This window comes from Lampetra fluviatilis, chromosome 23 (genome assembly GCF_964198595.1).
Source record: "Lampetra fluviatilis chromosome 23, kcLamFluv1.1, whole genome shotgun sequence".
Classification (NCBI taxonomy): domain Eukaryota; kingdom Metazoa; phylum Chordata; class Hyperoartia; order Petromyzontiformes; family Petromyzontidae; genus Lampetra; species Lampetra fluviatilis.
Genome location: NC_136297.1, coordinates 6824311 through 7040151, shown reverse-complemented (window position 1 = coordinate 7040151; position 215841 = coordinate 6824311). Strand labels below are relative to the sequence as shown.

General features: G+C 47.0%; 7 protein-coding genes and 2 long non-coding RNA genes across 21 annotated transcripts; 7 read left to right on the top strand and 2 right to left on the bottom strand.

The window, feature by feature from the left end:
- Nucleotides 1–11027: 11027 nt before the first annotated feature.
- Nucleotides 11028–38088, top strand: LOC144940678 (zinc finger protein 512-like). 6 transcript variants are annotated; one of them, XM_078866976.1, is made up of 16 exons: nt 11028–11134; nt 13810–13964; nt 15641–15720; nt 15959–16065; nt 18754–18914; nt 19620–19691; nt 20200–20349; nt 21078–21202; nt 21679–21765; nt 22421–22519; nt 23267–23434; nt 23971–24189; nt 24382–24483; nt 24663–24725; nt 24931–25029; nt 25843–38088. In XM_078866976.1, the coding sequence occupies exons 2-16, from the start codon at nt 13820–13822 to the stop codon at nt 26095–26097; spliced, it is 1932 nt and encodes a 643-aa protein (XP_078723102.1). In that variant the 5' UTR covers nt 11028–11134; nt 13810–13819; the 3' UTR covers nt 26098–38088. The 6 variants fall into 6 exon arrangements, with proteins under 6 accessions (XP_078723102.1, XP_078723101.1, XP_078723106.1 ...); XM_078866975.1 differs by lacking the exon at nt 11028–11134 and adding an exon at nt 11879–11955; XM_078866978.1 differs by lacking the exon at nt 11028–11134 and adding an exon at nt 11975–11996.
- A 7918-nt stretch (nt 38089–46006) lies between these two features.
- Nucleotides 46007–52355, top strand: LOC144940673 (uncharacterized). The gene is made up of 4 exons (XR_013639154.1): nt 46007–46399; nt 48523–49910; nt 50103–51194; nt 52214–52355. It is a non-coding gene; the product is annotated as an uncharacterized LOC144940673 (long non-coding RNA).
- A 5049-nt stretch (nt 52356–57404) lies between these two features.
- Nucleotides 57405–77926, top strand: LOC144940670 (uncharacterized). Of its 4 annotated transcripts, none has more exons than XM_078866959.1 (16): nt 57405–57488; nt 60399–60553; nt 62227–62306; nt 62545–62651; nt 65337–65497; nt 66203–66274; nt 66783–66932; nt 67661–67785; nt 68262–68348; nt 69001–69099; nt 69847–70014; nt 70551–70769; nt 70962–71063; nt 71243–71305; nt 71511–71609; nt 72423–77926. In XM_078866959.1, the coding sequence occupies exons 2-16, from the start codon at nt 60409–60411 to the stop codon at nt 73134–73136; spliced, it is 2391 nt and encodes a 796-aa protein (XP_078723085.1). In that variant the 5' UTR covers nt 57405–57488; nt 60399–60408; the 3' UTR covers nt 73137–77926. The 4 variants fall into 4 exon arrangements, with proteins under 4 accessions (XP_078723085.1, XP_078723084.1, XP_078723087.1 ...); XM_078866958.1 differs by lacking the exon at nt 57405–57488 and adding an exon at nt 58466–58538; XM_078866960.1 differs by lacking the exon at nt 57405–57488 and adding an exon at nt 58681–58833.
- A 1228-nt stretch (nt 77927–79154) lies between these two features.
- Nucleotides 79155–85471, top strand: LOC144940674 (uncharacterized). Its single transcript, XR_013639155.1, has 4 exons — nt 79155–79543; nt 81666–83055; nt 83248–84338; nt 85347–85471. It is a non-coding gene; the product is annotated as an uncharacterized LOC144940674 (long non-coding RNA).
- Nucleotides 85472–90933: 5462 nt separating this feature from the next.
- LOC144940671 (uncharacterized) lies at nt 90934–109581 on the top strand. Of its 3 annotated transcripts, XM_078866962.1 has the most exons (16): nt 90934–91009; nt 92865–93019; nt 94707–94786; nt 95025–95131; nt 97832–97992; nt 98698–98769; nt 99275–99424; nt 100152–100276; nt 100753–100839; nt 101495–101593; nt 102341–102508; nt 103042–103260; nt 103453–103554; nt 103734–103796; nt 104002–104100; nt 104914–109581. In XM_078866962.1, exons 1-16 carry the CDS (start codon nt 91002–91004, stop codon nt 105625–105627), a joined length of 2409 nt encoding a protein of 802 aa, XP_078723088.1. In that variant the 5' UTR covers nt 90934–91001; the 3' UTR covers nt 105628–109581. The 3 variants fall into 3 exon arrangements, with proteins under 3 accessions (XP_078723088.1, XP_078723089.1, XP_078723090.1); XM_078866963.1 differs by lacking the exon at nt 98698–98769; XM_078866964.1 differs by lacking the exon at nt 104002–104100.
- A 1299-nt stretch (nt 109582–110880) lies between these two features.
- On the top strand, nt 110881–115525 carry LOC144940896 (mediator of RNA polymerase II transcription subunit 30-like). The gene is made up of 4 exons (XM_078867393.1): nt 110881–111259; nt 112543–112692; nt 114110–114217; nt 114656–115525. Exons 1-4 carry the CDS (start codon nt 111002–111004, stop codon nt 114749–114751), a joined length of 612 nt encoding a protein of 203 aa, XP_078723519.1. The 5' UTR covers nt 110881–111001; the 3' UTR covers nt 114752–115525.
- Nucleotides 115526–119424: 3899 nt separating this feature from the next.
- LOC144940669 (uncharacterized) lies at nt 119425–143140 on the top strand. 2 transcript variants are annotated; one of them, XM_078866957.1, is made up of 6 exons: nt 119425–119751; nt 133322–133460; nt 134098–134255; nt 135270–135539; nt 136181–136445; nt 137227–143140. In XM_078866957.1, the coding sequence occupies exons 1-6, from the start codon at nt 119674–119676 to the stop codon at nt 137382–137384; spliced, it is 1068 nt and encodes a 355-aa protein (XP_078723083.1). In that variant the 5' UTR covers nt 119425–119673; the 3' UTR covers nt 137385–143140. The 2 variants fall into 2 exon arrangements, with proteins under 2 accessions (XP_078723083.1, XP_078723082.1); XM_078866956.1 differs by having other exon boundaries at nt 135270–135551.
- Nucleotides 143141–144351: 1211 nt separating this feature from the next.
- CTHRC1 (collagen triple helix repeat containing 1) lies at nt 144352–151204 on the bottom strand. The gene is made up of 4 exons (XM_078867392.1): nt 150671–151204; nt 148766–149038; nt 147147–147369; nt 144352–144522 (listed from the first exon to the last, which is right to left on the bottom strand). The coding sequence occupies exons 1-4, from the start codon at nt 150779–150781 to the stop codon at nt 144374–144376; spliced, it is 756 nt and encodes a 251-aa protein (XP_078723518.1). The 5' UTR covers nt 150782–151204; the 3' UTR covers nt 144352–144373.
- Nucleotides 151205–158385: 7181 nt separating this feature from the next.
- On the bottom strand, nt 158386–173724 carry LOC144940668 (neuronal acetylcholine receptor subunit alpha-2-like). Of its 2 annotated transcripts, none has more exons than XM_078866953.1 (6): nt 173329–173724; nt 167690–167844; nt 166424–166468; nt 165462–165571; nt 161845–163237; nt 158386–159496 (listed from the first exon to the last, which is right to left on the bottom strand). In XM_078866953.1, exons 1-6 carry the CDS (start codon nt 173420–173422, stop codon nt 159371–159373), a joined length of 1923 nt encoding a protein of 640 aa, XP_078723079.1. In that variant the 5' UTR covers nt 173423–173724; the 3' UTR covers nt 158386–159370. The 2 variants fall into 2 exon arrangements, with proteins under 2 accessions (XP_078723079.1, XP_078723080.1); XM_078866954.1 differs by having other exon boundaries at nt 167778–167844; nt 173329–173510.
- Between the last annotated feature and the right edge of the window lie 42117 nt (nt 173725–215841).

Below are 215841 nucleotides of genomic sequence, written 5' to 3'. Positions count from 1 at the left end.
TCCTTACAATACAATTTACAGGTATCTTGCATAAACAAAAATTCCTGTCGGTTGAAACAAATGTATGCAGGCCGAGGTAATAATCAAAGCATATATGCTCTCCATTTGTTTTTACCAACTTATGTTGCATTGCATCATGGGAGACGTGAAATAATGTTTTTGGTGCACACCGGAAATACGGTGTGGCCTCTGAATATAATCATGTTCATGTCGGTATGTGTTGTTTAATAATAATTGTATAAACTGAGCCACTGGCTTGGCCAGGCCAGTTTTATAAATCTTTTTTTTTGTTATTACGATGCTGGCAAAACGATGTCGATTTTAGACTGTTTAGCAGATGACTGGCTTGTAATCATGTCCTGCATGGCTTCTTCATACTCTTGATATGATGCCAGTCTTTTTAAGTTATCGGTACTGCTCATTTACATATTTAATTTCGTTTTTACTCTTGTAGTGGTTACAATTGTAAAGAAATTTGTGATTTACATTCGTTTCGATACAACAGTTCCGGCCGTTTAGTTATAATTTTATTTTTGTTCTATTACTACATTTGTATTCGTTATTTTGGAAATAAGTTATTGATAATTTTGTTTTTAATTTTAATACCATTACGGTTATTTTAGGCACCATGAATCTGAAAAATGACATTATTTAATATAAATATTGAAGATGTCATTGCCATTATTATTATTATTATGGCCTCAGGCCGAAGTAATCATTTGCCTTGAGTGGAGGTCTTTCATTCAGGACTTACCGTCCTTGATCAGAACACTAGCCAAGTTTGAGAAACATGGTGTTTAAATCGAGTGTCAATTCTGCAGTGACAACGGTTAAAATCACAACAGACACAAATCATGGAGCGTTTGTGCATCGACCATGATTTGAAATGCAATGTTTAACATTGATTTTTTTTATATCAATCCATGATTTCACTTTCAACCACTGTCACTTTCAATAGCACAGCTTTCTAGCTAGTTGTCTGCAAAACTTAAAGGGTTAAATCACAACGGTGTTGCTGATCATCACCGGAATCGCTCAATTGCCGTCCACACTTTCCCTGAAGCGAGCAGCCCATCGCTGCTTGTTGGCATCAATATGGGAAGGCTTCCGTCCACCAGCGGGTTGAGAATAGACCACACCATTTGTGGAGATGACACTTGAGTGCAGTGGAGGTTTAATACAGGTAGGAACAACAGTTCCACACTGCTCACCAGGGATTATTTGTCTGTCTGTCGTGCATAGCCACGCCCTCGATTTGTATTTCATAGAGCGCTTCGGGCGGGCTCGGCACCACGTGACGCGCCGCCCCACGCAGCTTGCGCCGCGTGACACGGATAGCACGAATGCGCTGTCCAACCAAGTTCCTACCTGCCCACTCCGAAGGAACGTGTTATCTTGCCTTTCGGCCACATGGCTGGTAGGGTTGGATATATGACCACATGACTGCCCAAAATTACAACCTCATTGGACGCCTGTGTGGCCCACTAGATATTTGAGCATTTTGGTGTCTGGCTTGTCTCTGGTTGAGTAGACTTGTCTGGTGGTTCACATTGTCTGGTTGGTTGACCAAATAGTTGGCTAGCTGGCTGTCTGGTGGATAATAACTGATTGACCCTCGTTGACTAGTGGGATAAATTAGTTATATGGTTGGCTGTCTAAAAGGTGGTCCTGTCAGATCAGCCATCATATGAGTGGCTTTATTGGCTATTTCAATGATCGAAAAGCTTTATTGGAGATCCATCTGCGTAACTGTCTTCTTGAATCGTTTGACAGTTGGCCCACTGGTTGGCTAGGTGGTTGACTGGTCAAACGATTTTACTGGATGCATTTTGGATCAAGTAAAAGCAAATCTGAAAAAGGATATCATAAAGGAGACACTAGCGAGACAGCATTCGTACGCCATAAAACCGTTTTTATTTCGTTCTGGGTTATTTTTATTTTTTTTACGGTCCATCATTGCAGAGAGCAGCTTGCTTTATAGGTTCCAGAGTGAATTGAAACTCAGAAAATGGACTGGTCTTACCCAGCTTGTCGGTTCTATGCAAGCATGAAGGTTGCGCCCTCTCGTGAAGACAGTGCTTTAAGCTCTCCAGTCTCAACGCTGCATAATGTGAAATGCGCACAAAAAAAACAAAACGAATGGGGGAAACATTGCTCGTTGAACAAAAACCAACAGTGGTGACGTTGTGTGCATTGCTGAAGGAGGAGTGATACGTTGGCGACTGTAAAAATCATGTTTGCTGGAAAATAAACAAATTGAAGCAAAATTTGAAAGGAAAATATGTATACACACACACATTGTACATTGTAAATACCGCATTATGTATACTGTATAGTGTATGCTGTATTTGTGTATATAGTGTGTATATATGACACGTAGTGTGTGTACACATATACAAAAGCATAAAGCGCTGCTTCACAAAGTGAAATGCAGTACCATACCACACATACTGTATGGCAATTAGACATTTTACAATGTATTTTAAACATGCACAGTGTGTATGTACGTTCCGTTGATGCAGACGTTCCGTAAGGCGTCTGTAAATAGATTATTGCATTTGAAGGTAACCCAGTGTACGGATCGTGGAAATATAGACAAAATGCAAATATGACACGAGTACAATTACCGCGCCTACATTGACGGGCACACTTGCACACATAAACACCGCCGCGGATAACGGAATTCAGGGACAGGTGGTGAAAACGCCTTAAAATAAAGCTGGTCGGGCAAAGTTCTTTCCAGAGAGGACCTTTAAACGACGGAACACTTTGAAAATACGGACAAAAGCCAACGGTTATGGAAGTGAAATTAAACAGCACAGAAGATGCTTCCGTCTTGGATCCAGTTGACTTTGTCATCAACGTCATCGTCATCCTCGTAATCTTCATTATTGTCTTGTCATTAAATATGTTTGTCCTACACTTGCATTTAAGCGCACCCCCACGATGTTTCGCCTGTTCCCAAGAGGTTTTCACGAGATCCTGCCACTTTTCCGTGGCTATTCAAATATTCGCGTATGTCGGTTGGTCTGGAATAAGAAGTGAGTTGATTCTGATTTACATACTTGGGAATACAGCTTGTGGAGTAGAAGTCATCGGACACTGCCAAGCCTCACACCAACAACACGGCTCCAACGATCCCTCCGCTTTATAACTATTGACTTGTTAGGGTGCCTTTGTTATCTCCGTGTCGGGCAATTTAACTCGGCCAGAGCAGTCAGTACAATATTAAGCGTACACACATCGTTTATTACCACGAATGTGTCACGGCTGTAGTTAACATTTAGTTGCAGTTGTAATGCCGAATATATATTGTCTCAAATTAAACTCGCTCTAAATAGAGAAACCCGGAGACGCTGGCCTCACTCAGTCTCAACAGTCCATGAGACGCAGTGCTCGTCTCGTATAATTAGATATCATTTCCAAGTTACCAGGAGACCTAGTTGGTCTCAGTCGAGATGAGAACACTAACTGGTATGGTCTTGGACCCAGACTACCAGGGTCCCTTGCAAAAGGCACACTGACCCATCATCGGACTTGCGTGGTTTAAATAAAGAACCCAACCTGACTTTAAAGCCACCCGAGGAAGTTGGTCACAGTGGCACCAGGGCTTTGTGCTCTTGCACGATTGATCAGATTTCCTTTGGTGGACAGGTGAATTGACCATCACACATTTAAGTGAGACCTAGGGTTGTCGGTGGCCCTGTGCTGTGATGCGCGCCATTGTGGATTTCCCCGTCCACATTCTGGTTTATTAACGGGACCCACTAGGTCCCCGAAGAAGGATTTATTCCATGATATTATGATCATCACTTGTTACGCTGGGTTCGCTGCAGGCTTCACAGGTGGTTGGGGGGGCTTCACCTAGGTCACAGTAGCCTTAAATAAGCACCTTGTATGTGTGTGTGTGTGTCTTTGTGTGTATCCGTTGAATGGGGGCCAGTCCAAATGTGTTGAAAGCTAAACTGTCATCCGTGCCCCTTTCATACCCAATCAACTATTTCAAATTATTTGGTGTTCCTGCGTTTGGCAGTGTTGCACAAGCACAAATAACAAAAGCGCTCGACACATTCGTCGATAACAGAGTGGCCTTAAAAGAAAAACATAATAATAGGTGGCATTTCAGGCAATGGCCCTTCATAGCACATCGTTTTTTTAAAGGCCACTGTTATTGACGAATGTGTTGAGTGAAAGTGTATGGGAGCAGACTATTGGTGTAGACTGTTTCAGTGCTTTGTGGATGTGGGCTCCTCATTACCCAAATAGAGTATGTATTTAGCACAAGTCACGTTTGTAAAACATTCATAACAATTGAAGTCAAACCATGAATACAAAAAGGACCAACCAGAAAATTAAGCAAGCTGGAAAGGAAAATTAAATGCATATGCATGTCCTTCGCCTTGCAGTATTTAAGTAGCACACTGTTCGCTAGCCGGGCAAAGTCATTTGCATATTTGCAAATGCTTGTTATTTTTTCTCTGGTTTGAGTATTCCAAGTTTTGAGCAACGGGTTGATCAATTTTGGCAAATCGCTCATAGCAACACAACTTTATACCACAATGTGGTTCGTATGGGATCATGTGTACAATAATTATAGTGCTCCCCTTTTTTTTTATTACAGACGTATGGAGCTAATGCATAAATGATTTCAACCCGAGTTGGAAAGCGTTAAACATATAAAATATCAGTCTCACTCCCACTCCTGCCACACTGCCCCCAAAACAAATGAATGAAAAATACATGACCGTATTTTTTATCGGTTACAAAAATCGAATATAAATCAATTTTAGTCACATGACGCGCTCGAGATACTCACCTAACTCAGAGCGATGCAGAGGATCAAACAAACGAGAAAAATGCAATTTTCTCACTTCATCTTGAATAAAAACAACCGCGCTTATCGTGGTTTGCACACATTGTGTGGGAATTAACTGCGTACGTCCTAAGTTGCTTTTATCGTTCGTATTTGTTTCTTGCTCTGTTCTGTTCATTTGACAAAAACCATCCCCAAAAAAACTGACGTTTAAGTCTGCCACGACTCCAGAATATTTATATTTTTTATTTCCTCCTTCCCCCGCCTCCCAGCTGTGGATTTTGTTGTCTTGACGACCCACTTATTGTGTATAATAATGTTGAACCTTTAATAAAGTTTCAATGTTTAAAAGTTCACTATTTCTAGACTATTCGCCATTATTTAAAACCGTATTTTTTTCAAACTACCAATACACACAAACCAGGTTTGTACAGCACTTTACATGAATATCTTAATTTGTTTTAAAGTAAAAAATATATTTTTTACATACGAATTTCTCACCGAGTCTTTTTGACTTTTTTTCAGTAGAGGACCGCTTGAATTTGGATCCTATCATTTGAATGTATTTTCGGTATTTGTGAGAGGCAATGCCTGGATAAACCCCACGCATAGGGGAGTGTAACACTCAATATTCTCATTATTTTTTTTTACATTTAAAACATTTAACCCAATTTTATCCCACTTGTACAATATACGTCATCTCACGGAACGAAGTATCCGTTCGGATCTCTCACGGAGCAGTGAAACCCTTCGTGTCGGAGAATGGCCCATGTAAGGTAGGAGGAGGGCAGCACTTTTCCTCCTCGCTATGCCACTGAGAGTAATGTTTGTCGTATGGCAAACCAATATTTTGCATTTTCAGAGTCGGACTTTAAACAAATGTTACGCATTCTTTGGTGACCGGTCTGACACCGTGAACTCACTACACTTGAAAATCTGGTTTTATCAAAGGTGACTGCCTGGATTTAAACCCAGGATCTTAGCGGAAGCTCGCTCAGCGCTCTGACCTCTGACCCACACTGTTACCTCTCAATTACCATTTCAAACAATCGGCTCTCTGTGAATCCCACAGGGAAACCAACCAAATACCTACGTGAGACACCAGCGATAGTGGTGGAGTCCTGGCCAACTTCAGTTGCAGACAGTGAATATGCAAGACTTGTATCCTCGTGACAACTAACACAATAATAAAAAGAAAACTAAATCATTGTAATAGCTTAATAGGCTTACATCAGAGCTGGCGCAATTTGTAGAGATATACTTCTTTTAGAACAATATTCCCAGCCCTTTTATCAGTCCACGTCTGGATTCAGACCTCCACATCATATCGGTCATGCGGTTCATTTGACCATACTTCACCATGCTAGCGAGAGAGGCAATGGGCATGGCTTAATTATGACCTCTGCACCAGTGCCAGACTTTCCTGAATGCACTTGTGTGATAACCTTTGATTTTCCTGTTAAATGGAGCTGATGGATACACGGTTATTTTTAATGTTTTTGTTTTATGCTCTTGATTGGGAAACTTGATATTCTTCGAACACACCAGTGTAATCATCAACCGCACTAGTACATCTTACAGGCCGATCTCGACATCTGTAGTGAGTTCAACTGAGTCGCAGACGCACTCTTTGGAGGCAACACATTTATTAACACCAACACACGGGGTAACTGCCCCTTGACAGAATAACAACCTATGGTGGTGACCACCAGGCTAACTACACTAATTACACGGTAACTAGCTACAACGGACAGGACCACAACTTGGGTCCAGGTCCACGTGTTGGAGACTCTGTAGGACGTAGAACGTAGACGAAGGATTCTTCAGGATGAACAACAGCAGCCGTTCCTTCTAGGGGACCCGGCTTATACTGGTAGGAACGAAGTGGACCAGCCACCAATAGATTATTTCGTCCGTCCGTCCGTCCGTGTAGCAACATCGCCCCCTACTGCAAACACTTGGCATGACCCTACAAAAACCTTTAGACTCTGTGAGGCTTTCCTGCCTTATAATTCCCTCAGATAGCTTTTAATTAAAACATTTAAATTAATGAGGCTTTCCTGGCTAAACACGTGTACCATTCCCTTATAATTCCCTGAGATAGCTTTTAATTAAAACTTTGAAATTAAATAAAAAAAACTCACAGCGCCCTAAAGCCTACAGCTAGGCCTAAAGCCTAGAACTGGGCCTCAAAGTCTCCCTTCGTATCGTAACCCCGCGTGTGTGCAAGGGAGTTAATGTTTAACAATGTTACATTCCCTAATGCTTTTAAATAGAAACATTTAAATTTAAAGCTTTTACATAAATAATAAAAACATTTAAATTAAAAATTAACTCTCGACGGCCTAAAGCCTACAGCTAGGCCTCAAGCCTCGAACAACGCCTCAAACTCTCCCTTCGTATCGTTCCCCTGCGTGTGTGCAAGGGAGTTATGTTTATCAATGTTACATTCCCTGATGCTTTTAAATAGATACATTTAAATTTAAAGCTTTTACATGAATTATAAAAACAGGTAAATTACAAATTAACTTACGGCGCCCTAAAGCCTACAGCTAGGCCTAAAGCCTAGACTTAGGCCTCACACTCTCCCTTTGTATCGTCCGATTCGGTGTAGCAACATCGCCCCCTACTCCAAACACTTGGCAGGACCCTACAAAAACCTTTAGACTCAGTGGGGCTTTCCTGGCTAAACAAGTGTAATAATACATTATGTTTAAATTCTTTGGTTATTCGTTCCTACCAGCCCACCCCGCAGGGTCCTGTTATCCTCTGCGGCGTGGCTGGCTCCGCCCTTGGCCACGCCCACCTTCCAGAATCCTCGAGCAGGATCTCGATTCTGACCACGTGACCACCCCTAGCCCCCACTTGGGGCCCCTGTGTAGACTTAACCGGTCACGTGTCCTCTGGGGTCAACCAGAGTGCCACGGCCTATAGTAACCCCATGTCCATGGCCGGCACTCCCACACCCTATCCTGTAGGGGCCGGCACTGCACGCCGATCGTAGTGCCATCCAGCGCTATCGATCAGCGCTCACCAAGCCCCTCTAGGGCCGGTACTGCACCCACATCCAAGTGGTGTCCGTGATGTCGCCACATCGCACGCCGTGTCTCTCTAGGGCCGATACCACACAGTGACATCCCGCGATGTCACTACACATCTACATGAATAGACCATTCCAGATAAGCCAGTTGTGTAACTGTTGTGCAACTGTGGCCATACAAAGCAGACTGGATCATATCGTAAAACCAGAGACGCGCAGAGATAGGAGACCCATATAAATACTTAGAGACTCATATAGATAAACATAGATACCCATAGGGAAACATATAGATTAATTACAGACAAGCCACAGTGCGATTGTGACCATGTAACCCAAACTATGGACCGTATCATAAACCATTGTAGTCTGCGCTCCTTCAACGGAGGGAACAGCAAAACTACACGAACTCTCTCCTGAATCACTCTAATTGTGGCTAGCAGACTTCCACGTTGGCATTAGCTTCTGACCATATTGCTGCCATATGCAACACATAGAATTGGGAAACTTTGATTTCAATTCTAAACTGGGTCATAACGTGTAGCATTGCCTCAGGGCCCCACGGTGTAAAAATCAGTGGTTTAATGCCTATACAAATCACATTTTCTTCAGTCCAACTCTACTCTAAAGGAGGGTGGGTCACTGCCCCCGAAACGTCACTTTATCAATATTATTTTCGGATGAAAACCTCTGAGCAAAGTGCGGCGAGTTTGTGCTCGTGCACTACACTGCTAAGGCGATGCCTCAACCCTTTTTGTATTACATAAAGCACTGCGCGTGTAGATTATTTTATTCGTACCCTCAGGAAAACGATATCATGTACATAGCCGCCATATTACTAAGGGCGCACGTCATAATGTGAAGGGGTGTGAGGTCATCGGATATGAATTCCCCCGTCCCACCACTTCCCCTTCCAGCTCAGAATCAGAATCGATTTATTTAAAGTATGACATTTTTTATAATCGACTTTATCCTTTCTGGCAATAAAACGAGTCTTAAGATGTTCAAACACCAAATGGAAACCTTTTGCAAGGAATCATATCTGCATTTAATCACACACAGTCCTTGTGGTGAACATGCAAACTGAACGTGCTCTGACAATCTCTGGTCATCGTCTTTGAAACTGATTGGCCTACACCACAACAGCCTTCTTTAGAGGCCAGTCTCACCAGTGTCATAACAGAGAACAACGCCAAAAGGCGAACAGTTTATTTATTTAAACTGGAGAAATCCGATGAGCTATAAAGCTCTTTTTCACAGATATTCAGTAGGGGCGGGTTCAGACCGTTACAACAAACAATAGTCTTTGGTTTTTTCGGTAAGTCACGTTTCGGGCGCAACACAAGCGTCCTTCTTCAGGTGGGGACAACTTAGCGAAAGCACTTCAAATCTAGAACAAACATTAGGAGTACAAAATAGTACGGGAAAGGTGAGCAAATCACAAACTATAAATATACACAAATAAAATGTTCCTATTTTTGTTTATTTTACCAGGTAAAGCCCACTGAGCGATTAGCTTCTTTTTCAGAAGCGACCTGGCTCTTACAAATGATTGCTCAACATAGTGGCGTATTACGTGGAAATTTATAGCAGCCAAATAATCTAAAGAATCTATTCGGCCCAGGAATGTAGCACGAAGTCGTTATGCTAATGAAGGCTCTCGTTGACCTCACTACAAAAGGGTGACCCAAAATTCAGCGTGCCAGCAACAATTAATAATTTTAATACTAATTCGTTTATTTACTAATGCCTTTTGGTCATTGAATTGATTGTCTGTTAAGTGATAGCTACGAAGAGTGTAACTTTATATGCCAATTAACACATTGTTCATGAAGAAATATTGTTTGAATGCGCATAAGATGTAATATGCAACTTTGAATGAATTCAGTCGAAACACAACACGTCAACTACACAGCCTTAAAAAAATATATAGAATCTGCGACGCCTTGGACAATGGCCCCCTTTTTTAATCAGAGCAGAAGGGACATTGTCCGAAAAGTCGCCGATTATATATATTTTTCTTTCAGGAAGTTGTCGATGGCAGTTGTACCGTTTTTGTTGTGTTTGTGGCACTACTGCCATCGCAGCAGCAGCAGCATCACCACCAAATAATTTCTCCAAATCACGCATAATCTTTCCGGTATATGTATTATGAAGAAGGCCCATTGCCCGAAACGTCGCCTGTTTAACGTTTCCTTTTAAGGGCACATTGTGAATGACGCACGTGTTGATGATTGTGTGTTTGTTGTTGCCACCAGCTATATTGCCGTGGCATAACCTGTCAACCCACACTGTTTATCCGAATTCTTGTACAGGGAAATTGAGTATTAAAAAAGTGTCTATTTCGTTGTGTTTCTGCCCTGTGATGGGACTTTGTCGGATGAACTTTGAGATTTATCAGGGGCACGGGGTGGCCAATAAGGCAATGTTCGTCCCAGGAGATGACCAAGAAACGACTCCACGGCGACTCGCAGCGACATCGAAAACCCCTTTAGCAGACCACAAAGTATGAGAGGGACGCAATGCCCGATCCACACAATGCAAATTGTGAAATCGTCTGGCTTAGACCACCTGAACGTAGCCATTGCAGTTGTTGCTCTGCGCATATTACGCACAAACGCAATCAGACGTACGAAGCAAATAAGGACAAGATTGACTGATTGTTTAAAGACTGACTAATTGATTGTTAAACTGATTGATTGTTAAACTGATTGATTGAAACCCTTAAAGAGGGGATAAGTCCCCCCCCCCTCGGGGTTACCCAACCCAACCCAAGATTCATATTCTTAGGTTTTTTTCGGTAAAGCACGTAGGTAAAAATATAAATTAATAAAAGTAAAATAAAAATAAAATAAAAATCGGTTATTTTTATTTTACTTTTATTATTTTTTTATTTTTTACCTACGTGATTTTTATTTGATTTTTATTTTACTTTTATTAATTTTTATTTTTTACCTACGTGACTTTACCGAAAAAACCTAAGAATATGAATCCTTGCAGTCACTAAAGCTTCAAATCGAGAACCAACCCAAGATGGTCGCCGGAAAAGCGTCAGATTTTTAAAAAGGCGGGGCCTCGAGAGGGGGCGTGGCCTCAAGGGAGGGCGTGGCCTCGAGGGAAGGCGTGGCCTCGAGAGGGTGTGGCTTCGAGGGAAGGCGTGGCCTTAGGAGGGGGCGGGCCCTTAAGAGGGGCGTGTCTTCGAGGGGGCGGGGCTTCCATTTACGGCGGTAAAACGAAGGCGAGAAGGTGTCCGAACTCTTGAGGCGGGATAACGAATTTCAAACGTAATATATTTTCTCGTAAATTTCGACGGATTTTAACTTGGTTTGCGTGGTTACACGGCAGGCATCACGTGACGATGTTTTTTTCTGTTTCCTCTGCTCGCGGTTTTCGTATTTTGCGCGGTGGCGCGCTTTTGCTGTTGCCACCAGCGATGTGACCGTGGCGTACCTGATAACCCACACTGTTTACCCGCATTATTGTACAGGGAAATTGAGTAGACATGTGTTCGTGCTTCTCCCTTGTTACGGGACTTTGTAGGATAAACGTTGAGATGTATGAGGGGCACGGGGTTGACCAACGAGGTCTAAATTGGTCTGTGATGAGATACTGACACGGGGGTTGACGGCTATGACGAGTGGGTACAGCTTACGGCTGGGTTCGTCCCGGGGCTGATCGAAAAGCGACTCGCAGCGCCATCGAAAACCCCCTTTAGCAGACCACAAAGTACGAGGGACGTGCAATGTTCGATCCACAATGCGAATTGTGACATCGTCGCGGCGAGACACCGTTGTAGTTGTTTACTCTGCGCATATCAGATGCACGAAACAAATGAGAAGATTGGCTGATCTCAGACTAATTGATCGATTTTTAAACTGATAGATTTTTGAACTGATAGATTATTTTTACCTGATTGATTGCTTTTTTTAACTGATTAATTGTTTTACTTGATTGTTTGAAACCGTTGGGGGGGGACTATTTTCCCCTCAGGGCTCGCCTACCCAATATGGCCGCCAAAATGGCGTCGGGTTAAAAAAATTAGCGGGAACTGCGCGAGAAAAGGGCGGGGGCGCTGCCATGGACGGAGGGGAAAACGAATGCGGAGGTGGTGAACTCTGAGGGAAGGGGGTGGAAACATTTCAAATCGTAATATTTTTTTGTTTGTATTGCGGCTACCGACATACTTCGTTTGCGCGGTTACACGACAGGCACGCGAGACGATGTTTTAAATTTCCTTCTGACCGCGGTTTTTGCATCTTGCGCGGCGTTTGCGGCGGCGTCGTCGCTTGCCGCGCTTTTGTTTTTGTCGCCTCGGCCGCCATTTTATCGAGAGCGGCTGTGTGGAAGCCGTCAACTTATTGGCAGCGGCTGTTCTTTGTTGTTCGGTGAACGCGTGCGCGTAAGATGTGTCGACTTTTTTTTTGCTCAACGCCTCGGGGATAACTTACTCTCGCCACTGTTGCGATTCGTTTCTTTTCCCGATGTGCCGTGTTTGTTCAGTTGCGTCCTCTCGTGTCGCTTGTAACCGATTGGTTATCTGCGAGGGAACGTTAAGGGGGGGGGTGGGCTTGCTGCAGCTTTAAACTGTTTCATTGTATTTATTTTACATATTACAAATGCTGACATTATAATCGATAAATAACGACGCCTAACGTATTTCGGGCCAATTTTGTAATTAAATGCTCGAGCAATTTACAACTTTATTGCGCTACAGTTGAGGCCTGCTGCTATGATAAAAACCATTGCAATTATTATTTGCATGGCGTAATAAGTTACTGATTACGTTCAATGTTTGTAAATGTATATTTTTTCATTAAAATACAGAATGCTTCACGTTTTTGGTTAATGAAATGTATTGGATATTACAAAAAAATCACATTACATTTACCTTAGTTTAATTCAAGTGTATACATTATAAAATTATATATTAGTAAAGGGGCTTTTTTTTTAACTACATTGCATATTGAAACATTACATTAGCTATGGTACGGTATATTTGCTTGTAACAGTGCCATGACATTACTGGCCACTAGGGTGGTAACGATGTATCGATTATATCGAGTTTTTAGTTCACCATGCATGAAGAAAGTAGACAATGTCACCATATTTGCATTACTGTATATTGAAATATATTTTTAATATACAACCCATCGGGCCCCACGGCCTTATGTGATTGCTTAAATTCAGCATTTGTTCAGTCTAAAGCAAATCTGGACCGGTTTCAATATTCAGTGTCTCACCAGTACAGGCGTGATTTAATTGATGCGGGTGAACTGGCAAATGTTTATAAGCCAGGACTTTGTTGAAGATATGGGTCCTGGTGTCGATATAACAAGCATGAGTGTCAAAAATATTATGGATGAGATTCAGAAATATAAAGTCAAATTAAAACTTTCGTGACTGCAGGAATTCAAAGTCTTGGTTCTTTCGGTAAAGTCACGTAGATAGAAAAAAAAATTATAAATACAAATACATTGAAAATAAAAGCAAAACCACGACCTTTCGATCGCAACACAATTGGTCTTCAAGAGGCGGAGAGAAAAGAGGTTATTTTATTTTTTAAAGAGATTAGCAAACACGTAGTTTATTGGTAATATAGCGTTTTTGCATGGGGAAACGTTGGGAATTGTAAGTACTAGTTCAAGAATCTCCCAACAGATTTCAAAATGTGGCTTCTCGGCAGTGACACTGCCACGACCATCTTTTGATAGTGTTACAGGACGGATTCCTCAATTCTAAATACAGTTTATGATTCTAATCAACGAATTAGTCTAATTATATCAATGAAGTAGTCGCATTAATTCTGAAAGCAAATTTGTTGGTGAGTATGTAAACATGTCTACAAATGCATCCGCGTGAATTTGTACTCATGCCAACACGGTTATGTGTTTTCCCACAAGCTTGTATATTGATGCCTGGCTTCTGTGTGTGTGCGCGCGTGTGTGTGAACTACGAACAGGAACCGTATCATGTCCCTTGTCCAGGTGGCGACTCGCTCTCCGAGCAAGTCAACCGTACCTTCACAGGACCAGTCTCCATCTGCACGCAAAGGCGGGCGCACGCGTTCTAAGCTTCACGATGTAGATGTCTCTGCGAGGAAAGAAGAAGCAACAGGTGCCACATTTAATTTATCCAGCTTATAAATGTGGTGGGGGAGGGCAGAGGGTATTGCATAAAAAAATCAACAGTAATTCTACGCATCCCTGCAATACACAGTAATCCGGAATTCGCCCAATTTCAGAAGATTAGCAGGATAAGCCTGGATAGTGTTTAGGTGGGGGACCACCATGCATATAACACCTCGTTATAGGCTTCTGCATAAGGCTACCATGAAGGCAGTGCGGAAAACATTGCAGAACACCATCCGCTATTATGTCTGTGCTCCCCTCCACCAACTCGCACTGACTGAGATGAAGTTCATTCAAGGTTGTCCATTGTGTCCGATGATGACCTTCCTCCTCTGCCTCTATTTATGGGATTTTGTATGACTGTAAAGTCCAATACTCGACCCACAGTGTCTGCTGCGGACAGAGCAGGTGAAGTCGCTGATTGCACACAGTGTTGGTGTACGGTGTTTTTTTCTGCAATATTTTGCTGTCTTTTCTTGGATTTTCTGTTTGCACTTAGTCACATACAGTATTCACTTTAAGATGTTTTTTGTTCATGTTTTTGTTTGTTGGGGTTGCACCCGATTCAAGAGCCGAATGGCTCACAAGGCTATACCTAATAAATTAACTTGAAATAATAAATGAACTTGAAGGTATGATTCTGGCTTCATGACTCTTAAGAAGCTTCCTTTTACTTAGCTCACTTCGGTCCTCTGAGCTTCGACACTTCTTGCTGGAAGAGCTGGCACCAGATGCAGCGTTCTGCGTCAGTCCTTCAGCTGGGTAGGGTTCAGGCAGCCTTCAGTTGGTCCTTGTTAGTGCCTTTTTTGGCCCCCTTTAGAGTGGTGGTCTAAGTCCAGCTGGCAATACAGGACCTTACGTGGAAGACGTTCCTTTTGTATTATGATGACGTGACCGAGAGAGTGAAAAGTGGATCGTTATTTGTCTGGAACCTCCCCTCCAGACCTGTTTGCCAAAGGAGACTCTACCAGGAGTACAAGACTTGAGGCGGCATAGCTCTGAGGGTTATTTGAACACAAACCCCACCACCACGATATGGTTACAATCCTGGGGTGGGGAAGTACAGGTATTGTCAAATAACCGCCAAGACCAACACAGCACAGAGAGTGAATTGACAAAAGGGCTATATATGTACAAGTGTGTATCCTTTATAGTGCAGTCATCTTGATTTCAGAATGTTGAGACTTCAGTCAACGATTTTAGACGATCACCATAGCTACCACCGATGTCTCAAATGCATCTTCCTTGCACAGCCTGAAAACTAGGGTCAAATGAAGGTAATTTCAAATTAATAAAAAATCGTTTTTGAAAATGCTACATGCCCTGTTACACTTGAAAATGTGCCTTAAGCTTAAGATTTGATCCCATTATTTTAGCAGTGCTGGTACATTGTGCTGACATCTAGAGCAGCCATTTAAATCAAATCATTGGCTAGATTATTGCACAGCTAAGGTGTACATTTTCTTTACTATTTGCTATGTTTCAGTTGGTAGTGAAATAAGGGAATTGTCAAATTAACACTACAATTGAAGATGACAAATGGTACCAGCACAATGGCAATACATTACCTTACATTCTCTTTTATCCATGCAATTACTACTGACCAGATGTTACATAAAGTAAGCACTGTGATGAGGCTATAATGTATTTTTATCTCTCCAGAAAATATGGAGACACCAGCTATTGTAACCAAGAAGAAAGGGCGACCAAGGAAGGATCAGTCTCTGCCCCAGCAGCCTAAGGTGAGGCCCAGGGTCTTTGAGCCTCCAGCCCCAAAGGACACATTTTCTTCATGAAGAAGGAGCAGCAGCTGTTTTGGCCAGCAGCTTCCAGTGTGTTGCAATGGGCTGTCGTTTGGTTTAACAAAGTAAGTTTCATCTTTGGGTTGATGAAAAGGTAATAGAATTCCACCGGTCACTACCACCTATCGACAAAAACAGTGTTGCATGCTCGGGCGTGCATGTATGTGTGGGAATACAGGTATCCAGGGTGGTGGACGCAATGGCGCACGTGTGCACCCAGTGCAGCACCACCTTCGCCGACAAGGATCAACTGAAGGAGCACTTGGAGAGCCACGCAGACAGGAGGTTGGTCATGTCCCCGACAGTCTTCTATACCTCTCATAGTACTAGAGGCCTACATTCTGTCTGGGTTACACTGGTGTTAACCTTATATATTGAGTTTTTTTTACTTTTTATATGATATCCTGATATTTGATAGTGTCCTGTAACTATAGTTTTGTTTACATGAACATCTTAACAAAAGCAGAATACTGGGTCTTGACTTAAAGCTTTCGTGACTGCAGGAATACATTCTATGGGTCTTTCCGTAAAGCCACGTAGATAGAAAAAATAATAAAAATATCACGACGTTTCGATCGCAACACAAGAAATCGTCTTCAGGTGAGAGAAGACGATTGCTTGTGTTGCGATCGAAACGTCAAGATATTTTTATTATTTTTTCTATCTACGTGGCTTTACCGAAAGACCCATAGAATACAAAATACTGGGGTTTCCCCCCCCCATCCCCTACTCTCAGAATGAGGTCTTTAAAATATTGGTTCTCAAAACAAGAATTATATCAACATTCTAGTGCTGTGATGAAGTGTATATCGGGCTTCACCCCCTCATAAATTGCTTAGTACATTCATGGAGATGTTGATAATGCTTAACAATCACCTAGTTTCATTTTGGTCATTGCAATTGGCTTTTAATTCTAGTTAGACCTGTTACCTGCAAACATCCATCGTACTTTAAGAAAGGTCAAACATACATACATTACACAAAGCGCTATCTCACTGTATATGTTCTGTTATCAGGGTTAGGGCAGTGATTATCCCTTCTAAGATAATAGGTTTTTCCCCTTTTTTCTGGCAACAAAACAGGTGTTAAGATGTTAAAACACCAAACTGAAACCTTTTACAAGGAATCATGTCTGCATTAACCACAATACTTGTGGTCAGAATGCAAACAAAAAACATACTCTGAGAATATATGCATTGTCCTTGAAACTGATTGGTCCACACCAGACAGCTCTCTTGAGCCTCGGCTCAAACGGTGTTAGACCAGAGGACGCCAAAAGGCGTACAGCACAAAAACAATGTACTGTCAGAGTAATGAAAAGGACGCCTTTTGGTGTCCTCTGGTCTAACACCGTTTGAGACGAGGCTCAAAAGAAAGCTGTCTCTGGTGTGGACCAATCAGTTTCAAGGACAATGCATATATTATCAGTTTTTGTTTGCATTCTGACCACAAGCACTGGTTAATGCTGACATGATTCATTGTAAAATGTTTCAGTTTGGTGTTTTAACATCTTAACACCTATTCTTAGGTTTTTTTCGGTAAAGTCACATAGGTAAAACATTTGCATTAAAATTAATAAAAATAAAATAAAAATCACGACGTTTCGGAGGCAACACAAGCTTCCGTCTTCAGGTGGAACCGTCACAACCACGACAGCTGTATCAAGTAAATGAGAGTTTACAAGAGCCACCACTCCGTATAGATAATGGTTGAAGAGGGAAAGGGCCAAGTATGGCACACTTTTTATTAATATGATGAGGTGAGGCTTAAGACTAAGAATAGACTGCATAACAAAAGACTGAGCCTTTGTTATGGAGAGGTGCGGTTTGTGACTATGACTAGCCTACATAACAAAAGTGTGAAAAAAAGAAAAAACTAAACCTGGTAAAACAAAACTGGCTGTTTATCCATAACCTGTAATAGTTGTCTGTCAAATAAGATGGTCCAAATAAGTGTAGATAAATCTTTTTTGTATGGTTAATCACATCTTTCCAATGATTATTCAGTTTGTAACCATCATCACGTTGCCGATCATTGCGACAACTCTGTGGGCTCTCATGAAATTGTCTTTTCCGGGACCAAGGTGCTCTGCAAACCTCCTGGCTACCATCAAAGGTTTGTACACGAAGCCATACAAATATACAAACACAGACATAATTTCAACCGTGATGATGGTTACAAACTGAGTAATCATTGGAAATATGTGATTAACCATGCAAAAAAGATTTAACTACACTTATTTGGACCATCTTATTTGACAGACAACTATTACAGGTTATTGATAGACAGCCAGTTTTGTTTTACCAGGTTTAGTTTTTTCTTTTTTTCACACTTTTGTTATGTAGGCTAGTCGTAGTCACAAACCGCACCTCTCCATAACAAAGGCTCAGTCTTTTGTTATGCAGTCTATTCTTAGTCTTAAGCCTCACCTTACTATATTAATAAAAAGTGTGCTGTACTTGGCCCTTCCCCTCTTCAACCATTATATATACGGAGTGGTAGCTCTTGTAATCTCTCATTTACTTGATACAGCTATCGTGGCTGTGACGGTTCCACCTGAAGATGGAAGCTTATGTTGCCTCCGAAACGTCGTGATTTTTATTTTATTTTACTTTTATTAATTTAAATTTTTTACCTACGTGACTTTACCGAAAAAACCTAAGAATATGAATCCTTGCAGTCACGAAAGCTTCAAATCTAGAATCTTAACACCTGTTTTGTTGCCAGAACAAAGGGGAAAACCCCTATTATCATATTTTGGTACTGGCAAAGGAGGTCCCATGATATCCTTTCTAAGTTGACGTGTTTCAATTTGTGCTAGTAAATAACTACTAATGGAATATCCTGCATTTTATTAGCATGTCTTTACCTATAACTTGATAAGATTTTCTAAAAACAAGAAGGTATTGTTATTCTGTGTGTACCTTGAGAAGATTATGGCCGATGCAATTGCTCTTCTCTACCCTTTTGTAGTGAGCAGGCCCCCACCCTGGCATTGCTGAAGAAAGACGCCAACAGAAATGGTGGGAGTCCGACGAAGGGCCGCAGGGGCCGGTCTAAGGGTCGCACAGGCGCCATCCGCAAGCCAGCCTACTTTCTCTCCCTCAAGGAAACCATGGCACACGACACATTGGGTACTGTCGCCGACGGTTAGGCTGCACTTTCAATTGGGCCAGCATTAGAAATTACGTAATTAATAAAGCCGCATAGCAATGTTGCCCCCTACTATGAAAATACAGCAGACCACAATCATCTATAACACATTGCACCTTCATGATAGCCTTGTGCTTTAAGAATAGTGTGAATACCAAATATGCTTATGATTTGACCTGATCTGAGATTTCATTAATAAGGGGTAAGCCGGAACACTGAGCCCACACCGCTGAGATCCCAGATTGATCTTGCTTAAATGATCATGTATATGTGTACACATCCAACCCTTTTGGTTAAGGGTTTCCTCATGTCGTGCAGGTTATTCACCGTGCTGGTAAATACAGGTTGGTGAGAGTGAGGATCATCAATGTGGGAACATAAAAGTACGGTGCTATAGTGGGGGTTTTTCAGTCTTGTGCTGCCCACCACATATCGGCACAACCTATAACAACCCGAAACTGGATGTGTGGTGGTCATCTATTAAAGCACTACTCGGGCTCAATACTGCTTAGCTTCCAAGATCTGATGAGTCTGGATGCATTCCGGGTGATTTCACTCCTAATAATAGCTCCGAATATGAAATCGCATGTTTTTGTGGTGTGGTTCAATATACAATTAGTCTTACATTTTGAGCCTAGATGTGAATATCTGAGTTATTTAATGTTGGTTTTCAATTGTCATTGTAGGTGATTCCAAAAATCTAGACTCGGAAAAATCCTCTGGAAGTGATACAGAGGACAGCAATCTCCCTCTGCCCAGTGAGACTATAATACATTATCATCGTCGTCTTATCACCATACTGCATCAACGTTGCTTCCACGTATTGTCATTTTGTACCGATACCATGTCACTTTGTATACACGTTATTATGTTGTTTGACTTGGTAAAAATGTATGGATCATTAAAGTAAGTGGGCTTGGGCAGGACAAGTCGCTAGACAATGACCGATAGCCAAGACTTAAAAATGGAGTGGCAGCTGAAACGGAAAATGCCTTAAGAGTAAGACCACCGAAGAGATGGGAGCAATGAAATCAGCCTCTATGCTACATTTTTGCATCACGAGACCATGAGGAATGGCCAATGGCTTGGGGGGACGACGGCCTTCATGGCAATGTTGATGAAGAGTCACATCCCAAAATATTGTTACATGCAATGCAGTCTCATTGGTTATGCTGTCTCGTTGACTATTGTCTCATTCCCCATGTCATTATTTGCCGTTATTCATCGCCTTGTCTCGCATCCTTTCTCAATGCCCTCGCATCCCAGCGGCAGAAGACAGGAAGCGGCAGTCCTCGCATAGCTCAAGCGACGGTAAAGACAACGACGACTCGTACCGTACCCGTGGCAAGAGGAGGAAGGTGAAGGAGGCCACCCAGCAGCGCAAGAACCTCAAGACCCCCGAAACATACACACCTGGTGAGACTACACACATCTTCCCTGAACAACATTGGCTCTTCCTGTCTTTACTGCATGGTTGGGGAACCTTTTCCTTGCTGGGGACTGGTAGAATATTTACTTACCTTTGGCCAGCCACATTATTTGACACTACTTTTGATCACGCTGGGACTGTATGCATTGACTATGTGCTCAGGACTACTTGAAAGGCAACAAGGAGACTGACCATGGGAAATTAGCAACAGTGTTTCCAGGGAGAATATATTCCCTTGTTTTTCCTCATTAATGCAGTTAATATGCTGATAGTAAAGGATAATTATAGTTTTTTGGCGTAGGCCGCATGTTGCCATGGGGCGTGCAAAATGAGGTTGCAGGCCATAGGTTCCCCACTTCCTACTGTGTGTGACTTGTCCCCAAAGGTAGTAATGTCACGATTCACAAATGCGCTCACAAATACATGCATGAAATTGTCTGTGTAAGAGTTTAAGATGGCTTAAAATTGTACAGAAAAGACAATGCAAATAAGACAAAATAAGAATTGATTCTCGAATTGCACCGTGACCTAGAAATGTCACATGTCGTCCACCTGACGGATTCTAGAGTGTATAGTGCTATTGACCCAGCCCCATCACCTCTTGTGGTGAGGAGTGCCTGCCTCAATAGGCGCTTGCAAATATATCTTTACCCAACAGTCTGATTTGGTAAAGTGCGAATCTCATGCCTATACATGGGTGTGTGTGCACATGCAGGGAGCCAAGAGGAGCTGTGGAGTGTAGAGATTGCTGAGACTGGTCAGGTGTCGTGCCCCATCTGCCACGCTGCCATACGCAAGACAGTGGAGGGAATCAAGAAACATCGGCAGGAGTGCACAGAGGTGATGGATACCAGCATGAGTGGCACTACCTGCAGCCGTATGTTGTTCTTAATCATATAGCATCCAACATTAAGTCACAACCATTCCGTTTAAACCTAGTATAATTAAACCTTACAAATGGCATGTATTTATTCTCAATGCTGTCTTTAACCATGGCCTCTACGTTAACTCATTAGACTTAACCAAATTTCTCCTGCATTTTATGGCCATTTAGCTTTTGCAGGAAATCTTAACTGTAGTGTTTTCCCAAGCTATATTTCTCATGCTCACTGTTACCTAGATAGCCTTTGTGTACAATAACCCTTTCCCTGACCTTGGCTCTTTATCATTCACATTAACTATGGTACTCGTGATAGTCCTAATACAAGTCGCATATTAAGTGGCAAACCCTTTGAAAAACCTCTTTACTCTGGACGAAATGACGTGGTCATGCATGTTAGTGCACGAGTAACAAGGAAATGCTGTGCCACCATCAGGAGGGGCTCAAGTGCGAGCACTGCTCCAAGGAATTCAAGTCCTTGGCAGCAATCAAGTACCACCTGTTGGCTGAGCACAACCAGTGGGTGCGTACGAGGGTTCCTTTTTCCCTGCACTTCTACCACTACCCTCACCTCCCCTATTTCCCGCGTGTTAAGTGAAGTGTTGGGATCATTTGAATTGGCATTTGCCACACCACTGTTTCACTTACATAGTCTTTTTATGACAGTTTATGGCATTTCATCTTGTTGCTGTCACCACTTCTGTCTGCTTTTATGAACTGCTTTGTATTTTGTTTTACTTTTTAATCACTTAGCTCAGACTTGACCAAGGACCTACTAGCCTTGTCCCGTGACATACCTCAGCATTCTTAGATGTCCATCGCCTAGGTTCTTAACCCAGGTTCTCATTGGCATTGGCTGTGTGCTCTCAACTAGTGCTGAAATCAACAGAGCTTAAAAAAGTGTACGCTTGGCATCGAGCCTCCAACATTTTGGAATCTCACCGTAATTCATACCCAGTATAATGCATTTATGACGATGATGATGCCATCTCATCTAACTGTGATCTTTGAATCGGCTCCATTAGAAAATGCTGTGCAAATTGTATGTTTATTTTTGTATTCAATTGAAGCAAAAATGGGTAGATGTGTTATTTCAGGAGTTAATAGTTGCAGCTTTACTTTTTCAACTATATGGACCGGGTTTACTCTGAAGGAGCTCTCTCAACATGTTGTCCCAGCTGAGGGTAAATCCTGGGGAGGTGCCGGACGAGCAGACTGACAGGGAACGACTGAGGCAGGTGATCAAGCGCATAGGCAAGATCAAGTGTCCAAAGCAGGTGAGAATTTTTGCAGTATGCAGTTCATGTAAAATGGTTTGCACGACATACTAAACTTTTTATTTTACCAGGTAAGGCCCACTGAGCTATATAGCTCTTTTTCAGAAGCAAAATGGCCACATGATAGCTCCACAAAGTGGCATTTCATCACGCCAACTTTATAGTAGCCAAACACTAAACGCATTTTTCTAAATGTGCAGTAAAAAAACAGAGGACCCAGAGAAAAATCCACGCGACTACGGGGAGAAACATGCAAGCTCCAGATATACAGGCATCGTCAGGGTCGGGATCGAACCCACAACCTCCTGTATTCCAAGCGAGGTAGTTAACATCTCGCCACCACCTGTTAAAGCAGGACTAGGAAATCTATGACCCACAGGCTGTATTCATTTTGGCTGCCCTGTGACCACATGTGTACCACTTCAAAACATCCAAATAACGTTATTTGTTACTGCAAGCATCTTCGGCGCACTAGTTGGGTATTAGAGAGGAATATTTTCTATCTGGAATTACTGTGTTTCTAGTTTTAGCCCACTCTGTCACGTGTAAATGTTATCTATCATAATTGTTCTACCTATTATTGGATAACACTAAGTTGTGCATTATTATTGTGTGGTTGCCCGCCAAAGGTATTTAAAAATCCTTATCAGCCCTTGGTAAACAAACGGTTCTGTACCCCTGTGTTCAATTGTGCATACTCAGAGAGTTACCTGCTCTTCTTCACATTCGCGTGTGTGCGCTGCGCAGGGCTGTACGGCATCATTTTTGAGCCTCACGGGGTATCAGTACCATGCGAAGCGCTGCGGCAAGAACACGGCGGAGCTGGCAGCTATGAATTACAAGTGCGTGCACTGCAGCCGAGAGCACCACTCCAAAGTGGGACACGACTACCACATCAAAGCCAAGCACAGCCCGGTCAGCACCACCTACACTTACAGCCTGCAATGTAGAGACACTGGAAATAACTTGAATGAGTTGGCCAAAGTAAACGACGATCAACCAGGTCTCCCTTGTAAAACATAATGATGTTCCCACAACCACTAAAAAAAAAAATTGGGCTCGGGTTTAGCTTCCCACACACGGCAGGCTTTCCATGCCAAGCAATCTCTAGCTAGGCTTGTGGCCCACTTCTATAGGGCTGAGTAGCTCACATTTTAAATGGAGCTACACACTTTCTTGTGGACCACCTTCAGAAACGGATGTGACATCACTGAGTTAAGCATGCATAAAACATTTTTTTAACGATATGTAAATGCTTTCCTATGGTCATGAATGAGAGGGCAGGGTTTGAACCTATAAAGCCTCAGAGCTGTGAAACACAAGCAATGTATTATGCTAGAAAGTACCAACATTTGCCTGGCACACCTCAGAAATGCAGCAATAAGAATATAACAATATTGATGGGCTCCAACCTGGATGTTCAGTAAATGTTACTTCACTGCTTCTCATAGGCTGCCAACAAAGGAGGTATGGGGGGCGAAAACGACATGCGGGGCAGTGATGATGGCAATGAGGACAGTGGTGATGGGATGCGGGCGGAGGGCAATCGTTTGCCCCGCAAGTCAGCAATGCGGGCGGTGCGCCAGATGCATGAGCTGGTGGTGAGCGAGATGGCACGCGATTGGCCCCTGCGCAAGATCAAGGACGACCTGGTCCTACACAGCAACCAGGCATGCACACCCACTTGCTTACTGCATCTCCTGTTGCCCTGTTCACTTTTGGATTCCCCGTTCACTCCCTTCCACTCGCTAACGTAGTCATTCGCTCGCGCATCTCTGCCCATTCTTTTTATTTCACTCGGCTTTCAGGCTGGTTGTAATAGGTTGTGTATGTGCCTATGTGTGCATGTGCTTCGTGTGCAGCTAAGGTACACGAAGCCCGACCTGCCATACTTCTTACCGAAAATTCTGGAAAAGTGGCGTCGGGATGTGAAGAAGAAGGGCGAGGTCATATGTCCCAACCAGGTGAATAAAGCATCTTGGAAATGACCTTGCATGACACAAGTGTCTCTCATTAAGTGATAACTTGTGTCAGGGAAACTGAGTAAATCATGGATCCATATCTAAACCTAGAGCTGGCTCATTACTTTGACACAGGCATAAGTATGAGCTGCTTGACAATGCATTTGTTTTGTTTTGGTCAGGGTTGCTCATCAACATACACAAGTGTGTCTGGGCTGAGACGACATTTGAGCAGCTGTGAGAAGGTTAGTTGGTATCAATATTGAACTGTGCCTCATTTTTTTGCACCAATTTGAATTATAATTGTCACACTCTTACATATGGAATTCATACACTTAGCACCTCTTACTGTGAATGTGTGCACAGCAGGCAAATGCACACATACACAACAGAAGAGAGATGGTGCAAACAGTGATAGTGCACCTTAAACTCTTCCTCTGTCTTCTTCAGGGAGAGCACATCACTGACCAATACCAGTGCCTCATCTGTCAGAAGGAGCTGGGCTCGGAGAGTGGGGTCAAGTACCACATCACCAACACGCACAACGTCGTACGTTGCCCTGCACACCCACATGGCCTGCCCATTCCACCGGTCTCTCACGCCTGTAGAGCAGGGTTCTCCCAACCACAGCCCACAGGCCAAATTCACCCTGCCAGCTCGTTTCATTTGGCCCGTGGTGTCACTCAAACTTTCTACTTAAAGCAGCTCTCTGTTTGCCATTGTGTTACCAATCTTGTCCATCGTCTTATCATTACTTCTATCAATGTCTTGCCTAAGCCCACTTTTGTTAACAATCAACAGTGTCTCTGATCTTTTAATTTGTTTGCCAAAGGCATGCGTTTCCTTTTCTGTCTCCGTATAATTCTCAGCATGGATCTCCATGCTTCTTTGTATGCTGTATATCTTTTGTTAATTGATCTTTGTTAGTCTATGTTTCTGATCCATATGTCGTGGCAGGTAATGTGCACCGATTGAAAACGTTATTCATGAGCCACATTGTTGCTATTCATGATCAAATTGAATTTCTCAAAACCACTCAATCTTGGTCTCACTCCATTCTTCATGATGGTTTTACATTGTTAGCTAAAGGAAAATGCAGTTAATGATTATATAACTAGAATGCTATAATGACTTGGCTGTTTGTAACTTTTAGCATTAAATAAGCTACAAACCTGTGTCAGACAGCCCTGGACACACAGCCTTGGTAAGTATCTACAAGAGAGCCTTTATTTGTGTTGTTTACCTTTAAGTAGATTCTGGGGTCCATATTGTGGGCATTCTTATTGCCCAGTAGTAACAGAAATGAGGGATCTTCTCACTCGTCCAACTGCCATGCCCCCACATCCTACTGTGTCTACACAGAACTGGTTCCTGGAGTCGAGCAGCAGCTCTGGGGGAAACTTGGGCACCAAGAGTAAGAAGAAGGGGGAGCCTGAGCAGCAGCACAAAGTCATGCCAGATGCTAGTGCCACTGCCACACGAACCGGGTTACCCAAGCAAGGCCGGGGACGCCGCAAGGGTGGCTCCCTGTCCAAGCGAGGACGTGGGCGTCCACGACGCTCTGTCGATCCGGCTGGTAACAGTGCCACCACCACCACCACAAGCCTGGTAAAGTGAGGTCGAAGGAGACCCAAGCGCATTCCCAACAATGCGGAATCTGCAGCAGAAGAACACATTGATGGTGGCACCAAAGGGGAGGCGGTGAAAAGCAAGAAGGGGGGTCGCGGCAGGCCCAGAAGCACAACGGCCGCCACCAGCAACAAAACTGGAGGAACTGCAGGGAAGTTTGGAATGGAAGGAGGACCAAGAGAAGATGGAGTTGTCGAGGAGGAGGCGACTCTGGGAGAGGGTGTGGCCATGATGGATGAAGCTGCTATGGTGATGCTCGGAGGGTCTGGGGACGAAATAGTGGTCAGCACAGGTTTTGAGAGAGGAATTGGCGACAGAAAGGTGCGGGATAAGAATGAAAACATAGGGACGGCAATTGTGCAGCTGACACGGGTAGATGACGAAGAGATGGAGGAGGTGCATTTAGAAGTAGATGGCATCACGGGGATTGAGTGGCATAATCCATAAACGCTGAAAGGATGATAACATACCATGGGCCATATTTCAGTGATTTTTGTCACCAGTCTCATCCTACATGGTATTTCCACTCTGGATCAGATGTTGACAAATGCTCCAGCTTGTAATGGAGTAGCACAGCTACAATAAATGTGGCTGCAACCTAGAATCAGTCAATTCAAGTTGTAAATGCACAATATTTGTGACAAGTATTTTGAAACAAGAAAACTTAAGGCTGCAACATTTTAATACTATTTAAATGGTCAATTGTTGAGATTTATAATGAAGTTTTTTTGTGTTACATCGTGTAAGTATAAATGTGTTGTAACTCTCCACCACCCGACACAGCCAGGAAGGTTTGTCACATAAACAACATGCCAATTAGTTACTACTTCAGCCCACCGGTGTGTTGGAGAGTAAATCTACAACATTTACAATTTGAGTACGACATTTCGCTGGTAATTACAGCCAGCATAATTTGGCAATTTTCCAGAATAGGGAAGCAATCCACCTGCTTTCCAGTCTCAATCGGCCGATCATGCTGGAAGTAATTACCAGGAAAACTCGATGTAATTTGCATATACTTTGCATGGATTGATTTACCTGGTCATGTGGCAAAATGCATTAAACGTCGTAAAATATTGTCAGTATAACTTGCTTATTTGAATAAATAAGTGATTGGAATATTTGTTGCAGCCTTAAACTGAAGTCGATGCTAAATAACTCTAGCATAACTTCTTAAAAGCATGAAATTGCCCTTTTAGCGACCTATCTCAAGCTCCCCTCGGTATGGTTGTGTAACCCACATGTCCATTCGTGATTCTTATAATCATTTAAAAGATATGCGTTATCCTGGGTATGTATATTTATAATTGCTGCCTTGGCCATATAGAAGCAAGTCTACAGATCTGATGTGCTTTGCAAAACACTGCACGATAAATTTAATATGAATAAATTATAACCATGATCTGAATACACTATTTGTAAATGACAATACAGGGTTCACTTCATAGGTGATTATGGTAAAATAACGCACTGCAGAAACTGAAATTGAACCATTGACTACATGCAAACTTGCAGTGGCACGCATGCTAACCACTAGGCCACCAAGTATATTGTGTGCAGTGCATTCAGCCATTCCAAATGCGACATTTGGCAATGATGGTTAACAGCATGAAAATTGTATCTTTTAGAATGTTTTATGAAAGCGTTTAAAAATACTTAGGAAGTGGTACAGTTAATGTTTTTTAAATCCTTTATATTAAGTTTGCGTGCTTGCTTGCTTGCTTAGGACCGTGCAAATCTTTCGGTCGTTTTTTAACCCACTTCCCGTGATCCAATCGAGCTGACATTTTCCACACAGACTCGTTGTGCCAGACAATTATTGTTCGTGAAAAAAAATTCCCAACATTTTACACTTTTTAGGCAAAAAAAATTATTTTACATATATTCAAATAGAACGCATTCATGGCTTTGGCTGAACGTCAGAGTGTAAGAGCCCAGAGCGTTACCCCTCCACAGGCCGTGGCGGAGTAGCGCAGTTGGTAGCGCCCTCGCTTCCCATGCCAAAGGTCGCGGGATCGATCCCCGCGTCCTCCACAGGCGAATATATTTTTAAATCCTTTATATTAAGTTCGCTTGCTTGCTTGCGTGCTTGCTTGCGTGCTTGCTTGCTTAGGACCGTGCAAATCTTTCGCTCGTTTTTTAACCCACTTCCCGTGATCCAATCGAGCTGACATTTTCCACACAGACTCGTTGTGCCAGACAATTAATGTTCGTGAAAAAAAATTCCCAACATTTTACACTTTTTAGGCAAAAAAAAAATATTTTATATGTATTCAAATAGAACTCATTCATCGCTTTGGCTGAACGTCACAGTATAAGAGCCCAGAGCGTAACCCCTCCACAGGCCGTGGTGGAGTAGCGCAGTTGGTAGCGCCCTCGCTTCCCATGCCAAAGGTCGCGGGATCGATCCCCGCGTCCTCCACAGGCGAATATATTTTTAAATCCTTTATATTAAGTTCGCTGCCACGCATATAAAGGATTTATAGTGAAAAACTTTGTTTTTACGGGTTATACTTATTTAACAGCTTACCATGTAAATGAGAGAAAATAACATGACATTTTTTCTGTTTATTACCTTAAGTGCACAAGCTCCATTTGCTAGTGGTGGTTAGATTATAGATTTGCATAAATATGGTTTGAATTTTTTTTATATTTACAGGACAAGTCACATTTAAAGCTACAATCATTTTGGGAGTTACTTGAGGCCAGAAGTAGCTTATAAAATGTTACTGTGTTGATGTATTATATAACAGGTTTGCTTTTTCTATAATTAATGTCTAATGTCTCGCATCTACAAACGATATAACTATCTTCATGTGGAACCTCTTTATGTTTGAGATATCAGACTTATCTCCACATTGTCATTAGCAGTGCCACATTATTCGGATAGTGCTTACATAAATCTCTACTGGATTACCATTATTCTTCAAGACCTCGCTGGTAAAAAATATTGATTTGAAGTATTGTATGCTGATTTCAAGTTGTTTTAATCTGTCTTTGCTTAATTAGTACTAATAGCTTGGTTTTTTTGAGAATCTAGAAATATTATTTTGGTCATGATCAATATTGTGGGCTGAGCAACTTCTCAAAAGCGCTTTGGCTTTCGAGAAATTTCTTAAAATGTTGATAATAGGTGTGAAGATGTTAAAACACCAAACTGAAACCTTTTACAAGGAACCATGTCTGCATTAACCACAATGCTTGTGGTCAGAATGCAAAAAAATAACATACTGTAATATATGCATTGTCCTTGAAACTGATTGGTCAATTGTCTTTGGGCTGTACGCCTTTTGGCGTCCTCTGATCTAACACCGTTTGAGACAAGGCTCAAAATAAAGCTGTCTCTGGTGTGGACCAATTAGTTTCAAGGACAATGCATATATTATCAGTGTTTTTTGTTTGCATTCTGACCACAGCACTGGTTAATGCAGACATGATTCCTTGTGTAATAAAAGACTTGACCACGATCTCTGGCTCAGTGTCCTTTATTTGGTCCGTACTGTATTACCCACACGGCTGTCTCCTCTGCTCAGTCCCCACAGTGCTGACTCCGATGTCTCTCCAGTCTCCACCAGCAGCCCCTCTGTTGGCCTCTGTCGCTCTTGTAGCCCCCAGCCCCCCTGGCTCTCACCGCTGCAGCTCCTCTCTCTCTCTTGCTCTCTCCGCAGCTCTGACAGCCTCGTGCTGTCTCCACACACACACCGCTGCAGCTCCTCTCTCTCTATTGCTCTCTCCGCAGCTCTGACAGCCTCGTGCTGTCTCTCTCTCTCTCTTCGTCGCTCCTGCGACTCTCTGCAGCCACACCGCTGCCTCTGACACAGCCTTCCTGGCTGTCCGTGCCCCCCTCCTCTCGTTCGCCCGCGTGGCCCCACTCTTTTCCATTCACACCCCGACTGACTTCTCTTTCCGGTTTACCCACTTAAGGACCCCAACCTTTCACCCACGTCACCTGGCTCCGCCTCCCCGTGACGTCACATCCGGAAGGTCGCTCACGCCCGCATTACACCACCCTCCCCCGTAGAAAAAACCCAGCCGACCTCGGCTGAACAATACCAAAGCGTAATGCGGTGAACCGACCTTCCGCGCTAAAGGACACCAAGCATGCAATATAACAACAGAACAATAACAACAAGAAACATCACGGACGTACAGAAAGCATGCAATAAATACAAGGGTAAGAACAACAACACAACATACAATCAACGAAACGTAAGTGATTTAGAGCGTGTGCGCGTCGCCGGCCCGTCCCGGACGGTCGGCGGCCCGCTCGCAGAACGGGAACGCGATGGAACTCGATGAATGACGGGGTAATTCTCCTGTTGCGGTTGGAAGTCCACCAACGTCCCGTGTTCCCGAAGAATCAGTCTTGGCCGTGTCCTTTGAATGTGCCTGCGGCGGGGTCGGAAGGGCTGCAGGGCTCGAAGGTCTCGCAGACCTGGCAGGCGCCCTCCGAGCAGGGCCCCTCGTCCCCCACGGTGTCACGGCCGACCTGTCTGGAACAGGTACGACAGGCGCTCGAGCAAGATCAGTGGACGCAGGCAGGGGAGAGTCGGCAGCAACAGACCCCGGCAAGGCAACATTGGGAGATGACGCATCACGTAGGGGAGCAACATGGTTTCAACCGCGACGTATGAACAAACCAACGGTGAGACCCAATCTGAACGCGCGCCGACTGTGGATTGGGAACCTCAATGAGGCGCACAGGACCATGCCAAGGTTTGTGCAATTTAGGAGAGGTCCCCGGCCGCACCTGCGGACAATGGAGCCAGGCCAGGTCACCAACCTTCCAGGGGCACTCCCCCTCAGACCGCCGAGCATACCGCTCGTTCCGGGCCTGGGCTTTGGCCGTAGCCACGCGGGCGTTTTCCCGCGCCTCCGTAACCCGGCGAACCGTGTCCTGAATGTATTCAGGGAGTGGTTTACGAGGTCCCTTTACCCCAGTACCCAATTGCACATCCACCGGAGGCACGTTTTCCCGACCATACATAAGGTAAAACGGCGAAGACCCTGTAGCCGCATGGGGCGTCATCCTGTACGCCGAAAGCACTCCGGGGATGTGCAGATCCCAATCTGATTGCTGTTCACTCACAGTATGGCAAAGCATGGCAGACAATGTCCTGTTCAGCCGCTCAACCATACCATCCGTCTGCGGATGGTATGGGGATGTCCGTATTTTCTTAGTCCCAAGGCCCGCGCACACTTCAGCCAATAATTTAGAAGAGAAATTTCGGCCCTGGTCCGTGAGGAGTCTCTCAGGCGCCCCCTTGTCCATAATGTACCCAAACAAAAATGCGTCGGTGATGGCCGCGGCCGACTGATTGGGCAACGGCCAGGCCATCGGCCAACGGGAGAGATACTCAACCCCTACCAGCAAATATTTATTTCCCCTCGCCGATGGTGGGAAGGGTCCCAATATGTCCAGTGCCACCAATTCATTGACTCTAGACACCTGAATCGACTGGAGAGGCGGCACGTAAGGATGTTTAGGCGGCTTACGCCGGGCGCATTCAGGGCACGCGCGCACGTGCCCTACGACATCTGTCGCCATGCCGTGCCAAAAATAATGACGTTGTAACGTCAACAAAGTCTTCTGCACCCCTAAATGCAATAGTGTGTCACAATGGAGAGTTCTAATCAACTCAAATCGCAAGGACGTTGGTACCACCACACGCCAGCTTTCCTGGAACCTTTCTTGCCACATAAGCAGACCATCTCGGAGAGCGGTTCGCGGCCCCACAGCCGAACTCGGACTCCCATTGTCCCTCAGACCGCTTCCGCATGGACAACAACGACTCGTCCATCATCTGTTCCCGAATCCAGACAGACCGCGGCAGATTTAAAACCCCGTCAGTCGGTCCGGGTTCCATCGGAGTATCCGACTTCTCGACGGCCAACGTAAGCGGCTGAGGGGGGTTTAAAATCGGCGAACACCTATGCGTCCCCGATGTACATTTACAAGGGGCGCGCCCTGGTAATCTGGAAAGTGCGTCAGCGTTCGCATGGCGCACTCCCTTCCGATGTTGAATTTGGAAGGAAAATTCCTGCAGCGTGTCCAACCAACGTGCCCACTGTCCCGATGGCTGGTCCATTTTAAGTGCATATTGCAAGGCCGCATGATCCGTACGCACAATAAAAGAACGACCGTAAAGGTACGGTCGAAATTGCCGTAGGAAAAAAACAACCGCCAAAAGTTCTCTACGAGTGACACAGTAGCGTGTTTCCGCAGGCGACAAGACTCGGCTACCATACGCCACGACGCGCTCTACGCCCCCTTTAGACTGTGATAATACCGCCCCAATACCTGTGTCACTCGCGTCCGTATCAAGAATGAAAGGGCGATCAAAATCGGGATAACCCAATGTCGGGGCCGTAGCCAATAGATCACGCAGACTCCGAAAGGCCGCCTCTTCCGGCTCTCCCCAAACAAATTTCCGTCCTTTACCCGTAAGGAGATGCAAGGGCCTCGCAATCGTCGCAAACCCCGGCACAAATCTTCGGTAATACGAGGCAAATCCCAAAAACCGCCGAACATCCCCCACGGAGGCCGGAGTCGGCCAATCCCGAACACACGCCGTCTTTTCCGGATCCGTGGACACCCCCTCTGCACTCACAATGTGCCCCAAATAACGGACGGACCGTTGCAGTAGGTGGCATTTCTTTGGTTTGAATTTCAAATTGGCAGAGCGCATCCTCGTGAACACCGTCTCCAGCCGCGTTAAATGTTCCTCAAATGTGCGGCTGAACACAATAATATCGTCCAAATATATAAGACACGTCTCCCACTGCAACCCCGTCAAAACGAGCTCCATCAATCTTTGAAATGTAGCAGGGGCCGCATTCAATCCCATCGGGAGGCAGTTGAATTGAAATAACCCCTGCGGCGTACGGAATGCGGTTTTCTCCCGTGAGGACTCGTCAAGGGGAAGCTGCCAAAATCCCGAAGAGAGGTCCAGTGTGGAAAAGAACTTAGCCCCCGACAATGCGTCAAGGGAGTCGTCCATACGCGGCAGGGGATACGCATCTGCCACCGATATCTTATTCAATTTCCGGAAATCAACACAAAATCGCAAGTTGCCATCCTTTTTCTTAACCAAGACCACAGGAGCGCCCCATGGGCTGTTAGATGGCGATATAATGTCCGCAGCCAACATGTCTTCCACCGCCCCCCGAACGTGTTCTCGCTCCGCTGGACTCATCCGATGCGAATTTAATCGAATAGGGGCAGCGTCGCCCGTCTCAATGTGATGGGAAAGCAACGATGTGCGTCCCAAATCCAAATCATCGGAGCTGAACACATCCGAATACGTCAGCAACAATTTACGCAGCGCATCACGTTGCCCCACGGACAGGGAAGAATTTTCGTCACATAAGGTAGCGATCCAACGATTATCCGAACCCCTTGGCTCGGAAACACCAGCGACCACTCCTCGGCGATGCGGACAATCGCGCGTCGCAAACGCCGTAGTGGCATGTGCCACAACCGTACCGGCCGGAACACGGATGTTTTCCACCCCCGCATTAAGCACCTGTAAAAACGGTAATTGATCCGGCCGGACGATGGTCTGTGCCCCAACTAACGCCAACCCTGTTGTTATCGTGGCGGATGGCGACAACAAGACCCCTACTGCTCCTAGCCGATTGGGCAGGGGCTTCCGATACCGCAAGGGTATAAGCATCTGTGAACCAGGTGGGATGTCCACAGATGCGACGGACAGCGCCTGCACCTGTACGGCCGAAGCAGGTCGCCCCCAGGGCGACGGCAGAAACGAGATTCGACGCCCCCCCGGCAATTCAATACAATTTTCATTGATTTTAATCAAAATGGGCATCTTAGCCAAAAAATCCGTGCCTAGTAAGCAAGGAACCGCCAAAGATCTCGATATTAACACAACGCCCGAAGCCGACACATCCCCAATAGATATCTTAGCATCCACCTGGCCCACGATACCCATACTACCCCCGTTTGCAGCGACGCACGACCCATAAACCGGACGCACAGCCCCCGGCGGAATGCCCAACAGATGGAAAATGACATCCGATATAATAGTCGCAGACGCTCCCGAGTCGACCAAAATGCGCACGTCCACACCTTGTATAGACCCCGGTACAGTGGACGAACCCGTAGCGGCCGCGACAACTCTCCGTGCCAATTTGCGCCACTGCGTAACTGAACGACAAGGCCCCGTCGATGGCCTTTCTTTAACAACAACAATAGGATCGCGCAACACAGGTGGTGGGTGAGGTGTAAAGCCTTGCCGGGTGTCTGGTGCGTGCCGACATGCCTGTTTCGGAGGTTCCTTGGTCGGCTTGTCCGGTGTTGTGGCCTCCTGCTGCGGCGGACCCGGGAAGCGGGCCCAGCAATCCCTGGCGTAATGGCCCCTACGGCCGCAGCGGAAGCAATCGGCATCGTTGCGCCGAAGCGCAGGTCTTGCATCCCGACGGCCCCGTTCCGATGGCGTAGCGCGCGGCCCCGGCCTTCCGCGTCCCGACCATGGAGAGGAGGCGGCCGTCAGCTCCCGAGGACCCCGCTCATCCGGCACATAGATCGCCTTTGTGGGGTCCCACCCCATCGCGCCTCCTTCCTTGACGGGCCCACCCGTCCATGCCGCCACTTGCTTCCAGCGACGGAGATTAAACTGCGCATCCAGACACTTTGCTGCCGCCCTGGACGTGAGCTTCTCATGACCACACACAGGCATGGGGATCCCCAGATCCCGAGACAGCTCCAGCATCTTTCCCAATATGAGAGGCTCGAGCAGATCCTGTGGCGTCTCAGGATATGCTGCCATGGCCAGCTCCAACACCGCACCCCTGAACGCCACGGGCGACTCTTCGGGTGCTCGTTGTCGTTGAGCGAATCGCCGATGCGCGTCGTCAGGTGGCTCATAGGCGTCGGCCATTTCCTCAAAAACTCCACATAAAGTCTTCTTCTTATCGGCCGTTATGGAACGGAAAAAGCGAACAGATTCATCGTCCAGTAGAGTCGGCAACACTTCCAAGGCCTCAGCATCGGTCCATCTTGCGGAACGTACCGCCGCCAAGAATCGGCAGGCGAAAGCGCTCCAATCGCCCCCGATGGAGAATTCCTTAACTGTGGTGAGGTGGCGACTCCGACTCCTCTTCACGTTCTCTTCAATTGTTGGTTGTTCTGGAGGCAAATTCAAAAAGGCGTCGGCCCGCGGCGTGTCCAAGATGGCGGTTTGGCGCCGCGGGACGCGCAAGATGGCGGCTTCTTGCCGCGTGGCTAATGGCGGCGGCAGGGCAGGCAACGTGGCGGCCCGTGGAGCACCTTCAGCTTCCTCCGTCGTCCTCGGCGTGACGAGTTGACATAGCTGCGCCAGGACGTCCTTGAGTGCCTCCAGTTGCACCGCCATCTGTTGCCATCTCTGATCAGCGTCCGATGATGTTGACGGCCCCGCCATCGCGCCGACATCTTCCACACCCGTCCCCATGCTCGCTTCAGCAGAGCTCTCCTCCACCACCCCAGCAGGATCCATGGTTGGAGGGAATTCGTCGTCGTCGGACGATGAAGCTGATGCTGGCGGCGGAGTAATCTTCTTCCTCACTTGCTTCGACATGCCGTTTCACTTCTGGCACCAGTGTAATAAAAGACTTGACCACGATCTCTGGCTCAGTGTCCTTTATTTGGTCCGTACTGTATTACCCACACGGCTGTCTCCTCTTTGCTCAGTCCCCACAGTGCTGACTCCGATGTCTCTCCAGTCTCCACCAGCAGCCCCTCTGTTGGCCTCTGTCGCTCTTGTAGCCCCCACAGCAGCTCCGCTGCTGTTACTCTCTCCCAGCCCCCCTGGCTCTCACCGCTGCAGCTCCTCTCTCTTGCTCTCTCCGCAGCTCTGACAGCCTCGTGCTGTCTCCACACACACACCGCTGCAGCTCCTCTCTCTCTCTTGCTCTCTCCGCAGCTCTGACAGCCTCGTGCTGTCTCTCTCTCTCTTCGTCGCTCCTGCGACTCTCTGCAGCCACACCGCTGCCTCTGACACACAGCCTTCCTGGCTGTCCGTGCCCCCCTCCTCTCGTTCGCCCGCGTGGCCCCACTCTTTTCCATTCACACCCCGACTGACTTCTCTTTCCGGTTTACCCACTTAAGGACCCCAACCTTTCACCCACGTCACCTGGCTCCGCCTCCCCGTGACGTCACATCCGGAAGGTCGCTCACGCCCGCATTACACTTGTAAAAGGTTTCAGTTTGGTGTTTTAACATCTTAACACCTGTTTTGTTGCCAGAAAAAAGGGGAAAACCCTATTATATTTTGGTACTGGCAAAGGAGGTCCCTTGATTCTAAAATGTTGTTGCACTGTCTCTTTTCTTTATTTTATTCTTAAGCCCACTTAGCTTTATTTCTTAAGCGTTCATAACTTTAATATTGAGCGCTGCAATGATTACATTTTTCCCACGTCATCTGATTTGTGTGTTACCCAAATGTCACTTCACGAATATATGTTTTAAAAGGCGTCAAAGTATTTTATAAAAAAAAAAAATCCTCATATTTTGGTCACTGCGACAGTGATCTAAGTATCTAGTTTGACACGTTAACCATGAGGCAGATATTTAATTGAAAATTTTAATATTTTTTTTGGCGGCTTCCTGAATTATTGCTGCTGTTACAAATACGTCTATCCGTTATTTTACCGATTTTGGTAGGACACGTTTCAAGATTTTTTTCGATAAGTCATTACAATAGTGATTCAGAATTATTGGGGGTAACTGGCTGATGGTTAAGTGTTATTACAGGTGGCTGCTCATTGAACATCCCTTAAATGATTATTGGAAAACCTCGCCGAACACGGTTTTATCCAACCCCTGTTTCGGCTATGCAGTTTACTTAATGAGGTATGTGTTTCGGAGTTATATTTCGGCTATACGTGGTTTGACTGTTAAGATTGTTGCTAAGATGTAGTATAGGCTTGCAAGAGGTGAAAGTGCTGCATCTGTTGGAAGATCCTCTGGTGTAAAGGAATTTAAATGAATGTGTGATAATATAACCGTACTCACGCAAAACGCAAATGTTCACATAGCCACATGCATCTAGCCGTCCACTCGAAGATGTGAGTCATACAGACACCTAGATGGCGAATCATTAATATTCAAGTGACAGTATGAGGGGCGAGCGTTGGGCGTGAGTGCCGCGGTGTGGTAAGAGTAATGGAGACGAGGGTTTTGTGTTGCGGTAAAATCGAAAGAATGCACACGCAAGAAATGGAGAGCGACTTATAACAATAACAGGCAGAAATTTAGAATTTGTTAAACAAAGAGGGAGGGGGTGATAATTTTGGACCCAGGAACGCAACCCTGTTTCCCATAATATATTGTATTTGTCGAACCCGGTTTTGCCCCATCACTGCGTTTTCTATTAACGTAACCCCCGCGCCCGACGATTTTTTTCCTGTTCCTATTGATCAGGATGACCTGAAGAAGCATTCATTAGTCATTCATTACGAATACCTGCTGTTTAATGAGTTGGCAGGTAATGTGTTGTGAAATGTATCGTGGGTGCTCCCACTATTCAAAACGTTTTTGCCAGCGTGGAAGAAGAGTAGAGCAAAATACTCTTCGAGTGGCATTTTAGAGCTCCCTTTAGTGGAGGCCCTTCCACCATCGTTGGAGTGAGCAATTAATCACAGAGCTGCACCTTGACAGTTATATTTCTCCCTTAAGTGGTCTTAACGAATAATCGCTTCGTGTTATTTTACCAATAGGTCATATGAAGTAATTCATTTGTCCAGTGACTAGGGCCTGTTCACGGTGATGTCAACAACTCGCTTGTGTTGCCTGCTTAGAATTGTTTCGCTAGTTTTAACGTCGGGGAGACGAGTTGTCATGTTGGGGTGAATCAGAGCGCCGTAGATCCCATCAAAGGTATCAGATCGTCACTTTGGTTGTTGACCTCTTGTGAGTGAGTTATCTGCAACTCGCTGAAGTTAAACTTCGAGTTAATTCAATAAAACATGATACAGCAACGCTTGTCTCCGAGTGGCATATTTATATTCACAATAATCATGCTCATACCTGTCAACCCATACTGTTTACACGCAACGAAAATGAGTTTTGAGGTCCATACGGCGTACAGCTGTTTCAATACTGGCAAAAAAATGTTTCTCGTGATGGGACTGGAGGATGAACGTTCAGATTTATAAAGGCACGGGGTGACCAATATGGTCTGAATTTGTCTAATATAGTAAGCACCAGAGGTGGGACAAAGTCATTGTTATGCAACTCCAAGTCGAGTCGCAAGTCATCAAATTCATGACTCGAGTCTGACTCGAGTCCAAGTCACATGACTAGAGTCCACATCTCATAGGTGGGACAAAGTCATTGTTATGCAAGTCCAAGTCGAGTCGCAAGTCATCAAATTCATGACTCGAGTCTGACTCGAGTCCAAGTCACATGACTCGAGTCCACACCTCTGGTAAGCACTGTTAAGGGGTTGACGTACGCATCCTGATTCAGTGTGTCCCAAGTTTAATTTGGTTGAACGCACCAAAATGCAAGCAGGTATTGACACCACGAGTTCTTCAAATGTATATAAATCGGCGTTTTATACAAAACCTGTAGGGTATGTTGTATGTGTCGGGTTATGAAATTTTGATGAAAATAATAAAAATTAATAATTTTCCGAAAAATGCGCAAATCGCATTAATTATGTTAATGTGTGTATCAATATGCATAAATTATGATGGTGTGAGTAATTATATGCATAAATTATGATAATCGCGGAGATAATCGTAGTAATTTATGCGGATGCTTGCGATGTTAATGTGTGCAGTTGTGATAATTAGGCTTAGCTTCGTTTATCCAGAGTTATATCCATCAGGATAACACGATTATCATCGATTAAACGTTTACCGATTATCTTAGTGTGTTTATTATTATTTTAGGTCACCAGTTCATATCTCATCACAGGATACAGTTATCGAGAATAAGATAGTTTTGCATGGACTTGGAAAGAAGCACTCGAACAGTTGGTGTTAAGCAATTTTATTCTAACAAGCATGTGACATTCTATCATGCAGGTCAAACATGCGTCAATAATTCATGAGCAAGATTATGCAATGAACTAATATGAATGACAAAACTCATGCATTTACGATATTATACGATTACCTAGTATGAATGACTAAACATTTTTTTTTTCATGTAACTCGACGGCAGCAACTGCTTTGCACGATCCGTTGATATTGAACGCACCACCTCGAAATGGCAACCCTTTCTGAAACGCAATGACAATTTTTCTTATTCGTGTGCGTGCTGTGTGTGCGTTGTCCCCTGGTAATATTAATTAATTCTTAGAGCCGGGAGTTGTGTCGTTAGCTTGTGTGGTGTGGGAGGATACAAACAGCGGCCAGAGGTTTCCTCTGGGTTGGGCGTGGCCGCAGCGAGTCGTGCTGCTCCCTCGCTTGGGCGTGTCTCTGCTCGTGCTCTCTCTCTCCCCACTGCTCGATTGAGTTTCCACGACGCTCGCCGACGTGGTGCGCGATGATTCCGTCGCCGGATAGCGCGCAGCTCCTCCACGAGTCGGCACGACGCTCGGTGACGTCCGAGTCGTGCTGCTCTTGCGCTCTCTCTCCCTCTACTGCTAGATGATGAGTTGGCACGATGCTCGATGACGCCCGGGTCGTGCTGTTCTTGTCGCTCTTTCCTTGATCGCTGCCAACTTCACACGGACACTCGCCCTTGCTTCAGACTGTGTTGGCTTGTGGCTCTGGACGACGCGGCTGTGCTCACTGGGTGGTGGTCGGTCTGAGTATCCAACACTGCACATTCGATGGCGCTTTCTCTCTCTTGGTGGCAGCCCCCGGCTTCTCCACTGCTCGATTGATTGTTGAGTCGGCACGATGCTCGCCGTCGCTCTGGACGTCTGGTCTGTTCTCACTGGGTCGTTGGTCGGTGTGCGCCTCAAACACACTGCACATTCGATGGCGCTGTCCTCTTCCTCACAGCCGTTTGACCAGGCTTTCTCCACTGCTTCGCGCTCTCTGCTTTGCTCGCTTGGTCGACGCTTGGCGATCTCCGCCCTTTTACAGGTTGATTGCTTGTCGTCACTCGTCACTCTCTCTGCTCCGTGCTTCTCTTGTTCGTGTAGCTGCCAGCTTCACTCGCACTTAACTTCGTTCTGCGAGAAGCGGCACCTGCTATCGGCATCGGTGTTTCGTTTCCTCACGACGCTCCGCCAGCCGGAGCACGGCTGAAACCCAGCCCCGACCCAGGTTGAACTCAGACTTCTGCGACTCGAACGACTCCTCCTCGTTCCATCACTTCTCGAGGCACGATCTGCCACACCTCTCTTGCGAGCCCCGTCGCACCGCTGAGCGCGACTCGGACTGACTGCTTTCAGGCTGCCACTTTAACGATGTCTCGTCGTCCCATCTCTCCTCGAGGCACGACTGCCACAGCTCTCTTGTGAGCCCTGTCGCAACGCTGCGTCGCAAACCGAGTTGCGAGCCCGAGTACGACTCAACCCAGACTGCTCGTTCGCTGTGTGCGCCCGTGCCTAACTCAAAACGCGACTCCCCTCTCCTGCGCATTCCTTGTGAGCGGGCAACAAAAACACAAACAGAGCGAGAAGAAGCAGACACCCCCCCTCCTTGCGACCTTTCTGCTCCCTTCTTGCCCGCCCCGCGCGGGTCATTCCGAGGCCAGACCCCGCTGGAAGACAAGGGTGGCTGAGGAGATGTTTGTAATACATTAATGTGGTCCTGTGTTAATTTTAGAACTTTCGTGACTGCAGGAATTATTATTTGTTTCTTTCGGTTAAGTCACGTCTAAAGATAAAATAATTAATTAAATAAAATAATAGAATACGACGTTTCGATTGCAACACAAGCAATCATCATCAGGTATAATGAAATAGCGACATAAAATCTAACCAGAAAACTATAGACAGACATATTAGCAGACAGATATCACCAAGATACATAGCGAGAGCAACACAGGTAACAGAGAGGGGTGATCGTCTCTGTGTGGTGGCCTTAAATAGACAGAGGGGGGGGGCGGAGGCAGAGAGAGGGAGGAGGGTTAGAGAAAAAATTAGCATATCAATGAGTGGTCAACAGACGTGGTGCTGCGAATGCGATGGCACGGCAAGCAAGCCTGAAAATCAGGACACACTAAAATTAAATAACCTAGTAAAATATCGAAATGTAATGTAATACAACACAGAGGGTCGGTCAACACACAATTAACGCATAGCCTGGTTGATTACGTATTTCAAAGATTGCTAAGTTAGAATTTAAGTGTGAACAATCTAAAGAGAGGACACAGGCAGAGAAAACAAGTCGCCAGAGAGAGAGAAAAAAGATAAGCTTAAAACTTCCCCGTAGAAGTGGTTCAATCTTAATTTTAGAACTTTCGTGACTGCAGGAATTATTATTTGTTTCTTTCGGTTAAGTCACGTCTAAAGATAAAATAATAAATAAAATAAAATAATAGAATACGACGTTTCGATTGCAACACAAGCAATCATCATCAGGTATAATGAAATAGCGACATAAAATCTAACCAGAAAACTATAGACAGACATATTAGCAGACAGATATCACCAAGATACATAGCGAGAGCAACACAGGTAACAGAGAGGGGTGATCGTCTCTGTGTGGTGGCCTTAAATAGACAGAGGGGGGGGGCGGAGGCAGAGAGAGGGAGGAGGGTTAGAGAAAAAATTAGCATATCAATGAGTGGTCAACAGACGTGGTGCTGCGAATGCGATGGCACGGCAAGCAAGCCTGAAAATCAGGAGGACACACTAAAATTAAATAACCTAGTAAAATATCGAAATGTAATGTAATACAACACAGAGGGTCGGTCAACACACAATTAACGCATAGCCTGGTTGATTACGTATTTCAAAGATTGCTAAGTTAGAATTTAAGTGTGAACAATCTAAAGAGAGGACACAGGCAGAGAAAACAAGTCGCCAGAGAGAGAGAAAAAAGATAAGCTTAAAACTTCCCCGTAGAAGTGGTTCAATCTTAATTTTAGAACTTTCGTGACTGCAGGAATTATTATTTGTTTCTTTCGGTTAAGTCACGTCTAAAGATAAAATAATAAATAAAATAAAATAATAGAATACGACGTTTCGATTGCAACACAAGCAATCATCATCAGGTATAATGAAATAGCGACATAAAATCTAACCAGAAAACTATAGACAGACATATTAGCAGACAGATATCACCAAGATACATAGCGAGAGCAACACAGGTAACAGAGAGGGGTGATCGTCTCTGTGTGGTGGCCTTAAATAGACAGAGGGGGGGGCGGAGGCAGAGAGAGGGTGGAGGGTTAGAGAAAAAATTAGCATATCAATGAGTGGTCAACAGACGTGGTGCTGCGAATGCGATGGCACGGCAAGCAAGCCTGAAAATCAGGAGGACACACTAAAATTAAATAACCTAGTAAAATATCGAAATGTAATGTAATACAACACAGAGGGTCGGTCAACACACAATTAACGCATAGCCTGGTTAACCAGGCTATGCGTTAATTGTGTGTTGACTGGTCGGTCAACACACCGGTCGGTCAACACACCGGGTCGGTCAACACACAATTAACGCATAGCCTGGTTAACCAGGCTATGCGTTAATTGTGTGTTACATTACATTTCGATATTTTACTAGGTTATTTAATTTTAGTGTGTCCTCCTGATTTTCAGGCTTGCTTGCCGTGCCATCGCATTCGCAGCACCACGTCTGTTGACCACTCATTGATATGCTAATTTTTTCTCTAACCCTCCTCCCTCTCTCTGCCTCCGCCCCCCCCCTCTGTCTATTTAAGGCCACCACACAGAGACGATCACCCCTCTCTGTTACCTGTGTTGCTCTCGCTATGTATCTTGGTGATATCTGTCTGCTAATATGTCTGTCTATAGTTTTCTGGTTAGATTTTATGTCGCTATTTCATTATACCTGATGATGATTGCTTGTGTTGCAATCGAAACGTCGTATTCTATTATTTTATTTTATTTATTATTTTATCTTTAGACGTGACTTAACCGAAAGAAACAAATAATAATTCCTGCAGTCACGAAAGTTCTAAAATTAAGATTGAACCACTTCTACGGGGAAGTTTTAAGCTTATCTTTTTTCTCTCTCTCTGGCGACTTGTTTTCTCTGCCTGTGTCCTCTCTTTAGATTGTTCACACTTAAATTCTAACTTAGCAATCTTTGAAATACGTAATCAACCAGGCTATGCGTTAATTGTGTGTTGACCGACCCTCTGTGTTGTATTACATTACATTTCGATATTTTACTAGGTTATTTAATTTTAGTGTGTCCTCCTGATTTTCAGGCTTGCTTGCCGTGCCATCGCATTCGCAGCACCACGTCTGTTGACCACTCATTGATATGCTAATTTTTTCTCTAACCCTCCTCCCTCTCTCTGCCTCCGCCCCCCCCCCCTCTGTCTATTTAAGGCCACCACACAGAGACGATCACCCCTCTCTGTTACCTGTGTTGCTCTCGCTATGTATCTTGGTGATATCTGTCTGCTAATATGTCTGTCTATAGTTTTCTGGTTAGATTTTATGTCGCTATTTCATTATACCTGATGATGATTGCTTGTGTTGCAATCGAAACGTCGTATTCTATTATTTAATTTAATTTATTATTTTATCTTTAGACGTGACTTAACCGAAAGAAACAAATAATAATTCCTGCAGTCACGAAAGTTCTAAAATTAAGATTGAACCACTTCTACGGGGAAGTTTTAAGCTTATCTTTTTTCTCTCTCTCTGGCGACTTGTTTTCTCTGCCTGTGTCCTCTCTTTAGATTGTTCACACTTAAATTCTAACTTAGCAATCTTTGAAATACGTAATCAACCAGGCTATGCGTTAATTGTGTGTTGACCGACCCTCTGTGTTGTATTACATTACATTTCGATATTTTACTAGGTTATTTAATTTTAGTGTGTCCTCCTGATTTTCAGGCTTGCTTGCCGTGCCATCACATTCGCAGCACCACGTCTGTTGACCACTCATTGATATGCTAATTTTTTCTCTAACCCTCCTCCCTCTCTCTGCCTCCGCCCCCCCCCTCTGTCTATTTAAGGCCACCACACAGAGACGATCACCCCTCTCTGTTACCTGTGTTGCTCTCGCTATGTATCTTGGTGATATCTGTCTGCTAATATGTCTGTCTATAGTTTTCTGGTTAGATTTTATGTCGCTATTTCATTATACCTGATGATGATTGCTTGTGTTGCAATCGAAACGTCGTATTCTATTATTTTATTTAATTTATTATTTTATCTTTAGACGTGACTTAACCGAAAGAAACAAATAAAATAATAAGTGGTCCTGTGTGTTACATTTATTCTTGAATTATATTTTGTGAGTTCCTTCGGTCTTAGTATCGTGGTTATCATTCGTCTATGTTTAATGAATTTCGTAATGATCCTCTTCACATTATTATTTTGGGCTTCGCCAAGTTTAGTTCTGCAGAGATTGGTGTTTTTATTCTGAGTTATTTTTTTTTTAATGTCCTGAGGTTAAATGTACTATGCACTTAAGCTTTCTGGAATTCGTACTCTTTAGTTTTTCGGAAGGTCGTGTAGATAGGAAACATATACTTCTAAATAATATGTAAGCGGTGAATATAAGGGAATTACTAATAATAAAAATTATTGTTTGTTGGTTAATTATCTATGTTAAGTTTCTACTTTTCGGTAAGGAAAACGTTAAGAAAACGCGAGTTTCAACCGTTGTTTGCTCTGCACCTTATCTGTACATCTCCAGATGTCTTTGGGAGGTTAGTCCATACATCTTTTGTCCATCTGGATGTCTATGACCTCTCTGTCACCGACTTCTTACCAGTTTAATGGCCGTTTCACAGATTCCTGGTGTGTTTGTAGTGGGTTGTTTTCATTATTTAATTAAAAGGTATATATAGATATAATAAAAAGAGAAATAGTTTTTTTTTATTATTCTTAATATTAATAACGGAAAACAGGGCATAGATCCAACAGGTACAAAGTTCATGTTATAAAACTGCAGACAAGATGGTATGAACAATTTGCACAATAGTAAGCTAGGGTTGTAGAGTTAATATCCATCGGGAACTTGGCAAGATTTATCAAACAACCAAAGGGTGTCTTTGTAGGTGGAGGTTGTGTCGGAATAGCTATTACAAAAATCTGAGTTGCAATTATGCCTCTGATCTTCAAAACAATTTGGCTCGGGAGGCATCAAAGAAGCCTGGTTTTCTTTTCCGCGCCAAAGCCTCCTTTAGTGGTACTATACAAAGCCCACGTTTTGCGAGGGGGAAACCCCAAATAAATACCTCTACAGTAAGATGCCTGTCTCCCCATACGGTTTACCCGTATTCTTGCACAGGGAAATTGAGTTTTCAGGTTTTATACGGCGTACAGCCATTTCAATAACGGGCATTTGTTTTGCCTATTTGTGTTTCTATTTGTATCTCCCTCGTGATGGGACTGCAGGATGAACGTTGATATTTATAAGGGTACGGGGTGATCAATACGCTCTGAATTGATATGTAATAAGCTAAGCACTGATAAGGGGTTGACAGGTATGCAGTCATAAATACTAAAGGCTTTTATATTCTTGTTTCTTTCGGTGAAGTCACGTAGAAGGGAAACAATCAAATACAAAATATTGTTTTATATTTGTCTATATAACATTTTTATTATTTTATTGTTCCCCTTCTACGTGACTTTACCGAAAGAAACCAAAATATGAAATCCCTGCAGTCACGAAAGCTTTTAATCAAATACCAAAGCCGTCTTTTTACACGAATCCCAAGAAATTAGCGATGACGTCATGTCACCCCTTCAATAAATGACGTCATGTCACAACCCCTTCAATAAAACGTCATGTCACACCCTCTTCAATAGATGACGTCATGTCACACCTCTTCAAACAATGACGTCACGCTCAGGAGCTTCGGCCCCCAAATGACGCGCGTGGACAGTGGCGGAACAGTGCGAATTTGAATGAAGGCAACGCCGTCTCTGACCAAATTAGCGATTTACCTCGTCAACCAGCCGCTTCGTGAACCATGGCCTCGGGTCAGGGAGGCTCGCTGCCTCCCGGTGGCGGTGGCCAGGGCTTCGCGGGCCCTGGGACGTTAGGGGTACTGGGGGGCCCGAGCGGTGTAGGGGGGGTAGTCGGAGGGGGGGCCGGGATCGGTGTCTCCGCCGGGGTCCCCGGGCCGCGCGAGGTGAACATGGCCTCGCTGTGCCGCATCGGGCAGGAGACGGTGCAGGACATCGTGACGAGGACCACGGAGATCTTCCAGATACTGCGCTACATGCAGGTGAGCGATGGCTTCGAAGGCCACACACGTGTGGTTGATTGTTGATCAGCATGGGGTGGAAAAAAACAAATTTTTCCAGCGGCAGGCATCGGGTTTTTTCTTGAATACAATTAAACCCGATTTCGGGGAATTAAAACCTGGTTTAATGAATACGAAACTCTGCAAGGCTTAGGCTGCTTCCTCGTCGGTGCTGCTATCGTACTCGGGGGGCCGTCGGGCACGGGGTAGCAGAGGTGTGGACTCGAGTCATGTGACTTGGACTCGAGTCAGACTCGAGTCATGAATTTGATGACTTCAGACTCGACTCGACAAAATGTACAAAGACTTGCAACTCGACTTGGACTTTAACATCAATGACTCGTGACTTCACTTGGACTTGCGCCTTTTGACTCGAGAAGACTTGCTACTTCCCATGAAAACTGGGGGAAAAAATGTTCACACGGCCGCGCCGCTCTCAGTTTATCTGCATCTGTGAAAGAAATGTGCATCACCTGTATGCATGCAGAGAGCACGCGCGCTGCCTGCACGACATCCAATCACTGTAGTCCCACGTTGTTTTGATTGGACAGCATCTAAGCAGGCACATTGCAAGACAACCAATGAAGCGCAACAAGCAACAACGCGCCAGTTGGCAAAATGATACCGAAGATAGTTTCGTTTGGCTATAAAAATTACGATGTAGTCGACAAAAAACGAGTTGCAATTTGCAAAACATGCGGGTCGAAGATTACAGACGGTGCTGCCACAACGTCTAACTTTGTTCGACACCTGAAGTTGCACAAAGAAAGGTAAGTTTTGAACGAATGCTAAGCACCTTATCGGATGTACCGTAACTTACTAGCTGCTGCATATTTACTGTATCAACGAGACAGTAAACGCACGTCTCCCTTGCTGGTTAATGTTTACAAAAATAGGGATTTTTGAACCCCGATTATATGAGGTACATGAGTGTAACACACTCAGATGGAAAACCTCTTCAACATCATGTCAACGTCCGTTTTAAAGTATCATTTCTACCTTGCTGCTAGACGGATAAACACAAATGTATATCTCAGTCTCTCCAACACACATGAGACAAAAACAGGCCTTCCAGTTTTACTCTTTCAATCGTTCAGTTTCAGAGTGGCTGGTGTGCTGCCTCATTGAGGTCGTTTATGTAATTTTGGTTAATCACAACTAAGCTGAACTGTCGCTGAAGACATAAACTATCACAATTAAACAATGAATGAGGCAGCAGTAGACCTGCAATTGCTGTGTGATGCAGCAAGGCACCATGGAATCTGGTGTGCAGGAGAGAGTGAACTATAAAGCAGGGGTTCCCAAACTTTACCATGACAAGGCCCCCCATATACCAGTAGATTCCAGCCAAGGCCCCCCCTGACATGGGCCGTGCCACACTCTTTTTTCTGTGCACCTCCTTTCACAACTCGATGGAGTTGGTGCATCCCTAAACCCATCCAAGTACAACAGGAAACATAGTAAGACATATACACTGTAAAGAGGAAAATGATGACACAGTCACAGAAGATCCACCATTAGCCTTCCCTTTTCATATCATGCCCAAACAGCAGGCAGCGCATGGACATAGCGTGCTACCGTAGTCTAGGTCTGTGAGGCAGCGCACCACTGGGATATATACAGTATATAATAAAATAATAACGATTATAGTAGTAATGTTCAGAGATGCAATAGATTATTATAGTGCAGTTCTTAACTAATGGGGATATTGTTTAGCTTATTTTTGGTTTAATTTGGTTTATTTTACTTATTTAATTTATTCAATTATTTTGTTTTGCTATACTTTTCATGCCAACTTGCCATGGCCCCCCTAGCACCCCCTCGCGGCACCCAGGGGTCCCCGTCCCCACTTTGAAAACCACTGCTATAAAGCATATGACTTCAGTTTCTCGAGGGAAAGGGCTTTCTTATGACTTTTGAAGCAGTGAAAATATTCTTAATATTGCATACACTGAAACTGAAATGTATTATCGTATACCGTAGTGTACAATAGACAATGAATATTAACACAACAACATTGATATGAGTAAAGAGTAGTTTCAAATACAACATGTGTGGCTATAAGGGATTTTCTGACATCTGTTTCATATTCTTTTCTGTTACAGGTATGAAGAATACCAGATGAACAAAAGCATCGTAGATGAACCACAACAGCCTTCAATCTCACAATTCCTGGACACTCGTGTAGGGCGTTACAGCATGAGCCACCCACAGCAGAAGGCCATCTCCAATGCGATACGGTCTGACTTGATTATTGATTGCAATTTTCCTCTATCTATTGTGGAAAATAAGAGCTTTCGTCACTTTCTGGCTGTGCTGGACAGCAAGTATACCCCAGTCTGTCGCCGAACGCTGACCACAAAAACAGAGAGCCTTGCTGAGGAGAGACGTTCAAAGTTAAAAACTCAATTGAGCAACACTGACCATGTTTCAGTCACTGTGGACATTTGGTCTGATCGAAAGATGAGGGGATTCCTTGGTGTCACTGTGCACTGGATGGAGAGAGATGCAGAGAGAGTACAGCTAAAGACAAATCTCTTGGCCTGCAACCGCTTCAAAGGCTCTCACACAGCGGAGCGCATCTGTGACCAATTTGAGGCAATATGTGATGAATACAACATCAAAGCTAAATTGGACTATATCATTAGTGACAATGCTGCTAACATGCGCAAGGCATTTACGGTCTGCTTCCCCAGCGAACAGGAGGAAGATGATGATGCTGGAGATAATCTTGATGATCCTGAGCTATGGCATGACTTAACCCTAGAAGACCAGCAAACCGTCGATGCTGCTATGGCAAAGAAACAGCGCCTGCAGTGTTTTGCACACACATTGCAGCTGGTGGTGGGAGACGGTTTGAAAGAAACAAAAGCGGCATGTCCTTCTCTCTCCAAGTTATCAAAACTTAGCTCCCTGCTCCACACAAGCACAACGTTTAAAGACATATTCGATGGTGAATTTGGGGAGCACAGAGGCATCCCTGCTGCAGTGAGCACGAGGTGGAATTCTACACTGCGGCAGGTGAAAGCAGTCCTTCATTGTGATCAGCAAAAGCTCTGCGCAGTTCTTGAGAAGGCCGAGCATAAAGAACTGTCATTCACACTACGAGAGTGGAATCTGCTGAAGGAGTTGGTGGACATCTTGAAACCGTTCGGAGAAGCAACTGATTTGACACAGGGGGAGAAAGTCATTACAATCAGTGCAGTAGTTCCATCCGTCTTGTCCCTCAATCACCATCTTGAGAAGCTGAAGCCTCAAGTTCGTTTCCTGAGCGGCCTGGTCAGAGGTCTGCAGGCATCCCTGGAAAAAAGATTTCTTGGGATCTTCATTAATGTGAAAATGGCCCAGTCTCAAGAAGGGATCACTGCCCCCTTTTCAGACACAGTCTACCTGAAAGCAGCTGCCTTGGATCCAGCCTTTTGTCTGCTGTGGATTGAGCCCCATGTGCTGGTCAACCGTGACATCAAGGCAGAGGTGGCACAACGAGTTAAAGGTAAATCTTATTGACTTGCAATGCAACTTAAATGCAACGTAAAATAATTTGATCTTAATCTGATCTAGGATCTAATGTGATATTAATCTGACTTTAACAATAATAACAATTTTCAGTCTTGCACAGTATCATCAACATCAGTAATGGTAATAAGAGCTCTTTTGTTTCTGCTGTTGTGACACGTTTTTTTAGAATTGATCCTGAAAGATGCTGCAGAGACGGAGCAACCTGTGCCTGTGCCGGTGCCTGCTGAAGAAGAACTAGAGGACATGGAAGGAGAAGGGCTGTTTGCTGCATACCATAAGAGGCAGAAAAGGGATGTTGGGACCCCACCAGCAGTACAGCTAAGTCACTACATTGACATGGCAGAAGGACAGAATGCCCTTTTGTTCTGGGCACTGAACAGTAAGACTCTTCCTTCACTCTTTCAAGTAGCCATCCGAGTCTTGGCTGTGCCTGCTTCTAGTGCTCCAGTGGAGCGAGTTTTCAGCCATGGTGGCATCATTCTGCGTCCCCATCGTGCACAAATGACTGACAGACTTTTGGCCAATTTGATCTTTTGCAAATGCAATGCAGTGTAGGGGCCTCCCTCCACCTGTCCACAGCACGCATGCGCACACACACTCACTCTCTGCTCATCACCTGTCCACACAGCTCTCTCTCTCTTATACACACCAGTCTCTATGGAGGCATTCCAATTATATTATCAGGTTGGTCCAGTTTTTCAGAAGTGATAATTTTGAGGAGTGAGGATTTTATTGATGACATGTTTAAAAAAGTTTAGGCTAAAAGAACCCATGTCTATTTGAAAGTTAAACTGTTTTGCAATATGAGGTCAATGCAATACAGGACTGAAGCTGCTGTGCATTGACTAGTGCAATATGCTGTTGAAATAAGGGCATTTTTTGTGAAAATTAAATTTTCTGTTTTTTACTGTGTTTGATTAATGTCATTGTATAAAAAGAGGTTTAAATAAATACAAATCTTACAGACATACATGATTTGTATAAATGTTATTTCTGTGGTAAGAGGACTTGAAATGGCTCGAAACTAAAATGGTAGGACTTTGGACTCGACTTGAGACTTGCAGGCTTTGACTTCTGACTCGACTTGGGACTTGCCTCATCTTTGACTCGACTTGACTCGGGACTCGAGAGCAAAGACTTGAGACTTACTTGTGACATGCATAACATTGACTTTGTCCCACCTCTGCGGGGTAGTCGTAGATTGCGGGCAGGTTGGTCGTGATGAACACGAGCTTCTCCTCCACAATCGTGGGCGCCAGTGAGTTCCTTAGCTTGGAATGGATGAAGCTCATCGTTGAGAAGTGCGGTTCTGCAATTAGAACCAATTAAACCGGATTTCTCACAATTTCAGATGATCGGGCTTAATATAAAAAGACAATTAAACCCGATTGTGCCACCCTTGGGGTTGATGAGGCTTCACCGCGCGGGGTCAACGCACAGTTCGCTAACCACTGCGCCACCGCTCCACCCAGAGATATTATTAATAATATAAATATTGGAGCGTTGTGTCGATCGTCTGCTGGGATGACGGCCCACCACATGTGGTGTTTTAGTCGTAGGGGGTGGTTGACCATTCTCAATGGTCAGTGCGAGTTGGCGAAGGCACGGTTGCAAGTGCTTGGAACTCTAAAGAGAGTGGCCAGCCAACAGAGCCCTCTCATGATCGTACAGCAGACACACTCTGAATACGTTTATCGAATGAAGCAAGATTATACGAACTTTGCCTGCAGTGACACACGTATTGTTCGCAGGCTGTATCCAAGCCCTAATCCTTTATATGTGGCCTGGGGTCTTGTCAAATCTAGCCACCGGGAAATATCCATCCTGCTGGCTGTAAGTTCCACACTCCGGAATAAATAGTCCAGATGAACATGGTATGTTTGTAGTAGTACACGCCTCACCATCTGTCCCGGTGTGTCTCGCTCCATCCCTGCGTGACCACCAACCACCCCCTCGAGACCCGAACCCGCCGACCCGAGTTCGATTTCGCGACCACAAACACCAGCGACGATTATCGGAAGCGGTGCTGGGCCTCCCCTAGGTTGGCTCAGCCTCAAAATTAATGCCTCTGGTGTAATGTTGTAAAACATCGCCACTTGGGAGACAAAGGCGACCGGTCGCGTTGCTCGGCCACCCATCCCCCGCGTGTACCTTGCCTGCCTTTCATAGGTGTCACATTCACGAACAGCACTTGCCTCTACACTCGTTAAAGTCTATCCGGCGTTGAAGGTGGTGGGATGGGGGGGGGGATGACCTCTGTCTCTGGGATTTGTGCAGCTCCCCAACGGCGGCTCGTACTTGCCGAGCACGCACGCCGACCGGCTGAGCAAGCTGCAGGAGCACCTGCGACAGCTGACGGTGCTCTTCCGCAAGCTGCGTCTCATCTACGACAAATGCAACGAGACTTGTTCCCTCCTGCAGCCCGAGGTGCCCCCCTCCACACCCCCCCCCACCCCCCCACACACCCCCCCCCACACCCCCCCACACTTTGGCAGCGCGCGCCGCCTCCACAGCCCCGTTCGCATATGGGGTCAAATCTCAGGGACATTACTGGTAGGAACCACCTGGTTCCACCAGCCCACAGGGGATTATTGTGTCCGTCCGTTGTGCATCCAAAAATGGGAGGGGTGGGGCTGGGTGGAGAGGGGAGGGTGGGGAGGGGCTGGGTGGGGAAGGTGGGGAGGGGCTGGGTGGGAGGGGTGGGGCTGGGTGGGAGGGGTGGGGCGGGGTGGGGCTGGGTGGGGAGGGGTGGGGCTGGGTGGGGAGGGGTGGGGAGGGGTGGGGCTGGGTGGGGAGGGGTGTGGAGGGGTGGGGCTGGGTGGGAAGGGGTGGGGCTGGGTGGGGAGGGGTGGGGCTGGGTGGGGAGGGGTGGGGCTGGGTGGGGCTGGGTGGGGAGGGTGGGGCTGGGTGGGGAGGGGTGGGGCTGGGAGGGGTGGGGCTGGGTGGGGAGGGGTGGGGAGGGGTGGGGCTGGGTGGGGAGGGGTGGGGCTGGGTGGGGAGGGGTGGGGCTGGGTGGGGAGGGGTGGGGAGGGGTGGGGCTGGGTGGGGCTGGGTGGGGAGGGGTGGGGCTGGGTGGGGAGGGGTGGGGCTGGGTGGGGAGGGGTGGGGCTGGGTGGGGAGGGGTGGGGCTGGGTGGGGAGGGGTGGGGCTGGGTGGGGAGGGGTGGGGCTGGGTGGGGAGGGGTGGGGCTGGGTGGGCAGGGGTGGGGCTGGGTGGGGAGGGGTGGGGCTGGGTGGGGAGGGGTGGGGCTGGAAGGGGTGGGGCTGGGAGGGGTGGGGCTGGGTGGGGAGGGTGGGGAGGGGTGGGGAGGGGTGGGGCTGGGTGGGGTGGGGCTGGGTGGGGAGGGGTGGGGCTGGGTGGGGAGGGGTGGGGCTGGGTGGGGAGGGGTGGGGCTGGGTGAGGCTGGGTGGGGAGGGGTGGGGCTGGGTGGGGAGGGGTGGGGCTGGGTGGGGAGGGGTGGGGCTGGGTGGGGAGGGGTGGGGAGGGGTGGGGCCGGGTGGGGAGGGGTGGGGCCGGGTGGGGAGGGGTGGGGCCGGGTGGGGAGGGGTGGGGCCGGGTGGGGAGGGGTGGGGCAGGGTGGGGAGGGGTGGGGCCTGGTGGGGAGGGGTGGGGAGGGGTGGGGAGGGGTGGGGCCGGGTGGGGAGGGGTGGGGCCGGGTGGGGAGGGGTGGGGCCGGGTGGGGAGGGGTGGGGCCGGGTGGGGAGGGGTGGGGCCGGGTGGGGAGGGGTGGGGCCGAGTGGGGAGGTGTGGGCCGGGTGGGGAGGGGTGGGGCCGGGTGGGGAGGGGTGGGGCCTGGTGGGGCCTGGTGGGGAGGGGTGGGGAGGGGTGGGGAGGGGTGGGGCTGGGTGGGGAGGGGTGGGGCTGGGTGGGGAGGGGTGGGGCTGGGTGGGGAGGGGTGGGGTGGGGCTGGGTGGGGAGGGGTGGGGCTGGGTGGGGAGGGGTGGGGCTGGGTGGGGAGGGGTGGGGCTGGGAGGGGTGGGGCTGGGTGGGGAGGGGTGGGGCTGGGTGGGGCTGGGTGGGGAGGGGTGGGGCTGGGTGGGGAGGGGTGGGGCTGGGTGGGGAGGGGTGGGGCTGGGTGGGGAGGGGTGGGGCTGGGTGGGGAGGGGTGGGGCTGGGTGGGGAGGGGTGGGGCTGGGTGGGGAGGGGTGGGGCTGGGTGGGGAGGGGTGGGGCTGGGTGGGGAGGGGTGGGGCTGGGTGGGGAGGGGTGGGGCTGGGTGGGGAGGGGTGGGGCTGGGTGGGGAGGGGTGGGGCTGGGTGGGGAGGGGTGGGGCTGGGTGGGGAGGGGTGGGGCTGGGTGGGGAGGGGTGGGGCTGGGTGGGGAGGGGTGGGGCTGGGTGGGGAGGGGTGGGGCTGGGTGGGGAGGGGTGGGGCTGGGTGGGGAGGGGTGGGGCTGGGTGGGGAGGGGTGGGGCTGGGTGGGGAGGGGTGGGGCTGGGTGGGGAGGGGTGGGGCTGGGTGGGGAGGGGTGGGGCTGGGTGGGGAGGGGTGGGGCTGGGTGGGGAGGGGCTGGTCACCCCGTGGTGCCCTTATAAAACTCAACGTTTAACCTACTCACGCCGGCTTGTGTCCGCCCTCACAGTCGGCCATATTTGCGGAATACACCACGCCGCCATTAACCCTGGCCATTGACCGAGCAACCCAACGTTCCTACCAGCTCCCTCCGCAGGAATGTGTTAATTATCACGTCGCCAATAGGCAGGCGACATTGTGTAAATTAAGGCACGGGTTGTTTCATTCGCTGTATGAAACATAGAATTGGGAAACTTTGATTTCAATTCTAAAGTGGGTCATAACGTGTAGCATTGCATCAGGGCCCCACGGTGTAAAAATCAGTGGTTTAATGCCTGTACAAATCAAATTTTCTTCAGTCCAACTCTACTCTAAAGGAGGGTGGGTCACTGCCCCCGAAACGTCACTTTATCAATATTATTTTCGGATGAAAACCTCTGAGCAAAGTGTGGCGAGTTTGTGCTCGTGCACTACACTGCTAAGGCGATGCCTCAACCCTTTTTGTATTACATAAAGCACTGCGCGTGTAGATTATTTTATTTGTACCCTCAGGAAAACGATATCATGTACATAGCCGCCATATTACTAAGGGCGCACGTCATAATGTGAAGGGGTGTGACGTCATCGGATATGAATTCCCCCCTCCCACCACTTCCCCTTCCAGCTCAGAATCAGAATCGATTTATTTAAAGTATGACATTTTTTATAATCGACTTTATCCTTTCTGGCAATAAAACGAGTCTTAAGATGTTCAAACACCAAATGGAAACCTTTTGCAAGGAATCATATCTGCATTTAATCACACACAGTCCTTGTGGTGAACATGCAAACTGAACGTGCTCTGACAATCTCTGGTCATCGTCTTTGAAACTGATTGGCCTACACCACAGCAGCCTTCTTTAGAGGCCAGTCTCACCAGTGTCATAACAGAGAACAACGCCAAAAGGCGAACAGTTTATTTATTTAAACTGGAGAAATCCGATGAGCTATAAAGCTCTTTTTCACAGATATTCAGTAGGGGCGGGTTCAGACCGTTACAACAAACAATAGTCTTTGGTTTTTTCGGTAAGTCACGTTTCGGGCGCAACACAAGCGTCCTTCTTCAGGTGGGGACAACTTAGCGAAAGCACTTCAAATCTAGAACAAACAATAGGAGTACAAAATAGTACGGGAAAGGTGAGCAAATCACAAACTATAAATATACACAAATAAAATGTTACTATTTTTGTTTATTTTACCAGGTAAAGCCCACTGAGCGATTAGCTTCTTTTTCAGAAGCGACCTGGCTCTTACAAATGATTGCTCAACGTAGTGGCGTATTACGTGGAAATTTATAGCAGCCAAATAATCTAAAGAATCTATTCGGCCCAGGAATGTAGCACGAAGTCGTTATGCTAATGAAGGCTCTCGTTGACCTCACTACAAAAGGGTGACCCAAAATTCAGCGTGCCAGCAACAATTGATAATTTTAATACTAATTAGTTTATTTACTAATGCCTTTTGGTCATTGCATTGATTGTCTGTTAAGTGATAGCTACGAAGAGTTTAACTTTATATGCCGATTAAAACATTGTTCATGAAGAAATATTGTTTGAATGCTCATAAGATGTAATATGCAACTTTGAATGAATTCACTCGAAACACAACACGTCAACTACACAGCCTTAAAAAAATATATAGAATCTGCGACGCCTTGGACAATGGCCCCCTTTTTTAATCAGAGCAGAAGGGACATTGTCCGAAAAGTCGCCGATTATATATATTTTTTCTTTCAGGAAGTTGTCGATGGCAGTTGTGCCGTTTTTGTTGTGTTTGTGGCACTACTGCCATCGCAGCAGCAGCAGCAGCATCACCACCAAATAATGTCTCCAAATCACGTATAATCTTTCTGGTACATGTATTATGAAGAAGGCCCATTGCCCGAAACGTCGCCTGTTTAACGTTTCCTTTTAAGGGCACACTGTGAATGACGAACGTGTTGATGATTGTGTGTTTGTTGTTGCCACCAGCTATATTGCCGTGGCATAACCTGTCAACCCACACTGTTTATCCGAATTCTTGTACAGGGAAATTGAGTATTAAAAAAGTGTCTATTTCGTTGTGTTTCTGCCCTGTGATGGGACTTTGTCGGATGAACTTTGAGATTTATCAGGGGCACGGGGTGGCCAATAAGGCAATGTTCGTCCCAGGAGATGACCAAGAAACGACTCCACGGCGACTCGCAGCGACATCGAAAACCCCTTTAGCAGACCACAAAGTATGAGAGGGATGCAATGCCCGATCCACACAATGCGAATTGTGACATCGTCTGGCTTAGACCATCTGAACGTAGCCATTGCAGTTGTTGCTCTGCGCATATTACGCACAAACGCAATCAGACGTACGAAGCAAATAAGGACAAGATTGACTGATTGTTTAAAGACTGACTAATTGATTGTTAAACTGATTGATTGTTATACTGATTGATTGAAACCCTTAAAGAGGGGATAAGTCCCCCCCCCCTCGGGGTTACCCAACCCAAGATTCATATTCTTAGGTTTTTTTCGGTAAAGTCACGTAGGTAAAAAATATAAATGAATAAAAGTAAAATAAAATAAAAATCGGTTATTTATATTTTACTTTTATTAATTTTTTATTTTTTACCTACGTGATTTTTATTTGATTTTCATTTTACTTTTATTAATTTTTATTTTTTACCTACGTGACTTTACCGAAAAAAGCTAAGAATATGAATCCTTGCAGTCACTAAAGCTTCAAATCGAGAACCAACCCAAGATGGTCGCCGGAAAGGCGTCAGATTTTTAAAAAGGCGGGGCCTCGAGAGGGGGCGTGGCCTCAAGGGAGGGCGTGGCCTCGAGAGGGTGTGGCTTCGAGGGAAGGCGTGGCCTTAGGAGGGGGCGGGCCCTTAAGAGGGGCGTGTCTTCGAGGGGGCGTGGTCTTGAGGGGGCGGGGCTTCGAGGGGGAGTGGTGGCTTCCATTTACGGCGGTAAAACGAAGGCGAGAAGGTGTCCGAACTCTTGAGGCGGGATAACGAATTTCAAACGTAATATATTTTCTCGTAAATTTCGACGGATTTTAACTTGGTTTGCGTGGTTACACGGCAGGCATCACGTGACGATGTTTTTTTCTGTTTCCTCTGCTCGCGGTTTTCGTATTTTGCGCGGTGGCGCGCTTTTGCTGTTGCCACCAGCGATGTGACCGTGGCGTACCTGATAACCCACACTGTTTACCCGCATTATTGTACAGGGAAATTGAGTAGACATGTGTTCGTGCTTCTCCCTTGTTACGGGACTTTGTAGGATAAACGTTGAGATGTATAAGGGGCACGGGGTTGACCAATGAGGTCTGAATTGGTCTGTGATGAGATACTGACACGGGGTTGACGGCTATGACGAGTGGGTACAGCTTACGGCTGGGTTCGTCCCGGGGCTGATCGAGAAGCGACTCGCAGCGCCATCGAAAACCCCCTTTAGCAGACCACAAAGTACGAGGGACGTGCAATGTTCGATCCACACAATGCGAATTGTGACATCGTCACGGCGAGACACCGTTGTAGTTGTTTACTCTGCGCATATCAGATGCACGAAACAAATGAGAAGATTGGCTGATCTCAGACTAATTGATCGATTTTTAAACTGATAGATTTTTGAACTGATAGATTATTTTTACCTGATCGATTGCTTTTTTTAACTGATTAATTGTTTTACTTGATTGTTTGAACCCGTTAGGGGGGATTGGGGGGGGGACTATTTTCCCCTCAGGGCTCGCCTATCCAATGTGGCCGCCAGAATGGCGTCGGTTTGAAAAAAATGCGGGAACTGCGCGAGAAGGGGGGGGCGGGGGCTGCCCTACCCAATATGCGTCGGTTAAAAAAAGCGGGAACGGTGAGAGGGGAAAGGTGCTCCCCTTACCCAATATGGCCGCCGGAATGGCCTCAGGTTAAAAAAAACGGGGGGGGGGGCTATTTCCCCCTCGGGGCTACCCTACCTAATATGGCCGCCAAAATGGCGTCGGGTTAAAAAAAAATTGCGGGAACTGCGCGAGAAAGGGGCGGGGGGCGCTGCCATTGACGGAGGGGAAAACGAATGCGGAGGTAGTGAACTCTGGGGGAAGGGGGGGGAAACATTTCAAATCGTAATATTTTTTTTGTTTGTATTGCGGCTACCGACATACTTCGTTTGCGCTGTTACACGACAGGCACGCGAGACGATATTTTAAATTTCCTTCTGACCACGGTTTTTGCATCTTGCGCGGCGTTTACGGCGGCGTCGTCGCTTGCCGCGCTTTTGTTTTTGTCGCCTCGGACGCCATTTTATCGAGAGCGGCTGTGTGGAAGCCGTCAACTTATTGGCAGCGGCTGTTCTTTGTTGTTCGGTGAACGCGTGCGCGTAAGATGTGTCGACTTTTTTTTTGCTCAACGCCTCGGGGATAACTTACTCTCGCCACTGTTGCGATTCGTTTCTTTTCCCGATGTGCCGTGTTTGTTCAGTTGCGTCCTCTCGTGTCGCTTGTAACCGATTGGTTATCTGCGAGGGAACGTTAAGGGGGGGGGGTGGTGGGCTTGCTGCAGCTTTAAACTGTTTCATTGTATTTATTTTACATATTACAAATGCTGACATTATAATCGATAAATAACGACGCCTAACGTATTTCGGGCCAATTTTGTAATTAAATGCTCGAGCAATTTACAACTTTTATTGCGCTACAGTTGAGGCCTGCTGCTATGAAAAAAACCATTGCAATTATTATTTGCATGGCGTAATAAGTTACTGATTACGTTCAATGTTTTTAAATGTATATATTTTTCATTAAAATACAGAATGCTTCACGTTTTTGGTTAATGAAATGTATTGGATATTACAAAAAAAATCACATTACATTTACCTTAGTTTAATTCAAGTGTATACATTATAAAATTATATATTAGTAAAGGGGCTTTTTTTAAAACTACATTGCATATTGAAACATTACATTAGCTATCGTACGGTATATTTGCTTGTAACAGTGCCATGACATTACTGGCCACTAGGGTGGTAACGATGTATCGATTATATCGAGTTTTTAGTTCACCATGTATGAAGAAAATAGACAATGTCACCATATTTGCATTACTGTATATTGAAATATATTTTAATATACAACCCATCGGGCCCCACGGCCTTATGTGATTGCTTAAATTCAGCACTTGTTAAGTCTAAAGCAAATCTGGACCGGTTTCAATATTCAGTGTCTCACCAGTACAGGCTTGATTTAATTGATGCGGGTGAACTGGCAAATGTTTATAAGCCAGGACTTTGTTGAAGATATGGGTCCTGGTGTCGATATAACAAGCATGAGTGTCAAAAATATTATGGATGAGATTCAGAAATATAAAGTCAAATTAAAACTTTTGTGACTGCAGGAATTCAAAGTCTTGGTTCTTTCGGTAAAGTCACGTAGATAGAAAAAAAATTATAAATACAAATACATTGAAAATAAAAGCAAAACCACGACTTTTCGATCGCAACACAATTGGTCTTCAAGAGGCGGAGAGAAAAGAGGTTATTTTATTTTTTAAAGAGATTAGCAAACGCGTAGTTTCTTGGTAATATAGCGTTTTTGCATGGGGAAACGTTGAGAATTGTAAGTACTAGTTCAAGAATCTCCCAATAGATTTCAAAATGTGGCTTCTCGGCAGTGACACTGCCACGACCATCTTTTGATAGTTACAGGACGGATTCCTCAATTCTAAATACAGTTTATGATTCTAATCAACGAATTAGTCTAATTATATCAATAAAGTAGTCGCATTAATTCTGAAAGCAAATTTGTTGGTGAGTATGTAAACATGTCTACAAATGCATCCGCGTGAATTTGTACTCATGCCAACACGGTTATGTGTTTTCCCACAAGCTTGTATATTGATGCCTGGCTTCTGTGTGTGTGTGCGCGCGTGTGTGTGAACTACGAACAGGAACCGTATCATGTCCCTTGTCCAGGTGGCGACTCGCTCTCCGAGCAAGTCAACCGTACCTTCACAGGAGCAGTCTCCATCTGCACGCAAAGGCGGGCGCATGCGTTCTAAGCTTCACGATGTAGATGTCTCTGCGAGGAAAGAAGAAGCAACAGGTGCCACATTTAATTTATCCAGCTTATAAGTGTGGTGGGGGAGGGCAGAGGGTATTGCATAAAAAAATCAACAGTACTTCTACGCATCCCTGCAATACACAGTAATCCGGAATTCGCCCAATTTCAGAAGATTAGCAGGATAAGCCTGGATAGTGTTTAGGTGGGGGACCACCATGCATATAACACCTCGTTATAGGCTTCTGCATAAGGCTACCATGAAGGCAGTGCGGAAAACATTGCAGAACACCATCCGCTATTATGTCTGTGCTCCCCTCCACCAACTCGCACTAACTGAGATGAAGTTCATTCAAGGTGATGATGACCTTCTTCCTCTGCCTCTATTTATGGGATTTTGTATGACTGTAAAGTCCAATACTCGACCCACAGTGTCTGCTGCGGACAGAGCAGGTGAAGTCGCTGATTGCACACAGTGTTGGTGTACGGTGTTTTTTTCTGCAATATTTTGCTGTCTTTTCTTGGATTTTCTGTTTGCACTTAGTCACATACAGTATTCACTTTAAGATGTTTTTTGTTCATGTTTTTGTTTGTTGGGGTTGCACCCGATTCAAGAGCCGAATGGCTCACAGGGCTATACCTAATAAATGAACTTAAAATAATAAATGAACTTGAAGGGATTATTCTGGCTTCATGACTCTTAAGAAGCTTCCTTTTCCTTAGCTCACTTCGGTCCTCTGAGCTTCGACACTTCTTGCTGGAAGAGCTGGCACCAGATGCAGCGTTCTGCGTCAGTCCTTCAGCTGGGTAGGGTTCAGGCAGCCTTCAGTTGGTCCTTGTTAGTGCCTTTTTTGGCCCCCTTTAGAGTGGTGGTCTAAGTCCAGCTGGCAATACAGGACCTTACGTGGAAGACGTTCCTTTTGCATCCTGATGACGTGACCGAGAGAGTGAAAAGTGGATCGTTATTTGTCTGGAACCTCCCCTCCAGACCTGTTTGCCAAAGGAGACTCTACTAGGAGTACAAGACTTGAGGCAGCATAGCTCTGAGGGTTATTTGAACACAAACCCCACCACCACGATATGGTTACAATCCTGGGGTGGGGAGGTACAAGTATTGTCAAATAACCGCCAAGACCAACACAGCACAGAGAGTGAATTGACAAAAGGGCTATATATGTACAAGTGTGTATCCTTTATAGTGCAGTCATCTTGATTTCAGAATGTTGAGACTTCAGTCAACGATTTTAGACGATCACCATAGCTACCACCGATGTCTCAAATGCATCTTCCTTGCACAGCCTGAAAACTAGGGTCAAATGAAGGTAATTTCAAATTAATAAAAAAAAATTGCACTATCGTTTTTGAAAATGCTACATGCCCTGTTACACTTGAAAATGTGCCTTAAGCTTAAGATTTGATCCCATTATTTTAGCAGTGCTGGTACATTGTGCTGACATCTAGAGCAGCCATTTAAATCAAATCATTGGCTAGATTATTGCACAGCTAAGGTGTACATTTTCTTTACTATTTGCTATGTTTCAGTTGGTAGTGAAATAAGGGAATTGTCAAATTAACACTACAATTGAAGATGACAAATGGTACCAGCACAATGGCAATACATTACCTTACATTCTCTTTTATCCATGCAATTACTACTGACCAGATGTTACATAAAGTAAGCACTGTGATGAGGCTATAATGTATTTTTATCTCTCCAGAAAATATGGAGACACCAGCTATTGTAACCAAGAAGAAAGGGCGACCAAGGAAGGATCAGTCTCTGCCCCAGCAGCCTAAGGTGAGGCCCAGGGTCTTTGAGCCTCCAGCCCCAAAGGACACATTTTCTTCATGAAGAAGGAGCAGCAGCTGTTTTGGCCAGCAGCTTCCAGTGTGTTGCAATGGGCTGTCATTTGGTTTAACAAAGTAAGTTTCATCTTTGGGTTGATGAAAAGGTAATAGAATTCCACCGGTCACTACCACCTATCGACAAAAACAGTGTTGCATGCTCGGGCGTGCATGTATGTGTGGGAATACAGGTATCCAGGGTGGTGGACGCAATGGCGCACGTGTGCACCCAGTGCAGCGCCACCTTCGCCGACAAGGATCAACTGAAGGAGCACTTGGAGAGCCACGCAGACGGGAGGTTGGTCTTGTCCCCCACAGACGTCTATACCTCTCATAGTACTAGAGGCCTACATTCTGTCTGGGTTACACTGGTGTTAACCTTATATATTGAGTTTTTTTTTACTTTTTATATGATATCCTGATATTTGATAGTGTCCTGTAACTATAGTTTTGTTTACATGAACATCTTAACAAAAGCAGAATACTGGGTCTTGACTTAAAGCTTTCGTGACTGCAGGAATACATTCTATGGGTCTTTCCGTAAAGCCACGTAGATAGAAAAAATAATAAAAATATCACGACGTTTCGATCGCAACACAAGAAATCGTCTTCAGGTGAGAGAAGACGATTGCTTGTGTTGCGATCGAAACGTCAAGATATTTTTATTATTTTTTCTATCTACGTGGCTTTACCGAAAGACCCATAGAATACAAAATACTGGGGTTTCCCCCCCCCCATCCCCTACTCTCAGAATGAGGTCTTTAAAATATTGGTTCTCAAAACAAGAATTATATCAACATTCTAGTGCTGTGATAAAGTGTATATCGGGCTTCACCCCCTCATAAATTGCTTAGTACATTCATGGAGATGTTGATAATGCTTAACAATCACCTAGTTTCATTTTGGTCATTGCAATTGGCTTTTAATTCTAGTTAGACCTGTTACCTGCAAACATCCATCGTACTTTAAGAAAGGTCAAACATACATACATTACACAAAGCGCTATCTCACTGTATATGTTCTGTTATCAGGGTTAGGGCAGTGATTATCCCTTCTAAGATAATAGGTTTTTCCCCTTTTTTCTGGCAACAAAACAGGTGTTAAGATGTTAAAACACCAATCTGAAACCTTTTACAAGGAATCATGTCTGCATTAACCACAATACTTGTGGTCAGAATGCAAACAAAAACCATACTCTGAGAATATATGCATTGTCCTTGAAACTGATTGGTCCACACCAGACAGCTCTCTTTTGAGCCTCGGCTCAAACGGTGTTAGACCAGAGGACGCCAAAAGGCGTACAGCACAAAAACAATGTACTGTCAGAGTAATGAAAAGGATGCCTTTTGGTGTCCTCTGGTCTAACACCGTTTGAGACGAGGCTCAAAAGAAAGCTGTCTCTGGTGTGGACCAATCAGTTTCAAGGACAATGCATATATTATCAGTTTTTGTTTGCATTCTGACCACAAGCACTGGTTAATGCTGACATGATTCCTTGTAAAAGGTTTCAGTTTGGTGTTTTAACATCTTAACACTTATTCTTAGGTTTTTTCGGTAAAGTCACATAGGTAAAAAATTTGCATTAAAATTAATAAAATAAAATAAAAATCACGACGTTTCGGAGGCAACACAAGCTTCCGTCTTCAGGTGGAACCGTCACAACCACGACAGCTGTATCATGTAAATGAGAGTTTACAAGAGCTACCACTCCGTATAGATAATGGTTGAAGAGGGAAAGGGCCAAGTACGGCACACTTTTTATTAATATGATGAGGTGAGGCTTAAGACTAAGAATAGACTGCATAACAAAAGACTGAGCCTTTGTTATGGAGAGGTGCAGTTTGTGACTATGACTAGCCTACATAACAAAAGTGTGAAAAAAAGAAAAAACTAAACCTGGTAAAACAAAACTGGCTGTTTATCAATAACCTGTAATAGTTGTCTGTCAAATAAGATGGTCCAAATAAGTGTAGTTAAATCTTTTTTGCATGGTTAATCACATCTTTCCAATGATTATTCAGTTTGTAACCATCATCACGTTGCCGATCATTGCTACAACTCTGTCGGCTCTCATGAAATTGTCTTTTCCGAGACCAAGGTGCTCTGCAAACCTCCTGGCTACCATCAAAGGTTTGTACACGAAGCCATACAAATATACAAACACAGACATAATTTCAACCGTGATGATGGTTACAAACTGAGTAATCATTGGAAATATGTGATTAACCATGCAAAAAAGATTTAACTACACTTATTTGGACCATCTTATTTGACAGACAACTATTACAGGTTATTGATAGACAGCCAGTTTTGTTTTACCAGGTTTAGTTTTTTCTTTTTTTCACACTTTTGTTATGTAGGCTAGTCGTAGTCACAAACCGCACCTATCCATAACAAAGGCTCAGTCTTTTGTTATGCAGTCTATTCTTAGTCTTAAGCCTCACCTTACTATATTAATAAAAAGTGTGCTGTACTTGGCCCTTCCCCTCTTCAACCATTATATATACGGAGTGGTAGCTCTTGTAATCTCTCATTTACTTGATACAGCTATCGTGGCTGTGACGGTTCCACCTGAAGATGGAAGCTTATGTTGCCTCCGAAACGTCGTGATTTTTATTTTACTTTTATTAATTTAAATTTTTTACCTACGTGACTTTACCGAAAAAACCTAAGAATATGAATCCTTGCAGTCACGAAAGCTTCAAATCTAGAATCTTAACACCTGTTTTGTTGCCAGAACAAAGGGGAAAACCCCTATTATCATATTTTGGTACTGGCAAAGCAGGTCCCATGATATTCTTTCTAAGTTGACGTGTTTCAATTTGTGCTAGTAAATAACTACTAATGGAATATCCTGCATTTTATTAGCATGTCTTTACCTATAACTTGATAAGATTTTCTAAAAACAAGAAGGTATTGTTATTCTGTGTGTACCTTGAGAAGATTATGGCCGATGCAATTGCTCTTCTCTACCCTTTTGTAGTGAGCAGGCCCCCACCCTGGCATTGCTGAAGAAAGACGCCAACAGAAATGGTGGGAGTCCGACGAAGGGCCGCAGGGGCCGGTCTAAGGGTCGCACAGGCGCCATCCGCAAGCCAGCCTACTTTCTCTCCCTCAAGGAAACCATGGCACACGACACATTGGGTACTGTCGCCGACGGTTAGGCTGCACTTTCAATTGGGCCAGCATTAGAAATTACGTAATTAATAAAGCCGCATAGCAATGTTGCCCCCTACTATGAAAATACAGCAGACCACAATCATCTATAACACATTGCACCTTCATGATAGCCTTGTGCTTTAAGAATAGTGTGAATACCAAATATGCTTATGATTTGACCTGATCTGAGATTTCATTAATAAGGGGTAAGCCGGAACACTGAGCCCACACCGCTGAGATCCCAGATTGATCTTGCTTAAATGATCATGTATATGTGTACACATCCAACCCTTTTGGTTAAGGGTTTCCTCATGTCGTGCAGGTTATTCACCGTGCTGGTAAATACAGGTTGGTGAGAGTGAGGATCATCAATGTGGGAACATAAAAGTACGGTGCTATAGTGGGGGTTTTTCAGTCTTGTGCTGCCCACCACATATCGGCACAACCTATAACAACCCGAAACTGGATGTGTGGTGGTCATCTATTAAAGCACTACTCGGGCTCAATACTGCTTAGCTTCCAAGATCTGATGAGTCTGGATGCATTCCGGGTGATTTCACTCCTAATAATAGCTCCGAATATGAAATCGCATGTTTTTGTGGTGTGGTTCAATATACAATTAGTCTTACATTTTGAGCCTAGATGTGAATATCTGAGTTATTTAATGTTGGTTTTCAATTGTCATTGTAGGTGATTCCAAAAATCTAGACTCGGCAAAATCCTCTGGAAGTGATACAGAGGACAGCAATCTCCCTCTGCCCAGTGAGACTATAATACATTATCACCGTCGTCTTATCACCATACTGCATCAACGTTGCTTCCACGTATTGTCGTTTTGTACCGATACCATGTCACTTTGTATACACGTTATTATGTTGTTTGACTTGGTAAAAATGTATGGATCATTAAAGTAAGTGGGCTTGGGCAGGACAAGTCGCTAGACAATGACCGATAGCCAAGACTTAAAAATGGAGTGGCAGCTGAAACGGAAAATGCCTTAAGAGTAAGACCACCGAAGAGATGGGAGCAATGAAATCAGCCTCTATGCTACATTTTTGCATCACGAGACCATGAGGAATGGCCAATGGCTTGGGGGGACGACGGCCTTCATGGCAATGTTGATGAAGAGTCACATCCCAAAATATTGTTACATGCAATGCAGTCTCATTGGTTATGCTGTCTCGTTGACTATTGTCTCATTCCCCATGTCATTATTTGCCGTTATTCATCGCCTTGTCTCGCATCCTTTCTCAATGCCCTCGCATCCCAGCGGCAGAAGACAGGAAGCGGCAGTCCTCGCATAGCTCAAGCGACGGTAAAGACAACGACGACTCGTACCGTACCCGTGGCAAGAGGAGGAAGGTGAAGGAGGCCACCCAGCAGCGCAAGAACCTCAAGACCCCTGAAACATACACACCTGGTGAGACTACATACATCTTCCCTGAACAACATTGGCTCTTGCTGTCTTTACTGCATGGTTGGGGAACCTTTTCCTTGCTGGGGACTGGTAGAATATTTACTTACCTTTGGCCAGCCACATTATTTGACACTACTTTTGATCACGCTGGGACTGTATGCATTGACTATGTGCTCAGGACTACTTGAAAGGCAACAAGGAGACTGACCATGGGAAATTAGCAACAGTGTTTCCAGGGAGAATATATTCCCTTGTTTTTCCTCATTAATGCAGTTAATATGCTGATAGTAAAGGATAATTATAGTTTTTTGGCGTAGGCCGCATGTTGCCATGGGGCGTGCAAAATGAGGTTGCAGGCCATAGGTTCCCCACTTCCTACTGTGTGTGACTTGTCCCCAAAGGTAGTAATGTCACGATTCACAAATGCGCTCACAAATACATGCATGAAATTGTCTGTGTAAGAGTTTAAGATGGCTTAAAATTGTACAGAAAAGACAATGCAAATAAGACAAAATAAGAATTGATTCTCGAATTGCACCGTGACCTAGAAATGTCACATGTCGTCCACCTGACGGATTCTAGAGTGTATAGTGCTATTGACCCAGCCCCATCACCTCTTGTGGTGAGGAGTGCCTGCCTCAATAGGCGCTTGCAAATATATCTTTACCCAACAGTCTGATTTGGTAAAGTGCGAATCTCATGCCTATACATGGGTGTGTGTGCACATGCAGGGAGCCAAGAGGAGCTGTGGAGTGTAGAGATTGCTGAGACTGGTCAGGTGTCGTGCCCCATCTGCCACGCTGCCATACGCAAGACAGTGGAGGGAATCAAGAAACATCGGCAGGAGTGCACAGAGGTGATGGATACCAGCATGAGTGGCACTACCTGCAGCCGTATGTTGTTCTTAATCATATAGCATCCAACATTAAGTCACAACCATTCCGTTTAAACCTAGTATAATTAAACCTTACAAATGGCATGTATTTATTCTCAATGCTGTCTTTAACCATGGCCTCTACGTTAACTCATTAGACTTAACCAAATTTCTCCTGCATTTTATGGCCATTTAGCTTTTGCAGGAAATCTTAACTGTAGTGTTTTCCCAAGCTATATTTCTCATGCTCACTGTTACCTAGATAGCCTTTGTGTACAATAACCCTTTCCCTGACCTTGGCTCTTTATCATTCACATTAACTATGGTACTCGTGATAGTCCTAATACAAGTCGCATATTAAGTGGCAAACCCTTTGAAAAACCTCTTTACTCTGGACGAAATGACGTGGTCATGCATGTTAGTGCACGAGTAACAAGGAAATGCTGTGCCACCATCAGGAGGGGCTCAAGTGCGAGCACTGCTCCAAGGAATTCAAGTCCTTGGCAGCAATCAAGTACCACCTGTTGGCTGAGCACAACCAGTGGGTGCGTACGAGGGTTCCTTTTTCCCTGCACTTCTACCACTACCCTCACCTCCCCTATTTCCCGCGTGTTAAGTGAAGTGTTGGGATCATTTGAATTGGCATTTGCCACACCACTGTTTCACTTACATAGTCTTTTTATGACAGTTTATGGCATTTCATCTTGTTGCTGTCACCACTTCTGTCTGCTTTTATGAACTGCTTTGTATTTTGTTTTACTTTTTAATCACTTAGCTCAGACTTGACCAAGGACCTACTAGCCTTGTCCCGTGACATACCTCAGCATTCTTAGATGTCCATCGCCTAGGTTCTTAACCCAGGTTCTCATTGGCATTGGCTGTGTGCTCTCAGCTAGTGCTGAAATCAACAGAGCTTAAAAAAGTGTACGCTTGGCATCGAGCCTCCAACATTTTGGAATCTCACCGTAATTCATACCCAGTATAATGCATTTATGACGATGATGCCATCTCATCTAACTGTGATCTTTGAATCGGCTCCATTAGAAAATGCTGTGCAAATTGTACGTTTATTTTTGTATTCAATTGAAGCAAAAATGGGTAGATGTGTTATTTCAGGAGTTAATAGTTGCAGCTTTACTTTTTCAACTATATGGACCGGGTTTACTCTGAAGGAGCTCTCTCAACATGTTGTCCCAGCTGAGGGTAAATCCTGGGGAGGTGCCGGACGAGCAGACTGACAGGGAACGACTGAGGCAGGTGATCAAGCGCATAGGCAAGATCAAGTGTCCAAAGCAGGTGAGAATTTTTGCAGTATGCAGTTCATGTAAAATGGTTTGCACGACATACTAAACTTTTTATTTTACCAGGTAAGGCCCACTGAGCTATATAGCTCTTTTTCAGAAGCAAAATGGCCACATGATAGCTCCACAAAGTGGCTTTTCATCACGCCAACTTTATAGTAGCCAAACACTAAACGCATTTTTCTAAATGTGCAGTAAAAAAACAGAGGACCCAGAGAAAAATCCACGCGACTACGGGGAGAAACATGCAAGCTCCAGATATACAGGCATCGTCAGGGTCGGGATCGAACCCACAACCTCCTGTATTCCAAGCGAGGTAGTTAACATCTCGCCACCACCTGTTAAAGCAGGACTAGGAAATCTATGACCCACAGGCTGTATTCATTTTGGCTGCCCTGTGACCACATGTGTACCACTTCAAAACATCCAAATAACGTTATTTGTTACTGCAAGCATCTTCGGCGCACTAGTTGGGTATTAGAGAGGAATATTTTCTATCTGGAATTACTGTGTTTCTAGTTTTAGCCCACTCTGTCACGTGTAAATGTTATCTATCATAATTGTTCTACCTATTATTGGATAACACTAAGTTGTGCATTATTATTGTGTGGTTGCCCGCCAAAGGTATTTAAAAATCCTTATCAGCCCTTGGTAAACAAACGGTTCTGTACCCCTGTGTTCAATTGTGCATACTCAGAGAGTTACCTGCTCTTCTTCACATTCGCGTGTGTGCGCTGCGCAGGGCTGTACGGCATCATTTTTGAGCCTCACGGGGTATCAGTACCATGCGAAGCGCTGCGGCAAGAACACGGCGGAGCTGGCAGCTATGAATTACAAGTGCGTGCACTGCAGCCGAGAGCACCACTCCAAAGTGGGACACGACTACCACATCAAAGCCAAGCACAGCCCGGTCAGCACCACCTACACTTACAGCCTGCAATGTAGAGACACTGGAAATAACTTGAATGAGTTGGCCAAAGTAAACGACGATCAACCAGGTCTCCCTTGTAAAACATAATGATGTTCCCACAACCACTAAAAAAAAAAATTGGGCTCGGGTTTCGCTTCCCACACACGGCAGGCTTTCCATGCCAAGCAATCTCTAGCTAGGCTTGTGGCCCACTTCTATAGGGCTGAGTAGCTCACATTTTAAATGGAGCTACACACTTTCTTGTGGACCACCTTCAGAAACGGATGTGACATCACTGAGTTAAGCATGCATAAAACATTTTTTTAACGATATGTAAATGCTTTCCTATGGTCATGAATGAGAGGGCAGGGTTTGAACCTATAAAGCCTCAGAGCTGTGAAACACAAGCAATGTATTATGCTAGAAAGTACCAACATTTGCCTGGCACACCTCAGAAATGCAGCAATAAGAATATAACAATATTGATGGGCTCCAACCTGGATGTTCAGTAAATGTTACTTCACTGCTTCTCATAGGCTGCCAACAAAGGAGGTATGGGGGGCGAAAACGACATGCGGGGCAGTGATGATGGCAATGAGGACAATGGTGATGGGATGCGGGCGGAGGGCAATCGTTTGCCCCGCAAGTCAGCAATGCGGGCGGTGCGCCAGATGCATGAGCTGGTGGTGAGCGAGATGGCACGCGATTGGCCCCTGCGCAAGATCAAGGACGACATGGTCCCACACAGCAACCAGGCATGCACACCCACTTGCTTACTGCATCTCCTGTTGCCCTGTTCACTTTTGGATTCCCCGTTCACTCCCTTCCACTCGCTAACGTAGTCATTCGCTCGCGCATCTCTGCCCATTCTTTTTATTTCACTCGGCTTTCAGGCTGGTTGTAATAGGTTGTGTATGTGCCTATGTGTGCATGTGCTTCGTGTGCAGCTAAGGTACACGAAGCCCGACCTGCCAAACTTCATACCGAAAATTCTGGAAAAGTGGCGTCGGGATGTGAAGAAGAAGGGCGAGGTCATATGTCCCAACCAGGTGAATAAAGCATCTTGGAAATGACCTTGCATGACACAAGTGTCTCTCATTAAGTGATAACTTGTGTCAGGGAAACTGAGTAAAGCATGGATCCATATCTAAACCTAGAGCTGGCTCATTACTTTGACACAGGCATAAGTATGAGCTGCTTGACAATGCATTTGTTTTGTTTTGGTCAGGGTTGCTCATCAACATACACAAGTGTGTCTGGGCTGAGAGGACATTTGAGCAGCTGTGAGAAGGTTAGTTGGTATCAATATTGAACTGTGCCTCATTTTTTTGCACCAATTTGAATTATAATTGTCACACTCTTACATATGGAATTCATACACTTAGCACCTCTTACTGTGAATGTGTGCACAGCAGGCAAATGCACACATACACAACAGAAGAGAGATGGTGCAAACAGTGATAGTGCACCTTAAACTTTTCCTCTGTCTTCTTCAGGGAGAGCACATCACTGACCAATACCAGTGCCTCATCTGTCAGAAGGAGCTGGGCTCGGAGAGTGGGGTCAAGTACCACATCACCAACACGCACAACGTCGTACGTTGCCCTGCACACCCACATGGCCTGCCCATTCCACCGGTCTCTCACGCCTGTAGAGCAGGGTTCTCCCAACCACAGCCCACAGGCCAAATTCACCCTGCCAGCTCGTTTCATTTGGCCCGTGGTGTCACTCAAACTTTCTACTTAAAGCAGCTCTCTGTTTGCCATTGTGTTACCAATCTTGTCCATCGTCTTATCATTACTTCTATCAATGTCTTGCCTAAGCCCACTTTTGTTAACAATCAACAGTGTCTCTGATCTTTTAATTTGTTTGCCAAAGGCATGCGTTTCCTTTTCTGTCTCCGTATAATTCTCAGCATGGATCTCCATGCTTCTTTGTATGCTGTATATCTTTTGTTCATTGATCTTTGTTAGTCTATGTTTCTGATCCATATGTCGTGGCAGATAATGTGCACCGATTGAAAACGTTATTCATGAGCCACATTGTTGCTATTCATGATCAAATTGAATTTCTCAAAACCACTCAATCTTGGTCTCACTCCATTCTTCATGATGGTTTTACATTGTTAGCTAAAGGAAAATGCAGTTAATGATTATATAACTAGAATGCTATAATGACGTGGCTGTTTGTAACTTTTAGCATTAAATAAGCTACAAACCTGTGTCAGACAGCCCTGGACACACAGCCTTGGTAAGTATCTACAAGAGAGCCTTTATTTGTGTTGTTTACCTTTAAGTAGATTCTGGGGTCCATATTGTGGGCATTCTTATTGCCCAGTAGTAACAGAAATGAGGGATCTTCTCACTCGTCCAACTGCCATGCCCCCACATCCTACTGTGTCTACACAGAACTGGTTCCTGGAGTCGAGCAGCAGCTCTGGGGGAAACTTGGGCACCAAGAGTAAGAAGAAGGGGGGGCCTGAGCAGCAGCACAAAGTCATGCCAGATGCTAGTGCCACTGCCACACGAACCGGGTTACCCAAGCAAGGCCGGGGACGCCCCAAGGGTGGCTCCCTGTCCAAGCGAGGACGTGGGCGTCCACGACGCTCTGTCGATCCGGCTGGTAACAGTGCCACCACCACCACCACAAGCCTGGTAAAGCGAGGTCGAGGGAGACCCAAGCGCATTCCCAACAATGCGGAATCTGCAGCAGAAGAACACATTGATGGTGGCACCAAAGGGGAGGCGGTGAAAAGCAAGAAGGGGGGTCGCGGCAGGCCCAGAAGCACAACGGCCGCCACCAGCAACAAAACTGGAGGAACTGCAGGGAAGTTTGGAATGGAAGGAGGACCAAGAGAAGATGGAGTTGTCGAGGAGGAGGCGACTCTGGGAGAGGGTGTGGCCATGATGGATGAAGCTGCTATGGTGATGCTCGGAGGGTCTGGGGACGAAATAGTGGTCAGCACAGGTTTTGAGAGAGGAATTGGCGACAGAAAGGTGCGGGATAAGAATGAAAACATAGGGACGGCAATTGTGCAGCTGACACGGGTAGATGACGAAGAGATGGAGGAGGTGCATTTAGAAGTAGATGGCATCACGGGGATTGAGTGGCATAATCCATAAACGCTGAAAGGATGATAACATACCATGGGCCATATTTCAGTGATTTTTGTCACCAGTCTCATCCCACATGGTATTTCCACTCTGGATCAGATGTTGACAAATGCTCCAGCTTGTAATGGAGTAGCACAGCTACAATAAATGTGGCTGCAACCTAGAATCAGTCAATTCAAGTTGTAAATGCACAATATTTGTGACAAGTATTTTGAAACAAGAAAACTTAAGGCTGCAACATTTTAATACTATTTAAATGGTCAATTGTTGAGATTTATAATGAAGTTTTTTTGTGTTACATCGTGTAAGTATAAATGTGTTGTAACTCTCCACCACCCGACACAGCCAGGAAGGTTTGTCACATAAACAACATGCCAATTAGTTACTACTTCAGCCCACCGGTCTGTTGGAGAGTAAATCTACAACATTTACAATTTGAGTATGACATTTCGCTGGTAATTACAGCCAGCATAATTTGGCAATTTTTCAGAATAGGGAAGCAATCCACCTGCTTTCCAGTCTCAATCGGCCGATCATGCTGGAAGTAATTACCAGGAAAACTCGATGTAATTTGCATATACTTTGCATGGATTGATTTACATGGTCATTTGGCAAAATGCATTAAACGTCGTAAAATATTGTCAGTATAACTTGCTTATTTGAATAAATAAGTGATTGGAATATTTGTTGCAGCCTTAAACTGAAGTCGATGCTAAATAACTCTAGCATAACTTCTTTAAAGCATGAAATTGCCCTTTTAGCGACCTATCTCAAGCTCCCCTCGGTATGGTTGTGTAACCCACATGTCCATTCGTGATTCTTATAATCATTTAAAAGATATGCGTTATCCTGGGTATGTATATTTCTAATTGCTGCCTTGGCCATGTAGAAGCAAGTCTACAGATCTGATGTGCTTTGCAAAACACTGCACGATAAATTTAACATGAATAAATTATAACCATGATCTGAATACACTATTTGTAAATGACAATACAGGGTTCACTTCATAGGTGATTATGGTAAAATAACGCACTGCAGAAACTGAAATTGAACCATTGACTACATGCAAACTTGCAGTGGCACGCATGCTAACCACTAGGCCACTAAGTATATTGTGTGCAGTGCATTCAGCCATGTCGCATTTGGAATGCAACATTTGGCAATGATGGTTAACAGCATGAAAATTGTATCTTTTAGAATGTTTTATGAAAGCGTTTAAAAATACTTAGGAAGTGGTACAGTTAATGTTTTTTAAATCCTTTATATTAAGTTCGCTTACTTGCTTAGGACCGTGCAAATCTTTCGGTCGTTTTTTAACCCACTTCCCGTGATCCAATCGAGCTGACATTTTCCACACAGACTCGTTGTGCCAGACAATTATTGTTCGTGAAAAAAAATTCCCAAAATTTTACACTTTTTAGGCAAAAAATTTTATTTTACATATATTCAAATAGAACGCATTCATGGCTTTGGCTGAACGTCAGAGTGTAAGAGCCCAGAGCGTAACCCCTCCACAGGCCGTGGCGGAGTAGCGCAGTTGGTAGCGCCCTCGCTTCCCATGCCAAAGGTCGCGGGATCGATCCCCGCGTCCTCCACAGGCGAATATATTTTTAAATCCTTTATATTAAGTTCGCTTGCTTGCTTGCGTGCTTTCTTGCTTGCTTGCGTGCTTGCTTGCTTAGGACCGTGCAAATCTTTCGCTCGTTTTTTAACCCACTTCCCGTGATCCAATCGAGCTGATATTTTCCACACAGACTCGTTGTGCCAGACAATTAATGTTCGTGAAAAAAAATTCCCAAAATTTTACACTTTTTAGGCAAAAAAAATATATTTTATATATATTCAAATAGAACTCATTCATCGCTTTGGCTGAACGTCACAGTATAAGAGCCCAGAGCGTAACCCCTCCACAGGCCGTGGCGGAGTAGCGCAGTTGGTAGCGCCCTCGCTTCCCATGCCAAAGGTCGCGGGATCGATCCCCGCGTCCTCCACAGGCGAATATATTTTTAAATCCTTTATATTAAGTTCGCTGCCACGCATATAAAGGATTTATAGTGAAAAACTTTGTTTTTACGGGTTATACTTATTTAACAGCTTACCATGTAAATGAGAGAAAATAACATGACATTTTTTCTGTTTATTACCTTAAGTGCACAAGCTCCATTTGCTAGTGGTGGTTAAATTATAGATTTGCTTCAATATGGTTTGAATTTTTTTTATATTTACAGGACAAGTTTTAAAGCTACAATCATTTTGGGAGTTACTGGAGGCCAGAAGTAGCTTATAAAATGTTACTGTGTTGATGTATTATATAACAGGTTTGCTTTTTCTATAATTAATGTCTAATGTCTCGCATCTACAAACGATATAACTATCTTCATGTGGAACCTCTTTATGTTTGAGATATCAGACTTATCTCCACATTGTCATTAGCAGTGCCACATTATTCGGATAGTGCTTACATAAATCTCTACTGGATTACCATTATTCTTCAAGACCTCGCTGGTAAAAAATATTGATTTGAAGTATTGTATGCTGATTTCAAGTTGTTTTAATCTGTCTTTGCTTAATTAGTACTAATAGCTTGGCTTTTTTGAGAATCTAGAAATATTATTTTGGTCATGATCAATATTGTGGGCTGAGCAACTTCTCAAAAGCGCTTTGGCTTTGGAGAAATTTCTTAAAATGTTGATAATAGGTGTGAAGATGTTAAAACACCAAACTGAAACCTTTTACAAGGAACCATGTCTGCATTAACCACAATGCTTGTGGTCAGAATGCAAAAAAAAACATACTCTGATAATATATGCATTGTCCTTGAAACTGATTGGTCAATTGTCTTTGGGCTGTACGCCTTTTGGCGTCCTCTGATCTAACACCGTTTGAGACGAGGCTCAAAATAAAGCTGTCTCTGGTGTGGACCAATTAGTTTCAAGGACAATGCATATATTATCAGTGTTTTTTGTTTGCATTCTGACCACAGCACTGGTTAATGCAGACATGATTCCTTGTAAAAGGTTTCAGTTTGGTGTTTTAACATCTTAACACCTGTTTTGTTGCCAGAAAAAAGGGGAAAACCCTATTATATTTTGGTACTGGCAAAGGAGGTCCCTTGATTCTAAAATGTTGTTGCACTGTCTCTTTTCTTAATTTTATTCTTAAGCCCACTTAGCTTTATTTCTTAAGCGTTCATAACTTTAATATTGAGCGCTGCAATGATTACATTTTTCCCACGTCATCTGATTTGTGTGTTACCCAAATGTCACTTCACGAATATATGTTTTAAAAGGCGTCACAGTATTTTATAAAAAAAAAAAATCCTCATATTTTGGTCACTGCGACAGTGATCTAAGTATCTAGTTTGACACGTTAACCATGAGGCAGATATTTAATTGAAAATTTTAATATTTTTTTTGGCGGCTTCCTGAATTATTGCTGCTGTTACAAATACGTCTATCCGTTATTTTACCGATTTTGGTAGGACACGTTTCAAGATTTTTTTCGATAAGTCATTACAATAGTGATTCAGAATTATTGGGGGTAACTGGCTGATGGTTAAGTGTTATTACAGGTGGCTGCTCATTGAACATCCCTTAAATGATTATAGGAAAACCTCGCCGAACACGGTTTTATCCAACCCGTGTTTCGGCTATGCAGTTTACTTAATGAGGTCTGTGTTTCGGAGTTATATTTTGGCTATACGTGGTATGACTGTTAAGATTGTTGCTAAGATGTAGTATAGGCTTGCAAGAGGTGAAAGTGCTGCATCTGTTGGAAGATCCTCTGGTGTAAAGGAATTTAAATGAATGTGTGATAATATAACCGTACTCACGCAAAACGCAAATATTCACATAGCCACATGCATCTAGCCGTCCACTCGAAGATGTCAGTCATACAGACACCTAGATGGCGAATCATTAATATTCAAGTGACAGTACGAGGGGCGAGCGTTGGGCGTGAGTGCCGCGGTGTGGTAAGAGTAATGGAGACGAGGGTTTTGTGTTGCGGTAAAATCGAAAGAATGCACACGCAAGAAATGGAGAGCGACTTATAACAATAACAGGCAGAAATTTAGAATTTGTTAAACAAAGAGGGAGGGGGTGATAATTTTGGACCCAGGAACGCAACCCTGTTTCCCATAATATATTTTATTTGTCGAACCCGGTTTTGCCCCATCACTGCGTTTTCTATTAACGTAACCCTCGCGCCCGACGATTTTTTTCCTGTTCCTATTGATCAGGATGACCTGAAGAAGCATTCATTAGTCATTCATTACGAATACCTGCTGTTTAATGAGTTGGCAAGTAATGTGTTGTGAAATGTATCGTGGGTGCTCCCACTTTATTCAAAACGTTTTTGCCAGCGTGGAAGAAGAGTAGAGCAAAATACTCTTCGAGTGGCATTTTAGAGCTCCCTTTAGTGGAGGCCCTTCCACCATCGTTGGAGTGAGCAATTAATCACAGAGCTGCACCTTGACAGTTATATTGCTCCCTTAAGTGGTCTTAACGAATAATCGCTTCGTGTTATTTTACCAATAGGTCATATGAAGTAATTCATTTGTCCAGTGACTAGGGCCTGTTCACGGTGATGTCAACAACTCGCTTGTGTTGCCTGCTTAGAATTGTTTCGCTAGTTTTAACGTCGGGGAGACGAGTTGTCATGTTGGGGTGAATCAGAGCGCCGTAGATCCCATCAAAGGTATCAGATCGTCACTTTGGTTGTTGACCTCTTGTGAGTGAGTTATCTGCAACTCGCTGAAGTTAAACTTCGAGTTAATTCAATAAAACATGATACAGCAACGCTTGTCTCCGAGTGGCATATTTATATTCACAATAATCATGCTCATACCTGTCAACCCATACTGTTTACACGCAACGAAAATGAGTTTTGAGGTCCATACGGCGTACAGCTGTTTCAATACGGGCAAAAAAATGTTTCTCGTGATGGGACTGGAGGATGAACGTTCAGATTTATAAAGGCACGGGGTGACCAATATGGTCTGAATTTGTCTAATATAGTAAGCACTGTTAAGGGGTTGACATGTACGCATCCTGATTCAGTGTGTCCCAAGTTTAATTTGGTTGAACGCACCAAAATGCAAGCAGGTATTGACACACCACAAGTTCTTCAAATGTATATAAATCGGCGTTTTATACAAAACCTGTAGGGTACAAAGTTCATGTTATAAAACTGCGGACAAGATGGTATGAACAATTTGCACAATAGTAAGCTAGGGTTGTAGAGTTAATATCCATCGGGAACTTGGCAAGATTTATCAAACAACCAAAGGGTGTCTTTGTAGGTGGAGGTTGTGTCGGAATAGCTATTACAAAAATCGGAGTTGCAATTATGCCTCTGATCTGCAAAACAATTTGGCTCGGGAGGCATCAATGAAGCCTGGTTTTCTTTTCCGCGCCAAAGCCTCCTTTAGTGGTACTATACAAAGCCCACGTTTTGCGAGGGGGAAAACCCAAATAAATACCTCTACAGTAAGATGCCTGTCTCCCCATACGGTTTACCCGTATTCTTGCACAGGGAAATTGAGTTTTCAGGTTTATACGGCGTACAGCCATTTCAATAACGGGCATTTGTTTTGCCTATTTGTGTTTCTATTTGCATCTCCCTCGTGATGGGACTGCAGGATGAACGTTGATATTTATAAGGGTACGGGGTGATCAATACGCTCTGAATTGATATGTAATAAGCTAAGCACTGATAAGGGGTTGACAGGTATGCAGTCATAAATACCAAAGGCTTTCATATTCTTGTTTCTTTCGGTGCAGTCACGTAGAAGGGAAACAATAAAATAAAAAATATTGTTTTATATTTGTCAATATAACATTTTTATTATTTTATTGTTCCCCTTCTACGTGACTTTACCGAAAGAAACCAAAATATGAAATCCCTGCAGTCACGAAAGCTTTTAATCAAATACCAAAGCCGTTTATTTACACGAATCCCAAGAAATTAGCGATGACGTCATCCCTTCAATAAATGACGTCATGTCACACCTATTCAAAAAATGACGTCACGCTCAGGAGCTTCGGCCCCCAAATGACGCGCGTGGACAGTGGCGGAACAGTGCGAATTTGAATAAAGGCAACGCCGTCTCTGACCAAATTAGCGATTTACCTCGTCAACCAGCCGCTTCGTGAACCATGGCCTCGAGTCAGGGAGGCTCGCTGCCTCCCGGTGGCGGTGGCCAGGGCTTCGCGGGCCCTGGGACGTTAGGGGTACTGGGGGGCCCGAGCGGTGTAGGGGGGGTAGTCGGAGGGGGGGCCGGGATCGGTGTCTCCGCCGGGGTCCCCGGGCCGCGCGAGGTGAACATGGCCTCGCTGTGCCGCATCGGGCAGGAGACGGTGCAGGACATCGTGACGAGGACCACGGAGATCTTCCAGATACTGCGCTACATGCAGGTGAGCGATGGCTTCGAAGGCCACACACGTGTGGTTGATTGTTGATCAGCATGGGGTGGAAAAAAACAAATTTTTCCAGCGGCAGGCATCGGGTTTTTTCTTGAATACAATTAAACCCGATTTCGGGGAATTAAAACCTGGTTTAATGAATACGAAACTCTGCAAGGCTTAGGCTGCTTCCTCGTCGGTGCTGCTATCGTACTCGGGGGGCCGTCGGGCACGGGGTAGCAGAGGTGTGGACTCGAGTCATGTGACTTGGACTCGAGTCAGACTCGAGTCATGAATTTGATGACTTCAGACTCGACTCGACAAAATGTACAAAGACTTGCAACTCGACTTGGACTTTAACATCAATGACTCGTGACTTCACTTGGACTTGCGCCTTTTGACTCGAGAAGACTTGCTACTTCCCATGAAAACTGGGGGAAAAAATGTTCACACGGCCGCGCCGCTCTCAGTTTATCTGCATCTGTGAAAGAAATGTGCATCACCTGTATGCATGCAGAGAGCACGCGCGCTGCCTGCACGACATCCAATCACTGTAGTCCCACGTTGTTTTGATTGGACAGCATCTAAGCAGGCACATTGCAAGACAACCAATGAAGCGCAACAAGCAACAACGCGCCAGTTGGCAAAATGATACCGAAGATAGTTTCGTTTGGCTATAAAAATTACGATGTAGTCGACAAAAAACGAGTTGCAATTTGCAAAACATGCGGGTCGAAGATTACAGACGGTGCTGCCACAACGTCTAACTTTGTTCGACACCTGAAGTTGCACAAAGAAAGGTAAGTTTTGAACGAATGCTAAGCACCTTATCGGATGTACCGTAACTTACTAGCTGCTGCATATTTACTGTATCAACGAGACAGTAAACGCACGTCTCCCTTGCTGGTTAATGTTTACAAAAATAGGGATTTTTGAACCCCGATTATATGAGGTACATGAGTGTAACACACTCAGATGGAAAACCTCTTCAACATCATGTCAACGTCCGTTTTAAAGTATCATTTCTACCTTGCTGCTAGACGGATAAACACAAATGTATATCTCAGTCTCTCCAACACACATGAGACAAAAACAGGCCTTCCAGTTTTACTCTTTCAATCGTTCAGTTTCAGAGTGGCTGGTGTGCTGCCTCATTGAGGTCGTTTATGTAATTTTGGTTAATCACAACTAAGCTGAACTGTCGCTGAAGACATAAACTATCACAATTAAACAATGAATGAGGCAGCAGTAGACCTGCAATTGCTGTGTGATGCAGCAAGGCACCATGGAATCTGGTGTGCAGGAGAGAGTGAACTATAAAGCAGGGGTTCCCAAACTTTACCATGACAAGGCCCCCCATATACCAGTAGATTCCAGCCAAGGCCCCCCTGACATGGGCCGTGCCACACTCTTTTTTCTGTGCACCTCCTTTCACAACTCGATGGAGTTGGTGCATCCCTAAACCCATCCAAGTACAACAGGAAACATAGTAAGACATATACACTGTAAAGAGGAAAATGATGACACAGTCACAGAAGATCCACCATTAGCCTTCCCTTTTCATATCATGCCCAAACAGCAGGCAGCGCATGGACATAGCGTGCTACCGTAGTCTAGGTCTGTGAGGCAGCGCACCACTGGGATATATACAGTATATAATAAAATAATAACGATTATAGTAGTAATGTTCAGAGATGCAATAGATTATTATAGTGCAGTTCTTAACTAATGGGGATATTGTTTAGCTTATTTTTGGTTTAATTTGGTTTATTTTACTTATTTAATTTATTCAATTATTTTGTTTTGCTATACTTTTCATGCCAACTTGCCATGGCCCCCCTAGCACCCCCTCGCGGCACCCAGGGGTCCCCGTCCCCACTTTGAAAACCACTGCTATAAAGCATATGACTTCAGTTTCTCGAGGGAAAGGGCTTTCTTATGACTTTTGAAGCAGTGAAAATATTCTTAATATTGCATACACTGAAACTGAAATGTATTATCGTATACCGTAGTGTACAATAGACAATGAATATTAACACAACAACATTGATATGAGTAAAGAGTAGTTTCAAATACAACATGTGTGGCTATAAGGGATTTTCTGACATCTGTTTCATATTCTTTTCTGTTACAGGTATGAAGAATACCAGATGAACAAAAGCATCGTAGATGAACCACAACAGCCTTCAATCTCACAATTCCTGGACACTCGTGTAGGGCGTTACAGCATGAGCCACCCACAGCAGAAGGCCATCTCCAATGCGATACTGTCTGACTTGATTATTGATTGCAATTTTCTTCTATCTATTGTGGAAAATAAGAGCTTTCGTCACTTTCTGGCTGTGCTGGACAGCAAGTATACCCCAGTCTGTCGCCGAACGCTGACCACAAAAACAGAGAGCCTTGCTGAGGAGAGACGTTCAAAGTTAAAAACTCAATTGAGCAACACTGACCATGTTTCAGTCACTGTGGACATTTGGTCTGATCGAAAGATGAGGGGATTCCTTGGTGTCACTGTGCACTGGATGGAGAGAGATGCAGAGAGGGTACAGCTAAAGACAAATCTCTTGGCCTGCAACCGCTTCAAAGGCTCTCACACAGCGGAGCGCATCTGTGACCAATTTGAGGCAATATGTGATGAATACAACATCAAAGCTAAATTGGACTATATCATTAGTGACAATGCTGCTAACATGCGCAAGGCATTTACGGTCTGCTTCCCCAGCGAACAGGAGGAAGATGATGATGCTGGAGATAATCTTGATGATCCTGAGCTATGGCATGACTTAACCCTAGAAGACCAGCAAACCGTCGATGCTGCTATGGCAAAGAAACAGCGCCTGCAGTGTTTTGCACACACATTGCAGCTGGTGGTGGGAGACGGTTTGAAAGAAAAAAAAAGCGGCATGTCCTTCTCTCTCCAAGTTATCAAAACTTAGCTCCCTGCTCCACACAAGCACAACGTTTAAAGACATATTCGATGGTGAATTTGGGGAGCACAGAGGCATCCCTGCTGCAGTGAGCACGAGGTGAAATTCTACACTGCGGCAGGTGAAAGCAGTCCTTCATTGTGATCAGCAAAAGCTCTGCGCAGTTCTTGAGAAGGCCGGGGCATAAAGAACTGTCATTCACACTACGAGAGTGGAATCTGCTGAAGGAGTTGGTGGACATCTTGAAACCGTTCGGAGAAGCAACTGATTTGACACAGGGGGAGAAAGTCATTACAATCAGTGCAGTAGTTCCATCCGTCTTGTCCCTCAATCACCATCTTGAGAAGCTGAAGCCTCAAGTTTGTTTCCTGAGCGGCCTGGTCAGAGGTCTGCAGGCATCCCTGGAAAAAAGATTTCTTGGGATCTTCATTAATGTGAAAATGGCCCAGTCTCAAGAAGGGATCACTGCCCCCTTTTCAGACACAGTCTACCTGAAAGCAGCTGCCTTGGATCCAGCCTTTTGTCTGCTGTGGATTGAGCCCCATGTGCTGGTCAACCGTGACATCAAGGCAGAGGTGGCACAGCGAGTTAAAGGTAAATCTTATTGACTTGCAATGCAACTTAAATGCAACGTAAAATAATTTGATCTTAATCTGATCTAGGATCTAATGTGATATTAATCTGACTTTAACAATAATAACAATTTTCAGTCTTGCACAGTATCATCAACATCAGTAATGGTAATAAGAGCTCTTTTGTTTCTGCTGTTGTGACACGTTTTTTTAGAATTGATCCTGAAAGATGCTGCAGAGACGGAGCAACCTGTGCCTGTGCCGGTGCCTGCTGAAGAAGAACTAGAGGACATGGAAGGAGAAGGGCTGTTTGCTGCATACCATAAGAGGCAGAAAAGGGATGTTGGGACCCCACCAGCAGTACAGCTAAGTCACTACATTGACATGGCAGAAGGACAGAATGCCCTTTTGTTCTGAGCACTGAACAGTAAGACTCTTCCTTCACTCTTTCAAGTAGCCATCCGAGTCTTGGCAGTGCCTGCTTCTAGTGCTCCAGTGGAGCGAGTTTTCAGCCATGGTGGCATCATTCTGCGTCCCCATCGTGCACAAATGACTGACAGACTTTTGGCCAATTTGATCTTTTGCAAATGCAATGCAGTGTAGGGGCCTCCCTCCACCTGTCCACAGCACGCATGCGCACACACACTCACTCTCTGCTCATCACCTGTCCACACAGCTCTCTCTCTCTCATACACACCAGTCTCTATGGAGGCATTCCAATTATATTATCAGGTTGGTCCAGTTTTTCAGAAGTGATAATTTTGAGGAGTGAGGATTTTATTGATGACATGTTTAAAAAAGTTTAGGCTAAAAGAACCCATGTCTATTTGAAAGTTAAACTGTTTTGCAATATGAGGTCAATGCAATACAGGACTGAAGCTACTGTGCATTGTTCTAGTGCAATATGCTGTTGAAATAAGGGCATTTTTTGTGAAAATTAAATTTTCTGTTTTTTACTGTGTTTGATTAATGTCATTGTATAAAAAGAGGTTTAAATAAATACAAATCTTACAGACATACATGATTTGTATAAATTTTATTTCTGTGGTAAGAGGACTTGAAATGACTCGAAACTAAAATGGTAGGACTTTGGACTCGACTTGACTTGCAGGCTTTGACTTCTGACTCGACTTGGGACTTGCCTCATCTTTGACTCGACTTGACTCGGGACTCGAGAGCAAAGACTTGAGACTTACTTGTGACTTGCATAACAATGACTTTGTCCCACCTCTGCGGGGTAGTCGTAGATTGCGGGCAGGTTGGTCGTGATGAACACGAGCTTCTCATCCACAATCGTGGGCGCCAGTGAGTTCCTTAGCTTGGAATGGATGAAGCTCATCGTTGAGAAGTGCGGTTCTGCAATTAGAACCAATTAAACCGGATTTCTCACAATCTCAGATGATCGGGCTTAATATAAAAAGACAATTAAACCCGATTGTGCCACCCTTGGGGTTGATGAGGCTTCACCGCGCGGGGTCAACGCACAGTTCGCTAACCACTGCGCCACCGCTCCACCCAGAGATATTATTAATAATATAAATATTGGAGCGTTGTGTCGATCGTCTGCTGGGATGACGGCCCACCACATGTGGTGTTTTAGTCGTAGGGGGTGGTTGACCATTCTCAATGGTCAGTGCGAGTTGGCGAAGGCACGGTTGCAAGTGCTTGGAACTCTAAAGAGAGTGACCAGCCAACAGAGCCCTCTCATGATCGTACAGCAGACACACTCTGAATACGTTTATCGAATGAAGCAAGATTATACGGACTTTGCCTGCAGTGACACACGTATTGTTCGCAGGCTGTATCCAAGCCCTAATCCTTTATATGTGGCCTGGGGTCTTGTCAAATCTAGCCACCGGGAAATATCCATCCTGCTGGCCGTAAGTTCCACACTCCGGAATAAATAGTCCAGATGAACATGGTATGTTTGTAGTAGTACACGCCTCACCATCTGTCCCGGTGTGTCTCGCTCCATCCCTGCCTGACCACCAACCACCCCCTCGAGACCCGAACCCGCCGACCCGAGTTCGATTTCGCGACCACAAACACCAGCGACGATTATCGGAAGCGGTGCTGGGCCTCCCCTAGGTTGGCTCAGCCTCAAAATTAATGCCTCTGGTGTAATGTTGTAAAACATCGCCACTTGGGAGACAAAGGCGACCGGTCGCGTTGCTCGGCCACCCATCCCCCGCGTGTACCTTGCCTGCCTTTCATAGGTGTCACATTCACGAACAGCACTTGCCTCTACACTCGTTAAAGTCTATCCGGCGTTGAAGGTGGTGGGATGGGGGGGGGGATGACCTCTGTCTCTAGGATTTGTGCAGCTCCCCAACGGCGGCTCGTACTTGCCGAGCACGCACGCCGACCGGCTGAGCAAGCTGCAGGAGCACCTGCGACAGCTGACGGTGCTCTTCCGCAAGCTGCATCTCATCTACGACAAATGCAACGAGACTTGTTCCCTCCTGCAGCCCGAGGTGCCCCCCCCCACACCCCCCCCCACCCCCCCACACACCCCCCCCCCACACCCCCCCACACTTTGGCAGCGCACGCCACCTCCACAGCCCCGTTCGCATATGGGGTCAAATCTCAGGGACATTACTGGTAGGAACCACCTGGTTCCACCAGCCCACAGGGGATTATTGTGTCCGTCCATCGTGCATCGAAAAATGGGAGGGGTGGGGCTGGGTGGAGAGCGGAGGGTGGGGAGGGGCTGGGTGGGGAAGGTGGGGAGGGGCTGGGTGGGGAAGGTGGGGAGGGGCTGGGTGGGGAAGGTGGGGAGGGGCTGGGTGGGAGGGGTGGGGCTGGGTGGGAGGGGTGGGGCTGGGTGGGAGGGGTGGGGGTGGGAGGGGTGGGGCTGGGTGGGGAGGGGTGGGGCTGGGTGGGGAGGGGTGGGGCTGGGTGGGGAGGGGTGGGGCTGGGTGGGGAGGGGTGGGGAGGGGTGGGGCTGGGTGGGGAGGGGTGGGGCTGGGTGGGGAGGGGTGGGGCTGGGAGGGGTGGGGAGGGGTGGGGCTGGGTGGGGAGGGGTGGGGCTGGGTGGGGAGGGGTGGGGCTGGGTGGGGAGGGGTGGGGCTGGGTGGGGAGGGGTGGGGCTGGGTGGGGAGGGGTGGGGCTGGGTGGGGAGGGGTGGGGCTGGGTGGGGCTGGGTGGGGAGGGGTGGGGAGGGGTGGGGAGGGCTGGGTGGGGAGGGGTGGGGCTGGGTGGGGAGGGGTGGGGCTGGGTGGGGCTGGGTGGGGAGGGGTGGGGCTGGGTGGGGAGGGGTGGGGCTGGGTGGGGAGGGGTGGGGCTGGGTGGGGAGGGGTGGGGAGGGGTGGGGCTGGGTGGGGAGGGGTGGGGCTGGGGTGGGGAGGGGTGGGGCTGGGTGGGGAGGGGTGGGGCTGGGTGGGGAGGGGTGGGGCTGGGTGGGGAGGGGTGGGGCTGGGTGGGGTGGGGCTGGGTGGGGAGGGGTGGGGCTGGGTGGGGAGGGGTGGGGCTGGGTGCGGAGGGGTGGGGCTGGGTGGGGAGGGGTGGGGCTGGGTGGGGCTGGGTGGGGAGGGGTGGGGCTGGGTGGGGAGGGGTGGGGAGGGGTGGGGCTGGGTGGGGAGGGGTGGGGCTGGGTGGGGAGGGGTGGGGCTGGGTGGGGAGGGGTGAGGCTGGGTGGGGAGGGGTGGGGCTGGGTGGGGAGGGGTGGGGCTGGGTGGGGAGGGGTGGGGCTGGGTGGGGAGGGGTGGGGCTGGGTGGGGAGGGGTGGGGCTGGGTGGGGAGGGGTGGGGAGGGGTGGGGCTGGGTGGGGAGGGGTGGGGCTGGGTGGGGAGGGGTGGGGCTGGGTGGGGAGGGGTGGGGCTGGGTGGGGAGGGGTGGGGCTGGGTGGGGAGGGGTGGGGCTGGGTGGGGAGGGGTGGGGCTGGGTGGGGAGGGGTGGGGCTGGGTGGGGAGGGGTGGGGCTGGGTGGGGAGGGGTGGGGCTGGGTGGGGAGGGGTGGGGCTGGGTGGGGAGGGGTGGGGCTGGGTGGGGAGGGGTGGGGCTGGGTGGGGAGGGGTGGGGCTGGGTGGGGAGGGGTGGGGCTGGGTGGGGAGGGGTGGGGCTGGGTGGGGAGGGGTGGGGCTGGGTGGGGAGGGGTGGGGCTGGGTGGGGAGGGGTGGGGCTGGGTGGGGAGGGGTGGGGCTGGGTGGGGAGGGGTGGGGCTGGGTGGGGAGGGGTGGGGCTGGGTGGGGAGGGGTGGGGCTGGGTGGGGAGGGGTGGGGCACCCCGTGGTGCCCTTAGTCGGCCATATTTGCGGAATACACCACGCCGCCATTGACCCTGGCCATTGACCGAGCAACCCAACGTTCCTACCAGCTCCCTCCGCAGGAATGTGTTAATTATCACGTCGCCAATAGGCAGGCGAAATTGTGTAAATTAAGGCACGGGTTGTTTCATTCGCTGTATGAAACATAGAATTGGGAAACTTTGATTTCAATTCTAAACTGGGTCATAACGTGTAGCATTGCATCAGGGCCCCACGGTGTAAAAATCAGTGGTTTAATGCCTGTACAAATCACATTTTCTTCAGTCCAACTCTACTCTAAAGGAGGGTGGGTCACTGCCCCCGAAACGTCACTTTATCAATATTATTTTCGGATGAAAACCTCTGAGCAAAGTGTGGCGAGTTTGTGCTCGTGCACTACACTGCTAAGGCGATGCCTCAACCCTTTTTGTATTACATAAAGCACTGCGCGTGTAGATTATTTTATTTGTACCCTCAGGAAAACGATATCATGTACATAGCCGCCATATTACTAAGGGCGCACGTCATAATGTGAAGGGGTGTGACGTCATCGGATATGAATTTCCCCCTCCCACCACTTCCCCTTCCAGCTCAGAATCAGAATCGATTTATTTAAAGTATGACATTTTTTATAATCGACTTTATCCTTTCTGGCAATAAAACGAGTCTTAAGATGTTCAAACACCAAATGGAAACCTTTTGCAAGGAATCATATCTGCATTTAATCACACACAGTCCTTGTGGTGAACATGCAAACTGAACGTGCTCTGACAATCTCTGGTCATCGTCTTTGAAACTGATTGGCCTACACCACAGCAGCCTTCTTTAGAGGCCAGTCTCACCAGTGTCATAACAGAGAACAACGCCAAAAGGCGAACAGTTTATTTATTTAAACTGGAGAAATCCGATGAGCTATAAAGCTCTTTTTCACAGATATTCAGTAGGGGCGGGTTCAGACCGTTACAACAAACAATAGTCTTTGGTTTTTTCGGTAAGTCACGTTTCGGGCGCAACACAAGCGTCCTTCTTCAGGTGGGGACAACTTAGCGAAAGCACTTCAAATCTAGAACAAACAATAGGAGTACAAAATAGTACGGGAAAGGTGAGCAAATCACAAACTATAAATATACACAAATAAAATGTTACTATTTTTGTTTATTTTACCAGGTAAAGCCCACTGAGCGATTAGCTTCTTTTTCAGAAGCGACCTGGCTCTTACAAATGATTGCTCAACGTAGTGGCGTATTACGTGGAAATTTATAGCAGCCAAATAATCTAAAGAATCTATTCGGCCCAGGAATGTAGCACGAAGTCGTTATGCTAATGAAGGCTCTCGTTGACCTCACTACAAAAGGGTGACCCAAAATTCAGCGTGCCAGCAACAATTGATAATTTTAATACGAATTAGTTTATTTACTAATGCCTTTTGGTCATTGCATTGATTGTCTGTTAAGTGATAGCTACGAAGAGTTTAACTTTATATGCCAATTAAAACATTGTTCATGAAGAAATATTGTTTGAATGCTCATAAGATGTAATATGCAACTTTGAATGAATTCACTCGAAACACAACACGTCAACTACACAGCCTTAAAAAAATATATAGAATCTGCGACGCCTTGGACAATGGCCCCCTTTTTTAATCAGAGCAGAAGGGACATTGTCCGAAAAGTCGCCGATTATATATATTTTTTCTTTCAGGAAGTTGTCGATGGCAGTTGTGCCGTTTTTGTTGTGTTTGTGGCACTACTGCCATCGCAGCAGCAGCAGCAGCAGCATCACCACCAAATAATGTCTCCAAATCACGTATAATCTTTCTGGTACATGTATTATGAAGAAGGCCCATTGCCCGAAACGTCGCCTGTTTAACGTTTCCTTTTAAGGGCACACTGTGAATGACGAACGTGTTGATGATTGTGTGTTTGTTGTTGCCACCAGCTATATTGCCGTGGCATAACCTGTCAACCCACACTGTTTATCCGAATTCTTGTACAGGGAAATTGAGTATTAAAAAAGTGTCTATTTCGTTGTGTTTCTGCCCTGTGATGGGACTTTGTCGGATGAACTTTGAGATTTATCAGGGGCACGGGGTGGCCAATAAGGCAATGTTCGTCCCAGGAGATGACCAAGAAACGACTCCACGGCGACTCGCAGCGACATCGAACACCCCTTTAGCAGACCACAAAGTATGAGAGGGATGCAATGCCCGATCCACACAATGCGAATTGTGACATCGTCTGGCTTAGACCACCTGAACGTAGCCATTGCAGTTGTTGCTCTGCGCATATTACGCACAAACGCAATCAGACGTACGAAGCAAATAAGGACAAGATTGACTGATTGTTTAAAGACTGACTAATTGATTGTTAAACTGATTGATTGTTATACTGATTGATTGAAACCCTTAAAGAGGGGATAAGTCCCCCCCCCTCGGGGTTACCCAACCCAACCCAAGATTCATATTCTTAGGTTTTTTTCCGTAAAGTCACGTAGGTAAAAAATATAAATTAATAAAAGTAAAATAAAAATCGGTTATTTTTATTTTACTTTTATTATTTTTTTATTTTTTACCTACGTGATTTTTATTTGATTTTTATTTTACTTTTATTAATTTTTATTTTTTACCTACGTGACTTTACCGAAAAAACCTAAGAATATGAATCCTTAAAAAAATTCAAACGTAATATATTTTCTCGTAAATTTCGACGGATTTTAACTTGGTTTGCGTGGTTACACGGCAGGCATCACGTGACGATGTTTTTTTCTGTTTCCTCTGCTCGCGGTTTTCGTATTTTGCGCGGTGGCGCGCTTTTGCTGTTGCCACCAGCGATGTGACCGTGGCGTACCTGATAACCCACACTGTTTACCCGCATTATTGTACAGGGAAATTGAGTAGACATGTGTTCGTGCTTCTCCCTTGTTACGGGACTTTGTAGGATAAACGTTGAGATGTATAAGGGGCACGGGGTTGACCAATGAGGTCTGAATTGGTCTGTGATGAGATACTGACACGGGGTTGACGGCTATGACGAGTGGGTACAGCTTACGGCTGGGTTCGTCCCGGGGCTGATCGAGAAGCGACTCGCAGCGCCATCGAAAACCCCCTTTAGCAGACCACAAAGTACGAGGGACGTGCAATGTTCGATCCACACAATGCGAATTGTGACATCGTCACGGCGAGACACCGTTGTAGTTGTTTACTCTGCGCATATCAGATGCACGAAACAAATGAGAAGATTGGCTGATCTCAGACTAATTGAACGATTTTTAAACTGATAGATTTTTGAACTGATAGATTATTTTTACCTGATTGATTGCTTTTTTTTAACTGATTAATTGTTTTACTTGATTGTTTGAAACCGTTAGGGGGGATTGGGGGGGGACTATTTTCCCCTCAGGGCTCCCCTATCCAATGTGGCCGCCAGAATGGCGTCGGTTAGAAAAAAATGCGGGAACTGCGCGAGAAGGGGGGGGGCGGGGGCTGCCCTACCCAATATGGCGTCGGTTAAAAAATGCGGGAACGGCGAGAGGGGAAAGGGGCTCCCCTTACCCAATACGGCCGCCGGAATGGCGTCGGGTTAAAAAAAACGGGGGGGGGGGGGGCTATTTCCCCCTCGGGGCTACCCTACCTAATATGGCCGCCAAAATGGCGTCGGGTTAAAAAAAATTGCGGGAACTGCGCGAGAAAGGGGCGGGGGGCGCTGCCATTGACGGAGGGGAAAACGAATGCGGAGGTAGTGAACTCTGGGGGAAGGGGGGGGAAACATTTCAAATCGTAATATTTTTTTGTTTGTATTGCGGCTACCGACATACTTCGTTTGCGCGGTTACACGACAGGCACGCGAGACGATGTTTTAAATTTCCTTCTGACCACGGTTTTTGCATCTTGCGCGGCGTTTGCGGCGGCGTTGTCGCTTGCCGCGCTTTTGTATTTGTCGCCTCGGACGCCATTTTATCGAGAGCGGCTGTGTGGAAGCCGTCAACTTATTGGCAGCGGCTGTTCTTTGTTGTTCGGTGAACGCGTGCGCGTAAGATGTGTCGACTTTTTTTTTGCTCAACGCCTCGGGGATAACTTACTCTCGCCACTGTTGCGATTCGTTTCTTTTCCCGATGTGCCGTGTTTGTTCAGTTGCGTCCTCTCGTGTCGCTTGTAACCGATTGGTTATCTGCGAGGGAACGTTAAGGGGGGATGGTGGGCTTGCTGCAGCTTTAAACTGTTTCATTGTATTTATTTTACATATTACAAATGCTGACATTATAATCGATAAATAACGACGCCTAACGTATTTCGGGCCAATTTTGTAATAAAATGCTCGAGCAATTTACAACTTTATTGCGCTACAGTTGAGGCCTGCTGCTATGAAAAAAACCATTGCAATTATTATTTGCATGGCGTAATAAGTTACTGATTACGTTCAATGTTTTTAAATGTATATATTTTTCATTAAAATACAGAATGCTTCACGTTTTTGGTTAATGAAATGTATTGGATATTACAAAAAAATCACATTACATTTACCTTAGTTTAATTCAAGTGTATACATTATAAAATTATATATTAGTAAAGGGGCTTTTTTTTAAAACTACATTGCATATTGAAACATTACATTAGCTATCGTACGGTATATTTGCTTGTAACAGTGCCATGACATTACTGGCCACTAGGGTGGTAACGATGTATCGATTATATCGAGTTTTTAGTTCACCATGTATGAAGAAAATAGACAATGTCACCATATTTGCATTACTGTATATTGAAATATATTTTAATATACAACCCATCGGGCCCCACGGCCTTATGTGATTGCTTAAATTCAGCATTTGTTCAGTCTAAAGCAAATCTGGACCGGTTTCAATATTCAGTGTCTCACCAGTACAGGCTTGATTTAATTGATGCGGGTGAACTGGCAAATGTTTATAAGCCAGGACTTTGTTGAAGATATGGGTCCTGGTGTCGATATAACAAGCATGAGTGTCAAAAATATTATGGATGAGATTCAGAAATATAAAGTCAAATTAAAACTTTTGAGACTGCAGGAATTCAAAGTCTTGGTTCTTTCGGTAAAGTCACGTAGATAGAAAAAAAATTATAAATACAAATACATTGAAAATAAAAGCAAAACCACGACTTTTCGATCGCAACACAATTGGTCTTCAAGAGGCGGAGAGAAAAGAGGTTATTTTATTTTTTAAAGAGATTAGCAAACACGTAGTTTCTTGGTAATATAGCGTTTTTGCATGGGGAAACGTTGAGAATTGTAAGTACTAGTTCAAGAATCTCCCAATAGATTTCAAAATGTGGCTTCTCGGCAGTGACACTGCCACGACCATCTTTTGATAGTTACAGGACGGATTCCTCAATTCTAAATACAGTTTATGATTCTAATCAACGAATTAGTCTAATTATATCAATAAAGTAGTCGCATTAATTCTGAAAGCAAATTTGTTGGTGAGTATGTAAACATGTCTACAAATGCTTCCGCGTGAATTTGTACTCATGCCAACACGGTTATGTGTTTTCCCACAAGCTTGTATATTGATGCCTGGCTTCTGTGTGTGTGTGCGCGCGTGTGTGTGAACTACGAACAGGAACCGTATCATGTCCCTTGTCCAGGTGGCGACTCGCTCTCCGAGCAAGTCAACCGTACCTTCACAGGACCAGTCTCCATCTGCACGCAAAGGCGGGCGCACGCGTTCTAAGCTTCACGATGTAGATGTCTCTGCGAGGAAAGAAGAAGCAACAGGTGCCACATTTAATTTATCCAGCTTATAAGTGTGGTGGGGGAGGGCAGAGGGTATTGCATAAAAAAATCAACAGTAATTCTACGCATCCCTGCAATACACAGTAATCCGGAATTCGCCCAATTTCAGAAGATTAGCAGGATAAGCCTGGATAGTGTTTAGGTGGGGGACCACCATGCATATAACACCTCGTTATAGGCTTCTGCATAAGGCTACCATGAAGGCAGTGCGGAAAACATTGCAGAACACCATCCGCTATTATGTCTGTGCTCCCCTCCACCAACTCGCACTGACTGAGATGAAGTTCATTCAAGGTTGTCCATTGTGTCCGATGATGACCTTCCTCCTCAGCCTCTATTTATGGGATTTTGTATGACTGTAAAGTCCAATACTCGACCCACAGTGTCTGCTGCGGACAGAGCAGGTGAAGTCGCTGATTGCACACAGTGTTGGTGTACGGTGTTTTTTTCTGCAATATTTTGCTGTCTTTTCTTGGATTTTCTGTTTGCACTTAGTCACATACAGTATTCACTTTAAGATGTTTTTTGTTCATGTTTTTGTTTGTTGGGGTTGCACCCGATTCAAGAGCGGAATGGCTCACAGGGCTATACCTAATAAATGAACTTAAAATAATAAATGAACTTGAAGGTATGATTCTGGCTTCATGACTCTTAAGAAGCTTCCTTTTCCTTAGCTCACTTCGGTCCTCTGAGCTTCGACACTTCTTGCTGGAAGAGCTGGCACCAGATGCAGCGTTCTGCGTCAGTCCTTCAGCTGGGTAGGGTTCAGGCAGCCTTCAGTTGGTCCTTGTTAGTGCCTTTTTTGGCCCCCTTTAGAGTGGTGGTCTAAGTCCAGCTGGCAATACAGGACCTTACGTGGAAGACGTTCCTTTTGCATCCTGATGACGTGACCGAGAGAGTGAAAAGTGGATCGTTATTTGTCTGGAACCTCCCCTCCAGACCTGTTTGCCAAAGGAGACTCTACTAGGAGTACAAGACTTGAGGCAGCATAGCTCTGAGGGTTATTTGAACACAAACCCCACCACCACGATATGGTTACAATCCTGGGGTGGGGAGGTACAAGTATTGTCAAATAACCGCCAAGACCAACACAGCACAGAGAGTGAATTGACAAAAGGGCTATATATGTACAAGTGTGTATCCTTTATAGTGCAGTCATCTTGATTTCAGAATGTTGAGACTTCAGTCAACGATTTTAGACGATCACCATAGCTACCACCGATGTCTCAAATGCATCTTCCTTGCACAGCCTGAAAACTAGGGTCAAATGAAGGTAATTTCAAATTAATAAAACAAAATTGCACTATCGTTTTTGAAAATGCTACATGCCCTGTTACACTTGAAAATGTGCCTTAAGCTTAAGATTTGATCCCATTATTTTAGCAGTGCTGGTACATTGTGCTGACATCTAGAGCAGCCATTTAAATCAAATCATTGGCTAGATTATTGCACAGCTAAGGTGTACATTTTCTTTACTATTTGCTATGTTTCAGTTGGTAGTGAAATAAGGGAATTGTCAAATTAACACTACAATTGAAGATGACAAATGGTACAAGCACAATGGCAATACATTACCTTACATTCTCTTTTATCCATGCAATTACTACTGACCATATGTTACATAAAGTAAGCACTGTGATGAGGCTATAATGTATTCTTATCTCTCCAGAAAATATGGAGACACCAGATATTTTAACCAAGAAGAAAGGGCGACCAAGGAAGGATCAGTCTCTGCCCCAGCAGCCTAAGGTGAGGCCCAGGGTCTTTGAGCCTCCAGCCCCAAAGGACACATTTTCTTCAGGAAGAAGGAGCAGCAGCTGTTTTGGCCAGCAGCTTCCAGTGTGTTGCAATGGGCTGTCATTTGGTTTAACAAAGTAAGTTTAATCTTTGGCTTGATGAAAAGGTAATAGAATTCCACCGGTCACTACCACCTATCGACAAAAACAGTGTTGCATGCTCGGGCGTGCATGTATGTGTGGGAATACAGGTATCCAGGGTGGTGGACGCAATGGCGCACGTGTGCACCCAGTGCAGCTCCACCTTCGCCGACAAGGATCAACTGAAGGAGCACTTGGAGAGCCACGCAGACGGGAGGTTGGTCATGTCCCCCACATACGTCTATACCTCTCATAGTACTAGAGGCCTACATTCTGTCTGGGTTACACTGGTGTTAACCTTATATATTGAGTTTTTTTTTCTTTTTATATGATATCCTGATATTTGATAGTGTCCTGTAACTATAGTTTTGTTTACATGAACATCTTAACAAAAGCAGAATACTGGGTCTTGACTTAAAGCTTTCGTGACTGCAGGAATACATTCTATGGGTCTTTCCGTAAAGCCACGTAGATAGAAAAAATAATACAAATATCACGACGTTTCGATCGCAACACAAGCAATCGTCTTCAGGTGAGAGAAGACGATTGCTTGTGTTGCGATCGAAACGTCAAGATATTTTTATTATTTTTTCTATCTACGTGGCTTTACCGAAAGACCCATAGAATACAAAATACTGGGGTTTCCCCCCCCCCCCCATCCCCTACTCTCAGAATGAGGTCTTTAAAATATTGGTTCTCAAAACAAGAATTATATTAACATTCTAGTGCTGTGATAAAGTGTATATCGGGCTTCACCCCCTCATAAATTGCTTAGTACATTCATGGAGATGTTGATAATGCTTAACAATCACCTAGTTTCATTTTGGTCATTGCAATTGGCTTTTAATTCTAGTTAGACCTGTTACCTGCAAACATCCATCGTACTTTAAGAAAGGTCAAACATACATACATTACACAAAGCGCTATCTCACTGTATATGTTCTGTTATCAGGGTTAGGGCAGTGATTATCCCTTCTAAGATAATAGGTTTTTCCCCTTTTTTCTGGCAACAAAACAGGTGTTAAGATGTTAAAACACCAAACTGAAACCTTTTACAAGGAATCATGTCTGCATTAACCACAATACTTGTGGTCAGAATGCAAACAAAAAACATACTCTGAGAATATATGCATTGTCCTTGAAACTGATTGGTCCACACCAGACAGCTCTCTTTTGAGCCTCGGCTCAAACGGTGTTAGACCAGAGGACGCCAAAAGGCGTACAGCACAAAAACAATGTACTGTCAGAGTAATGAAAAGGACGCCTTTTGGTGTCCTCTGGTCTAACACCGTTTAAGACGAGGCTCAAAAGAAAGCTGTCTCTGGTGTGGACCAATCAGTTTCAAGGACAATGCATATATTATCAGTTTTTGTTTGCATTCTGACCACAAGCATTGTGGTTAATGCAGACATGATTCCTTGTAAAAGGTTTCAGTTTGGTGTTTTAACATCTTAACACCTATTCTTAGGTTTTTTCGGTAAAGTCACATAGGTAAAAAATTTGCATTAAAATTAATAAAAGTAAAATGAAATAAAAATCACGACGTTTCGGAGGCAACACAAGCTTCCGTCTTCAGGTGGAACCGTCACAACCACGACAGCTGTATCAAGTAAATGAGAGTTTACAAGAGCTACCACTCCGTATAGATAATGGTTGAAGAGGGAAAGGGCCAAGTACGGCACACTTTTTATTAATATGATAAGGTGAGGCTTAAGACTAAGAATAGACTGCATAACAAAAGACTGAGCCTTTGTTATGGAGAGCTGCGGTTTGTGACTATGACTAGCCTACATAACAAAAGTGTGAAAAAAATAAAAAACTAAACCTGGTAAAACAAAACTGGCTGTTTATCAATAACCTGTAATAGTTGTCTGTCAAATAAGATGGTCCAAATAAGTGTAGTTAAATCTTTTTTGCATGGTTAATCACATCTTTCCAATGATTATTCAGTTTGTAACCATCATCACGTTGCCGATCATTGCTACAACTCTGTGGGCTCTCATGAAATTGTCTTTTCCGAGACCAAGGTGCTCTGCAAACCTCCTGGCTACCATCAAAGGTTTGTACACGAAGCCATACAAATATACAAACACAGACATAATTTCAACCGTGATGATGGTTACAAACTGAGTAATCATTGGAAATATGTGATTAACCATGCAAAAAAGATTTAACTACACTTATTTGGACCATCTTATTTGACAGACAACTATTACAGGTTATTGATAGACAGCCAGTTTTGTTTTACCAGGTTTAGTTTTTTCTTTTTTTCACACTTTTGTTATGTAGGCTAGTCGTAGTCACAAACCGCACCTCTCCATAACAAAGGCTCAGTCTTTTGTTATGCAGTCTATTCTTAGTCTTAAGCCTCACCTTACTATATTAATAAAAAGTGTGCTGTACTTGGCCCTTCCCCTCTTCAACCATTATATATACGGAGTGGTAGCTCTTGTAATCTCTCATTTACTTGATACAGCTATCGTGGCTGTGACGGTTCCACCTGAAGACGGAAGCTTATGTTGCCTCCGAAACGTCGTGATTTTTATTTTATTTTACTTTTATTAATTTAAATTTTTTACCTACGTGACTTTACCGAAAAAACCTAAGAATATGAATCCTTGCAGTCACGAAAGCTTCAAATCTAGAATCTTAACACCTGTTTTGTTGCCAGAACAAAGGGGAAAACCCCTATTATCATATTTTGGTACTGGCAAAGGAGGTCCCATGATATCCTTTCTAAGTTGACGTGTTTCAATTTGTGCTAGTAAATAGCTACTAATGGAATATCCTGCATTTTATTAGCATGTCTTTACCTATAACTTGATAAGATTTTCTAAAAACAAGAAGGTATTGTTATTCTGTGTGTACCTTGAGAAGATTATGGCCGATGCAATTGCTCTTCTCTACCCTTCTGTAGTGAGCAGGCCCCCACCCTGGCATTGCTGAAGAAAGACGCCAACAGGAATGGTGGGAGTCCGACGAAGGGCCGCAGGGGCCGGTCTAAGGGTCGCACAGGCGCCATCCGCAAGCCAGCCTACTTTCTCTCCCTCAAGGAAACCATGGCACACGACACATTGGGTACTGTCGCCGACGGTTAGGCTGCACTTTCAATTGGGCCAGCATTAGAAATTACGTAATTAATAAAGCCGCATAGCAATGTTGCCCCCTACTATGAAAATACAGCAGACCACAATCATCTATAACACATTGCACCTTCATGATAGCCTTGTGCTTTAAGAATAGTGTGAATACCAAATATGCTTCTGATTTGACCTGATCTGAGATTTCATTAATAAGGGGTAAGCCGGAACACTGAGCCCACACCGCTGAGATCACAGATTGATCTTGCTTAAATGATCATGTATATGTGTACACATCCAACCCTTTTGGTTAAGGGTTTCCTCATGTCGTGCAGGTTATTCACCGTGCTGGTAAATACAGGTTGGTGAGAGTGAGGATCATCAATGTGGGAACATAAAAGTACGGTGCTATAGTGGGGGTTTTTCAGTCTTGTGCTGCCCACCACATATCGGCACAACCTATAACAACCCGAAACTGGATGTGTGGTGGTCATCTATTAAAGCACTACTCGGGCTCAATACTGCTTAGCTTCCAAGATCTGATGAGTCTGGATGCATTCCGGGTGATTTCACTCCTAATAATAGCTACGAATATGAAATCGCATGTTTTTGTGGTGTGGTTCAATATACAATTAGTCTTACATTTTGAGCCTAGATGTGAATATCTGAGTTATTTAATGTTGGTTTTCAATTGTCATTGTAGGTGATTCCAAAAATCTGGACTCGGCAAAATCCTCTGGAAGTGATACAGAGGACAGCAATCTCCCTCTGCCCAGTGAGACTATAATACATTATCACCGTCGTCTTATCACCAAACTGCATCAACGTTGCTTCCACGTATTGTCGTTTTGTACCGATACCATGTCACTTTGTATACACGTTATTATGTTGTTTGACTTGGTAAAAATGTATGGATCATTAAAGTAAGTGGGCTTGGGCAGGACAAGCCGCTAGACAATGACCGATAGCCAAGACTTAAAAATGGAGTGGCAGCTGAAACGGAAAATGCCTTAAGAGTAAGACCACCGAAGAGATGGTAGCAATGAAATCAGCCTCTATGCTACATTTTTGCATCACGAGACCATGAGGAATGGCCAATGGCTTGGGGGGACGACGGCCTTCATGGCAATGTTGATGAAGAGTCACATCCCAAAATATTGTTACATGCAATGCAGTCTCATTGGTTATGCTGTCTCGTTGACTATTGTCTCAGTCCCCATGTCATTTGCCGTTATTCATCGCCTTGTCTCGCATCCTTTCTCAATGCCCTCGCATCCCAGCGGCAGAAGACAGGAAGCGGCAGTCCTCGCATAGCTCAAGCGACGGTAAAGACAACGACGACTCGTACCGTACCCGTGGCAAGAGGAGCAAGGTGAAGGAGGCCACCCAGCAGCGCAAGAACCTCAAGACCCCCGAAACATACACACCTGGTGAGACTACACACATCTTCCCTGAACAACATTGGCTCTTCCTGTCTTTACTGCATGGTTGGGGAACCTTTTCCTTGCTGGGGACTGGTAGAATATTTACTTACCTTTGGCCCCCACATTATTTGACACTACTTTTGATCACGCTGGGACTGTATGCATTGACTATGTGCTCAGGACTACTTGAAAGGCAACCGGGAGACTGACCGTGGTAAATTAGCAACAGTGTTTCCAGGGAGAATATATTCCCTTGTTTTTCCTCATTAATGCAGTTAATATGCTGATAGTAAAGGATAATGATAGTTTTTTGGCGTAGGCCGCATGTTGCCATGGGGCGTGCAAAATGAGGTTGCAGGCCATAGGTTCCCCACTTCCTACTGTGTGTGACTTGTCCCCAAAGGTAGTAATGTCACGATTCATAAATGCGCTCACAAATACATGCATGAAATTGTCTGTGTAAGAGTTTAAGATGGCTTAAAATTGTACAGAAAAGACAATGCAAATAAGACAAAATAAGAATTGATTCTCGAATTGCACCGTGACCTAGAAATGTCACATGTCGTCCACCTGACGGATTCTAGAGTGTATAGTGCTATTGACCCAGCCCCATCACCTCTTGTGGTGAGGAGTGCCTGCCTCAATAGGCGCTTGCAAATATATCTTTACCCAACAGTCTGATTTGGTAAAGTGCGAATCTCATGTCTATACATGGGTGTGTGTGCACATGCAGGGAGCCAAGAGGAGCTGTGGAGTGTAGAGATTGCTGAGACTGGTCAGGTGTCGTGCCCCATCTGCCACGCTGCCATACGCAAGACAGTGGAGGGAATCAAGAAACATCGGCAGGAGTGCACAGAGGTGATGGATACCAGCATGAGTGGCACTACCTGCAGCCGTATGTTGTTCTTAATCATATAGCATCCAACATTAAGTCACAACCATTCCGTTTAAACCTAGTATAATTAAACCTTACAAATGGCATGTATTTATTCTCAATGCTGTCTTTAACCATGGCCTCTACGTTAACTCATTAGACTTAACCAAATTTCTCCTGCATTTTATGGCCATTTAGCTTTTGCAGGAAATCTTAACTGTAGTGTTTTCCCAAGCTATATTTCTCATGCTCACTGTTACCTAGATAGCCTTTGTGTACAATAACCCTTTCCCTGACCTTGGCTCTTTATCATTCACATTAACTATGGTACTCGTGATAGTCCTAATACAAGTCGCATATTAAGTGGCAAACCCTTTGAAAAACCTCTTTACTCTGGACGAAATGACGTGGTCATGCATGTTAGTGCACGAGTAACAAGGAAATGCTGTGCCACCATCAGGAGGGGCTCAAGTGCGAGCACTGCTCCAAGGAATTCAAGTCCTTGGCAGGAATCAAGTACCACCTGTTGGCTGAGCACAACCAGTGGGTGCGTACGAGGGTTCCTTTTTCCCTGCACTTCTACCACTACCCTCACCTCCCCTATTTCCCGCGTGTTAAGTGAAGTGTTGGGATCATTTGAATTGGCATTTGCCACACCACTGTTTCACTTACATAGTCTTTTTATGACAGTTTATTGCATTTCATCTTGTTGCTGTCACCACTTCTGTCTGCTTTTATGAACTGCTTTGTATTTTGTTTTACTTTTTAATCACTTAGCTCAGACTTGACCAAGGACCTACTAGCCTTGTCCCGTGACATACCTCAGCATTCTTAGATGTCCATCGCCTAGGTTCTTAACCCAGGTTCTCATTGGCATTGGCTGTGTGCTCTCAGCTAGTGCTGAAATCAACAGAGCTTAAAAAAGTGTACGCTTGGCATCGAGCCTCCAACATTTTGGAATCTCACCGTAATTCATACCCAGTATAATGCATTTATGACGATGATGATGCCATCTCATCTAACTGTGATCTTTGAATCGGCTCCATTAGAAAATGCTGTGCAAATTGTACGTTTATTTTTGTATTCAATTGAAGCAAAAATGGGTAGATGTGTTATTTCAGGAGTTAATAGTTGCAGCTTTACTTTGTCAACTATATGGACCGGGTTTACTCTGAAGGAGCTCTCTCAACATGTTGTCCCAGCTGAGGGTAAATCCTGGGGAGGTGCCGGACGAGCAGACTGACAGGGAACGACTGAGGCAGGTGATCAAGCGCATAGGCAAGATCAAGTGTCCAAAGCAGGTGAGAATTTTTGCAGTATGCAGTTCATGTAAAATGGTTTGCACGACATACTAAACTTTTTATTTTACCAGGTAAGGCCCACTGAGCTATATAGCTCTTTTTCAGAAGCAAAATGGCCACATGATAGCTCCACAAAGTGGCTTTTCATCACGCCAACTTTATAGTAGCCAAACACTAAACGCATTTTTCTAAATGTGCAGTAAAAAAACAGAGGACCCAGAGAAAAATCCACGCGACTACGGGGAGAAACATGCAAGCTCCAGATATACAGGCATCGTCAGGGTCGGGATCGAACCCACAACCTCCTGTATTCCAAGCGAGGTAGTTAACATCTCGCCACCACCTGTTAAAGCAGGAGTAGGAAATCTATGACCCACAGGCTGTATTCATTTTGGCTGCCCTGTGACCACATGTGTACCACTTCAAAACATCCAAATAACGTTATTTGTTACTGCAAGCATCTTCGGCGCACTAGTTGGGTATTAGAGAGGAATATTTTCTATCTGGAATTACTGTGTTTCTAGTTTTAGCCCACTCTGTCACCTGTAAATGTTATCTATCATAATTGTTCTACCTATTATTGGATAACACTAAGTTGTGCATTATTATTGTGTGGTTGCCCGCCAAAGGTATTTAAAAATCCTTATCAGCCCTTGGTAAACAAACGGTTCTGTACCCCTGTGTTCAATTGTGCATACTCAGAGAGTTACCTGCTCTTCTTCACATTCGCGTGTGTGCGCTGCGCAGGGCTGTACGGCATCATTTTTGAGCCTCATGGGGTATCAGTACCATGCGAAGCGCTGCGGCAAGAACACGGTGGAGCTGGAAGCTATGAATTACAAGTGCGTGCACTGCAGCCGAGAGTACCACTCCAAAGCGGGATACGACTACCACATCAAAGCCAAGCACAGCCCGGTCAGTACCACCTACACTTACAGCCTGCGTGGTAGAGACACTGGAAATAACTTGAATGAGTTGGCCAAAGTAAACGACGATCAACCAGGTCTCCCTTGTAAAACAATGATGTTCCCACAACCACTAAAAAAAAAATTGGGCTCGGGTTTAGCTTCCCACACACGGCAGGCTTTCCATGCCAAGCAATCTCTAGCTAGGCTTGTGGCCCACTTCTATAGGGCTGAGTAGCTCACATTTTAAATGGAGCTACACACTTTCTTGTGGACCACCTTCAGAAACGGATGTGACATCACTGAGTTAAGCATGCATAAAACATTTTTTTAACGATATGTAAATGCTTTCCTATGGTCATGAATGAGAGGGCAGGGTTTGAACCTATAAAGCCTCAGAGCTGTGAAACACAAGCAATGTATTATGCTAGAAAGTACCAACATTTGCCTGGCACACCTCAGAAATGCAGCAATAAGAATATAACAATATTAATGGGCTCCAACCTGGATGTTCAGTAAATGTTACTTCACTGCTTCTCATAGGCTGCCAACAAAGGAGGTATGGGGGGCGAAAACGACATGCGGGGCAGTGATGATGGCAATGAGGACAATGGTGATGGGATGCGGGCGGAGGGCAATCGTTTGCCCCGCAAGTCAGCAATGCGGGCGGTGCGCCAGATGCATGAGCTGGTGGTGAGCGAGATGGCACGCGATTGGCCCCTGCGCAAGATCAAGGACGACCTGGTCCCACACAGCAACCAGGCATGCACACCCACTTGCTTACTGCATCTCCTGTTGCCCTGTTCACTTTTGGATTCCCCGTTCACTCCCTTCCACTCGCTAACGTAGTCATTCGCTTGCGCATCTCTGCCCATTCTTTTTATTTCACTCGGCTTTCAGGCTGGTTGTAATAGGTTGTGTATGTGCCTATGTGTGCATGTGCTTCGTGTGCAGCTAAGGTACACGAAGCCCGGCCTGCCAAACTTCATACCGAAAATTCTGGAAAAGTGGCGTCGGGATGTGAAGAAGAAGGGCGAGGTCATATGTCCCAACCAGGTGAATAAAGCATCTTGGAAATTACCTTGCATGACACAAGTGTCTCTCATTAAGTGATAACTTGTGTCAGGGAAACTGAGTAAATCATGGATCCATATCTAAACCTAGAGCTGGCTCATTACTTTGACACAGGCATAAGTATGAGCTGCTTGACAATGCATTTGTTTTGTTTTGGTCAGGGTTGCTCATCAACATACACAAGTGTGTCTGGGCTGAGAGGACATTTGAGCAGCTGTGAGAAGGTTAGTTGGTATCAATATTGAACTGTGCCTCATTTTTTTGCACCAATTTGAATTATAATTGTCACACTCTTACATATGGAATTCATACACTTAGCACCTCTTACTGTGAATGTGTGCACAGCAGGCAAATGCACACATACACAACAGAAGAGAGATGGTGCAAACAGTGATAGTGCACCTTAAACTCTTCCTCTGTCTTCTTCAGGGAGAGCACATCACTGGCCAATACCAGTGCCTCATCTGTCAGAAGGAGCTGGGCTCGGAGAGTGGGGTCAAGTACCACATCACCAACACGCACAACATCGTACGTTGCCCTGCACACCCACATGGCCTGCCCATTCCACCGGTCTCTCACGCCTGTAGAGCAGGGTTCTCCCAACCACAGTCCACAGGCCAAATTCACCCTGCCAGCTCGTTTCATTTGGCCCGTGGTGTCACTCAAACTTTCTACTTAAAGCAGCTCTCTGTTTGCCATTGTGTTACCAATCTTGTCCATCGTCTTATCATTACTTCTATCAATGTCTTGCCTAAGCCCACTTTTGTTAACAATCAATAGTCTCTTTGATCTTTTAATTTGTTTGCCAAAGGCATGCGTTTCCTTTTCTGTCTCCGTATAATTCTCAGCATGGATCTCCATTCTTCTTTGTATGCTGTATATCTTTTGTTCATTGATCTTTGTTAGTCTATGTTTCTGATCCATATGTCGTGGCAGTTAATGTGCACCGATTGAAAACGTTATTCATGAGCCACATTGTTGCTATTCATGATCAAATTGAATTTCTCAAAACCACTCAATCTTGGTCTCACTCCATTCTTCATGATGGTTTTACATTGTTAGCTAAAGGAAAATGCAGTTAATGATTATATAACTAGAATGCTATAATGACGTGGCTGTTTGTAACTTTTAGCATTAAATAAGCTACAAACCTGTGTCAGACAGCCCTGGACACACAGCCTTGGTAAGTATCTACAAGAGAGCCTTTATTTGTGTTGTTTACCTTTAAGTAGATTCTGGGGTCCATATTGTGGGCATTCTTATTGCCCAGTAGTAACAGAAATGAGGGATCTTCTCACTCGTCCAACTGCCATGCCCCCACATCCTACTGTGTCTACACAGAACTGGTTCCTGGAGTCGAGCAGCAGCTCTGGGGGAAACTTGGGCACCAAGAGTAAGAAGAAGGGGGGGCCTGAACAGCAGCACAAAGTCATGCCAGATGCTAGTGCCACTGCCACACGAACCGGGTTACCCAAGCAAGGCCGGGGACGCCGCAAGGGTGGCTCCCTGTCCAAGCGAGGACGTGGGCGTCCACGACGCTCTGTCGATCCGGCTGGTAACAGTGCCACCACCACCACCACAAGCCTGGTAAAGCGAGGTCGAGGGAGACCCAAGCGCATTCCCAACAATGCGGAATCTGCAGCAGAAGAACACATTGATGGTGGCACCAAAGGGGAGGCGGTGAAAAGCAAGAAGGGGGGTCGCGGCAGGCCCAGAAGCACAACGGCCGCCACCAGCAACAAAACTGGAGGAACTGCAGGGAAGTTTGGAATGGAAGGAGGACCAAGAGAAGATGGAGTTGTCGAGGAGGAGGCGACTCTGGGAGAGGGTGTGGCCATGATGGATGAAGCTGCTATGGTGATGCTCGGAGGGTCTGGGGACGAAATAGTGGTCAGCACAGGTTTTGAGAGAGAAATTGGCGACAGAAAGGTGAGGGATAAGAATGAAAACATAGGGATGGCAATTGTGCAGCTGACACGGGTAGATGACGAAGAGATGGAGGAGGTGCATTTAGAAGTAGATGGCATCACGGGGATTGAGTGGCATAATCCATAAACGCTAAAAGGATGATAACATACCATGGGCCATATTTCAGTGATTTTTGTCACCAGTCTCATCCCACATGGTATTTCCACTCTGGATCAGATGTTGACAAATGCTCCAGCTTGTAATGGAGTAGCACAGCTACAATAAATGTGGCTGCAACCTAGAATCAGTCAATTCAAGTTGTAAATGCACAATATTTGTGACAAGTATTTTTAAACAAGAAAACTTAAGGCTGCAACATTTTAATACTATTTAAATGGTCAATTGTTGAGATTTATAATGAAGTTTTTTTGTGTTAGATCGTGTAAGTATAAATGTGTTGTAACTCTCCACCACCCGACACAGCCAGGAAGGTTTGTCACATAAACAACATGCCAATTAGTTACTACTTCAGCCCACCGGTGTGTTGGAGAGTAAATCTACAACATTTACAATTTGAGTATGACATTTCGCTGGTAATTACAGCCAGCATAATTTGGCAATTTTCCAGAATAGGGAAGCAATCCACCTGCTTTCCAGTCTCAATCGGCCGATCATGCTGGAAGTAATTACCAGGGAAACTCGATGTAATTTGCATATACTTTGCATGGATTTATTTACCTGGTCATGTGGCAAAATGCATTAAACGTCGTAAAATATTGTCAGTATAACTTGCTTATTTGAATAAATAAGTGATTGGAATATTTGTTGCAGCCTTAAACTGAAGTCAATGCTAAATAACTCTAGCATAACTTCTTAAAAGCATGAAATTGCCCTTTTAGCGACCTATCTCAAGCTCCACTTGGTATGGTTGTGTAACCCACATGTCCATTCGTGATTCTTATAATCATTTAAAAGATATGCGTTATCCTGGGTATGTATATTTCTAATTGCTGCCTTGGCCATATAGAAGCAAGTCTACATATCTGATGTGCTTTGCAAAACACTGCACGATAAATTTAATATGAATAAATTATAACCATGATCTGAATACACTATTTGTAAATGACAATACAGGGTTCACTTCATAGTTGATTATGGTAAAATAACGCACTGCAGAAACTGAAATTGAACCATTGACTACATGCAAACTTGCAGTGGCACGCATGCTAACCACTAGGCCACCAAGTATATTGTGTGCAGTGCATTCAGCCATGTCGCATTTGGAATGCGACATTTGGCAATGATGGTTAACAGCATGAAAATTGTATCTTTTAGAATGTTTTATGAAAGCGTTTAAAAATACTTAGGAAGTGGTACAGTTAATGTTTTTTTAACAGCTTACCATGTAAATGAGAGAAAATAACATGACATTTTTTCTGTTTATTACCTTAAGTGCACAAGCTCCATTTGCTAGTGGTGGTTAGATTATAGATTTGCATAAATATGGTTAGATTTTTTTTTATATTTACAGGACAAGTCACATTTAAAGCTACAATCATTTTGGGAGTTACTTGAGGCCAGAAGTAGCTTATAAAATGTTACTGTGTTGATGTTTTATATAACAGGTTTGCTTTTTCTATAATTAATGTCTAATGTCTCGCATCTACAAACGATATAACTATCTTCATGTGGAACCTCTTTATGTTTGAGATATCAGACTTATCTCCACATTGTCATTAGCAGTGCCACATTATTCGGATAGTGCTTACATAAATCTCTACTGGATTACCATTATTCTTCAAGACCTCGCTGGTAAAAAATATTGATTTGAAGTATTGTATTCTGATTTCAAGTTGTTTTAATCTGTCTTTGCATAATTAGTACTAATAGCTTGGCTTTTTTGAGAATCTAGAAATATTATTTCGGTCATGATCAATATTGTGGGCTGAGCAACTTCTCAAAAGCGCTTTGGCTTTCGAGAAATTTCTTAAAATGTTGATAATAGGTGTGAAGATGTTAAAACACCAAACTGAAACCTTTTACAAGGAACCATGTCTGCATTAACCACAATGCTTGTGGTCAGAATGCAAAAAAAACATACTCTGATAATATATACATTGTCCTTGAAACTGATTGGTCAATTGTCTTTGGGCTGTACGCCTTTTGGCGTCCTCTGATCTAACACCGTTTGAGACGAGGCTCAAAATAAAGCTGTCTCTGGTGTGGACCAATTAGTTTCAAGGACAATGCATATATTATCAGTGTTTTTTGTTTGCATTCTGACCACAGCACTGGTTAATGCAGACATGATTCCTTGTAAAAGGTTTCAGTTTGGTGTTTTAACATCTTAACACCTGTTTTGTTGCCAGAAAAAAGGGGAAAACCCTATTATATTTTGGTACTGGCAAAGGAGGTCCCTTGATTCTAAAATGTTGTTGCACTGTCTCTTTTCTTAATTTTATTCTTAAGCCCACTTAGCTTTGTTTCTTAAGCGTTCATAACTTTAATATTGAGCGCTGCAATGATTACATTTTTCCCACGTCATCTGATTTGTGTTACCCAAATGTCACTTCACGAATATATGTTTTAAAAGGCGTCACAGTATTTTATAAAAAAAAAAATCCTCATATTTTGGTCACTGCGACAGTGATCTAAGTATCTAGTTTGACACGTTAACCATGAGGCAGATATTTAATTGAAAATTGTAATATTTTTTTTGGCGGCTTCCTGAATTATTGCTGCTGTTACAAATACGTCTATCCGTTATTTTACCGATTTTGGTAGGACACGTTTCAAGATTTTTTTCGATAAGTCATTACAATAGTGATTCAGAATTATTGGGGGTAACTGGTTGATGGTTAAGTGTTATTACAGGTGGCTGCTCATTGAACATCCCTTAAATGATTATAGGAAAACCTCGCCGAACACGGTTTTATCCAACCCGTGTTTCGGCTATGCAGTTTACTTAATGAGGTCTGTGTTTCGGAGTTATATTTCGGCTATACGTGGTTTGACTGTTAAGATTGTTGCTAAGATGTAGTATAGGCTTGCAAGAGGTGAAAGTGCTGCATCTGTTGGAAGATCCTCTGGTGTAAAGGAATTTAAATGAATGTGTGATAATATAACCGTACTCACGCAAAACGCAAATGTTCACATAGCCACATGCATCTAGCCGTCCACTCGAAGATGTGAGTCATACAGACACCTAGATGGCGAATCATTAATATTCAAGTGACAGTACGAGGGGCGAGCGTTGGGCGTGAGTGCCGCGGTGTGGTAAGAGTAATGGAGACGAGGGTTTTGTGTTGCGGTAAAATCGAAAGAATGCACACGCAAGAAATGGAGAGCGACTTATAACAATAACAGGCAGAAATTTAGAATTTGTTAAACAAAGAGGGAGGGGTGATAATTTTGGACCCAGGAACGCAACCCTGTTTCCCATAATATATTTTATTTGTCGAACCCGGTTTTGCCCCATCACTGCGTTTTCTATTACCGTAACCCCCGCGCCCGACGATTTTTTTCCTGTTCCTATTGATCAGGATGACCTGAAGAAGCATTCATTAGTCATTCATTACGAATACCTGCTGTTTAATGAGTTGGCAGGTAATGTGTTGTGAAATGTATCGTGGGTGCTCCCACTTTATTCAAAACGTTTTTGCCAGCGTGGAAGAAGAGTAGAGCAAAATACTCTTCGAGTGGCATTTTAGAGCTCCCTTTAGTGGAGGCCCTTCCACCATCGTTGGAGTGAGCAATTAATCACAGAGCTGCACCTTGACAGTTATATTTATCCCTTAAGTGGTCTTAACGAATAATCGCTTCGTGTTATTTTACCAATAGGTCATATGAAGTAATTCATTTGTCCAGTGACTAGGGCCTGTTCACGGTGATGTCAACAACTCGCTTGTGTTGCCTGCTTAGAATTGTTTCGCTAGTTTTAACGTCGGGGAGACGAGTTGTCATGTTGGGGTGAATCAGAGCGCCGTAGATCCCATCAAAGGTATCAGATCGTCACTTTGGTTGTTGACCTCTTGTGAGTGAGTTATCTGCAACTCGCTGAAGTTAAACTTCGAGTTAATTCAATAAAACATGATACAGCAACGCTTGTCTCCGAGTGGCATATTTATATTCACAATAATCATGCTCATACCTGTCAACCCATACTGTTTACACGCAACGAAAATGAGTTTTGAGGTCCATACGGCGTACAGCTGTTTCAATACGGGCAAAAAAATGTTTCTCGTGATGGGACTGGAGGATGAACGTTCAGATTTATAAAGGCACGGGGTGACCAATATGGTCTGAATTTGTCTAATATAGTAAGCACTGTTAAGGGGTTGACATGTACGCATCCTGATTCAGTGTGTCCCAAGTTTAATTTGGTTGAACGCACCAAAATGCAAGCAGGTATTGACACACCACGAGTTCTTCAAATGTATATAAATCGGCGTTTTATACAAAACCTGTAGGGTACAAAGTTCATGTTATAAAACTGCGGACAAGATGGTATGAACAATTTGCACAATAGGAAGCTAGGGTTGTAGAGTTAATATCCATCGGGAACTTGGCAAGATTTATCCAACAACCAAAGGGTGTCTATGTAGGTGGAGGTTGTGTCGGAATAGCTATTACAAAAATCTGAGTTGCAATTATGCCTCTGATCTGCAAAACAATTTGACTCGGGAGGCATCAAAGAAGCCTGGTTTTCTTTTCCGCGCCAAAGCCTCCTTTAGTGGTACTATACAAAGCCCACGTTTTGCGAGGGGGAAAACCCAATAAATACCTCTACAGTAAGATGCCTGTCTCCCCATACGGTTTACCCGTATTCTTGCACAGGGAAATTGAGTTTTCAGGTTTATACGGCTTACAGCCATTTCAATAACGGGCATTTGTTTTGCCTATTTGTGTTTCTATTTGCATCTCCCTCGTGATGGGACTGCAGGATGAACGTTGATATTTATAAGGGTACGGGGTGATCAATACGCTCTGAATTGATATGTAATAAGCTAAGCACTGATAAGGGGTTGACAGGTATGCAGTAATAAATACCAAAGGCTTTTATATTCTTGTTTCTTTCGGTGAAGTCACGTAGAAGGAAACAATAAAATAAAAAATATTGTTTTATATTTGTCTATATAACATTTTTATTATTTTATTGTTCCCCTTCTACGTGACTTTACCGAAAGAAACCAAAATATGAAATCCCTGCAGTCACGAAAGCTTTTAATCAAATACCAAAGCCGTTTATTTACACGAATCCCAAGAAATTAGCGATGACGTCATGTCACCCCTTCAATAAATGACGTCATATCACACCCCCTTCAATAAAAACGTCATGTCACACCCTCTTCAATAGATGACGTCATGTCACACCCCCTTCAAAAAATGACGTCACGCTCAGGAGCTTCGGCCCCCAAATGACGCGCGAGGACAGTGGCGGAACAGTGCGAATTTGAATAAAGGCAACGCCGTCTCTGACCAAATTAGCGATTTACCTCGTCAACCAGCCGCTTCGTGAACCATGGCCTCGGGTCAGGGAGGCTCGCTGCCTCCCGGTGGCGGTGGCCAGGGCTTCGCGGGCCCTGGGACGTTAGGGGTACTGGGGGGCCCGAGCGGTGTAGGGGGGGTAGTCGGAGGGGGGGCCGGGATCGGTGTCTCCGCCGGGGTCCCCGGGCCGCGCGAGGTGAACATGGCCTCGCTGTGCCGCATCGGGCAGGAGACGGTGCAGGACATCGTGACGAGGACCACGGAGATCTTCCAGATACTGCGCTACATGCAGGTGAGCGATGGCTTCGAAGGCCACACACGTGTGGTTGATTGTTGATCAGCATGGGGTGGAAAAAAACAAATTTTCTAGCGGCAGGCATCGGGTTTTTTCTTGAATACAATTAAAGCCGATTTCGTGGGAATTAAAACCTGGTTTATTGAATACGAAACTCTGCAAAGCTTAGGCTGCTTCCTTGTCGGTGCTGCTATCGTACTCGGGGCCGTCGGGCACGGGGTAGTCGTAGAATGTTGACAGGTTGGTCGTGATGAACACGAGCTTCTCCACAATCGTGGGCGCCAGTGAGTTCCTTCGCTTGGAATGGATGAAGCCCATCGTTGAGAAGTGCGGTTCTGCAATTAGAACCAATTACACCGGATTTCTCACAATCTCAGATGATCGGGTTAATATAAAAAGACAATTAAACCCGACTGTGCCACCCTTGGGGTTGATGAGGTTTCACCGCGCGGGGTCAACGCACAGTTCGCTAACCACTGCGCCACCGCTCCACCAAGAGATATTAATAATAGAAATATTGGAGCGTTGTGTCGATCCTCTGCTGGGCTGATGGCCACCACATGTGGTGTTTTAGTCGTAGGGGGTGGTTGACCATACTCAATGGTCAGTGCGAGTTGGCGAAGGCACGGTTCCAAGGGCTTGGAACTCAAAAGAGAGTGGCCAGCCAACAGAGCCCTCTCATGATCGTACAGCAGACACACTCTGAACACGTTCATCGAATGAAGCAAGATTATACGAACTTTGCCTGCAGTGACACACGTATTGTTCGCGGGCTATTTCCAAGCCCTAATCTTTTATATGTCGCCTGGGGTTTTGTCCAATCTAGCCACCGGGAAATATCCATCCTGCTGACCGTAAGATCCACACTCCGGAATGAATAGCCCAGATGAACCTGGTATGTTTGTAGTAGTACACGCCTCGCCATCTGTCCCGGTGTGTCTCGCTCCATCCCTGCGTGACCACCAACCACCCCCTCGAGACCCGAACCCGCCGACCCGAGTTCGATTTCGCGACCACAAACACCAGCGACGATTATCTGAAGCGGTGCTGGGCCTCCCCTAGGTTGGCTCGGCCTCAAAATTGATGCCTCTGGTGTGATGTAAAACATCGCCACTTTGGAGACAAAGGCGACCGGTCGCGTTGCTCGGCCACCCACCTTGCCTGCCTTTCATAGGTGTCACATTCACGAACAGCACTTGCCTCTACATTCTTTAAAGTCTATCCGGCGTTGAAGGTGGTGGGATGGGGGGGGGTGACCTCTGTCTCTGGGATGTGTGCAGCTCCCCAACGGCGGCTCGTACTTGCCGAGCACGCACGCCGACCGGCTGAGCAAGCTGCAGGAGCACCTGCGACAGCTGACGGTGCTCTTCCGCAAGCTGCGTCTCATCTACGACAAATGCAACGAGACTTGTTCCCTCCTGCAGCCCGAGGTGCCCCCCCCACACCCCCCCCCCCACACCCCCCCCCACACTTTGGCAGCGCGCGCTGCCTCCACAGCCCCGTTCGCATATGGGGTCAAATCTCAGGGACATTACTGGTAGGAACCACCTGGTTCCACCAGCCCACAGGGGATTATTGTGTCCGTCCGTCTGTCGTGCATCCAAAAATGGGAGGGGTGGGGCTGGGTGGAGAGGGGAGGGTGGGGAGGGGTGGGGAGGGGCTGGGTGGGAGGGGCTGGGTGGGAGGGGTGGGGCTGGGTGGGGAGGGGCTGGTCACCCTGTGTTGCCCTTATAAAACTCAACGTTTAACCTACTCACGCCGGCTTGTGCCCGCCCTCACAGTCGGGCATATTTGCGGAATACACCACGACGCCATTGACCCTGGCCATTGACCGAGCAACCCAACGTTCCTACCAGCTCCCTCCGCAGGAATGTATTTATGTCGTAGGCCTTTCATCCAGACTCTCCGATGAGCACGGTTGGCTGTATACGGTGCGAAAGACGTTCAACGTACACACAATGTAATAATCGGATTCGTCAGTTTGTACTAGAAATACCGGGGTAAATGGCAGTGTTCCCTGGGACCCCGAATGTCTATCCGTTATGGTGCGTGTCCTGGGTTCAATTCCCGACTCGGGCGCTTTTTTGCGTCGAGATTGTATGTTCAACATTCTTTGGTTCTTTCGGTAAAGTCACGTAGGTATAAAATACAATAAATCACCTGATGACAGATGCTTGTGTTGTGCCCGAAACGTCGTGATTTATTTTCTACCTACGTGACTTTACCGAAAGAACCAAAGAGTATGGATTCCTGCAGTCACGAAAGCTTCAAATCAAAATTTGTATGATCTCCCCGCTGTTCTGCACGGGATTCCTCCAGTACTCCGGTTCACTCCCAAAGCTACATATGCTTGTAGTGTAACTGGTGTTAGCCAAACATCACAACTGATGAAAATTACCGACAAATTATTCAATTATGATTACACGTCGGAATATCGCTTCCTTCAAAGAAACTTGGCAGGACCCTCCTGATAGAGTAAGAACAGCAATAAACAGGCACCAAGCAAAGCGCATTTACAGCTTGTAATGTTATTTTTATTGATATTGTAAAAAATATATAAATCAATTTCAGGAAAAGTAAAAAAACACCACTGAAACCACCGAAAATCACAAACCTATTCCGGAATGCACAATCCAATGATGTAGCAGTGACTACTGTACTACATTTGGACAAATGGAACAAAACGTCGGACATAATGCAGAAAAATATGCAGTACGACCCAAAAACACATCGCAGAGATAGATAGAAACAACTGCGAAAACATACGTAATTGTAATTCCCCACGTTTTTGGCAGCATTGTCTGTTCATTGCCCTTGACCTCTCAGCCGTCTTGTTTGCAATTCCAGCAGCACATTCCGTTTCTAGAAGAGGAGTCGGCGCCACGGACAGAAGAGTGGAGCCAGAACTCGGCGGCGCTTCGCTTCGCTAATGAGGAGCGGCGTGACATCTCAGAGGTGAGAAACTATTCGCCATCATCGTCACGACTCGTTATACAGTGGGAAAGGACGTTTATTGACTCGCGTCATTACGGAGAGAAGTTTAGACTTAATTTTATCGCTATTTTATCCAAATTGTGTCATTGGTATCAATGTTATGAGACGTGTACATTCAATCTAGATTTGAAGTCTTCGTGACTGCAGGGATCCATGCCCTTTGGTTCTTTCCGTAAAGTCACGTAATTGAAATTAAATTAAATGATTAAATTTATTTTGTTTTATACCTACGTGACTTTACCGAAAGAACCAAAGAGTACGGTATACATTCATTGGGAACTTTCAAAGAGCAGCAGTGAAGCTAAGAGATTATCAATGTGACCCGCTTTTTAAAAAAGGTTGTACACTTGATTCGTTTATTGATTTGCTGGTGGGACTGTCCTGTTCTGTGTGGCTCAGAAACTGAGACAGAAGAACCAACAGCTGAAGGTGATCATGGACCAGCTGAGGAACCTGATCTGGGACATCAACACCATGATGTCTTCCCACAGCTGAATACATCACCACATCCTTGATGAAGGCATATTGGTGTTACAATGTCCCCCCCTCCCATTGTTGAAGAAACGTCTGGTGCCATTTCTTAATGCTGTGTCAGATAAGACAAGGGTGCTGCATCGAAATGTATTATGAACTCTCTTTGTGGATTGTGAGTAATAAGTACACATACATGAGTCTGTTTCATGAACCCTGCTTAACTGGAAAAAAAAAACATTAATCCAGGAAACTTGTAGTCTGACAGATATAAATGCATATTTTTTGTATTCTTATTCAGGAAAAGCGTTCTGTATCTAATGGTACATGAGTCATATATCAGATAACATCAACTGTATTTGATGCAATTGTTTCTATATCAGATGAGATGATAGTTCTGTATTGATAAATCAAGGTTATGTATTCGATAACGTGGTTTCTCTATTGCCTAAGATGTCTGTATCTGATGGAATAAGAGTTTTTGTATTGGACCAGGGTTCAATATCACATGGATTAGGAAGGTTTTGTATCATATGAGGCTGCTGTGTTGGATGAAACGATGGTTCTGTGTCGGATGGGTCGCTGAAGCGTGTGTGATGCACCGTTAATTTCAGACATTTTTCGGTTTTTACTTTTTCGTTGTTTCCAAACCCACAATTATTTCTTAAAGCTTTGCATGATGAGGTAGTGGTAAGCAAACTGACTGACTGAATTTTTGAAAAAAATGTTACACATCTGATGAACATTTTAAAAAACTTCAGTTGCACGTTTAGTCTCAATAAAACATTTCTGAATGTTTTTTTTGCACAAAACATGTCCTTAAAGAGGTTTTCCCACAATGTTTGACATGTTATAATCCTCCGATTCCATAATCAATGAGGCTTCTGCACGAGGCGATCTCAACCTGCATCTCAGCGGTGGACTGCCACTCAGGCGCATTCTCTTGTGCTGCTGCTGCTTGATTACCAGCGCCTGTTCCCTTTAGCCATCATGCCTTAAAGCAACGTGTCTTCTTCTTGGTTCTTTCGGTAAAGTCACGTAGAAGGGAAATAATAAAATAATAAAACATTAAATACAATTATCACGACGTTTCGGCCACAACGCAAGCAGCCGTCCTCAGGTGAAGAACAGGGCTGTCGGAAAGACAGCGTCCGAATGAACACCACCAAGCTTGGCAGCGTATATTTAAGCTGGGTTAGAGGAGGAGGGCGCCTTGACAAAGGAATTTACATATCAACAGATGAATTTAGCATATTTATGGAAACGTGTCTTGCCCAAATTCACCGAACAATTCATGCGATGTCTCATTTGTATTTGGTCGCTGATCCAAGTGTTCCTCTTTCTCTGAATGTCATTCAAAGAGTATTCAAATGTGCACGGCAGTGGTTATTCTCAATACATGTTATGAAACGATTACACATGCACTAAGTTGTTGTTTGTGGCTTCAAAATAGTTTGGGCATAAGAACATGGTCATTGAAACTTAAACATTTGGTGATGCTGCATTGGTTTTGGTGCACGAGCAAAAATAACAATCTCAACGCGTGCATCACTAACACTCAATAGAAAAAACATGTATAATAGGCAATGTTTTGGGCAATGACTCTTTTGTGCTATGAAAAATATATTTTTTAAATATATTTTTTAAACACGCTTTAATGAAATGTACCGTACGAGTAATGGCAGAACTCCAGGAAGTGGCCCCGAGGCTTGCCATAACGTAAGGAGCCGTTGTGATTTACAGCCAACGTCAGTTGAGCGTGGACAATTAGACCCAAGCCGAAACATAACATACAAAAATATTGTTAAAAAATATTTTCTTTTTATTGATAGAATATAGTATTGTCATCAGTATGACATAAGTATACCAAGTTTTCAGTCGATAGCACATTGGGAAGTATGTAAAAATTGAGTTACAATATTAAATTTTTGAGGATACAACAGACGAAGTGAGTTAAATAAAAGCGTGTAAAAAAGGCGCATTGGCCGAAGCGACATTGGAATTATATATTGAACCCCTAAGTAACCCCTTGGTGCTGGGCGGTGGTTGCTGTAGACGCATGTAATCCAGCACTGTTGAGGCGAGGGTTGATGGATCACACACATGTTGTGACATTCCCCGTGGGAGTCGAGGTGGAGTCAAAACCTTGTCTGGGTAGAAGGTGGTACAGCAAAGTGTGGACTCCACTTGTTCCATCTGTACGGGATTTCACATTGCCCCCCCCCCCACTCTAGCATGTAAACACTCATTCATTGGCTGAACACATATGTAGAGAACCGCAGAGCTTGGAGGGTGGGATTTGGCCTCGGCTCATTGCCTGGTTCCTGCCTTCCAGCGTGTCTGGTTCCTCCTCTCTCGATCTTCGTTTTAATGTCATGCTTTGCGGCGGGGCGTTACAAGTTGAGATTATAAACCTTTTAACAAAACATTTTTACGGGGTAAAGCCGCGTATGCACTCTGTGAAATCTAACACAAAAGACGTGAGCCGCCAACGCAACCCATGGTATCCGCACGCGTTCATATTTCATACAGCGAATGAAACAACCCGTGCCTTAATTTACACAATGTCGCCTGCCTATTGGCGACGTGATAATTAACACATTCCTGCGGAGGGAGCTGGTAGGAACGTTGGGTTGCTCGGTCAATGGCCAGGGTCAACGGCGGCGTAGTGTATTCCGCAAATATGCCCGACTGTGAGGGCGGGCACAAGCCGGCGTGAGTAGGTGAAACGTTGAGTTTTATAAGGGCACCACGGGGTGACCAGCCCCTCCCCACCCTCCCCTTTCCACCCAGCCCCACCCCTCCCATTTTTGGATGCACGACGGACGGACGGACACAATAATCCCCTGTGGGCTGGTGTAACCAGGAGGTTCCTACCAGTATAACGAGGGCTTCTCCGCAGATTGAAGATTCTTCCGGAAGAGCAGCAACCCAGCACTTTCCAATGGGGAACGTGCTCGGTGGGGGAATCTTCCAGAAGGGGAAGTGGTGGGGATTTAGTTGAAGTTCATTCACACGCGAGGTTTCTTCCGGAAGATCAATAGATTAATTCCTATTAAAACATTTGTTTAATAATTGTTTTTATTTTACCAGCTAAGGCCGACTGAGCTGTATAGCCCCTTTTTCAGAAGTGACGTGGCCACAACGAAGTGGCTTATCAATCGGAAATGTATCGCAGCCAAATACTCTGAAACGCGTGTGGACTCTAAATGTGCAGGGGAAAAACGGGACGACCCCTAGACAAAAATACACGCAGGGTCGAGATCGGACCCACGGACCTCCTGTATACCAGGCGAGGGAGTTCACAATCCAAGACACTGAATATTCTGAGATTTGATTATCATCCACCGCTGGATGAAATGCCTTCCAAAGTCGGTTTAGACATTATGGATCTCATCAGCAAACGTGTTTGTTGTCCAGTGAGAATTTTTATTGTTTTATTTTTTTATTATTTCCCTTCTACGTGACTTTACCGAAAGAACCAAGAATATGAATCCCTGCAGTCACGAAAGCTTTCAATCAAAAATTTCGTACTTTAGTTTCATTTTCCACGCGAAAAGCCATTTCGTTGAGCTATCATTTGTGGCCAGATCGATTCTGAAAAATAAGCGAATTGCTCCAGTGGGCTTTGCCTGGCAAGGTACAAAAATATATAGTTTCGTTTTATTTGTGCAGCACATGTTTTAAGTGATTTGTTTAGCGTTCCTATACTTTACACTCCTATCGTGTTTTTGTGTCGTAACGTTCTGACCTACCCCTCCCCTGCCGGACATTTGTGAAAGAGCTTTATGGGTCATCGGATTCCACCAATATAAATGCATTGATTCTGATAAGGAAATACATAGGCCGACGAATACATTTTTTTTGTTATTTAAATGCGGTACACTCAGGAATGTATATGTGTTTTTCCCTTGTCCAACGCAAAGCGTACACAATCTCGTGTACAACAAAAATAAAAGTCCATAATAGAGGGTTTTGTTTGTAATATCGCGTATATATAATTGTGTCGTTAAACCCGCCACCACCCGACAGCCAATTAGGATTTGTCGCTTAAACAAAACGTGGCAATTTAATTACTAGTTCAGCACAGCGGTGTGTTGGAGAGCAAATCCACAACATTTACAATCTGAGTACGACCTTTCGCCAGCAATTAAAGACAACTTTTAATAAGAAAACGAGTTAAGTAAGAAAAGGATTTTAATAACAAATTAGACCCAAATCGACTCGAGCGAATAGTCGACCGCTGTGGAATCGACTCGCGCGTATAGTCGACTGCTGTGAAATCGACTCGAGAGAATAGTCGACCGCTGTGGAATCGACTCGCGCGAATAGTCGACCGCTGTGAAATCGACTCGCGCGTATAGGCGACCGCTGTGAAATCGACTCGAGAAAATAGTCGACCGCTGTGGAATCGATTTGCGCGAATAGTCGACCGCTGCTGAATCGATTTGCGCGAATAGTCGCCCGCTGCAGAATCGACTCGCGCGAATAGTCGACCGCTGCGCAATCGACTCGAGCGAAAAGTCAACCGCTGCGGAATCGACTCGTGCGAATAGTCAACCGCTGTGGAATCGACTCGCGTGAATATTCGACCCACCGTGGAATCGACTTGAGAGAATAGTCAACCACCGTGGAATCGATTCGAGAGATATAATCGACCCGCCGTGGAATCGACTCGAGATGATTCTTCCGGAAGATTGGAAGATGAAATAAAAACGCGCCGCGACCTTCCGATCCTCCCGTGCGCTGTCCGACTCCGCTGAAGCGTTCCGCCCGCGGGAGGCTGCGGCTACTCTCGCGTAACTTTCCCCTCTCTTTTAACCTCCCCCATACAACCCCCTCATCCCTTCCCCACACCCAACCTAACGCTCCTCTTGCCTTGAAAACATTCCCCATCGCCCTTGCTCGCTCGTCCTTCTTCATCTCCGACTCGCCGACGTCTCAAGATGCGCGCCCTGCTTCTCGCCCTGCTGCTCGCGGCGCTCGCCGTAGCGACTCCCGCGACCTCGCAGCCCCAGGCGGAGGTGAGGGGGGTGGTGGGGCCGCTTCTTGCCGAGGAGGGCACGAGGTAGCCGGTAGGGTCCGCTAGCAGAGGGCCGGTGTAGGCCGCGCCTCGCCTCGGTGTGGGGGGGGGGGTCCTCGCACGAGGGGAGTTTGTGATGCTCCGCGGGGTTCATTTGGTTCGGGATGGGGGTTCCGAGTTGTTGCCTCGTCTTCGGAGTCTCGGACAGATGGCTGCGAGGGGCCTGGTGCAGGGTGCGAGAGAGACGCGAGGTGGTGGGTCTTTACACGACGGCTCACCACCCCACTTGACTGGAGCGTCTCTGCCGGGGAAAGTGGGAGGGAGGCGGTAGGCTCCGCTATCCCAGGGACCGTGTGGGCCACGCCTCGCTTCGGGCTCGAGGAGGGATGTATATGTGTTGTGTGTGTGGTTGTGTGAGAGTGAAGGGGACATTAAAATACTACGGTGCATTGAGAAGAGTGTTGTCGAACATCATCGGTTGTCTAACATCGATTGTGGTTTTGTTGTTGTAAACCACTGCTGGATGATGGCTTCTCCCCCCCACCACCACCACCCGTGTGGGTTCGTTGAGGTTATCCCATCGCACTCCTCGCTGGTCAGCGGGGAGCGTGGACACGGGGACATAGAAATACGATCCAACAATGGATTATTGTTGCTGCTGCTACACTCTTACTGCTGACATCGCCCCACAGCGTCTGCTTCAGTGACGGCGGTCGCCAATTCAAGCATTGGACGGGTTCAAACCGGATTAGCTTCCCATATCGGGCACATTACGGGTGATGTAGTCGTAAGCGTAGAGCGACACACGGAGCAGTATTCCACAAGTGGTAAGGAATCATCGTGGGCCATTGTTCACTGCTGGATGAGGGTCTTCCCCATGCCGACGAATTCTAACGGTCTCGTACGACCATCGCGCTCATCGACTGACCTCAGATGTCCTCTTGGGCGCCGACTTATCCCTAACCGAGACGGCTTTACGAAGAATTAATGGTTGTTACATATTGAATGTGTTGATGGTGGCGATGGGGGGTGAACGAAAATAGGTGAGCGGAAGACAACGCGGGCAAAATCCGTGATGCGTGAATTTCGGTGAAAGCGAAATTGATGACTGTCAATGATGAATAGATTTAATGAATGGGGAATGAGTGATAGCCATATAATACGAATATGAAGAGGGAAAAGTAACGGTGGCGGTTATGGGGGGGGGGATTAAGGTATCGTGGGGTTGAGCTCGGAGAAAATAAGTGAGTTATGAGTGAGGAGCTGAAACTCGTGAGCTACGGTGACTGGCTTCTTTGGCTGCCATTCCGTCACCATTCCTGCCTGCATCGACCGCTATCACATCTCGCGGTGTGTGTCCAGGCGAATGATCTTTTTTTTACATTCTAGATTAGAAGTTTTCGTGACTGCAAGGATCCATACTCTTTGATTCTTTCGGTAAAGTCACGTAGGTGAAAATTTTTTAATAAAAAAAAATAAAAATGAAAATAACTAAATAAAATCACGACGTTTCGGGCGCAACACAAGCGTCCGTCATCAGGTGGGGACAACCACAGCGAAAACCATCGCTGAAGCATGCCAAAGAGAGATGGCTGTGACAAGGGATTATATAGCTGCGAACCAAAGAGTATGGATCTTTTTACATTTCTTAATTGGCAGTTTAAATATGAAACAATCTGGTCTTTATTCATAACATAGGCGTGTTTGTTTCTCAAATAAACTTTTATAATTTTGCCTGTTCGATTTTGTTTATTTTTGTCACGACAAGCGTTGATGGCAGATCGTAAATGACGATGACGGTGGCATCAAAGGAACAAAATGCGTCCGCTAGCACGTCCACCTGTGAAGATGGAGCAAACGAAATAAGTGTGGGTGCAGGTGCTATGTGGATTACACCGTATATCTCAGGATTACGAGGAATGGAGGCGGATTAGGGAGGCCTGAGTACAGCAGCGGATTGACCATGGCTGATGATGAGTGTTCGGGTTTTTATGGATTCACTACTTTCTATGGCAAACGTCACCGGTTTCGTCTTCGATTTGCGCTTGTGTGAACAGTGCCAGTAATGTATACATAGCGATTAAGTTCTATCTAGGGTGTAGTGAACTCATTGTCCTTATTTTAATCAGCTAGAGCCTTTTGAGATTTTCACGTCTTTTAAACAGGATACTCTTGGGTAAAAAGACAACTATGCATGACAAAGGTCAATGAGGGTACACATTCGCTAGCGTTGGCGTGAGCAAGTATTTACAGGACTGCACCTTTACCCAGTTATATCGATCACTTATAAGAAGTTGTCTGTTAAAACCAATAATTGCTGAGCATTCACTTACCAATTTATCATGTGCGGTCACTCAACAAGGTGCCATTTATTACGAGGTTTGCAGCATATTTTTTGGCAGAGTCCTGGGAAAACCACACCTCTTCACACTTGAAGGGCTTCTAATGGCCCTCAAAAGTGAGTGAAGTCCTGTAACAGTTTCTTGTTCCTGACGGAATAGCTCCTGTTAGAGAACACTTAAACGTGTGAGGGGGTAACAGTGGGGTAGTTGTTTCATACATACTCTTATGTTTTTCGGTAAAGTCACGTAGGTAAAAAATAAATAATAATAAATGTTATTGAAATAATAATATAAATAAAATAAAATTAATATTATAATATTCTTTTATTTCTATTATTTCAATTATATTTATTATTATTAATTTTTTACCTACGTGACTTTTCCGAAAAACCTAAGAGTATGAATCATTGCAGTCACGAAAGCTTCAAATCTAGAATTGTTTCATACACTTCACTTCAAGCCTGTGACCTGTTTAAATTCATATCAGTGGCAAGTTACATCTGAACATGACCTAGTCTGACTTGGCCATAAACGTCTACCTGTGTAAACATCAGCAGTAGGAAGACATGGGCGCAGTGGATTGGCAATTAGGGTTGTACATGTAGCGTACGTACAACCTCCCTTTTCGCAAGTCTTTGATGTTTAATGGTGGCGGGTTGGGAATTGGTGTGTGCGTATATATATATTTCACATTGTGGGAATTTTAGGGAGTAGTAGCGTAGTAGTTAGAAGACCTGCGCTACGAGTGGTGGCCAGTGTTACATTCTCAACCAAAGTTAACATCTGTGCCGAAATATCTGAACCGGTCCTGGGCCTCCCTTAAATCAACGCAACCTGAAGTGAGTATCTGGTGTGGTGTGTGAACAGGCCGCATGTGGGTAGACAAAGGCCTGCCAGGCATGGTGCTGCCCACACAGTCTCCTCATGTGGCGTGCCAGACGTCATAGGTGCTCGCTTTATGGTACTTGCCCCAGCAGGCTGTGTAGTCTTAAGCGGGGGTATCTTGGTGCGTGAGTGTGGTCGCATGTTTCCGCGGCAGCGGCCCCAGGAATTCGGCGTGCGTGCCGATTTTGAGGGGCTCACCCCATTCACTCAGGCCCCGACGACCGCACGGCAGCGAGCAGCGGGCCCCCCCCATTTAAAGTGCTTGGTGGAGCGACACGGGGGCAGACCGCGTGACGGCGTGCACACATACCAGCACCGTTTTGATGTCCAGCCAGAAAGAGAATTGGGGTGGGTGGGGAGCAGTTCCTGTTCTTTAATTAAAAATAAATATATTAGCGGCACAATTGCTTCACGATTTTCCATGTGTGGCGAAGACGGGGAGACCCCAAGGTGTTGTGGGTCCGCTACAGGCAGCAGAGCTGCCCGAGGTCTCTAATATTTGGGCAACTGTCCCAGAACGTGATGCCACAACTCCTGCAATGTCTTCAACAGGTCAAAAAAAACAATAATGTTAGATATTAACAGCATCTTTGCGATTTCACGGCTGGATTAAATCACCACATGATACAGATCAGGGGAGTGGTTTGGCTATAATCATTATGCTTCTCATTGCAGATTGGTGATGGGTGTGGGGCCCAGGACCACTTCCAATATTACTCCTCAATGATTTTAGCCATAGCCAGGGATCAAACTCAAGTAGCCAGGTTCATAGAGCAGTACCCTAACCACTGCGCCACCAAGCCCCCCCTCCCCCCACCTAATAATCATTTATTTTTACAGACCTTTTCTCAGTCTACTTCCGGATGAAGGTCTCTCTACATTGTGGGGGTTATTTGACCATACTTCACGGTCCTGACCGGTGGGGGCTGGTGAAAGTCATCATAATAATCAATGGATAATAAATGTCATGGTAAGCATATATATACACACACGCACTATTATTAACGTGGCCAACAGAGAATTATTCCTAAAAGAGCCTATCTCACGAGTTTTTCTTCCTTCCTTTCTTTTTGCAAATTAGTAAAACTCGTGCGTTTTTCCAGCGCACGTCCGTGCGGCGTGAAATTGATTCGACCGCGACGGCGGCCACGGGGAAAAAAACATTCACGGAAAGGGGGCGGGGGGGGAAACGCTACCGTGCTCGAAGGCAACTGCAAGCGCTGCCGCAGCACCTTGGAGCAATTTGCTGCCGTCACCATCCACGGACGTGGGCGGAAAGGCAGCTGCGTTCCCGTGGGGTTCCGAGCTCAAACGAACTCCCAGCTCCACTTTGTTGTTGCCCCTACCTCCCTTGCTCCCAGCCGTAGCAGCGGCAGCGGCAGCAGCAACTGCAGAATTCATTCAGGTTTAACCTTCCTCACAGTTAGCTCTCTGATGTCGTCTGGATTGTGCCACGTGTTGTTCCGCATGATGTCTAATGTTTCGCTCCACATGCGATGAGCTTTCTGAGGAAGCAAAAAAAAAAGGTCTCCAGGGACACGCAGCGAAATGTCAGACATCATGCCAAACGGCACACGGTACAACGCAAAAACATTTGCGAGGCTATTTCCTCTTATCAAGGAAAGCATTGAGTCTCCAAACTATTTCAAGAGGGTCTTACATTTGGTTGTTTGGGCATATCCTTCTTGAGGAGTTCCACATGGAGTTTACATATCTACATCCATGTACAATCAATTAGGTGTTCTTTACAACATTAAAGGCATATCATGTTTTTTTCTCAAGCTACCTTAGGCAGTTTGAAAAGATGTAACCAGAACAGACGGACAATTGGAAAATTATCGTAGTGCAGGCGCCACCAAGAGACCCCCACTCGGCACCATGTGCAGGGTTGCCTGGAGAGGGCATCGACCTGGGAACGCTTTAATCACACGTGCCGCATGCCTTTTAAAACCTTGAGCTCTCCGCGTTATTTTTAATGCCATATTAACACGCGCGCTGCTGGGAGAGCCTACTGTTGTGAAGGTCAGATCCAGTTGCGACTGGGGCGGTCGGGTAGACATGGGGGTCGGCACGCTTGTCAATCAGCCATTTGTCAGTGAGTCCGGCGGTCTGTTCCCTGAAAATGTGGTCTCGTACAGATGAGTCTGAGGACTCGTGAGCCTGAAAGCCAGTTTCTCGGAACCGAGTCTTAATCGAGACGTAGTCCATGAATTGCACTGCTGTGTGAGAGATCCGAATGGATGCTTTGTCCCATTTTCAATGGCTCCGATGGTGCAATAAAGATAACATTGGGAGAAAATGACAACAAAAAGACAATGTCCACAAAAACCTGACACTGGTACTGGTTCCTTGTCTTGGAATTAGATTCAAGGGTGTTGATCCTGTGATTTGGTCTCCTCTAGCTGAGCCTATATACTAATCCTGGATCCTGAGTTAAGACGCAGAATATGAAGTCCGGTGTCTGAGATGGTTAGTTGGGAGGCTATCATTCGGGAAAAGCTGCGTCGTGTTACCGGGGTGTTAATCTGCACATGTGGTGTGGTGCGTGCATGCATGCGTATGTGGAAGATAACACTGCAAACACACGGTGTTCGGTGCACCAATGCACGTCTGCTGTGAGAGGTAACGCACTGCAAGAAGGGTTATTTGGAGAGCTGAACAAAAAAAACCATATAAACAGCCTCAATGTTCTAATGACGACTTCCAGCGCAATGTCCTCGGTATTATAACGCCTTCCATTTGTCGCTCGGATAGCTTTAAGTGACTGGTAATAAGTGACGTCAGCCTTTGGGCATAATTAGATGCAGACTTGTGTGGCGCATGGAGGAGAGAAGGGGCTTGCGGGGAGAGCTCGCATGAGAATCCTCTCTCTCTCACGGTGTGTCCCCAGTGAGTTTTAATAAGCTCGCTGGCGGAGGAAATGGCATTTCAATGTCGTTTTGTTGTTGGGACAGCGGGGCCACTTCAGTCGCTCAGTGTGACTCCTCGCCGCACGACAATCGCCTGCTGGCCAAGCCTCCGTCGCAGTAATAGACGGTGGCGGGCGCTTTGGCTCTCGTGTCCCACGACGTTGATAAGGTTAAGTCAATATTTTAATACTGTCCCCAATGTGCTAGGCGGATGCAGGAGTCGGGTGCCCTGGCAAATCCAATGTCAACAAAGCCCAGTTATGTCCATGAAGACCAGATTTAGCCCATGTGTACTGCTTGTGGTATTATGTATTGTCATCATAATCCATTCTCTATCCACTGCTGGATGAAGGCCTCTTTTAAGCTACCACATCTATCAACGCTCCTGGACCTTGGAGCTGATAATATCGCTCCGTCTCCGTTTTACCCATCATCTTGGAAGTGTTCTGACCATTGGCTGTCATGTTATTCATATTGCTGTTTATATTAAAAGAATATAAAATAAATGGAGGGGGGGAAAAATCTCAACGGCACCGAAAATCCAAGCCGAATAGTTGCAGTACGGTAGTAATCTGGCTGACACTTGACTTTTCTGATCAGCGTTCAGATGCAGCTAACAGTCGAGTCGGCATTGATAATCAACTCTGTAATTGACGAGAAAAATGCATCCATCGTGCCCGAATAACAGTGCAGATTGGGGGTGGGGGGGGTGGGAAACCTTACACGTGGCTCATGGTTATAATATGCGCCCACGTTATTTCGAGTACAGGACACTACCCGGGGTGGGTGTTTTAGGCAGGGAGCGGTCGCTGGTCTTGGCGCTCGGATAATTTGCGATGGTTCGGTTACTGTGGCAGCCATCCGGCGTTTTTGCGTCACACACATTATTATTATTAGAACTTTGTATGCCGCGCCGTGTAGAGTGCGTGTTAAAATGCGCCTGTGGTGTACGTCATCATTGGCAACTTACTTGTGAATGAACGCTCGCTTCTATGCCAACACTTGCAGGGCGCTTGGACCAAATGAGTTGGTGCAAATCTCTTCACCCCAATGTTATTGTGTCGTGTAGATTTTTATGTTGTTGCCGTTACGGTATTGATCTTGTTTTGTGTGGAAGGTTGAAATGTTTTCATATATAGCACATCACGATGTACCGCTCAAGGGCGCGATATAAAAAGTGTAATTTATTCGGTGTCAGTCCTCATGTGGTAGTTTCGTAAATCCAAGATTTAAACGGAAAATGTTATAAAGGTTTCCCGTTGCCCCCCTTAACCCCCCACCAATTTAACTGATTTTCTCTGCAAATGAAATAGTAAAACTCAAAGCGCCCTCCTCACCTGATTAAATACAGGTCATCGAATCATATAAGGAATTGAACACATGTGAAATAATATACGTGCACGGGGAATTTTACAGGAAAGAATGTTGGCATTAATGTTGATTTTAATGAGCGATATTTTTTGCCTGTTTAGTGCATACATATACTCTCCCAACTCAAAACATTCGCTTGCACGCAACCGCTCGTAGTTATTATTCAAGCACACGTAGAGATGGGCACAGACATAATGCAATTGACATGTTATCCTTCATCCTAGATAAATATACCATAAGGCAAGTAATTACTTGGAGTAAAAAAAAACTTATGAAGGTAGCAAAGTGTACTTCATAGCTGGTGTGGCCATATCATCGCACACGACCAGTCCCGTGCCAGCTTTCCTGCACTACATTTTACAGTAATACCCCGATTTACGTCCTCCCCCCCCTTTGAGGTCGTTCCACAGCCTTCGCCCCCAACCTACCCTGTAAATCGTTTCTGATTTTACGTCGTTTCGATATTTGTCGTCGCACCTTTTCGGGAACGCATCCCCGACGTAAACCGTGGTATTGCTGTACACGTGCAGCCCTTTTGTCAGCCCACTGCTGGATGAAGTCGTCTCCCATGCTGTGTCAGTTATACTCTGAAAATAGGCAATCACATTTTGGACGTTTGACCGATTGGGGTTGTATGCATTTATGTATGTTGAACTTCTTTTTCACCGTACGTAGCCAGCCGTGCTAGTCGGAGGTGCGAATTGGTTTAAATTCGTCGTAATATTTTGCCACTCCGCCGTCGCCGCCCCTCCTGTGAAGGTTTTCTGGTTTTGTTGAGAAGTTGGGATTGTGATCTGGGATGTGACCTTATGGATTAATTTCTCTCTATTTTGTGATAACTTTTTTGTTGTTGTTTGCGCCTTTTTTGTTTTGGTGCCATTTCTTTATTCGTTTATTCATTTTGCTTGGTAGTAGGTTTTTAATTTGCTTGGTAGTAGCTAGTATCTAGGATTTCATCCTTATATATAATTAATGTACTGCGGTACAGGGTGCAATTAGCATGAATTGTGAAATAAAATGAATGTGTTATTATGGGAGTTATTTGACCATGCTTTGCCAAGCTGGTCAATATGGGTTCATGAAAGCATGGACGGACTGTGCGTGGGAGCATGGATGTACAGTACAACAGTGTTTTTTTGTTGTTGCAGCGGTGCTCTCTCCTGCCTGCAACGTAGCCCTGCAGCCCTATGACAACCTGTTAGTTCATTGTGGATACACATAAAAGCTCTATTGAGGCTTGTGCCTGCTTAGCTGTTATTTCCCCTTTACCATTATTTGTGCGCTGCCATTACGGAAAAGATCGCAGGCACACAAGAGATGGCAATGGCTTGAGGGTAGGCCTTCCTTTGTCCACCGGTGGATTGATCATGGGTGACGATGATAAATACTTGTGCACTACACCAGTTGCTTATATTAGGTCCCAGTTAAACTATGGGAGGCCCAGGCCAGGTTCAGTCGCCACTTGGCACTCGCATTGTGCCTCACTGCTGGGAATGGAACCCAGGTCGTTGAAGCCTCGTTAATTTAGTCTTGGCGATGAGGTGCGCTCGACGTTGGTGTGCGTACTGCCGAAAATTAAAGTATTGCTTTAATTAGAACTGAAAATTCAGATAATTTTAATTTCCTCTTTTAACTCTCTTTCTTTTTGAGGAATGTAATGCAAACAAAAGGGAAGCTATTACTTCAGATATAACCAAAGACAAAGTGACATTTTTAATTGAACATTGCTGACAAAAGAAATGGGGGTGAAAATGGCTGGGTGACTCACAGAGCCGACTCCTGCGAAAGCCGAGCCAGCCAGCACCTTTTGAAATGATCAGTTCGCAGACCGCTGCCTGTCTTGGAGTGACACCCAATTCCTTAATTAGCCTCCCGGTTCCTGGATCGCCAGTTCAATTCCAACTTAAGCCACTCAATAAATAACTTTGAGAAGCTTCATTGATTTAACCTGCAAAAATAGACTTTTGTAACTTGTGCACCAATGCCTTGACCACATTTGGAGAACTTTTACTCGGTGAATGGCCATTTATGTCTTATCAGGGTCAGGCCACTCCTGAACTGTGCGAAACTGCCATATACGAGTACTTGGCAGATGAGTGACAGGACCTTGGGGATTTAGTGATTGTCAAAAGATTGGCGCTTTTGTAAATCCACTGCTGAAGCAGAGCTTCCTGTTACCATGCGGGGCATTGGTATTATTTTACACAAACATAACTATGCTATTCAGTTGTGGGTGGGTGAAGGTGGAGCGCATAAGCGTGAGGACTTAAAAGTACAGCAAGACAATAGATTTTGATACATTGCTCTCTGCTGCCTACAATATAGGTCCCACAGTCGAATGGCAACCTGTTTTGTGTAAGTTGTTCACCCATCCAAACACTATGCCAGGCTCATGGCTGCTTGGCTTCCGAGTTCTGACAAGATGGGGGCACAAATTAAAAGCGAGTTTTGTTTAATAACAAATTAAAATTGTTTGGGAAGCTCCGTCTGGGTGGCAAGTTTTGCGTGATCATGCTTTAGTTGATTGCACAAGGACCGTTTCGTGGATTTTTTTTAATCGTAAGTAATTTTTCAGACTTTGGATTATGGGCCCTGACATTGCCACACAATGGCCGACTCCCACGAACGCCTATTTTAATTTACCTCCACACTGTGCCAAAGTTATTTGGCTCAACACAGCGGACCCTTCACCCTGGAATACCCCCCCCCACTTCAGCCATCTTTGCCATTGTGTGTAGGGGGGAGGAGGGTGGGCACGGTCTTGAGGCCGGAGACTGAGGGCACTGCGTCCGCTCATTTGCACGATTCGAGGCACAAAGAACAGACGCAGATGCCGCAAATTCCGAGCAAAAACAGCCCTGTGATTGTCTCGGCGACGCGTGCATTGAGACTCGGGAGTGGCCCCGCGACTAGCCAGCGACATTTCTGTGTTCTTAAAACCCCTCCCCTTCGCTTTCCTAATTTGTTTTTCTTTTCTATAGAGACTAGAATTTAATAATAAAAGGGGAATAAAGAGGCTTGGTCACTTCACATGAGAGGTTTAGCGTTGCCATTGTCCTAAGAAAACACGCACCATGACCTCTATGGTAGTCCTTTGAGAAGGTATGCCTTTTGAAAGTTAAAACTGCGGCACAAACTGACGGGGTCAGGGGTCGGCCGAGGGGTTGCGGGTAGGTTGGGGTAGGGGGATGGCGGTTTTGAAGAGGGGCAGCACCACGGCCATTTTTGTTTTTTTGATTCTCATGGTGCATTATGGGAGTCTGTGCTGTGATTGACTTGCAGTCCTTGGGACCCACCCCGGAAATCTCACTGGTCCGTTATCGTTTTGAGTTGACAAATCTTCTGCGGTACCCCTTTCGTTGTCAGGAGAGTGAGTGAATTATCTGATAACCTTTTCCAATGAGTCGGTTATCTCATAATTCACTTTAATTGGCCATAAAATGCAAAGGGTAGCTCTAAGGTTTATCACCACAGCTGGTACCGATTTATGGTCTGACCAAAGGACTTTTGTGCTTGTGTTGTTGGTTTTGCTGGCTTCGATGTCATCTCGCTTCCAGAATTTCTCGCGTTTTTTTTGTTCGGTGCCTCCGCTATCTTCTGTTTATTATTTTGGTGCAATGTTGAACAGGGCTAAGGCGTGCGCGGTGTGACCATATTCTGTAACAACAGCACCACTCCCTGCATGACCTGGAAACTGCACACTGGCTAGCTGTACTCTTTCAGTAGCAGGGCCTTTTCAGACCCGAAGGAGCAACTAGAAGAAGAGTGGACACTCATGGTGCAGAGATTGATGCTGGCTGGCACTAAGAGGATGAAAGGGTTGAGACCTCGCTGAGATTATGAATGTCTGTGGAAGGGAGGCAAAACTTCGATGGTTTCGGCACATGTTCCTAAGAAACGAAGATGCAATGAGGAAGGGCTCTGGAGAATGTCACAGGGGCAGATCGAAAGGAGTAGAGTAAGACCAAGGGTGAGATGGCAGGATTTGGAGGCTCAAGATGAGTGCAGTGGATGTGACGAGAGACGCGACACAGGTAGAAGCACATGGAGAAAGAAAATACGAGCAGCCAACCCCATGTCATAATGGGATTTTGGCTTGTGAGTGCCGGCAACATTGCGCCTTGGATCGGAGGGGAATGGGAGGGTGGGCAGAAGAGCTGGGGAGAGGTGAGAGAGGTAAACAGGAGTGAGGAGGATTCTTGAACGACTGAGGTTTAATCAGTTTAACACGTTTTCTTTCGTGACCAATATGATCCATAAGAGGGGTTTTTTTGGGTTGGATCGCATAAATATAAATGTGTCGGTAAAGCCGCCGCCACCACCCGACACCACAGACAATTGGGTTTGTCACATGAACAAAACGTGCCAGTTCGTTGCTAGTTCAGCACACTGGTATGTTGGAAAGGTAAAACCACAACATTTATAATTTCTCGGCAACTCTGGCTGTCGCCTGAAGAAGAGGCGAGAAACGGCTTACTAGAACTGTAAATGTTGTGGGTTTACTCCAGCACACCAGTGGTGAACTAGTGACGAATTCGCATGTTTTGTTTACATGACGAACCTTCTTGGCTGTGTTGGGTGGTGGCAGGTTTCACGGCACATTTATATTTACGTGGTCTAACCAAAAAAAAACTCTTGGTTTTATCGTGGACAGATTAACAGGAGGCTGGTGGATGGGTGGGCTTTGAGGAATATTGAGTGTAAATTTCGATTTAAAGCTTTCGTGACTGCAGGGATTCATCTTCAGGTGAAGAACAGGTCTATCGGAAAGACAGCGTCTGTGAGAATTGTATTTTATTATGTTTTATTTTTATTATTTTATTATTTCCCTTCTACGTGACTTTACCGAAAGAACCAAGAAGAATGTTGAGTGTGTGAAGCTGTCCATCTGTTTTCTGATTATTATTTTTTTGTTATACAGACGTGAGCCTCGAGGCAGCCTCCAGTGTCATCACATTTGGTGAGATGGGAGATTTAGGCAGCCTGGGAATTTTAAGGCACGTGGGGATTTCGGGAGCCCAAATAGCAGTGTGAGTGGTTTTCGGGGTCATTCATAAAGTGGCGTGGTAGCCTCGCGATCGGCCCGTGCTCCCCGCTGAGCCATTTTACACTGCGTTGATGGTTCGATTACCGCGGGCACCCCATAATTTCTGCAGGGAATTAGCAAATCAATTGCCTTGCAGCTGATTGTGTGTTTCTGCGTTGTATGTGTGATGTAATCGATATGTGGCTGTAGTATATGATCTTGTTTTTGAGTTGCGTGGTTAATATCTCGAATTGGCGTGTGTGCTGTGTTGTTCCATGACATCGGGTTTTATTTCGCTGGGTGGTGGAGTGGTTGGAGTGCTCGCCTCGCAGTTTTGATGTTGCACGTTTGAATCCCTGTCTGGGTTCGACTCTGCCCAACATCCCTCCTAGGGTGCATCCAAATGCTTGCTGCTTTGTGAAAAGTGAACATTCAACGACCCGATTTTCATTAAAAACAAATTTTGGGTCCAATCTTGTAAATAAAATGTTTGTCGTAAAGCCTCTTCCACCCCAACACAGTCGTCACGTGAACAAACGTGCTGGTTTATTACTGGGTCAGCAGCAGCAACACCGGTTTGTTGATAATTGCATAGAGGTTATGTGGTAACATTGCGTTTAGCAGTAGTGCACAAGCACAAATAACAACAAAACTAAACGTAATCATCAATAATACTGCATTTGGAGAGAGGTGTGTAACGGATGACGTTTCGAGCAATGGCCCTTTTTCACAGCGCACAGAGGTAGGGTGAAAGATGTTGTATAGAGGTGTGTAATGTGCTCTTTATATAGCGGTACAGTGGCAGCAAAATAATGCACAAGCCTTTTCAGGCGTCAGGCCAATGCAATTGGCTTTGTGTACAGCTGCTAGGCGGGACTGCTTTTCAATGCGGGACCATAAGAGGTGACAATGGCTTGGGGAAGGCCTTCATCCAGCAGTAGTCTGTTGATCGTGGCTCACGATGGTGATGATGATCGAGCCATGTATTGTCCTAAAGCACCGTGTCGTGTGGGTGTGTGCGCGTGTGCGCGTGTGCAGGCATCTCTGAGCCCCTACACTATGGACGATGTTATCTACCTGGACACACAAGGAGGGGCGTCGGGCCTGGGCTCGGACGACGAGGTCGGCGATGACGATGACGATGCAGAGGCAGACTACGGCTCCGGATCCGGCTCCGGTTCGTGTCCCGTCCCGCTATGAGCTAGTTCTCCGACTGGCCGTAATGCTTAGATTTTTTCCAAACAACGAATGCTTAAGTTTCTGAGTTTTGTGTTCATACCTTCACGTGTGCCTTTTTGTGTAAGTTTGCGTGCAAGGCTTTTATCTGTGTACTTGCGCGCGTCTGTGTGTGTGTGTATGACGTGGGGAGCAGTAGTGCAACGGTTAGGGCGCTGCGCTATGAACCCAGCGACCCGAGTTCATTTCCTGCTCACGGCCACCACCAGTGATGATTATCTGAACCAGTCATGGGTCACCCCTTGGTCGACTCGTCTCAAATGACTGCAATGTGTCAACATCGCCACTGGCGATACAAAGGCGGCCGGGCGTGGTGCTGGCCACCCACCCCCTCGTGGTGCCATGCTGGCCTTCATAGGTCCTCGCTATCAGCACTTGCTCCAAAAGTCAGTTAAAGGCTACACGGGGGATCTTTGTCTTTGTATAGGCATGTATGAGTGCTTGCTTGCGTATTTGTACGTACACCCACCCCCTCGTGTTGCCATGCTGGCCCTTCATAGGTCCTCGCTAGCAGGCCTCGCTTCAACAGTCTGTTAAGACTATACGGGGAAATCTTTGTATCTTTGTGACTTACCCAGGCCTGGTCTCGCTGGAGGACGTGCTGAGATATTCTTCGCAGGACAAAGTGCGCTACCCAGCCACACTGCCCAGCGAGCAGCTGGCCACCACGGTTCGCTACCAGGACACGCACGCAGAGCCCCGGGCCCAGCCCGGCCGTGTCTTCGTCCAGCTGCAGGTAAACGCAGCCACCGCCTTAACGCACTGCACCTACGTGGCTGCAGGTAATCGCAAACGGCTCATTAGCCTGCTGCTGCAGGTAGTCACCACTACATCCCCACACCGTACGTAATGTCCTGCTGCAGTTAAACTAAACTCTTTATTTTACCAGGTAAAGACCACGGAGCTGTATAGCTCTTTTTACACGCTTTCATTTAAATCAGTCTGTTGTTGTTGGTGTTGTTGTATCCTCAAATCTTGTAACTCAATTTGAACGCACTTCCCAATGTGGTATCGACTGCAAACTTGATATGTCATACTGATGACAATACTATATTCTATCATAAAAATAAAAAATATATCTTTTTAAACATTTTTTATATGTTATGTTTCGGCTTGGGTGGAATTGACCACGGTCAACTGACGGTTATGGCAAGCTTCGGGGCCACTTTCTGGAGTCGTGGAGTTCTTCCATTACTAGTACATTTCATAAAAGTGTCTTTAAAAAATGTTTTTTTTAAATATTACTTATTATGCCAACAGGTCGCATTGAAACGCGTGTTGATTCTAAATGTGGAGGGACATACCAGAGGATCTGGATAAAAATACACGTGACCACAGGGATAGAACGCAGTTATGAACCACAACACCACACTGGTACAGGTACACACGCTGCACCACCACCACACTCCGTCCCCATCCTGCTTACCTGCCAGTCCCCGTGGCTAAACGTTGATTTGTTGGGTTTTGTGTTGGGTTTGGGGAGCGGTGGCACAGTGGTTAGCGTGCTGTGCTTCAAAACCGACGACCCCAGTTCAATTCCCTATCCTGGCCAAACACCAGGTCAACTCGGCCTCAAAATGACTACCTGGTGCAGTGTGTAGACATTGCCACTTGGGAGACTTAGTGCTGGCCCACCCCACCCTCTCGTGTGTCGTGCTGGCCTTCATAGGTGCTCGCTAACAGAGGGGGGTCTTTGTGCATGGGGGTTGATTGCCGTCTTGGCGCCACCATCTTCCGTCCGTGCCTGCAGGCCGAGCCCCCGGTGGGGACGCTGGGCCCGGTGAGTGAGGCCCCGGCCACGGAGGAGGAGGAGGCAGCGGCGGTAGCAACGACGGCGAGGACCAGCCCCCCGCCCCCGCCACCCCCTCCCCAGCCCCCCGCCCGTGGGAACGCCGCCGACTCGGAGGAGACGGAGGGCGAGGACGACGACAACGAGGATTACGACGAGGAGACGGTCACGAGCACGCCAACGCCTCCGAACCGCCCCGTGCCGCCCGGACCCCGCGAGCAGCCCGCGGAGGTGGGGCCCTCGGTACGCACGCGGCCCAACGCGCGTTCTCTGCGGTTCCACCAACTGTTAGCGAGCCGAGAAAAGCTGTGCCGGCACCTTCCAGCATCGGTATCTTTATTTATACTGGAGGAATCCGATGAGCTTCTAAAGCTGTTTCTCACAGGTGTCCAGGATCTTTTTCACAGATGTCCAGTAAAGACCAATGCGCGTTCTCTGCGGTTCCACCAACTGTTAGAGAGCCGAGAAAAGCTGTGCCGGCACCTTCCAGAATCGGTATCTTTATTTATACTGGAGGAATCCGATGAGCTTCGAAAGCTGTTTTTCACAGGTGTCCAGGATCTTTTTCACAGATGTCCAGTAAAGACACCCTTCCAAAGACATCCTAGCATAGCGTTGTCCTCGCCTTGCCATAACATAGCCGCATGCGCACAGCAGCCTGGAACAACCTGTTTCGTGCACCGCCCATCAGAGCACTATCCAGGCACAAATCTGCTTATCTTGCTTTCGAGGCTAGGTCGAGGGTAGCCTGGGTGATTTAGTGAAAGGCATGTCCGATGCTTCAATATGTACCGTATGACTCCACGTTGATAACACGCACCGTGCTCTCCGCGTTTTTATATTGACGCCGCGTGCGTCTTGCGCTTCCCAAGGCCACCTCTGCTGCGGCCACCACCGTCTCCTCGCCGGACGACAACCGAATTCCCGAGGGGAGGGGCATCGGGCGGGCCGGCGACGAGGTGGGCGACATCGGGGATGACGGCGGCAACGAGGTGGGCGACGGGGACGAGGTGGACACTAACGAGGTGGGCACGCCACGCACCGGCCGGCCCCGCCCCGAGGAGCCCGTCAACAACGAGGTGTCGGCTCGCAAAACGACGGCGGAGAGCCTCCTCGAGCGCACGGAGGTGCTTGCAGGTATGGGCAAGTGGTGGGGGCGGTCGGAGGGCGAGTGAGTGAGAATACGTTCCTGCGGAGGGAGCTGGTAGTAACGTTGGGTTGCTCGGCCAATGGCCAGGGTCAATGGCGGCGTGTGGTGTATTCCGCAAATATGGCCGACTGCGAGGGCGGGCACAAGCCGGCGTGAGTAGGTTAAACGTTGAGTTTTATAAGGGCACCACGGGGTGACCAGCCCCTCCCCACCCAGCCCCTCCCTCCCCACCCAGCCCCTCCCTCCCCACCCTCACCTCTCCACCCAGCCCCACCCCTCCCATTTTTGGATGCACGTCGGACGGACAGAATAATCCCCTGTGGGCTGGTGTGACCAAGAGGTTACTACCAGTAAAATGGGTTGGTTGAATGGGCTTGTCGGGGGATGAATGGACGAGTGGGTGTGTGAATGGGCAAGTTGGGTGCGGTATGATGCGAGCGAATCGATGGGTGGGTGGGTGAGATTAGTGGATAAGCGGAGGAATTGAAATTCGATGGACAGGGCGAATGAGCGAGTGGGTCAAGTGAAGTGAGTGGCTGAGTGGGTGGTGGAGTAGCGGAGTTATTGGGTAAGGTGGAGTTGAGCGTGTGAGACGGTCAACTTCTGTTTCGCACTTGACCGGGCAGTGGGTATGAGGGTGCGAGTAACGGAGCAATCTTTGGGTGGAGTGAGCGAGTTTGACTCCTCTGCGGTTGTTGTTGTGGTCGATGTGCACATGTATGGTGTTCTCTGTGCTCAGCGGTGGTTGTTGTTGTTGTGGTTGCGCAGCGGTGGTTGCCGGCGGCGTGGTGGGGCTGCTATTCGCCGCCTTCCTCGTGCTGCTTCTCATTTACCGCATGAAGAAGAAGGACGAGGGCTCGTACGCCCTGGCCGACACCAAGGAGCCGGTCTTCCAACCACCGCCCGCCAAGGAGTTCTACGCCTAACGCACGCGCACATCAACACTCGCACGCACGTTCCTACACTCGCATCCTCACCCACACGTACAACCGCATTCTCTCTCTCTCGCTTGTTACCAAGGTACTCTCGCACGGCGGCGCTGGCCAATTCACCTCGGCCTACGCCACTCGTGTGTACACAACGCATACCTCCTTCCCGCGTGCACTAAGAACACGAGCACACGACACTTGCCAGCGTTTTACGAAAACGGGACTTGTTGAATATCGGCAAATCTTCCCTCCATTTCCCACTTTCACTGGGAGTCGGCGCTGGTTCAGCGATTCCCACCCATAGGGGGAGCATGACTCGAGTAGGCGAGGTTCCCGTGTTTGAGGAGAGCCTCGGGGGGGAGGGAGGGGAGGGGGGGGCCCAGTTCCCCCCTCCCCTCCCTCTCCCTTCGATTACCAGCCTGACCGCTTTGGATCGGGTGAACAAGACGAGAGCTGCAACAGTTCATATTTTTTAGTCTCACTAGGTCGGCTTCAAAATCGTCAGTCTTTGCAGGAAAATTTATTTAGTCGAGTATACTGTTTACACGGTGTCTTGAGCTAGCAGGCATGCCACACACAGTTGCAGTTACTGGTGATCGATACAGAGAACCCTCATCTCATTGGGGTGCCTTACTGCGGCTCGCAGTGTCTGCCCATGCAACTATGTGTCACACACTAACCCATGCAAATAACTAATGGAAATGCCTAATAGAGTACAACAAACGTGTATATACTGTACCAGTCGTTCACGGCTAATCGATGGCAACAGAGCTCCGGTCGGTGACACGATTGGTCGCTATTTGCAGCTCTAATCGAGAGTCGATCTTTTTTGTCGGCTAATCTCTTAATCATCGAACAGTGCAGCTCCGTGGTAACAGCAGCAAAAGAGGTTTTGCGTACGACGTAGCACATTCTAGCAGTGAGCACAATAATAACCTCAGAGCTGCTGCGAATCGGCGGTTCATTCCAGGAAGGACGGCAATAAGATAACGACGAATCCCTCCACAGGCGTGTTCACCCTGGAGGTGGGTGGGGACACGGCTGCGTTGTTGTGGCGTGCGGGTTGCCACGCACGCTCAGTGGGAGTGTGTTTGTGAATTTGGCGTGCGGGAGAGGGGGGTGAAGGGAGTTTGGGATTTTTCCACCTGGTTTGCTGACATTTGCGCAAGGGCGCACGAAAATTAACCGTTTTTTTATGGTGGGTAAAGCCGAAACAACGAAACGTGGGGACATTATTAAACTCTCAAACTACACGAAGGCCTTCGGAAGTGGAGGTGTAGCACAAAAACTGGATTCTTGCAGCGACGATTGTCAAATTTGAATGGATACCTGCGATAAGTAACGTCTTGTGGTTTGGCTAAACTCTTAACTTTGGCTCGGACAATAGCCCAACCGCTAGCACTAAAAACATCCTTAAGCCCAGCCATGATCCTAACCATAACTGTAATCCCTCGCTTACACTCATTTGCTGCACCTCCCTTTCGTGGTAAATCGGGTTGCCACCTCTGGGATACAACAAACCGGGACATATGGGAAGAAGACACATCTCGCAATAGCAAAGGATGGGAGAAAAGTACACGTGGAACACACACACACCTGCCTTGAGCGGTGTATTTCGTAAATAAAACAGGACTTTTAATGTCGTCGGAAGACGAGCAGATTTCCCTGGACGGCCGCCTCTAACAAGAGGAGACGATCCTGGGGCAACCAGTACAGGTGGCAACCCCCGGTGGGGAAAGTGAAGTCCCTGTCCCTCCCATTGACTGTAATTTAGAATCGTCATCGTGTCCGTCCGAGCGGCTCATGTCCGCATATCATTTCCTCTCGATACATTTAACTTTCGTTGGTTAAAAACTAAAACTACCCATGTTCATGGTGCTTGAAATGTGTAACTTGGGGGGGAGGGGGGAGGGGGGGAAATCGATCAATACTGTAAACTCATCATCCGGTGTAATGAAGGCTCCACGGTCGCGAGTCGCTTGACGTGGCATAGGAACGTGGCATTTTGATCTGGTTTTTCACATTTCACATTTGGGGAAGGTGAGAGTTAGATGCTGATGTAACTAATTTGAAATTAAAATAACCAGGTCATTTAAATGTCACAGCTGCTTTTGGGCTGAGCCCCCTTTTGAAGGATTCTGCATTTTTATTTTTTTTAAACAAAAGTCACCCGTCGACTTTTTGTTTTTGGTTGACGCATTTCAGGAGGCTCGCTACTTTGGTACGTTAGTCAGCATTTGTAGTGTTGGCTCTCAAAAAAAAATACGTAAACTCTGCCGAGATGAGAAATGTTTGTGCCGCGCAGCCCAGGCGATGGGAATAGAGATTGCTCATCCGCTCAAGGAACATGTTCTAATCACATCTGACAATATTTGTTCTGCGCTGGTTCCTCTTGACCAGAGGCCCCAACAGTTTTGTAGGGGGGAGAGATAAAGATGTTTCTATACAGCCAGCAGTAGAGCAGGGATAAAACTACACTGATGATTCTTGGTAAACGTAAAAGCAATGTATAGCTGCCACGTTGCGTTTCTTACCTCGCAATTGACGCAGGTCGTTCTTCAGCCTCGGCAAGCTCACGAGTTGGACCAGGCTGTTTGGCACCGGGCAGTGTCTTCGGGTTGTTACGATGTAATGATGAATCCAGTCGTATAAACCCATATGTACGCTCACGATAAATTAATCGAATCTTGTGTTCAATGTCGGTGGCTCCCAACATGCGGTCCACTAAACCATCAGTGGGCTTCAAAACCCATGGCACGTTAGGAACTTTTGCAGATAGGATATTTGTTTGGGAAACGCACGGTGTTTTATACCACCTTGGTGGTCTGCAAAAAGTTGTCCTTGACATGTCAAAGTTTGGCCCAAGGGTTCCAGAATGGTTGGGAACCACCGTTCCTGTGTAAAGTATCACAACGACACTACCATTAACCATAACGTTTAAACAACATATCTTGTTAAATCTAATCGCGATCCTGAGTTGTGACAATGTGTTGCACATCCGAATTGCTTCATCGCTACTGTGTTTACCTCCCCCACCCCTTTAGGGTAGTACGTTTAGGGGAGTGCGTTTCTCTCAGCTGTTCGGCCCAAACATTTATACCTCGGAACAGGATGCTTCAGTCTGCGGACGTTGTTATTCCACTGGATGGGGATGTCCATTGGCTGGAGATGTCTTCTTAATGTTATCGGTGTAGACGAGACCGTCTTATGGTGCATTTCATAGGCTCATTGGGTGGACTGATGTTGCCCGGCTTGTAATGCTTTTAAGGCTCTATCCAGTCGCCAAGTTTATACGATGACCTGCGCAGTTAAGGCTCATTGCATGGACCGTACCGGCCAGCTTGTAACACTAAATACTGTATCAGAGACTACTTGATAATGTACATGCATCGGAGGCTCACTGTGTGGATTCACTTGGCTCGCTTGTAATATTAATATTGTATCAGACTGATTTCTTTACAGCGTGCGTTAGAAACTCATGTGGACTGGGACTGCTCACAGTTTTCTTCATTGTAATTTATAGTGATTGGTACGTTTGTAAGATTATCATATTTTTTTTTTATAATCTGTCTTTAATATCACTGAAATAATTGATGGTAGTGTTATTATATAATAATCCGTTTTAAAAAAATCCTCTTGTTATTTTATTAGAACAGTTAGTGCTCGGCAAGTTCAAGTTAATCACGGGTTTCTCTTTCGAATGAACGGTTCATAATGAGACGATACGCATTATTAAGTCCAAACGTTTGAAATGGAGATTTTTACCCATTGCCATATGAAAAAATCAATCTCAACACTTTGAAACCCATTATGTTCCATTTCCATGGCAATATCCGGCTGCTCTCATTGTCTCCCATGGGAAGCAATTGGACTAATTGAACACAAATTCAAGTGTACTTCAGTTAAACATTTTGTGCAAATTGGATGTCCCTGCTACGATCTAAATTGGGTCGTTGGATTGCATTTGTTTGCATGCAACCTAATCATAACTGGCTTCGACGAAGTTCTGTAGCTTCTGACATCGGTTTTCAATTAAAAAAGCGATGTTAAACTCAAAGTCGCTCATTCTAAATTACGGGCAGACTCGTGCGTGGTTTAGTAGTGGTCGGCACGCTGAGCTCGAAATGTGACGGTTCAATCCTCGGCACGGCCATCCGATAATGGATCTGCGGAGCGTTCATATCGAGCAAGAGCTCCCGTCGGCTACGATTTCGATACCGAAAAAATCTTCAATAATTCTCAGAGTAGGAACATCATTCACCTGACCCAAATTGACAAGCGACTTGTTTTACTCCCATCCCACTTGCAACGGAGATATGGGAGATCTCTCTACCCTTGATGAAGTTAAAGAACATCAATCGATCAACACATACGAATCTTGCTACGGCCATTGCGATTGCTAGAATGTCGTCTTGCCATGTCAACATAGTGCTTGTCTTTATTAACGGAGTTTTGTAGTTGACTTAATGAATTAACCAGGGGGCTTGCACATCCATGTAATCACTCATAAATTAATGACATAACAGGATGCAATTAGGAGTAATAACATTTATAACTTAATGACGTTTATATTTAAGAATGTGCGCGTTCAGTGACATTGCTGTTGTTGTTGGGTTCTATTATATTTTTTAACTGGCAAAAATGTCCACTTTGCGCGAGTTTTTGTTTTGGAAAAACAAACTGTGCTCAAGCTCGAGGCATTGCAAGAAACGTTTTGTACAGTAGTCGGGTTTACGAGGTATGGGTGAGCTTTTAAAACTTGCCAATTTTTTCTACCCTAATTTCTGGAAAAGTGGTCGTTTGGCAACAGTTTGCTGTCTATAAAATAAAAGTGAAGCCTTATGGGCCTGTGATTCCCCCCCCCCCAGTGAATGGCATAAGAACGGTTTACGAGGTACAGCCACGTGACTATATGATGATGATGATTTGGGCATGATTGTATGGCGAGATCTTTAACAGGGGTCATCCGCGAATTCCTCTGACATCGCGTCGTCGGGCAGAAGGATTGAGTGGCTTTAAAATGGAGATGACACGGTGTTAAACGTCACCTGTCCATGAAGAGGTGGGACCTGCCCTGTGAATGTTAAAATTGTGGCGAGGTGGCCATACACGTAATAGTCGGGGCTTGATTTCAGACGGGGTCTGGGTTGGCGATCTGGAACATCTCATCACCGCACTCGGCACACACTACCAACATCCAGCAATTCCGCTCGCTATGTCTATAGCTATTGGTTACACATCTGCTCCAGTCTACCAACGGCCCGGAAATGTATCCAGTTAGACACAAAGCCCTGGTAAAAATGATAAGGTGGCCAGCCTCATCTCCAGCTGATTTTATAATATTAACAGTGAGAGACCACTCAAACTATACAAATCACAATTTGTGGGGAGATGAATCCATACTGGATATTAACGAGCTTGTGTTTGATCGTCTGAAAAGTTCAGAAGAATTTTTGCAACTCCTCGTGGTCATTTTTGCCAGTTCCATAGTCTAATTTTTTTTTTCAGCGGAGAACTATTTAATTTAACGGTACCGTGTATACGTGTGAGTAGCCGAGTTACCACTCGGCACTGCTCACTACGACACACTACTACTATAGGGGTACGTACAGTTAACGTGAGTCAGGCTCTGTGACTTGATCTGAACATAATCTCGTTTTGGAAACATTTTGATCTATAATGTTTTTCGTCTTGTAACGCAACACGCTATATAAGTGGTATAATAAAAACTTTTTTTTAATTTGTTTTTCTAACTTCCCAGAGTTTGCCTAATTTATTAATTTCCATACAACCACCAACACCTGGTGGGAATGGTTATGTGTTTTGCTGTGTGGGCCGTAGCATCTTTTAAGAGATGCCCTTCAATTGCGTGTGAAAGTCAATGCAGTGCAAATGTTTGAGCGCACTCGATAGTAACCGGGATGACGGTGTAATATTATCAACCTCTATTAAATATTAGTTCTGTATTCGAAAGTAAACTTTATTCCAACAGTAACACAAGAGGTTTTAAACATTATTTGTGTGTTATCGGTTAATATCCAGCAGCCTCCCTGACTTAATACTGTGCATATTAATCTTAAAAATATTACTTGCCATCTGCTTTCACAGTGGACATTTTTGATCTTACTCTTTGGTTCTTTCGGTAAAGTCACGTAGGTATAAAGTAAAATAGATCACGAAGTTTTGGGCACAAACCTGATGATGGATGCTTGTGTTATTTTATTTTCTACCTACGTGACTTTACCGAAAGAACCAAAGAGTATGGATTCCTGCAGTCATGAAAGCTTCAAATCAAGATTTTTGATCCTGTGACGGCATTCGCAAGAGTAGGCAATTTTGTGGTGGTGTTATGGTCCAAATTTGCTAAATTAGAAAATATTACCTGAAAATGACTTAATTGGGAGTACACATGGCAATCATTGTGCCCAACTGTTAAAATTTGGCAGGAACCTCCAGAAAGAGTTGACACTTGTTGAATCATTTCTGGGTAAACAAAGTAGATGATTTTTTTTATTTAAAGCTTTCGTGACTGCAGGGATTCATATTATTGGTTCTTTCGGTAAAGTCACATAGAAGGGAAATAATTAAATAATAAAAATATAACACAATCAAAATTCTCACGACGTTTCGACTGCAACACAAGCAATCGTCATCAGGTGTGAAATCCACACCAAGAAAATGTTACGAAATTTATAATTTTCGTCGTGAGAATTTTTATTATTTTATATTTTTATTATTTTATTATTTCCCTTCTACGTGACTTTACCAAAAGAACCACGAATATAAAGTAGATGGAATTAACACATGAAATATCATTACCAAAGCTTGGACATGTACGGTGAAAGAAAGTCCCAATACAACAACATGTGTGTGAACCAGTTTTTTACTGACTTCATAATCCGACACTAATACTCCAAAGTAAAATATTGAACGGTTTCAATGTGTGGGGGGGGGAGTGGGGGAAGCGAGCGAGAAGGCTCGGCCCGTTACTTGAAGAGCTCCTCGATGATGAGACGCGACACGGAGTTCCACCCGGTGGACGCGTCCCCGTGCGGGAAGCCCCCGACGGCGCACGTGCCCAGCCACAGCGCCACGTCGAGCACCCCGGCCGACACGCCGTCGCACAAACCCTCCACTGGCGGCGCACGGGGAAGCGGGGGAGGGTGGAGGCAGCGGAGACGCACGGTTACGCACGAACGCCAAAAAAAAAATCACTCCGGCGGATTGATGAGTGGCAGAGGTCGCAACTGGGTACCCAATACCCGTACCCTACCCGGCTACCCGTACCCGGCTGGTACGGGTAGCAGTTTGCGACCCTGGTGCGGCCGGGTACGGGTAGGCCCTGAGTCACTTGTGAGTGACCGTTTGTCACTCATTTCGGGTAGGGAACGGGTACCCGTACCCGGCCGGGTACCCATTTGCTACCCTGGTGCGGCCGGGAACGGGTAAGGAATCAAAACCCGTTTGCGACCTCTGATGAGCGGGCACTCGCCGATTCACTTGGGGTTGTACCGCTCGCCTCCGATCGGCACGGTTGGCTACGCACTGCTCGAAAGAAGCTTGCCGTACAGATTTGAAGCTTTCGTGACTGCAAGGATTCATACTTTTGGTTTTTTTCGGTAAAGTCACGTAAGTAAAAAAAAATGAAATAAAAATAACTACATTAAATCACGACGTTTCGGAGGCAACACAAGTCTCCGTCTTCAGGTGGGACCGTCACAGCCAAATTTACTGTATCAAGTGAAGAGAAATCCAAGAGACAAGATCTTATATACTGGTTCAGGGGAGGGGGGAGGAGCTTATCTAAATGTGGCAGTCAGGGACTGGGAGGGTGGGGGGTGGGCGGGGCTAGAAGGGAAGGTGGGCGGGGCTAGAAGGGGGAGGTGGGCGGGGCTGGAAGGGAAGGTGGGCGGGGCTAGAAGGGGGAGGTGGGCGGGGCTAGAAGGGAAGGTACAGCTGATACACCTCTTAATGCAGCAAATCTGGCTGTGACGGTCCCACCTGATGACGGAGACTTGTGTTGCCTCCGAAACGTCGTGATTTTTTTTATTATTTTAATCTTTATTAATTTTTATTTCATTTTTTACCTACGTGACTTTACCAAAAGAACTAAGAGTACGAATCTTTGCAGTCACGAAAGCTTCAAATCTAGAATTGATACACCTCCGCCGTACACCCACCGGTGGTTCTGGAGCCCTCCACGGCGCTTATATCGCTACGACCACGGTTACCGTTCCCACGAAACTTCACTCTCAGATTCGCCCACCCATGGCGAGGACTCCGTGCTCAACCACCGCACACGGCAGGTCAAAGTCACCTCCGCTTCTTTTCCTCGCCCTTCTCCAATTCGGAATTTCACCTCCCATCATCTCTTTTTTCTCAAGCTCTTTAAAAACAACCACGCTCAATTCAATACACTTATTAACTCGTATCGATTGCACATTTAATAGTGCCGTTCGTTGCTGGCGATTTGGCGTTTTGTTGCATTCCGGCGGCCCGTGCACAGCAACTTTGAAAAATTTGAAAACCGATGACTATCATCGGTGGAGCCGCCACTCTCGCTTCAACGTTGCCGACATTCACCATGAGGGCTACACCTGAAGCCATCTACTGGTGCTAACGTCAACGCGATCGTAGCCACGTTGCTGATCAACTCCCTGCCGAACAGAAGGAGGAAGGGTCATTCGGTTGTAAGTTTGATCGGGGGGCGGGGGGGTGTGGTCGTCGGTCGAATGCCCATCACTTGTGTGTTGGTCGTCAGTCTTGCTCGGTGGAATTCGCCTAATTTCCACAAGCGGTCATCATTTAGGTCATGTTTTTTTAAAAAGTTAAATGACGCTAATCGGTCAGCGATGTTCGTGAGTTGAGCGATGTTCGTGAGTTGAGCAACGCTTGTTGATGGGTCGTTATCCGGCCATGCCCGTCACCCAAATGATGTTCATCTGTCAAATGATGCCGATCACGCGATATGATGTCTGACACGATTTGCTTGCCACTTTAGTCCATCGCCAGTCGTGCGCTGCTCGTCCGAGCAGTGAGCGCCGATTTGATCGTTGCGCTCCCAGTCGAATATTCGACATCTGTCAGCCTCCGATTGTCGTCCGTCGCGTGCCGTGCCGCCACCACCACCGCAGCAGCAGCAGCAACAACAACACTATTTAACTCTCGCTATTTTAACTATTTAGTATTTTACCAGGTAAGGCCCACTGAGCTATATAACTTTTTTTTTCACAAGCGAACTGGCCACGAATAATACGCTCAACGAAGTTGGTTTCTCACGTGGAAATTGTACAGCAGCCGAATACTCGAAACGCACGTTTTGGTTCTAATTGTGGAGGGGAAAACCCGGAGGATCCGGGGGGAAAATCCACGCGATCACGGTGAGAACTTGCAAACTCCAAATATACAGCAGGCGTCAGGGTCCAAATTGAACCCACGACCACCTGCATACCAGACGAGGTAGTTAACATCTCGCCACCGTGGCGCCCACCCTAACTCAGGCGTGAACCCATACATTCCTTGACTCGCAGGTCTCATTCGTATAATACAGTCATTCATGGATGGAACCCACAACCTCCTGTGTACACCAGGCGAGGTCATCGACATCTCCTAGCCACCGTGTACAATCCGGCGGGTTACCCACCGCTGGTGGTGCGGTGGACGTTGATGGAGGCGTTTGGTTCCCACAACCTCCTGTGTACACCAGGCGAGGTCATCGACATCTCCTAGCCACCGTGTACAATCCGGCGGGTTACCCACCGCTGGTGGTGCGGTGGATGTTGATGGAGGCGTTGGTCTCGGAGGGGCTGCTGCCCGGGTCCAGGTACACGATGGCCTCGATGGGCAGCGGGCCGGAGCACTCTGCGCCGTTGAAGGTCAAGTACCAGCGCGAGCAGCACGGCACTGAGCAGCGCAGGCGCATAGCGCCCGAGAAGAGCACGCGCACGCTGCTGTCACCACGCTCCTTCGTGAAGGTGCACGACTGTGGGGAGGGAGGAGGGGGGGGGGGGGTAGGGCGCCCAGAGGGAAGTGGGGGGCAGTGAAGGTCAGTGAGGGGGGGGAAGGTAAAAGGTTAAATTTACCATGGGCTTTGCACGAAAGAAGAAGCTTGTGTATAGCAGATTCATGGTTATTATTATTGTTGTATTATTTTGCTTGTTTGGCCAGGAAAACGTCACTGACAAAGTGAGTCTCTTCTTGGTTCTTTCGGTAAAGTCACGTAGAAGGGAAATAATAAAATAATAAAAATAAACATAATAAAATACAATTCTCACGACGTTTCGGCCACAACGCAAGCAGCCGTCCTCAGGTGAAGAACAGGTCTGTCGGAAAGACAGCGTCTGAAGGAACACCACCAAGCTTGGCAGCGTATATTTAAGCTGGGTTAGGGGAGGAAGGGCGCCTTGACAAAGGAATTTTCATATCAACAGATTTTTTTTTCTACGTGACTTTACCGAAAGAACCAAGAAAATTAATCCCTGCAGTCACGAAAGCTTTAAATCGAAAAAAAGTGAGTCTCGTGACGTTTTTTTTTTGTCACGAAGTTCTCGCAGTGATTTGTGGTGTATATCTTTTTTTCTCCAATTTGCCAAAGTGGGACTATGACACCGGCACACAATGGCCTGTAAATGATGTCCTGGGATCTTTAACGTCCACCGTTTCGTACAGGTGATGTCTATGTCCAAGTGATATCTATAGATGATGTCCATGTGCAAGTGATATATACAGGTGACGTCTCATACCTGTCAACCCATACGGTTTACCCGTATTCTTCAACAGGGATATTGATACTCTTTGGTTCTTTCGGCAAAGTCACGTAGGTATAAAATAGAATAAGTGGTATAATGTCCACTTCTGATTGGGACCATTTAGATAACAGGACAGTCTCTTCTGCTACTTCAATGTCAACCAAATGTAAAGTTCTCACATTAACATCACTTGCTCCGGCCACTTCTTTATAATCCTTGAGCTACTCCCAGTTCAAACCTTTCAAAACAGTCTGCCTCAGCAGCAGACCATGCTTTCCCACCTAATGATGGACGCTTGTGTTGCGCCCGAAACGTCGTGATTGATTTTATTTTCTACCTACGTGACTTTACCGAAAGAACCAAAGAGTATGGATTCCTGCAGTCACGAAAGTTTCACATCAAGAGGAATTTTGAGTTATCAGGTCCATACGGAGTACAGCTGTTTCAATACGGCAAAAAAATGTGTCTATTTGTTTGTGTTTATCCCTTGTGATGGGACTTTGTAGGATGAACGTTGAGATGTATAAGGACACGGGGGTGACTAATAAGGTTTGAATTGGTCTGCAATAAGGTATGCCCTGATAAGGAGTTGAGGTATGGACCGTCTGTACCTGTTACAGATGTCCTCACCTGTATCTTGCCCAGGTCCTGGCCGTTGTTGAATGCGTTCCACGCGCACTGCTTGATGTTGGGCTTCCAGATCCCTCGCTCGGCCCGGTCTCCTCGCTCCCCGCACTCCCCGGCGGGGCCGTCTCTGCCAGGGAGCCCTGGGGTCCCGTCCCTCCCAGGCAGGCCAGGGACCCCAGGAGTTCCCGGGGTCCCGCTGGGTCCGGGCAGGCCATCGCGGCCAGAGGGGCCTGGGACCCCAAAGGGACACGGCCCGGTCGCCGTTCCCACCGCTCTCTGCTCGCACACCCCACCAGCATCACCATCGTCGTCATCATCATCATTCTTGAAAGATTTCCAATTAATGTTGGTGCGTTAATGCATTCGCTCTATCCGTCCGTCGGCTGTAACATGTGGCCACGAAAACTGTCTTAACGAATTATCCAAGGCGAACGAAATCTCAGTGCAAAGTGTCGTTACTTGAATTGATCAAAAATGCTTATTGCGCAAATACTTGAAGACGAAAAAAACAGAGCAAACAAATTAACTTTGCAAATATGCAAACGGATTTTGTCATGATAGTTAGCCGTCGGCTTTCGAAGTGGTTAATTAAATGCTACCCAGGACAAGCCACTGGGAGCTATGCATTTTTAAATCATATAAGGGGCTGTCCATAAATGACGTCACGCGATTTTGGACGATTTTTGACCCCCCCCCCCTCGTCACACGGCGTCACAAAAAGTCAGATCCCCCTCAAATATGACGTCACAAAGCTCTGCCCCCCCCCCCAAATAAAACATGCTTCAAATCGCTTTAAACTATTGTCATTGTAGTGCGTATTTAATGTGGCGCAGCACTCTGATGTTGTAGGAGAAAAACATTTATTAAAAAGTCTATTTAATTAAGTACAACGTGTTGTCTATATTTATTTAAAATTGAGCATTTTTATCTGACGTCACATTTCTCACCCCCCCCCCCTCGTCACACATCGTCACAAATGTCTGACCCCTCCCCTAGGTGCGTGACGCCATTTATGGACGGCCCCTAAGATTGAAAGCTAATTTCTATAAACTGTTTTGTTGTTGTCCTTCCCGAGCACCGATTAGCACGGTTGGCTGCGTGCGGTGCGAAAGAAGTTCAACATACTTGCGTACATACAAGCGCGTGCTGTAAAGCAGTACAGAATCCACGCGCATGCATGATTGTTCTCACTCGAGGTGCCACACGCACGACGCAAGTGAACAGTCCCCTGTCGATCCACTGCTGGATGAGAGCCTCCCCTCACCGCTAGGGTCGTTTGGCCATACTTCACCACGTTGGTTGCTGCAGATTTGGTGAAGGTGGCGAGGAATGTAAACGGACACTGGCCTTCAAACCGATATCCTTTTTAAGTCTCAGAACTGTGGAGTGTATCCCAATTAAGCACAGAGCCCATCAACTCGTTACACTTGAGGACCCGGCCGCATCACAAGGTCGCCGAACGTTGTATACACACACACACAAAGTTCTTGTCGCAAATTAACCGCAACACCTTGCTGATCTCGTCAAGGGAGCATAAACCACCATCACGCGAACTGCGGTCATCCTCGCAGCAGCGGCTTTTGTCTGGCCATCGAACAAAGACGATCCACTGCATTGCGCGCTTTCAGACGCGCTTCTGCGACCGTCTGGAACGTTCTTCCTGGACGATATTAGGAAGCCACTGGGAGCTGCGCACTTTTAAATAATCGATATTGAAAACTCGTTTCGCACTTCCGATTAGCACGCTTGGCTACGTACGGTGCGAAAGAAGTTCAACGACAAGCAGCAGAGCTGCTCTGATATGAACCCAGCATCTCAGCGGTGTGAGTGCGGCGCTCCGACTCTCCGAGCCACCTTGCGTGTGGGCCCTCTTAACGTCCCGTTCTCCAGGATGGGGGGCGCACTTACCTCATCGTGCTGACGGCCCGGCCGAACCTTCCCAGGCTCCGAGGTGGAGCCGAGGCTCCAGGCGGCGAGCATGAGCCCTAAGGCCAGGCAGCCGGTGAATGGAGCCCCCATTACAAGAAGCACTGATCTCCTTGACTCTTCGGATACTGGTTTCCTCTGGCCTCCTTGCCAGCTGACCTCCTGATCTCAGCACCTTGTCTTCTTGTCACCTAGAATCCTGTTCTCTGATCTCCTAGATCTGTGGTCTCCTGCACGTCTGGGCTCTGAGAATCCTGGTCTCTTGGTTTGTTGACTCTGCGTTTCCTAGCCTCTTGGTGGCCTGGTCTCTTCAATTGCTGGTTTCAGAGACTAACAAGTCCTCAGACGCTTGCAAGGTCCTATATGTCTCGATTTACTTCCCTCTTGGTCTCACATATATCCCTGGGTTTTCTACCGCATACACTATTGAGCCTCCAACCTCCTTTCGACTGCGAATTCTTGGCTCCCCGCGCTCCCTAATCTCTTCTCCCGATGTCCCCGCCTCCCCTCCTATAGACTTTGAAACTCCCGGCCTCAACTCTCGCTGTTTCAGGGGCTCAGACCCGCAGCATGGCTTCTATTTAAGTGGCGGTGGACAGGGCAGGGCGGAGGGTGGTGGATGGGGGGTGCGGCGGTGGTGGAGAGGTCTGGGACGAGATTGGTTCGTGAGCTTCTCCTCTCTCCGTCCTTGTGACAGGGATCGCACACTCACAGGTCCCGGGCCTTGCGGAAGAATCCTCGCAGTGTAACGCGACACCGATGTTGCAGCATTCCCCACTCGCACACAGACTACGCTGAATATTATACACAAAACCAAGGCCGTAGCCATGGAGTCAACATTGGGGGGGACCAAATCTTCCAGGGGGTATGGGGTCCCCCCCCCAGAAAAAAAAAATCTAAATTTGAAAACTAATTTCCTGCCTAAAATATAAAAAAAATTCACTCACACATGGGATAGACTTTTTATTTATTTTTTACAATAATGTCTAATAGTGTATTGTATTAAATTTCAGTTTTTTCTTTTTTACCTTTTCTTGTTTCATTGTATGTAATGGCGGAGATTAGGGATTCATAAAGTACAACCATAACCACAATCATATAAACAGAAATCTTTGCATTGTTATATGAAGACAAGTCCAGATATTGTGGCTAAAGATTAGCAATTTTTTTTATTTATTTACATAGCATCGCAATTATTATTATTTTTATTATTATTTTATAGCAATATATTGGAGGGGGACATTTTAAGTATATTAAGGGGGGGGGGGGGTCCCGCAATATATATTATAATTACGGCTTTGCACAAAACCAAAGATGCCCCGTCTAGACTGTTGGAGCAAGCGCTGTTAGAGAGCATCTACTGAGAGAAGGCGAGGGCGGTGGGTGCGGAAAGCACCACTAGCCAATTCTAGATTTGAAGCTTTCGTGACTGTAAGGATTAATATTCTTAGGTTTTTTTCGGTAAAGTCACGTAGGTAAAACATCAAAATTAATAAAAAATAAAATAAAAATAAAAATCACGACGTTTCGGAGGCAACACAAGTCTCCGTCATCAGGCTGTGACGGTCCCACCTGATGACGGAGACTTGTTATGCCTCCGAAACGTCGTGATTTTTATTTTTATTTTATTTTATTTTTGATTAATTTTGATGTTTTACCTACGTGACTTTACCGAAAAAACCTAAGAACACCACTAGCCAGCTGTCTCCCCACCCGCTGCTGATGTTTTACTCACCGCACCAGACACTTATGGTGGGCCCTGACCGGGAATGGATGTCCATGCGGGCCGGGTTCGTTGCGCGGTGCGCTAACCATTGCGCCGCCGCTCCCTCAACGCCACACACACACAGGGAAGTCATTACAGGCACGGGAGGCCGGGAGTAAAGCGCCTTGGCATGTGCTCCATTAGGTACACGTGTGTGTATGTGTGTGTGGGGAGCGGTAGTGTAGTGGTTAGCGCGCTGCGCTTATCTGAACCGGTCCTGGGCCCTCCCCTAGGTCGACTCAGCATCAAATGAGTACCTGGTGCGGTGTGTAAACGTTGCTACTGGGGAGACAAAGGCGGTCGCGCGTGGTGCTGGCCAACCCGCCCCCTCGTGTACCGTTCCGGCCTTCATAGGTGCTCGCTAACAGCACTTGCCCCTGCAGTCTGTTAAGGCTATATGGGGGATCTTTGTATAATATCCATGCAGTACACACTGGCTAAATGGAAATCTGCCTGTGTGTGTGCAGGCTTACCAACTCAATTGATATAAGCAATATTCACATTCTGATTTAAAAATTTAATCATACCGCTCTATATGGGGGTTTTTTTTTGGGGGGGGGGCGTTTGTTTTGATTTTTCATGTAAAGAAGTGCTCATGACAAATCATGAAGTTGGTGGATGTGTGTTTGTTAACACGTGTGCAAGGGTGTAAACCGGCCATGTGGTTTAGTGGTAGAACGAACGGCTCACAATCGGTAAAAAGAGTGCGTGTTTAAATCCTGATTGGATGGGGGAATTGACTCAGCCCACCATCCATCCGGGTCGATAAAATAGTTACCGCTTTGTCGGGAGGTCAACTGTGGTCGTCCTAGGAAGAGACGCGCCTCCTGCCGTGGGAATGTGTAATTTCCACCACTGGCCCACTGTTGTAAACGTGAGATTGCCTCAATGCTCATTTGTGGCCAACCTTCTTACACTGCATCTGAACAAACCGTGGCAGAAGCGGGTATCCTTGATGATGACGCACAAAAAGGACATTTTAAACCTCTCCGGCGATGTGCGGCGGCGACTGCTGCTAGCCAGCACAGGTCCATGGAAGATCTAACATAGACAACTCAAGGCCCGATTCACAAATACGAAGGAGGAGGCATCATCGCAGAAGCGATGCACCGCCACACTCCGCGATGCCTCCCACCGCCGCAATCATCTGGCTCGACGACCGCAGTTGCTCTCTTACATGAACATCAGCCAGCCGGACGAAGAAGAAGACTGCCGCTCGTCTGAGCACGAAATCTCCGTTGACCTTTTGACCTTTGTGAGGGTTGTATGTGCAGATAGTCCCCGAGTTACGATGGTCCGACTTACGATATTTCGATCTTACGATTGCGATAGCGATAGGCCATCTTCGACTTATGATATTTTTAACTTACGATGGGGTCGTCGTAACGCATCTCCATCGTAAGTAGAGGACTACCTGTACGAGGACGGTCCAATTAATTCAAGGGACTTTTCTCACAGATAATGGAGTGGGTTTTTGTTGTTTATTTATTGGATTGAGAGTTTTCATTCCAGGGCTATGGCCGTCACGCGCCGTTGCTGGCCTTAATAGGTGCTCGCTAAGAGCACTTGCACCAACATCCTATGCAGGCTATACGGGGACCTTTGTGTGTGCGTTGCGCAGGTTCACACGTGTTTGCAAGATCCCCACGGCAGAGGTAATGTGAGCTAAAGTAAACACCTTTGGCCAGACAGAGAGCCCCCCCCCCGTCCACCCCCACGTCTCCCCCCCTCCCCGCGTGCCCCCCACCCCACGTCTCCCCCCCACGCACGTCTCTCCCCCACCCTGCGTGCCCCCCCCCCCACGTCTCCCCCCACCCCGCGTGCCTCCCTCCACGTCTCCCCCCCACCCCGCATGCCCCCCCCCACGTCTCCCCCCACCCCGCATGCCCCCCCCCCCACGTCTCCCCCCACCCCGCATGCCCCCCCCCCCCCACGTCTCCCCCCATCCTGCGTCTCCCACCCCCCACCTTCCACCTCCCAAGCGCCCCCCCTTTCCCCCCCGTCCCCCCCCCCGTCCCCCCCGTCCCCCCCCCCCATCTCCCCCCCATCTCCCCCCTACCCTGCCTCCACGCCTTAACACGAACCAGACCTCGAACATGCGGACTTGGCAGAATGTGAGCGCACAATACATCAAGTTGTGCACATGCGCCGTGGTGGAGTGGTAATAATGAACTAATCCACAAAGGGGCCTTGGTCAATCCACGACTACTGCAGGGTGCGAGTCGTTATTGGACCATACTTCACCACCAGTGGCGGGATGATGAAGCATGGGGGGGGTAGCATTAGACGTGTGAGCATAGATTGGAGTGTAGTGCAATACAACAATGTATTGTTCTGCACTGCCCACAACATAGCCACGCAGCAGCAGTAGCATATTCACAGCTGCATGGAGGGTTGGTCCGTGATGTTCAGCGATCATTTCGTTATCCCTCTGCTGGGACCGGCACTGCTGTCACCCAGAGTGACAACAAAATGAACATAACAAAAGTAATTTTGCTGGAGCAGTCAACACCTGATGATGGTTGCTTGTGTTGCTTCCGAAACGTCGTGATTTAATTTATTTTCTCTCTTTTTTTTTACCTACGTGACTTTACCGAAAAAGTCAAAGAGTATGGACCCTTACAGTCACGAAAACTTCAAATCTAGAAATAACAAAGCAGTTCTAACGAAATTAGTTTTCAATACAGATTTTAAAAAGTGCATAGCTCCAGTGGCTTCCTAATGTCGGAAGGAAGAACGTTCCAGACGGCCGCAGAAACGCGTCTAGAGGCGCGCGAGGCAGTGACCGTCTTTGTTCGATGATCAGCCAAAAGCCGCTGCTGTTGCGTGGTGATAGTTTATGCTCCGTGGCGAGATCAGCAAGGTATTGTGGTTCATTTGTGGCGAGCACTTTGTGTGCAATGGGAGCGAATGATGGCTTCCTGCCTTTACAGATGATTCCACGCAAACCATGCAGCTCGGAGGCAAAGTCCACCACTGGTGCCACCCTCTGCGACATGCGAATCGGCACCACGTCCGATGCTTCGCTCGACCTGCCCCCGAGCTTTTTCGGCAACTGAAATTTCGATCCAATTCGGCTCCTCAAATAGGCTCCAGGGACGTGGGGAGCGAAACGTTGGACGTCGCGGGAGCCGCTGTTCATTTCCCGGAAGGAGCTGCCGACACGTGGAAGGAAGCGTGGAGCGGAACGTCGGACATCGAGCGGAGCAAAAACGCGCTACAACGGGAAAACACTTGGGAGAGCTACAGAGAACACAGAGGCCAACACCTACGCGGTGGGTGGTGTCTAACAAATTAACCTTATGGCGGTACCCCGGGGTGGCATAGTCACCCGGCTCTCGCATAATGTCCGTGATGCAGTCATTGTTAGTCTGTTGATGGTCGGCGATGCGGCAATCGACTCATCTCGACGAGCTGTACACGAGGCACCACCACGGTGCGTACCGCGAGCGTTCAGGGTTTCGGCGCAATCGTCCTCGCTGCGTTTCGACATCGTGGAGTGTCCCAGAAATAAAATATTTTATTGTTTCGGCCATTTCGTATTATTTGGTACCCCGGGGTACCGCCATGAGGATCAACCCCCCACGGCGTCCTGTAGCCAACCCGGACACACGCGTCACGAGCCTCACAGATTGCCTCCGGGTCCCTTAATTATAAACACATTCCTGCGGAGGGAGCTGGTAGAAACGTTTGGTTGCTCGGTCAATGGCCAGGGTCAACGGCGGCGTGGTGTATTCCGCAAATATGCCCGACTGTGAGGGCGGGCACAAGCCGGCGTGAGTAGATGAAACGTTGAGTTTTATAAGGGCACCACGGGGTGACCAGCACCTCCCCACCCAGCCCCTCCCCACCCAGCCCCTCCTCACCCAACCCCTCCCCACCCTCCCCTCTCCACCCAGCCCCACCTCTCCCATTTTTGGATGCACGACGGACGGACACAATAATCCCCTGTGGGCTGGTGGAACCAGGTGGTTCCTACCAGTATAACACTCTTTGCGCGTCGTGGCAGTGATACGTCCAGGAGATCAAATGCGAACGTCAAGGTCTGCCAGTCACGACAAGAGGGCTTCAATGGCCGAGTTCGTTTCGTGTAGTTTTGCTGCTCCTCCTCCTCCGTCGTAGAAGCGCAGACTACCGGTGGTTTACTCCGCGATCCACAGTTCTGGGTTGCGTGGCCCATCGTCGCACGACTGTGGCGCGTGTCTGTTGAAGTTCAGATGCCGTTGATGGCGACACCGCCTGTGTCTTCGAGGAGGAATGTGAAAGCCAGGAGGTGCGGTGATGTTTGGGGTCTCGATGAAGATGTTGCTTCTGGACGTCTGCGATGTTCCACGCTTGATTTGAAGCTTTCGTAACTGCAAGGATTCATACTCTTAGTTTTTTCGGTAAAGTCACGTAGGTAAAAAATGAAATAAAAATTAATAAAAATAAAAGAATAAAAATCACGACGTTTCGGAGGCAACACAAGCTTCCGTCTTCAGGTGAAACCGTCATTTTGCTGTGACGGTTTCACCTGAAGACGGAAGCTTGTGTTGCCTCCGAAACGTCGTGATTTTTATTTTTATTAATTTTAATTTTTACCTACGTGACTTTACCGAAAAAACTAAGAGTATGCTGTTCCACACTGTTCGCCAGCGTCCAACGCGGACCTGCGTGTGGTTCTCGGATATTCTTAGGTTTTTTTCGGTAAAATCACGTAGGTAAAAACATTAAAAAAGTAAAATACCTACGTGACTTTACCGAAAAAAACCTAAGAATATGAATCATTGCAGTCACGAAAGCTTCAAATCTGGTTCTAGGATGGTGACAGCAGCACGATCCCACGAGGAGGATCGGGACTCGAGTCGACGGCGAGGGACATTGCCGAGGTCTCGGTTGATGATGGGGTCTCATCGTGCGTTTGAGATTCCTCCCCCCTTTGAGACATCTCCTTTACCAGTGGCAAAATATAGTAATAGGTTTTTACCCTTTCAACTGGTACAAAAACTGACACCTTTATACAAGGCATCATGTTTGCAAAAGCTGTCTCGGGTGTGGACCAATCAACTTCAAGGACAGTGCATATCATTATCATCATCAGAGTTGTTTCTTTTTGTTTGCATTTTGACTGCTTGTGTTGTGGTTATTGCAAACATGATGCCTTGTATAAAGGTGTCAGTTTTGTACCAGTTGAAAGGGTAAAAACCTATTACTATATTCCTCCCCCTTCTCATCGAAAACACTGGCCGTGACATCAATCGCATCACCAGGTCATCGTCAACAGGCCGCTGCGCATATCTCCTTCACAAATTAAACTTTAAATGCACAAGCCACAGAGAGGTGCGAGTGTGGCTATGCAACCCAAACTATGGACGATATATAGTAAACTCATAGAGGCCCATACAGATACTAGACTCATAGAGACTCATCTTCTTGGTTCTTTCGGTAAAGTCACGTAGAAGAGAAATAATAAAATAATAAAAATAAAACATAATAAAAAACATTTATTATTATGTATTATTTTATTATTTCCCTTCTACGTGACTTTACCGAAAGAACCAAGAAGATGAATCCCTGCAGTCACGAAAGCTTCAAATCGAAAAATCATAGAGACTCATAGAGATAGGGACCCATCTCGATACACAGAAGACAAGTCTCATGGGTGGCGATCGTGGCTATGCATCACAAATGATGGACCGTATGGTATAGCGACTGTCGTCTGCGCTCCTTCAGCGGAGGAACAGCAAAACGACACGAACTCTCTCTCTCTCTGTTGAAGTCGTCTTGTTGCGGCCAGCAGCAGCAGGCCTCGTCATGGGCATTCAGTTCCTGAACCATCTTGCCATACGCAAGCAGATCATTGCGTTGTAAATGCAGTATATATGGACTGTAATGCAGGACTGCCGACTGCAGGGGAGTTCCTGCGAATAAGGAGCTGACTCAGACGAGAGGAACCATGGTTTATTTCAAACAACAACGCCTTTGAGTGTGTGTAACAGTGTCAGTGTGTGTGTGTGGCATTATGGGGAGCGGTGGCGCAGCGGTTAGCGCACTGCGCTACGAACCGGGCGATCCGAATTTGATTACCGCCAACGACCAATAACAGTGGTAGCGAATATTTGGACCTATTACGGGCCTCCCCTAGATCGACTCGGCCTTAAATTAGTACCTGGGTGCAATGTGTAAACATCAGCACTGGGGAAACAAAGACGACCGGGCGTGGTGTTAGCCACATCACTCACCCCCTCTCCTGTGCCTTCATAGGTCCTCGCCAAGAGCACTTGCTCCAAAAGTCTGTTGAAGACCTGTTAGAGGCTACACGGGGGATCTTTGTGTTTGTGTACCTGTGTGTGTTTATGTATCTGTGTGTGTTTGTGTAACATTGTACACATCGTCCATTGCACACGAGTATAGATGGCGTGCTATAAACATCCAGTATGTGTATATATACACACACAGTGCATAATACATTGTAATCAATAAGTAAATACATACACGCGCTGTGTGTGCAATGATGCGTGGCAATTTAACGAACACAACGGATATATCTGCGTAACGTCACGCGACCATCTTCGTTTAACCACAATATAAATATAATTTGTGATGAGACCTTAAAACACACACACACACCATTACGCAGTCGTATTTGTTTAAGCAGCAACTGAATGATGATGATATTTGATGACAAATGTGCCTTAAACGTCAGGCGGTCAGAAATAACGACGATTATGAATTTCGCAATTTCACCTCCGTTCGTTCAACCCTGTTAAATAGTTGTATTAATTTACCTTCTAAACGCTTTCAAAACATCAAAACACTATTTCCATCGTTCATCAATACCGCACACACATCCCCCATCCCAGCCCTCTCTCTCTCTCCACCACCCCCTAAATCGGCGAATGGAAGATCCCGGCGTCACGCGTCCAGCGCTGTCCGGGTCACAGCATACCGGCGATCCAGGGGGGCAGGAAGAGACCAAACGTCCCGAAGATGCACACTAGGACGAAGACCCACAGGAAGATCCTGTCTATCACCATGGCGACGTACTTCCAGTCCTCCTTCACCTGCACCAGCGGAAGCAAGGGAAAGGTGCGTGGCACATGAACCAAAGTCTAACAAGAGCTCCTCGTTCACCCCGGGAAGATGATGAGCGAGGAAGAGTCCTACTCCAGGCGATGTCAGAGAGTTTGTCCTGATGCCCTCCATCCGCCCGCCCCCACCCTCTTGCACCCCCCACCCCTCTCCCCACCCATCAACACTTTGACCTCCGGTTTAATTGGAATCTATAGACTCTATTTTTTATAGTAATAGGTTTTTACCCTTTTAACTGGTACAAAATCTGACACCTTTATACAAGGCATCATGTTTACAATAACCTCAACACAAGAAGTCAAAATGCAAACAAAAAGAAACAACTCTGATGATGATAATGATATGCACTGTCCTTGAAGTTTGGTGTTGGACCAGATGACGCCAAAAGGCGTACAACTCAAAAACAGCGCACTATCAGAGTATTGAGAGCCCGGGGTAAGCATTTACACTATGACTGCTTGTGTTGTGGTTATTGCAAACATGATGCCTTGTATAAAGGTGTCAGTTTTTGTACCAGTTGAAAGCGTAAAAACCTATCACTATATTTTGCCACTGGTAAAGGAGGTCTCATAGTATAAAAGCTATATAGCTCTTTTTCAGAAGCGACCTGGCCACAAAATGAGAGCTCAACTAAGTGGCCGATTATGTGGACATCTATAGCAGGGAAACAACGAGAGGACCCAGATATAAATCTACGCGACCACGGGGGGCAGTCTTCGTTGTTCTTGGTGGATGTGTTCATCATCATCAATGTAGGTCATTAAGAACAGAACGTCTCATTACACACGGGCGCGTGTGCCCATGGCCGTGTGTATATGTAGGCGTCAAATGTGCAGCCGTCAGGATCGGGATCGAACCCACGATCTTCCTGTATACCAGGCGAGGTAGTGAACATCTCCTAGCCACCGTGCGGCGCCCTGATAGACCTTCTGGCTTCACGCTCAACTCGTGATACGGCCCAAGGCGTGGGAGACCTGAGTAGTGGACTGAGTTCACGGAAGGGGTATGGACCTTAACGTCCCCATGAGTCCCGGTTGAGCCTCCCAGAAATCTGGCAGCTTTTAGTTGAGCCTCAACCTCTCTCAAGACCTCAGCTGGTGGGATCATGCGTTGGTGTGTGTCTGTCGCAGAGGTGCTCGCTAACAGCACTTTCCCCAACAGTATGTCAAGGCTATACGGGGGACCTTTGTCTTTGGAGGTGTTGGTGGTGGTGATGATCAGCAGGCGGCGCTGTTTATCAGATTAATTATTTGGTGGTGCTGCTGCATGGGCAGTGGTGCACGCGTACAAATAATGCATTTTAATTTAAACTCAACATATTCGTCAATGACACCGTGGCCTTAAAGGGGGGGGGGGGGGGGGGTATAATAGGCAACGTTTCGGGCAATGACCCTTTTTCATAGCACATACAATAGTGAGGCCAGAGAGATAGAATGGATAAGAGTTTGAGACAGCAGCAAACACCATGGGGCCTGATGAGGATTACAATTAACAAAAATATTTCCCCATGAACGGTTTAATAAAAAAATTGGCCAATGAATGGTTTCCCATTATCAGACAAACGGTGCTGATTTTAAATTATCTCTGCTCTGCTGGATATTTGAATTCGAAAAAACGAATTACGGTATTTCATAGCATGACATCTCACGAAACAATTTAGGATATCGTTGATGGTTGTTTGATGATGATAATTATAGCGATGGTGCTGATGCATGTGATGTTGTTGATGATGTTGATCCCAATTATGCTGTTGGCAATGGTGATCACAACGATGTTCCGATGATGCTGATACTGATGATGTTGATTATGCTGCTGCTGCTGTTGGTGATGATGATGATGCCAACAACGTTGATGGTGATGTTGATTATGATGCAGATGTTAATGATAATGACAATGCTGATGATGTTCATGTAGATTATGCTGTTGACAATGAGAATGCCTGATCATGGCGATTGCAATGCTGATACCAACGATCATGATGATTTTTCGATTTAAAGCTTTCGTGACTGCAGGAATTCATCTTCTTGGTTCTTTCGGTAAAGTCACGTAGAAGGGAAGTAATAAAATAATAAAACATAATAAAATAATATAATAATATATTTTATTATGTTTTATTTTTTTATGTTTTATTTTTATTATTTTATTACTTCCCTTCTACGTGACTTTACCGAAAGAACCATGAAGATCATGATGATGATGATCACCTAGGGGAGGCTCAGGACCGGATCAAACATTCCCCGTCACTGTCATTGATCGTGAACAGGAATGGAACTCGGGCTCGTAGCGCAGTGCACTAACCACCACCACAACCACCACTCACGGCGTAGTCGGCATCTCCGGCCCTCAGCTCGTCGGCGACGTAGCACACGCCCTCCATGGCCTGCCAGAGGGTCGCGGGTGCCGCGGAGAAATCCAGGCACTCTCCCAGTCCTCCCTGGGCCCTGGCCCCCCCGCAGCGGTCCCAAGGAGCTGGCGACGCTGGCGCTGACGCCGCCGCCGATGCCGCCGCGCCGACCCCGTTGCACGTGCACGAGGACGACGCCGCCCTGGGCTTGTCGTCGGTCGTCATCTGCAGTCCGTCCAGGTCCAGCACCAAGCCCAGATTGCAGCCGTCATCCCCTTGCTGCTGCTGTTGATGCTGCTGCTGCTGTTGCTGATGGTTATGCTGGTGCTGATTATGATTTTGCTGCGTCTGTTGATGTTGCTGCTGCTGCTGTTGATGATGATGCTGCTGCTGGTGGTTGTGCTGGTGCTGATTATGATTATGCTGCGTCTGTTGCTGCTGCTGGAGTTGTAGATTCCGCAGCTGATGGAGGTGGTGATCCCCACCGCTGTGACCGTTACCACGTTGTTGGTGGTGCTGGTGGTGCTGTTGACAGTGCTGCTGCTGCATCATCTGCTGCTGGTGGAAGTAGTGTTTGGAAGACCTCCGCGCGGTCAGATTGGGGACAGCGGTGGCAACGGGACCGCCGCCGCCACCGCCGGCACCGGCGCTGCCGATGGTCGAGTGGACGGGCCGGCACATGAGCAGCCAGCGCGGGATGACGTCGAGGAAGAGAGTGACCACCCAGCGCGGCATCTTGTGCGTGGCCGGCGAGCGGTGGTGCACGTTGAGCACGAACACCGTGATGACGATGGAGAGCGTCACGAAGATCATGGTGAAGAGGAGGTACTCGCCTATGAGCGGGATGACGAGCGACGTGGACGGGATGATCTCGGTGATGAGCAGCAGGAAGACGGTGAGCGACAGCAGCACGGAGATGCACAGGGTGATCTTCTCGCCGCAGTCCGAGGGCAGGTAGAAGACGAGCACGGTGAGGCACGAGATGAGCAGGCAGGGCACGATGAGGTTGATGGTGTAGAAGAGCGGCAGGCGGCGGATGATGAACGAGTAGGTGATGTCCGGGTAGACCTGCGGGCAGCAGTCGTACTTCTTGGTGTTGTACCTCGCCACCGCCTTCACGATGGCCCACTCGCCGCTCTCCCAGTAGTCCTTGAGGTCCGCGTCCGTGTGCATGCTCACCAGGTCGATCTTGGCCTTGTCGTAGGTCCACGAGCCGAACTTCATCTTGCAGTTCTGCTGGTCGAACGGGAAGAAGGTGACGTCGATGTTGCAGGAGCTCTTGTAGATGGACGGCGGCGTCCAGCGCACGTCGCCCGTGTGCCTCAGCTGCGCCTTGGTCACGTGCGTCACGGCGAAGTCGCCGTCCGCGCTGGGAGACACCGAGAGAGGGGGGGGGGGAGAGAGATGCACACGGTGAGGACACGGTGAGGAAGAGACACACAGAGAGACACGGTGAGGACACGGTGAGGAATAGACACGCAGAGAGACACGGTGAGGACACGGTGAGGAATAGACACGCAGAGAGACAAACAGAGAGACACGGTGAGGACACGGTGAGGAATAGACACACAGAGAGACACGGCGGGGACACGGTGAGGAATAGACACGCAGAGAGACACACAGAGAGACACGGTGAGGACACGGTGAGGAATAGACACACAGAGAGACACAGTGGGGACATGGTGGGGACGAGACACACAGAGAGACACAGCGGCGACATGGTGGGGACGACAGGAGAGACACGGCGGGGACACGGTGAGGACACGGTGAGGAATAGACACACAGAGAGACACGGCGGGGACACGGTGAGGAATAGACACGCAGAGAGACACACAGAGAGACACGGTGAGGACACGGTGAGGAATAGACACACAGAGAGACACAGTGGGGACATGGTGGGGACGACAGGAGAGACACGGCGGGGACACGGTGAGGACACGGTGAGGAATAGACACACAGAGAGACACAGTGAGGACACGGTGAGGAAGAGACACACAGAGAGACACGGCGGGGACATGGTGGGGACGGCAGGAGAGACACAGTGAGGACACGGTGAGGAAGAGACACACAGAGAGACACGGCGGGGACATGGTGGGGACGGCAGGAGAGACACAGCAGGGACACGAAGGCAGCACAGACACAGTGACACGTGGCGACACGGGCAGAAAGATCCAAATACACAGCAGGGACACGATGGGGACAGACAGCCGCGGAGGTAGGTGAGATGTGAGTGGGTGGATATCAATGGAGATAGGAGAAAATAGATGGTGGGGGGGGGTGTAGAGGTTGGTGGAGATCGGTAGGAAGAGGTAGGAGGAGGTTGACGATGTGGAGTCAGCGGAATATTGTGGTCGGCACGGGTCCCGTTCAATTTTCTTCCTCTCGCGCAGAGCCCGTTCGGTCGCCTGGCCCCCCACCGGGCCCCGCAGGCGCCGGTGCAGTTGCACCGCCTGCACACTCTGGATGGCGCTACTGGAACTGTGCGTGGCTCCGCGTGCTCCGTGCTCTCGGCTGGCCCGCTGGAGTGCGACGTGACGCGGTGCGGATGGGAACAACGAGGCGGCGACGCGTCGACAGCACAGCGGGCGCTGTGCGGCACGGTGCCTTTGTGACACTCTGCACGCTATAAAGACAAAGATCTCCCGTGTAGCCTTGACAGGCTGTAGGAGCAAGTGCTGTTAGCGAGCGCTTATGAAGACCGGCACAGCACACGAGGCGGTGGTTGACAAACACCACGCCCGGCCGCCTTTGTCTCCCTAGTGGCGATGTTTGCACACCGAACCAGGTACTCATATTGCGGCCGAGTCGACCGGTTCAGACGATCGTCACCGGTGTTTGGCCGTGAGCGGGAATCGAACTTGGGTCGCCGGGTCCGCAGCGCAGAGCGCTGACCGCTACACTACCGCTCCCCACACGCGAACAGACACAAACGCGCGTGGGGCCCCTGTCCGACGATGCCGTGCGGAGTAATCCCAGCGTGCGTCTTCTGCGTAATTCCGTGCGTCGTGGCGTGGCCCTGCGTGACTGCGTGGGGCCTGTCCGGCTGGGCGCGTGGAGTGTGCGCGGTGGCTACGAGGCTGTCTGTCGCTCCGTGTGGTGTGGTGTGGCCCCGTATGGCTCCGTCTCAGCCCCGTGTCACTCCATGTCTAAGGGGCCGTCCATAAATGACGCCACGCGATTTTGAACGATTTTGACCCCCCCCGCCCTCGTCACGCGGCGTCACAAAAAGTCAGACCCCCCCCTCCTCAAATATGACGTCACAAAGCTCTGCCCCCCCCCTACAATAAAACATGCTTCAAATCGCTTTAAACGATTGTCATTGTAGTGCGTATTTAATGTGGCGCTGCAATCTGATTTTGTAGGAAAAAACATTTATTCAAAAAGTCTATTTAATTAAGTAGAACGTGTTGTCTATATTTATTTAAAGTTGCGCATCTTTGATGTAACATCACATTTCTCAACCCCCCCCCCTCGTCACACATCGTCACAAATGTCTGACCCCCCCCCCCGCCCTAGGTGCGTGACGTCATTTATGGACGGTCCCTTGGTGCGGTGTTGCTGTGCGTGCCCGCGGTGCCGGTGTGGTGCCGCACTTGTTGTAGAGCACGATGTCCGGCACCCATATCAGCTGCGCCGGGATGCGGATGGATGTGACATTCTCGTAGTCCGCGGGGTCCCACTGCAGCTTGTAGTCGTGCCACTCCTAGCGTCGGGCACCACCACCACCAACATCACCGACATCAACACCATCATCATCACCGACATCAACACCATCATCATCACCATACACGCCACCAACATCATCGCCATACACACTACAGACATCACCACCAACATAATCGTCGTCGATATCAACACCGTCACCATCACCATCATTATCATCACCGACATCAGCACCATACACACCACGAAAATCACCACAAACATCAGCAGCACCGTTAACACGAACATTACCATCATCATTACGAACATGACCCCCGACATCAGCACTACCGTCACCATCACCACCAACATCACCACCATACACACCACCATACACACCACCAACATCAACACGGGCATCACCACCAACACCACCACCATCAACACAAACATCATCATCATCATAATTACGAACATCACCACCAACATCAGCTCCACCATCACCACGGACATCACCACCAACATCATCACCACGGACATCACCACCAACATCATCACCATACACACCACGAACATTACCACCAACATCATCACCACCATCAACACAAACATCATCATCATCATTATGAACATCACCACCAACATCAGCACCATACACACCCCCAACATCATCACCATACACACCACCAACATCACCACCATACACACCACGAACATCACCACCAACATCACCACCACCATCAACACAAACATCATCATCATCATAATAACGAACATCACCACCAACATCAGCACCACCGTTAACACCCAACACCATCGCTGCCACCCATTCGTAACGTCGAGATGTTACAAAAACAACGACGACGACACCACGACGGCCACGACAATCGTGCAGTGACTGATGAACAATTACCTGCTTTAGCCACACGTTAGTCGTCATCATTTGATTCTTTTCATCCTGCGAGACAAAAGCGACATCTCTCACACGTCTTCCTCGTCAGACAGGTGTCACCGTACGATAAAAACAATAAACACGACAACACATTTTAGTGTAGGCACGATTCACCACTTCCAATCAATGAATAAGCTCGCTACACGTGCATTGATTGAATCGCCGTGCGCGTCTGTGTGTGTGTGTGAATTGATTACTTATAATGAATGCAAATGACATGCTCATTATATATTTCGGCTAATTGGGGGGGGGCAAATAAAAAAAACACGCAGACGGATTTCGCGACCAATATGATGATTGGTAATTGATTTTTTTCGGGGGGGGCGGGTCGCGTGAGTAAAAAAGTAATGCTGATCTTTGTGTGTGTGTGTGTGTACACGCTTGGACACGTGTGTGTGCAAATACACGTGTGTGTGCAAATACACGTGTGTGTGCAAATACACGTGTGTGTGCATATACACGTGTGTGTGTGTATAGAGACGTGTGTGTGTATATACAAGTGTGCTGTGTGTGTGTATACAAGTGTATTGTGTGTACACGTGTGTGTATCGGTTAGCGCGCTGCGCTATGAACCTAGCGACCCGGGTTCGATTCCCGCTCACGGCCAACACCAGTGACCATTATCTGAACCGGTCCTGGGCATCCCCTAGGTCGACTCGGCCTCAAATGAGTACCCATTGCGGTGTGTAAACATCGCCACTGGGGAGACAAAGGCGGTCGGGCGTGGTGCTGGCCACCCTTGTTCTAGTTCATATATTAGGTATAGCCCTGTGAGCCATTCGGCTCTTGAATCTGGTGCAACCGCAACAAACAAAAAACACTCCCTCGTGTACCGTTCCGGCCTTCATCGGTGCTCGCTAACAGCACTTGCCCCTACAGTCTGTTAAGGCTACACGGGGGATCTTTGTCTTTGTATATACACGTGTGTGTTGTATTCTTAGGTTTTTTCGGTAAAGTCACGTAGGTAAAACAAATTTTTAAATTGAAATTAATCAAAGTAAAATTAAATAAAAAAATATTTTTATTTCATTTTACTTTAAAATAAAATTAAAATAAAATTGTATTTTTATTTTATTTTACTTCTATTAATTTCAATTTAAATTTTTTTTTTACCTACGTGACTTTACCGAAAAAACCTAAGAATATCAATCCTTGCAGTCACGAAAGCTTCAAATCTCGAACGTGTGTGTTGTGTGTGTGTTGTGTGTGTCTGTGTTGCGTGCGCACCACGTCTATGAGCTGCGCCACGGACAGCCCGAAGCGCACGTACACCACGTGGGTGCTGTTGCGCACGGGCCGAGACCAGCGGCTGTACCCGGTGAGTAGCGCCTGCAGCAGCCGCTCCTCCGCGTGGATACTCCTCGCCATCACCTCCGCCGCACCTGATGTTGGTGACAACAACGGCACCGCCTTTAGTGTTGTCTGCGAACCGAGTGGCCCTCTCATCTCAATGGGCTTTACTTCGGGAAATCAACTTCTGATCCTTCGCAGCGCGCAACTCCTTTTATGGCCGAGCCGACCTAGGGGAAGGCCCCAGGATCGGTTCAAGTATTCGTTCACCGAATTTGGCCGTCGACTCGCAGCGCGCTCATCACTCGCGCCACCGCTCCGAATGCCGCACGAATGCAAATATCACACGCGGAGTTTTCAACAGACTATTGGGGCCGGTCCTGTTTGGGGCCGTCCATAAATGACGTCACGCACCTAGGGGGGCGGGGGGAGGTCAGACATTTGTGACGATGTGTGACGAGGGGGGGGGTGAGAAATGTGACGTCACGTAAAAATGCGCATCTTTAAATAAATATAGACAACACGTTCTACTACTAATATAAATATAAAACAAATATATAAAAAATAAAAATTCTCACGACGTTTCGACTGCAACACAAGCAATCATCATCAGGTGTGAAATCCACAGCAAGAAAATGTTATTTTTATTATTTTATTATTTCCCTTCTACGTGACTTTACCGAAAGAACCAAGAATACGTTCTACTTAATTAAATATACTTTTTAATAAATGTTTTCTCCTACAAAATCAGAGTGTAGCGCCACGTTAAATACGCACTACAATGACAATAGTTTAAAGCGATTTTAAGCATGTTTTATATTTGGGAGGGGGGCAGAGCTTTGTGACGTCATATTTGAGGGGGGGGTTTGACTTTTTGTGACGCCGTGTGACGAGGGGGGGGGGTCAAAAATCGTCCAAAGTCGCGTGACGTCATTTATGGACGGCCCCTCAGCGAAAATTTATGAAGGCCGGCACGGCACACGATGGGAGTGGGTGTGCCAGCACCACGCCCGGCCGCCTTTGTCTCCCTCGTGACGAAGTCTACACATCGAACCAGGTACGCAATTGAGGCTGAGTCGACCTAGGGGACACCCAGGACCCGGTTAAGATATTCGCCACTGGTGTGGTGGCCCGTGAGCGGGCATCGAACTCGGGTCGCCGGGTTCGTAGCGTAGCGCGCTAACCACTACGCCACCGCTACGCGCACACACACACACGTACACACAGGTACACACGCGATCATATCAACAAGGACAACACAGATACAAGGACGTGCATGTGGGACACAAAGCTGGCAGTGCGTGTGGGTGCACACTAATTGGCTTTTAGGGGCGGGGGGCTGGTGGATGGGAGCGATGTGGGGGGGGGCTTTGGCTGATTGAGCTCCTCCGGCACAGGGGAGCGAGGTGGTGGGGGATGGATTTGGAGATGGTGGGGGCTGGTCGCTGGGCCACTCTGACTCATTTGGAGGTCCTAAGGGACTCACAGTCTCATTCATATTCCTCGTTACAACCCCACAGGAGACCTGCGCCTGACCCAGATGCGATCCCGTACAATGAGAGCGAGAGGTCCACATTTAACCCCATTGAGCACTTAACCCGCAACCGCCTAGCGGAGGAGAATTGGGGCCTCATTTATAGGACGCTTTATACAAACCTACGGACAGCTCCTAACCCTGAGCAAGCTGAGAACCCGAACGAAGAGTGGCGAATCTTGCTATCGAGTGCGCAGGCGGTGCAACTGCACCAGGGTCCATTGGCCGGAGGGGCCCAGAGGGAGGAGAACTCCAACAGGGGGTGGCCCCATTCCATTCCTTGCACTCGGGCCCATTCTAAACGACGCTACGCCACGCGATGATTATGACAATAATGTTGTTGACGCCACTGCTAACAAAAGGAGCGTGGGGATTTTCTATATAAAACGCGTTAAACACTTCGCCCTAAACTAAACAATTGTTTATTTTGCCAGGTAAGGACCATTGAGCTATACAGCTCTGTTTTCAGAAGCGACCTGGCCACAAATTATAGCTCAGCGAAGCAGCTCGTCGTGTGGAAATAAATTGCACCCAAATACCCGAAACTCATGGTTCTAAATGTGGAGGGGAAAACCTGAGTAGCCAGAGTAAGATATCCACGCGACCACGGGCAGAGAGAACACGCAGACTCCAAATATACAGCAGGCGTCAGGGTCTGAATTGAACCCACGACTTCCTGCATACCAGGCGAGGTAGTTAACATCTCGCCACCGTGGCGCCCACCCTAACTCAGGCGTGAACCCATACATTCCTTGACTCGCAGGTCTCATTCATAGAATACAGTAATTCATTACCAATCCACGGGAGACCTGTGGGCCAGATGTGATCCCTGACACTCCCAACGGCGACCGGGTGGAGATCTCAATTAAATTTTGACTTAAAATTTCGTGACTGCAGGAATTCATATTCTGTGGTTCGTTCGGTAAAGTCTGATGACGACCGCTTGTGTTGCGATCGAAACGTGATATTTTTATTCACTTAAAAATATATATTTTAATCTACGTGACTTTACCGACAGAACCAAAGGATAGATCTCAATTAATTACACACCCACGAGAGACCTAGCCCAGATCTGTACAATAAGCCCAGGGGAATTGGAGTTTCATCACAACTGTACTCAACATTAACCCAGAAACTGTAACCCCAATTTCAACCGCAACACAACCGGTGCAGATAAATCAATGGTGGTTTTGTAACTCGCCGCTTACGAACCGTAGAGGGATGGATGTAGAATGTGCATCGCTGGAATTACAAAATAGCGACAGAGGTGAGTAGGGAGATAATGTTTTTATTCTGACCCCCCCCCCCCCCATCTTCACCTTCACCTAGTGAATAGTGGGTGGGAGGGGGGTTACCATTTTCGCTTTTTATCACTGCACGTTGTTAATTCACTGCTGGATGAAGGCGTTCTTACACCGTATCGGACATGGGCGAGTCAGTTGTATGTTGATGTATGTGGAATTTCTTTCGCACCGTACGTAGCCAACCGTGCTAATCGGAGGTGTTTGACCATGCTTCGCCACGCTGGTTGAAGAGGGTAGCCCTGGACGGCTTTTGATGTCGCACTCGCCGTGGGCCCGGTAATCTAACTCAGGTGGCTGAGTTCGCAGCGCCACGCGCTTACCACTGCGCCACCGCTCAACTTATGATTAACCTATTAACCTGACATAACTTCTCCCCACAGGCACTGCCAGTGAGCAATTTGATTGGCCCATGCTGGCGGTGGGCGGGACTGCCCGAGTCAAGTCCGGGTGAATATGACGGCCGTGCTCAGGTCAAAAAGGTCTCCGTTAGCTAAGAGCTAGGAGGCACTTAATGGCCAGTGTCCAATATTGTCTCTCAGTCAGCCTCAGACCTGTCTCTATGTTGTCACTTTGGGTCCTCCCCCGCCCCCCCCCCCATCTTCCGCTGGTAGTCTGATTGCATTATCGGCTTCGTGTCAAGAGGCTAATAATGTATTCATATTTTTTTTCGCGCAAAGCATTTCAACCCTGCTTGTTTCGAGAACGGCCCGCGGAAGCGGATATTACAGAGCTACATCTCAGACAATTTCAAGGGAACCTCTGGTCCACGCAGATGCAGTGCTGAGCAGCCGCCTTTTCCATTCGCCCTGCCACCTGAGCGCGTGACATCTGTCGCTTATCAGTCAATCTCATATTTTTAATTTCCAAAGCCGGAATTTAGCAAACGCTGAGTGCAGAACCAAGATTAACGTAGTGGGGTGTGTTTTTGTGTGTGTGCGTGCAGCCATTGGAAACTGGCCTGAGATAATCATCTCCGATTAGCACGATTGGCTACGTACGGTGCGAAAGAATCTCAACACACATACATAATTACAGCTGAAACCTGGATTCAAACCCATGATCTCAGTTGCGTCCAGCTCAGCGCTCTGACCTCTGAACCTCCCGGCCACCCCTTGTTGTAGGTTTGGTCTGTATTCTAGACGAGTAACACTGCCAAAATACCACGTCCTATATTTAACCCAGTGAAAGCCCATGGAGGAGGTTCATTGTTCCTTTTGTTGTTGTTTCTCAAGGTTAAATGCACTGGGAGATTAACGATGATTTCACTTACAGTTTAGGTACCGGTGGGAGTTGTTTTAAAACAAATATTTATATTTATGGCATTGGCACACAATGGCTTCGTGTCCACGTGAATGACAACGAAAATGACGATGAGTGTTTAACGCCACACTTTACATCGGGAGACGCACGCTGTCTTTATGAATGTAATTGCCCTTCTTCTTGGTTCTTTCGGTAAAGTCACGTAAAAGGGAAATAATAAAATAATACAAATAAAACATAATATTATTTCCCTTCTACGTGACTTTACCGAAAGAACCAAGAAGATGAATCTCTGCAGTCACGAAAGCTTTAAATCGAAATTTAATGTAATTGCCATTCATGTGTGTGGGGGGGTGGGGGGGGCATAGATGGAACGTCAAATCCACCTGTCCTGTTCGTCTACATATCCCGCAGCGGTGTCTTTACGTTTGGTATTTAGCATTATAATTGTATTACCGTGTTCACAATAGACTTTACCAAAAGCGGTCTTTGATCGGAGTTTTTTGTTTCGGGAAATTAAATACCCGAGCCAGTATTTCTGATCGGACATTAGGGAAACATCCACTGCAGCGCAGGTCTCCGATGGCGTCTTAAGATAATAATAATAATAATAAGACATAACTCGGCCTCCCATTGGGGTCTTCAGATAATAAACTTAAATCTCTGTGACCTCTCTGTGTGTGCCATGAAGAGGGGCCATTACCCGAAACGTCGTCTATTATATACTGTTCCCCATACACACCTGTTTTCACACACACGCACACACTTAAATCTAATCGCACACATGCACGTGAACAGAGCTGTGTGTACATGTGCCCATGACACGTGTGTATTGCGTGTGTCTCATATTACGGTACAACATTTACCGCAATGTTCAAAGATCCCCGGACAGGATTCTCGATCTGTTGCGCATTCTTAAGCCAGGGCCGTCAGCGTTCAATCAACGGCGCTGCTGCTGCTGCCGCTGCTGCTGTATGCATTGGCGCGCGAGCACAATTAACAACAAACTCAAGCACGTTCTAGATTTGAAGCTTTCGTGACTGCAAGGATTCATATTCTTAGGTTTTTTTCCGTAAAGTCACGTAGGTAAAAAATTAAAATTAAAATTAATAAAAGTAAAATATAAAGCACGTCCGCCAATAAACACCGCGTGTTTGGCCTTAAGGGAGACAAAGGCGGTCGGGCGTGGTGCTGGCCACCCCACCCCCTCGTGTACCGTGCCGGCATTCAGATGTGCTCGCTAACGGCACTTGCCCCTGCAGCCCTTTTAGAGGCTACACGGGGGGTGTGGGGGGGGATCCGTTGTCTTTGCATTAGAAGTCGCCTTCATAGGTGCTCGCTAACGGCACTCGTCCTAATCAGTCTGCAAAGGCTATAACCGGTGGATCGTTCGTCGTTTGTCTTAGAAGTGTCTACAAATGTTGGTGTCTGTATATTGATGCGCACGTATGTACATGTCCACGCGCACATCGCCTTACCGCGTGTCTCCGGCACCATCACCACCATCAGCGCCACCACCACCATCGTCGTCATCACCATGACCCGCAGCAAATCCGAGCCGCCCATCATCATGATGAGGAAATCTCTCCCCAAAATCTCCGCTCAAACAAGTCCCCGGGATGCACACGCGCCCCGCTCTCCTCCGCCTGTGCCGCTGGATTCACAGCCCCCGCCGCCTCCACTCCACCCCCTCCAACACTCGTCCGTTCTCCATCACCCGGACCCCTGTCGGCAGGGATAGGCGGGGATCCGGCATGAGCGTAGGGGACTGCTGCTACTGCTGCTGCAGCTGCTGCATCTGCAGCTGCTGCTCAGTGGAGGAGGAACATCGCAAACTGTTGACTGCCGGCGGCTCACGGCGCGAGCAGAGATTTATATGCGCGCACACACGCACGTGTATGTGTGTGTGTAACACACACATACACGTGTGTATGTGTGTGTGTTACACGTGTGGGGGGGTGGGGATATGCGGGTGGCGGTAGTGTAAAGGTTAGCGCTACGCTGCGCTACGATCCCCGGGGAACCCGAGTTCGATTCCCGCTCACGGCCACCAACACCGGTGACGATTATCTGAACCGGTCCTGGGCCTCCCCTAGGTCAACTCAGCCTCAAATGAGTACCTGGTGCGGTGTACAGTAATTATCACCACAGGGGAAACAAAGGCGGCCGGGCGTGGCGCTGGCCACCCACCCCCTCGTGTACCGTTCCGGCCTTCATAGGTGCTCGCTAACAGCACTTGCCCCAACAGTCTGTCCAGGCTATACGGGGGATCTTTGTTTTTGTGGTTGCTTTTGCGCCTAATTTGATCAAAGCTCCGTCGTGAAGACTTGGCGCGAGGTTCCTCATCTGCACGGCCAGAGACGGAGCGGTCTTGGCTAATGGCTCTTGAACGGCCCTTGAAGGTGGCACGCACTCAAGTGGCGGTCTTTATTCTTCTTGGTGGATGTGTTCATCATCAATGTGTGGACATTAAGAACGGAGCGTCTCGTTTACACACGGGAGGCGGGCGTGCGTGCCCGTCTGTACATGCAGGCGTCGAATATCCCTAGCGGGCATCAGGGTCGGGATAAAACCCACACACCTCCTGTAGACCGGGCGAGGTAATTAACATCTCGCCGTCGTGACGCATCTATTCACCCACACGAACGCATCCGCTTCACCAACCCGCAGTGACCGGCGATGGTGAAGTATGGCCAAACGACCCGCAATGGGGGGGGGGGGGTGAGGATTTGTGGGTGCAAATTACAACAAAAAAACAACTCAAACGGACTGCTGCTGCTACTGCTGCACCACAACATTGCGAAGATCACTCCGAGGGGACAAGAGCTCACATGCAGAGGAGCTTTACGCGAGCGGGGGCCACCACCAGCATTGCACGGCTGCCGCTCTACAGCATCGTGTGGTCACTCGACGGGACGGTGGCAGAGTGTGGGCCCCTTAAATGCTACGCCGCTCGGTGTGTGGTGCTCCAGATACCCGCATAGGTAATTGCTAAAGAGTCCATCGATTCGCCGTGCGTTCGCGCGTCCACGGATTCACCGGGCAGGCGATGAAACCCACGGGATCCCCAGGAGCCACGAAAATCAACGGCGCAATCAGCAATCGCCCTCGCGATCGCTCCCTCGCGCGTGTCCGTAATGTACACGTTACGTTGTAATCATCTAACGCGCCCGCAGTGTCCAAGCGATCGTCATCGTGTGCCAGGGGCCCTTTGTGAAACCACGGCTGGGTGACAGCCTCCCCTACCGACTGCGCGGGTCTTGTAAGGAGGTTGCTTGTCCACACTGTTCACAACAACCTCGCCTGGTTTACAAGGGGGGTCGTGGGTTCGATCCCGATCCTGACGTCTGCTGCTGTATATTTGGAGTTTGCGTCTCTCTCTCTCTCTCTCCGTGGTCGCGTGGATTTTTCTCCGGGTCCTCCGGTTTTTCCCTCCACGTTTAGAACGAACTTCACGCGTTTAGAGTATTTGGCTGCTATACACTTCGTTGAGCTATCATTTGTGGCCAGGTCGCTTCTTAAAAAGAGCTGGTAAAACACGTTTTGAATCTGATAATTGTTTTTTTTACCCTTCTATCTGGCAAAAAAAACTGACACCTTTTTACAAGGAGTGATTTCGATTTAAAGCTTTCGTGACTGCAGGGATTCATCTTCTTGGTTCTTTCGGTAAAGTCTACGTGACTTTACCGAAAGAACCAAGAAGACAAGGAGTCCTGTTTACATAGACCACATTACCTGCAGTCATAATGCAAACAAAAAACACAACTCTGATAATTGTAAAAAGGTGTCAGTTTTGTTGCCAGATAGAAGGGTAAAAAAAAAACAATTATCATATTTTTACTGGCAAATGAGGTTCCAATGACGTTTTGAATCGTTTAGTTTCTAACAGGGCAGCTCAGGATCGGTTCAAACATCACCCCGTCACTGATGTTAGCCGTGGTCAGGAATCGAACCGACGAATACCGAAACATATCCACAAATGTTTACTGGCCGCCATGTAACCCCGTAAGCCGATACCAACCCGCTGTGCATGGTCATCGCACGTAATCAAACAAAAACTATCCAGGCTCAAAACCTGCTTAGCTTCCGTGACCGGCGGAAGCTAAGCGGTGTGTCGCTGTGCATTTGAATGGGGAGCGGTGGTGCAGTGGTGAGCGCGCTTGCGTCTACGAACCCGGCGATCCGGGTTCGATTCCCGCTCGCGGCTAACACCGGTGACGAATATCTAAACCGGTCCTGGGCCCTCCCCTAGGTCGACTCAGCCCGACAAGAATACCATTGTGCAATGTGTAAACATCAGCACCGGGGAGACAAAGGCGGCCGTGGTGTTGGGCCGTCCACATCCTCGTGTGCCGTTCCGGCCTTCATAGGTGCTACTCGCTAACAGCACTTGCCCCAACAGTCTGTTCGAGGCTATAGCGGGAGATCTTTGTTCTACTTTTGTTGTGCCTCTCTCCACCTGCTCTTTCTGCCTCTCTCATCTCTTGCCTATTACCCACTCGGCCTCATAATCTCCTCTCTTCTCCCTCATCTATTTCTCTCCTCCCGCCTCCACTCTCTCGGCGGGTGGAGCGTGGTTAGCACGCAACCCTCTGTGTCCACATAACGAGACGGGCCCTTCTCTCCCCTCTTTGTGGATCGGCGCACGGACCCGTTCAGTAGCTACGTCACAGACGTCTCTCCTCCCCTGTCTCCAATCGACATTCTTGTCTCTCGTCCTCATCTCACCGTCTCTGTTCCTCTCTCTCGCTCTCTGTCTCATCCTCCGCTTTGTCTCTCAGTTGTCTCTCCACGCGCTCTCTCTTCTCTAATTCTACCTCCTTCTGTAAACCACTCTCTCCTCTCTTCCTTCTCTCTCTCCTATTCCATTATTTTTTGCATCTCTCCTCTCGGCTCTCCCCTCCGCTCCTCTCCGCTCCTCTCCGCTCCTCTCTCCCCCGTTACCATGGCGACACCGCTGTTGTCATCGTCCCGTGGCCGGGGAGTCGCCGCGCGCGCTCCAGAACGCACGCACGCGCACGCACGCGCGCGCTCCAGCATGGATGCACGCACGCGCATGCACGCGCACGCACGCGCGCGCGCTTACTCGCAGGCTCATTCATCATGGCCAACGCCTAACCCGTGAGCCCAGAGCATTGAACCCACGGCCACACAAACAACGACCATCTCCGCCTGGCGTGTAGTGTCTCTGTGGGCCCGGACTCGAGTGAGTACAACCAGAGGGCGGCCGTCGCTCTGATTGTGGACTCGAGCAGTAATTCGAGTGACGGTCTCTACGACTGTGAACTCCAGTGGAGTGAGACGGCCTCTTAAGACTCCCATGGGATGATGGAGTCTCTGCGAGTGTAGGGTACAGACGCAGGGTCTATATGATTGTGGACTCTGTGAGGCACGCACGGTGTTCTCTGTGAATGTAGGCCACAGCTGGGAGGCTGCAGTGTGGAACAAAACAAAGACAAAGATCCCCATTTAGCCTTAACAGACTGTAGGGGCAAGTCCTGTTAGCGAGCACCTATGAAGGCCGGCACGGCACACGAAGGGGTGGGTGGCCAACACCACGCCCGGCCGCCTTTGTCTCCCTAGTGACGATGTTTACACATCGCACCAGGTACTCATTTGAGGCCGAGTCAACCTAGGAGAGGCCCGGGACCGGTTTAGATAATCGTCACTGGTGTTTGCCGTGAGCGGGAATCGAACCCGGGTCGCCAGGTTCATAGCGCAGCGCGCTAACCGCTAACCACTACACGTGTTTGTGTGTGTGTGTGTGGAACACACGCACATACAGACACACGCACACACACACGTGTATTCCTGAGCCCTCTTCTACATCGCCCCTCTGTGGATGTGGAACTCGAGCAGGGCGAGTGCAGCTCATTGAAGGTGACTTCTGTGATCGACAGCGTGTGGCCTCTACAGCCGGGGTCGCTGTCTCCGTGAAAACACTTCGGGCTCAAAGTCGATGAGAGGGGTCGGTAGCGGACATCGATGAAAGTAACCTCTCATCGATCTGGCTCTCGCCCGTAACAACAAAACAAACATGTTTATAGCCGAGCAAAAATATGATAACACGTTTCTCACGGCCTGGAATCAAATGCAATCTTCACTGCCATTGTATGGGTAACAGCAGCTTCACAGGTTTTAAGGTATGATCCGGATTATAAGATGCACTCGTTTACCTAGACTGTGTAGCATTTGAAAGCATACATTTGGGGATGCGTCGCATAATCTTGTGGCTGCATGTGTGCGTGCGTGACCGGATTTGTAGATTTTTTTTGCTATTGACAAAGGACACCAGTTTCTGGTGCGTTTTACATTCCGGAGCATCTTAGAATCCAGTGAATACTGTATTCCTGGTTTTTCTTTTATAAACCGAACTGAACGTCACGTTGTCGAAATGATGACGTAAAAAAAAGATGAATGCAGTGACAATGATGATGGTGCTATGGTGAAAATAACAGTGGCCCTTATTTATTCAGGAAAATATCACTGCATCTCAATCCTCCCATTCATGAGGGTCCTGGATTTGGATGTTTCGCCAAATCCATTAATGGAAGTTTGGCTTCACGTGGGAGGCCACGTGGATTTGTCTGGTACCCTACGCAGGGAGATTAAATAACCCCTTGGTGTAGTCCCTTCGCCTGGTGACCTTGTCGCCAGAAACTACAACAGCTGCTTAGCTTTTGAGATTGGTATAAGATTGGGTGCACAATTTGTAACATATTCATGATGATGAAGATATGGAATCGATGATGATGATGATGATGATGGTGAATTGTTTTTAATTTACAAGGAATACGATGATAATATAATGGCAATCTAGATCTGATTACAATGGTGAAGGGGATTACAATGGTGATGGAGATTGCAATGGTGATTACAATGGTGATGGGGATTACAATGGTGATGGGGATTACAATGGTGATGGAGATGATGACAATGGTGGTGGAGATGACAATGGTGGTGGAAATTATAATGGTGATGGGGATTACAATGGTGGTGGAGATTACAATGGTGGTGGAGATTACAATGGCTCCTTATTCGCCAAAGTGTCATCGAACAAAACATGAAGGCCCATGCACGTGGCGAGTAGTTTTTCCCCTTATCACTCATCAGCACAGCTGTAAATTTCAACGCTAAGAGTGTGCGAAGCCTTAGCACCCCGTCTCAAAAACAGCTGCAATCTTAGGCTCATGAAATCACCTTTGATCGTTGCCAGAAGGCCGAGACGCAGGGCTGCATTTAAATTCCCATCCCTCATCTCCACTTAAAACAAAAACCTTGGCGGGACCTTTAAGTGGAACGGGCAGTACACTTTGTCTCAATTTACGCACTTGCGCCCTGTGAATTTAGAACCGGACCGATGCATTGATTCGTTTTATTTAAACCACAGTTCGGGAACTCTGCAGGGCTTTATTCCACGTGTGAGATTATCCCGGATGGCAGATAAACTATAGGGCCGCCCATAAATGACGTCACGCGATTTTGAACGATTTTTGACCCCCCCACCTCGTCACACGGCGTCACAAAATGTCAGACCCCCCCTCAAATATGACGTCACAAAACTCTGCCCCCCCCCCAAAAAAAATGCTTCAAATCGCTTTAAACTATTGTCATTGTAGTGCGTATTTAATGTGGCGCTGCACTCTGATGTTGTAGGAGAAAACATGTATTAAAAAGTCTATTTAATGTTGTCTATATTTATTTAAAGTTGCGCATTTTGATGTGACGTCACATTTCTCAAACCCCCCCCCCCCCCTCGTCACACATCGTCACAAATGTTTGACCCCCCCCCCCCCTCCTAGGTGCGTGACGTTTGCGAGTGAGAGAGAGAGATGGAATATTTTTTTGTTAAAGTGTTAATGCGTGCGCTCCTTTACTTATTTTACGGTTCTTCTGCGATTCCTCCACGAGTGAGTAGCAGCTAAATCGTTAAAGACAGCTCCCCGCTCGTCCAGGGTCGTTGACGCGCCGTTCACGAGACCGTAAACACGTTGGCAAGCGAGCCGATGAAGGCAAGGAGGAATACAGACAGAGGAGGCGTCAGTTTGACACGTAGGAGGCTTTCGCGACCAATATCATCCAAAATGCAGGTTTTTTGGGGGGGTTAGATCGCGTAAATATATAAATGTGTCGTTAAACCCGCCACCACCCTCCACGGCCAATTAGTAAGGTTTGTCACGTAAACAGAACATACCAATTCGTTACTAGTACAACAGTTACTCGTACTAGTACAACAGTAACGAATTGGCATGTTCTGTTTACGTGACAAACCTTACTAATTGGCTGTGCCGGGTGGTGACGCGATTTAACCCAAAACCTGTATTAGAGAAGGCGTCGTCTTCACCTGCATTCGACACGCGTGTAAACAATAATGATGTAAAGCCTCATTTGCATGTGATTTGCATGCAAATCCCAGCCAATCCCCATCCTCCGCTCCTTCATTGCCCCCCGGCGATTGACAGGTGATGATATGTTGTACTGTATAGATATAGATTCTGAATCCTGACGATACAAACGCATTACTTCCTTTTGGGCTTAGTCGACGTAGAGGAATTCCAGACAAGCATCAGATTGAAAGTGTCACCGATCACACACGCGTATCCTGATTTTAGGCTGAGTCAACCTGATGGTCAACCTAATGAGTAAATCTCGAGACATTACGATACCATGCGACAAAAGCCACTGGCGGTGCAGTCATACACAACATACACACACACACACACACGTGCACACATGTACACACACGTTTACACACATACTTTAGACTGAGTCACACGAGTACACAAAGACACTGCACCCCTGTGTAGCCTTTAACAGACTGTTGGGGCAAGTGCTGTTAGCAAGCAGCTATGAAGGCCGGCAAGGAACACGAGTGGATGGTGTGCCCAACACCATGCCCGACCAGCTTTGTCTTTCCAGTGGTTACTCATTGGAGGCTGAGTTGACCTAGGAGAGGCCCAGGACCGGTTCAGATAATCGTCACCGGTGTCTGGTCGTGTGCGGAAATTGAACTCGGGTCTCCGAGTTTGATTTCGGGTCTCAGAGTTTCTAGCGCAGCGCTCGAACCACAACGATTCCTCTCCCAACTTCACGGTCCATACACACGTACACACATTCAAACAAATCCGTGGTTGGAGAGATTACCAACCATTTCCCTTTAATACCGCGATATAGGGAGAGAATCCAATTTAATCCCGTCATGGGATTCCGTGACAGGCGCCGGGATGATTGTAATTGTTATCCACGCCGAACTCCCGCCGTGGATTCTCCTTTCATGGGAGCGGTGCAATGTTCAGCACGCTGCTCGAATCGATCGATTTCCAGGCGCGGCAGTTGAAACGACGCTGCGAGTTTTTTTTTTAACTATTACGAACTAACGAAACTATTTTTTTTAGCAGGTAAGGTCCACTCACATCAGCGACGGAGTGATATTTGAACCGATCCTGAGCGCCCCTCTTTTTAACAACTATCCATCTGGACTTAAAAGCTTTCGTGACTGCAGGAATTCATATTCTTGGGTCTTTCGGTAAAGTCACGTAGATAGGTAAAAAAAAAATACAATAGAACCTATCTACGTGACTTTACCCAAAGGTCCAACAAAGAGAAACTATTCATCTTTTATTTTTATTTTACCAGATAAATAGCAGTTATCGCTTTTTCAGAAGCGACCTGGCCACGACCTCCTGTATACCGGGCGAGGTAGTTAACATCTCACCACCGCGGTGCCCAGTGTATTAAATTCCACCCCACTCCACACTACCACTCCTCTGCCCTCCTCCGCGCTGTGTGAATGGATACATCATCGGGTCGCCAGGTACGGAGTGCAGTGCGCTAACCGCTGCGCCACCGCTCCCTCACTCTCAACCACTCACAACGCAGACGGCAGGCGCACACCCGCTCATACACTTACACCCATTAGGAAATGAAAGAAGTAGTGATGGGTGGTGCAAGGAACCCAGATTAATAATAACCGTCACCTGGTAACAGCCACTCACTCATCCATTCACTTACTCCTCCATTCACTCATACAAAGACACTCCCCCCCTTGTAGCCTTACGATACTTCTTGGGCAAGTGCTGTTAGCGAGCACCTCTGAAGGCTGGCACGGTACACGATGGGGTGGGTGGCCAGCACCACGCCCGACTGCCTTTGTCTCCCCAGTGACGATATTACACCAGGCGTTGGCCGTGAGTGTTAATCAAACTCGGTCCACCGGCTTCGTAGCGCAACGCGCTCACCTCTGCACTACCGCTGCACCCACACACTCAGGCACGCGACCACACTCGCGCACTCTCATTCCCCACGCAAAGGAAGCCGTGGATCCCCAGCCATGGTCAATCCACTGCTGGATGAGGGTTTCGCCAAAGCGAGGCGTTTCCCTCTCTCGCCGGCCTTCCATTTCATCTGACCTGCTATCAATTACCCAAGATATCTGCCATCGCCACCAACTGGCCGATATCATCACACATTAACCCGTCTAAATTGACCGCCCATCTGACCTATTGACCTGTTGTTATTCGACTGGCTCGGTTTAGGGGGTCAAGAGGGGTAATTTATCGTGTCCCCTGTGCCCCCACCGACCCCGCGTGCCATCTGAGCCCCCCCCCCTCTGACCCCCCACTCTCCCCCTCCTCCCTCTGTCCCTGGCTCCTCCAAGCCGTCGCTGTCGGCAACATGAATTCCCACTGTGACCTACGGTTACCACCTCTCCTGGTTTTTTCCGGGATCGTCTCCTGGTTGGTTGGGGCAGCAGCCGTCCCGTGAAATCTTCCCATGGATGTTGACGGCAATGCCGGCTTTGTCGGTTGCGTGACGACAACAATAAACCCACCGCTCAAGACAACGCATTTACCTCGTTCTCTGGATTATAAGATGCACTCTCCCACTTCACACTTCTATTTAAAGAAACAGTCGAGGGTGCGTCTTATAATCCGGTCGATGTGTATGCGTGAGAGATCAGATTTGTAAAAACGTTATTGACACCGTGTGCAGGAGAGGCCTTGTAATCTGGAGAATACGGCGACACGGTATTGTGAGATATTATTCTTCCCATGATAGGTCCCTGATGTTTGTACCTCAGGAGGAAGCAATCTTACAGTGTGTTGTTTTGCAAGCCTGGCTCTGCTGACGAGACCGGTCCAGGCTTTATTTTTCATGCTTTAAAAAAATGCTGATTGGTAATATTTCTCTGGAAATCCAAGATGCTTTATGGACTAATATTTGTGTTCTACCTGTAGCTACAGAAGATAGTCCTGCTCACACAGTAAGGTTTCTGACATTTTACCCATAATATGTTCCACAGAAACGCATTTCGTTTTGTGGTATGGCATTTCTTTGTTGCGATGAACAGGGCCCTGTAATTGCAATGGAGTGGTCTTGCCAAATGACATATCGTAATCCAGCGGCATTTGTTCAGCAAGCTTGGCTCTGCTGATGAAATCCAGGACCAGCAGAGGGTCAACATAAAATTTTAGAGATTGCCCACTTAAATAAACGCTACTCGAGAGTGGCGTGTTACCTATTTTCAGATACATCCGAAAATCAAGCCGAGGTAACGATATTTAGAACGATTTGAAAATGTCTCGGAACTGATGCGAAATCCTTCGCGCCACGTGCAGGGACATCGCACGCGCGCTTTTCCTGCAAAAAAGTGATTGACGTCTTTATTGTCGATAAATTGATTTTTTTTTTGTATTTCGTACATTTAATGTAGCTCTCAGAGACACTTCTTGTTCAGTTATATGTATATTTGTCATGAATAAAGTCCGCCGACTCACTGGTAACTTAACAAGTAACCACGAGCGACTACATACCCCTGCGTAACTTATACGACTCTACGCCACGCTCTCTGTGTAGTTGGCTAGCTACACAGGAGCGGACGCGTAGCAGTCACGGAGACAACAGAACTCCAGCCTTCCAAGACGACAAGGTGCCCGTTCCAGGACGATGATGAAGACGACCCGCTCCAAGATGTCGCCGGCGACGACTTTGACGACAGCTCCTTGGTTCCCCCACAACAGCAGCAGCCCAGAGCCCTGTTCCACGCCGGCTTTTATCCCCCTCACCACACGGACACGCCCCTCTTCCCGAACTCTCTCTCACCGCACCTGGCCGTTTGTCTCTGTCCTCACGACAATTTACGACCATTTAGGTCCCTTGCTTCTCCTCACGGCCACCCTGTTAATGCCCGTCGCATCAATGATTATTCATGACCACTTAGGTCCCGTATCACCCTTACGTGACCCTGTCTGTTCCCGTCACGGTAATGAGTAACCACGGCCACGGGGAGCCGTACTGTCCTCACATCCCCCCCTCGTACTGTCCTTACATATACAACAAATGATGCGAAAAAGTAATTAAAAAATTCGACTTTTTTTAATCCGAAAGTCATCGCTACTGCTTTATAAAATTGCAACAAAAAAACCTGAACACATTCGTCAATAACACTGTGTGGCCTTCACATTAAAAGTTTATAATTGGCGACGTTTCAGGCAATGGCCTTTCTTCATAGCACGTAAACCTTATAATATTCGGACCGAAAAGCCAACAAAATGAATGCTAATATGACGAAAGCCAGCTGATTGTATTAGCGCGGTGTTATTCACTCCTTTTCACATGAGGGCAGCCACACATTTGAAACCATTGGGGTTTGACAGCACGACGATGATGATGATGTGGGGCCGGTGTTTTCACATTCGTTGTGTATTGTCCGGGGCCGCACTCTAGGCCACCAGGGGCCGACAGTGGCCCTTGGGCCTTGCAATGAAGAGCGCCGGGTTAACGTGTTCATTGACGAGTGGAGAGAAAATGCAGCTCTGCTTATTATTATTCGCTTTCACTTGCTGTGTCGTCGGTCTCGCTGGCGAAGTGAAGGGGGGGGGGGTCGAGGGGAAGGATGGATGAAGCGGGGACCCGAGGGGTTGGAAGAAAGGGACATGAGAGACAGAGAGAGAGAGAGCGATGAATGGGGCCATTAGCGAGAAATTAGCGCGCAAGGATGGAATTCGCGGGAGATTAATTTCGCGTGCGCAGTGCGCGCAGAGAGACAGAGAGAGAGAGCCACGTGAGCTGTGATGGGCACACGCATTACCCGCGAGACGCACTCCATACATACCTAATCCTACGCAGTTCATCATATACACAGTCGGGGAGAGAGAGAGAGATGTACAGGTCACAGGACCAGTGGCGTAATTGCATCATCAGCTCGGGGCGCTGCGGCAATTGGTCAGGTGTGGCCCCAATATTTGAGTTGTCTTGCACGGTCGCGAAACGTGACCAACTCTAATCAAATTAAAATAAAACGTGGAACGTAAATGAAAGCATTTTGATAAAAAAAAAACAACAACAATTAAACCGCGTTTTAAGCTAGTTTTTTTGTTCTTTTACGCCGTTGTTGAAAAAAATTATCATGGTGGTTGTGAAAGGGGGGCCCCAAATTCGTAGCTTTGGCCACCAGGGGAGGCCAAGGCCCCCCCCCGGCCCCCACGCTCGTTACGCTACTGCACGGGAGCCACGAGTGGAACGCGTGTACACGCACACGTGACATACAAAGACAAAGACCCCTTGTAAAGGCTAAACAGACCGTTGGGGCAAGTGCTGTAAGCGAGCACCTATGAAGGCCAGAACGGCACACGAGGGGGTGGGTGGCCAGCACCAGGCCCGACCGCCTTTGTCTCCCTAGTGGCGATATCTACACACCGCAGCAGGTATTCATTTGAGGCCGAGTCGACCTAGGGGAGGCCCAGCTCCGGTTCAGAAAACCGTCACCGATGTTGGCCGTGAACAGGAATTGAACTCGGGACGCCAAGTTCAGAGCATTTCGCGTTGGTGCTCCCCACACATACACTGAGATCTCGATCTTCATTTCAATCGGCTCTATTAACGCAGACAGCCTTAATTGCCTGGCTGCGTCACGTGGAACGTGTTCAACAATCATCCGGCACGTGCAGCGTGTAACGAGTTCGTGTGTAATTCGAATGTGGAGGAGTAAATTGGTGGTGAAGGCGGAAAGACGTATAGCGTGGTGGTGGATGGGGGGGGGGGGGTGGTGGTGGTGGTTGGGGGGGGTGGTGGTGGTGGTTGGGGGGGGGGGTGGTGGTGGATGGGGGGGGGGGGGTGGTGGTGGTTGGGGGGGGGTGGTGGTGGTTGGGGGGGTCGTGAGTATTGATCCGCCCCTACTGGACATCTGTGAAAAAGAGCTTCATAGCTCATCGGATTCTGATTCTGTACTGGAGTTTAAAAAAGCATGCAGGCTTTGCGACTACTGCTACTATGCGCGCGCGCGTGCATGCGTGGGTTGATGGTGCCTCCTCCCCACCCCACCACCCCCACACACCAGCCCAATTGTCGCTCCCCTCTTCTCGCCTCGTCCCAATAATCCCCAAACGACGCGGATAATTGCACTAATTGGCGAAGCCGGATTAATTGGCTGAGTGGGGATGACGGGAGACCGCTCGCTCGCTCTCTCGCTCCCTCTCCACCGCGCGCGTCGTCTCCAGGGCACGAGACTTCCGTAAATGAGCGCGGTTTCGTCACCAACATCAACATCACCAACATCGCTAACATCGACAGCATCACCGTCAACATCACCGTCATGATCACCAACAACATCACCACCACCACCAACATCACAAACATCACCAACATCACCATCATCACCATTACCATCAATCATCACCAACATCACCATCATCACCATTACCATCAATCATCACCAACATCACTAACGTCGCCGCCAACATCAATATCACCATCATCACTACGGTCACTAACATCAACATCATCGCCAACGACACCGTAATCATTACCATCAACATCACGATCCCCAACAACATCACCGCCAACATCAACAACCGCCATTCGCCACTAAGTGGCGGTGACGTCACCACGGCGCTTGTGCCAGGCTATGTGCACGTTGAGGCCACGTGAAGTGTCGAACGCCCGCTGGCAGGAGGTCACGGGGCAGACCCAGCAGGTGCCACGGGTCGACTGACTGAGATGACTGGCCGATGCACCACCTGTGCCCCCTACTGTGTCAACAACATCACCAACATCACAAACAACCTCATCATCATCACCACCATCATCATCACCAACATCGCCATAATCAATGTCATCGTGAGGAAGAGCATCATAATCTACAACAGTAACATCCATGCCAGGTTCGTCGTCATCGTCATCATAATCTACATCACATCTGTCTTCATCATAATTAAGCATCATCGTCACAAGGGGTATCAAGGTGAAAAAGCAACAATCTCAATCATCTACATAGTGACCATCATCATAACTATCATCATGAAGATCTGCCACGGTGACATCTTTGTCAACGTCACCTTTACCATGAGTGTCCCCCAATCATCCATCTACACCATCCCTTGGTCGTTCACATTTAAATGACCACCCCCATGCTGTGTCTCGCCATCTCTCTCTCTCTTTGTTTAACTTGCAGGCGCATCCATAGACTGACTTTCACAGTTTACTTATTTGGTTCCTTTCATCTTCCACAGAAAATAATTCCATTCCTCCTGCGCCGCCACCACATCAGGGGGGGAAAACCAATATCACTGCGGCCGAGGGCTATAGATTTAATCTATCTCTCTTCTCTTCATCTCTCTATTGCATCTCTCTCCTTTCTCTCTCTCTCTATCTCCTCTCTCTGTTGCATCTCTCTCTTCCCCACCCCCCGCCCCCGTCCATATAGAAATAGCATGAGTGCTATAGGTATAGACATGCGTGGATGCTTTAAAAATGCTCATATACGGTCTATAAATAGGTGGTCGCATGTCTCGAGGTGCCTTCTAATGGCTTTGTAAGAGCACTCGGCTAATACGGCAGAGATTCTGAATTCACATTTGAGGTCCAGTCGCATGTGGTTAAACCATAGTTCTTAGTTTCACATTTAAGGCTTTCGCGAGCAATATTATCCATAACAGAGGATTGTTAGGTGCGATCGTGTACATATAAATGTGTCGTTAAAACTGCCACCACCCGACAGTCAAATCATTTAGGATTGTCACGTAAATTTCGATTTAAAGCTTTCGTGACTGCTGGGATTCATCTTCTTTGTTCTTTCGGTAAAGTCACGTTGAAGGGAAATAATAAAATAATAAAAATCAAACATAATACAATTTTATTCTCACGACTTTTCGGCCACAGGACGGCTGCTTGCGTTGTGGCCGAAACGTCGTGAGAATTTTATTTCATTTCATAATGTTTTATTTTTATTATTTTATTATTTCCCTTCTACGTGACTTTACCGACAGAACAAAGAACATGGTTGTCAGTAAACAAAACGCGACAATTCATTGCTAGTTGAGCACACAGGTGTGTTGGAGAGTAAACCCACAGCATTTACGATTCCAGTACGACGTTTCGCCGATAATTACAACCAGCCTCATCAAGCGACATACAAAATTATGGAGAAATCCTCCAGTTTCGGTCTTCAATCGAGGGGGTGAATGTAAATGTTGGACGATTTGATGGTCTTCGCGACCTGGCACAGTCGCCAAAATGACTGCACTCGATGAACATTTGCATAATTAATAGGTGTACGTATTTATTTATCATTAACGTGATGCAGTTCACCCCAGCTTAAAGGGCTGAGATGTACGCATGAACAAAACAGTATTTTGTAATTCACAGCCCGAACTCCACTCCGTAGCTCCCTTCCCACACCTCGTGTCGCCGTCTATATTTGCGCTCCAATTAATCGGGTTTAACAACGACAGTTACTCAATTACGAACACCGATGCTGAATTCATGTAATGAAAAGCAGTAAAGAAAAAATGCAGCTCTCAGTGAAGTGATTTGTGTGCGCGATGTGGTGAGACCGTGTATGAATATGCATAGTTATCGCATGGGAGGCTAAATTTCTAAACACTGCCCATAGACTAACATTGGCCATAGACTAACATTGATCATAGACTAACATTGGCCATAGACTAACATTGCCCATGGACTAACATTGCCCATAGACTAACATTGCCCACAGACAAACATTGCCCACAGACTAACATTGCCCACAGACTAACATTGCCCATCGACTAACATTGCCCATAGACTAACATTGGCCACAGACGAACAATGCCCATAGCCTAACATTGCCCACAGACGAACAATGCCCATAGACTAACATTGCCCATAGACTAACATTGCCCACAGATGAACAATGCCCATAGACTAACATTGCCCATAGACTAACACTGCCCACAGACGAACAATGCCCATAGACTAACACTGCCCATAGACTAACATTGCCCATAGACTAACATTGCCTACAGACGAACAATACCCATAGACTAACATTTCCCATAGACTAACAATACCCATAGACTAACAATGCCCATAGACTAACAATGCCCATAGACTAACACTGCCCATAGACTAACATTGCCCATAGACTAACATTGCCTACAGACGAACAATACCCATAGACTAACATTTCCCATAGACTAACATTGCCCATAGACTAACAATGCCCATAGACTAACGTTGCCTACAGACTAACATTGGCCACAGTTAACATGCTAAGTGATATCTCAACCAGACCATAGACCAGTGTGCTTCACTCATTTTCAGAGGGGGGGGGCAACTTTCGCCGATAAGTCATCATCAATGTGAGGCTCACCACACGTTTGAAATCATTGGGGGGTTTGACAGCACGATGATGGGGGGGGGGGGGGTGTTTTCACATGTTGTGTATTGTCGGAGTGGCCGCACATCAGGGGCCGCCTTAAAGGCCACCAGGGGCCGCTTGTGGACAGAGGGCCTTACAATGAAGAGCAGCGCTCTCCCACGCTAAATATGCCCACCGCTTACGTACTAGAACCTCGAGATGCGGTCGCATTCAGCCACTCCTGCACACGAACGAACAACGATTTGGCGTCCGTGTTGTACAGAATTATAATCCCCCCCCTCCCCTTTCCTCGTTACGCGCTCAAAGATCGGCATTTGTAGAGCTCAGTGGAGGCGTGCGGAGATAAGCGCATATCAGCACGGTGGCGTGTGAGCGGTTGAAGGCGAAATAGTTGAATTCTTGGGCTCGGAGCTGAATTTTTGCACGCCAGCAAGTGCTCAAGGGAATGTCCCTGCTGAAAGCGGAGCTTCTGATAATGCGTTGGTGAAATGAGTGAACCGCTTCTCTGCTTTATTTCATTTTTACTTCATCCGAGAATCGGATTAGGAAACTCGATCTCTCTCTCTCTCTCGGGGTCTTCTGGTCATAATGGACCACCCACTACAATCCGTCTCCTTTCCAATAGCCACGTGACAGAGCCAGGGCTGGCTGTAAGGACACGCGCAAAGACAAAGATCCCCACTATAGCCTCAACAGACTGTTTTGGGCAAGTGCCGTTAGCGAGTTGCACCTATGAAGGCCGGTACGGTACACGGTGGCCAGAACCACACCCGGCCGCCTTTGTCTCCCCAGTGGCGATGTTTACACACCGCACCAGGTACTCATTTGAGGCTGAGTCGGCCTAGGGGAGGCCCATAACTAGTTCAGATAAACGTCACTTGTGTCGGCCGTGAGCGGCAATCGAACTCGAACCGCTGGGTTCGTAACGCAGCACGCTAACCACTGCGCCACCGCTCCCCACACACACATGTACATGTAAACGAATATAAAGATCCCCCGTGTAGCCTCCACAAGTTGTTGCGGCACGTGTTGTTAGCGAGCATTCGTGAAGGCTGGCACGACCCACGAGCGGGTGTATTGCCAGTATCGCGCCGACCGCCTTTGTCTCCCCAGTGCTGATATTTGCACGGCACTAGGTAGTCATTTGAGGCTGAGTAAACCTATTAAGGGAAGCTCAGGACCAGTTCAGATAATCACCTCCGATTTTAGCCGTGGCCGGGAATCGAACTTGGGGAGCCAGGGTCGCAACGCAGAGCGCTGATCACTTACGCTACAACTCCCCAAAGGCACGTGCTGCACAAGGACGCACGCACGCACTGTGCATGCACGCGCGTACACACACACGCGTACACACACACGCGTACACACACACACACACACGCGTACACACACACACACACACGCGTACACACACACACACGCGTACACACACACACACGCGTACACACACACACACGCGTACACACACACGCACACACGCGTACACACACACGCGGACGCGTACAAAGGTGAAGCGAGTTCAGCCAATTTACCTGCCGTGGCCATGCATCTTAAGAATTGCACGACCCGCCCGCGATCTCGCCACCATCTGTGCTGACATTGTGACGCCTGGAGGGGGTTTGTTGTTGTTGTTGTTGCCCAAACGCCGCCATTTCTCCATTCCCATGCTGTGCTTTCATCCACGAAGCAAAGGGAAGGGAGTTTCTACACAGCTCATCGGTTTGGCATCGAGACTTGGGTTTGCAGGGAGTTAATCATTTTCATCAATCAGCCATGATCAAGCCATTACTTATTTAAGCCCCCCCCCTCCCCCCGTGCTGTCAGGCTTGCGATGCCCCAATTCGACGAGCTTCTTTGCATGAGCTGATCTCAACGATCAGTCTTAACGGTGGCTATCCTCTCGGATGTGGTCTCTCTTTTGGCTACCATTCCGTCCCCAGTCTTGGCCATCGTCCCTTCCACCCGTGATCCGTTCTGCCCAAGCCCTCTAACTTTCCTGAACAGCCACTGAAAGGGGAGCGATGCTGGAGAAATTGTTTCTCTCCAGAATCTGAATATTTATTTATATTGGAGGAATCCGACGAGCTATAAAGCGCTTTTTCACAGATTTTCAATAAATGGTGAGGGATGTAAGAATTTGGCAACATCTTCATTCTCTCCAAAGCTCAATTGAAGAATATGGGTTGATTCAACAGGCTGGCAACAGCGTGGAATTCTGAAATCATTCAATCGCGTGCAATATCATTGTGGAATTGTTAAATATGGTGGTGAGAAAGTAAAGCTGCAGCCCGGCAACTGCCCGCTCACGCCCCTTGCAAGTGAAAACAACTGGACATCTATGAAAAAATATTGTTAAAGCTAATCGGATTTTCCTGGTATAAATACATATTCTGATACACAAGTGAAAGGGCCTCTATGAGAGGGAGCTCTGGAGAGAAAATCTACAGCGTATTTGGGATAGTCTTCCACGCTGGCCAGCTGTCTCGATGTTGATATCCATAATAAACGTTTTTGGGTTCGATCGCGTTATTTATAAATGTGTCGTAACCCTCCACTACCCGACACGGCCAATCAGCAAAAAAGTGTCAAAAAGTGTGAAGAGTGAAACCACAACAATTTTCGAGTACGACGTTTCGCTAGTAATTGCATCCAGCATCATTGGGAAATTCGCCAGAATGATGAGGCTCTGCTCTTGCTCCCGGTCTTAAATAGAGCAGCAGTAGCAGGGTGACGTCATCATGTGTTGTCTCGATGTTTATGTGCGAGTACCCACACTTTACCCCAGCAAATGCTACCTGGCTATATAATAAGTGCGGTGTACCCATTTATACTGCCGAGCCTGGAGATCGAACCAGTGACGCCTGGATTGCAAGTGCAGTGTCAGGAGTGTAACTAGCATCGGGGCAGGGGGTGCCTTGCCCCCCCCCCCCCCCCGGTGGCCAAAGCCACGAAATAGGGCCCTCTTGGCAAACCACCGTGAGATAAACAGTGTAAAAGAACAACAACAACTTATTCTGCGAAGACGTAGCACCCCTGCAGCGTTAAATGTTCAACACCGTGAGCGTAATGGTGCGAGTAGGCAAGAGGAACCGCGATATGTAGCCTAAGTGCGACCGGGCGAGACAAATCAAACATTGGGGGCCCCAGCTGACCGATTGCCGCTCACCTCCTGAGCTGATGATGTCGTTACTACGCCACTGAGAAGTGTCCTCAACATTATTACACCATGACAGCAGCCCGAAATACGGTCGTACGAGCGTGGAATTCTGGGATTGAATCAAAAGGGAAATCAGGTTGCGCCAATGTGGCACTGTGGAATTAATTCATTGGATGGCACCGGCGTAGAATTCTGGGATTGCTAAATAGGGCGGCGTTGTTGTACAGGGTGGTCCAGATGTCTTGTGACGCCAAATGAATTGACCCCAATGCCGTAGCCATGGAGTCAACATTGGGGGGGGACCAAATCTAAATTTTAAAACGAATTTCCTGCCTGAAAAATTAAAACATTCACTAACACATAGGATGGACTTTTTATGTATTTTTGACAATAATGTCTAATAGTGTATTTTATTACATTGCTCTGTTTATTTCTTTTTTACCTTTTCTTGTTTCATTGTATGTAATGGCAGAGATTAGGGATTAATAAAGTACAACCATAACCACAATCATATAAACATAAATCTATTTAATAGCAATATATTTGGGGGGGGGACATTTTGAGCATATTTGCATATTTTAATATTGGGGGGGAGATGTGTCCCCCCAATAAATATTATAATTACGGCCTTGATTGACCCAGAACATTTTTTCCCCTTTGCATATTAATTCATGTTTAAAATAAACCTGACTTTTCAAAAATTACATTACGTTTCAGGGAAATAAATGGGGATCACAGAGACATCTGGACCGCCCTGTAGAACGATATCTAAAGCGTGGCGCGCGTGTGAAATAATGACGTTGTTAGCTCGGGGCGGGCTCCAGTGTGGAATTACGCGATTGTTAAGTCGGGCGGTACCAGTGGTGCGTGCAGGGATTATTAGACTTACGGGTAGTGGTGGAGAGGGTGTGTGTGTGGGGGGTAGGGGGGGTGGGGGCGTTGAAGAGAAGAACATTGATTTTCCAATTTCCCTGCTGTCTCCAATATCTGGTGTGTGGTAATGAGTCGACAGACCGTAGCAATTACTGCGCACCGGACGCTCACTCCGCATAAGTCATTCCGCGCCGCGGGTTCTCCAAGTGCGCAAGCAACGCCGCATTCAAAAGCAGGCGAGACGTGCAAGCAGTTTTACATTCCCCCCCCCCCCCCCCGTTAAAGACGCCGCGCCGCTGCTATTTGCCGACCGTAATGGATTTTTGGAGATTTTATTTCGCCCCTCCTCCTGCATGTTGACGATGCTCGCGTGGTTTGTGTGTGGCGGGTGCGGGGGAGCGGTGGTGTAGCGGTCGGCGCTACGAACACCGGCTGCCCGAGTTCGATTCTCCGCTCACGTCCACCAACGCCCGTGACGATTATCTGAACCGGAGCTGGGCCTCCCCTAGGTCGACTCGGCCTCAAATGAATACCTTAGGCGGTGTGTGAACATCGCCACTGGGGAGACAAAGGCGTCCGGGCGTGGTGCTGGCCACCCACCCCCCCTCGTGCGCCGTGCCGGCCTTCATGGGTGCTCTCTAACAGCACTTGCCCCCAACAGTCTGTTAAGGCTACACGGGGTATATTTGTCTTTCTTTGGGGGGAGGGAGGGAGGGGGGAAGTTGTATGAGAAATGTGGCTCGTTTGACAATGTTCCTGCAGCTATCGGGGGCGGCAGAGATAGGAGAGAGGGACGCGTGTGACAAGCAGACAGACGGGACGCGTCAGAGTCTCCGTGTCCTCTGCGGAAGATGACGCGTCTCGCAGAGGAGACGCTGCGTCTACCGATGCCTCACGGAAGATCTCACTACATAAACATAAAAACAGTCATCCACGTGGCTTTTTTTTATCCCCACGTGCGTTCCTCCTGTTGGCTTAGACAACCCCGTATGATTGTGAATGCTGATTGGTTAAACGTTTACACGGTCATTTGTTCGCTCGCTCGCTCGCTCGCCCAACTGCTCACCCCATCACTTCATGACTTGCTCATAAAATCACACACCCACGCACAGCCCCATTTAACAGCACAATCACTCGCACGGGTCACTCACTCACCTCATTGACCTCACCCACCCTCTCACCCATCTCCGATTAATTCCAAACCTCACTCACCCAACTACCTTCTGTCGACCCACTGGCTCACCAATTCACTCGCTCACCAATTCACTCGCTCACCAATTCACTCGCTCACCAATTCACTCGCTCGCCAATTCACTCGCTCACCAATTCACTCGCTCACCAATTCACTCGCTCGCCAATTCACTCGCTCACCAATTCACTCGGTCACCAATTCACTCGCTCACCCACCCTGTCACCCATCAGTCAATCACCCAGCCACTCACTACTCACTCGCCCAGTCACACCTCACCGATCAATTGCGGCCGCAATAATCGTCGTCGTCGCAGCGACTGGTCGCTTAAGTGCTAAAATAAACTCTCGTTCCCCACGATAGTAATTGCGGCTGAGGATAACGAACGATAAAGTGGAGTGCGCACGCCGTTCATCTAAATTGAAATCTGTGCAGGCCCTGGCTGCCGAGGCAAGCGGCGTTGAGTCAATGCAACCCGCTGAGCTGACGCCGCATTGATCGGCGACAACATTTCACGGAAATTTGTCGCGGATAAATTTCACGGAATAAAAAAAAAATACAAATAATTAATTATAATAATAAACAGTTGTGGATCTGTGCCTGTGATGATACATGCTCGAGATTTAAACATAATTTCTTGAGAACTGCTTTTTGTGTGTTTAGTTTGTTGTCCTTCCCCCGCGCCCTCCGATTAGCATGGCTGGCTACGTACGGTGCAAAAGAAGTGCAACGTACTGTGCACATACACGCAGTGTGAATTGAATAGGTCGTCCCAGTGGAGTAGCGGTCAAACAGACGGGGGCCCGCTGACCAGCCCCACTGGTGTCTCCCCACAGTGGCCTCTTGACAGATGGGAACCCGCCCGGGGGTCCTGGCCCACCACTAATTATAACACGAGCGTCGTTCATCAGCGTTGCCTCAATTGTAACTCCCGCGTCTAATTACAGCGAGTCCGCGGTTTGTTTTTATTCATCGTAAACGCTGACTTAATAAAGGGCACCCCTGTGTGCACTTGAAAGAAAAAAAACAATCCCCCGATAAGATTGCACCATGCGTACGAACCGACATAAAATGCAAACGCCGCAATAATAATAATACTAATTGCCGTACTAAAGTAATTGAAACAACGCGGAGAGGTGTGTAGGAAATTGTCGATGAGACGAGGCAGCCGCCTGGCACGTTTCTCTCCGCTACGCCTGGGATCGTCGTTACGGTTTTGGATTGAGCAGACGACGGCGGCCTGGGGCACCAGGGTGGTGGCAAGGCCACTCGTAACGCTCGTGCCTCAAGGCAAACAGGGCCCTGGGTTCGATTCCTGACGCAGGCGACTTTGCTGTGTGGAGTTTGTCTATTCTGCATGGGAGGGGGGGGGTGTTTTTTTCCCCCGGTGTCCTCCCTTAACTGATGTTGGACAAAACATGCAAAGTAAACAAACAAGCATGCCTCGCACATGTACACAATTTGAATGACACAGAGCAGTATTGCCAAGCCCTCCCGACTGAACAAACTTGGCAGGACCCTCCTGAACACGAGTCTTGAGACTCAGTGAGGCTTTTTTTCTGGGTAACACACCGAGTAGTAGTAGTAATAATGTTACAGCTGCTATTGTTTCGCTGTTGGAGCCTTGGCATTTACACCGCACGGTGTAGAACGTCAAAAGGTTACTGGGAGCCACGGCCCGGGGAAGATTTCTGCGGTGGAGTGGGAAATGTGATAACGGTCCGGGGAATTACTGTGTTTATTCCGTGTATGCAGTAGAGAGGGAATACAAATAAAACACAAGACAATGCGTCGGGAGTAGAGCGGTGCACAGGCTGAGCAAAATTCATCGCTAACGCTGCGATACAACAGAAACGAGGCGCCGGGTTGTTTTTGTTTTGACAACGGGGCCGCCTTTTTCAGTAATTATTACTGTGAGGAATCGCGATTGCCGGAAAGACAAGTCAACCTGTGTGTGTGTGAGATCCCCGCCACGTATATTTTGTCTGTTGCAGCAATCGGCAACCTGCAGCTCCAGACACGCATGCGGCTCTTCAAGGCCTGTGGTGCGGTTCTTGAAATTCGAAATAAAGAGAAAACGGATTCTTCTTGTTATTTTCGTTGTCGACCCCTGACCGTGGAAGTCCAGTTAACCATGGAAGTCTATTTCACCATGGGAGTCCTGTTCACCATGGGAATCCAGTTCACCATGGGAGTCCTGTTCACCATGGGAATCCAGTTCACCTGCGGCTCATGAAAGACTGCTTCGTGACCATTATTCATGATGCATGTCTGTTGAACTTCTTTCGCACCGTACGTAGCCAACCGTGATAATCGGAGATGCGGGGGAGAGAGACAAGAAACTAAACACAAAAAAGAAATTATATTAAGGTCCGCCGTCTCGTATTCACCACAGTGCATTGCGCCTCTTGAAATATTGAGGGGTTTTTTGTGCCGAATTCCAAAAAAACAAAACGGCTCAACTCGTTGTTTTGGTTTTCGACCCCCTGGTCTGTTGCAATGCGGCGTTGATGCTCGATGAGGTGCACAGGCCGTGTGTGAACGCGCCAGTGGCTGACCCTGACTCAGTTTTAATTTCAGTGTCTAACATTACCTGCGTGCTTTTATTAGCCGCGCCTGTAAGTGTGTGGCAGTGTGAGTTAATGGATTACCAATGACCGTGACAATTAGTGTACGGCCTGTTTTGTAAATCAAGGACAACTGTGAAGGGCGATTGGAAGGCGATTTCATTGCTGATGTTTGCTCACTGGTACCCGCAGATACAACCTCTCACTCACTGGCCACCCCCACTCGCTCACTCGCTCGCTCACCTCACTGAAGTATTCACTCACTCGCTCGCTCACCCGTCCACTCACTTCACTGAGCTACTCACAGACTCACTCGCTCACCCGTCCACTCACTTCACTGACCTACTCACCGACTCACTTGCTCACCCGTCCACTCACTTCACTGACCTACTCACTCACGTGTCCACTCACCTCACTGACCTACTCACGGACTCACTTGCTCAATCAAAACCGTCACCCTCTCACACACCCACCCATCAAATCGCTCCCAAGCTCACCCCTCACTCACTCATTCACTTGCTTAGATCACTCCTCACTAACTCACCTCCTCACCAACTCACCTCCTCACCAACTCACCTCCTCACTCACTCTTTGAACTTGAAACGAGGAAGGAGATCTCACTACCGTGCAATGCCACTTTGTTGAATTTTAGACGAGTGGTTAAGGGTTGTGCGCCCACACAATTGCCTACCTGTCCAATGAGTGTGTCGCAGGGTGGCGGCTGGCTTTCTTAGCAGGAGTTCAACTTGTCACCCGCATACGTCAGGCTGCATTCATCATCTCGTTCATTAGCGTCCCTAATTTCAGCTGTGTCTGTGTGCGAGCGGATAAGCTCGTGGTTTTAATTTCAAACCCCTCAAGCACATGGGACTTATAAATACGTTATGTGCACGGCGTCAGTGTGAGGTTGATTTGTTTTTTGCATTTACCACAACTGTGGGCGTTGTGGAGAAATGGAACGGGGTGAAATGATTGTGAGTGCGTGTGTCCGTAGCGGTTGGCGCGCTGCGCTACGACCCTGGCGACACGAGTTCGATTCCACCGGCGACGATTATCTGAACTGGTCTTGGGCCTCACCTAGGTCGACTCAATCTCAAATGAGTACTGTACCCGGCGCGGTGTGTAAATATTGTGAATGGGGAGACAAAGGCGGCCGAGCGTGGTCTTGGCGATCCACCCCCTCGTGTTCCGTACCGGCATTCATTAGGATATTTATGAGGTCATATCGTTTCGTTTCGTTTTAGGGGGGGGGGGAAGGAAATTTGGGTTTGATGATGGAATAATAATAATACGATTTTACCATTCGACCGACATTGCCCTGTAAATATTTTCAAACAGAGCAAAACACAGAATGCAGTTCGTGCCTCTGCAGTGAACTGTTACCAATTTAGTTGATCATCTTGCATCCTGGTTTATCAATTCTAATATTTACAGCCATGCCACCCTGTTTAATAAACTCAGAATTAATCATTTGTACCACCCTGTTAAGATAAAGGCGCAGGCCTGCAGTTACTTGCTCCATGCCACTAATGGCAGAATGACTTTAGCCAAAGGGAGCTTTAGGGAGCCCGATCTACATGGTATTTGGCCTCCTCTTCCACGCTGGCCAGAGTATTATTATTTTTTAAATAGAGTACCCATACATTACCTCGCCACGTGAGACATTGCTAATCGACAAACTGCGGTATTCCAATTTATACTGCTGGACGGGCAGAAGTGGGATGATTTAAGAAACCTGCAACATTGTTTAACTTGAGAGTATTCGGCTGCTATAAAATTCCAAGTGATAAGCTGTCATGTGTGGTCAAGCTCGCTTCTGAAAAAGAGCTACATAGCTCAGTGAGCCTTATCTGATCAAATAAAATAAAAAGCAGTTCAGAGGTGGTTCAATCTAAATCTGAAGTTTTCGTGACTGCAATGATCCATACTCTATGGTTCGTTCGGTAAAGTCACGTAGGTATAGAATAAAATACAAAAATAAATTAAATCACGACGTTTCGGGCGCAACACAAGTGCCCGTCATCAGGTGGGTCACAACCACAGTAAGACAGGGGCGCTCGTGTTGCGCCCGAAACGTCGTGATTTAATTTATTATAATTCTATTTTATACCTACGTGACTTTACCGAAAGAACCAAAGAGTATGGATTCCTGCAGTCACCAAAGCTTCAGATCAATACCTAAGAATACTCTCTGGACTGCAAATCCAGTGTGCTCGTCATCACAACACGCGGGCAGCATCCCTGCTGCTGCTGCTGCCCGATTTAATATTCCCACAATGCCGCGCTGTCCTTGCCCTGCTTAACAATCGCAGCATTCGCAGCGCCGGTTGCTGCGTGTCGAGGATGAGCGTCGCAACAACGAATGGCAAGTGCCTCTCCATCGCAATAGCAAGTGCAGAGCGGAGTGGGAATCAGAGGTGAGCGTGGTGTGAGAGACCCGGTGCATTGGAGGGGGTCATCCTCCGGCCCATCCTCCCCCTCACCTTCCCTCCCCACCAGCCCCACCACTATCTCAGGGATTAGAGACGTTTAGAGGCAATAGGCAGGCAGAGACAAAGATAAACAAGTCCCCATCACCCGCCCACTCCGTCGTGGCCTACGTAGACATGTTGGGGCAAGAGTTTGTTGTGGCGAGCGCAACGGCACAGTCCGCCTTTGTCTCCCCACTGATAATTACACGCCGTGCATCATCAAGTGCCCGATTAAAGCCCTCCCTCGACCTATAGGAGAGGCCCAAAGACCCGGAGCTGATGACACTCAATCTGTGACGTGGAGCCGTGGCAAGTAAGCGAACATAGGCGTGCTGGGATGTTAATAACGTCCATGGTGCTATACCCACGTCTAAAAAAACCCTCGGTTGCCCACACGCATACAACGACCGCCATGCAGTGAGGAAGCGGTCAATGGGATTGGCTCGGCACGGGGAAGGAACGGGGGAGCTGCTGTTGCCAAGTGAATAGATGAGGTCGTCCTGTACGTCTTGACCTGCCCTTTCTGTTTGTCTAACCACTCTGCGTGAGAGTCCATCAGTCAATGTGCCGGTCCGCCTCTCTGTACAATCGCCAGGGCTTTACAGGCTGATCGGCCCCCTCCATATAACCGATTGACATCCCATTTAGATTCATATTATGACCGTTGCATAGACGCGCTAGAGGGTGACGTTATGCACGGGCAAATAATACGTTTCGTGTTTATATTTTAGTGAGTGTAAATATTACGTTTGTATAGTACTGATCATATGAGCATGATGCTTCTTAGAGTGATGGTTGTGTTCGTGCTACTTCTGATTATGACGGCTCTGCCGTTGCTGCTTCTGACGATGTATTGGTAATGAATTATAATAAAAAGATGTATTCACACTGCAGGAATTCGATAAGCTCTAAAGGGGCCGTCCATAAATGACGTCACGCGATTTTGGACGATTTTTTACCCCCAAAAAAGTCAAACCCCCCCTCAAATATGACGTCACAAAGCTCTGCCCCCCCAAATAATCGCTTTAAACTATTGTCATTGTAGTACGTATTTAATGTGGCGCTGCACTCTGATGTTATAGGAGAAAACATTTATTAAAACGTCTATTGAATAAAGTAGAACGTGTTGTCTAGATTTATTTAAAGTTGCGCATTTTGATGTAACGTCACATTTCTCACCCCCCCCCCCTTCGTCACACATCGTCACAAATGTCTGACCCCCCCCCCCCTAGGTGCGTGACGTCATTTATGGACGGCCCCAAAGCTCTTTTCCACAGATGCTGCTGATAGCGATGATAGTGGCGTGACGCCGACCGTCATGGCTTCAAAATGTCATCCGCGCCTCTGCCGCGTCCACCTTTGAGCAGACGTCCTTTCTTTGATAAATTCCCGTCACGAATGACTACCGAAGTGGTCGGTAGCGGGAATCGAACCGTCGCAATTCCACACAAACTGGGTCAAGTGGCCCAAGGTCGTGGAGCCGCCATCGCTCATTGAAATCAGCTGCGCCACGAGGCTTCTCTCCCCAGAGGCTGCTGTCATCCCAAACACCTGCTGCGATTTTTATATATTTTATTGTTATGATCGTTTTACGTGAGCGAGGCAAAAAAAACGAAGCTTAAAAATAGCCGTAACCCCTTCGTTGTCCTCATATCGCTAGTCGTGCATTTTTGACATCTGCTGGAAGAGTCTGAAGCTTAGACGGTGGACAATCACGACGCTGCTGTTTGTTGAGGGTGGTGATGATTGTGGTTGTCAGTATTATCATCATCATCAGCAGCAGCAGCGTCAGCATCAGAATATTCACCATCTTCAATAGCAATATTACCGCCATCGTCACTATCAGTAGCATCACGATCGCCAGTGGCTTTATTCCCAAACATGATCAAAAGCAGCAACAGTAGCAGAATCATCAGAAGCAGCAACAGCATGATGATGATCAGCATCTCTCTGCCGTCAGTAAAACCCAGCCCCATCTGGTGAGGCTGCATGCCATGGTGCAAGGGGAATTTAAAAAATTGCTGATATTATAAAGAGACGAGACAATTTTTCGATTTAAAGGTAAATAATAAAATAAAGCATAATAAAATACGTATTTTATTATTTCCCTTCTACGTGACTTTACCGAAAGAACCAAGAAGACGAGACCATGCCATAGAACGGCGTACATTCTACCATGTACACATCGGACATGCAGGATCGTGAGATGTAGCAGCGGTGGCTTTAGGAGGCCTTCATCCGGGGCCGGATTAAGGCGTGGGGGCTTTTGGGGCGACGGCCCATGGGCCTCCGCCAGAGATTGAAGTGAAAAGTTATTTCATTTGTGAATGCTGAATTTTGATTGTTGTTAGCCTCGTAAAAATTTAATTATATTTTTTCTTTAACTTTGTATTGCTTTTGATAATATTACTGGGCGCCTCACAGTACGTGCAGCTCAGGGGGCCGACAAAATCTTCATCCGGCCCTGCCTTCAACCAGCAGTGGATTGACCATGGCAGGCTGCTGCTGCTGCTGATGATGACGATGTTATTTAGGATAGATGTGTGTCGTGTCGGTGTCTAAACAGTGGGGAACGATTATATCTCAACCGGTCCTGGGCCTCCCCCAGGTCGACTCAGCCTCAAATGACTACCTGGTGAGGTGTGTAAACATCAACACTCAGGAGACAAAGGCGGCCGGGCATGGTGTTGGCCACCCACCCTCATCACCCTCCCTCCCTTCGTGTGGCCGGCCTTCACAGATGCCACACTCGCCAACAGCAACTTGCGCCCCCAACAGTTTGTTCAGGCTGCACGTGGAGGCATCTTTGCCTTCTTGCTGTTGGTGTCGAAGCGTGCTCGCTGGACGTATTAAGAATGCAAATTGCGCCGGGCGCATCGCTGCAGGGGGGGGGGGGGCGAATTTTGGCGAGAGGCAGAGGGGTGGGGGAGGGGGAGGAGAGGGAGAGGAGAGGGGCGGGGGGAGGGGGTGGCTCCCTCGGTCCCCAATGCCTCCGGTCACCCACCACGGCCAGACGCGCAGCCGCCTCGCCATTGGCTCGTCTCCTCCGTCGCCATGGCGATGGTTATAATCGCCATGGTAACGCGGTGCTATGCAGAAAATCTCAGTTGGTACCCAAACCATCCCCCGCCCTCCCACCCCCCCCCCCCCAAAGAAACCCCCACCCACCCTTTGCGAGGAGAACGAATTAATAGGTTTTTTAAAATATATAATTACATGTTTTTTTTGTTCCTCAACCCAGTTACGCTCCTAATCATGCGTTGACATTTGGTAAGCAGAGACGAAGCGTTTTCAGACCGTTAGAAATCCTTCGGTGGACAGGGTCACTTTGAGAAATTATCTAGAAGCAATATTGGAGCTTTTGCCTCACCCTTAAAGGGTTTATCTTACACAAGCCACTGGACTGCGAGCGGATTTGCTCCACGACCATCTGTCGATAGCTGGAAAAATCAAGTGACTGCGATGGATATTGCGTATCGGTGTGTTATCATTATTATCGATGCCACTGTTAGTGACTGCGATGAAACTGTCTGCACACGTATGAAATGCACAGCCATGCAGCGGCCTACAACACCTGTCATATGCATGGTGATCACCCATCCAAGGACTGCTCCAGACTCAAACCTGCTTAGCTTAGGGTACCTGACGAGGTCGATTTCATTCCGGGTGATTTTGTTCCTGGGTGATAAGTCACACTAATTTACAGCCCTCTGTCAATTCACTGCTGGATGAAGTCCTGTCCATACTTGTGTTGGCCATTGGGGTTATTTTCCCATACTTCACCGTGCTGATCAGTTCTGGTGGGTGATGGTGGTACCAGGATCGGTTAACATATCACTCTCCATTGACATTAATGCGGAGTGCATTAATTATCATTCCAGACCCAGGACTTGAACCCAAGGATCCAACAGTGATGGCTTATCACCCTATAGTAACGTCAGCATCAGCCACGGTAGGATTAGACAGACAGACACACATACACGGAGCCACCTCTAAAGCCGCGACACGTTATTAAAGAGTGACAATAAAAGATGGTTTAATAAAACATGTGGCCTTTGGCAAATATTTTTCTTTGAAGATCCATACCAATGTCGTATGGATTTTCGGTAAGACAAGTTTTAAATCATGCCGTCCTGTGATATATTCGGCATATACTGCGTATATATATTCACAGACACAGTTTAAGAGCCCACGCCTAATGCGATAGCAAATCATTGGACAGAGCCATATTTTAAAAAAAACTGTGCACCTAATGCCCCCATTGGAGTCAGCCCAGTGAGATTACAATGCAGAAAGCAGCGGGCTGTACCAACGGGACATCTCAATGGGTGGATGGTAGTTCGTGTTCAGACGTGTAGCAAATGCGACACAAAGGCAAAGATCCCCCGTATACTCTTTTAAATAATCATAATCAAGTTTTTGGGTTTAGATCGCGTTATTTATAAATGTGTCGTAACCCTCCACCACCCGACACGGCCAATCAGTAAAAAAGTGTCACGTTGACAAAAGACAAATAGTTCACTGCTTTAGCCCACCGGTGTGTTGAAGCGTGAAACCACAACATTTACAATTTGAGTATGACGTTTCGCTGGTAATTGCGATTTTAAAGGTTTTGTTAACTTCTCAGCGGGTATAAGGAAAACCAAAGAGAGTACTGAAAACCACTCCTTCCCGGGCGCCCCGGTTGGCCCCTTCGAGTCTCCGTCACATCCGCGGACTCCACCCACATACAATGCAACAAAAAAAGCTCGCCGCCATAACGCACACCGCCCCGTTCCCCTTATTCACATTCATCACCACCATTCACCCATGCGCTGCTCCATCACATCGCCTTCCCCCGATCGAACACGTACATTCCTCGCCCACACGACTTAGCAGGCCGGCTAAAATGTGCGTGGCCATCCTTCACTATCCCTTCCCTATACCCGCCGGTCCCCTCGCTACCCCACCCCGGGTAGGGGCCACTTCCACTTCACACCTGCGGCCTTGTATCCCAGCCTAACCCGGTCTACTTCCATCACCCTTTCTAGCAACCTCCTCGCCCAGTAGCACACCTCCAACGGTGATATAGGGGACCCATCCAACTCTTTTCTGCGAGCTCCCCACAAGGCCTCCTTTGTCGCGCCTATTATGGCCCACGTTCGATCTCTGTCATCTCCCCACACCTCCCTTAAGACTCCCCACATAATGTCCCGACTTATCACCTGCGACGGGTAAAACCAGGACAACAGCGGACTGCTCAGTCTCCACACCTCCTGTGCGAAGGGACACCTCACCATGACGTGCACCGCGTCCTCATCTGTGTTGCAGCCCCTCGGGCATTTGGGCGAACGTGCCATTCGGCGAGAAAATATGAAGCCCCTCGTCTCCAATCTATCCCACACCGCCAACCAGGACAGATCTCTCTGTTCTTTTGTGAGCGCCGTTGATGAAGTGTTCCTCCACACTTGACGGTACATAGTCCTCTTTGCGCCCATCACCCCCTCGCAGGCCTCCCCTTCGTTTACTTTGGCCAATACCTCCTTGGAGTTCCACGGTCCCCCTCTCTGACTCAAATTGTACTCTTTTATGTAGTCACCCACCGCCGCATTCAGCCATCCTTGTGGCCATGCCAAGGGCGTGCCCGCCGGTAATTGGGTCATCCCAAGCCCCCTCAGGAGCCACATCAGGCGATACCTTAAATAACAAGCGGCCTTCCCCCGGGGCTCTTCGGAAAAGAATAACCTCAAAGTGTTGCACACAAAAATTGAGGACAGCACACGTGCAATATTTGGAGCACCCTTCCCCCCGTTTTCGACGCGTTTACACATCACCACCCTCTTCACTCTATCCATCCCGCCTCCCCAAATGAATTGAAACAACAGCGATTCCAGGATTCTTGCCTCCCTCCTACCTGGCGGGTACACATATGCGAGGTAGTTGAGTGTTGGTAAAACCACCACCCTCACTACCAGAATCCTCCCTTCCATCGTGAGCCGTCTCCCGGCCCACTTGCCTAACTGTCCCTTTACCTGCTTTATCCTCCCGTCCCAGTTTCGTTCCGCCGACCTCTCTCGGCAAAAGGACACTCCCAAGACCTTGACTTCCTCCGTCTTTATCCCCAACTCAGGCGGCCGGCCCTCAAATAGTCTCAGGTCCCCGAAGGCCATAAATTCGCTCTTCCTCGCGTTCACCTTCAAGCCGGAGGCCAGGCCGAAGCGGTTTGTCTCCTGCATGGCCCCCCACATTGATGCCACGTCCCTACAGAGCACGACTACGTCATCCATATATAGCGCCACCTTCCCCTGTTCCTTATTCCCGGGGATGGTCACTCCCTTAATCTCCTCATTGTTTCTCATTGCCTGTGCAAGGGGTTCCATACACATTACAAATAGAACCGCAGACATCGGGCACCCCTGTCTCACCCCTGACTCTACTGGAATTGTCCCCGAGAGCTCCCCATTTATCAGTAGTCTGGTCTTGAGCCCTTGGTAAAGACGCCTCACCCAATCGACCAAGGGTCCCCTCACTCCTATTTTTCCAACACTGCGAACATATACTCGTGCGAGAGGCGGTCGAAAGCCTTCTCAAGATCCAGGCTAAGAAGCCCTAGGGGGCATCCCCTCTCTCCTTCTACCTCTATTGCCTCCCTTAATAAAATCAGGGAGTCCGAAATCCTTCTTCCTGGCACCGCACACGTCTGGTCGGGTTCGACTACTCCCTCCACCACCTTCCCCAGGCGCGTCGCAGCTATTTTTGCCATAATCTTGTAGTCCGAGTTCAGGAGCGTAACTGGACGCCAGTTTCCCAACTCTCTCCGGTCCCCCTTCTTATACATCAGTATGATGAGCCCCTCACACATTTCTTCTGGCACCAGTCCGCCCTCCAGCATTTCCCTATACATCTGCAGCATGTCCCCTTTCATTAAATCCCAGAATGTAATATAGAATTCTGCTGGAATCCCATCCAGTCCTGGCGTCCTATTCTTATTCTGCCTCCTCACTGCCTCCTCCACTTCCTCCATCTAAATCCTCCCTCCCAGTACCTCTGGGTTCTTAACCTCATGTCTTAGCTCCCCTAGTAGTGCCTCCCTTATTCCCTTATCCGTTCCCTTCCTCCCATACAACTCCCCATAGTACTCCTCCGCTATCTCTATCATACCCTCTGTCGTTGCCTGCCTGCCTCTGACCGGACTCACAAATTCCCTAAGTGTGTTGTCTCCTGCCTTGCATTTCTTAAACAAGAGACTCGTACATTTCTATCCCTGTTCCGTTGCCCTGACCCTTGCCCTGTATGCCATTTGTTTGACTCTTTTCTCCAATACCGAGGATAACCTTCCCTTCAATCTCCGTATATCCTCACCCACCGGGAATCCTAGCTCAAGTAACCTGTGCTTCTTCTCGATTCTAGCGTTCCACAGCTGCAGTTCCCTGTTTACACTCCTCCTTCTACTATGTGTCTGGAAGAGGGCCTTTATCCGGCCCTTCACCATGCTCCACCACTCCACCCTCGTGGCAAAGCATTCCTGCAGGGTCGTCCAATCTTCGTACTTCCTTACAAAGTCTTCCACAACCCTTCTGTCTTCCAACAGGCTCACATTCATTTTCCAGGTTCCCTTCCCCATCTTCAGGCCACCTGGAATACCGACCTTTGCCTTCACCAAATTGTGATCTGATAAGGGGAAGGGTTCAAGGTCTGCTCCATCCACCTTCACATTGGCAGACACAAAGATGAAATCTATTCGTGATTGCCTTCTACCGCCCTTATCCGACGTGTATCCCGGTCTCACCGGGTGTACGTTTCTGAAGGTGTCAGTCATTTTAAAATCCTCTATCAGCTCCTTCAACTTCCTAGAGGAAGGGTCGAGCCTCCTCCTCCCAGCCACCGATAATAGGTCTGCCAGGCACAACGGGCAGTTAAAATCACCCCCCATTATGACTTGCCGTCTCGTCACGAGTAGGGTCGCTACATTATTCCATAGGTCCACTCTTTCTGTGCACGTCATGGGGGCGTACACATTTATTAGTCTCAGGTCTGCCTCTCCATAAGACACGTCCACATAATGGAGGCGGCCCGGGATCACCTCTTGGGACCCGACTATCTGTATACCCCTCCTGCTTAGGAGGGTAACCACCCCCGTGCATCGATTTTCATTACTCCCGGACCAAAAGTAGTAGCCATCCCAGATCTCCAACAGCTCCTCCCGGCCCAGGGTGTATGGTAGGTGGCATTCCTGGAGGAAGACCACCTCCCACTTGGTAGCCTGTAGCAGTTGTATTATTGCTCCTCTCCTCCCCTTTCCCTTCAAGCTCCTCACATTTACGGACGCCATGGAAAGTTCCATGTTGGGATGTGTCTCAGTCCGAAGTGGCCTTCTCCACTCGCCCTCTGTAACCGTCTTCATTCGCCAGTTCCCGCAATTTTATTTCGCCCCTTGTTCTCAAGGGGTTCACCCTGCGCCGGCTCTCCACCCTTTCCTCCATCCCCTCCCTCGAGGCCTCTGCATCCGGCGAGGAGTCCGAGGATTCTGTGCTGCCTGAAGGGGCGCCTCTTTTTGGGGCTCTCCGTATCCTCCTTTTCCTTCCAATTGGTCCCTCCCATGTCTCGCTACCGCCTTCCTCCTGCTGTCGTTCCCCTTTTCCTTCATCCTCCTCCACCGCCTCCGCCCAGTCTTCCACGGTCGTCTCGGAGATGCTGCCCATGCCGTCGCTCCCCTCCCCCGCCAGCCCCTCTTCCTGCTCGCTCGATGTCGATTCTGCTCTTTTTGCATGCCTCTCCCCTTCTCCCCCTCCGTCCGTTGCTGGTGGCTGCTGCTCAGCCGCCTCCCCACGTCCTTCCCTCACCAGCTCCTTATCCGGGGCCAGTTTGGTCCCACCCCCTTCCTCATCCCTCGCTCCTCCTACCCTATACGCCCTAACCTTGTTGGCGTACGACTCCGGACAATTCTTGTACAGATGTTCTCGGCTACCGCAGAGGTTACATTGTGCCGGAACACTGCATTCTTCTACCTCGTGGTCCAGTGCCTTGCATCTATAGCAGACTTTTGTCTTGCACACTGCGGCCAGGTGACCGCTGCCCCCACACCTCCTACACAGTTTAGGTTGTCCGGCATACACAACATATCCCCGGTTGCCTCCTATGTTCAGGGCACTCGGGATGTGTCTCAAGGTCCCTCCCTCTGTTTTCAGCCGCACCCTCCATTGTCTTGCCCCTGTCCGTATCCCCACTGAGTCCCTCACCTTTTTACAGCCCGACAGTACCGAGCAGTGCTGTCTTAGCCAGACCTCCACGTCGTGGTCATGTAGGGCTTCATTGTATAGGAAAATAGTCACCACCTTCGTGTCCAGCTCTGATAACAGTTGTAGCTTCATTGATATCAATGGCTTCTCCTCCGCCTTTTCCTCGAAGCGGGTCATAAATATTTGTAGCAGTGGGCTTGAGTTGAAGCTTACATCAAACGCCCTCCCTCCCGGCAGAATTATCAAACAGTACAAGTCTGTCGGCTCTATTTGTAGCAAGCCCATCATTATTGACCGTACAAAGGTTGCTCGGTCGATGGTGACTTCTTCTGCTACCTCGTCCTTCATCATTACTCTGACGCAATTATGTCGTTTGACATGAGGTGGTGTCAGACTCACCCCTGCCCCGCCTCGCCATTTCCCGTCTCGTTCCCGGGGCCTCCCAGCTCCCACCGGTCCAGCGTCCACTGTCGCGTTCTCCCTCCGGGCCTCCCCCTGCCCCTGGGTTGCTGGCGTCTCCCTGGCTTCGTTCCCCACCCTCCGCTCGGGGGCGCCCGCCTCTCTGCTTCCGGACGCCATACCTTTTTCTCCTCGGCCTCCCTCACCCACTCCATCAGCTCCCACCCTCCCATCCAGTTCCTCCATCCTCTCCTTCTGCCGTGCTTCCGCCACGTTCCCCTCCATCCGTCTCGGTGCCTCCTCCACGCATCCCCCTGCTGCCAGCGGGTCGGTCTGGTTGCCCCAGTCCCCTCCGGCGGCACAGGTGGTGTCGGTGGCCCTCTGCTTTCGCCACGTCTTCTTCTTGTCTCCTGCAGTCACCGTCTGGCCGACTCTGTCGTCCCTGGCTCCCTCAGCAGTGCAGGTGGCATTCATTTCTCTTGGCGCTCTCCCTGCTTCCTTTTCATCTGCTGCGAGCATAAGCTGGGCGGCACGGTCATCCCGGTCTCCTTCAGCAACTCGGGTGGCCCTCGTGGTCCTTGACTCTCGCCGTTTCCCCTCTTCGTCTGTTGCGATTTCCGTCTCCATTCTCCAGCAGTCCCCGCTTCTTGGCAGCGTGGTCATCCCTGGCCACACGGTCAGGGCCCTCGCAGGCCTCGGGGCTGGTGGCTAGGTCTCACTTGAGATCCGGACGGGCTGGAAGGATCACCTCGATGCTCCTGGTGTCTCCCCTGGCGAGCCAGGGCAGTTTCCCCCTCATCGGGCAATTCGCCAGAATGGTGAGGCTCTCCTCTGTCTCCCGTTCTTATATAGAACAGCAGCAGGGTGACGTCATCATTAACTCATTAACTCATCAGGTGCAACGATTTGAGGGGGGGGGGGGGTTATTGTAATAATATACTAGATTAGTAATTTATAAATAACGCGATCTAAACTCTTTTAAATAATGTTGGGGCAAAGTGCTGTTGGTGAAGATTTCTGAAGACTGGCACCACGGCACACGAGGGAGTGGATGACCAGCACCAAGCTCGACCGCCTTTGTCTCCCTAGCGGCGTTATATACACACCGCACCGGGTACTCATCTGAGACTGAGTCGACCTCGGGGAAGCCCAAGATCGGTTCAGATATTCGCGACCGATGTTGGTCGTGAGTGGGAATCGAACTCAGGTCGCAACAACAACAACCACCGTTCACCACTAAGTGGCGATTACATCACCACGGCGCTTGTGCGATGCTAGGTGCACTTTGAGGCCATGTTAAGTGTTAAAGGCCCGCTAGCAGGAGATCACAGAACAGACCCAGTTGCCATGGGTTGACTGAGATGGCTGGTAAATGCACCAACTGTGCCCCCCCACGGTGCCAACTCTTCGCGTTTTACCTGCCCGGCGCTGTGCTCGTTGTTGTGAGCATCGCTCGTTTGTTGTTGCTGGAGGGCGACTGCTTCCAACTCCGCTGCATCTACAGACGGGCGTGCACATACGCACCCGCTTGTGTAACGAGACTCACTGTTCTTAACGTCCACAGATTGATGGTGAACACATCCACTAAGATGAATGAAGACCGCCATTTGGGTGCGTGCCACCTGCAAGGGCCGTTCGAGAGTCATTAGCTGAGATCGCTCCGTGTCTGGCTGTGCAGATGAGGAACCTCACGCCAAGTCTCCACAACCGACATATTAAGTTCATTTCATTTCAAGTTCATTTATTAGGTATAGCCCTGTGAGCCATTCGGCTCTTGAATCGGGACATATGAACCTCATGGCGGGACCCCGGGGTCCCATAAGCCCCCCGGCTCGCGCATAAACTGCGTTGCGACGTCATTTTATGTCTGTTGAAGGCGAACGACATGGCAATACATTCCTCTCGACGAGATCTACACGATGCGCTCATCAAAGTTTAAAAGTTTTGTTTATGACTACGGCAATGTTGGCAACGCGACGGGTGCTTGGTGAAGAAGGAGAGGATTGATTTCTGGTGGGTCGCGGCGTTTATGTGCGCGGTGGGACGGAGTCGCCGAAAATAAATAAATAAATTTACGATTTAGACCTCCGTTTATTCGGGACCCCGGGGTCCCGCCACGAGGTTCAATTTTGGTGAATGTTTGTATGTGTGTGTTTGCAGTCACACTCGAACCCACCACATGCAACCTCCCATTAGCACGGTTGGCCACGCATCCGTGCTGTATATTAATTTCATACATAGTCGCCTGTAACTGGGATGCTTCTGCCGTGGAGTAATGGTGAGCACGCTGGACTTTCAATCCAGAGGTCGCCGGTTCAATTTCATCTCCCGGCACAACATTTGAAACGACGGTGCAAGCTTCCTAAATCTCCCTCCCCTCATTGCCTCTCCCCACCAAGCAGTATAAATGCGTGTAGTGGGTTCAAGTGTGGGTACCCCCATCGCTTTTAAGATATACGGGCAGCGTGGAAGAGGAGGCCAAATACCAATTGGTGGGGTCCCTCGAGAGCTCAATCTCTTCGGCGGAAGCCCCTGAACTATCAGCAAGCAACTGCGGGCCTGCACCTTAACATGTGTGTAACTGGGTTTGATCTCTCTCACACACACAGTACTTAACACGAGAGCTGAGTGCGATTGGTACTATAGCCCAGGATTCAACCCCCCAGAAGCTCCACGCGTGTTTTATGTTAAATTTGTATTCTTTTATTATTTCCCTTCTACGTGACTTTACCGAAAGAAATCTAGATCTTAAGTTTTCGTTACTGCAATGATCCATACTCTTTAGTTCTTTCGGTAAAGTCACGTATAGGTATAAAATAAAATAAATTCGAATCACGACGTTTCGAAAGCAACACAAGCTTCCGTCATCAGGTGGGACAGCCACAGCAAGAAATAATTTCGATTTAAAGCTTTCGTGACTGCAGGGATTCATCTTCTTGGTTCTTTCGAAAGAACCAAGAAGAAGAAATAATTTGCTGTAGTGGGCAAAAAAGAGGAAACGTGGTAAGTCAGCTTCGGTTTTTTTTTTACCGAAAGAACCAAGAATATAGTGTAAATCCATTAAGCCACCCAGACACGACACAGTTTTAAAAACAGCGCCGTACACGATATTAACGTGATCATTAGCTGCCATCGATTTGCACGTGTGAATGTATACAGGTTATGAGCTTGTCACACATCTTGTCTTTGCTCCAGCTTCACAGTATTCGAGAGGAAACGGGCTCAGTCAGCTTCGGTGTTTTCACAACTCGGGGTGCATGCGGTGCACACGAGACTACATGCAAAGACAGGGTCACGATGACATCCGCACAGATGCCCAGGAGACTCGGTCGGTAATGAGACAGTGCTGGCTCATCGTCGTCATCACCATTATAATGTTCTCTTGAAATCCCAAATTTGCAAGAAGCAGGTTTCCGCCTCCTGTTATTTATCACATCGTTGGTTTAGATTCAGACCGTTCAGATCGATACGTACATTAGATTGTATGCTCGTTCGTTAATTGTGATAGGTTCCACATTTTCATTCAATACCGCTCCCACTCAGATGCCAATAAAACACTCCACGGTTTTACGTTCACGTGGGTGTTTCTGTGCTCTGTGTTATCGGCATCGTGTTGTAGGACGAGGAATCCATTCGGAAATCTTTCAGAGCAGTGCACCCCTTGTGTCGGAGGATGGTTTAAGAAGATAAGTTTTTTTCACGTCTATATAGCAATTCTGTCAAATGTTTCAAATAACCATTTTTGTTTATTACACATCCGGTGGGGTCACACCCTGCTGCTGCTATGAGATTGTCACGTGACAGACAAGCTGATATTTTGTAATTCTCAGAGCGAGGAAATTAACGAAATGAAGTGCAAAACCAAATCTGACATTGTCAACTCGCTATATTTGAAAACCCCGTTTAATCGCGGATGACTGCCTAGGATTTGAACCCAGGTCTCAAACTGAGCTGGCGTAGCGCTCTGAGCTCCGAGACAACTGACTGTTGTTTAAAAAAAAATTTTTATTCCTAAATGACGATTTTCTATCGTGATAGGCATTGGTGATGCCAATTCATTTCGCTTCGTAATCATTCTAATTACTTGACTATTGATGTACATTATCACGATCGAAAAATAAATAAGAAACAGGAGCTCTGAACAAATTTCAGCTCAATTTAAATTTCATCTAAACGTTGCATGGAAACACAGCAGCAGCAAGCAGCTTTGCACAGTGATCCTCCAAGTCCACTCATCGTCAGCCATGGTCAATCCACCGCTGATGTCAGGCCTCCCCAAGCGATCACTTTCTCTCGAGACCCTGCCATGTAATAATCCACCAAGCCACGTGCACATGAGCCGAATTCATGCCCCCCCCCACCCGCGGCCGCAAATCCGTCATTATTCCTGACCATCGGCATCCACCCGTTCTTGCGATCTTGTTTCCTGACCAAGCCCATTTTAATTTAAAGCTTTCGTGACTGCAGGGATTCATCTTCTTGGTTCTTTCGGTAAAGTCACGTAGAAGGGAAATAATAAAATAATAAAAATAAAACATAATCAAATAATTCTCACGACGTTTTGGCCACAACGCAAGCAGTCGTCCTCAGGTGAAGAACAGGTCTGTCGGAAAGACAGCGTCTGAGGACGGCTGCTTGCGTTGTGGCCGAAACGTCGTGAGAATTATTTGATTATGTTTTATTTTTATTATTTTATTATTTCCCTTCTACGTGACTTTACAGAAAGAACCAAGAAGATGAAGCCCATTTTACTTTTCTTATTTTTCACAACACGCGTTATTCAGCTTCATCGAAATCCACCCACCGTGAAACAAAGTGTGCAAGATTGCCCAAAAGGCCTGGTGCGTGGAGTTCGTGAATCTCCTTGAACCCAGAGCCGCATCGGCAAGTGTTTGCCACGGCCACGGTCAGACGTCGCAGCCAGCGCAGAAACGCGGCTGTAATTTAGACAAACGACCGCACGAGGATGCACACGCATGGGTTTCGCCCGATTGATTTAACGGCATTAAATGATGGTGTTTGTGCGATGGGCTCTTTAAAAATTGATCAGCGCCACGTTACGCTTGTCCGTGATTTATTTATTGTCACCCGGGCGGACACACAACAGAGCCACGGTTATTGCCAATAGCTCGCTCTTTTTATGTTCACTCTCCGTTTTTTTCTTAAATTAAAGCGCAGGGCACGGGTCGTGATTCCGCGATCGATATCGTGTCTGATGCACATCGCTGTCATTCACTAGGGGGTACGATGACGGCTGGAGGGCGGCTGTGTAGACTGGGTTTGCAAGATAGCAGGCCCTCTCTTTAAACTACGACACTTTGGCTGTATCTGCCCCTGTAATATTTGTGCTGTTTAAAGATTATGCAATAGGTTGGACTGTTGATTGTGGTATATAGCGGGTCAGTGATTAGCAGCTAAAATACATTTGTTATGGTTGCTGAAGTGTTTTTTTTTTGGGAGGATGCATAATGCTGGATCTGAGTGTATTTTCGCGGCTCTGCCATATAGCCATCTGATCTGTTTCCGGTTTGTACTGTGTTGTTGAAGAACAATTAAATTCCCGAAGAAGCTCCCAGCCCGTAGAGATAAACATTAGACATCATGCCGAAAACACATCGCGGAGATTTGTAATGTAGTTATAATTCAGTCGAACAGGCCAGCAAATAAAGGCAAGTTAGAGCCCTCTGAAAACGAGTGGTAAAGAAAGCGTTCATCGGTAATATTGTAAGTGCGTTTGCCATGCACTCTCATTACGACTCGTTCAGTACCCTCATTCTTATGCAACCCAACAGCCGCTGTTTTGTCCATGCTTTAGAATTCACTCCAACCACGGCAGAGTGGAAAAGTCTGACATGCCTTTTTAAAAGAGAGACAAAGTCAATTTTGTTTCACGCGGCTCGTTAAATAAGTGATGATTTTAATATATTTATTTAAATTCCATGTAATTTGTGCCAGCTGCTGGCAAAGCCCCGGGTATATAACCTTGCGTGCTTTTATCCACTTAAAAAAAAGACATGTTCCTACTATAAAATGGAATTGAGTGCTGAAAATTTTACACCGAGAATGTGGAGAGAAAAAAAAGAAAGTTTGTGCTGGATGAAACGCTTCCAACGCTTGACATCCAATATGAATACGTTGGTGCAATTTTACTGGCACAGATTGTGAATTCTTTAAAGTTCATTCATTCGTCTGCAATACGGTGCAGGGTGCTTTGTAGACTAATGATATACAGGATGGACTGATGGCGCAGCAGTTTTTCCACCGCACTATGAACCCAGCGACCTTTCCCGGGTCTCTTCTATGTCGACTCACCCTCAAACGAGTACCTAGTGTGGTGTGTAAGCAGTATCACCACCAGGGAAGACAAAGGTGGCCTGCCTGTGGATTTATATGCAAAGTATATGAATCTCCATGAGAAACTCCACCAGAAATTTGTTTCTGCCTGTCCCAAGCCAGGATAAAGAAGCAGGGTTGGCGTC

Coding starts and splice junctions, on each gene's coding strand:
- CTHRC1 (XM_078867392.1), bottom strand. CDS start 150,781: ATGGGGGCTCCATTCACCGGCTGCCTGGCCTTAGGGCTCATGCTCGCC. Junction 147,370..148,765: donor AGGACCTGGGCAAGATACAG/GTGAGGACATCT, acceptor CCCTCCCCACAG/TCGTGCACCTTCACGAAGGA. Junction 144,523..147,146: donor CATCCACCGCACCACCAGCG/GTGGGTAACCCG, acceptor GTGCGCCGCCAG/TGGAGGGTTTGTGCGACGGC.
- LOC144940670 (XM_078866958.1), top strand. Junction 62,652..65,336: donor GAGAGCCACGCAGACGGGAG/GTTGGTCTTGTC, acceptor ACCCTTTTGTAG/TGAGCAGGCCCCCACCCTGG. Junction 71,610..72,422: donor TCACCAACACGCACAACGTC/GTACGTTGCCCT, acceptor GTGTCTACACAG/AACTGGTTCCTGGAGTCGAG.
- LOC144940668 (XM_078866953.1), bottom strand. CDS start 173,422: ATGATGATGGGCGGCTCGGATTTGCTGCGGGTCATGGTGATGACGACG. Junction 167,845..173,328: donor GATGGTGCCGGAGACACGCG/GTAAGGCGATGT, acceptor CACCAACATCAG/GTGCGGCGGAGGTGATGGCG. Junction 166,469..167,689: donor TGGCGCAGCTCATAGACGTG/GTGCGCACGCAA, acceptor TTTGTCTCGCAG/GATGAAAAGAATCAAATGAT.
- LOC144940678 (XM_078866975.1), top strand. Junction 16,066..18,753: donor GAGAGCCACGCAGACAGGAG/GTTGGTCATGTC, acceptor ACCCTTTTGTAG/TGAGCAGGCCCCCACCCTGG. Junction 23,435..23,970: donor TCAAAGCCAAGCACAGCCCG/GTCAGCACCACC, acceptor TGCTTCTCATAG/GCTGCCAACAAAGGAGGTAT.
- LOC144940896 (XM_078867393.1), top strand. CDS start 111,002: ATGGCCTCGGGTCAGGGAGGCTCGCTGCCTCCCGGTGGCGGTGGCCAG. Junction 112,693..114,109: donor GTTCCCTCCTGCAGCCCGAG/GTGCCCCCCCCA, acceptor TTGCAATTCCAG/CAGCACATTCCGTTTCTAGA. Junction 114,218..114,655: donor AGCGGCGTGACATCTCAGAG/GTGAGAAACTAT, acceptor TGTGTGGCTCAG/AAACTGAGACAGAAGAACCA.
- LOC144940671 (XM_078866962.1), top strand. Junction 103,555..103,733: donor AGGTCATATGTCCCAACCAG/GTGAATAAAGCA, acceptor TGTTTTGGTCAG/GGTTGCTCATCAACATACAC. Junction 104,101..104,913: donor TCACCAACACGCACAACATC/GTACGTTGCCCT, acceptor GTGTCTACACAG/AACTGGTTCCTGGAGTCGAG.
- LOC144940669 (XM_078866956.1), top strand. CDS start 119,674: ATGCGCGCCCTGCTTCTCGCCCTGCTGCTCGCGGCGCTCGCCGTAGCG. Junction 134,256..135,269: donor GTGTCTTCGTCCAGCTGCAG/GTAAACGCAGCC, acceptor CCGTGCCTGCAG/GCCGAGCCCCCGGTGGGGAC. Junction 136,446..137,226: donor GCGCACGGAGGTGCTTGCAG/GTATGGGCAAGT, acceptor GTGGTTGCGCAG/CGGTGGTTGCCGGCGGCGTG.